The 240,152-nt window shown below is 48.5% G+C and overlaps 3 protein-coding genes across 5 annotated transcripts; 1 reads left to right on the plus strand and 2 right to left on the minus strand.

The window, feature by feature from the left end:
• Positions 1–4,706: 4,706 nt before the first annotated feature.
• Positions 4,707–53,724, minus strand: SIGLEC1 (sialic acid binding Ig like lectin 1). Its single transcript, XM_054990229.1, is given in 22 exon segments — positions 4,707–5,866; positions 7,723–7,813; positions 12,001–12,109; positions 14,627–14,929; positions 16,348–16,602; positions 17,953–18,255; positions 19,797–20,048; positions 21,290–21,598; positions 21,744–21,995; positions 23,124–23,426; positions 27,662–27,922; positions 29,094–29,393; positions 31,147–31,401; positions 32,239–32,541; positions 33,677–33,931; positions 34,439–34,738; positions 37,267–37,521; positions 38,366–38,629; positions 42,330–42,626; positions 42,923–43,282; positions 44,736–44,811; positions 53,607–53,724. Coding segments are annotated over 21 exon segments (5,115 nt in total). The 5' UTR covers positions 44,785–44,811; positions 53,607–53,724; the 3' UTR covers positions 4,707–5,827.
• A 35,349-nt stretch (positions 53,725–89,073) lies between these two features.
• LOC129336546 (heat shock 70 kDa protein 12B-like) lies at positions 89,074–142,145 on the plus strand. Of its 2 annotated transcripts, none has more exons than XM_054989696.1 (13): positions 89,074–89,162; positions 99,921–99,982; positions 108,587–108,687; positions 111,863–111,987; positions 113,183–113,369; positions 113,643–113,747; positions 114,798–114,914; positions 119,950–120,121; positions 123,355–123,441; positions 130,598–130,702; positions 133,974–134,232; positions 136,226–136,329; positions 138,953–142,145. In XM_054989696.1, the coding sequence occupies exons 2-13, from the start codon at positions 99,940–99,942 to the stop codon at positions 139,594–139,596; spliced, it is 2,049 nt and encodes a 682-aa protein (XP_054845671.1). In that variant the 5' UTR covers positions 89,074–89,162; positions 99,921–99,939; the 3' UTR covers positions 139,597–142,145. The 2 variants fall into 2 exon arrangements, with proteins under 2 accessions (XP_054845671.1, XP_054845670.1); XM_054989695.1 differs by lacking the exon at positions 89,074–89,162 and adding an exon at positions 89,220–89,286.
• A 312-nt stretch (positions 142,146–142,457) lies between these two features.
• Positions 142,458–228,682, minus strand: ADISSP (adipose secreted signaling protein). Of its 2 annotated transcripts, XM_054989697.1 has the most exons (7): positions 228,596–228,682; positions 200,289–200,394; positions 190,880–191,022; positions 166,848–166,986; positions 145,688–145,810; positions 145,440–145,599; positions 144,647–144,737 (listed from the first exon to the last, which is right to left on the minus strand). In XM_054989697.1, exons 2-6 carry the CDS (start codon positions 200,305–200,307, stop codon positions 145,442–145,444), a joined length of 582 nt encoding a protein of 193 aa, XP_054845672.1. In that variant the 5' UTR covers positions 200,308–200,394; positions 228,596–228,682; the 3' UTR covers positions 144,647–144,737; positions 145,440–145,441. The 2 variants fall into 2 exon arrangements, with proteins under 2 accessions (XP_054845673.1, XP_054845672.1); XM_054989698.1 differs by lacking the exon at positions 145,440–145,599 and having other exon boundaries at positions 142,458–144,737.
• Between the last annotated feature and the right edge of the window lie 11,470 nt (positions 228,683–240,152).

Raw genomic sequence — 240,152 nt, forward strand, 5'->3', positions numbered from 1 at the left:
GAGGGAAATCCGTGTTCAAAAATGTGCACGCTGCACTTTCTCCCTTACAGGATTCCAGGTGGGTTGACATTTTTCTTAGAGGAGGCTGCCATGAAGGCACTCTGGGTACCTCTGCCCTGCAGTCCAAACACACTCTCAATAATATTATCACCCCATCCTAGTAGATTGTGCAAGCTGAGGCACCCCTTCCTGGCAACAGCTCAGGAAACCTCGCTGGGCATAAGCTTTCGAGAGCCACAGCTCTCTTCGTCAGATGCACAGAGGGTATGAAGAAACTGGCCAGAGAGATATAGGTGGTGAGGGGAGGGGGGGAGAGGGTGCAGGGCGTGAGGGGTCATGCAAATGTAAATCAGTTGCAAAAGTCAGGAGAGAGGTGGAGTGCGCAATCCAGGCTGGGTGTGACCCCTCCCCTCCATGGCAGAATCTCAAACACTATTTTGTCCCTCACACAGAGAGAGAGAGAGGGGGAGAGGAGAGAGGTTTCAACCATGGAGGGGAGGGGGTCACGCCCAGCCAAGATTGTGGACTCCAGCTCTTTCATGACTTTTGCAATTGATTTGCATCTACTCCCCCCTCCCCTCACCACCTATATATCTCTGGCCAGTTTCTTCATACCCTCCATGCAGCTGATGAAGAGAGCTGTGGTTCTCGAAAGCTTATGCTACTATAAAGTTGGTTAGTCTTGAAGGTGCTACTGGACTCTTTACAATTTTGCGACTACAGACTAACACGGCTGACTCCTCTGGCTTGCTGGGCATGTGTGGCTGGCTGCACATGGGGAAGGCAGAACACTCTCTCTGTACGGGTGTGTGAGACAATAGCAAGAAGTTGGGGGGGGGGCAGCCAAGGTGGCACTACTTGCTACACGGCCACTGGCAGCATACCCCCTAGCCATCTGCATCCATAGCACTGCTGAGTGGCAGAGATTAAGCTCGCTGTCCCTCTGCCCGCAGACTATCACAAAGGTACAGGGAATACGAGATTTCCCTTCTGCGCTGAACGTGAACCTGGTGCTTTGCCAACACATTCCCCACGAAATACACACTGTATTGCATCCATTCCCACACAGCTGCAGGGGCTGAAGGTGCGTCGTGCATTCACCCCTAATTCATTCCTCACCCAAAGAGGCCTCAGAGACAATTCTAGGTAGTTCCCTGGGCTGGGCTCCTGGAGCAGGCCACAAGGTGCCTTATTTTGCCCCCTGGGTGGAGAAGCTGGAAAGGCCAGCCCATCATCTTGGGAAATCCAGGCTGCGACACATCACAAGGAAAGGGGTGTGTGTATGGTGGTGGGGAGCACACCCACATAACGTGTAGCCATGAATCCTGTTATTTTATTTATAGTGCGCCTTTCTCTCTGAGGCTCAAGACAGATGACAGGATATAAAACAGTCCAGTCAGACAGCACAAGGCAATCAATGAGCAATGCAATAGGATGAAGATTACAGAATTAAGGAACGATGCGGACAACAAACTATCTAAGGCAAAGGTGTACTGCAAAGGAAAAAGCTTGCTGTTGTAAGGTGCTAGGGTCTCTTCTGCAGGTCCTGATACAAGAGCCAGTTTGGTGTAGTGGTTAAGAGCACCTGCAGGACTCTAATCTGGAGAACTGGGTTTGATTCCCCAATCCTCCACTTGAAACTAGCTGGGGGACCTTGGGTCAGTCACAGCTCTTTCTGAGCTCTCTCAACCGTACCCACCTCACAGGGTGTTTGCTGTGGGGATAGTAATATAATGTATTTTGTAAACCGCTCTGCGTGGGCATTAAGTTGTCCTGAAGGGTGGTATATAAATCAAATGTTATTATTATAATTATAACATCAGCCTAGCCTGAAGATCCAGATAACTGGCCAGAACCAAACTGTGAACCTAAGAACCAATGTGGTGAGTGACTAGAGTGAGGGACTAGAATCTGGGCTAGCCAGGTTCAATTCCCGGCTCTGCCATGGAAGTTTGTTGGGTGACCTTGGGCCGATCACACACTCTTAGCCTAAACTACCTTACAGGCTTGTTGTGAGGGAAAATGGAGGAGAGGAGAATGATGCAAGCCACTTTGTTTTCCATTGTTGAGAAAGGCGAGGTATAAATGAAGTAAAATAAATAAATATAATCAAACAAAGAAACGGAATGCCTAAATTTTTGCTCCAACACTGCCACCTAGAGGTGTCATCTGGTCTTACACAGCCTTTTACAATGTAATGCCATCCACGTACTTGTTTCTCATGAACGGGAGATGTGGTGTGTAAATGTGTGTGCAGATGTTCGAGAAGGAATTCTTATGGGACGCGATGCAAAGAGTCCTTCTTTCCCGAAACTGCCTCGTCTTACTCAAAAATCAAGTGAGCAGATGGCAAAAGGGTTTTGTCGTCCTCACACTCTTTGACGGGCCAGACCTCACATGTGATGTGCCTCTGGGAAACTGCAGGAGGGACTGAATTTACACATGATGTCGAACTATGGCTTTTTGGGAGCTGTTGCAGAGTGCCTAAGAAAGCTGGGTGAGGTCCAGGATACCCCCCCCCCCCCCGCCCCCAGATCTCTGCACTACAAGCCTTAGGTAAGCGTGAACACATTGTATCTGGATAATGGTTCCATTGGTTTCAGAGGTACATTCAATACATCCCTACTTGGAACATGTCTTGTTTCCTGGAAAACTGTGGTAGAAGATAGCTGTTGTGTTCCTTACCAGGTATCAGATAATGTCACTCAGAGCCATGACCTTTTGGGGATTGACAAAGAGATTGGGTTCCTCAAGTTCAAAGTGTACTTTCTTACAGTCTGTGCTGTAAGAAATGGCTTAGATAAATGTTTTGGAATGTTTTGGAAAAGGGACAGCGACTGTAGACGACACTACGGAATACTGTCTGTTTGTGCAGATATGCTCCTACTGCCAGTTTCCGTATCATTTAATGTCATGTTAAATTACTTAAGTTTTCTTTCACCAATGTTTCATCTATATATCCAGATTTATTTAATTTTAATTTAATTTAATTTATTACATTAATATTCTGCCCTCCCCGCTTTCGCGGGCTCAGGGCGGATAACAAAAATACAAATGTTAATACCATTAAAAACATTAAAAACACTATATCTAGTCATTAAAATTTCAGCTATGTATATAAATGTCATATATTTATATATTTATATTTAAGCTTGCTGCCCAATTTGTGCAATCCGTACACGAATTGTATTGTTTAAGGAATGTGCCAGGCATTGATCATATTGACTTGCACTGTATAATCCACTTTGAACCTTTGTAAGAACGGCGGACTACAAATTACATAAATAAATACGAAATAAATACTGTGGGACGTTTGGTATAGGTGGAGCTGCTGTCTTTCAAGGATGGTTTATTTTGACAGTTCTTTTAGGGGGGAAATCCCTGTAAACATAGATGGAGAATCACAGTAACCCCCTCTCGCTTTGTCTCCTTTAAGCTAATTCCCCCATCTAATTATGAGACTGCTTATTTGGGTAACTCCGTGGTAACATACAGAACACCAAGTAGGTGAAGGAGATGGGCCACAACCCCGCTTGCCTTCCTTCTCAGTGGTGGCTGCCCCAGGGAGGTTGAAGGGAGAAAGAGACCTCCCCCCGCCCTCCATGTTGCCACTGGTAGTGGTTAGAGAGGGCTGGGGGTTCACGGGAGGGTCCAAAACTGTGAATATTTTTCAAACTCCTGGGGGGGGGGTGTAGAAGACTTTTATGGAGACTTCTCCCACGCTGCTCATGATTTGTGAGGCCTTTTCCAATTCAAGCCTGGGCCAGTTGGCCTATTGCTTGTTTCCAGCCACAGCAAGCTGGACGTTTGTGGAAAACTTGAGTTCCAGAAAAAGGAGAGGTCTGTGATCAGGGGGGGGGGCAGCAGAAGTGATAATGGATGCCGTGGCACCCTAAAGGCCAACAAACATATTGTGAAGTGTGCTTTTGTAAAGAAAAGCTGGCTCCACACAAACGGTCAGATGCAAACGAAGCTCCCGAAGGACTTCAACAGCTTGTCTGACAATCCATCTCTCAGTATTTAGGCTGTTGAAAGATTCTTTGCTGTATTGTATATTAAGGGCTGACAATGGCATCTCTGCTTTCAATTCCACAGCAACAACATTCACTCAAACTGCAGGCCATGGGCTTTAAGGCGTCTTTAGTGGCAGGTTTGAAAGCCATCTCATTCCAAGCCCCTCCAATACTGAACAGCCCTCAAACTCCGCAAGCAATTTACAGCACTTTTGAGAGCGGTGGGAAAGACAAAATTGCAGTTTTCAGTGTGCTCCTGTCAGTTTTTTGCACCAACTGACAGCCATGCAAGAAGGACGCACTTATCTCGATGCAACCATCTAGACGCGTTTTTTTTGTTGCCACCAGAGAATAGTGGAGTTCTGTCCCAAAGTCTACCCCCTCCCCCCGTTTCCAACTGAGTCATGTACACGTGGGAATGGGCAGCCACTGTGGCCTTAGGGGCTCGTATGTCAGACTCGGATCTAGGAGACCCAGGTTCAAATCCCCAATCTGCCACAGAAGCTCTCTGGGTGACCTTCACACACTCTCAGCCTAACCTACCTCTTAGGGTCGTTGTGAGGAAAAAAAACGGAGGAGGGGAGAATGATGTAAGCTGCTTGGTATCCCTTACAGGAGAAAGGCGGGGTATAAATGAAGCAAGCAAGCAAATAAAAATAAGTAGATATTCCCTAAACCATTTCCTTTCAACGTATCTGAAGAAGTGAGCAGTGGCTCACAAAAACTCATATTGAAATAAGTGCTGCTAGTCCTTAAGGTGCCGCTGGACTTTTATTTTGCTATGACAGTCCTAGCAGGGCTACCCCCCCTGCCCCAATGTATGGGGGAGGGCTATCGTGAAGATTGATTATTGTAACAAGAGTGACAGAAAGGCTGTGAGAGCACGGCGTGGAAACATTGTGGCTTAAGATGGCGCCAGTTGGCCTTGGCAGAGATGGTGATGGCATTGACACGTTGCAGGGGACGGCGTTGGTGGAGACCAAGGCCCTGGTGATGAAGTTCTCTTTCAGAGATGATGTTCATAGAATAGATCCAGAGGAGTTAGCCGTGTTAGTATGTAGTTGCAAAATAGTAGAGAGTCCAGTAGCACCTTTAAGACTCACCAACTTTATTGTAGCCTAAGCTTTCGAGAACCACAGCTCTCTTCGTCAGATGCATCTGATTAAGAGAGCTGTGGTTCTTGAAAGCTTATGCCACAGTAAAGTTGCATCTGACGAAGAGAGCTGTGGGTCTCGAAAGCTTATGCCACAATAAAGTTGCATCTGACAAAGAGAGCTGTGGTTCTTGAAAGCTTATGCTACAATAAAGTTGCATCTGATGAAGAGAGCTGCGGTTCCGAAAGCTTATGCTACAATAAAGTTGGTTAGTCTTAAAGGGGCTACTGGACTCTTGTCTTTACTATTTTTCAAAGAATGGATCCTTGGGGTGTTGTTGTTGACTGCGTAACGTTGCCACAGATGGTGTGACTGTAATGTCTGTGATCCGGGTGTTGGTGGGACATGTAATAGCTGCAGTTTGGGGGCAGATGGTACCAGATTGACATGTGGGAAATTATAACGGTGATGAGGGCGACGTCAGAGATGTTGTTGATGTGACAGGAGGTGATGACTGTCCTGGAAACAGACAGGGCCCTCAACTGTGAGTCTTGCACACCACGCATAGGAACGACTGGTGGGGTTCTGTGCTGCCCCTGGGGCTACCCCCGGAGATTTACTTCTGTGCATCTCTGGAAGCTGGTGCTGCTCTGTCTAGAGAGGGTTTCCTTGGGGGAGAGTCGCACTCTTCGCTCGTGGTCTTGTGTAGCTGAAGCAGAATCACCCGCAAAGAGGAATTCCCGGATCTTGCTCGTTCAGCTGTGGAAAGATCCAAGTCACCCAATCAGATAGAGAAGCAGAGAGAGCCCCAAAGTGTCTTCCATAGCTCAACCCCATGTACTTTCTGTTGTACATCACGTACTCTAGAGGAGCCATTTACACTTATGTGGCATGAGAAGCCATTACTGGAATCATCTGAAGCCTCAGGGAGGCCAAAGTAACGCCCCCTCCCCGAAGTGTGCTGTTTGCTGCACTTCTGCACAAAAGTCAAGAAAGACGTTTTCTCCAGCCCAGATCGGCTGAGGATCCTGGAGGTTTTTTGCCTTCCTCTGGGCATAGAGCGGAGGTCACCGTGGGAGTAGGGCTGGGGTCGCTGTGAAAGTACTGCATTGTGCAGGGGGTTGGTGTGGGCTCTTTAGGGCGATTTCCCGTGGGCCACTGCTCTGGAAGGCTTCTGTTGGCCTGGAACAAAATCAGCTGGGCCCCAGAGGTGCTGGCTGGCCGTGCTGCAGGGGCTGCTTGGCGCAGAGTAGTCCTGGGGTGATAATCACAGATGTAGGCTTGGCCAGTGCTACCACCCAGTCCCACGTCAAACAGCCCACCCACTCAGCTTCAGCCCACCTGCCAGTGGTCTGGGAGAAGGCCAACAAACCTGTAGCTGTGGTCATCACTTCTGGGGGCTCTAAACTGATTGTCCCCTTTGTGTCATACTCAGTCTTGTAGCACCTTCAAGACTCACCAACTTTATTGTAGCATAAGCTTTCGAGAACCACAGCTCTCTTCGTCAGATGCAACTTTATTGTCGCATAAACTTTCGAGAACCACAGCTCTCTTCGTCAGAAGCAACTTTATTGTAGTATAAACTTTCGAGAACCACAGCTCTCTTTGTCAGAAGCAACTTTATTGTAGCATAAACTTTTGAGAACCACAGCTCTCTTTGTCAGATGCAACTTTATTGTAGCATAAGCTTTCGAGAACCACAGCTCTCTTCGTCAGAAGCAACTTTATTGTAGCATAAACTTTTGAGAACCACAGCTCTCTTCGTCAGATGCAACCTGATGGTTGCATCTGATGAAGAGAGCTGTGGTTCTCAAAAGCTTATGCTACAATAAAGTTGGTGAGTCTTAAAGGTGCTACTGGACCTTTTACTATTTTGCAATTACAGACTAATATGGCTAACTCCTCTGGATCTATACTCTAGTCTGATCACAACAAGATCTATATGAGCAGCCACAACCACTGCGTAGAGCCCAAGGCAGCTGCTCCGCAACTTTCAGGTTCGGCGCTACCCTCATTGGAGCAGGCAAATCTGCTTTCATAAGGGCTTATTCCCTTGTTTTTTGAGTGTCCTGCATCTGCAGGCCCCCTCAGGAGGACATGCACATCTTTAACCTTCAGCAGAAAGCAATTTGTCCAATAGAAAGGCTGGAGCAATCACCCGTGCCTAACTGGAACCCCGTCAGTCCCTGGGTCTGCAGACAGAAAATGGCTTTTAAAAGTATTGAGAGCAGGCTGAGAGAGGCGATGCTTTCTGCGACGGACATCACAGAGGCCACCTGGTCCCAAATTTTGCACAAGTGCAAAACTTTCTTTTCAGCATTATCCAATGACGCTTGTAACTTGCAAACCAACTTCCAAATTAAGAGTGTGTACAATTCCTTTGCCCCATCGTCACCACATTGTCAGGAAGGTTTTAAAACAAGCCAAAAAAACTTGCAAACCCTTTTTGACCAGGGTCAGCATGTGGTGAGTGTTGCATTCCTCTCTCGAGTAGACTTCAGCTCTCTGGGAAAAAAACCATTGTCTGTCTTCAGTGTTTCTGGTTCTCCACCAGCCTCCCTTTCAGTTTGTTGCTTGGCTCTGCCCGGGGAAAGATTCTGGCAGCACAACCTCACCACATGGGCTTCCGCTTCTTTCGTTTCCATCTCCACCAGTTCCGCCTTCTGGGTTGCCCATGGCTTCCACTTTTTCCGCTGTTCATTTATCCTGGAAAAGAGGATGGCAGTTGGCCGGCACTGTCATGAGGCATGCCCACTGCGTGCCTTGCTCATTTGCTCCCCAGTCCATTGGTGGAAACATCTATCTATCTATCTATCTATCTATCTATCTATCTATCTATCTATCTATCTATCTATCTATCTATCTATCTATCTATCTATCTATCTATCTATCTATCTATCTATCTATCTATCTATCTATCTATCTATCTATCTATCTATCTATCTATCTATCTATCTATCTATCTATCACTTCCATCTTTCTCACTGAGGCTCAAGGTGGATTATGTAGTGTGAGATTAGTACAATCCGTTACAAGGACAAGGGCAGGCATTTCCACACAGTGTCAAGGACTTTTCCATAAATAATGTCAGAGGGTAGATGAATACAAGTTTATAAAGGCATAGCATTAGCAAAAGTCCAATACGGGGTTGAAGAAATGCTGAAACAGAACATAATCAATTCTAGGACTGACATTAGACAACATGAAGCTCAGGTAGTATATAGGAGTACGTATTCAAAGCAACAGATAATATGCAAGGCAATATAGTGATGAAGTCTATGGTCCTTAACTCATTAGGGAAACAGCTGAGACTCCCTCCCTACAATACAAAAAACATTTTGAATAATTTGGTTTTGCATCATTTGCGGAAAACCAAGAGTGTGGGAGCTCTCCTGACCTCCTCAAGCAGGCTGTTCCACAGGATAGGGGCCACCACAGAAAAAGTCTATGTACGGGCTGCTGTTGACTTTGCCCATGTGCAGAGTGGCACCTGCAAGAGACCCTGTTCAGATGAGTGAAGCTGGCATCCTTGCCATCTTTTGCTATTATTTGCTTTCAAATAATATCCTGCAGATATCCTGTTTAGTCTTGGAGCTGTTTTAATGCTGTGGCGGCAGCAGTTTTTCCTGGCTGTTTTATTGCCGCTACTTATCCTGGGCAGTATCCTGCCACTCTGTTCAGCTCACAGCATCACTGTCTTCTCTGTTATGTTTTGTTGAAGAAGGCCCTGTAGAGCAGAAGGACTTACAGAATTCTGCACACTTGTCTTTTAATGGCTGGTGGGGTGTCTGCTTCTCTGGGGTTGGTACAAGACTACAAGTAAGGCTTCAAAACACTTTAAATCAAGAAATAGATATAAGTGCTGTCAAGTCACAATCAGCTTATGGCAAACCCTGCTAGGGCTTTCAAGGCAAGAGAGAAGCAGAGGTGGTTTGCCATTGCCTTCCTCTGCAGAGTCTTCCTTGGTACCCATCGAAGTACCGGCCCTGCTTAGCTTCTGAGATCTGATGAGACCGGGCTATCCCATGCTGCCTTCCCTCCCAAATCAAGAAATAGCAAGTAAATATCAGTTTTTAAAATCAAAAAGGCACCAGCCAATTCTGCTTAGCTTAGAAGATGGTCCCCTATCTTGATTCAATTGCCCTGGCCACATGGATCCATGCTATGGTTCCCCCAAGGCTAGGCTACTGCAATGCACTCTACATGGGTCTGTTTCTAAAAACAACTTTGAAACTACTACTATTAGCTACTATTGGGTGTTAAGTGGGATTGTTATGACCAGGGCTTTTTTTCTGGGAAAAGAGGTGGTGGAACTCCGTGGGTTGCCCTCGGAGAAAATGGTCACATGGCTGGTGGCCCCGCCCCCTGATCTCCAGACAGAGGGGAGTTGAGATTGCCCTCCACGCCGCCAAGCGGCGCGGAGGGCAATCTCAGCTCCCCTCTGTCTGGAGATCAGGGGGCGGGGCCACCAGCCATGTGACCATTTTCAAGAGGTTCTGGAACTCTGTTCCCCCGTGTTCCTGCTGAAAAAAAGCCCTGGTTATGACCCTTTCTTTCTCTCGGGTAGATTTTGCCTTCAAGCTTTTTATTCTTGCCCCCTCTTGGTAGGTTGCTGCCACCAGGAATTAAATTCCAGAATAATTTAAATTTCTCCTTTTAGTAACATGCCCAAGGGACAGGCTTTTTCGTGGGAATATGTGGCCCTGAGGATAAGAATGGGATATAGGAATAACTCTGGGATTAAAACAAAAAACAAAGCAAAGTTTTATTTTTATAAGAAGCGTATCAGTTTCATATTGTTTCTTAAACTTGATGGTTTCCAAAGAGTAGTTCTCAATTCTTAAAGTTACTTTACTTAAACCCAGTCACACAGATCTTCTCTCAGGCTTCCCGCACAGCTTGGCTGCTTTTGATATTAATTTCTCTCTCAGTTACAAGTAAGACCTTTTCTCAGGCGTGCACACAGTTTGCCTGCTTTCCCCTGACTGAATGTCCTTTCACAAACACACAGTTCAGGTTTCCACACAGGTCATATTTCTCTCAGACAACATAGACAAGCTCAGGCTGCACATAGCTTGCTGCTTAAACCAGACTCAGTATTTTTCACAGAAATGCTTAAACATGTTAAGGCTGCACCCAGCTGGCCTCTCTCGCCCTGAATAAATCTTTTTTCTGCACTCTCAGTCTAAAACTGCATCCACTCCGCCCACACTCTCAGTCATTAACCAATCGTCTCCCTCACTCCTCCCTCTCTTTCACCCCCCACTCTTCATCCATACCACACTCAGCGTTTAAAGACACATGCACGCATTTACTTACAATCATTAGAGGGGTCGTATCACTCCCGTTCTGCTGATGCTCCGTTGGGTACCAATCAACCACCAGACTCAGTTCAACGTCCTGCATATTACCTACAAATGTCATTGGACCCACGTACCTGCGGGGCGGCCTCTTCTGCTATGTGCCACCATGACAGCTGAGCTCATGTGAGCAGCAAAGCCTTCTTGAGCCGCCTTGCTGCACACGGAGAAAATCCACCTATTCTCTGTGGTGGTTCCCACATTATGCAACGGCCTGCCTGAGGCTGTCAGGGGCCCCCCAGGAGGCTAATCTTATAAACGGAGCAGAACTATAATATAATGATGGATCAGCTCAAGAGGCAACTTCTTTCAGGGATAAATTTGTCTGCAATGATCGTTTTGTTGCTTGTTTGCGCGTGTTATTTTCTAGTTCTCCAAGCCCAGCCCCACTGCGTCGTTCTGCTTTAATAAGCATCTTTGCTGTAAGGCTGAATTATTTTACCGTATTTTGTACTCTGGGTACCATCTGATGCTGTAAGTACGTTCCTACGGAGCAGCTTCTGCATCATTGAATATGTCATGTCAAATTGCTTATATGTTGTTTCAGCATTTTTTCACCTCTGTATCGATAGTGTTGATATGCCCTGTGTAATCCACCTTGAGTCTCAGTGAGAAAGATGCACTATAAATAATCTTTAAACATAAAAGGTGAGTTGTATTCCCGACGACTCACCTTTTATGTGGTGCAGGCACCGTCTGTGCGCCTGTGGGAAGGACGGCCCGCCTCCCAGCTCTTTGCCGCCATGATAGGCTGGTGGAGGGAAGGGTCCACCCACCTGCAAAGTCTCCGTGCCTGGTTCAGGGTGGGCAGGAGCCAGACAGGTGGGCATGCCTCCCAGCCCTTTGCTGCCATGATTGGCCAGTGGAGGGCAGGGCCTGCCCATGTGCCAACCTGCTGCCCCCAGATTGGTGTGGCCAGGCGGCTGGACAGGTGAGCGTGCCTCCCAGCCCTTTCCCACCATGACTGGCTGGCACCGTCGGAGGAAAAGCTGGCCCACCTGCACAGCCCTCTGCTTGGAGCGAGGAGGTGGCAGGACGGGCGGCTGTGTTTCCCAGGACCTCCCCACCATGATCGGGGTGCTGGAGACGGGGCAATGCCAGCCCCCGCCCCCCCGCCCTCCTCCCCCCACTCCAGATTTTGGTGCTGGGGAGGGGGCGATGCCTGGCCCAGCCCCCCTGCCCTTTCTAGAGCCCACTGTATTTTTTTTTTGCCACAACAGGCTTTGTTGCTAGTGTATAATAATACTAATACTAATCGATGGCTTCAGGAACAAACTGCCTGAACAAAATTTCTCGTGCTACTATGAAAACTATGAAGGGAACTGAATTAGCACAGCTTTTGTGCTGTCCCCCCTGCCAAGGCTTTCTCAAAACTCTTCATGTTCACAGGACACTTCTTGGGGGGAGCTCATGGTTCCGGAGAAGAAACTTCGGCCACAACTTCTTCACTTTCAATTGGCTGCCGGGAGCCCTCGTCTTCATTCGCTCCCTGCTTGCCACTCTAGCAACCAGCAGACGCAAAGTTATCCTTACCTGCTCCAGTTCTTTTGCACTCCAAACGCCAAGGCGCAAAGCGCGGCTGCGCAAACCATGCCGATGAAGACCCCGGCCAGGATTTTGAAGGAGTGGAGGTCTGAGAGGGCTGCAGGCAAAAAGAGGAAGAGACAGAATCCTTGGCATGGCTTAAAAAAAAACTCTTGAAATGTTTTTTTCTCGCAGCAGCTCTCCAAGGTCTCAGGCAGAAGTCTTTTGCATTTCCTGCTGCCTGGCCCTTCTAATGAGAGCCAGTGTGGTGGACTGGCGGACTAGGATATGGGAGACCCGGGTTCGAATCCCCACTCTGCCATGGAAGCTTGCTGGGTGACCTTTGGCCAGTCATTCTCTCACAGCCCAACCTACCTCACAGGGTTGCTGTGGGGATAAAATGGAGGAGGGGCGAATGCTGTGATAAACTCTTTGGGTCCCTGCCCGGGAGAAAAACAGAGTATAAATATCTAAATTAAATAAATAGGATATAAGAGCCGGAGGTGCCAGGGAGGGCCCCCGGGATCTTGTGCCTGTAAAGTAGATGCTGTACCAACGAGCCGGGACCCCTCCCTCTGCCAGCTGCCGCCTCTGCCCGATTCAGATAACACATGAATGTGCCAAATCCACAAGTTCACTCATTCTAAACACTGGGAAAGAACTTACAAGTGGGAAGGCAGTCCAGAAACAAATATCAGTTTAGACCTTTTTGCTTGAGAAAATGCAGCTCTCCCTTGCCGGAGGGAGAAGCCTGTGTGGTGGGCACCCATTCCCAGCCAACCCATCCAGAACCAGTTTGGATCAGTTCCTTGCCTCCCACCACCTCTGTTCTGATAGAAGCAGCCTGATACGTGGTTAACAGGATTCTGCTGAAATCCCCGCCTGTATTTTCTGCCAAGGGACTCACTGCATGTGAATCCCCCCTCCCAATTTATATTTCACCCTGACAGCCCTCCAAGGAACTCACAGCGCTCTGCCGAGTCCTCCTCTCCCTAACTTTATTCTTATAACAGCAGGTTGGGCTGCAAGAGAGACGGACTGGCCTGTAGCCATCCAAAGAACCTCTAGGTTGAGTGGGGATTTGGGGCCAGGCCTCCCCCATCCCAGTCCAATACCTCAACGTCATACCACACCGGCTCTTGTTTTATCCTCACAACAGCCCTGCAAGGTAGGGTTGGCTGAGAAGTCATTTAGTGTGTTTCATGAATGAAGCGGCGTTTGCACACGGCACTTCCCAATCTGAGCCTATTAGCCATACCGCCAGGGCTACAAGATCCCTAGGTCGTGGCTAGGGAGCCTCTCCCTCAAACCGAACCACACACTCGCGCCACTAGGGGGAGTCAGGATCCTTATTTTAGGAAACCAGACTCCACTTTGGTCTGGCGTTTAGGGATGTGTCAGAAGAATTGGGAGGGTGCACTGGAAATTTTAAGTGTAACATGATGTGACGGCAGCCAGCGCCAAACACCTGATTGCATCTGATATGTTGGATGTCCTGTGGAGCAGACGCAAGGCACAGCACTGACTCTAGGTTAGCAGCTGAGTCAGGAATATCCCTCCCCGCTCCAAGAACAGTAATTAGGGGTGCCAACCTCCAGGTGGAGTCTGACGTTCTCCCAGAATTACAACTGATCTCCGGACCACTGAGATTAGTCCCCCTGAAGGAAATGGATTAGTTCCCCCTGAAGGAAAAGGGCAGATTCTATGGTATACCATAGAGTCCAGGAGAACTGGAAGTCGTAGAGGGATGTCACGTTCCTACTGAGCTCCCTACTGTCCTAACGCTGCGCCCCCAATCACCACCCCCAAATCTCCAGAAATTTCCTACACCAGAGTTGCAGCCCTAAGAGTAAGGCACCCATGAGAAGTAGAGGGGAGGAATCAGTATGGAGGCATAGAGGGGTGAGGGTCTTGCCAGCTGATAGGAAGGGCCGAACAGGATTGCAGTTCAATGGGGAAAGTGCTGGTTAGGAAGTTCACGGGAGATTCGCAAGAAGAACGAGACTGGGTCTGGATCCGTGGAAGATTCCAGAGTTTACAGGCAGTGGACACAATCCAGGGGGAAGGCGTCCCACGCAAGCCCCACCAGAACGAATGGAACCTTCGGCCTTATTCATTTGAATGGGGCTGGTATGGAAGACGTTCCCGCTGGATTGGGCCCACTTCTCTCATACTGGTGGAGGAGTCTTGAGGCCCAAGCCCTGGCACAGAATGCCCTCAGCTGGTGAGGGGGGTGCCAACCTCCAGGTGCATTCTGGTTATTTCCCAGAATTACAGCTAACAAAGGCCAGAGGCCCAACATTGCCAATTAGAATAAACTGTCCAGACGGAAAAGCTCTCCCTAAAACAACAGCTCAATGAAGCACATAATAACAGCAGTAGCAGGACTGCTGGTTTCCATCCCTTAGAGCACCTGGGAGACAAAAGAGGGAGAAAGGCGCAAATCATAGGGTTGAAAGGGACCTCCAGTGTCATCTAGTCCAACCCCCATGGCACTGCAGACGCACTTTGAACTCTCCGAAAAATGATGGCCTTTCTCCCAACACTGACATATCACAGTTTTAAAAGTGCACTCTCCCTTGCCCTGAAACCAGTTCCTTTTTGTGCTGCTGTTATCTCCCGGTGTTCAACCCACTCTCTGCGCTGAACTCCAAGGCGCCAGTTGCATTGCCAAGTGGGTTGCTGGCTAGACAGACGTAACGCCCCGAATCCTCAGCCACCACGTCTCGGATCTCCACCCTGAGGCTGTTGTAGGACTGGAACGTGCTGAAACGCCGAGCAGACGCCGAGCGGGAACCCTGGGTGCGAGCCACAAGGCTGCGTCCTTTGTAGAGGGCCAGTTCGGACGAGGGGCGGCTGTCGACTTGGCAACGAAGGATTCCGACTTTCCCTCTCTGATTGTCCAGGAAGGCACTGAGGGAGGGATTCCGAGGTGCATCTGTGCAGATAAGAAGAGCCCAAACGGATCAGCCCAAGAGCTCCCCTTGTCTACCACCCAAAGCCAGATTTCCTCACCCTGCTAGACTCATAAACCAGGCATGAAAGCAAAAAGCCATCTCCTGTAGCTTGGCCCTAACATCTGCCTCTGGCTAGGGAGGCTCCATTGAGTTATCCTGGGACAAATAGCCTTGCCAGGGCAGCCTGGTCCTCCTTGGCTTCAAGCCACCTGAACCAATGGCCATCGCGCGGGACAATTGCCCCAGGCCACATCTACAGTGAGTGACAATTAGTACTGTGTTTCAGTGTCTGAAATGATCAAATCTCTTCCCTTCCAATGCCATAAAACTTGTTAATGCAAATAGCACCTGCCCTGTCCCAAACCATCAGCAATTCTGCTTGTCTGGTGTTGCCCCAGGCTCCGCGTGATTCCCCCTCCCCCGCCGCCCACAGAGAGAGACAGAATTGGTGCAGTGGGAGAATCCGTTTTCATTCTACTCTGAGACCCCTACACATTTTTGCGTACACTTCATCAGCCGGATCTGGAATAAGTTTTTTATGCATTCCTGAATTTATTCAGTCAGTTCTCGCACTGAACCAATTTACTTTTGTTTTTTGAGCCACTTGCTTTAGCAGAGGAATCAACTCTTATTTTTCTGTTGAACGTGTAGGTGGTTTCTGTAACCACCTACGGCACACCAGCTCCTTTCCTCTTCCTCTCTCTCACAGCCCAGGCAGGTCAATCGTTTGGCTTGCAGGGGGTGTCTCTTCCCAACCAACGGCAACAAAGAAGACTTTGTAGTTCAGCTCAAGTCCCTGATAGGTTGTCTTAAAATCTTTCCATGAAGAATTCCACTAACTTTAGGTCCAAAACTGCTAAACAATGAGAGGATCCCATTTGTAGAAGAAGAGCTAGCCAGTCAGCCAGCCAGCAAGCCAGATCTTTCAGTTTCTGAGATTAAAAAAAACATGCTACTAGGCTAAGCCATGATGTCAAATATATAGCCTTTTTAAAAGAAAGATTATATGTATTTTTAAATGGAGAAAAAAAATTACATGGTCACAGGGTGAAGCAAAAAGGGGAGATTTAATCGATCGTTCAGCCCCAGAGCTTGTCATAACCATATCTTGTGGCAGTGAGTTCCGTAAGTCAGTGTCAGGAATTACTTGCTTTTGCCTAGAAGAATTAGACAGTTGTTGGTGCAGATTGCTGCTTACCAAAGTAGTTAGCTTATCAGAATATACTGAGCCATTCTCAGATAAAGGCCATTGGGGCCAGCTTAACAGAAGTGCAGGGACTGGAATACCATTGTGGGGGGGCATTCCTGGGAGCCCCGGCTTGGCTCTCTTCACTTTGAAAACCCAGCAACCCCTTGCAAAGCTTTCCCAAATGTACTCCACGCTCTCCATGACACTCACAAAGCACGTTCAAGAGGACCAGGCCAGAGGTCACGCTTCCCATCTCCCCTTCTGCCCGACAATGGTACGATCCTGCGTCATCTCTGGCTACAGCCTCCAGCAGCAGGGACTGGCTGGGCCCATCCTGGAGCCATTGGCTATTCTTATACCAGGTGTAGTTCATTTCTCTGACAGCCTGGCTGGCAACCACACAGGTCAAGTTGGCCGCAGACCCTTCTTGGAGGTTCGGTGAAGGGTCAATAGTGATTCTTGCACCTGAGGAGGGGAAGAGTATGTGAAAAACCAAAGAGATTGTCATGAACCAAAATGGATCTGTCTGTCTGTCTGTCTGTCCAAGCTCAGGGGAAGTGAGCTTGGATTAAGCTAGGTTGGATAAAGCTAGGGAGAAAGGTGGGGTATAAATGAAATGAGTTAAGCTAGGTTGAACCTAGGGTTAGGGTTATCATATTGCAGCAAAAACTGAGTGGCTATATGATGGCTGTGGCTCAGTGGAAGCACAGCTAGCTTGCACCCTGAAGGTCCCAAGTCCAATCAGTGGCATCTCCAGGTAAATGGCCTGAGGCAGCAGGTGTCGGGAAAGAATCTTAGAGAGTTGCTCTCACTCAGAAAGGACAATACGCAGCGAGAAGGACCCATAGTACAGCCTTTTAGGGTCATCTGATATGACACTGCCACATCAGCCATGGGATCCCTGATTGGCTAGGACCACAATGTTAGAAAAGTAGGGTTTTCCTCATCACATCAGCCATGGGATCCCTGATTGGCTAGGACCACAATGTTAGAAAAGTAGGGTTTTCCTCATCACATCAGCCATGGGATCCCTGATTGGCTAGGACCACAATGTTAGAAAAGTAGGGTTTTCCTCATCACATCAGCCATGGGATCCCTGATTGGCCAGAACCACAATGTTAGGAAGAAGAGAAATGGCATAGAAACAGCTGCTGACAGAGCTGTGAAGAACGTTGCTGGGTTTAAGGAATGACCCCCCCCCCCAGCAAAAATCTTTCTATGCAAACACAGGTGCTTTGGCACCTGCTAACAAGTCCTGCTAGGAAGCCACTGACAATGCTGCTTCTGCAACAAATGTCATTGCACGATGCAGTCTTTTGCAAATGCCTCTTTTCATGGTCACAAATCACAGTGCTAGACAGAAAGCCAGCGTGGTGCAGTGGTTAGAGTGTCAGACTAGGATCTAGGAGACCCAGGTTCGAATTCCCGACTTTGTCACAGAAGCTCACCAGGTGACCTTGGCGCAGTCACACAGTCTCTGCCTAACCTACCTCACAGGGTTGTTGTGAGGATAAAATGGAGGAGAGGAGAATGATGTAAGCCACTTCGGGGCTCACTGAGGAGAAAGGTGGGGTATAAATGAAGTAAGTAGTAAATAAATATGCACCTTCCCCAGCCCTGTCTCCTGAGAATGGGCTCGGGATTGTCTGCGTATGAGGCGGGTGTTCTACCCCTGTGCTTGGAGTGGTGAATGAGGAAAGGAGCCGCATTCAGAAGAAAGCTCTGCCACGGGATGGGAATTGCCTGACCTGACCCTGCAGTTTGTGCACAAGAGGAGACCCACATGTGAGTGACATATGGGGAGGAATGACTCACTCTCCACACTGAAGTATATGGAGGCCGTGGAGGCTCCATAAGTGTTGTTAGCTGAGCAGAGATATTGCCCTTCATCTTCCATGCGGACCTCGTTGATTTCCACCTTCAAGGAGTTGTGAGCCCAGCGGATGTTGAGCCGTGGGGTGGGCAATCCTCCAGAACTCCTGCCTGCAGCCACAATCTCGTGTCCTTTGTACAGGGCTATGTCAGACAACGGATGGCTCTCGACTGTGCATTGGATAATAGCTTGGTTGCCTGACTGTGTCTCCAAGAAGGAAACCAGCGTGGGTTTCTTGGGAGCATCTACAGGGGGAAAAATGACACCACATTTCAGCCAAAGAAGGACAGGAGTGTTCAGAAAGAACAGTGGTGGAAAGGTGGGGTGTGGAGGATGCAAAGGAACGTAGTATCCAGTGCATACTGCAAATATTGGGTTACTTTGTGAACAAGATTAAGCTTCTAGAGATGTCTTTGTTCTCAGACAGCATAACATTATACCTTAATGTTATAGAGAGCCAGTTTGGTGTAGTGGTTAAGAGCACGGGACTCTAATCTGGAGAGCTGGGTTTGATTCCCGACTCCTCCACTGGAAGCCAGCTGGGTGACCTTGGGTCAGTCACAGCTTCTCAGAGCTCTCTCAGCCCCACCCACCTCACAGGGTGTTTTGTTGTGGGGATAATAATAACATACTTTGTAAACCACTCTGAGTGGGTATTAAGTTGTTCTGAAGGGCGGTATATAAATCTAGTGTTGTTGTTGTTGTTATTAAAAATCAGGAGTTATCGCCCATTATTTTTTTCAACAGCTTTCACTCCACCTTTGCAATGCAATAGAAATAGGTACAAATAAGAAATTCCGATCTCATTAGCACTTTAGTCCCTCCCCTCTTTCTCAAGGGGCCCCCCTGCTTTGTTTCTATTGTCTTAAATACTCTTTTTACAATTTAAAGTGCATTCTTTCCTTTCTTTTTTAAACAACAATTTTTTTAAAAAAAATATTGAAGCAATGTTCAGGGATGTGGGAGTAAGTTGACTGATGATGATAGGTTCAGGTGGGCAGCTGTGTTGGTCCGCGGTAGAAGCCCAAGATTCAAGTCCGGTTCACCTTAAAGACTAACAAGTGTTTGAGGGTATAAGGGCCCAGGGATCTCTCCTCTCCTACTGGAAGATAGTTTCAGGTAGGTAGCCGTGTTGGTCGGCAGTCAAAGAGCAAGACTGAAGGGCGCTTTGACTCTGAAATGCTCATATCTTGGAAATCTTGTGGGTCTTTAAGGTGCTAGTGGACTTGAATCTTGCTTCATGATGAGAGAGCCGTCAGCAGGGCTTTTTTCAGCTGGAATGTGGTGGAACAGAGTTCTGGCACCTCTTGAAAATGGTCACATGGCTGGTGGCCCCGCCCCCTGATCTCCAGACAGAGGGGAGTTGAGATTGCCCTCCACGCCACTGGTGTGGAGGGCAATCTAAACCCCCTTCTGTCTGGAGATCAGGGGGTGGGGCCACCGGTCATGTGACTGTTTTCACCGAGAGCGATTTAAACTTTAAAAAACTCCCCCCTTGTTCCAGCTGACCCAAAGTGATGTCATTGTGCAGTCCTGAGTTCCACCACTGAGTTCCACCACCTCTTTTCCCAGAAAAAAAGCCCTGGCTGTCAGTCAATCATTTTTGTGGAAAATCACTTTCTGTTGCAGATAGCACATGGATTTAAGTTCTTCATGAACTTAACTCTGGAAAACTGGCATGTGCCACAAATGCACGCCCAGAGCTGCCCCCTACCCTTCCCGGCAGTCTTCTAACTGTGTGCACCCTCAGCCTAGCTGGAAATGGACTAAACACAGAGGTACTTGCAGAGGACGCGCATGGAAGCAGGGGGCGATGTCCGGATGCCCTTCGCGTTGTGCACTTGGCAGGAGTAGGCACCCGTGTCTCCTGGGGTTACAGCCTGGAAGACGAGAGAGGCGGCAGAGCCCTCGGCCAGCCACTGGGTGTTCTTGTACCAGGTGTAAAGAGCATTGGACGTGGAGCTGATGTCTTCGCAGGTGAGAGAGACGGGATCCCCTTCCTGCACATCTGGAGATGGGCTGATCACCACCTTTGTAGCTATGAGAGAGGTGAGAATCGGGCTATGATGGGCTGCCGGGAGGCAGGAAACCATCAGGCAACCGTTCCTTGGTCGATCTATTCCCAGCCACAGTGCTTGAGAGTGAGGCTGGGTCTCCTAATGCCTCTTTCCACAGCTACTGACAAGACCAAGAATATGAATCTAAGCCTCACAGAATCATAGGGTTGGAAGGGCTCTCCAGGGTCATCTAGTCCAATCCTCTGCACAATGCAGGAAATTCACAACTATCTCCCTTCCACACACACACCCAGTGGACCTTACTCCATGCCCAGAAGATGGCAAAACACCATCAGGATCTCTAGCCAAGCTGGCCCGAGGAAAATTGCTTCCTGGTGACGATCGGCCTTCCCTTGGGCATGTCAGAAGGGGCCACGAGAACTAAGCCCTGATGGAGCCCTTCCTGCCCTCCCTCTCATGATCTGCCTCAGTTCACAGAATAAGCATTGCTGTCAGGGCTGCCAGATGGCCATCTAGCCTGTGCTTAAAAACCTCCAAAGAAGGAGAGCCCACCACCTCCCGAGGAAGCCTGTTCCACTGAGGGACCGTCAGGAATTTCTTCCTAATGTTTAGCCGAAAACTCTTTTGATTTAATTTCAACCCATTGGTTCTGGTCCGACCTCCTTGGGCAATGGAAAACAACTCTGCTCCATCCTCTATATTGCAGCCCTTGAAGTACTTGAAGATGGTTATCATATCTCTTCTCAGTGGTCTCCTCTCCAGGCTAAACATACTGAGCTCCTTCAACCTTTCCTCATAGGACTTGGTCTCCAGACCCCTCACCATCTTCGTTGCTCTCCTCTGGACACGTTCCAGCTTGTCTATATCCTTCTGAAATTGTGGTGCCCAAAACTGAACACAATACTTCAGGCGGGGTCTACTCAGAGCAGATTAGAGTGATACCATCACTTCTCGTGATCTGGACACTATGCTTCGGTGGATACAGCCCCAAACCACATTTGCCTTTTTAGCTACCACATCACACTGCTGACTCACGTTCAGTGTATGGTCTACTATGACCCCTAGGTCCTTTCCGCACATACTACTGCTAAGACAAGTATCCCTCATCCTATAATTATGCATTCCCCACTCCTCCACTTGAAGCCAGCTGGGCGACCTTGGGTCAGTTACAGTATCCCAGAGCTCTCTCAGCCCCACCCACCTCACAGGGTGATTATTGTTGTGGGGGGTCAGAATGCCGTGTGATGCGCTTGACACTCACTCTCCACCGTGAGTTCCAGGGAGGCTCTTGCCTTGCCAATGCTGTTGCTCGCCAGGCATTCATACAACCCTTCGTCATCCAAGCGGACCTCTTTAATCTCCAGTCTCAAGGAGTTGGGAGTGGAGGCGATGCTCAGCCGAGGGCCTGGCACTCCACTGCCTCGGATAGAGCTGGTGGCTGCGAGGACCTCGTTGCCTCGACGGAGCGACAGTTCTGACGGGGGGTTGCTGTCAACGGAGCACACCAGGATGGCCAGCTGCCTGTTCCGTGCCTCCAAGAAGGATGTCACTTGGGCATTCCTGGGTGGGTCTTCCAGAAAGAAAAGAGAGAGATGAGGAGGGGTTGGTGGATTGCACGTGAGTCCGTGAACCTTCCCTGCGTCAAACGCTTTGGAGGTTCCAAAGTATTGCTAACAAAGGCTCCATTGCCCAACCAAACCATGCCCGGAACTTACAGAGGACATTTAGGGTGCCCAGGGAGGAGTTTCGCACCCTCTCGGAAGTCTTCACAGCACAGTAATAGGTTCCTCCATCAGCCACAGTGACCTTGGGAAGGGACAGTGTCCTGGAAGGGCCCTCTGTGTACCACCTGTGGTTCTTATACCAGGTGTAGTGTGGCTCTTCAGCTGTACCACTGTCAACGGCGCAGGTCAGGTTTGCCGAGTCCCCTTCAAGAACATCCGGAGGAGAAACCCAGATCCGTGCGGCTAAGCGGGTGGGCAAAGAGGAAGAGAGACATGCAGAGATCTGCTCGGGGAAGGCCTCAAGGAGAAGGTGCTTCTGGATATTGGCTGCATTCCGGATCCAGCATCAAAGCTTAACCTGGCAGCCAAGAGCCTCCCGAGGCCGAGATAGATTCCCACTTTCCCTTTTCCCTTGCACGACCCAGGCTGGACCCAGACGATGTCCTATGAAAGCAAATCACCTGACCTGTCCATCTCCGTGGGCCCCAAGGGCTGGCAGAGCCCCTGGACTCTTGTCCCCCCCCCCATCTCTCAGCAGCCCTGGAACAGCATCCCATTTCCCTTCAGCAAACCCATCGGCCCTGCTTTGGCCGCAAGGCTGTCTCTCTTATTCAGTGTCAGAAACTCGCAAGGTGAGGGAATTCCCGGAAAAAGCATCTGTGGATATTCTGGTCAGAAAATGATTGCAGCTCAGGGGTTTAAAAGGGAACTGTTCTGGGGGCATCTTGAAGAAACCCAAGGGCAGCCTTTTGAATCCAGCAATGATCCCCCCCCATGGTGTCTTGTGGTTTGCTGGCTTGGGAAGTGGGAGAAGGGAGCCAATTCAGACCGCTTAAACTCTTTCACCAGCGCTGGTGTCCTGAACTCAGACCGGCCACCCCAAGTTGCTATTTGTCCTGTGGGGGGAAATCTATGCCCCACCTGACTATCTGCATATGCCCCCTCTAGTTGGAGAAATAACAGCTATGGGATCAATTGAGACTGGAAAATGGTGTGGGGTGTGTAAAACCTTCCTCCCCTGTGCTATGGCTAGGGGTGCCAATGTCCAGGTGAGGCCTGGAGTTCTCCTGGAATTACAACTGATCTCTTGACTACAGAAATCAGCTTCCCTGGGGGAAATGACGGCTTCAGAAGGCAGACTCTATGGTATACCATAAATTTTAGGTGAAATCTTTCCCCAAATCCTTCCCCTCCGAACCCACAAATCTACAGGAATTTCCCAGGATGGAGTTGCCGTGATCTGAATCAGCCCCTCCCCGCCGCCTCCGCTCTTCTCCCTGATATCCCAGCCCCTTGCTGCGTTTGGCCCTCCACTTGCCAACTTCCTTCTTTGAGCAGCTGCAAGGAACTGCCCCAGCTCTCAATACTCACTTTCGGCAGTGAACCTGACGGAGCTGCTGCTGTTACCATAGAGGTTGCTGGCCAGGCACACGTAGCCCCCTTCGTCTTCCATCACCACATCCTGGATCTCTACCTTCAAGCTGTTGTATGAAGCAGAAACTCTGAGCCGGTGGTTGTGAGTTGCATGGGAACCAGTGCTGGAGGCCAGGAGCTCTTCCCCCTTGTATATCACCACGTGGGATTCGGGCTGACTGTCGACAGCACACTGGAGGACTGCTACTGACCCACCCTGTGTCTGCAGGAAGGAAGTCAGCTGAGGGTTTCATGGAGGGTCTGCGTGGGGAATAGAGAGCCCAACGTTAGGGGAGGTCGGGAACATCATTCGTTCATTCATTCATTTGTTCGTTTGTTCATCTGTCTTTTCGTTCGTTCATTCGTTCATTCGTTCATATTTCACTTTACTCCCCAATGTGGCCTCAACCAAATCAGTTTGCAAATTAAAAATAAAACAGAAATAAAAGGAGAATAGTGGGGGAGGCTTCTGAGCCGTGCGGGAGCAGACCACTGGTGCTTCCAATCCAGCAACCTTTTTCTGGTGGTGGCCAGTCAGATGCCAGAGGGAAGCCCCACAAGCAGGGCCCATGCTGGCAGCCCACACACAGGGCCCATGCTGGCAGCCCTCTCTGACTGTTTCGCCCCCAGCCTCTGACAACCAGAAGCATTCTGCCCCTGGGTCCTGAGATCCCATTCAGCGATCATGACCAATGGCCAGTCAGACCTACTCTCCTCCATACATTTGGTCAACTTCCTTTTAAATCCATCACCACATCTTGTGGCAGTGAGTTCCACCGGTTGTCTACCTGTCGTGTGAAGTAACAGTTCATAAAAGGCCCAGCCCATTGAGTTAGTCCTGTACAGCAGGAGCACTAGGTGAGATCTCTGGATAGGAAAAGAGCTCTGTTTTGTGGAACAGACCAGGGGGAAGAGGGAGCCCCTGATGCAGGACACAACCTGGGCTCATCTCTTGCCCTGTTGACCGGAGGTCACGCCTTCCGATGCCGCTCTTTGAATTCCCTCCCATCCCCCCAACTGACGGGCTGCATCCTTTCAGGTTTGGCTTCTGGGACTGCAATTCACTTCACAGCAATACTTGGGCAGCCGTCCACGTCCAATAATCCCCCCACCCGGGTTATTTTGGTGTCAGGGTTTCCGTTCTGGACAAATCCCAGGTAAATAAAGCCACAGCCTCATCCAGGAGCTGTTTAAGGAACAGCTGCAAAATGGACCAGAATGCTGCTTCGTTAACTTCACCTCAGCTCTGGAAAGGCCTGGGGTTCAGACAAGCTTGTGTGGCCCCAGTTTGCCTTAGGGCTGTTCCAGGAAGGGAGAGAGAGGTTTAACTCTTCAAACTATTCAAAACCAACATTTTCAAAGAGGAACAAAGGTGTTTTTAGCAGACCCTGGTGATCTTCGGCCAGGACTCTGATCTGGAATGCCGGGTTTGATTCCCCACTCCTCCACTTGAAGCCAGCTGGGCGACCTTGGGCTAGTCACAGCTCTCTCGGAGCTCTCTCAGCCCCACCCACCTCACAGAGTGTTTTGTTGTGGGGATAATAATGGCATACTTTGTAAACCGCTCTGAGTGGGCATTAAGTTGTCCTGAAAGGCGGTATATAAATTGAATCTTGTTATTATTATCTGAGTTCTCTTACTGGGTAACCTACTTCTCAGGGCATTTGGCTGTTTTCACATATCTTACTAGCTGCACAAAATCGCTCCACAAATTGGAGTCATGATGGGAAATCGTGCCAGGAAGACGCCGTCGTTCCGGGAATTTTGTTTGATTTTGCGTGGCCGGTAGGACTTGTGAAAACAGCCTTTGGGGAGTTAGAAAAGAACAGCCCCTCTTAGCTTCCCGCCGGAAGGCTTAGATAGAAAGGTGAGGCCTGAATAAACTCCGGCCTCCTGTCCCAGACCTCACCTCCCATTGCAAGCCCGTTCTCTGCCTCACCCCCAAAGCCAACAGCCTTTGATCACGGTCTCTGATGGCCAAATGGTAACGCTGTCCTCTGTCTGTAGGATAGGTGCCCTTGGGGACATTGGCAGGGGGTGCAAAGTTCCAGGGGACCTCCCTCCCTCTGCTCCTTGAATGCCTCCTAGCAGGAGATCCTCCAAGGAATGTCCGTCATCCATTTGGAAGAGTTCTTGCTGTGTTCTGCTGATGTTTCCTTGGACATGACTTAAAAGAAAAATCCCGTTCTGTTCCTCACTGTTGGGATTTAGCAAGTGTTCTTCGTTCAGTCGTGGAAGTGTTAAACTGTTGTGTTACTTACTTAATTAGTAAACTAGTTTGCATGTAAGCACTTAGCAATCGAGTTAAGCTTCCTGCCCTAGAAAGGGGAGTCTTTATGCTTAATGAAGAAGATGTCGGATTCACTATTCGGCAGCCAGTTTATCGGGCGGCAATTAGCTAGAAACATATACTAAGGTTTTATTGCTCTTTGTTCAGTTACAGTCTCTCTCTCTCTAAGTCTTTCTAACCGGTAAGATGTAGCTAGAGAGCTATTCTTTGTTTTCTTACCAATGTAATCTTTTTTTTTCTTATTATGTAGTAAAGAATTTTATAGAGTTAAACATGGGTGTCATGGATGCCAGCATACATGCTATGATTGTGTTCTGCATTCTATAATGGTCAATGCTGTATGATTCTGTTTGCCTGAATTCAGGGCCGGCTCCTCCATTGAGGCAACCCTGGCGATCGCCTCCAGTGCTGAGGCACTGGAGGGGGCGCTGGGGCCAGGGCTGTGCACCGTGGAGCTGGTGGTGGCAGCGTGCGGGCGGCTGTCTGGGAGGGATGGGAAGCTGCCCGCGCACCACCCTGGCTGCCTGCCACACCTGGCCCGCAGCTACTGCAGCCTCCCAGCTCCCCCGCACTGCTGCTGCCACCAACACGCACCCCCGGCCGGGAGCAGCAGCCGCGGGCCAGGCACGGCAGGCGTCCAGGGTGGTGCGCACAGCAAAGAAGCGGGACGGCTTGGAGGACGCACACGCGCCTCCCCAGCCACCTGCCGTGCCTGGCTGGGCTGGCAGCCTCTCAGCCCTCCTGCCCAGCTGCCCACTGCCCTGCCCTCTGGGTGTGCATGTGCATTCTGTGCATGTGTGAACGAGGAGGCAGGAGCAGTCCTGAAGCTGCCCCCACCCCGGCCTCAGGCGCCAGAAACTCTGCCATCAGCACTGCCTGAATTACATGCTGTAACTCTGTGTGCTCACCTGAGAGTGTCTTAACTTCTGATACTAAGTGCAAGGGAGCCAGTGGGCCCCTCCATTATCTGTTGCAAATATGTGCTTTCACTTTTCACAGCAAGTGTCCTTGAAGGAGCTGCTAGCCGCAAACATTGTAACTTTCCCAGAGAGAAATTTTCTTTGTATTTCATGTAGTCTGGACTACCTTGTTCCCAAGCAATCTCTTTGGGGTTTCGCTCCAGAATGCAAACGGACCAGAGAGGGCGGGAAGTTTTCCCATAATAGCCAGATCTTTGTTTGAATTATCACTTCTGCCAATTTCTGCACCATCGGGTGAATCTCTGTACTGAATGGATCTCAATAAAGCTGCTTCAACTGGAACACCTGCGTGTTAACTGTGGAGGGCTTGAGGGACCTAACTACCAAGGACTGACAACAAGAGTGTGTACTTATTATGTCCATTGCACATATTCTGTACTCTGCTACCTAACTAATCACCAACACTCTCCCAGTGTTATGTTGGGATTAGTAGTTCACAGATCTTCCTCACATGAAGCAGGTTGCCAAAAACTGTATTTCATCAGGCCCATCAGCAGAACAGAGTGTTGGTTTTGGGGCAGGTAGAAGGAGAGGAAAGCCCCGTGGTGCAGAGTGGTAAGCGGCAGTACTGCAGCCCGAGCTCTGCTCATGACCTGAGTTCGATCCCGGCAGAAGCCGGGTTCAGGTAGCCGGCTCAAGATTGACTCAGCCTTCCATCTTTCCAAGGCTGGTAAAATGTGTGCCCAGTTTCCTGGAGGTAAAGTGTAGATGACTGGGGAAGACAATGGCAAACCACTCCGTAACAAAAAGTCTGCCGAGAAAATGTCCTGATGCAACGTCCCCCCATGGGTCAGTAATGACTCAGTGCTTGCACAGGGGACTTTACCTTTTCCTTTTTTTAGAAGGAGAAGAGCCCACTTGCAAAAAGTCTGAGGCTCACTAATCTAAAACAATGCTTACGGCCACTGGCTGATCACCCTGGCCACTGGCCACTGTGGCACGTGGGAATTCTTAATGCGCTTGAAGAGCACATGTGCAAGGTATTCCTCAGTGCAAGCCTCTATGCACACTCCCTTTGATCCTATCATGGGATGACACGGGCGCATTTCTCATAAAGAGCTCCATTTTCATATGGGATCATTCAAGGAGCTTTGGAGAGGAATCAGTATAGAGGCTTTCAGCGTGGGCTATTTGTTCCACATGTAAACACAGAGACTTCATGGAGAGGGAATGTGCTGCAGAGAGTCTAACTACTGGCTGCAACTGGGGAATAAAGTCTCACTTACAGAAGACGGTTATGCTGACAGGCGGGGAGATGCTAATGCTGGTATCTTCTGCCGAGTGGGCCTTGCAGTGGTAAGAGCCGGCATCCCTGCTGCTTATTGACAGGAAAGCGAGAGTGCTGGAGTTGTTGTTCGGAATGCGCTTGGAGTTCTTGTACCAGGAGAAGGCGGCCTCATCCAGAGCACTCCCAATCACGGTGCAGGTGAGGGTGGCTGCCGCCCCTTCCAGCAACTCCGGGGATGGCGAGACCAGAACTCGTGCCGCTGGAAAAATCACAGGAAAATTGAACAGCTACTTAAAGACACTGGTAACAAGGAACGCTTACCGAACAAACTGAGACGTTGGACTGAAGGACTGCAGGTTTGCAGATGAGAAAAGAGAATCTTTGATCGATTAAGGACAAGAACTGGAAAGAAGCTCTTATACTCGAGTAGGTTGCGTATTTGCTTACTTGCTTGCTTCGTTTATACCATACCTTTCTCCCCACTCGGGACCCAAAGTGGCTTACATAGTTCTTTTCTATTTTATCCTCACAACAACCCTGCGAGGTAAGTTAGGCTGAGAGTGTATGAATGGCCCAAAGTCACTCAGCAAGCTTCCATGGAAGAGTGAGGATTCGAACCTGGGTCTCCAGTACTCTAACCACTGTACCACATTGGCTCTCAGACAAGCATATAAATTCTCTAAATCAGGGGTCATTTCGTAGGAAAAGAGCTGGAGGAACTCATTAGCATAACTCATTAACGTATGCCACACCTCTTGCCATCACCGGAAGTGTGTTATTAGTATAACTGATTTGCATATGCCACACCCCCTGACATCACCTGTCCTGGCTGTTTTGGACCCAATCCTGGCCATCAAGGCCGAAATTGGGCCCAAAATGGCAAAAGGGGGCTGAAAATGGCTGAAAAGGGGCCCAGAATGGTCAGGATCAGGCCGCTGATGAGTGGGAGTGTGATCCACCACCCGTCAGAGGCCCGATCCAGGCCGTTTTGGCCCCAATCCAGGCCGAAATGGGCCCAAAATGGCGGAGAGTCAGGTGGGCGGGGCCACCTGCCATGTGACCTCTTTGGGGAACTGCTGGAACTGCGTTCCTGTGCGTTCCCCCTCGAAATGAGCCCTGCTCTAAATAAACGAAACACTGAAAAAACGCTGTAGCGATATAGTTATGCATTTACTAATTACTAGTTATTGATGGCTAACGATGAATGACGGCCATCAGGAATCTGTGGCTCTTTAAAGACTAACAGATTAATTATAGCTGAAACTTTTGTGGATCAGTCCCTGTGGCACAAGTTTAATCGTGGATCACAAGAGCAAATCAATTTGCTTTCCTGTTGGTAAGAAATGTTTGCAAAACAAAAGTAAACCCGAAAGCCTGGCCTTACTCTACAGAGACCAGTAGTGAACACAATTGCGCGTCTTGTCACTTACTTTGCACATGGAAGTACAGGCGTGTGAAGGAGGAGCCGTATACATTGGTAGCGACGCAACGATAGCTGCCCTCGTCCTCTGGCACAATGTCTCCCATCTCCACACGCATGGTATTGCGTGAGGTTGAGATACGGGCTCTCAGGGGGACGGTGCTGGTAGCGCCGGTTGTGGCAATGAGGTGGTCTCCTTTGTAGAGACTCAGTTCAGCCGGAGGGTTGCTGTCCACGGAACAATGGAAGAGAGCCGTCCTCCCTTTCTCTGTCTCCACAAAGACAGCCATTTGAGGAGGCTCAGGGCGGTCTGAGAAAGAAGCACACACAGCCCTGACGTTATATCCAGTTGGTGTGGAGACATGACAGAACCAGGGAGTGAATATCAACTATTAAGCTGCCTTAAGCAAAGCTGAACTCTGGGTTGGAACTGGCAGAGGTGGGAGTACTTTCTGGCTAAGGTATGGTTAACTATCTCCGCTTTCTGATTAGGGACTGGTTGCAAGTATTGAACCTGTGTTTTTTTTTAAATTCTGTATATAAAGTTTATAAAAGCACAAAATTGGATATACATGTTAAAATTTAAGAATAATAAAAAGACATTCACATTTCAGAAATTATTTACAGACAGACATTTAAAATCTTCCCAAGTAACATTCTGAGCATGGAAAAGGAGATCTTGTTGTATACAGAACGCTTGGGAAGATTCTAAATGCCTGTCTGTAATTTGAAATGATTTCTGAAATGCGAATGTGTTTTTATTATTTTTAATTTTATTTTGTTAGGTCCTATAATGAAGCTTGTCGCAAAATGTGTTGGGATCTCAAAGGACAAGTAAGCAGCTCTTCATTGCACCTTGCTCCACTTTCTCCTTACTGCTTCTCTGACTGGCAGCTCCTCTGACTGACTTTCTCTGCCTCCTCTCCAGGCAGAAAAAGCTCACGGGGTAATGGGACATGCCCGAGACTGAATCCGGGACCTGCTGCAGGCAAAGATGAGATGCTAGAAGTTCTGGCAATGGAGCATCTGGGATTTTTTCCCCTGCAGAAATCATGCAATTAGGGACCCAATTCTGATCAGGATTGTGGTGTGAATGGAAGGGGGTTGGAGCCTCCCCGCAGTTTTCTGGCCTGAAATGGCCCCATGGAGCCACTATTTGCCACTCAACAACAACAGCAGCAGCAGCAGCTACGTTCAATTTATGTACCACACTTTGGGACAACTTAACACCCACTCAGAGGGGTTTACAAAGTGTGTTATTATTATCCCCACAACAATCACCCTGTGAGGTGGGTGGGGCTGAGAGAGCTCCGAGAAGCTGTGACTGGCCCAAGGTTACCCAGCTGGCTTCAAGCGGAGGAGTGGGGAATCAAACCTGGCTCTCCAGATTAGAGTCCTGCCGCTCTTAACCACAACACCAAACTGAGGCAAGCGTATAGGTCTTGGATCAGTGCTGTCATGCTTGTCCCAACTGGCAAATAGCGGCAGGCACCTCAGGACCATTTTGGATTCGGGAAATAGGATGAGGGGGAGACTTATCCTCCTGCCCCCCTTGCCTAGTTCTGCCGGACAGTTCTTCCCCGGAGAGTCATTATTAGCACACATGGGTGCTTTTCCAACATGGATGTTAGCACTGAGAGCCAAGCTACAAGTGACGAATTACACTTTCCTGGCAAGTGAAACGACTCACGTGCATTCCTCCCCGTTCACTTGCCATTCACTTGTGCTCCACTTGATCAAGTGGAGAGCAAGTGAAGGGCAAGTGAACAGAGAGGAATACAGGTGAGTCTGTTCACTTGCCAGGAAAGTGTAATTCATCACTTGTAGCTTGGCTCTGAGTAGCAAATCAACCTGGGAGGCAAGAGCCCTTTCAGACCTTATGCGGAGGCAGACCCCAGATTGCAAGGGCACGCTGCATTCTGCTGAGTGGGGGTGTCTGCCACTGGATATCCAGGACCTCGACTTGTATAAACTTCATCAGCATATAACCAGTGCTTTAAAAATAGTTTCAAAACCCAAGTTCTGTTGTTGTTTGGATCCAAGAAAAAGCAGGTCACTCTTACACAGCACAGATAAGGGGACGGAGGTGGAGCTTTTGCTGACTCGTTGGGTCTCTACCCGGCAGAGGTACACCCCGGCATCCCCCCTGGCCACCTGGGAGAACTTCAGGGTGTCCCCAACGGCCTCAGAAATGCGGACTCCATTCCGGTACCAGGTGTAGTTGGCCGAGCTGGAGGAATTGCTGCTCACTGCACAGGACAGACGGACCTCCTTGCCTTCGGCCACCTCTGGGGATGGCGTGATGACGATTTTTGCAGCTAAAGGTAGATGGGAGAGAAGAACAGAAATGTTTGTCAGGACAAGGACCTCTTCTGCTAAGCAGCACATGGGGATTGGGTTAATTTTTGGTTAAGGATGGATATCCTCTGCAAGCTGCCTTGGGGACAAAGCACCTGCGTGGACATTAAAACATTTAAAGCAGTAAAAAAATTTAAAATACAAATATGTACAAGCTATTTAAAACAATTAAATAAAACAAATAAACACATAGGCGGAGAGGAGGGCTAATAAAAGCTAGTGGAGGAATGCCAAACAGAAGAAAAAAATCTTCATCTGTTACAAATGGAAACCAGAAATAAATACCTTTGCAATGTCTGGATTTGCTTTGATGTGTAATGGTTGTTAAACACACTTTAATTGTCTGTTGTAAAGATTTGCACTTTTTAAAGGCAATCAGTGATTGCATTCTCTCGTCTAGGAGGTGAACTTCTATGGCCCAGTTTATTTATCTGCCCGTTTGTATCCCTCCAGGGCCCAATTTTCACTTCATGAGTCTCAATATTAAGAATAGCAAAGAGTCCAGTAGCACCTTTAAGACTAACCAACTTTATTGTAGCATAAGCTTTCGAGAACCACAGCTCTTTTTGTTGGATCTCTGGCCAGTTGCTTCATACCCTCCGATGCATCTGACGAAGAGAGCTGTGGTTCTCGAAAGCCGACGATGCATCTGACGAAGCGAGCTGTGGTTCTCGAAAGCTTATTCTATAATAAAGTTGGTTAGTCTTAAAGGTGCTACTGGACTCTTTGCTATTTTGCTACTGCAGACTAACACAGCTCACGCCTCTGAATATTAAGAATATACATGTTCCACTCACTTTCAGCTGTGAAGTCCACAGAGGTGCTGGAGTCCCCATAGCGGTTTTGGGCAGAACACACAAACTGTCCCTCGTCTTCCAGTGTGACAGCTTTGATGCTCACCTTGAGCATGTTGTACGATGAGATCATGCTCACCCTTGGGTCAGCTGGTGAGTAAGAGGCATTTGTGGAGCCTATGAGAGTGTCTCCCTTGTACAAAGTTATCTCAGAGGGCGGATCACTGTCAACCGTACACTGGATGATACCTAGATGTCCCTCTTGGGTCTCGAGGAAGGACTGCACCACAGGTTGCTTTGGGGGGTCTGTAGAGAGAAGGCAGCATATTTGGTACAGAAATATGGAGGTCAGGGCTTGTGAGAAAACAGAAGTTACACTGAAGTTCTTAGAAGCTCACAACACACGAGCAGGGGAGAGCTGCCACACCAGATCAAGAGGGTACCTGTAACAGGAGAGAAGCCCTGCCCCTCTGGTGTGGGGTTGGACCTTTCGTGTTCCTATTCTGTTATATCCTGGACCCAACAATATTTTAAAAAGCAAAGACCCCATTCAGCCTCCAGGCTGCAAGCATTTGGTATTCTCTTTGTGGGGAGGTGGTGCTCTGTTGTCTTGGTGCTGGAAGGAAGGCAGTGGGAGGGCTTCTGGTGTCCTGGCCTCACTGACAGTCCTTTAGATGGCACTGGATTTCTAGCCACTGTGTGTGACAGAATGTTGGACTGGATGGGCCACTGGCCTGATCCAACATGGCTTTGCTTATGTTCTTATGTTCTTATGGCCAAGACATCTTGGTCTCCAAGGCAAAAAACACAACAGTTCTTCTCCCTTCTACTAATTAACTTGGGTCCGCTGGGAAGTTCTCCTGCACGGGCCTTGCTGAAATGTACAGGAAGTGTGCAAGACCTTTGTAATTAGAGGCATTTGATTTCCCCCATATGCACCTCTTTCTAATAATAATAACAACCTCCGATTTGTATACCGCCCTTCAGGACGACTTAACACCCACTCAGAGCAGTTTACGAAGTATGTTATTATTATCCCCACAACAATCACCCTGTGAGTTGGGTGGGGCTGAGAGAGCTCTGAGAGAGCTGTGACTGACTCAAGGTCTCCCAGCTGGCTTCAAGCGGAGGAGTGGGGAATCAAACCCGGTTCTCCAGATTAGAGTCCTGCCGCTCTTAACCACTACACAAAACTGCCCTTCTTATTCTGTTATCATATCATGCCCAGCCGCAATCACACAACTGCAGCCTGAGAATCACACAACTGCAGCCTGAGAATTTTCCAGCTGGATAGACGCTGCACATGTGTTTTTTCCAAGTCTGCAAAGCTGTGCAAGAATGACAACCTTCCCTGTGTTCTAGACCCACCTACAGAGCTCTAGCCCTCCGGACCCCATTGGCATCCTGTCCGTCAAGCCAAAGGTTGACAAGAGGCACTCACACAGCACACGCAGAGTGATGGCTGGAGAGGTGTTGGTGCCCTTCTTATTCTGGGCCACGCAATAGAAAGTCCCGGCATCTCTGCTGACGATGGCTGGGAAGACAAGAGAGCTTCCTCTTCCCTCCTGTAGCCACTTGGCATTCTTGTACCACGTATAAGTTGTCCCGTCTTCTGGATCCAAGGTGGCCATGCATGCCAAGGCGACTCTCTCCCCTTCAGGGACATCTTCAGATGGGCTGGCCACCACTCTGGCAGCTGGGAATGCAACCAGAACTCAGACAGCACCAAAAACGTAATTGGCTAATCAAAGCAATTCACCAAATAAAGCCTGAGCCACAAATTCAGACCTGCCCCTCCGTTACCCAGTGGGCATGAGCCAGCAAGCCTTTCTTCAACTACCTTGTAAGTTTTAGGCAGGGCTTTTTTTCTGGGGAAAGAGGTGGCGGAACTCCGTGGTGGAACTCAGGACCGCACAATGACGTCACTTTGGGTCGGCTGGAACAAGGGGGGAGTTTTTTAAAGTTTAAATTGCCCTAGGCGAAAATGGTCACATGGTTGGTGGCCCCGCCCCCTGATCTCCCGTCAGAGGGGAGTTTAGGTGTGGAGGGCAATCTCAACTCCCCTCTGTCTGGAGATCAGGGGGCGGGGCCACCGGCCATGTGACCATTTTCAAGAGGTGCCGGAACTCCGTCCCACCGCGTTCCAGCTGAAAAAAAGCCCTGGTTTTAGGGGACTAGTTTGTATTGCAAAGATCAGACTTACTTTGAGCACCGAAGAATCTCGTAGTGGTGGCATTCCCGTACTTGTTGGTTGCCACACAGAGATATTCACCCTCATCTTCTGGGACTACCTTCTGGATCTCCAGCTTCAAGGAGTTGCGGGTGGTGGTAATGCGGATCCGCTGGCTGGGGGCCGAATGTGAACTGGTGGTCGCAATGAGTCGCTTGCCCCGGAAAAGGCTCAGAGCAGACTGGGGGTTGCTGTCGGCGGTGCAGTGAATGATGGCCAGTTTTCCTTCCTGGGTCTCTTGGAACAAAGCTAGGGCGGGTAGCCTCGGTGGATCTGCAGAAGGCAAAGGAGATGGTTGCCATGGGAGCTTGCATGGAGGGCATTCGCCTCCAAATGTTCATCAGGTTGCAAACAAACCATGTCCCCCAAGGGCCAGGAAATTCCCAGAGCAACTGGTATATGTTTTCTTGGGAGGGGAGAGCATCAGAGACTTCCATTTTTATTTCATTGGAATTTTGGTTTAAGATTCATCCTATGCATTTTAGCTCTCATTTTATGGGCTGTTTCCCATTTTGATAACTACTGAAATTGCTGTTTTATACTGCTTTAAAACCCTTTTATGGTTGGTTTTTTGTTGGTATTGATGGATTTTATACTTTGTGTTGTGTTATGATTTTATTGTTGAATTGTTCTATTTTGTGAGCTGCCTTGAGCAGATCTCTGGAAAAAGTGAACTGTATATTTTCTATTTCTCTATGAGCGGAACTACAAGTGACAAAAGGCACAGGTTGGACACTTGTCAGCTTCCTCAAGTTTTGATGGGAAATGTAGGCGTCCTGGTCTTGCAGCTTGGCTCTCCGACTGCTGTCCAATGGACTTTTCAACTGTCACTTGTCCAACATTCCGCCAAGCTGCCTACATTTCCCATCAAAACTTGAGGGAAGCTGACCAGTGTCCAACCTGTGCCTTTTGTCACTTGTAGTTCCGCTCTATATAAAGACAAGCGTCCTGACTGACTCATCAACCCCCAGCCCAAACGCCTGGACCTAGAAACATGAAATTTGGGGAGAACATTCCTCTCATGATGTAAACACCCACTAAGAAGAGATTTTAAGAAATTCACCTCCTAAGGGGTAAAAAGGGGACAACTGTCTTTTCCCAAAGGGATACAGCTTTCCTGTGTGGCTGGCAGGCTGCTGCCTGCTTGCGCCCCCACCGCAAGCTCGGCCACTCTTCCCTGATTGGGCCAGCCTTTCAAGATCATTTGCATACGTGGGCTGATTGGGGCTCACAACATTCCACACTTCACTCCCCAATTTTGTTACTCTAGTCCGCAGAGAGACATCTTTATCTTTAAGGATCTTCTCTAGCTCCCTCACAGCTGCTCTTCCAAGTCTCAATCTCCTTCTGATTTCCTCGTTGCCATCTCCCTATTAGTTGATGATTGAGCCAAGAAATAGAAAATCTTGGACACTAAATAAATAAATAAGCCACTTTAAATGGCTGTTATGGTACTCTGGCTTGATACTCTGGCTGTTATGGTACTCTGGCTTGATACTGTTATGGTACTCTGGCTGTTATGGTACTCTGGCTTGAGGGTGGCCAGCCTTGGGTTGGGAAGTTCCTGGAAATTTGGGGGTGGAGCCTGGTGAGGGGAGGGACCTCAGAAGGATATAATGCAATGCCATAGTGTCTGCCTTTAAAGCAGCCATTTGCTTCACAGGAACAGACCTTTGTAGCCTGGAGATCAGTTGTCATACCTGTAGATATCCAGCCCCCACCTGGAGGCTGGCAACCCTATACCAAACTCCAAAATATACGTTCTACACATAGTAATTGCCCTGTCCTGGATAGCCCAGGTGAGCCTGATCTTGTCAGATCTCAGAAGCTAAGCAGAGTTGGCCTTGGTTAGTAATTGGATAGGAGGCCTCCAATGAAGAACAGGGTTGCAGAGGCAGGCAATGGCAAACCATCTCTGTTAGTCTCTCGCCATGAAAGCCCTGTTGTGGGGGGGAGTCACCATCAGTCAGCGATGAGGGCACCACATACACGCACACACACATAATAATCAAAGCATATTAGGGTTGCAAGTTGGCTCAAATCTTTACTTTTAGCAGCAGGAGCAAGGCGTCTTATGCTTCACACCACTGCTTGCTGGGGGGTGGGGAGCTACTGATGGGCTTCTGCTGAGCTTCTGCACCACCACTACGGAACTGGTCGTTCAGTTACCAACTCCTCAGGCATGGCCTCCATTTCAACATGCCGCCATGGAACAAGTGCCAAGGGGTGGGGGCCAGCTTCTCAGACCAGGGGCCCACACCGGATGTGCCTGTGTGAGCTCCCCCAGGCCCTGGTCACTCCCCGCACTCCCACAACATGGCGACCGCCATGCCACCTCCCGGCTTGCCTCCCCTCCATCGCCTGCAACTCAGGCCCCCAGATGAGTCTGGGAGCTGTCATTTCTGTTCCCTTCACTGGTGGCTAAAGACATCTTGACCCCTGAGGAAGAAAATGTAGATGGCAACCTGCCCCCCCTCACACACACATTGGGATGAAAATATAACAATAAATATTGGGCAATTTGGTCTGCTTTCAGGGCACGACAAAAACTACCTTATGATCACAACAATCATCTGTCGAAGATCGCTGTGGCTCTCGAAAGCTTATGCTACAATAAAGTTGGTTAGTCTTAAAGGTGCTACTGGACTTTTTGCTGTTTTGCTACTGCAGACTAACACGGCCAACTCCTCTGGATTTATGATGATGGGAGAAAAGTATCCCATTCCAGCTGTGTCCTGTTGTAGCAATCTGTATACATTTGCCCTGGAGTGAAGCATGAACGAGAACATTAGAAAACTCACAGAAGACGTTCAGCCCAACAGCTTGGGACTTCTCACTCCCCTTGTCATTCTGCACTTTGCACGAGTAATATCCTGTGTCTCCAACAGCCACCTCGTGAAACACCAGGCTCCGGGCTGTGCCTTCTTTCATCCAGACGTTGTTCTTGTACCAGCTGTAGTGGATCTCTTGCATGTCTTCGCCAGGAACGTCACAAGTCAGCGTGACCGCCTCACCTTCTAGGACATCAGAAGAAGGGCTGACTGACAGCAGGGCAGCTGCAAAGGGAGGGAACAGGAAAAATTGGGGAAAGGAGAAGTCCACTCATGTACTGCTGACGGAAATCCTGGCTCTTTCAGCCCTCTACGGATATGGGACCTGGCTGCTCAACGGACATCTGCCCAAGTCATCTTTTGGCAAGACTTTGGGGCACATTTAATAAAGACAGCACAGAACTGTGGGAAGTAATAAGGTTGAACAGTAAGAATGTATAGGTAATAGGGAGTATATATGATATTTTAGTGATGTAACAGAAGTAATAGATTTATAATATAGATAATAGGTATTTAAAGATTAGTATATTACATATATATACATATATTTCTTTTTTCTCCTTTAGTTAGTATATGTACTTATTATATACTTATATATTTTTTATATACTCTTAATTTAGATAAGTATTATATTAAGATAGTTAATACAATTAATAGATTAGATTAGTATGCATTATATAGATATATATTATATATATTATTATTATAGATTTTAAGAATTTATAGTATATATTCTTTAGGTTAAGTTGGGTATGGAAAACTGTTGGGAGTCACTAGTTAAGGGAGGGGGGAAAGGATGGGGAAAATGTAATGGGGTGGAAAATGATAATGATTATCATGTTTATGTTTGTTAACCCATCCAATAAAAAATTTTGAAAAAAAAAAAGACAGTACAGAACAGATCCGGCTGCCTCATTGAGTCTTCATGCAGGCGTGGGAGACCCCCTAGTTGGTCAACTGGCAGCACCCACAGCAACAGGAAAACTCTAAGCAGGACTTATAGCGGAGCCCAGCATCTTGCCTCTCTTTCACTCCCCCTGTCAGATGTGACTCTGCCCTTCATACTCACTGAAAACATAGAGTGTTGCCACTTCAGCCACTGCAGCCCCGACGGCATTTTCAGCCTCACAGTTGTACTGGCCGTAGTCTTCCCGACTGACGCTCTGGATGGTCTTGACCTGCTCCTTTCCGCAGGCCACCCCGTCTTTGAACCACCTGTAAGCAGTGACTTCTGGGTAACTGCTTCCAACGTTGCATGTGAGAGACGCAGCATCCCCCACTCGGATGTTCTTTGAGGAGGGGCTGATTGCCACTTTGACGCCTTTGGGGGAATCTAGGAGCAACCCATCAAACAAGAACTGGTTGAAAGCGATGTTCATTTGTAGGCGAAAAAATGTAATGGATTAATAATATGCTTATTATGCTTTTTACTGTTTTTTTACTTTGCATGGCGGCCAATGTTGGCTCTTTGTCGTTTTGTTTTTGTTACGCCTAACCGTCCTTCTTTGCGCTATCTTTTCTACAATAGAAATAATACAATAGAAATACTGTTCTACAATGGAAATAAAAAATAATCATAAAAAAAGAAAGCAACTTGCTTGCAGACGTGGCAATGGCTGGCCTCCATCTGCTGCGGAGGAAGGCTGTCTTCTTGGGAACAATCTTTGGGCATTCTCAGTTTCAGGAAACAATGAGAAGTCATGTCAAGCCTGTGGCAATTTAGAGGCAGGCTAAATTATTTGGACAAAAGATCCTCACTCCTGGAGGATTCCCTGACCAAATTTCCCGTGTTTTATGGATCAAGCCAATAAAACCATATTCCACCAGTTATCCTATCAACCTGTCAGCTTCCACCCTGCACCAGCTGGAGTCTAATTTGCTACTCCTCCCTAGACATAGAGGCAACTGGATAGGTAAGGGACAAAACTGCACATTATCGCAACCAGAAATAACGTTTTGTCCATATTATTAAATGAAAAGCAGCCATGGAAGGCTGGAGGGGGCAGGGCTGATTAAACTTCTCCTGTCAGGCTGTTTTCCCACTCAAAAGCCATCCCTCCCTGGCCAGGTGCCTTATCCTCCATAGGAGGAAAATGCAGATCCACATATTTTTCTTCCCATGGGGAGAAAGCAGCTGAGGGGGAGGGTTTTTTTTATGGGAAACGAGAGGAGGGGAACCCTGACCTGGATAGCCCAGGTGATCTTGATCCGTCAAACCTCAGAAGCTAAGCAGGGTTGGCCTTGATTAGTAATTGGATGGGAGACCTCCAACAAAGACCGGGGCTGCAGAGGCAGGCGATGGCAAGCCACCTCTGATAGTCTCTTGCCATGAAAATGCCATCAGGGGTCACCATAAGTCAACTTTGACATGAGGGCACCACCACACACACATACACACACACACACACACACACACGATAGGAGGGGAAATCGTTAAGGGGCTCTTTTCTTTCCAGGGTTGCATCACAGTTGCAGCCTACCCAGATGCTTTTCTCATAAACGTGAGGCTGTGTTGCTCTGAGTTAGGACCCCCCGCCCCCGTCTATGCAGATAGGCAGTCCCAGGGTCTCTGGTGGACTGTCAGTCACATCACCTCTGGCATGATCCCTTTTTAAAATCTGGAGATGCTGCGAGGGATTGAACCGGCGACCTTCTGCATGCAAAGCAGGTGCTCAACCACTGAGCCACAGCCCGATCTGTGGCTCGATTAATCTTCATAAAGATATAAGCAATTTTGTGTCATTGCAGAGGTGTCGTTTGGCCCTGCCCCCAACCCCACCCAGAGAATCCCCAAGGATTTTCTTTCCGTAATATGAGTCTGTAGTTCTATGGAAGCAAGCTGGCTGGCGGTTACTTGGGACAAAAGGAGATCAGTTCTGTCTTCAAATCTTGGGTCTGTCTTGGGTCCAAAATATTAGGGAGAAAGGCATCTTTACATAAATAAATAAAATAAAGTATGATGTGGCCGCTGAGTCCTCCATGGCTGAAAACAGCATCACAGACAATGCTATCCTAAGGGAGTTACCCCCTTCTAAGCGTATTAACTTGAATGGATCTAACTCTACTTAGTAGATCTAAGTAGATCCAAAGCAGCCATTTTCTCCAGGTGAACTGATCTCTGTGGCCTGGAGACCAGTTGTAATTCCGGGAGATCTCCAGCCATCACCTGGAGGCTGGCAACCCTGCTATGACCATATACAATAAATTCTCTTCCACTACTTAGGACTGTATGGTGATCAACTGTCCCGAATGTCCGTAATTTTCTTCTTTTTCTTTTTAATTAAAGTTTATATAAAATAAATCTAAGACTATTTAGGAGAAAATTTCTTGCCAGTATTTTATCTGATCTCTGTCTTCTGCCTGATTTTGGTAAATGTGGCAACTAGGAAAGTAAACAACTGATATAGATGGTTGACTTTTGGTCTGTTAGTGATCATTTGATTTTAAAGCTGTTTATATTTTAGGTAACATGCATTTTACTGTAATTGTATCTGTATGCTTGTTTTATTATGAAAGGTTTTGGATTGTGAAGGCTTCTGGCCACGTACAATAAATTCTCTTCCACTACTTAGGACTATATGGTGAGTAACTGTCCTGAATGTTTGTAATCTTCTTTTTCTTTTTAATTAAAGTTTATATAAAAGAAGAAAAGAATAACTAACAAAAACAGTGAAATATAGAAAAAGGGGAAAAAACCTAAAAGAAGATTTTCTGTGCATCAAATATAGAGATCATTACAATTTTTTCTCTTACTCTACATTTACAAAGAAAAACCCTTTTTTCTACGGTCCAAATTCCTTATTCATCTAACCCACAAATCATCAGAACATTATTATTTGTTTCATGCAAAAAGTCTATAAGGGGTTTCCAATCAGCAATAAACAAATGTATTGTCTTTTCTCTAATCAATAAAGAAAATTTAGTCATTGCTGTGAGTTCCAGCGCCGTCCCCAACTGTTCCACTATTGTAGGCAGTATTGGACTCTTTGCATGCCGTATTCTGAACAACCCCTTTGTGAGGTCAATCAGCTTTCATTCCCTGGCTTGCCTAAGGGCCCTGTAGCACAGCAGGATTGGGACCCAAGACTGCCTGGCTCATAGCTTTCACTTTTAGCAGGGCCCCTCTACCCCCAGGGTCATATTATTCATAAGGCTGACTAGGCTGAAGCCTAGGGGCCCCACAGGGACTAGGGGCCCATCAAATTTTTGCTGAAATGCACCCCCACATAAATTACAATTAATTGATGCTCTTAGATAACCTCTATTAATATGATAATTAACTGCTTCCTTATTGAAGTTAAACAAATTGTCCCTTATATTAAAACAATTATCCATAAATTATATATTTTTAATAAATAATACAAATTTTATTCACTTCAAAATATTACGGAATTGAACAATTATACCCTCAAAATGTGCTCTCCTTAACGGTTCTACTCACGCAATAAAAATATTTTAAAAATTGTGAATAGAATTCTTCAGGAGACCCTCAAAATGGATATAGGGCTATGTACTGCAGACTAGTAACGTAACAGGGTCAGGCTGTCAGCTGCAGTGGGGTGAAAGACTGAAGTGCCAGCGGGTCCCCCAAATACCTGAAAGCCTAGGGGCCTGGCCATGGGTTAATGTGTCCCTGTCTGCCCTCTCACTTTCCCAGAGGTACGGAGGGACTCCAGTCTCCTCTTCTTCTTATGTCCCCAGCCAGACGGCAAAAGATGCCCTGGGCAGGCATTAAATCAAACATAAAGAGAGAGGAGAGACATGCAGGTGAAACACCAAAGGGAAGTAGATACAAAAGAGTTAGCCGTGTTAGTCTGTAGTTGCAAAATAGTAGAGTCCAGTAGCACCTTTAAGACTAACCAACTTTATTGCAGCATAAGCTTTCGAGAAGCACAGCTCTCTTTGTCAGATGCATGATGCTACAATAAAGTTGGTTAGTCTTAAAGGTGCTACTGGACTCTTTACCAAAGGGAAGGACTCCCATGATGACATGCCCCTGCCCTGCCCTGGCTCCTGGCAGCAGATCCACTCACGTTTCACCTGCAGCGTGACTTCGCTCACTTTGGTCAGGGCGCCAACGGCCACCTCGCAGCTCAGCTTCCGGTTGTGGTCCTGCCAGGAAAGCAAGGTGCTGAGGGTTTGCTTCTGCAGCGCTCCTCCGGTGTCCAGCTGGACCATCCCTGAGATACGGGAGGCCTCGGGGTTGTGTCCGGTCCACCGCAGGGAGAAGTTGTCATAGGGGCAGACGTAGGGGCTGGAGCAGTTGAAAGTCACCAGCTCCGCCTCGTGCAGGTTTTCTGGGGACACAATGGTGGGACTGTCCAGGGTATCTGGTGAAGACAAGAAAAAGAATGGGCTGGGAATCAAGAGGACCCGAGAAAGGAGGAAAAATTTGGAAAAGACGGTGGGGGCGTGAGCCCTGTGTGCAGTGCCGTATAGTGGTTAGAGCATCAGACTCCGCAAAGCCCATGGGGCGACCTTTGGCCAGTCCCTCTCTCTCTCTCCCTTCAGCCACCTCACAGGATTGTTGAAGGGGGACTGTGCCCACAGCATTGCGCCCCTTGGAAGCAGTGTGCGCCCCGACTTGCACCTCGAAGAAGCCAGGCTGTGGGCTCTGCTCGCTTACCGGTGACTGTCAGCTCTACTCCTCGCACGTCCACCCAGTTGTTCCTGTCGCTCATCTCAAAGCGGAAGTTGTACTTGCCACTGTCGCTGGCCTTGACCCTCCTCAGGAGGAGGGTGCAGTTGCGCTGCTGGAGCGGGTCCCCCAGCAGCTCCGCACGGCCCTGGAACTGGCCATCCGCGGCATCTGGAGTGGCCGAATGGTACACCACTGTGCGCTGCCCCTCATTGTAGTTTTTGAACCAGATGGCCTTGATGCTCTCTGGGGTGTCCACGGGGTAGTTGAAGGTGCAGGGGATCACCACGCACGAACCTTGGACGGCTCGCAGGTGCTCGGGGTATGTGACGGTCCACGAAGCAAAGGCTGGAGGAAGGCAGAATAATAATAATAATAATAGTAAAAAGGCAGAGTAACAAGAACAAGAACAAAATAGGAGAGAGTCCAATAGCACCTTGAAGACTAACCAACGTTATTGTAGCATAAGCTTTCGAGAGCCAGTTCTCTTCGTCAGATGCAACTTTATTGTAGCATAAGCTTTCGAGAGCCACAGCTCTCTTCGTCAGATGCAACTTTATTGTAGCATAAGCTTTCGAGAGCCACAGCTCTCTTCGTCAGATGCAACTTTATTGTAGCATAAGCTTTCGAGAGCCACAGCTCTCTTCGTCAGATGCAACTTTATTGTAGCATAAGCTTTCGAGAGCCACAGCTCTCTTTGTCAGATGCAATTTTATTGTAGCATAAACTTTCGAGAGCCACAGCTCTCTTCGTCAGATGCAACTTTATTGTAGCATAAGCTTTCGAGAACCACAGCTCTCTTCATCAGATGCAACCTGACGGTTGCATCTGATGAAGAGAGCTATGGTTCTCGAAAGCTTATGCTACAATAAAGTTGGTTAGGCTTAAAGGTGCTACTGGACTCTATTATTTTGCAACTACAGACTAACGTGGCGAACTCCTCTGGATCTAAGAATTATATGCAAGGCAAAATGCAACCCCCCCCCCCGCACGGTTCTCTTTCTCCTGGTCTTTCCCTTGGGGTGATGAGGGTGCCCGCTCAGGACAGGAGCACCTGGGTGGCAGTCCAAAATCTCACTGGGGAGCTGAGAAGCTGTGCATGGAAGCCGCAGCTGTTCTCTCTTGCTGGCCCCCACCACGTCATCCTTTTTGGTTTGCCGAAGTCCAGGCTGGGCCTGGAGTTCTCCTAGAATGACAACTGATTTCCAGACTACAGAGATCAGCTCTCCTGGAGAAAAACGGCTGCTTTGGAGGGGGGGCTCTGTGGTTTATAACCCACCGAGATCCTTCGTAGGGTTTTGTACCTCCAGGGGGAGCCTGGAGATCGCCAGGAATTGCAACTGATCTGCAGACCACAGAGATCAGCTCTCCTGGAGAGATCTGGGGAGGGAGGATCCCGGGGACAAGAGAGAGCTCAGTGCAGCTGTGATGCAACAGAGTCCACCCTCTGTAGTTGCCATTTTCTCCAGGGGAACTGGTCTCTGCTATGTGGACATCAGTTGCAATGGCAAAGAACTAGGCCTCGCCTGGAGCTTGGCAACCTCGGGCCCTTTTTTCCAACAGGGCAAACCGCATCCCCTTGGGGGTCACTTCAGGTTGGGGAAATGTTATGGGGAAAAGCTGAGCCCTGCACCACCGTCCTGATCAGAATTAAGTCCTCCATACTGTCTACATAAAAGGGGTGTGTGTGCGGAATGCTGGGAATCCCATCTTTGATGCCGTGTCTGGTTTGGCCCTGGTGGCCTCCCATGCTTGGGGGCCTCTCACTTCATTCCTTAGAAAACAAACTGAGCAACCGTACCTTGGAGAACACAAAGAGCAAGTTCCAGAAGGAGCAGGAGCCCCGTCATGGTGTCTCCTGGGGTCTAATCCAAATCCTAGAAGGGGGAAATGCAGGATTAGATGAGAGAGCAGCAGCCAAAAATCAAGACATCTGGACTTTACAGGCTACCTGTAAACGAGTTCGGAGTGTGCACTTGGAAATGAATACCAGGTAATTATTGCAAACAATTGGGAATGAAAAATTGCCAACAGTAATATTGAGATCTGGCTGCTATTCCTGCAGCTGGCACTTCATTTTAAAGTTCAAGACGGCCGGAGGGAGGTTGTAGAGCAACCCTGGACTTTCTCGGTGGCCTCCCGTCCAAGTACTAGTTAGGGCGAACACTGCTTTGCTTCCAAGATGCAACAAAACCCAGCAAGCCTGGGCCATCTAGGTCAGGGTGCACGAATGGACTTAACATGTGATGAACAGCGGCTGGAAAGAGGAAGCAAGACGAGCTTCCTTATCTCTGTGGTGAGGCTTGCAAGACAGTGATGGAGAATTTGCAAGCGAGAGGGCAACCTGAGGAGACCTTTCGGATGGGAACTCTCCCTGGCAGAGAAAGCTCCAGAGCAGCATATGGTGCAGTTGGCACCTCGCAAAGGGGACGTCTGGGGCCTTGCTCTCTGTGCCCCTTGAAGAGACCAGAGCGGCTCTCTCGGTCTCCTTGGAGCTTCTATGGGCTGGTGAGGCTGCTTTGCCTCAGCTTTCGTCAGGAATGAATGACTGGCCAATCTGTCTTCAGTCTCAGTTGATGCCCTTCCAACAGGCACCCAAAGGCCTGTTCTTTGTGAGGAGCTCGCAAGACAGCCCTGACCTTTCTCTGCAAAATTCCATTACGTGCAAATAAAATCACCGTAAGAACACGAGAAGAGCCCTGCTGGACCAGACCAGTGGCCCACCTATTCCAGTATGCCATCTCACACAGCGGCCCAAGGCCTTCCCTGAAGTTGCCTCCTGGCTCTGAGATTCAGAGGTAGACTGCCTCTGAACATGGAGGCCCCCTTAAGGCACCATGGCTAGTAAGTTAGTAACCATTGATGGAACTGTCCTGCATGAATCTGTCTAACCCCTCTTTAAACCTGTCCATGTCTGTGGCCATCTCTACATCCTCTGGCAGTGAATTCCATATCTTAATCACTCGTTCAGAGAGCCAGTTTGGTGTAGTGGTTAAGAGCGTGGGACTCTAATCTGGAGAGCCGGGTTTGATTCCCCACTCCTCCACTTGAAGCCAGCTGGGTGACCTTGGGTCAGTCACAGCTCTCTCAGAACTCTTTCAACCCCACACACCTCACAGGGGTTTTTTTGTTGTGGGGATAATAATAACATACTTTGTAAACTGCTCTGAGTGGGCGTTAAGTCATCTTGAAGGGCGGTATATAAATTGAATGTTATTATTATTATAAATGATAATATAATAACATTCTGTTTATCTACCACCCTTCAGGACATCTTAACGCCCACTTAGAGCAGTTTACAAAGTGTGTTACTATTATCCCCTGTGAAGTGGGTGGGGCTGAGAGAGCTCTGAGAGTGCTGTGACTGACCCAAGGTCACCCAGCTGCCTTCAAGCGGAGGAGTGGGGAATCAAACCCGGCTCTCCAGATTAGAGACACCCCCCGCCCTGAGTCGTGTCTTTCCTCAACTGAAAAGTCCCCGATTCTTCAGCCTTTTCACATGGGAAAGGTGCTCCAACCCCCATCATCTCGGTTGCCCTCTTCTGTACTTTTTCCAGCTCTGCAATGTCCTTTTTGAGATATGGTGACCAGAACTGCACACAATATTCCCAAGGAATCCATGCTACAGATTTATGCAAGGGCATTACTATAATAGCTATTTTCAGTCCCTTTCCTAATCATCCCCAGCACAGAGTGCCTTTTTTACCACTGCCACAAACGAACATTTTTGTTCACTATTCACTATAACCCCAAGATCTCTTTAAATCTTGGAGATTCTTTACATGAGACGCCTTGGTGCCTGTTCATCAAGTGTAGGGAGACTCAATGTTAGCTGGGAAGTGTAGTTTTAAATGATAGAGAAAGCAGAGATCACTCCTCAGAAGGTTTGTCAATTTCATCTTCACCTTCTGGAAGGCTCTGTCAATTTCACCACTCCAGTCTAAAACTGTGAAATGGCAACCAGAGGGCAGCCAGGAATGGAAATGGGCTGTAGCTGCCTTCCAGAGCTGGGCTTGGACCTGGAGAGGTTATCATGGGCTGAAGTTTCCCTTCTGGCATTTCACAGCCCCTTCACACAGCTCCAGTGGATAGCAAAGCCTTTGCCCTGCTGCTGGCTCGGTCTTTTTAAACTACTCTTCCCGGCTAACATTGCCTCTCCTGACACGTGTTCTTCATGTGTCAGAGGTCACAGAGATTCTGTGTCTCAGCCAGTTCAAACCCAACAGCATATATTTAAGTTAGGAACCACCCCCCCTGCTACACACCGGCTGTTCACAAGAGCAGCCAGTGGCAATGACACAATCTTGCTAGGCTTTCGCGTCCTGTGGTGGAAGAGGAACCCATTGTCATGACCGAGCCCTAAACGGGAGGTTGTGAACTCCCTGGCACACTCCAGCTCAGCATTTTCATGCCAGTGACTCCTTAGGAAAGTCTGACTCAAAAAAGCAGTTGGAATCTCCCTCCCCACGTTTCAGTTCTGGCAAGAGGGACTGGCAAAAGTATCTCCCTGAGAAGGACGAATTAGTAAACAGAGGATGTCCGGCCTTTGGGCAGACTGGCCACACGTGAGACATTGCACTGGAGCCAAAAATAGCACCTCTGCTCTGGTGACAGCAGTCTGGGAGAGGAGGAAAGGGCATGCGACTCAGCGGCTGTACTCAACATCCCATCTGTTTCCTGGGCTCAGTTCTGCCTGCCTGCTGCTGGCCTCCAGGGTTTCGTTTCTTTGGCACCTGCCCTGCTTCGGAAGCAGAAGGCTGAGGAGTTTCGCTTTCGTTCTCATATTTGGAGGCATTGGGGCCTGCTTTCTGCTAGGGAGATTGGGGCTGTGGTTTCAGCGAGGCCAGGATGAGGTACTTTGTTGTTTCCAGCAAAGGACAGCTACCACCACGCTCTTTACAGAATTACAGCACCCGGGCCGTGGGAGGGGGGCATTCAGCTCGTGAAAGTCTACACAGGTGAGAAGATGTTGGAAGAGGAGGATTCATCGCTGTCCCTTTCCTCAGGTTTCAGAGGGGACAAACCAGAGTTAGAAGTACAGAGAGGTCAAGGCATCCTGTTCACTGCTCCGACTGTCCTTTGATATGTAGATTGCTATTCTCAGGATTTCCTCCTCCTGACTTCCTCCCTCTCACTTCTTCTCTTCCTGACTTTGTTCTAGGCACCATCTCTCTCCTTCTCCACCCTCCATCTTGCAAGCATGGATGCAGGACTTCTCCTAGCATCCATGTCCATCCTTAGACTAGATAGAATCTGTCTCTCCTCCTTAGAGTAGATAGGTAGATAGACTCTGTCTCTCTTCCTTTCCTATCAGAGTATGGAGTTCCTACAATAAAGAACTCTTATTTCCTTTCTAAGTATAAGCAAGTGCATGCTTTGTTATTTTCTGCACACATACCAGCCAGCAGAACCAGCTCACAACCACCAATGATCATGCTTCCTCTACTAAACGATAAACTCTGCTAACGGCCCAAACATGGAATCCTTTAATTAGGTTTTAATTAGGGCATAAGTCTCGGGGGCTTACAGTGACATCCTAAGCAGCGTTGTCCCACCCTTTTAAGTCCACTGGAGCCAATGGGTGACTCTGCTTAGGACTGGACTGTTGGAGAGACTCTTCCAGTTGTTCCGACCTGATGCAGAACTGCGAACGCTGGATTCTGTGTGAGTGAATTGTGTTCTGGATTCATTTACTTCATTTATACACCACTTTTCTCCCAGTGGGGACCCAAAGCTGCTGACGTCATTCTTCCCTCCTCCACTTTATCCTCACAGCAACCCTGCGAGGTAGGTTAGGCTGAGAATAAGGGACTGGCCCAAGGCCATCCAGCAAGCTTCCATGGCAGAGCGGGGATTTGAACCAGGGTCTCCCAGATCCTACTCTTACGCTTTAACTACTACACCATGCTGGATCTCACACAGGTCAAAAGGTGTACAAGAGCCAGCACAGGGTAACAGATTGGTTTCTCTACACAAGACATCTTACACGGGACGCTCAAGTGTGGGAAGTTGCAATGTTAGCCGGGAAGGGTAGTTTAAAAAGACCCAGAGGCAGCAGAGATCGCTCCTCAGGGGGTTTGTTAATTTCATCTTTGCCTCCCTGAAGGCTCTGTCAATTTCACCTCCCCTTTGGAGAGGAGAGAATGAAATTAAGAAACCCTCTGAGGAGCTATTTCTGCTGGCTCTGGGTCTTTTAAAAATACACTTTCCAGCTAACATTGCGTCTCCCCTACACTTGAACGTCCCCGTGTAAGATGTCTCATATAGAGAGACTCTAAGATGTTTTGTGTAGAGAGATGAGTCTGGCCTCGGACTGGAGAGATCTGGGTTCTGATTCTTGCTCAAACCAGTGACGGTGCTCCCTGGATGGAGCGCCTCACACCCCCATTAGCAAAAAGGAACGCTCCTCCCCAAGGTGCTAAAACAGGTCCAAGGTGAGAATGAGATTTTTCTCAAGGCAGCCGCAATTCTCCGTACTCCGCCTAAGAATCTCTTTGGTTTGCAATGTGGGAAGAAACCACTTTTGAGTCTTCTGTGGAGCTCCATACCCTTCAGTCAAGCTTAAAAATGTTCTTCCTGTTCTTTCTGGGAATCTCATATCAGCAGAAAAAGTTTTGAAAACGCAGCTTGGATTGGCAAGATTCTGCATGCGCAGACCGGCAACGATGGTTTGCTGTTCATGAGTTTTGCACCTGTCATTCCTGGGGCATCTGAGCAAAAGCTTGGCTTCTCCACAATCCAGAGGAGTTAGCCGTGTTAGTCTGTAGTAGCAAAATCAAAAAGAGTCCAGTAGCACCTTTAAGACTAACCAATTTTATTGTAGCATCAGCTTTCGAGAATCAAGTTCTCTTCGTCAGATGCATGATACAAACAGTTTGTATCGTGCATCTGACGAAGAGAACTTGATTCTCGAAAGCTGATGCTACAATAGAATTGGTTAGTCTTAAAGGTGCTACTGGACTCTTTTTGATTTTGCTTCTCCACAATCTGTCACTTCCCCATGGGGGGGATGGGGGGGGGGCTGCAGCAGAGGCTGGCAAAGTCAGTCCTTCTGCTGGAGCTCAAGCAGAGTGGCTGTCCCTGGACTGGGGCATGACCCAGAGACCTCCAAGGGCACATTTGTTTATTTGTTTGTTTCTTTAATTGGATTTAATTGGATTTCTATTCTACCCTCCCTGCAAGCAGTCTCAGGGCAGATCACATCATTTAAAAACATGGTAACATAATTACATACAATCATTAAAAACATTACAAAAATTATTAAAAACATTATAAAATCTCAGTCAATTATAATACAAGATACAAATCAGTTCTGGACCAGCTTTTAGTTTACCTGCCTTAGATAGCTTGTTTCCCTAATTATTCCCTAATTCTATAATCCTAGTTCCATAGCATTGGTTGTTGGTTCTTGAATGCTGTTTAATTGTACTGGTTTTATCCTGTAACCTGCCTTGAGTCTTAATGAGAAAGGCAAACTATAAATAGCAGTAGCCGCAGTGGAACTGGTGATGATGATGATGGTTGGCACACAGGGTCCCTTTTTCTAAACATGGTCAGTCCACCCTCACCCCCTCCTGCTGCAGATGGCTGTCCAAAGTCACTCACAGATTTATTTATTGTATTTATTTTCTTTATTTACACTCTGCCTTTCTCTCCAATAGAGACCCAAAGGGGCTTACATAATTTTCCTACATTTGATCCTCTCAACAACCCTGTGAGGTGGGCTAGGCTGAGAGTGTGTGACTAGCCCAAGGTCACCCAGCAAGCTTCCATGGCAGAGTGAAGGTTTGAACCTGGGTCTCCCAGATCCTAGGCTGACACTCTAACCACTAGACCACACTGGCTCTCGTGAAGCTATGAATAGCCAGGGCCAATGCCACAACAACGGTGCAGAGCTCAAACAACACTCAGCAACATTTCAGTAGATCTGATGCAAGATACATCCCTTGACAACTCCCATATTCTGCTATTGACTTGTGCGTGTGTTTGAAGACCACAAGCTGAAGCATCAAGCAAGGCCGTATTTAGGGGGGGGCAGTGGAGTTGCTTGCCCTGGGCGCTGCCAATAAGAGGGTGCTGGGCGCGGCTGCTGGCCAGGAGCATGTGGAGCTGGTGGCGGCAGCACGGAAGGCTGTACAGAAGGGCTGGGAGGCCACCTGCGCCACCTTGGCCGCCTGTTGTGCCAACGGGGGAGCCATGGCCCGAATCATGGGAGTGCACCTGGTGGCAGCCATGCCCTGCGCGATGACGTCACTTCCTGGAAGTGACATAATTACGCAGTCCTGAGAGCACGCGTGCTTCACGCACATACATGTGAGGTGGCAGGAGCGCCACCTGACCGGAGTTGCCCCAGGGGCTGGCAACCCACGAGATGGCACTGGCATCAACTGTTCTTCAATAGAGACCACTCAGTTTTCCAGCCACCAGCCATCAAGTGAAGAACAGCCAAATGATGTGTGAGCCAGGCCTTGATGCTCAGCAGGCGAGCGTGTGGACTGGCTCCACTGACTAGTACAGTTTGAGATAATAAGTAACATACCCTGACCTGGATAGCCCAGGTGAACCTGATCTTGTTCGATCTCAGAAGCTAAGCAGGGTCAGCCTTGGTTAGTAATTGGATGGGAGACTCCAACAAAGACCAAGGTTGCAGAGGCAGGCAGCGGCAAACCACTTCTGACAGTCTCTTGGCATGAAAACCCCACCAGGGGTCGCCGTAAGTCAGCTGTGGCTTCAAGGCACCACACACACACACACACAATAAATAACAAATAATAAATAATGTAAATAAAAAGATGGTGTGAGGCTATTGGGAACGTCTGCTTTGTGGTCTTGCACCTTTGATGGTCCATTTGTACCTTCAAGATGCAATTTGTGATGTGGTCACCAACTGAGGAACATGAATCAGAGGGGAGAGGGAGTGGAGGAAAAGAGAGAAAGAGAGAGATAAATCCTGCACTAGCACAGACCATTAACTTTCCTCCACCCAATGCTAGAGAAATACTTTAAGGAGGTAGAGGACATCCTCTAAGAAAATTCCCCAGGCCACACTGGCTGGTTCCTTTCCGTAGACCATTCTTCCTGTAATTTATCATCCATGGGTCAGTGGTAGAGCAGCTTGCTTTGCTTGCAGAAGGTCTGAGGTCTGATACCTGGTGCCCCAACTGAAGGACCTCACAGATCTTGTGAAATATCTTTCTCAACTGAGATCCAGGAGAGATGTTGCCAGTCTGAGGAGGAAATGCCGAGCTAGATGACCCAGGAAGAGTCAGGCCCAGCAGAACCTAGCTTGATATGTTCATCCTTGCTCTTAGGAAAGAGTCCAGTAGCACCTTTAAGAGGAACCAACTTTATTGTAGCATAAGCTTTCGAGAGCCACCGCTCTCTTCGTCAGGTTGCATCTGACGAAGAGAGCGGTGGCTCTCGAAAGCTTATGCTACAATAAAGTTGCATCTGATGAAGAGAGCTGTGGTTCTTGAAAGCTTATGCTACGATAAATTTGGTTAGTCCTTAAGGTGCTACTGGACTCTACTATTTTGCAACTACAGACTAACACAGCTAACTCCTCTGGATCGTTGCTATTAGAAGCACTGAGCCCAAATCACATGGATTTAAAATAGTTCTCAACTGCTAAAAGCCTGTCAGGATTCAAGCGTAGAGTCAAGTTGCGATCTGAAGCCCTCTTTCCAATGTTCCAGCTGTAAAGTCCAGCCAAGCTACAATTTCTTTATTATCTTTATATCTTTAGTTTTGCTCACTGAGTGGTACTCAAGGGAGGTTCATTGCGGGGAATCCCAAGCAGCCCACAGAAAGGGTGAAAACAACACACAAAACCGCATAATACAAGGACAGAAAGCCAGAGAGAAAAAGGGATGATGACCTTTAAAAAGTCACCATTTTCGAACGATCTCCTAAACAGTTTGGCTTCCAGGCAGAGCCTCCAAAAGGATAAGAGTGTAGAAGCCTTCCTGGTATTCTCACGAAGGCTGTGACACCATATAGAGGTCCCCTTAGGAAAAGCCAAGCAGGGGAAGAGTGAAAACAGTCCTGGAACAAAGTGAAGCGTGGATCTGCTTGGCTCGGACTTGGGCCACAGCAACACTGACAAAAGGTGCAGAGCCATCCATGGGGCAAAACGATACCCGCTGTTATGGTTGCTGCACCCCATTTGAGTTGTGTGGATGCTGCAGCTCTTTAAACACTGCAGGGGGACAACTTTCCTTAGCCAGCTCCTGGCTACCAAGGGCAACAGGCCAGCAGGAACTGTCGAATGAATGAACGAACGAACGAGCAAACGAACAGACAAATGACCGAACAAACGACCGACCGACCGAACAAACGAATGAACGGATAAAATGGCCAGTCCACTCTAGACAGTCTGCGGGAGAGAATGGCGAGGGTGACTGCAGCGTCTGCCTGGATTCATATGAGGTGAAGTAAGGGGGACTTTTCCATTCACTTTGAATTTTAGCTCGCTGATGGATTGGGTTCCCTTGTACAAAGTGCTTCTGCCCCATTTCTCTGCTGCTCTTGCCACACTCACTTGAGGTTGGCAGCCTGTCATACTCCAGAAAACTGAAAATAGGAAATAGTTCCTGATTCAAGGCAATCAAGGAAGCATCTCACTGAAGCATGGTTGAAACACAGGTCTGGGGAACGGGAGAAAATGCCTTACCTTCTTGCGGGCATCGGCACCTGCAATGGCTCTTTGTTGTCCTTTGGAACTCCCTGTCTCAAGAGAATCTCCAGCTGGTTGCAAGTGACCCTGCCTCCTATTTCAGCTCTGGATGGGATGCTGGATCTGGAGGGCAGAAAAATCCAGGCGAGTGCTCGGCTTCCTCCTTTGAGCAGTTTTATTGTCGCCAGTTTGGGGAAGTTCCAGAATTTGTGTCAGCTCTTTTAACTCCTCATTCTAAAGCCCAACATCCTGAATTGCTCAGCAGAACCCGCAAGACCTCTTGGGAGGACTGGGTGCAGCTCTGGGAAAGTTCAAGATGGATAGTGTACTGTGTAGACAATTGGAAAGGACTGAGAGGAGAGCAGCGCTCGAATAGCCTCCAAGCCATAGACTGCCGGGTGCCTCATCTACTAAGTTTGGGGCACTGGCGTGTGGGACATCGTTCTAGTGCTCAAAAAGCGTCTCCTGACTCTGTTCTGTTGTGGGGGAAAGTGTCATAGCTGTCTTATTTATTTGCATTTATTTATTTATGTCATTTATAGTCCGCCTTTCTCACGGAGACCCAAGGCGGATTATACGGTGTGAGTTTAGTCCGGTCAATATCAAGGACATTTCCCTAAACAATGCCATGGGGTAAATAAACACGATTTTACAAAGACATAGCCTTAGTAAAACCTAATACATAGTTGAAGAAATGCTGAAACCAAACAGAAGCAATTCTAGGGCTGACATTAGACCGCATGAAGCACAAGTAGCTCATCGGAACACATATTTAAGACAACAGGTAGTACGTAAGGCAACATAGTGGTGAAGTCTATGGTCCTTAACTCAGTAGTGAAGCATCTGAGAGCCCCTTCTTACAATACAAAAGCCTTTTTGAATAATTTGGTTTTGTATCGTTTATGGAAAGTTAGGAAAGTGGGGGTTCTTCTGACCTCCTCAGTCAGGCCGCTCCACAGGGTCGGGGCCACAACAGAGAAAGCCTGTGTTCAGACTGCTGTAGATTTCGCCCATGTGCAAGGTGGCACCTGCAGGAGACCCTGTTCAGATGAGTGTCTTATGGAGACCCTTGCTGGGGTTTTCAAGGCAGGAGACTAACTGAGGTGGTTTGCCACTGACTGCCTCCGCTTAGTGACGCTGGTCTTCCTTGGAAAATCGCTATCCAAGGCCTTCATTTTATCTTCATTTAATCTTTCATCATTTTAGCTTCTAGGGAGAATTCAGGCTTGATTTGCTGTAGAACCCACTTATTTGTCTTTTTGGCTGTCCATGGTATCCATAAGAGTTAGCCGTGTTAGTCTGTAGTAGCAAAATCAAAAAGAGTCCAGTAGCACCTTTAAGACAAACCAATTTTATTGTAGCATAAGCTTTCGAGAATCAAGTTCTCTTCGTCAGATGCATGACCAAGAGAACTTGATTCTCGAAAGCTTATGTTACAATAAAATTGGTTAGTCTTAAAGGTGCTACTGGACTCTTTGTGGAATCCATAAAACTCTCCTCCAGCACCACATTTCAAATGAATCAATTTTCTTCTGTCTGCTTTCTTCGCAGTCCAACTTTCACATCCATGTATAGTAAGGGGGAATATCATAGTATGAATTATCATGAGCTTGGCCTTCAGCAACAAATCCTTTCCCTTAAGGATCTTTTCTGGTTCCTTCATGGTTGCTCTTCCGAATTTCAATTTCCTTCTGATTTCTTGGTTGCAGTTTCCCATTGAGTTGGTGGTTGAGATAAAGAATAGAAAGCACACAGTAGTATAGTATTACTATACTACTCAGTTCCAGATTTCTTCCTTCCTCCTTCTTCCCTCTTTCCCTTTCCCATGTATATATTCATTTGTTTGCATAATTTATGGTATGCCTTTCTCATTGAGACTCAAGGCAGATTACACAGTGTGAGTCAATACAATCTGTGGCTTGGACATTCAGCAATAATGTAATAGGGCATGGCTTGTAGAAATTTTAGTACGATCAGAAATCTGAGCTGAAACAAAGCAGAAGCAATTAAACATGGCATATTTAAATGAGGCAGGAGCCTCCCGATAATTACACAGAATTATGGTCCCCAGCCTCTGTCCCTTAACCAAAGCATCCATTTGAACCTTTTTCTTACAGTACAGCCCTCCTACTTTTGTATAAAAAACCCTCCTGAATAATTCAGTATTGCCTAGTTTGCAAAAAAACAGTAGCGTGGGGGCTTTCCTGACCTCCTCGAGCAGGTCCTTCCGTAAGATCAGAGAATCATAGAGTTGGAAGGGGTCTTACTGACCATCCAGTCCAACCCGCTGCCCAATGCAGGAGCAGCCTGAAGCCTCCCCAGCAAGTATTCATCCAGCTGCTCCATGAAGACTGCTAATGAGGGAGAACCCACCGCATCCCTAGGCAGCTGATTCCACTACTGGATAACTCTTAATGTGAAGAAGTTTTTCCTAACATCCAGCCAGTGCCTTCCCTCTTGTAGTTCAAACCCATTATTGCGAGGCCTGTTGCCAGCAAGAACAGTCCCCTCCCCTCCTCCAAATGACAGCCCTTAAATACTTGAAGAGAGCAATTATGTCTCCCCTCAACCTCCTCTTCTCGAAACTGAACATTCCCAGGTCCTTCAGTCTTTCCTCGCAGGGCTTGGTTTCCAGGCAGCCGATCGTCCTGGTTGCCCTTCTCGGCACCCGCTGCAATTTGTCCACATCCTTCTTGCAGTGAGGGCTCCATAACTCCAGGTGGGGCTTGATCAATGTGATATATAAGGGAACAATGATATTCTGTGATTTGGATCTTATGCCTTTGTTGATACACCCCCAAGATTGCATTCACCTTCTTTGCTGTGGCATCACACTGACTGCTCCTATTTAGCTTCACATCCACCCACATCCCAAGATCTTTGTGCACATACACTCCTGCCCAGAAGTGTATTCCTCATCCAGTATGTGTGCTTTGCATTTTTGTTACCCAGGTGAAGAACCTGGCACTTATCCATGTTAAATTGCATCTTATTCAAATCTCCCCACTTTTCCTGTGTGTTCCGATCTCACTGAGATCGCGTCTCCAATCCCTTCACAACCTCATCCAGATCATTTATAAAAATATTGAAAAGCACTGGACCCAGAACCAAGCCCTGTGGTGCTCCACTGGACACCTCCCTCCCATCAGACGTGATGCCGTTGACAACTAAACTTTGGGAGGGGTTATCCAGCCAGTTCTTTATCCATCTAACCATCCTAGAGTTTAGTCCACAGTCCTCTAGTTTACCCCTCAGAACATCATGAGGAACCTTGTCAGAAGCTTTACTGAAATCTAGATAAACTACATTGGCAGCATTTCCGCAATCTGTCCGAGTCTGTCACTTGGACATAGGAGGAGACGAGATTGGTTTGGCAGGGTAAAGTTGTCAGCTTCTGGTGGGAAATTCTTCGAGTTTTGGGGATGGATCCTGGGAAGGTCACGGTTTGAGGAGAGGAGAGACATCAGCCAGGCATAATGCCACAGAGTCCAGCTTCCAAGGCAGTCTTTTTTTTCAGGGAAACTAATCTCTGTCACCTGGAGATTGGTTGTAATTCCAGGAGATCTCCAGCCATCACCTGGAGGCTGGCAACCCTATGGCAGGAACTGTTTGGGACAGTGGGCCTCTGTGTCACAGGGGTTTGAGGGAGAAGCGAAAAGGTCAACTGCAAGGGAAGAATCAGGCCGAAAGGACCACCGAAGCCTGCGACAGTCAAGAAGTAATGAAAGCTCCACACGCTCTCTTCGTGATGAACAGGGATCCTTCTCGGTGCAGAAGGCATCTTAGATTTAAGAGCTGGGTATGTCTACAGCACGCCCACCTTGACCTTAAAAGCACTTCACTCATTCTAAAAGAGAAAATATTTCATACTAGCAACAAAGCCTGTTGTAGGGAAAAAATACAACAGGATCTAGAAAGGGCAGGGCCGGGTATTGCCCCCTCCACCATACCTCATTCTGGGCAGGGGGAAGGCAGGGCGGCCAGGTCTGGCAATGCTCCCTCTGCCTTGCCTTAATTGGGGTGTGGGGAGGGCAGGGAGGTCAGGCTTGGCATTGCCCCCGCCCCAGCACCAGCCGATTGAAGCGGGGAAGGGCTGCCAGGCGGCCCATCCATCCTGCTGCCTGCCCACCTTGATCCAGGGCCAGCCAATCCTGGTGGTGAAGGGAAAGGAGGTGCGGCAGGCCTGTCAGGCTGCCTGGCTGCCCCGATCTGGGGCCGGTGGCTTGGCAGGCGGGTGGGCCTTTCCCTCTGCCAGTCGATCCCGGTAGCTAAGGGCTGGGAGGCAGGCCGTTCTTCTCGCAAGCGTAGCCTGTGCTACGTAAAAGGTGAGTCATCGAGAATACGGCTCACCTTATGTTTAAGGATGAGGTTTTTTTTTCCAGTACTCCCTAAAATTTCCAATTTTTCCGTTGGAAAAATTGAGAGGGAAAGGCCTCAGGGCCCCTCTCCCCCGATACTAGAGGTCTCAAGGCCTGGTAAGCCCGATAGCTCTCTAGCTGGCCTCACCTCCCTGGTAAGCCAGATTCCTCCTCGAGAGAGGGAGAGAGCGCCAAGGCGCAACCCGGTCAGGATGTATGCATAGGAATCCAATGCTAGTTAGAGCTTTGTGAGATACTGAGGGAGAAACCTAATTGCAACAGGAAGGCCTAATTGCAGCCAGAAGACTGGCAAATCTAATCGTAAACCTAATTGCGACAAAAAGACAATGCAAACTTAATTGCAGCAAGAAGGCAGCGCAAACTTAATTGCATACCTAATTACAACAAGAAGACCGGAGGCATCCCCAGTTGTGGTTATGAGGCAAAGAGCCTGGCTCCTGTTCTCGCCCCGGTCGGAGCTGCTTTGCCAACTGAGCCATTCATGCGATTGCTGAGGGCAGCACCATGGGGGGGATGCCAGTGTGAACTTGGCTTGCTGCTGGCTATCGGCACGGTGTGTTGGGTGACCAAGGTCTCCTCCTGGGTCCTAACCAAGCCCCTGCTGCGACACTGTGGCTGTGGTCCGGGCGTTATCAAATCTGTAACCCGTGTTTTATTTGCATGTCCACGGTACAACAAGTTATGACAGAAATGGACATTACACTGGACAGATTTTATACCAGATATTGTAGTCCCTAAATTGCTAACAGGTTCAAGAGTGGAAAATTTACTCATTTTAGACAGATTTTTAGTTCAGGCAATGGGGATTCAGGCAACTTATAAGAAATCACCCTTTTTGTAGTTTATGGACTAAGTTTCTCTGGCCTGAATCCTTCCCTTCTTCCTCATATTCTCAGTTACTACGTAAGACCAGGGGTCATTTCGTAGGAAAAGAGCTGGAGGAACTCATTAGCATAACTCATTAGCATATGCCAAACCTCTTGCCATCACCAGAAGTGTGTTATTAGTATAACTGATTTGCATATGCCACACCCCCTGACATCACCTATCCTGGCTGTTTTGGACCCAATCCTGGCCATTCAGGGCCGAAATTGGGCCCAAAATGGCAAAAGGGGGCTGAAAATGGCTGAAAAGGGGCCCAGAATGGTCAGGATCAGGCCGCTGATGAGTGGGAGAGTGATCCACCACCCGTCAGAGGCCCGATCCAGGCCGTTTTGGCCCCAATCCAGGCCGAAATGGGCCCAAAATGGCAGAGAGTCAGGTGGGCGGGGCCACCTGCCATGTGACCTCTTTGGGGAACTGCTGGAACTGTGTTCCTGTGCGTTCCCCCTCGAAATGAGCCCTGCTTAAGACTTATAGGTCAGAAGAGTGGAGCAAGAAGAAAGAAAGAAAGAAAGAAAGAAAGAAAGAAAGAAAGAAAGAAAGAAAGAAAGAAAGAAAGAAAGAAAGAAAGAAAGAAAGAAAGAAAGAAAGAAAGAAAGAAAGAAAGAAAGAAAGAAAGAAATTCAAAGCACCACCCTTAATTCCTCCTTCCAAACATCTCAACAAGATGACGTGGCCCACTCTGTCAGAGGCTGCTGATAAATATAATAAGGGCAACAAAGAGGCAGAGCCGTTGTCCGCAGAGACTATCATCTAAAGCCCTCAGTGCCAGATGTGTGTCATAGCCCAGTCTGTGGTGGAAAGTGCAGTCAAGTCACAGCTGACTTATGGCGACCCCTGGTGGGGTTTCCAAGACAAGAGACTAACAGAGGTGGTTTGCCATTGCCTGCCTCTGCAATCCTGGTCTTCATTGGAGGTCTCTCATCCAATTACTAACCAAGGCTGACCCTGCTGAGCTTCTGAGATTGGACGAAATCAGGCTTACCTGGGCTATCCAGATCGGGACAGACCAGCCTGCAGTCAAACTGAAAGGCCTCTAGAGCAGAAGAATAACTCAGGAAGACCTGGAGTTGTTCTGCAACCACTCTTTCTATCGTCTTGCCCATGGAGGGCAAATTAGTCACTGAGTGATAGTTGGCCGCATTATTTTTCTCTAGTAATTTTTTTTCAAATAAGTGATGGATAACCACCTGCTTTAATGACCAAAGAAGGGAGCCCTGAGTCAGTGATGAATTTAAGATGGACATCAAGGACTTATAGATGGGATTGTTATATGATTTCAATAACCAGGATGGATGGGGTACAAGAGGTGACCTTCACAGATATAAGGATCGTGTCGCCATCCATCCATCCATCCATCCATCCATCCATCCATCCATCCATCCATCCATCCATCCATCCATCCATCCATCCATCCATCCATCCATGTATGTCATTTATAGTCTGTCTTTCTCATTGAGACTCAAGGTGGATACACAGTGTGAGATTTGTACAGTCAATATCAAGAACATTTCCATACAGTGTCAAGGACATTTCCATAAACAATGCCATAGGGAAAATAAATACTAGTTTACAAAGACTTAGCATTAGCAAGGATCCAATACAGAATTGGAGAAATGCTGAAATAGAACATAATCAATTCTAGGACTGACATTAGACAACGTGAAGCACAGGTAGTACACAGGTAAAAGGTATAGGTAGTCCCCTGTGCAAGCACCAAGTCATTACTGACCCATGTGGGGGACGTCGCATCACGATGTTTTCTTGGCAGACTTTTTACGGGGTGGTTTGCCATTGCCTTCCCCAATCATCTACACTTTACCCCCAGGAAACTGGGTACTCATTTTACCGACCTCGGAAGGATGGAAGGCTGAGTCAGCCTTGAGCCGGCTACCTGAACCCAGCTTCCGCTGGGATCGAACTCAGGTCGTGAGCAGGGCTTGGGCTGCAGTACTGCAGCTTACCACTCTGCGCCACAGGGAGTACATATTTAAATCAGCAGGTAATATGTAGGCAACACAGGGGTAACTGGATCCATTTGATCCAGGGGTAACTGGATCCATTGTGATAACAGGATCAAAATGATTTCTATAACAGACTCGATGTTGTACTGGATATCTTGAGTGTCTCAAGGACCCTTCAGCAGGGACTCTCCCCCCCCCTTCCCCTTCACATGCAGCTTCGTACAAGCTGGTGCCTTCCCAGCACGTGTGCCGGGAGGCTGATTCGGCTGGTTTCACTTGCTGAGATCAGCACTGGGCCGAGAAAGTGGCCGGCTCCCAACTTCAGCTGGAGTGGGAAGCGCCAAAATCCTGCCGCCCCCTCCACTTTCTCAGCAATAAACCACCAACTATTCATTGCCAAGGAGAGGAATCTGAAGGAGGCAGAGAAACTGGAAAAAGGACTCGAGCGGCTGGAGGAAAACCACTCAGGAATCCCTCCCCATCATTTCATTTCCTTTAAAAAATACGTGCAGGGCAGCAGGGCTGGTTCTCAAGTGACTGCTTGGGGTGGCACAACGAGGAGGGTGCAGATGCCCCACTGGGGCTCAGTGGCAAGAGGGGTGACAGGCACACCTGCCAAACTTGGAGGGAGAAAATGCTTCATTGTTGACAGCGTCTGGTCAACTCCAATTGAACAAGCTCACAGTCCTGGCAGTTCATCACTGAGCCAGGTATGCAAGTTGTAACAAGGTCCTGAGTTCAAATCCTGCTCTAGAGGACTGTGGGTGATGGGAAGGATCTCTGTCTGCCTGAGTCTTTGGAAGTAATGCAGGCTGGACAGACCAAGGACTTGACTTTGGACAAGACAGCGGCAAAATTTTTTCTGCTTTTCTTACGGCTGCAGACCTTGTAGTGATCACCAGCCCAGCGCATTAGAATAAAGGCTAAACTACTACCATGTGATTTTTGTAGTGCTGCCCTTGATGGTAGTTCAGGTTGTGCAAAAAGTCTTTTAATGGGAGTGGGGCAATGAGGCGGGGAGGGGGTTATGTCTTTGCCCCTCTAGTGTTCCATGTCTGCATTGGCTTCCTCTTGCCTAGAATAATAGCAGCAAACTGCCTAGAATCTGGGATACCAAACCCTATTAGTGGAGAACCCCTCCCCATTTTATTCATTCTTTATGACCAGTTGGTGCTCTAAATACACCATTTGCCCACAAGTCTGATCCACAGAGGAACTGCAGTCAGTGCAGCATAAGCTTTCGAGAACCACAGCTCTCTTTGTCAGATGTATCTTTGTCAGATGGCCGCTGAGGCCATTTGAGGGGCAGGGAGGCCATTTTTGGCCCGAAAATGGCCTTCCTGCCCTTCGCGGGAGGAGGGGGAGGACACCGCGGGCCTGCAGGGCAAGGTAAGTGTGGGGGTGGAGGTGGGTCTAGGGGGTGGGGGTGGGGGCTGGGGCTGGGGTTTGGGCAGTTTAAAGGTCCCTGCAGCTTGCAAGTGGCAGGGCCCTTTAAACTATCAGCTGGCAGGTGGCGAGGAGGGGATCGCCCCCTGCTGCCTGCCAGCTGATAGTTTAAAGGGCCCTGCCACTTGCAAGGCAGGAAAGGGCCCTTTAAACTGTCAAATGCCCCTTTCCCTGCCACTGCTAAGCGGCCGGAAAGGGGCATTTAAACCCCACGAACCACGAACCACGAACTGGTTTGTAAACTTGCCCCAGTTCTTGCCAGTTCATAGTTCCTGATTTGTGAAAACTCACGTCACGAACCACGAACCTCATGGTTCGTTTTTTTTGTGTTTCGTGCCCATTCCTACTAAAGACCCCATGAAAAGAAGCAATCTTAAGAAGGCATCAGAAGGCAGGAGGCTTCCTCGGGGAGGGAATTCAGTTATCTTGCTACCCGCACCCACAGGCCTCTCTTAACTTACAGGGGGCATATCAGGTGGACCCCAAACGAAGATCTCCAGTTGCAGGTGGGCTCATTTTTACCTACACAACATGACCTGAATTTTTTTGTTCGAAAGCTTCACGTATTTACTAAAAAAGGGGGACGCAGCTGCATTCGTGCCTCCTGGCCTGCCTCCTCCCACCAATCATCTGGTGATTGGCCGGCAGAGGCACCAACTGGCAGGAGTTTGCTCACCATCGGCAGTCACTGGGCAACCGTATCTCCAGGAGAACTAATCTGTATAACCTGGAGACTAGTCGCAATTCCAAGAGAAATCCAGGGCCCACCTGTAGCTTGGCAACTCTAGTTTGTGCATCCTCCAGACTTTATCCTTCCCCCCATGGTATGTACACACATTGGGATGTAGGAGGAATACACTCTCTCTCACACGCATGCATGCCCACCCAGTATAGTGGTGGGGCTCAGCTTTCAGATGCCCACTCCCTCCTCTTTAAATATAACTCCTGGATCCCATTTGGAATACTTTGCATTCCTCCCTGAGGAGGGGCGGGTCCTATGGGGCAGAAACATTTCTGGAATATCAGAGCGGGGAAAAAAACCCTCCAAGGAGCACAAGGATGCATTCTTAGCATCTTTGCCATCCAGTCTCCTGGCCTTGGTGGGTGAACGGGACGAACAGGCGGTTCTGAACTCCCCTTCATTTCAGTGGAGCTGGTGCCAGAGAATTTCCCAGAGGGCTCTTCTGCCTGGCACTTGCTTATCAGCCGGCACGTCCTCCCAGCCAGGCATCCTCTGCAGATGTTTGAGCATCCCCAAGCCCAGGGTGAACAAGAGACCACAAGAGTCCAGTTGCCAGCAAGGTATTTACCTGCTGAAATATTTCTCAGATCTGACATAACGCCGCCGTTGGAAAGCTGCCAGTATTTCCAGTCCAGAAAGCCTTCCAGTCCAGAGCTGGGCAACAGAGATGGATTCCTGCCCTGGCCCAAAGCAGGGTCACGGCAGTTAGAGGATCAGCTCTGGCACAACAGCATCACTTCCAGGTTGTGCCGGAAGTGATATTATTGGCTGGAGACACAACTGCAGTTTTCTCCTTTCATGAACAAGAGTGTGGCGAGCTAAACGGAGCAAAGAGAATGAGGTATGCTATGGAAAGTCCCCTGTTCCCAGATGTTATTTGTAGTGTCTAACCAAAAGCAGCCCGGACATCAAATAACATCTGGGAAGACACCTGTATGGAAAGAAAAGAGAAGAAAAGACATCAAATATATTAAGGATCATAAGTGATTCATACTTACCACCTCTTCTACCCACGGAGTACTTGCCTTGTTCCTAAGAAGATCGGAGCGGGGCATGGAGTTCCCTGCATGGTTTGGACTATGAGATAAGGACATTCTTAGAGATAATTAGAATATATGAATACACTGTTTGCACTTTGTATGAATTGTTCACATAGTGATTGTCCTTTTGTTAAATAATAACAACTGAATATTTTTCTAAATACCCGGGTGATTTTTCATTGTGTAGCCAGTCAGATCCAAGCAAAGCCCACCCAGAATTGCCTAGGAAAGGATGGATGTCCCTTGCTTGGGGCAACTGAGAGCTGGCCTGCATTCTGTATCCTTTCCTGCTGCTAAGATTTTATCTTAATGTGGCAGTTGTGCCTTGCTACACGAGCCCTAGTCTTTGCACAAAGAGCCAGTTTGGTGTAGTGGTTAAGAGCGGCAGGACTCTAATCTGGAGAGCTGGGTTTGATTCCCCATGCCTCCACTTGAAGCCAGCTGGGTGACCTTGGGTCAGTCACTTAAGAGTGGCAGGGCTCTAATTTGGAGAGGCAGTTTGATTGCCTGCTCCTCCACTTGGCCGGCTGGGTGACCTTGGGTCAGTCACAGCTCTCTCGGAGCTCTCTCAACCCTACCCACCTCACAGGGTGTTTGCTGTGGGGATAGTAATAACATACTTTGTAAACCGCTCTGCGTGTGCATTAAGTTGTCCTGAAAGGGGGGGTATATAAATTGAATGTTATTATTATAATTATTACATCAGCCTTGCTTGAAGATCCAGATAACTTAAGAGCAGCAGGACTCTAATTTGGAGAGGCAGTTTGATTCCCCACTCCTCCACTTGAAGCCAGCTGGGTGAACCTGGGTCAGTCACAGCTTCTCGGAGCTCTCTCATCCCCACCCACCTCACAGGGTGATTGTTGTTGTGACATACTTTGTAAACCACTCTGAGTGGGTGTTAAGTCATCCTGAAGGACGGTATATAAATCGAATGTTCTTCTTATTATTACAATGCTCCTCTTAATTGGGAATATCTCTCTGGGAGGTCCTTGTCTCGGCTTTTGGCTTGTCCTCCATTATAAGAGCATCCCTTCTTTGTTACTGCCAAATCTGAATGAGCTGGCTGGTGCCCCCCATCCAAGAGCTCAAAGCAGCTAGTTCCAAAGCCCACCCTCACAGCCTCTCCCACCCCATTTCCAAGCACCTGCAGAATCATGCCCTCTGTTTCGGCTTTGGCATGAAATTCACACCAGGGGCTCCAACAGCAGCAAGGCAGCCAAGCCAGTTGCCTCACCTGACTGTGGAACAAAGCTTGTTCCCATGTGGCTGATGCTAACGCATGCCCTGCCATCGTGGTGCAGATGAGCAGCCTGGGTGCAGCCAGAGGCAAGAACTTTTTTGCATAGGTTGAAGGGCAAGAACCAAACGGCTCCTGTACCTTGGCTCTAAGCCTGCAGCCCTGAGATAGTGGGGCTTGTGGAATGCACACATCTAGCAGGCCGGTGGCATTCTGTACTGTGCATTTCTTGTCTTGCTGATTTAAATTAGTGTTCTTGTGTCTGTTTCATAAGCTGCTTTGAGTCCCCAACGTGGGCAAAAAGTGGCGTAGAAATGCTTAAATGAATGCCGGCCGTGCATGACTTCAGCTGGAGAAGGTCTAGTGAGAGCAGATTATAAAAAGTGGGCTAAAAGGGGTGCAGCACGGGGGCACCACGCAATCTTCTTTCCCCCTCCTATGATTTTTCAAGCGCCGGAACACTTGATTGCACAAAGACATTGCAGCACGGGTCTTGCAGCAATTTTTAAACAGTTAAATTCTGCCTCTGAAACGGCATTGGCAGCCATGGATTGGACCCGTGGCTGCCGTAATGTGTACTTTGGTCCCCAAAAACAGGAGAATGGATGCCATGGAATGAGCCCCTGAGGATGGGCGGTTTATAAATCGAAATAATAAATAAAAAATAAAAATGAGCTCCTGATCTGGACCCCTAAGCAATTGATTAGTCAGAAAGAATTTTATTTACGTCATTTGTAGTCAGCCTTTCTCACTGAGACTCAAGACGGATTACACAGTATGAGATTAGTACAATCAGTAGCAAGTACATTTCAATACAGTATCAAGGACATTTCATAAAAAATGCCATAGGGTAAATAGATACAAGTTTAAAAGACATAGTATTAGCCAGAATCCAATACAGAGTAGAAAAAATACTGAAGCAAAACATAATCAATTCTAGGACTAATTTTAGACAACATGGAGCACAGGTGGTACATAGGAATACATATTTAAAGCAGCAGATAATATGTAAGGCAATATAGTGATGAAGTCTACAGTCCCTAACTCGTTAGTAAAACATCTTCCCTACAATGCAGCCCTCCCATTTGAGTAAAAAGCCTTTTTGAACAGTTCGGTTTTGCATCGTTTACGAAAAGCCAGGAGAGGGGGGGGCTCTTCTGACTTCCTCAGGCAGGTCATTCCACAGGATAGGGGCCACCACAGAGGAAGCCTGTATATGGGCTGCTGCTGACTTCACCTGTGTGCAGCCTGGCACCTGCAGGAGACCCTGTTCAGATGAGCGAAGCTGCCATGGAGGAACATAGGGAGGGAGGCGGTCCCATAGGTATGCTGGATCAAGGCCGTGAAGAGCTTTGTATGTAATAACTAATACATTGAACTGAGCACGGTAACTGATGGATAGCCTGGAAGCCTGGAAGAATTGACTAGGATGGTTAATGGCAACCAAAGAGGCACATCTGCCCAGGGAGAAATGAAAATGTGAAGAATGCTTCTATCGATGAGTGACAGCCCAAAGTCCACGTGCATTACAAGTCCATCTTTCTGCGTGATCATTACTCTCCTTAAAAACCAGATCCAGGTGCATTTCTATCTTCACATGGCACACGTGAACTGCGGCTGACACGTGTGAAGGGCTCAGCTAGACCTTTATTTTCTGTGCCTTTTTTTCTGTTTTGCCAAGTTAGCCGCCAGGACTGCTTTATCAAGGAGGAGAGAGGCATGGGGAGACCGGAAAGCTTTAACTCCTTTTCTCCCCTCCTCTGACATTGCAGGAAAACACCATCTTTAAGCCAGTTTTAGTAGACTAGGGGAAAAGAAAAGGAGACCTGTTTTTTCTCCCTGGTGGTGATGAAAGCAGTTCAGAGAAAGGTTTTTCAAATTTTTTAAAAAATGGTAGAGGAGGAAAGGATTAACATCTTTCCCCCAGTTCTGTTCAACTCCTTGATAAAGCTCAGTGCTTAGTTCTTACAGCCCCTTCTTACATGCCCAGGGTAAGGCTGATCTTCACCTTGGGGTCAGGTAGCAATTTTCCAGTTTGCCTAGGGATCCTGACAGTGTTTTGCCATCTTCTGGGCATGGAGCAAGGGTCACTGGTATGTGTGTGTGGGGGTGGGGATAGTTGTGAATTTCCTGCACTGTGCAGGGGGTTGGACTAGATGACTCTAGAAGTCCCTTCCAGTTCTATGATTCTATGAGAACAATCCTGGCATCAAAATTTGCAAAGGAGAAAAGCATCGTGGAAACATGGAAGAAACGTGTACCGAGCCTTCACGGAGTTCAAAGCTGCCCCCCATCAGCAGCCAGGAAGAGTGTGGTGACAAGCCCTCCCCATCCGAAGCTCCTTAGCACTGGAACTAGAATGTTCCCTATTTGGGCCCCATCCAGGGAGGGGGGAGACGGTTGTGGTGTGGAGAAGGAGAGAACCAGATTGTTTTGGAAATTTTACAATAAAAGCCATCCTTCTGCTCTGAAGTTTACACTTATTTGATCTGGAAAAAAGTCCTTCCCCCCCACCAGATGGGGTCTGAGCGCGGGAGTAAGCCCTTTGCATTGCAGAAAGGAAATCTTGCGAGCGCCAAGTGCAGTCAGGAGGAGGCTGCAGGGGGAGCCGCAGCAGAAGGCCCAGGAATCTCGGGGAGGGAAACACTTCTCGAAAGAATTCCAGAGCGAAACATTCGGCTCCCAGGGAGTTGACAGAGCCAGGCAGCAAACGGTTCCTCGTGCGCTGGCCCGAAACCTCTGAAATCTGACCCCAAGGACATCCCAGCCTTTCTGCCAGCATTCCACCCCCACCACACACTCCACGGCTCTTCACTCCTCCTTTCTTCTCTTCTTGTTTTGCAGGAGGTGTAGCTCGGCCTTAAGCCTCGTTCACGCCACCCTTCCAACCTTCTCAGGTGCAGCTAACCGGGTCAAGTTGCTCCTCTGGCTGGTTTTTGACACTTGCCACTTAACATTCTTTGCACCACCACTGCAAAGCATTTGAAAGCAAGCAGGATTATTATTATTATTATTATTATTATTATTATTATTATTATTATTAGTAGTAGTAGTAGTAGTAGTAGTAGTAGTAGTAGTAGTAGTAGTAGTAGTAAAGTGTCCAGTAGCACCTTTAAGACTAACCAACTTTATTGTAGCATAAGCTTTGAGAACCACATCTGATGATGCATCTGATGAAGAGAGCTGTGGCTCTTGAAAGCTGATGCTACAATAAAGTTGGTTAGTCTTAAAGGTGCTACTGGTCTCTTTCCTATTTTGCGACTACAGACTAACATGGCTAACTCCTCTGGATCTATTGTTATCTTTATTGGTGTTGGTGTTGTTATCATTATCGTTATTGTTATTTGACTTCTATCCCATCCGCCCTGCAAGCAGACTCTGGGTGGGTTAAATCAAACATCAAATACAATTTAAAATCACAGTAACAAACATATAATCATAAAATTTAACAAATTTCAATCCCCAAGATGGCAGCCCATCTTGGGGGGCAGCATTATGCTCAGTTACGCTCATATGGGGATCTTGATGCATGTTTGTTTTTATAACATAGATTTATATATTTTATTTTCATCTCGCTCTTCCTCGGAGGTGCTCGGGGCGACTTACATGCTTCTCTTCACATCACCATTTGACAACAATCCTGTGAGGTGAGAAAGGCTGAGAGAGAGTACCTAGCCCAAAGTCGCCCCACAAGGTTTGTGGCAGATGAGGATTGAACCCGGTACTTCCAGATCCTTGGGTGACACTCTAACCACTATACAACACTGCTTCGTGATGGAATTGTTGAGGATATACTTCACAATATTGCCTTATAACTGTTACTAGGGTAGCAGCTATATACTGGTACCTGAATATTGCTATGGAAGGAGGCTTAAACCCCCACTCCCCCTCTGCTGTGGTCCCAAACTAAACTAAGCTCTCACACACCTGCAATTCACAGAAAAAATCTGCTGGAGCCTCAGTACCCAGCTCCCAGTATCACATCTGGTTTTGCCAGACAGAGCAATTATGTGCGTGTTCACATGTTCAAATCTCTTGGTGACCTACGGTACAGGGAGAATATGTCTGGCCTACCTTACACGGTTGTGGTAAGGATTACTTTGACTAGATTTCCTGGACGGGTGGGATAGAAATATTCTAAAAAGTACTGCAATATTGTGTGTGCCAGTGTCCAGGTGGAACCTGGAGATGTCCTGGGATTAAAACTGTTCACCATACAACAGAGATCAGTTCTCCTTGGAAGAAACAGCTACTTGGGGATGGCGGACTCTGTGGCATTATACCTCACCAAGGTCTCTCCCCTCCCCAAAACCCCACCCTTTCCAGTCGCCATCCCCAGATGTCCAGGAATTTCCCAACCAGTAGCAACTTAACCAACTAGATTTCCAGGATATGAGCTTTCCAGAGTCAGAGCTCCCTCTGTCAAACCCAGAGTCTCGAAAGCTCATATCCTGGAAATCTAGAACAGCAGGATTTTTGTCCAATGGCTCCTTAGAGACCAACAAGATTTCCAGAGTGTAAGCTTTTGAGAGTCAGAGAGGAAGCTCTAACTCTTTGAAAGCTTACACCCTGGAAATCTAGTTGGTCTCTAAGGAGCCACTGGATGAAAATCCTGCTGCTCTGCAGCAAATCAACACAGCTACTAACAGGGCCGTATTAACCCATGTCCGGGCCCCTGGGCTTTCAGATTTCTTGGGCCCTCTCTAGCACGTCAATCTTTCACCCCACAGCTGACAGCTTGACCCTGGTACGGTAGGTACTAGACCGCAATACATAGAAAGCTGACAGGAAGAAATCTGATTCATTTGAAATGTGGTGCTGGAGGAGAGTTTTGCAGATACCCTGGGCAGCCAAACAAACAACAACACACAAATAAGTAGTTACTAGATCAAATCAAGCCTGATTTCTCCCTAGAAGCTAAAATGACAAAACTGAGGCTATCATACTTTGGTCACATCATGAGAAGACAAGATTCTCTGGAAAAGGCAATAATGCTAGGAAAAGAGGAAGACCTAAATTGAGATGGCTTGCCTCAATAAAAGAAGCCGCGTCCTCCAGTTTGCAGGATCTGAGCAAGTCTGTTAATGATAGGACATTTTGGAGGTCTTTCATTCACTGGGTCGCCATAGGTTGGAGGCGACTTGACGGTACATAATACACACATCTGAAGAAGTGAGCTGTGGCTCACGAAAGCTTCTATCCTACCACAAATTTTGTCAGTCTTATAGGTGCTACTGAACTCTTGCTCTTTTCTACTGCAACAGACAGACTAACACGGCTACCCATCTTGATCTATGAAGAAACTTGTAATAGGAGTGTGAAGAAGAAGAGAGCTCTGCCTCTTAAAAGCTTACCGTCATATATGCCTGTCTGCATATCTGCCATGAACGTCTTCTATGTTTTGTACTGATCCTCTGAGGGCATGAAAAGTTTCTTATTGATGTTAAGGCAGCAGGTTATCTTGCAAGTATTTACTTTCTCTTTCCCCGCTGCCTCCAGCAAGTGTCTGCGGCCAGCTCGAAATGTCTCTCTCTTGGGAACTGAGATGATTTCATTCTTTGATCTGTCTAGCCTAAACCTAGCTTCTCCCTTTCCCACACACACCCTCCAGCTCTTTCGCGCCCAAAACTTTAACGGTCCTTATCCTGATGGCTGGAACCTTCCCTATAACTAACACCACCGACCCCATCTACGTCACTTCTGCCAATTCAGTTGCCTGAGCACCTTGAACTTGATGGATCTCTAATAAAGTTACTTCAGCCAATACACCTGCGTGTTTGCTGTGGAGAACTTGGGGATCCCACCTGCCAAGGACTGACACACTTGGAAAATTTTGTTGATCTCTGAGATGTCACTGGACTCAAATCCTGCTGTTTCGCTGCAGACCGACATGGCTACCCATCTAACTACCCTGGAAATCTAGTTGCTCTTTAAGGTGCTACTGGACTTGAATCTTGCCCTTCTCCTACAGACCAACATGGCTGGCTACCTTCCTGAAACTATTATGGTATCAAAATCAGAGGGGGTGCTTTTTAATAGCTCTCAAAATGGCATTGTAACTGGTCTTGCAGCTGTAATGGAGAGCCAAGCTGTAAAACCAGGATGCCTACATTTCCCATCAAAACTTGAGGGAAGCTGACAAGTGTCCAACCTGTGTAAGGTGTCACTTGTAGCTTGGCTCTTAGAAACAGGGGGACTTGGTTGTGCTAATTGGCCTGTCCATTGTAGCCTGGCCCTGGAAGGCTTGCCTGCCCTTGTGTTAACTGGCCTGTCTGTTGTAGCCTGGTCCTTGCTGCCTGCTGCTCTACCACTAAGGGTTCCAAGAAGGTTCCTGGCCCTGCCCTCTCTGACCCCGGCCCATTCAGTGTTACCAGGAGTCAGAGCTGACGCCTGGCCCTTCCCTTCAGCCTCCCCCATTCCCCTCTGCCGCAAAGTCTGCTCAGAAGCCTTGTCTGCATCTTGAAGTCCTGGCTGCTGGGGCGGGGGGGGGGGTGTTGCTTCTATGTAATGTGCCTCTCCTGCACAGCCTAAACATGTGGAAATCTGATCTCCCCCCCCCCTGAGCGGCCGTCAGACTCGCTAATGTGCCTGAAGCTGAGATTTTCCAGGCTGGGGGCTCTCTGGGCTCCTGGTAGATTGATTCCACCTGCACCTTGTTATTGGATGGGCTGCCCCCACCTCCCTGCATAGAAGGAGAGCAATAGCAATAAAAAGGGAGAAATGGAGACACCGGGGAAGGGGCTCCAGAAAAGGTAGAATCCATGGAACTGCAAGACGTTTCCATCCGTCCTTTGGGACTGCTGCTTTCTTTCTGTCATACCAGGCAGGGGAGGCCGTTTACCAGGTGATCTCATTTGCCTCCATGCTATTTATTTTATTTTATCAAATTTATACCCTCCCCTCCCCACGAACAGGCTCAGGGCAGCTAACAACATATATTATTAACAATTAAAACCATGTACATATCTAAAACCCATAAAAACAATACAAAAACACTGGTGCCATGATCAACTCAAGCTATAATAAATAGCTAAAAAAACCATGAAGATAGCTGCAGCACAGCCCAGGGTGGCTGCCAGCGGAGCACGGGATGTGGCAAACCGGAAGGGGACAATTCGCTGACTCTTAACCAAATGAAAAGCTTCCGCTGCCCATTTTCACATATCAAGCCTCTATTAAAGAGATGGAATACTTTTTTTCTCCAGTCCTGTTGGCAGCCCTGTTCATCAGCAGAATTTTGCAGATGAGTTTTTCAAGGCCTGGCATCAAGAGGCCTTACCCCCTGCAACTGCTGGCAGCCCAGACTGCTACTAAAAGGCATAGGAGCAGAGGTAAGTAAGAAAGTTGGCTGCTTGTTTGAAATCTTATCCCATAGGAGCAGCTGTGGAAGTCTATTGTGGTAGATACAAGAAGGGCAGTGGGTTACTGTCAGCAAACAGTCATCCAGGGAAAGGTTACTTCCAGGGCTTTTTATGAGCCGGAACACCCCGGAACAGCATTCCGGCACTTCTTTAAAATACCCACGTGACTGGTGTCACGTGGGTATTTTTACATTGTCCTGTTTGGGCTATTTTGGGCCTGTTTGGGCCCAGGTTGCCCCCAAAACAGCCTGGATTGGGCCACTGGTGGGTGGGGTAGGATTCCCCCACCCAGCAGTGGCCAGTTCCAGGCCAACTCAGGCCCGATCTGGGCCATTTCAGGCCCATTTTGACAGTTTGGGGCTCAATTAGGCCCCAAAATGGCCAGGATTGGGCCAGTGCTGGGTGGGAGAGGGTTCTGCTACCCGGCTACGGCCCATTCCAGGCTGTTTTGTCCTCGATCCGGACCATTTCAGCACTGTATTGGCTGTTTTGGGCCCATTTAGGGTCCCAAACGGCCTAGATCGGGGATGAAATGGCCAGAATCAGGCCTCTGCCTGGCAGGGGAACACTCTCCCACCTGGCAGCGGCCTGATCCTGGAAACCAGTTAATTGCAAGCTTCCCTTTAAGCCATTAGAGGAGGCTCATCTCTTGCCTCTTTGATACCCATCAAAATCTGGTGTCAAATTGGAGGTCTCTTTAATTCATTGGGGGAATTAGCATTAAAGAGGCAGCGAGAGAGTTTAACTTGGGATTCTCCACCTATGTATACCACGATTATTCCCTTAGAGAAAGCTCAAATAAACAGGCAGATGTTCAACAGGAAGTGTTTCTTGTATTGAAGGGGACTGAAAGGCAATCAAGCAAACACAAGGCCGACACAGCACATATACAAGGCTATCTCAGAAAACAGGGAGGAAAATGGGAGAGAATAATTGGGACAGGGTGATCTTTACTCGTCCTGAAGACAGGAGGAGGCGTGTGGGAGCAGCTGCAAAACGACCAGCATTTCATGGTGAGAGGAGAGGGCTTGAGCGAACTTGAGGATGGGTGTTTGGATCCAGAACACGCACACATTAAGCACATGGATGGGGGGGTCTAATTATACGGCAAACATGCTCTGGGGCAAAACTGACGTCTTTGCCTCAATGGCCTGATGGATTGTCCACAGGTTGGGACAATAAGTTTAGGAAAGTCTCAATGGCTCTTTCTGTGGTAGACTAAAAGTGTGAATGGGTTTGATGGCCCAGCAATTGCTGAGCAGGAAGAGAGAGTTATGAGGTTCACTGAATTCCTCCAATTAGGGTAGGTGGGTTGAGGAAGAGAAGCAGGGCATTGACAAGATTACCCAGGAGTTCTTGGGAGACCTCAGTGTTCTTAGGTATGTGTAAACCTCTGGGGTGTGGGGGTATCAGCTAGCCAGCTCCTGACTCAGCTTTCTTATACTTCCCCTTGTTTCTCTCCTGTTGACATCCACCCTTGACCAGGCTGTGCCATGTGCTTATGGCATATGAGGAAGGGGTTTATGATGTTGCCTCCATAAACAGCCCTTTAGTGCGGTAGGGGTCTGATTGCTAACAATTTGATCACCTAGACTTGCCTAGAGCTTAGGCCAGCCCTGATTCTCCCATGGTGCTCTTTGGTCTGTTTCCAGCTGTAGGATTCTGCAACTAAACCCAGCAGGGGGCGGGATTGGGACATTAGGACACCCCTGGGACCAATTGAACCAAGAGGCCACTGAAATGCTGGTGGCGCCACTGGAGACAATTGGATTCGATCCCAGCTGCAGCAAAAGTGAGCATGGGCTGTCTTTTTCCCCATTGCCCAGGTCTGAGCCAAGAGGCTCCTGAAGTATGACAGCACTCTGGGCTGTTTGGATCAGCTTGTCTCTGAACACCATCACCTTCCAGAGCAGTGACCTAATGGGCAGAAACTTTCCTGGTAGGTGAAAGAGTCAGTCTGCCCCTGGAGCCCTGTTTCTGAGATCCAAACTACACGAGACAAATTACTTGCAAATTATACGTGAACGGACTTACACGTGTCTCTCCGCTTTCCTGTACACTCGCCAGCATGGCCAGACTGCTCTAGATCCCGTGTTCATGCTGGCACGGGTTTCTTCAGTGCTCCTCCAAGACATGGGAATGGGATCTCATCATGCATCTCCAATTTCCACATGCTTAAACCGTCCCCTGTAACCATCCCCTATTGCCTTTCTGTGCGGGAAGAGGGAAGCGGAAGCAAAACAGAATCACCTCTCTGCAATGGCGACTCGATGATATGGACTGCAGACACTCACCGATGTGACCACACATGTAGCGGACTGGGGCTACAGGACACGTGTTCACCTCAGTCAAAATGGACACAGGCAGGTAGGAACAGACACGATTCTAGACACTTGCATAGACTCGTGTATTTCATCTCATCTAGTTTGGCTCTGAGAAGTGCAGCTTCCAAGTTTCCAGCTAAGTTCCTCGGGTTTTATGTCTCTGGTTAATGGCTCAGGGAGTGAGGATAGACGAGGGATCTCCATTCCAAAGAGCGGTAAATGTGAGCAATGTGGTAAGAGAGCCTTGACAGGACAAGATCAGCCTTAATAGCTAGACATTGTTTCCATTTACCTAACCTGGAGAACAGAGGGGGCTTCTGTCCCTCAAGTCCCCTGTGCCTAACACTTTGTGACAAAGACACGATGAGGCACAATAGCTTAGGCCCACTTGCCAGCTTTCTACCGTCTCCATTTCTCCTGGGTGTGGAGTGACACGGCAAGTGAAAGGGAAAAGGGGAGAGGACGTTTTTTGTTGCATTAAAACATGGTGTTCAAGAGCAAGATAGGGCCAGCCCTGTCAGAAAAGATCTCGTACAACTGCATGTCGAGACAGCTCCTCCCTGAGGTAAGACAAGGCTACCTCTTCCGGAGTGATTTTTTGGGGAGGCAGGAAAAGAGGCAGAGTGAGAGGTGGACAGATTGGATCCCCAGGGCACATGGTCCCACTGGGGAAGTCTGCTGCACACGCCCAGTGGACTATAGCTTGGGACAGTGAAGCATACGCAGGAGAACTTCCTGATGGAAGAAACAGAAACTTCATCCAGAGGAGATGGGGGTACTAGTGGTCAGAACCAGGGAGACTCAGGATTTGTGGATAAATGCCCTCCACTTTGGGCTATACCACACTATTGAGAGTTTGGGACTATTAAACCCCCATATTTATTCCAAGAAGTTTCTCTGATAGTACAGGGACTGGAAACAGGAGGCAAGTTAAACTGTTTTTAAGTATTCTCCATCCCATTGCTAAACAAATATATGAGTCCACTGGCATCTTAGAGACCAACAAGACACTCAGAGAGTAACAGCTCCCTTCTTCAGACACCAGCTTACTCTTTGGATATCTTGTGGGTTTCTATGGTGCCACTGGACTCAAATCCTGCTTTTCTACTGCAGATCAACGTGGCTACCCACCTAAAACCAGGATGTTCTTCTCTTTCTCCTTCCTTGGTCCCTTCCCTCGGCTCCTGGAGCTCCAAGACTACATCCAGGGCCAGCATTACTGGAAAATAGTAAAGAGTCCAGTAGCACCTTTAAGACTAACCAACTTTATTGTAGCATAAGCTTTGGTGTAGTGGAGAGCCAGTTTGGTGTAGTGGTTAAGAGCTCGGGACTCTGATCTGGAGAGCCGGGTTTGATTCCCCACTCCTCCACTTGAAGCCAGCCGGGTGACCTTGGGTCAGTCACAGCTCTCTCAGAGCTCTCTCAGCCCCACTCACCTCACAGGGTGTTTTGTTGTGGGGATAATAATGGCATACTTTGTAAACTGCTCTGAGTGGGTGTTAAGTCATCCTAAAGGGCGGTATATAAATTGAATGTTGTTGTTGTTGTTGTTGTTATTATTATTATTATAACCACTGCTCTCTTCATTAGATGCATGGAGAGTATGAAGAAACTGGCCAGAGATATATAGGTGGTGAGGGGAGTGGGGAGGGTGCAGGGAGTGAGCGCCATGTGAATGTAAATCAGTGGCAAAAGTCGTGAAAGAGGTGGGGTGTGCAATCCAGGCTGGGCTACATAAACTTGAAACTCACCTTGCTGTGTAGCTTAGTCCTTTTCCCAGATCTCTCTCAATACAGGTGAAGGTTGGCTAAACCATGTGCTTGGACCTCTATTCGAGGCCAGGAGGCAAAGGGGGGGCATGAGACCACCTGCCCCCCCAATATGAGTTACAACTTAAACTGACTGGCCAGTTCCTCTCCTTCTCCCACCCTCCGTGTGTTACTGGCAGGGGTGGCTTGTAAGGTCGCTGTCTGGGGGTGGCGTTTTATGGAAATTCTGTGTTTTTATTGTGAATTTTAATGTGAATTATATGTTTTCCTGCTGTAACCTGCCCTGAGCCCGCTTGTGGGGAGGGCAGGACAGAAGCTCAGTAAATCAATAAATAAAACAAATAAAGGTTGATGGGCTGCAGCCCAGGAAGCAACACTCTGCCCGTTTGCCCGTCGGCCCTTCCTTCCCTCCACTAGCCCACAAGGAACAAGCCGGAGGGGCTGCAGCTGCTCCTCGGTCTTCTAGTGCAGGCTTAGCTTTCCTCTCCTGGTTGCCACTGGCACCTGGCAACTATACTGAAAGCAGCAGTTGGAGAAAGCTAGGGTTGCCAACTCCTGGTTGGAAAATTCCTGGACATTTAGGGGTGGAGCCTGGAAGGATCCTTAACAGAGCAGAACACCATAGAGTCCACCTTGTAAAGCACACACTTTCTCTAGGGGAGTTTATCTCGATAGTCTAGAGAGCAATTGTAAGTTTTGGAGATTGCCAGGCCCCACCTGGAGGTTGGCAACCCTGAGTTCTGCTCCGAGTGCAGTTTGTTCCATTTCCCTCTTGCTTGTTCATTTGAAAGCCTTCCCGTGTGTGTGTGGGCAGCCACCCCAGGTCTGGCACCACTCTGGTGTTCAAGCCAATCGCTGGAATGTATCCGAAGTCCGTCTGTCGTGCAACGCGGGCTCACATCTCCCCCTGCCAAGGGCGATCACGTCAGGCAGGCGGGAGGACATGTTCACATCTCTCTTAATGCTACTGAAACAAAGAGGCCTGGAATTATACCGCTCAGTCAAGAAATTAAGGAGCGATTGAAGCAAAACCGTGAGAGAGCCAGCAAACAGGAAGGGCTAAAAGCTTTTCTGCGTCCTGCAGATGGCAGCTAATTCTTTGTCTGTTGCTGTGCTCAGAAGTGAGGAGAAAAGAACATTGACATTGGGGGGGGGGATACCTGGGGTGAGGCGGACATGGAGAAGCGTTTACTTGCAAGGGAAGCTGAAGTGAACCCTAAACTTTTCCTGGTCCATTTGATTCTCTCTCAGTAGCTGGTGAGATCACTGTAGCTACAGCCAAGATTTAAAGCAAATGACTGTGGAATCAGCAGGAGTCTTCACTTACTTTATGATAAAAGATTCTGCGTGTTCCTCCAATCCGGTTTGTACCAGAAGTCTGCACCTTGGTAACAAGTCCAGTAAACTGGATAGAAGTGTGTTTAATAAATGGTAATGCTCTGTTTTTATTCAAGAGGGGTCAGGAGAGGGTGAAGAGTAGAGGCAGGCACAAACCAAAATACGAACCAAAGTTCGTCACAAACTGGGCCACTTCATGGTTTGTGGGCAGTTTGTGGGAGCTCATTTCTCATGAACTATGACAAATTTCAGCCCGGTTTATACTTTGGTTCATCATTGCAGACAGCCTGGCACCGATCAATCAATTTCCTAGGCAATGGGGGTGATGGGATCTCTGACCTGGAAGTGATGTTTTCACGAACCAAACGAACTGGTTCATGAACCAGGGCAAGTTCGTGAAAGTTCGTGGTTCGTGAAACACTATGAACCACAAACCACACTGTCTGGAATTTTCCCGTTTGGTGCCCATCTCTAGTGAAGAGTGAAAGACGCACATATTTCAAAGGACAGCGTATGCCAGTACATGGTGGCTGGCATCACCTAGAAATAGCTCCCTATGTCCTTGGATCAGTGACACTTCAAAACTGACAAAGAGAGCTGTGGTTCTCAAAAACTTATGCTACAATAAACTTGGTTAGTCTTAAAGGTGCTATTGGACTCTTTACTATCTTTCAAAACTGGAAACATTCAGCGGACAACCCCCTGTATCCATGGGGATGGACTGGTGAAACAAACTGCTGATTTCGGGCAAGTAACTCCTCCACCAAAGTGCAAAGAAGTACGTGCTTCTGGGGTCAGATAGCAATTTTCCCCAGGCCAGTTTGGCTAGGAATCCTGACGGTGTTTTGCCATCTTCTGGACATGGAGCAGGGGTCACTGGGGTTGGACTAGATGATCTTAGAGGTTCCTTCCAACCCTGCCAGTTTACGATTCTGTGCACAAGCAGTGTGCCCTTTCTTCACCACTGAGCAAGGGCAGCCTGTGTCACCCCAAACTTAGAATTAAAGACTCAGCGCTTCTGCGCAGACGTAATGCCCCGGCAGAAACAAAGTCTGCCCCACCTCTCTTGCCATCACAGCTGGGCACAAAGACAGCTCTGAATTCTCTTCCCCCTGTTCTGTTGCTGAGTCAGGACTAACTCAACCACTCACCTTCGACACTGGCGGGCAGGTTTCTACCTCTGGACTGAGGGCCAAGCTACACATGACAAATGACACTTGAACGGCAAGTGGATTGAGTGGAGGGCAAGTGAACAGGGAGAAATACACTTGCCATTCAAGTGTCATTCGTCATGTGTAGCTTGGCCCTGAGTCATAATCTGGTGAGTATTATTGTTAGGGAATTTTTTAATAAAGACCCCTACCATGTTAGTTTTGCGAGCAAGAAACTTTGCCTGGCATGCGAAAGTTATGGAAAACACCTAAACAGCACATTCCATGTCTCTTGTGGCGATTGTTGCTATGTTGTGGGTCAATAGGACACTACACAACTTTATAAATACGAAACTATAAGCAATTTTTATCTGGAATAAGGGCTCCACATTCAGCCTTGGACATTTCATATTGTTTTTGTTCTGGCCTTGCCACAAGGAGCCAGAAAGGATTCTTGTTTGTATTAAGTATCTTGATTGTATCTTGCCACTCAAAGTAATGGTGCCATTACCCTCTTAAAGATAAAGTCTAAGTGAACTGTTTGTAATAACCTTCTTGATCTTTTGATTCATTTTGTTCTGCAAACAATTTGGCATTAAAGTATTTAGCATAAGGATAAGGTAGCTCAGGACACATCAAGCCCTGGGAACCTCATGCATCTGAGTTTAGTGAAACAATAAAACTCATTGGTTGTTGTAGATTTTCTGGACTGTATGGCTGTGGTCTTGGCATTGTAGTTCCTGATGTTTCGCCAGCAGCTGTGACGGGCATCTTCAGAAGTGTAGCACTGAAAACAGAGATCTCTCAGTGTCAATGTGTGGAGAAAATGTTAGCAGGTAATTTATATCTACTTAGAAAGGTGGGTTTGGTCTGAGTCATCCTTTCTGAGTCATCCTTTCCAAACTCACCTTTCTGAGTAGATATAAATTACCTGCTAACATTTTCTCCACACATTGACACTGGGAGATCTCTGTTTTCAGTGCTACACTTCTGAAGATGCCAGTCACAGCTGCTGGCAAAACATCAGTAACTACAATGCCAAGACCACGTCCATACAGGCTGGAAAATCTACAACAACCAATGTCCTCTGGCTATGAAAGCCTTTGACAATAAAACTCATATTTCTCTGCATCACTATGATTGACGTCCTGGATTATATTTGGGTAAGTGGTAGAAAAGAGCCCCGTGGCACAGAGTGGTAAGCGGCAGTACTGCAGCCCAAGCTCTGCTCATGACCTGAGTTCAATCCCGGCAGAAGCTGGGTTCAGGAAGCTGGCTTAAGGTTGACTCAGCCTTCCATCCTTCCGAAGTCGGTGAAATGAGTACCCAGTTTCCTGGGGGTAAAATGTAGATGACTGGGGAAGGCAATGGCAAACCACCGCGTAACAAAAAATCTGCCAAGAAAACGTTGTGATGAGACGTCTCCCCATGGGGGCCAAACTACAAGTGATGAATAACACTTGAACGGCAAGTGAACAGACTCACGTGTATTCCTCCCTGTTCACTTGCGCTCTGCTTGCACTCCACTCGATCACAAACAGCAAGTGAACAGACTCACGTGTATTCCTCCCTGTTCACTTGCGCTCCACTTGCACTCCACTTGATCATGAATGGCAAGTGAACAGACTCACGTGTATTCCGCCCTGTTCACTTGCGCTCCACTTGCACTCCACTCGATCACTACATGAACAGGGAGGAATACAGGTGAGTCTGTTCACTTGCCATTCAAGTGTAATTCGTCACTTCTAGCTTGGCCCTGGGCTAAACGCACATCTCTCCCCACCTGCTCCTTTTTGAAGCTAAATTATATCTCTGGAGATCCACCCACGGATCCCCCCATAGCATATGGAGTTTGGCCCTCCAGTTGTGCAAACCTTCTTGGAAACAATTCTCAAACTCATACTGGAAAGAAAAACACTCCTTTGTAACACAGCCAATCTGTTCCCTGCTGTGTGCGTGGAGGAAACAATGACAACTTATTCAAAGGATTCTGAAGACATCCGGAATCTTCTTTACTCCTGCACGGGAATTTGGCTTCACTGAGTCTTTAGTGTTGCTGCAGCTGTAAATTGGGGACCTGTTTTCTGCTGACTGCCTGTGATTTTTCCTGGGTGTAAAGACTTACAGAGTTCTATCACCAGGGTCACTTCTCACGCTAAGCAGAGGGCACCAGTCCGCTGCTCCCAGCCACCAGTGACATACAGAGTGTCTAGCATCCACACCTGGGTCTGTGCCACCATGAGTTGGCCCTATGCCAACAGTGTCCCTTGTTTGGGGTAACAAAATCCCCTTTACCAGCCCTGCCCATAACAAGTTTTATTGGTGCCTTCCAAGCACTGTTCTTCTGAACCAGAACATTAATGGACCACAGGAAGTCTTGGAGGGGGGAAAATGGCCACGCCTTTAACACAGCCGTGACCTTGCCAGCATCCCCGTCCCACTTGGGTTATTTATTTTAGCAAAGACCTTTCAAAGTGAATTTATAAACATGAGGTCTATTGTGAAGCAGGAAGCCAGGCAGCCCCTCCCAGGGCGGGGGTGTTCAGTCTGTATCCCATAAGTTAACTTGTTAGAAAAAAAAGACAGGGGCAAACAGAAACACTCTCCCTTTTCAGGCTGGGCACCGCTATGCTGATAAGCAGGGTGTTCCGGAAGACCGAGGACTGCCCTGGGAATTCATCCAGGCCAGCAACACAACAGCCTATGAATGTTGGGGTCTCAGAGGGACTGGCGCCATTTTCTGTGCTCTCGGGAGCCCCCCCCACCACAACATTGCTGAGCTCCATTTATCCCCTCTTCATCCAGACCAAAGCAAAACCCACTGTCCGCAACAGGAATTGCTCTTCATAGCAGCCTTCATTGCCTCCTTTCTTCAGCAGGCTTGAAAGGGTGCCAATCCTGCCATCCAACTTCATTGTAGCATCATCAGATGCATCTGACGAAGAGAGCTGTGGTTCTCGAAAGCTTATGCTACAAAAAAGTTTGTTAGCGTTAAAGGGGCTACTGGACTCTTTACTATTTTGCAACTACAGACTAACACAGCAAAGTCCTCTGAATCCTGCTATCGTGACCAAGCACATGTGGGCAGTAGCAACAGCTATGAGTGTGCCACGATGGGTCAGGGGTAACTACTGGGCTCTTCGGAGACTCTCAAGCCGTCGGCAGCCGCTCGAGAATGCTGATCCCCAAACCTGGCCCTGAAATTACAGGAAGGCTTTGCAGGTAAGATGCCCAGGCGGGTTTCTCAGATGCAGTGTTGAAACGGTCTCCCAAGATTTTTTAAACCTGCATCATGCCCCCACCCCCCTGGTGCCAGCCAGGCCATAGACGCTGCAGCCATAAAGGGCCTGTAAGTTTTTCAAAGTCAAGCAGCCCCTTTCCATTCTGCCCGGCTAGCTTTGCTCAGCCACCCCACCCTTTCGATGTTTCTCCATCAGAGCTGGAGGAGGAAGAGCTTGTTTTTTCACATTCTCTTCTGCTGCCCCCCTCCTCCTTCGCCTCCCCACTTAAACTGAGTTGCATTCCAGGTAATTCTCACCCTTGATGCCTCCCTGGCCAGGGGAAACCTGATATCTGCCTTTGGAGCCAGACCAAGAGTCCATCTACTCCAGCATTCTGGTATTTATTTATTTACATTCCATTTTTCTCCCCTTGGGGACCTAAAACCTCTAACAATGCAAAAAGATACAATAAAAACAGACATGGCAGCAGCATCCAGCCAATTGCCTCTTTGCAGCTCACAAAAGGAAGTCCACACTCTGTTGTTTACATCCACTGCCGCATTCAGAGATTTATTATTTGATTTTTATTTATTATTCAATTTATAAACCGCCCATCCTCAGGGGCTCTGAGTGGTGAACAGCAGTTAAAATCAATAAGAACAAGAAAACAATTCTAAAACCAACATATAATAAGCAATAATAAAATAACCAAGTACATCCAAGTGCAATGGTGGGGAGAACCCCCACCCCACCCCAAAGGTGGGAGGCCAACATGGCACCGCCCCCTTCAACCACCAAACGCCTGGCAGAACAGCTCTGTCTTACAGGCCCGACGGAACGATAATATGTCTCGCTGGGCCCGGGTCTCCATTGACAGAGCGTTCCACCAGGCTGGGACCAGGACTGAAAAGGCCCCTGGCCCTGGTTGAAGTGAGACGGGCTTCACTGTAGATACACTGCCTCTGAACCTGGAGGGCCCATTTCATTTTCAGGGTGTTTTTTAAAAAACTTATTTTGTAATTTTTTTCAAACTTTTCTAAAACTTTAGTTAACAACATAATAACATGAACAAGATACAAAAGGTTAATTCTTGAAACTAAAGATAGTTTCATAGACTAGAAGATTACTGATAATAACATTACATTCTCAGGGTCAGGGCTTTTTTTCAGCTGGAACGCGGTAGAACGGAGTTCTGGAACCTCTTGAAAATGGTCACATGGCTGGTGGCCCCGCCCCCTGATCTCCAGACAGATTGCCCTTCGTGCCATGGCGCGGAGGGCAATCTAAACTCCCCTCTGTCTGGAGATCAGGGGGCGGGGCCACCAACCATGTGACCATTTTCTCTGAGGGCAACCCACTGAGTTCCACCCCCTCTTTTCCCAGAAAAAAAGCCCTGCTCAGGGTCAATTGCAAGTGGGGGGGACTTGAGCTCTGTGCATTTGTCTCCTTCTTAAAGACATTTAAAAGAGGAGAATAGGGAAGTGAATCCCGTCAATTCGTTACACAGCCATACCAGAGGGGAGCGAATCTTCTTCACGAATCTGATTCGCATTCGAAGTGGGCGAAATAATTCATTTGGTGGCATCTAATATTACTTTGCTGCCACGAGAGGAACGAGATGACCTTCAGAGATTTCGTTCCAGTCTGTGTCGTGGCTCCAATGGGCTTGGCTGCCAGGCACACTTTCGCCGCTCCGTCCTCCCTTCTCCTCCCTGTTTCCCCGTCTCCTTTCTGTGGCTCTCTCAGCTTGGGACAGGAAGATGCTGCATCACAGCTTTGACTCACTGCCAGGGCTGGGAAAGACATGCACTGCATCAACTAGGTGGATGCTTCCCTTTTGGCTGGGGATCTCTGGACTGTGGAATGCAAAGGGAGGGGTCCAGCCAGGGCTTTAAGAACAGCTGCACGGGAACAGACAGGAACGGCCCATCCAAGCTGCACCTCGAATGCTTCTTCATCATCCATTACAGAATGCTTAGCTGAGCAGTCAGTTACTTTCTTACAAAGAAAATGACTCATACTTTCAATATATTCTTGCATATTGGCTAAACCACCGCCATAAAGCCGGCATGGCATACTGGTTAGATTGTGGGACTCAAACTGGGCAGATCCAAGTTTAAATTCCCACAGCTCTCTGGGTGACCTTGGGCTAGCACCCTACCTTACAAGGTTGTTGTAAGTTGAGGGATAAAATAGATAGTTGATACTGCCTTTTATGAAGTGCTGCATGTCTCTCATCTTGTGACTATTTGATGTCTCCTTTGATATTTAAGCCCAGGTTCTCTGAATCCAAATTCGGTAAATCTAACACCAAGAGCCCTTGAAAATTATAGGTGGGAATCAAATTGCAAGTGAAGACCAAATGGGAAGTGAGGCAGGAGAGAACTGAGGACTCCTGGGGCATCAGCAGGGGAAGAGGTTGCCTAAAACCCTTTCCTCCTTGGGCTGTTTTTCAATCAGATTTGAATTGCCTAAATTGGTTTTTGTGCATGTGGTACCAGAGATGTCAAGACTGGCTCGTTGGATCAGCTGCCCCCTCCCAGCAGGCTGAAGCTTTATGTTTGAAGCATACAGGGCTTTTTTCAGCTGGAACGCGGTGGGATGGAGTTCCGGAACCTCTTGAAAATGGTCACATGGCTGGTGGCCCCGCCCCCTGATCTCCAGACAGAGGGGAATTTAGATTGCCCTCCATGCCAGTGGTGCAGAGGGCCATCTAAACTGCCCTCTGTCTAGAGATCAGGGGGCGGGGCCACCAGCCATGTGACCATGTTCTCCGAGGGCAACCCACTGAGTTCCACCACCTCTTTTGGGAGTGATGTAGACTGGAAAAGCAGCCCATTCAGAAAGTAGTAGAAAGGAGCCAGAGTCCAGTGGCACCTATAAGACTAACAAAATTTGTGGGAGGGTATGAGCTTTCATGAGTCACAGCTCACTTCTTCAAATACGCCTTCATTGGCTGGCTTTTGTCATTTACGTGCTATTGTCATTCGGCATTTGAAATCACTCCACTCTCCAAGAAATAAGGACAGATTATTTCAGCTGTATCTGAAGAAGTGAGCTGTGACTCATGAAAGCTCATACCCTCCCACAAATTTTGATAGTCTTATAAGTGTCACTGGACTCTTGCTCTTTTCTATCTGAAGAAGTGAGCTGTGACTCACAAAAGCTCATACCCTACCACAAATTTTGTTGGTCTTAATAGGTGCTCCTGAGACTCTTGCTCTTTTCTACTGCTACAGATAGACTAACACGGCTACCCATCTTGATCTACCACCCAGAAAGGGTTAAGCAGCCTTCCCATGAAATGTGGAGCCTCCCATAGCTTGCTTGCTTCCTTTATTTATATCCTGCCTCTCCACCAATCAGGGCCTCCCAAGGCACCTAACAGTTGAAACAACATAATAAATGACATCATCCAACAACTTAAAATGCATCATTGCAAGCAATTAAAAGAAACCATAAAGTCAATTAAGAACAGAGCTAAAATAATATACAAAACAGAGGGCAGCAGATTAAAAAGGCATGGCAGGAAGGCGGGATCTTGGAGGGAACACCAGGCGAAACAAGAAAGCCTTCGCCTGCTGGTAGAAGACAATGATAGAAGGCAACAAATGAATATCCATGGTAAGGGGATGCCGTAATTTTGGCTCCAGGAGGCTCATCATGTGCCTGCCACCTCCGGTCTTCTGTGTCAATGGGACTAGGAGTGGAATTTCACTGGCGAGAGCTGGCACGGAGAAGTGGTTAGCATGATGGACTTGGATGAGGGACTAGCTTGAATTCCCACTCTGCCATGAAGGTCACTGGGAGACCTCAACTGGCTGCCATGTCTCAGCCCAGCAAGCTTGTTGTGGGGACAGAAGGGGGCTGTGCCTAATGAGAAACATGTGCCTGGATCTCTACAACATACACCTCCAACTGCTTCCACCTTGGGCCATCAGTCCTTCTCGCTCACTGTTGCCTGCTCAGGGGAATCTGTTACTAACAAAGGAAAAAACTGCTGGAGGATTAACTCAATGAGCAATGTCACGTACTGAGTTATATAATATTATTTTTATTTTTTTGAAAAGTGCTAAGCGCTGAAAGTGCAATATACTAAGACTAAAAAAGTAGCAAATATTATAAATATAGATCCAGAGGAGTTAGCCGTGTTAGTCTGTAGTAGCAAAATCAAAAAGAGTCCAGTAGCACCTTTAAGGCTAACCAATTTTATTCGTCTCATCTGACGAAGAGAACTGTGATTCTCGAAAGCTTATGCTACAATAAAATTGGTTAGTCTTAAAGGTGCTACTGGACTCTTTTTGATTATAAATATAGAATCTTATCAACAATAAATATATTACAATATACTCATCTCAAAAGAGAACAATCAGACACAATGATCTTTATAGGCACAAAGTACCAAAATCCAACCGGTGAATACCTGTTCAGGAATGTTCTTAAAGGGGAGTAAGGAAAATCCACTAGTTTCTCACTAATGTTTCTTTTCTTATAGATGGTCGGATATCCTTCTGTTCAGTGGCAATTCTTCAAAAAAGAAACAGAGGCTCACATAGAAAACCTACTGCTGCTGGGCAGAGCCTAACGGGCACCGCCAGCTTGTCTTCTTCCGTTTCGTATTCCAACTTTATCAAAGGCTCACCAACAGTTGTAACATACACTGTAATAAAATGTATATTTAAATAAGTTTCTATGTTCTTTTCCCCCTATTACATAAGAATATAAACACTTATTTCTTACTCACATACAGCTAGAACCAAATTCAGCACATATCACCTAGTTGGTGTGAATCGGATGGTTAATTCCCCTTCTTTGGTTTAGCAGAGGAGGGTCTGGCAGACAAAAGTTCTTCTTCCTTTTGCTAGAGGTGCTGGCAGGATCTGCGTGGGCATTTTCTATGTGCCCTTGGCTGCCAAGCTGCATCCTCTTAAGACAGCGTGGAGCTCAGAGTTTCTGGTCAGCCCCAGATGGAAGGGGGAGGGAAGATGGGTGGGGGGCAGGGGTCATTTGGAGGGGGAACGCACAGGAACGCAGTTCCGGTAGTTCTCCAAAGAGGTCACGTCAGGTGGCCCCACCCACCTGATTTTCAGCCATTTTGGGCCCATTGCGGCCTGGATTGGGGCCAAAACAGCCAGGATAGGTGATGTCAGGGGGTGTGGCATATGCAAACCAGTTATGCTAATGACACACTTCTGGTGATGGCAAGGGGTGTGACATATGCTAATGAGTTATGCTAATGAGCCCCTACGAAATGGCCCCTGGTGGGGGGAAAGAGTCGATGCACAAACCAACAGGAGGGTTTTGTAGGTACAAAATACCAAGGCCTGCACACACCGTTTCAGAGACACTTAAGCAGCGATCCCTTCTCCATTCTCAGAGAAAAGCAAATTATTTTCTTCGGCCGCAGATATAAAGTACTTCATTGCATCTCCGGACCACACAGAAATGCAATACAATCTTGATTGCAGTGCACCGCTGGCAAGGTGCAAGAGCTTCCCGGTGCAAGCTTAAACTGAGCCCCCAGACTTCCTGCAATTCTCGCATGCTTCGTTGGTGGGTCAACATCTGCCTCCGGCCTGCTGCTACCCCTCCTGTCACTTTCACTTCACATTCGGCAGGTTTTCATATTAGCTAACCCCCTCCTGCAACCTGTTGGACCAGATGTGCCAGTGGGGCCAAAGAAAGGCATGTTTGCTTCAAGGAAAAGCCTCGAAGGCCTCTCTTTTTCCAGCATCGGGTGCTGCCCCTTGCTTGGGAGGGGCGGGGGGGGGGGGGGATTGATGGAGGCATTCCCTCAGGAGCTTCCCCAGGAACAAGAAGGTGGACTGCTGTGCTACTCTGTGGCAGCAAAGATAAACTGGAGTCTTGGTGCCCCTTGTAGACTTATCCCATGAAGAAACTTCAGGGGACTGGAGCCAAGCAAGTAGGGTTGCTAGCCTCCAGGGGGTGGCTGGAGATCTCCCTGCATTACAGCCAACCTCCACACCACAGAGATCGGTTCCCCTGGAGAAAGGAAGGCGAACTATATGGCATTAAACCCCGCGGAGGTCCCTCCTTTCCTAAATCTCTCCCTCCCCGAACTCCACACTCGAAATCTCCAGCAATTTCACCATCTAGAGCTGGCAGCCCTGCTCCACCCGGTGCCAGGAGCAAACCCTCACTTGGCCTGGCTTTACTTAGGAGGTTTGAAAGAACAGGCGCCCAGCAGGGCGACGGGATCAGGGCCCGGGAAGGAAGGCAAGCGCGTCAAACGCACATCGGGCGCAAAGCAGCTGTGCGCTTTGCGCCTTGCGCCCAGGCCTGCGCTCGGGCATCTCTCACGCCCCGACGGCCCGTGCCAAAGCCGAGGCCCCCCAGGGAGGCTCGGGGAGAGGGGCCGACGCGTGCTGGCCGGGCCAGCCGGGCGTGGTCGGGCTCGCCTTCCTTCCCGCAGGCCGGGCCCCGCCGCGCCCCCCGCCCCGCTTCCCGTGCACATCTGCTGCAGCTGGGCTTGCAACTTGAAGCCGAGCCAGCGCGGGGCTGGACCGGGATGGGGTGAGGGGGGCTGGGAGGGGAGAGGAAGCCGGAGAGGAAGGCAGAGCGCGCCTGGGAGCGCCGCTGGGGCGGACCGGGAGGCCGAGCGAGAGCGCCGCGCGGGGCGCACGGAGGGCAGCCCGGCCGGAGCGCGTCGTCTTGGGCAGCGGCCCGGCGCCCGAGGTGAGCCAGGCGGCTTTGGGCCGGGCCCGGGTGGCCAGCCAGACGTGCACGCCGAGTTGCGTGTCCGGGGCTCCCAGGGGTTCTGCGCTCCCGTCTGGATTGGCACACCTGGCAGGAGAGCAGGGTGAGTTGGCACTGCTGTGGTGCCCCGGCCCGCGGAGCTGGCGCGGGAGGGCTGCTTGCAAGCCCGGACTGGCCCGATCTCACCGGAGCTTGGAAGCTCAGCGGGGTCGCTGCTTGGATAGGGGACCACCAGGGAAGACAGGGGCGGCTGCGCAGGGGAAGGCAACGGCGAACCACCTCCGCTCGCCTCTTGCCTTGGAAGCCCCGGAGGTGCGACTACATGAGTCGGTTGTGGCTTGATGGCAGGCTTTAGCTGTAGAGAAGAGCTGTGGCTCAGGGGAAGAGCATCTTCTTGGCATGCAGAAGGTCCCAGGTTCAGTCCTGGCCGTCTCCAGTTAAAAAGAACCGGGCAGGAGGCGATGTGAAAGTCCCTGAGACCTGGGAGAGCTGCTGCCCGCTGAGCAGACAATGCTGACTTTGATGGACTGAGGGTCTGGCTCAGTAAGCAGCAGCCTCCTGTGTGTTCCTAAGTCCCGAAGCTGCCTGGGGGGGCTTGGCTCTTGCAAGGCAGAGAGGCTTTGAGGGTGGTTAAAATGTTCCCCTGGCTGAAGCCTGGGCTGGTTGGATCCTGGAAGGGAGCTTAATGAAGTGAAGTGAAGCCTCTCTCTTGTGGGAGAGAGGGACAGGCAGTTTGCCTGGGGCAAGGGGGGCAGCAAGAAGGCATGGGGATAAGCGCAAAGAGGTGCAGCCCTTTCCTTCAGGAAGGCCTGTGGATTGGGACCAGAGGCGGCTGGGAGGAGCACAGCACACACACCTGGCTGGCTGAGGGCCCAATCCCCTGTGAAGTTCTGCACCAGCAGACATGGAGCTGCAACGTGACGTTGTTGGGTCTCCAGCAATGAGACCGAACGGAGTCTTCTGGGCACTTTTCCTAACTCCTGAACTGGCTTCCAGCTGTTCCGGGTTTCCCTGGAAATGGCAGCGTGGGAAGCGATTGCTCTGCTTTTGTGTCCAGGAGCCAACAGGGCTCCCCTCTCCACACAGCTGCATCCCAGTCCAGTCCGGTGTGATTCCATGGGCAGCTCTAGAAAGCAGGGCTGAGGGTGGCATGAGGTTGGCTGGGCTTTGGTGCTGCCGTGGGACTAGGCCGCCAGCTGGTTCTTCTCCCTGGGTGGCCTCTGGAGCCCTTCACAGCTGTCTGTCAGGAGCTTTCCTCTGCCCCCCTCTCTCTACACAGGCAAAAATGTCTCTTGAATTCCCGTGCCACAGGTAAAAGCACAAGAACCCCCCAGAAGAACATGCCAACTTTAGCTTAACCACACCCGTCCCGCCAGTCATTAAGCTCATGGGGAGGGCTGAGGCCGGGTTGCCAAGGCCTTGCTGGAAGTGGCTGAGCATTGCAGGCTGCTCAGAAGTGGCTATACTGGTGCAGGCTGGGGAGCCCACTTTGCCCTCTAGGGTGGGAGGGGCAATCTGGAAGGACCTTGCTGAGAATTGCACGAGGAAGATGAACGGGGATCTCTTGGAAAGATAGGAGACTGCCTGGCAACTCCCTCCCAATTTCCCTTCACCCATCATTGGGTGTTCAAAATCTAGATTTTTTGGGAAGGATATTTTTCTCCCCCCGGCCCCCCTGTGCATGCATGCTATTTTATGGGTCACTGGAATCAAAGCCCTGTGAACGCTACCCATCTTAGGATGCCATGCCCCCTGGCCAAAAGTGTCCGTGCTCCAATGGTCTGCCAGATTCCACTGTAGATCCACAAAGTGCAAAGAAAATTGGTTTCATGGGCCTTCCTCAAGGTGGACTCAGGAAGGGCTGGGATAATGATAATGGCGCTGCTCACTTCAAGGAATGTGCGGGCGGGTGGAGGTGGGAGTGTGCACTTGTGTGTGTAGCATGTGTGGTGGAGAGATTCCAAATGTAATTTCAGGTGTGTGTGTGTGTGTGTATAGATGCATGGATCCGAGCTGACGTGCTGCAGAAGGGTTTTTGTTTGTTTTTAACTCCTCCCCATATTGTTTCTTTTACTAAATCAGTAAAGAGTCCGGTAGCACCTTTAAAACCAACCAACTTTATTGTAGCATAAGCTTTTGAGAACCACAGCTCACTTCGTTAGATGCACCAGATGAAGAGAGCTGTGGCTCTCGAAAGCTTATGCTACAATAAAGTTGGTTAGTCTTAAAGGTGCTACTGGACTCTTTACTATTTTGCAGCTACAGACTAACGTGGCTAACTCCTCTGGATCTTTACTAAATCAGTTGTCATCTTCTCTTGAACATTAAAAAAATAAAGAGGGGTGTGGAATTTGCGCAATAAGAATTGCTGGTTTTGTCCTCCCCCCTGCTGGGGCTCAGAGCGTCCTCCAGGGCCAGTTTCAATGGGGGGACCAGGTGTGCATAGATAGGATTTAACACCTGGTGTGCTATAGCCCTACTCCCGATTTAGGGCTGCTGTGTGAGATGGTGTTAAATGTTATTGTTGTTTATTTTGGGAAACCCCATTGCAGAACCCCATGTAGTTTGGACTTCAGAAGAGAAAGTGGTTTGAAGTCTTGTATTTGGAGTCCCATCACTTAGTTGCTTTCTTCCTTTGAAAAATTCTTGCCCTACAAGAGTGGTGTACTGATTATAGTGTCATACTAGGATCTGGGAGACCCAGGTACAAATATCGCTGGGTGACCTGGGGCCAGTCACGTACCCTCAGCCTAACCTGCCTCACAAGGTTGTTGTGACGACAAAATAGAGGATCGGAGAATAACATAAACTACTTTTGCATCCCCATTGGACAGAAAGGTGGGATACAAATGAAGTAAATAAATAAATAAAATAGATAAAATATAGAGCTTTGCAAATAAATGGAAGCCTCAGTCCAAATATACCACAACAGAGAAAGAGAAAAGGGGAGAGAAGAAAAGTCTCCGCTCTGTCTCCAAAGTGAGTGCCTGATTCTGAGCATGTGGAGAGCTCAGAGTGAACGCCCTCCATGCACGTTCCACTGTTTGAGAAAGAGTCCAGTAGCACCTTTTAGACTAACCAACTTTGCTGGTTAGTCTTAAAGGTGCTACTGGACTCTTTACTATTTTGCTGCTACAAACAAACATGGCTAACTCCTCTGGATGTCTGAGAAAGAGAGACTTGCATCCTAGCAGTGCACAGCCGGGTTTATCATGAGGCAGGGTGAGGCATTGGTTCTGCAAGACGACAAATTTTGCCCCTCTCAGAAGCCACAGCAGTGAATACTTCTTACCTCTTACTGCCCTTGTGCCAGAGGAAGAGTCCAGGAAGCCTTCTGGGCACGTTGGGCTCCTGGGGCACCTGGAGAAGGAAGAACAAAGGAGCATTTGCTGCTTTGGCCCCTGGGCAGGGATTGTGAGAGGTGAGGGGTTGCCTTGGGCATCCCCCCCTTGTGAACCTTTCATGGCCAACATGGCTCTATTTCTTCTCCCGTCATTCAGTGGGCCCTTGCAAATAGTTTCACGGTGCTACTAAGCCCAAATCTTGCTCTTCTACTACAGACCAACATGACTACCCACCTGAAATTATTTGTAAATGTATCTTTTCCTGCCTCCACGGGGCTGTTTCTTTTTGACATAATGCCTTTTACTGAAAATTTCAAAATAATAATAAAACATACAGTGATAAAGGAGATGAAAAGAACTAGATAGAATTATAGAAAGAGGAATAGGGAAAAAAAGAGTAAAGAAAGATAGAAAAACGAATTAGAAGGAATATATGCCAATTTTCCATTTGAAGCTATCAAAAGCTGATACTTATTCTAAACTAAGTTTAACACTTAACTATCTCTCCTTTCTTCCTAATCTTCAAAAGGGCACATTTTTCAATATCCAGTCAACAGTTATTAGTTCTTCTCTTTCAAACATAAAGTCAGTAAGAAGTTTCCATGTAAATAAATATTTATCCAAAGTCTTTTCTCTAATCAAAAATGTTAATTTAACCAGCACAGCATAATCAAAAAGTCTTTGGAAGAATTTCTACCTTTGAAGCCTTTGTAACTAGGGCTGCCAATCCCCCACCCAGGGCGGGGGATCCCCTATTCCCACCTCCCCCCCCAGCAGGGGAGGCACACACCCCCAGTGGTGCGGCGTACCCCTGGGCGGTGTGGCATGCCCCTGGGCTCCTGCACTCTGCAACGGGCCCATTTTGGGCTGAATTGGGCCCACGAGGGGGAGCAATTCAGCCCTTTGGTGAGTGCAGGAGTGCATGCCGGGCCACCTTTTGACCTACATGATGACGTCACTTCCTGGAAGTGACGACATCACGCATGTCGGGAGCACGTGTACACTATGCACGCGAGCACGAGAAGGGATGCCGTAGAGAGCAGAGGGTGAGTACCAGGTTCCCAGTCCCCCACCAGGACTCAAGGGACCTGTCAACTCTATTCGTAACTAAATCATTAGTAGTCAAAAACATATCTGTTCTTGAATGTATTTTATGTCTCTCTGCAAATTAAATATATTCTTTAACAGTGACATTTTTCAATATCCGGACAACAGTTAGACCCAAATTATCCATTAAATCTAAAAAGGGCTTTGGTAGTTTACCTTGCGAGAGCTTAATATTTCTTTCTGAAAGCCTAACTGTCTGTAGATGAATAACCCCGTTCCAGTCACCCAGTAGCTATGGGGCTCTTCCTCAGCCTCGGTAGAATTGGGTGAGGTCCCTTACTTGCCCACTCTAATTTTTTCCTGCCCTCTCTCGGCTCTCTACTCATTCCTGTCACACAGATGAAAAAGGGGTCAATGCCTGGCCAGCCGAAGAGCCAAACCAGGGGGAGAGCCCTTTCCCTCAGTTACGTCCCTGACCACCCCGTTGTGAGGAAAACTGAGTGAGGCCTTGTAAAGCGCTTTATGCGCTGACAGGAAAAGATGGCTGCTTTGTGGTGGGGTGATTCATTCGGTTTCCACCCCCCATTTGGTGGGATGGGGTTGAGGAGGGAGCAGGGTTCAAGGAAGTCTTGGCAGACCCAGTCTGGCCTCTGTGGCTTTTGCCCTGGCGGTGCTCTTTGGTTCCCCAGGTGGAAATTGTCATCTCAGTTCGCCTTACCTTTTACATCATGAGAAACAAGATGGTTTCGCTACCAGAACCCTGTGGAGAGGAACAAAGAGATGCTCGGAAGCGGGGAGGATGGGAGAAGGCGAAGGCCGTGAGTCTGAGCACTGCAACTCCTGGCATAATCAGTTGTTTTCAAGGTTGAAATTCTAGCCCTGTGGTCCCATGGGTGGGTGGACTGGGCTGCACGTGCTGTTGCCTGAAGAGAGCTCAAGGGAGAGACTCCAGACCTCAACCCTGCTTGGAAGTCATGTACCTTCATGGTGGATTGAGGCACTGACGTGGCCCAGCAGCCCAGCAAGGCTGGTAACATCCCAGGGAGGGACCACGGCGTGCCTGTCGGCTTCTCCTTTCCCACTGCCAGCTGGCTCCCAGAAGAGCAGCCTCCGCCCGGCAATGCTACCTGGGGTCATCCCGCTCTTGGTGGCCCAGGAGAAGATGCAGGGCTCCCCGGCACCCGTTGTCATCACCACTGGCTGGGTTTGAGCCAAGCAGCCCTTGTGGAGCTACCAGGTGCCGCTGGGGTTTGGCTTGCCTTTGGCCCGCAGCGGCTCTCCAGGGCAGGAGCCCCTGGAGAATTTTCCCAGTCTGTTCAAGGGCTCATCTGCTCCTGCAGCCTCTTGGCTTGGCCAAGGTGCCTGCAGGGATCTGTCCTTGAGGAGATGCAAACAGGAGGCTCACCCCAGATCCCAGGGATGCACAAGAGAATACTACTAAGTAGCCCCCGTGATATACTGCCTCTGTTTTGGTGGCATAGTGCCCATACCATCTGGGCATAGTGCCTGTTGTGCAAGCACTTTATGAGACCGCTAGAGTTGCTGTGTTCTGCAGACCCCGGGTTCAAATCCCGACCCACACCGTGGAAGCTCCCAGCCGATCTCAGGTCACTCACCATCTCCCAGGCTCACCCACCTCACAGGGATGAAGCGTGCTTTTAAATCCGGTCTGCAGACACTGTTTCCAGGCCGTTTCGATCCCACCCATTCCTGCCTCTCTCTATTTATAGGCAGAGTTCCTGGTCAGGAAGAGAGCGGCAGGTCCGTTTTTGGCACGAGAGCTTTCCTCTTGAAGCTGTCGGCAGGGATTGCAGCCGGGTGCCAGGAAAACGGGCTATCTCCGCCCCCACCCCCCAGACAGTATTCCCCGGGGGCTTTTTTTGTCCCCAGCGTTTTGCAATCAGATATGTTAGTTCCAGACAGCGAGTCTCTATTAACCATGACAGCCCAGAGTCGTTGACCAAACCTGAACTCATTCCAGGAGTTTTATGCAGCCCTTTCAAGGCCCTAATGGGAGGGGTGAGTACAACCTTCCCTGGAAGCAAGCTTGAGAGCCAAACTACAAGCGACGCCTGACACAGGTTGGACACTTGTCAGCTTCCCTCAAGTTTTGATGGGAAATGTAGGCGTCCTGGTTTTACAGCTTGGCTCTCCATTACAGCTGCAAGACCAGGATGCCTACATTTCCCATCAAAACTTGAGGGAAGCTGACAAGTGTCCAACCTGTGTCAGGCGTCACTTGTAGCTTAGCTCTGAGACATTCATTATACTTTCTGAGAAGAAGAACCACTGTTTTTTCTCTGGCCTCAAGCAGAGATTGTCTTTGTCTTTGGAACAAGATGAAAAATCTTTTTTCATCTGGGAGGATTCCCTAGTTGATTAATTTATTTTCCAAACTAGCAACAGAGCCCCCTTTTTTTTTTTTTTTAAAAAAAGGGTCTTAGAAAACAGTGCAGTCTCCAGAGGGACAGGCCAACTCGCCTGGCCTTCCCACCACTGTGCCAGCCTCTGAAGGGGTGGGCTGGTTTATCTGACCGTCCTGCCACAGTGCCGGCCTCTGGAGGGACGGGCTCGCTTGCTCGGCTATCCCACTGCCATGGTATCCTCCGGAGGGCTGGGTCGGCTCGCCTGGCCATCCTGCCACTGCAGCGCCCTCTGGAGGCCGTATTGGCTATGACACACTTTTTATCCTCGTGCTCCTGCAAAGGATAAAATGTGCGTCGTCGGCAACACGGTTTGCCTTTTATGTTTAAGGATTAGATCTGATATCGCTAGTACCTTCCACCTATGATTGCACAGGCTGCTTCTACAGAACAGGCACAACATCAAGTCTGAATCTGCATGTGAGAACAGGCCGTTGTGTAGTAATAGAGCTCTGTGTGGGCCCAGTGGTGGAAGCAAGGTGGGTGAGTGCCAGAGGCAGGGACTTCTCTGTGGTGGTACCAAGTCTTTTGGAACTCTCAAGCCACAAAAGCTGTCTGTCTTGTGCATTTATATCCCTCCCTTCCTCCAAGAAACTCAGGGCAGGGTATATAGTTCTCCCATCCCATCTTACCTGGACCAGATTTTTGAGCTTTTAGGTACTGGACAAAAATGTCTTTATTCTCTAAAGCCTTTTAATGATTGCCACAAGAGGTCCACAGTTAGTGCTTGGTGGCAAAGGTCAAGTGGCTGGAGCTGAACCCGCTGAAATGGGATCCAGACCAGAGGGAGGTGGAGGCTGGGAAAGCAGGCATTCTAGGGAGGGGTCTTGTTTCAGACGGGGTAAAGTTATCCCTATCTGGTCAGGCAAAGAAGCTCTTTGACCCTATGGCACTCTCTGAGAAACAGGTTCAAACTGAAAGGAAGGCCTCTTTCTTCACCCATTTCCGCCTTGATTCTCAGAGCCAAGCTACAAGAGATGGATTACACGAGGAGGAGCACATGAAGGGAGTCGCAATGTTAGCCAGGAAGCTGAGTTTTAAGAGATCGGAAGGCTTTGTCAATTTCCTCTTTCTATAGAGCCAGCAAAGATGGCTCCTCAGAGGGTTGGTTTATTTCCTCTTCGCCTCCTAGAAGGGGAGGTGAAACTGAGAGCCAAGCTCCAAGAGACGAATTACACAAGGAGGAGCACGTGAAGGGAGTTGCAATGTCAGCCGGGAAGCCAAGTTTTAAAAGAGAGCAGAAGTCTTTGTTAATTTCCCCGCTCTACAGAGCCAGGGAGATGCTGCTCAGAGGGTTTGTTAATTTCCTCTTTGCCTCTTAGAAGGGGAGGTGAAACTGACAGAGCCTTGAGGAGGCAAAGAGGAAATTTACAAACCCTGTCCCTGGCTCTGCAGAGAGGAAAAATTGACAGAGCCTTCCGATCTCTTTTAAAACTCAGCTTCCCGGCTCACATTGTGAATTCCTTCACGTGCGCCTCCTCGTGTAATTCATCTCTTGTCGCTTAGCTCTCCGTGAGAAAGCCTGGCGATAAATGATGTAAATAAAATAAAATAAAAAACAAGCAATTGTTCTCCCTTCAACCAATCTGCTGATCCATGAGGCTGCAACCCTGTGTTACTTACTGCTATATGCTCTGAATAGAGCTGCCCTTGAAGACAGCTCAAAACAGATGCTTCAGGGTGTACAAACGCACCTGTAGTCAACCACTGACACGGGCTCCCTGCTTGCTTTTGGGCTTCATTCCAGGGGCTGCTTGTTAGCTTAGAAGCCCTTCCTAGCCTGGGAACCCCTTATCTGAATGACTTGTGTAGCTGCTGTGCCTGTGTCAGGGTACAAAAAGGCCTCCTTGGGCAGAATCCTGCACAGCACCCCAATATTCTCTTCCCTTGGCTTTGCCATCTTGGCCTCCACTGGCAATCAGGCTGGTTCTGGAATGGGCTATGGCCTCATTGTGGTTTCTCTGGGGGCTCGTCAACTCGGTATGGTCTGACCACAACCAACAGGTTGAAATGAAATCAAAAGAGCTTTCGGCTAAACATTCGGAAGAACTTCCTGACCGTGAGAGCGGTCCCTCAGTGGAACAGGCTTCCTCGGGAGGTGGTGGGCTCTCCTTCTTTGGAGGTTTTTAAGCAGAGGCTAGATGGCCATGTGACAGCAATGCCGATTCAGTGAACCTGGGCAGATCATGAGGGGGAGGGCAGGAAGGGCTACATCAGTGCTTAGTTCTCATGGCTCCTTCTTACATGCCAATTGCCACTTTGGGGTGAGGAAGCAATTTTCCCCAGGCCAGTTTGGCTACGGGTCCTGATGGTGTTTTGCCGTCTTCTGGGCATGGCGCAAGGGTCACTGGGTGGGTGTGTGGGGGGAAGGGGAGGTAGTTGTGAATTTCCTGCATTGTGCAGGGGGTTGGACTAGATGACCCTGAAGGTCCCTTCCAACCCTATGATTCTGTGATTTCCTTTCCACAGTGCGTTCTGTTCATACTGAGGGCAATTCACTTTGTTTTGCTGCTCAACAATGTAGATTGTGTTTCTTTTTAGAGGGAAAATACCACTCTTTGTTGTTGTTTGGTGGATTGGGTTTTTATCTTTTGATATTTGATAACCTTTTTTATCTGCGTTGTGTCTAATTATTTGATCTCTGTTGTTCACTGTGTTGAGCCCTTTGGGGATAGGTGTGGCAGAAATGTGTCAAATGCATCTCTGAGTGGGGAATTTTATCCCAAAGCTTTGACTATGATCAAGTTCCATAAAGACCCTGGCTGTTATAAGCTGCATGTTTTACTTCTGGGCTTTATACTGTTTGTGCTTCAAGCTCTTACCTGTTGTTATGGCTCTTACTGTTTGAACAGTATGCTTGTTGCATTTACTGTGAGTATTGAAGTTTGTTTTAAGTTGCCTTGAACATATATGATATGCAAGATATGCATATTTTGTATAACATTTAGCAACTATATAGCACTTTTTTGTGGCTCAAAGCACTTCACATATATTATCCAGTAATAAGTACAACAGACCTGTAAGGTAGGCCAGTATTACTATCTCTGTATTGCGATGGGAGGAGGTTGAGCATAGCTTGTCTAAAGTGATTTTCAGGTGGGTAGTCATGTCGGTCTGCAGTAGAAGAGCAAGAGTCAGGTCCAGTAGTACCTTAAAAACCAACTAGATTGCCAGGCTAGGATCTTTCGAGAGTCAGAGATCCTACTCTTGAAAGATCATAGCCTGGAAATCTAGTTGGTTTTTAAAGTGCTACTGGACCTAAATCTTGTCTAAAGTGAGATGATGGCAGAGAGCCAGTTTGGTATAGTGGTTAAGAGCGGTGGGACTCTAATCTGGAGAGCCAGGTTTGATTCCCCCTCCTTCACTTGAAGCCAGCTGGGTGACCTTGGGCCAGTCACAGCTCTCTCAGAGCTCTCTCAGCCCCACCCACCTCACAGGGTGATGATTGTTGTGGGGTAATAATAACATACTTTGTAAACCGCTCTAAGTGGGTGTTAAGTTGTCCTGAAGGGCGGTATATAAATCAAATGTTGTTGTTGTTGTTGTTGTTGTTACTATAGGTGAGACTGAGCCCAATCCCTGGTGCCACCTCTTAACCACTAGCCTGCAGGGCTAGAAGACCTCAAACTGAACTTTCCTACCTTCTTACACCACGTTTAATGAAGTTCACTTCAGTGAGCCACTTCACACATTACCAAAAATCAAGTGCAGAGGAGGCAAACGATGGATATTCAAGTGCAAACCATCCATAGCCGCCCATCTGGAGTAAGGCCCATCACGAGGCAGGGATTCATGGGCTAAGTAGGATATTGCCTTCAAGAAACAGGCAGGGCCGTGGAATTCAGATGGGGCAGGCCCTATAATGGCATCACTGTGAAACTTCTGTTGGAACACAAGCTGACCTGCTCCTTGCTCTTTTGCAGCCGGAAAGGTGATGTGAAGATGTCGTTATTTGACGAACCTGCAATGCACACTCTCCAGATAGGTAAGGCACCTTGCGTGGCACAGAAGGGACAGCCCAGTTTAGCAATTGGCCCACCAGGGTCTACCAGAGTACACTCATCTCAGAAGTGGAGGGTTTCTTGGGGGGGGGGTGTCTTTGAGGGCAGCTCCATTCAGACTTGCTCTGCTGCATCTGCTTCTTACCCAGAAACATGTTTTGATACATCAGCTTCATTTTAAAGAGAGTGCTCAGGTTGAAAGAACTGGCTAATTCCCTGCATCTCGATGATGCTCAGAATCTAAGAAGGTTTCACACCAGAGTTCTCCAGACTTTCCTACCTCTGTGGAACTCTGTGGAACTGTGGCATCTTGGGGTCTTTCACGCAGAGGTTTTCCTGCAATTTGGATTCTGAACTGCAGCATTTTCCCCCTCTGTGCTTCCTCTTGATACAGCTGCCTATATGCTCTTCAGAAATGTGAGGTCTTTCTACTGTCCAGGCAGGGAAAAATCCCCGGTGAAAGCAGCCTTGAGGAATTTCACAAACAAACTGGGCTATGACACGGGGCGGGGAAGTGGTTGATGTGTTTGATGTGTTTGATGTTCAAAGGGAAACAAGTGCAACATTCTTCTGGGCTAGCTCAGGTCCCTAAGGAGGTCTTTGGGCCCCAGCACAGCTGGATTTATGCACAAGCTAAGCAAGCTACAGTTCAGGACCTCAGATTGTGTGTGCGCGTGTGTGTGCGCGCGCATGTTATGGGCTGACTTAATAGCTGCTGTATGACTGAATGTCCTCCAAAACATCCTATCATTGACAGCCTTGCTCAAGTCAAATTATTAGAGGCCTCCAAATACAAAGTAAGTATTAAATCACTATTTGGGGATAATGCTGTGGGTTGTCTTTAACCGGACAAATCCTAGGCCCTCAGTATGTCTTAATTCAGCCCTGGTCCCCAGCCTATAGAACTGGGCGCACAGGCTGTCCATTTATCAGCAGTCTCCCTTCACTTGCATGGCAGTTTTCTCACCTTACAGTTTGCCAATCTGGGGCCTGGAGTCCCAGCTCATTCCAAGACAAAGTACCCTCTCCACCTACGTTCTGATGTGGCAGCCCCCAAACCTCGTCACATTCCTGACCTTTTGATAGTAAAGAGTCCAGTAGCACCTTTAAGACAAACCAGCTTTATTGTAGCATAAGCTTTAGAGAACCACAGGTCTCTTCATCAGATGCACCGTCAACTTTCAAGAACCACAGCTCTCTTCGTCAGGTGCCTCTGGATCTCTGACCTTTGGAGGAACTGATTGCAGGCTGACATTGGGGCTCATGATGACCAAACCAGAGATGCCTTGAGATTGGGGGACAGCGAGAAGGAGGATATCATAAAACAAGCTAACCAGAAAAACTATGTCGAGAAACCAAACTAACCAAAAACACACCAATAAACTTTATACTCAAGTCATTTTTATAAGGTGTAATTTGTGCAAGAATTTTTTGTTTCTACTAAGTACTACCACACCATAATTTGCCTTATGTGGGTATTAACCCTCTAATATTAAAATCCCATTTCTCAATGCTTTTTTAAAACAAATAAAACTTTATTAAATTTTGCAAATGTGTACAAACATCAATAAATTGCTAAAAGGTTAAATTACATGAAAACACACATACTGCTAGGTACAAGCTTTATGAATAGTCGTGTATCAACTATTGGTTTGAATGAAAGTTGTGGATATGATATCATGACATGTACTCAGGTCTGCACTTTCATGCACAATAATTCTTGTATGCTTCTTTGATTTGGGCTAGTGCAATATCGATTAATAGCACTTTTGAACTGGAAATGGTCCGTGTGTACCAATTATAATAATATAATAATAATAACATTTGATTTATATACCCCCCTTCAGGACAACTTAATGCCCACTCAGAGCAGTTTACAAAGTATGTTATTATCCTCATGACAATCACCCTCTGAGGTGGGTGGTGCTGAGAGAGCTCTGAGAGAGCTGTGACTAGCCCAAGGTCACCTAGCTGGCTTCAAGTGGAAGAGTGGGGAATCAAACCCGGTTCTCCAGATTAGAGTCATGCAGCTCTTAACCACTACACCAAACTGGCTCTTGTAAAGCATTAGCACTTTAATGTATGGTTATCCTGACATGTTAAAATATTCGAGGGTTAATACCCGCATAAGGCAAATTATGGTGCAGTAGTACTTAGTGGAAACAAACAATTCTTGCATAAATTACTCCTCATAAAAATGACTTAAGAATAGAGTTTACTGGTGTATTTTTAAGGTTGGGGGAGGCAATTTGCTTAGCTGCTGCTTTTCTAAACTCCCCCCCCCCATAGTGGTTCATTCATTCAGCCAGGCCCCCAAATATGAAGCAAGGGGGGAACTCTTGCGGGCATGATTGCTTCCTCTGTCCCTTTCAATGGGGCCTCCGCCATAGCATTGCCCATTCTGGGCTGCCCATTAACAGTGCACAACCTTTGTGTGGGGTTGTGTGCTCTCCTTGTGGGTAGTGCTACCAGGCTGTGTGCACCAGAATTCTGCTGGAGCACAGAAGAGGTACAAAATATTGCACTGGGCGTAGCAGAATACAGAGAATCAAGTTTTGTTCTTTTAAAAAGAAAGCAAGATTCTAGCCTTCATGGCCGTGAAGATATTCTTTAGAGCATGTGTTCCCTGAACAGATAGTCAGATAAGATTCCTGGGATGGGGGGCGGGGGGGTAGGTGGTTCTGGACTGTGTCCTCCCCCTCAAGACTGGAAAAAGTGGAAAAAATAAATCCTGACAGTTTGCCTAATTTATACAGGATCAGAAAATTCAGCATTGCTTACAGTAGAATTGCAGTTTCACAGCCCTAAGCATCACTGCCTTACATCCGGTGTTGTTAAACCTTATTTACACCTGACATTGTCTTGTCTCATCAGAGCTTCATTTTTGCAAGGCCTCTGGTTTGCAACCCTGTGAGCTCATTTCTGTTTGCTTTGATCCCGGAGTTGCTATTTATTTTTCAATCAAAAAGCCTCTTTATTTTATCTGCCTGCCCCCATCCCCTGGAGGGCCGGCGGGGATGAATCTTCCCAGGAGCCCTTCCATTTAGGCCTCTGTTAAAAACCCTTCTCCTTTTTTGTACCCGATGAAATATTAACACGACAGCCAATGGAGACAGCAAAACTCACTTAGGGAACAGCGGAGGAGGCCATGACGCCGTGTCGTGCTAGTCACTGACTCCTCGCAGGGAGTGCTCCAAGGAGATGTAAGTGGAAAAGGACAGAAAGTGGATTTCTGGCAGGCTGACAGCCAATTAGGGCTGCCAACCTCCAGGTGGGGAACTGGGACTCGGACAAAGGGAGCGCCGAGTCTTCAAAACTCATACTCAGGAAATCTAGTTGGCCTTTAAGGTGATATTGGATCAGAATCTTGCAGAATTTCAGCTGATCTCCAGATGACAGAGATCACTTCCCTGGGAGAAAAAGGCTGCTTTGGAGGGTGGACACTGTGGCGCCACCCCTTTCCACCCCACAAATCTCCAGGAATTTTCCAACCTGGAGCTGGCTACCCTAAAATGGTGCGTGTTTTCTTCCTTCTCCTATGTAAGTTGTGGGTCAACCTAGCTCACAACGCAAGGGGAGCCTCAGATGAGCTCCAGCGTGGGAGATGGAGAGGTCTGACCTTTGGGGTCCATCCGCCAGGGAAATTCTCTTGTGCGCACCCCTCTCAAATGAAGTTGTTGAGGCTCTTGCAGGAGAATTTCCCCAGGTAGATTGCACACCTTAGCAAAGAGGAGGTCCTGGGACTCCTGCCCAGCTTTGGGCAAAGCTGGCCAGATTCTTTGGCAGAGCCCAGCCTCTCCCCCCTCTAGCTCCGAGAGGGGCCCCCTGCCGGGGTGCAGATGCCGACTGATAAAGTGAAAGCTGACCCCCCCCCCCGCCTCCCTTCCCAAAGCAACAGCTGGATTCTGTCAGCGTGGCTGGCTTGGAGAGGAATTGGGCGGGAGGAGAATAATTAACTTGCTCCCCTAATTGGAACCATGTGCCATGGCTGGGAAGGGGGAGTGCGGCTTATGCGGCGGCAGGACGGGGAGATGTGTCTGGCGCATGAAGCTGGCCTTGTGTGGGCGAGAGGAGGCTTCCACAATAGCGCACACCCTCCTTCACAGTCACAGAGAAGGGGAGGGCTGCCGGCTGACACTGCTGCCTTCCTGGAGCTGGACCCTACCCCTACCCCTCTGAAACAGGCCCCCCCCCTAGTTGGGGTACAGTCCTGTGGTTACAGGTCAACTAGTTCAGTTTAAATTGCCTTTGCCCATGAAGGTCACTCAGTGACCTTGGGCCAGTCATTCTCTGTCTCTGTCTTAGCCTAACCTACCTCGTCGGGCTGTTGTGAGGGCCACATGGAGAAGGGGGGGACCACACGTGCCTCCTTCAGCTCTTGAGTGAAAGAGCAGGACAAAAATGCAGTGAGTAGAATCAGGGGGTCAAGATTTGTCTGGTTTCGTGTGGGCGTTGGGGGTCAGTATACTTTTCTGCTAAATGAGCAAGAATGAAATGGTGATCGATGGTGGAAAAATCCTCTCCTAAAGCCAACTAGTTCCCAACCCAAGATCTTGTTGGTCTCGATTCGTTCCAGTAATCTTTGATATAAAAAGCAAGAGGTTGGGGGACAGTTTTCTGTGGGAGCTAGCTGCAAATCAAGCATATGCCCTGGAGATAGACCCAGAGGAGGGAGCCGTGTTAGTCTGTGCTGCAAAATAGTAGAGAGTCCCGTAGCACCTTTAAGATTAACCAACTTTATTGTAGCATAAGCTTTCGAGAGCCACAGCTCTCTTTGTCAGATGCAACCGTCAGGTTGCATCTGACAAAGAGAGCTGTAGCTCTCGAAAGCTTATGCTACAATAAAGTTGCTTCTGACTAAGAGAGCTGTGGCTCTCGAAAGCTTATGCTACAACAAAGTTGGTTAGTCTTAAAGGTGCTCCTGGACTCTCTACTATTCTGGAGATAGAGGGACCCAATCTTCATTCAAGAGAAAGGCCTTTCTCTGCCTGGATGGCAGAAGGCAGCTTCACAGACTCACAAATGCAAAGAGAAGCTGATCTTGAACATTCTGCTCTCTGTGGTTGAAGCTTCTCCAAAAAAAGGCCATTCACTGTTCAAGATCCTGGAAAGTGGCTGCCAGTTGGAGCAAATGATGTCGAGCTGCACAGCCTGACTCAGTAGGCAGCTTCAGACTGGTGCTCAGTAGGAGGACCAGCTCAGGGCCGACAGCCCACGCTGCCCTATTGATATAGGATCTGAGGATGAAAACACTGCAATGTCACCTCCTGGGGAATCCCGGAGATCCCCAGACAACAGAGATCATCTCCCCTGGAGAAAATGGCTACTTCTGAGGGTAGACTCTATGGCATTACACCCTGCTGAGGTCCCTCCCCAAACCCTGCCCTCTCCAGGCTCCACCCCCAAATCTCTCCAGAAATTTCCCAACCCAGAGTTGGTAACCATATTTGGAGACCTGCTGCCGGGCACATGAGCCGGATGACAGAGTAAAACCAGGGTGGTTTAGTGGTTAGCATGATATGCTAAGATCAAATCCCTGCTATGCCTGGAAACTTGCTGGATGACCTAGGACCTCTCTCTCTCTCTCTCTCTCTCTCTCTCTCTCTCTCTCTCTCTCTCTCTCTCTCTCTCTCTCTCTCTCGGCCTAACTGATCGCACAGGGTTCTTGCAAGGATAAAATGGCAGTGGAGAGAATGGCGTATACGTAGGGTTAAACAACAAAGAGAGGCAGCTGTGCAAACCGAACAGCAATGACCAAAATAGTAAAGAGTCCAGTAGCACCTTTAAGACTAACCAACTTTATTGTAGCATAAGAGAGCCACAGCTCTCTTCATCAGATGCATCATCAGATGCATCTGATGAAGAGAGCTGTGGTTCTTGAAAGCTGTTGATGCATCTGATGAAGACAGCTGTGGTTCTCGAAAGCTTTTGATGCATCTGACGAAGAGAGCTGTGGTTCTCGAAAGCTTATGCTACAATAAAGTTGGTTAGTCTTAAAGGTGCTACTGGACTCTTTTACTATTTTACTACTACAGACTAACACGGCTAACTCCTCTGGATCTACAACCTCCAAAGGGAACCAACCCTGCTGGGCTAAAAGACTATTATCCTATTGCACCTTAGCAAACATGTTCAAAGCAACTAGTCAAGAACAATAAATATAAGAATATATATAAGAATAAATATAAGATAAAAATATAAACATAAGATACAAAAATATAAACAAGATACAAAAATATAAATATAAGATACAAAAATACAAAAAATTCTTATATTTATTGTTGTTGACTACTTGCTTTGCAAACTTGCTAAGGTGCAACAGGGTAATAGTCTTTTAGCCCGGCAGGGTTGTATACGAAGGGTTGCCAATAACCTGGAGAAAATATGTCCTGCCCCTTTAATAGAGGTTTAATGAGATGTGATTTACCAAGCGATGTTATTGACTTCCACGCTCTGAAAAGCTTCATCTGCCCATTTCTCCAAGCTGCCTTGAACCAAGAAGAAAGGTGGGGAATAAATATTTAATAAATTAATAAATATTAAGCCTCTGTTTAAAGGCCAGGACATTTTTTCCTCTATGTTCTTGGCAACCTTACATAGACTAGCCCTGAACCATAAAACTGCTTTATCAGCTTCTTCAAAGCTGGTGGGAGAACGCACCTCCTAAATTATCATAGAAGTTACCAAGCATGACAGCGTAAGAGCCCCGTGGCACAGAGTGGTAAGCGGCAGTACTGCAGCCCAAGCTCTGCTCACGACCTGAGTTCGAACCTGGCGGAAGCCGGGTTCAGGTAGGCGGCTCAAGGTTGACTCAGCCTTCCATCCTTCCGAGGTCAATAAAATGAGTACCCAGTTTCCTGGGGGTAAAGTGTAGATGACTGAGGAAGGCAATGGCAAACCACCCCGTAAAAAGTATGCCAAGAAAACGTCATGATGCGATGTCCCCCCATGGGTATTTCATCATGATCCCCCCATGGGTCAGTAATGACATGGTGCTTGCACAGGGGGCTACCTTTACCTTTACCACCAAGCATACCACTTTGCCTGTAGAAAATTAGTCTGCCAGGGATACTTCTCTGTACAGGGAGCTTTTCCCTCTGTTCCAGCATTGCCAGAAGCAGCCCAATCCAAGGGAAAGCTTTACTGTGTGTTGCTGTCAGAGGTCTCAAGTGGTTTTTCTCAAGAAGACTCTGATACAGTCCATTGCTACTTCTGCACTGAAATACTTTTGGCAAGACTCCTTCCAAAGGCTTAGGGCAAACCAGTCACCAGCCGGGGATGGCTTTGAGCACACTGGCTAACCTGTCCAACGAGCTCACGAAGGTCTTTGTTTGTGGCTGACACATGTTGAAATGGGTGCGAGAAAGCTGGCCACCATAGGGCAGCCCCTCCAGTTGGTGGAATGCCATGTTCTCCCCTCTCTTCGCCTGAATCAAACTATCAGTCTAGGGAATCCTGCAATTCAGAGTGGAGGAAAGACAGAGAGGCTGATTCACCCGTTTCCCTCAGGCAGTTTTCTTGTCATCTGCAGGGACCTCATACCTTCTCCCTTCTGATGGGGGGAAAAACAGCTTTTGATTTGGAGTTAAAAAGCAACAGGGAGGGGAAAGGTTAAGCAGATTATTTTCGGCTTCGTTCGCTTCAGGTTGGGGTAGCTGCAGATTTTCATGCAGTGTCTGCCCTCTGCTCAGCCAGTCAGCCTCGTCCCTTTTAAAACCTTGTTAAACTTTGCAGTTCTGAGATGTGATTAGATTTTGGCAGACAGCTGGAGTGATGAGGGAGGTTTATAGAAGGCAGAGCTGCAGTCATTGCTGGAGCTGTTCGGTGAGAATAATTAACCTGGACATTTCAAGGGACACGAGTTACAGTACTGAATGTGGTGCTATATAAATATGACCTTTCTTCCCAGGGCAGTGGTGGGGAAACTGAGGCACAATAGCTCAAAATCTGGAGGTGGCAAAAAGTGGTGAGCTGGAACACACACATCTATATTCTCCCACTTCCTATGTTATTTTATTTTATGAGAGAAAATATGAAACGTAGTCAGATCTTTTCATTTGTCTTGCAAATAAGTTACTAGTCCACAAGAATCTTCCCTTCCTATGTTTGCTCTTTGTGGGCTATCAATAGCTGAGAGACAATGCAGAACTGGAACTCCATTCCAATGACAAAAAATTCAATTGGTGGATGCCTGGAGGGGATTTCTCTTTAAATATTTGAAAGGCTGTCATTTGGAGGAGGGCAAGGAGCTGTTCCAGCTGGCAGCAGAGGGTAGGACCCGAAGCACTGGGCTTAAATTACATGCAGAAAGGTACCGGCTGAATATTAGGAAAAACTTCTTCACGGTCATTCAAAGGTGGAATCAGCTGCCTAAGGAGGTGGTGAGCTCCCCTTCACTGGCAGTTTTCAAGAAGAGTCTGGATGAATATTTGTCAGGGATGCTTTAGGCTCATCCTGCATTGAGCAGGGCGGTAGACTAGAAGGTCTGTATGACCCTTTCCAACTCTGCGATTCTGTGATTTGAACTCATTCCAGGTGATGATGAGAGTTCTACTTAACATGCCTTTCTTTCTCTTATTGTTTTCCAGGTACAAACGGTGAGCGTTCCCTCACCCCTTCTCCATCAAACTCTCCCAGACTTCACAATGAAAGCTGTAGCATTGCTCCGCTCACCCCGTCCCAGTCGCCGGTAAGCAAAAAGAATCAGTGCCTTTTAAAAACTGATATGCTTAGTCCCCCAAGTCCCAGAGATAAGGCATATCTGCTAAGCCTTTGGTTGCTTCTGACCCCTTGGGTCTAGTGGTAGATGAAGGTATCTTGTGTCTGAACATGAAGGTGGCATTTTTTGCTTCCATGGGTAGTAACCATTGATCGATTTGTCCTCTGAGCAGCCCTATCTAAAACTGGCCATTGCAACACACTCCAGCAGGGAGTTCCACAGGTTATCTGCCATGCCATGCAGAATAGAATAATGCCTCTCTGCTTATGTTGAACCCGCTGTTTGTAAATTTCCATGTATTTTCTAGTATATTTCAAGAATGAGCAATTAATTGACACTGAGAGATCTCTGTCTTTTGGTGCTACACCTCTGAAGATGCCAGTCACAGCTGCTGGCGAAACGTCAGGAACTACAATGCCAAGACCACGGCCATACAGCCCGGAAAATCCACAACAACGTTCTCCGGCCATGAAAGCCTTCGACAATATAATTAATTTTTCCTCATCCACTTTCTCCACTTCACGTTGTACAAAACTTTATGCAGTTCCCCGGGCAACACTGTTCTCCCCTCCACCCCAAAGTATGAATTTCAGCCACTTAGGGCCCTGGTTTTCAAACTGTGCATGTTCCAATGAACCCTTTCGGAGCTGCAGCTGCCCATTGAATCCTGGACATATTTGGGACACAGACTCTGTCCCTGCACTTTGCAAGAGGAGAGGGGTAATTTCAGGCTAGCTGTGTGGCTTTGTGCTGCCCTTTATTTATCACTTCCCTCCTTCAATTTGGCATGCCTCTGCAACGGATATCTTGTGGTCATGAGTCCCACGTCCCACTTCCAACAACCAGCAAGTCAGTCTGTGCATTACCTTGGGAAGCATGGCAGAGACCAGGGCCATTTCCACACGGCTTACCTCTGCCCGTAACGACCTGGTAGATCGTGCAAAAAACATGGAAGATTGCATTTTCTTGTGAAATATTTGCGCGACGTCACATCGCGCAAACCTCGCGCGAGAAAACACGATCTTCCGCATTTTTTTGCGCAATCTACCAGGTCGTTACGGGCAGAGGTAAGCCGTGTGGAAATGGCCCATGTGAAGAGTTTTCTCCTGTGAGATTCCCACCCCCCATGTTTCATTCCTAACATTGGTGAGGGGCTTGGGACATCATATGCAGGGGAAATCCCATGGGCAAGATGATATGCTTATTCCTTCTCCAGCTACCATTTCTCTCTAACTAAATCCCTTTGGACCTTTTAAAAGCTTTCTTTTTCTCACTGTATTCCCAAATAGGAGGAAAGCGGACTGCCTCTGTGTGTACGAGTGCCCCATGCCCTGCACACAGTGGTTTGGGACCACATGCTTGCTTGCTGAGATGTTATTCAGTTCTGCTTCGAACGGGTGGAAGGGGGGTGTTACTGTAAATTTCCACTTTCTTAAATGCTTCTTCTGAAGCAGCTCTGCTTTGTTTGTTCTCAGATGACAGACTGGGCTTGACGGAGCAACCTCAGAGGTTCCGCTCCTATAGTGTGACCCTCTTTAAGGAAATACTTTTAAAAATCAGTGTTAAAAATCATTACAAGAGAAGAAAACAGGATGCAGTTCAGCTGGTTATTATTGGCCTCCATTCTTTGCAAACACATTTTTAGAATTGTCTCTGCTGCCATGGGGGCTAGAACCTTAGCGGTCTTGTGCACATAATCAAACCAGGGGAGCATAGAAAAATACCGGTGCCAGAGGGCTTTGTTGAAGCCAGTATTATAGGGGCAAGTATTAGCAGAAAGGCTGGGCATCAAAGTTCCTAATTAATAATAATAATACAGCTTCTTTGTACTCAGGAGACAGGTGAGCTGTTGGCTCACCACCTTGGTGCAAACTCCCAGAGCCATTCTCACTGCTAGCTTAGATCATTTTTTAAAAAGAAACCCATTTGAAAGTGAATTGTTAATGGCTATTAGCCATGGTTGTTGTGGATTTTCCGGGCTGTATGGCCGTGGTCTTGGCATTGTAGTTCCTGACGTTTCGCCAGCAGCTGTGGCTGGCATCTTCAGAGGTGTAGCACCAAAAGACAGAGATCTCTCAGTGTCACAGTGTGAAAAAGATGTTGGCAGGTAATTTATATCTATTATATAGCTGCCAACATAAATTACCTGCCAACATCTTTTCCACACTGTGACACTGAGAGATCTCTGTCTTTTGGTGCTACACCTCTGAAGATGCCAGCCACAGCTGCTGGCGAAACGTCAGGAACTACAATGCCAAGACCACGGCCATACAGCCCGGAAAATCCACAACAACCATCGTTCTCTGGCCGTGAAAGCCTTCGACAATACATCTCTATTAGCCATGTTTGCTTAGCAGAACCTCCATGTTCAGGGGTAGTATACTTCAGAATATCAAATAATGGGGACAGAGACGTGGGGTTTTTGGAGGCGGGGGATTGGCTAATTTTTATTGACATGTTGGTATTAGCATTGTGTGCCATCCCAAGCAGGTTCTAGAGAGGCAGCACATAGATTTTCAAAGTAAATAAATACAGCAGGTCTTAGCTTTCATGGTTGGCTTGTAAGAGTCCAAGAGGCATTTTGTTCTCTGCTTTTGGCAATATGCTTTTCTGACCCAGCAGGGTCTTCAGTGTATATTTTGTAAAATTAATATCATTCATTCATTCATTCATTCATTCATTCATTCATTCATTCATTCATTCAAAGTTCCCCTTTCTCCCTGAGATCTAAGGCAGCTTACACAATGCAAGTGAAAATACAACATAATCAACAGCTAAGACATTCACCGAGCAAAGTACAAGGATGAACAACAGTTAGCAGATTCAGGGAAGAGCTACATTAGGGTATGGTAGCAGGAGATTTGAAAAACAAGCTGCATGTGTCATATTTTGAATGCTCCCATACCTAAAAAAGCTCCATAAGTGTTACTAAATTAGTGCAGAAGGAGGATCCAGCACTCAGCCTTTCTCCCTGGCGAGCTACTTTTCAACATGCAGGATTTTCTTTGACGTGACAGGGGCATTAAAACACGCCCCCCCCCCAGTCTGACAAGGGGTTTCCTACCAGAGTAGTGGGCTAAACTCATGGAGTTCATGTGATCTGGACTCTTCGCCCGCATATTAATGCTCTGCCTTCTGTTTCCAGAGGAATGAAACCCGGACGCAGCCACCTACTCCTTTCTCTGTGGTGGTGGCCATTGACTTTGGCACGACGTCCAGCGGCTACGCTTTCAGCTTTGCCAATGACCCCGAGGCCATCCACATGATGAGGTATCTGTGCTGCCAGCAGAAATAAAGCGTAGGAGAGCTGAATTGACCCCTCCCCAATTCTCCTGACAATTCCCCCATGCAAGGTTTATTCCTGATGATTGAATGGTTAGGAACACCTTTGCAGATCAGGTGGGCAAGTTTGATATTCAGCACCTGCATTTGACGATAACACTTTTCCAGGACCTCTGTCACTTTACAGCTGACATGGCGGAGCAAACATTGAGGGTGGAGGCCGGAGGGTAGATTGGCCAGGGAGTCTGGGGGAGGCAGACTGTGTGCTACCTGGGGAGGGGGGTTGCATTCCTTGGGACTAACCCACAGCTGCTGGTCTCCCTTTCTTTACTCACTGAACAAACAGGCTCCTCTGGAGGACAAGAACTGCCAACATATAAGGGAAAACCCTGCCGGAAGTTTGGCAAAATTACTTGTCTAGTTAAAGATACTAATGACATACAAGTTGTTTTAAGGAATTTTACTATTTTGAAAGTTTTAAAAAGGGTTTTAAGAAAGTGCAATGTGCTAAAAGTGCTCAACGTGTCATAAATATAAGAAATATCAATACAAGTATAGACGCTCTCCAATATCTTTTCTATTGATCAGTATAAAGTCATATACAATAAATTAATGTATGAACAGGTGCAATGTCCATTAATCCGACGGGTGAAGAGAAAACGGTGAAAAGAAAATCAATAATATTAGGCTATTTTCCGATAATATTCCCACCACGACATGACTTTTTAGATACACATTGGAGAATCAATATCTTTCAGAGAAATATCCACCTAGCAAGAGAAGACAAAAGATTGTGAGCAACCTTATAGACACTTTATCATTTACCTTCTGGATTCTTCTCAGTTTTCTCTTCACCAGTTGGATTAGCGAACTCCTCTGAATAAAGCACTTTGTGTGTCTTCAAAATTGCCTAAATATTATTCAATGCAACTTCAAGGTTGCCTTCACGAATCTCCTTCCACATCTAACTTGAAAACTTCAACTTTCTGATCTTGCATTTTGTGTTGTGTTGCCACATTTTGCATTTGGATTTGGCTTCCGTACCCACCTACGAAAGTGCACCCACCTTGACTTTTAACGTGGAATGATTCCTGCCAACGGATGAGCTCTGCCACCTTGATCTTCAAACATCCTTTTTAAGCTGCAGAGGGTAACATCCACTTTCTCCACTCCCCCTACATAGGAAATGGGAAGGTGGAGACCCCGGAGTAGCCAACCAGAAGACCCCCACCAGCCTACTGCTGACTCCGGAGGGTGCTTTCCACAGCTTCGGCTACACGGCCAGAGATTACTACCACGACCTTGACCCCGAGGAGGCTCGGGACTGGCTGTACTTTGAAAAGTTTAAAATGAAGATCCACAGCACCAGTGTGAGTTAATTTTTTGTACCCTAATTTTCTTGGCGGTGGCGGGGAGAGGGGTTGAAAAGGGACTGAGGCATTGTGCTAAATTCACATTCCCGGAAATCAGTTTCTGATGAAGTTTCCCGAATGAAATCCCTATTTGGAACCAGAGATCCTGGGGTTTAGAACCCCTAAAGACGAGAATGCTTCTGAGCATGTGCAGACTGCCTTCACCAAAGGAACGTGCAGCCTGGGCTAGAGGTGCTTGGTTGATGCTTCTTATTTCCTGCTTGGAGCTAGGATTTGACAATGAAAACGGAACTGGAAGCCGTCAATGGGAAGAAGGTGCAAGCCTGGGAGGTCTTTGCTCATGCGCTCCGCTTCTTCAAACGGCAAGCGATGCAGGTAAAAGAAAGGCGTGGGGGGGGGAGTCCTGAGATTTGGGGGGGGGGGTCTGGGCAGAGCTATGTGGGGAGGAAGATGCCGTTCTTGGCTTGTCGGGAGAAGGCATCCTGCTTCCGTGCAAGCCCTTCCAATCTCCTCCCAAATTCCCTTCCCTGCCCGTCATCACGTCTCTGCCTTGTCTTTCTCTAAGAAGTCTCCCAAGATCTTTTTTGTCTCTCCTTTCTTCCAGTCCCCTTTTGAATTATTTTCCTGCTTTTGGAGACTACTAGAGATCTTTCTCATCCCATTCAACTGCATTTACTTGTCAACTCTACCCCAGTTTTTATTCTTGAGCAGATATGGCTGCTGAGGAGCCTGAATTTGCAGGTTCCCTGTAGGCCTGTGCAGGCGCTTGCAAGAGCCACACCTGTTGAGCATCCACATTCTGCATGTGTCTTCTTTGGGATGGGATATCATTTGCAGAATTTGGATTTCTGAGGATTTTGGATTTCTTCCACTTTCTTTTTAAAAAGATATATTTTTAGCATGTTTGCACCATGCGTGTGGCCGAGTGAAAGGCCATATAGATCGGGAGTGGCTCTTCAGTTTCTGCTCAGCTCTCTCTGTGGTCTTTGGTCTAGCTTTCCCTGCTGTGGGCCCCAGAGTGCCCTGACCTGGGTAGCCCAGGCGAGCCCGATCTCGTCAGATCTCAGAAGCTAAGCAGGGTCACCCTGGGTTAGTAATTGGATGGGAGACTTCCAATGAAGACCAGGGCTGCAGAGGCAGGCAATGGCAAGCCACCTCTGTTAGTCTCTTGCCATGAAAACCCCCACCAGGGGTCACCATAAACCAGCTATGATTTGACAGCACTTTCCACCCCCCCCCCCGATATCCCAGAGTCTGCCTTGTTGGGGTAGTGGTCTCTCTGTGTGTCTGGGGCTGGGCCATTCTCTGGGGCTGGCCTTGCTTTGGACTGTCATGCTTTCTCCCAGGCACAGTCCTCTATGCCATCCGGTCCCTGGGCTGGGCCACCCAGAGAGCCTGGACTACCATCCCCTTCCATTATTGCAGGAACTTAAGGACCAGTGTCCAGCCTTGCCAGAGAAAGATGCCATCCGGTGGGTGATCACGGTGCCAGCCATCTGGAAACAGCCTGCCAAACAGTTCATGAGAGAGGCTGCGTATCTGGTGAGTCCGAAGCACATGGCCCCTGAGGTCTTCTTCCCGCTGCATGGCTGTGCCATCCCAGCAGAGCAGCGTCTGCAATCTGTCAGTTCTGTCCTCACAAGAAGGAGCGTAATCTGCAGATACCAAAGGGCTCTTTCCAATAAAGTTACGGGGGTAGGGGCTGATGGCATCCAGAAGCAAGCCAAACCAAGCTCCGGTAGTGCTGGTAGCACGGCAGGGGCGCTTGGAGTGGACTCCGCTGGTCATAAGAAGAAAGGCTCACCTGTTGCCTCATCTTGGTTCAGATCTGGTTAGTAGTGGCACAGGAGGTGGTGGAGAATTTTGCTTTTGCCTTTGTCATGATTGGCACAGTCTGAGTCTGCGCCAAGAATGCCTGGAGGGCTGCCAGCAATGAAGAGGCCCCTCAGCTCAGCTTGCTCCTAGGCTATTTGGACATCCCAGCGCACCCCTGTCAGCCTGTGGGGCTCCCCATGACATGTTACTGTGTGGCCTTTATTTGGGGGACAGAGGCCTCAGGAGAGAAGTCCAGGGCTTTTGACTGGTCTGCACAGAAGCCCCCAGGCCAAATCCGACAAACTGCAGGTGGCCTCTGTTTGCACATAAGCCCAATTCATGGTTAATGCAGGAGGGGAAAGGTATGCTTGTACATCAAGAGAGGAGCAGTAGAGGGAAGCAGAGGCCTCCCTTCTCCCTGCCTTCTCCCATCGGGCTCCATCTCTTCAGCTGTTTTTGTTTCTAACCCGATTATGTCAGGTGTCCCCGAGTCTCTCTACACGAGACATCTTACATGGGAACACTCAAGTGTAGGGAGATGCAATGTTAGCCAGCAAGTGTAGTTTAAAAAGACAGTTTCACCTATCTACACAAGGGTAGTTTAAAAAGACAGAGCCAGCGGAGATCATCCTCAGAGGGTTTGTTAATTTCATTTCTGCTTCCCCAAGGGGAGGTGAAATTGACAGAGCCATCGGGGAGGTGAAGATGGCGTCAGGTAGCAATTTCCCTCCAGGCCAATTTGGCTAGGGATCCTGGTGGTGTTTTGCCATCTTCGGGGCATGGGGCAGAGGTCACGGGGTGTGTGGGGAGGGGAGCTAGTTGTGAATTTCCTGCATTGTGCAGAGGGTTGGACTAGCTGACCCTAGACAGCCCTTCCAACCCTATGAGTCTATGATTCTATGAATCCTCTGAGGAGTGATCTCCGCCAGCTCTGTCTTTTTAAAACTAAGATGTCACGTTTAGAGAGACTCTCAACCAAGCTGGAGGAATGAGCTCGGGGCAGTGGAGAATTTGAGGATAGGCAGAATTCTGCTTTGTTCCCCCCGCTGATGTAAAAACCAACCCTTCATTACTGTGGAATAGGGCTGCCAACCCCAGAGTGAGAAATTCCTGGAGATTTCAGGAGGGAGCCAGGGGATGAAGCTCAGCTGGGAATTGGTGCCAGAGAGCCCCCCCCCCCTCCAAAGAAGCCATTTTCTCCAGGGGAACTGAGCTCTGTAGTCCGGAGGTCAGTTGTAATTCTGGGAGATCTCCAGGCCTCACTTGGGGGTTGAGAACCATACTGAGGAATCCCCGCCTGTCTAGGGCTGCCAGGTCCAAGATGGGAAATTTGGGGAGTGAAGCCTGGAAATGGTGGGGTTTGGGGAAGAAGGGGGCCTCCGTGGGGTATAATGCCATAGAGTGCACCCTTCAAAGCAGCCATTTTCTCCAGGGTCACAGATCCAGAGGAGTTAGCCGCGTTAGTCTGTAGTTGCAAATTAGTAAAGAGTCCAGTAGCACCTTTTAGACTCACCAACTTTATTGTAGCATAAGCTTTCGAGAACCACAGATCTCTTCATCAGATGCAACCGTCAAGTTGCATCTGATGAAGAGAGCTGTGGTTCTCGAAAGCTTATGCTACAATAAAGTTGCATCTGACGAAGAGAGCTGTGGCTCTCGAAAGCTTATGCTACAATAAAGTTGCATCTGACGAAGACAGCTGTGGTTCTCGAAAGCTTATGCTACAATAAAGTTGGTGAGTCTTAAAGGTGCTACCAGACTCTACTATTTTCTCCAGGGGAATTGATCTCTGTCTTCTGGAGATCCGTTGCAATTCCTGGAGATGCCCAGCCACCACTCGGAGCCTGGCAACCCTATGCCTCTCCTTGGCCTTGCCCCACAGGTCTGTCGGGAGCAGCTTTGAGTTTCCTGGAATGGAGTTTGTGATGACAATGCGGGCTGATTACTTTTAGGCGGCCTTGAGAATGGCTGGAAATACAGGGCTTTGCTGGGCTGAAAGAAGCAGTCCAGTTTCTCGTTTCTTCCGTAATTCCTTTCTGTGTATCCTACAGAGAGAGAGAGGAAAGCTGGAGCCAGGAGTGCCTCTTTACTGGTGGGCACGTGGAGTGTGGCAGGCTGTCTGCAGTACCCGCTAATTTGCACGGACAGACCCTCCCCCCCCCATGCCAGACGCTGGCATCTGCACAAGACACACAGGCTGTCAGACGCCGCCGAGGCGCCCGCCCCACTCAGCGGTTTTGGCTGCTCTTGGCTTACAGTTTCTGCATTCTCTCGGCCCTCCCTTCTCCACATTTGGCTCCGGCAGGGAGCCAAGCACAGCCTGACACAGGCTAGAACTGTTGACATGCAAAGAATTGAGACCAGGAGTGTTGGCTGAGTTAAGGAACTGCTGCTTGCTTCGCGCCTAATCCAGAACCGGCGTTGCACCGTGGCCAAGAGCATTTCTGCATAGTTTGTGTTTTTGGTCCCCAGACCTCCTTTACAAAGGGGGCTGAAATCTTCAGTAAGAAAGCAGTGCCCCCTTTCAGAAGCGTTATTTTCATACTGTGAGTCTGTGTGCTTGAAACACCCGGTGTGGTTTTTTTAAAAGGCTGAAGTCCCCTCCTGGGGCTGCTCATACATGCTTGTGAAGCCGCCCTACCGAGCCAGCCCACCCGTTGCTCTCGTTGGTATTGGCAGCAGTTCTCCAGGGGTCTTTTAAGTGGATGTGCTGGGCCCTGAATTTCCTACATGCTGCCTGCAAAGCGTGGAGCCACAGTCACGCCCCTCCGATGGTCTTTGAGTCAAGCTACAAGTGACTCCTGACACAGGTTGGACACTTGTCGTACAGTCCATTTGGAAGCTTTGTTCTGCTACGTGCTGATGAGCGGCACAAAGAAGTCCATGGGACCATAAGACTGCGAGTGGGCAGGCACTCCGACGAGTCTGAGAGCATAGTTTGGGTTCGATGGCTCTTGCTGGGACACTTGGGCTGATTTCAACAGGAAATAAGTGACACTTTGGGGAGAGGTGGCCCCACCCAACAACTCCCAATAACTAAAACCAGGGCATGATTTTTACAATGGGTGGGAGGGAAAGAATGCAAACATTATTAAATAGTTTCAACTCAGTCCTTTCTACAGATCACGCTAAGAAACGTATTTGTCCCCTGCTTGTCCTTTTTGATGCTAATGTCACTGGCTTCGTAGGTCCCATGACACAAACTGGATCGATTCATCCTGAAATGGAGTGCGGGGGAGGGAGGAACTATCTATGTTTCCCTGAGCTCCTTGAAGGAGGGGGGGGGTGCAGATAGCTCACTCACAGAGTGATTCTGCACACGTTGGATAATGCACTTCCAATCCTCTTTACAGATCATTTGGAACGGATTTTTTCGTGTGCGGAACAAAAAATCCACCTCAAACGATTGATAAAGTGCATTGAAAGTGCATTATCCAATGTGTGCGGAATCACTCATAGACAGGTTTTTTACCCATGTGTCTTAAATCTCAAATGAGGCCATGAAGATCCACCACCACCACCCCTGCCCACCTTACCGAACAGTGCTTACCAGAGTTGCCAACTCTGGGTTGGGAAATCCCTGGAGATCTGTGGGTGGAGCCTGGGGAGGGGAGGAATGTCAATGGGGTGTAACGTCATAGATTCTTTATTCCTTGAGCAAATGCCAACGATAATCTGTGATTGCTGTAAAAAAGAACTTTTGGAAATGGGGAAAATGGTCTGGACAACCCGTCGTGATCACAGTGGAATCTACTCCTTTTAAGGAAAGTATTTCTGACCAACTGATATTGCTGCAGCACCAGCAGGAATAGTGGTCACAGCAACTACTGGATATTTATGAATGGATGGATTTTATGAATGATTTATCTGCACTTGACACTTTACTGCTATTCCTACGGTTATAAATTGCTTGGAGATTAGAATGTACCAGACTGGGCTAGTGCAATAATTTAGTACGAATTTAACTGTAGAGATATGAAATATTTACCTTGCACTAGCACTTTATTGATTTGAGTTACTCGTGGGTCAGCATAAATGGCTAGTGTGTTGCCATTAAGCTGGAGGCTTTACTAAAACTTTGTATAAGGGTTGTAATCGACAGATTTGTGAATATACTGTTGTACCAAACATTATTGTAATTATTATTGAATAAGACTAGAGATTGGCACAAACTGGAAAAAACGGCGGTTCATCGCAGTTTGTGGTTCATCGCATTTCATGAACCACGAACTGGCATGAAATTACCCCGTTCGCAAACCAATTTTTTTGGTTTGTGAATACGTCTCTTCTGGGTCAGCAGAAGGTCTGCAGAATGCCCACCCTCTCCCGTTGCCTAGGAAACCGATTGATCAGTGCCAGGCTGTCCGCAGTGACGAACCGAAAAATGAACCAAACAAAACGCCCTAAAAATCAAACCGCCCTAAAAATCGTCGCGGATCGTCACAGTTCGTCAGAAATGCTCTCCGACGAACTGCTGGTTTGCGAACATCAAACCGGCCTGGTTTGTGATGAACTTATTTCGGTTAATCCCCACCTCTAAATAAGACTCACGAGAGCACAACAATAAAGGTTGTTTTTTGTGAAAGCTTTATTATGGTATACAGCACAATTAACAAACCGTGGTTCGCTTTGTTTCTTAGTTCGTTTTCATGATTCTGTGTTGCTGTTACATACTCGTCATGATACTGTCTTCAAGTTGTACCACCTGGAGGTTGGCAACCCTCACTGATGACAGTCTTCCCATTTCTTCTTGTTCTCTCAGGCTGGGCTGGTTCCATCAGAGACCCCAGAGCAGCTGCTGATCGCCCTTGAGCCAGAAGCCGCCTCTATCTACTGCCGGAAGCTGCGGCTCAACCAGCTGATAGACCTCAGCTACAAGCCGCAGGCCAACGGCCTCTCACCGGACCTTCCCATTGACTCCAGCTTTAGACAAGGTAAGTGAGGGGTGTGCATTCGGTGACTGGGAATCGAGGAGGTCACTGCGAGCAGGACTTTGCGTGTAGTTTTGGTTGGGAGGAAAGACTTGTCAGTTTGCAGGCTTCACATAGCCCGACATGAGTTGTTATTATTTTGGGCTGACAACGCAGCCTTATCCGCACGCATCTGGGGCCGGCGGCAGCCTTTAAGGGGACCAGATGAATGTAATTCACCAGGCAAAGCTTTAGGAATTCCCCCTCTTGAGTTCTGCTGAAAGCAAACTTGGGGGCAAAACTGGTTGGTCCTGCTGAGCAAAACATCTGTGGAAAAGTGAATTTCAAGGAGGAGATTTGCACATCTGTTTTCCTTCCATGCAGTCGTTTTGTCCTTTTGAATAATATGGATGCTCTTAAACTTTCCAGCTGACCTGGAGGGCCGAACCTGGTGGGTCTTTTTAGGGAGGGACGCTGGACAGGAACAAACTTTTTCCTGGCATAGGTAAAGTTGGTGCTCCCAAATCTTTCTAGTGGGGTAGGGGGCAGTGCTGCTTTGCAGGCTGTTCTTTCAGGCTGAACAGATGTGGGGGGGGGGCATGGCTATTGCTTACCTCCCCCAGTAAAAGAGATGGGATGGGACATCAGTAGCTTGGCCCACTCCAGGCAACATTGTTCCCTGTGTTTCTTTCTGGTGTGGGGGGGCATGGATAAGGGGCTGTCCCCCATGTCTCCAGAGAATCCGGTCGAGTCTCCAGACTTTCCAGTGAAGGAGATTCTTTATACCTTTGGCTCTCCAGCCTGCTTGGAACCCGGGAATTCTCTGCCAGGATAATTGGTATGTTGATCTAGGATTCGGGTGCTTAGCTTTGTCATGAAACCCACCACTTGAGCCTAGGCCAGTCCATCTCAGCCTAACCCACCTCGCTAGGTTGTTGTCATTGGACGGGGCCTCATCCAATGGTCTTATGTACTGTAAGAGCTGAATGGAACCTCCATGTTCAGAGGCAGTATACCCCTGAGCACCAAATGTTTGTGACAAAGAGAGGAGAGATTTTTGCAGGCCTCCCTGATTGGCTGGTTGGTCAGTCCTAGAACAAGAATGCTAAACTATGCAAATTGTTGGTCTGATCTGACAGTATAATTCTTAAGGAGGAGGGAGGCGAGAGAAGCTTTCCTCTCAGAGAAGCTGGGCCCAATGAATCGCATTGGGTTAGCTGCCATCACAATATCCTGTGGCAGTGAGTTCCACGGGTGGGTTGTGCATGTTGCGAAGCAGCTCCACGCACCCAGCTCCAGACAGATTTTCCCTCCATGGCTGTCTTCTGACGGAAACTTTGCTTTAAGCCCTGGAAAGCAACGGTTTATATTAAGATTTCACATCTGCCTTTCATTTGACTTTATTAGCAGAACAAACCACAGCTAATAAAATCTTGATTGTTGCCAAAGGCTTTGCAGAGGCTGCTGTGCCTCAGCCAATCAAAAAGGGGCAGATTTCGGTGGGGCTGATCTTTAGTCATTGCGGAAGGGGTTTGAGGTGGTACAGCCATTTTCTACAATCTGACTTGACAACTTGCGGGCAGAAATTAGCTCTGGGAAAATGTTTGGGGGTGGGGTAACTTCAGATGGCCTGTCACCTCAGGTCTAGGGTTGCCAACTCTGAGTTGGTAAATTCCTGGAGATTTGAGGGGGGGGTGAATCCTGGAGTGGGCAGGATTTGAATAGGGGAGGGACCTCAACAAGGTATAATGCCAAAGAGTCCACCTTCCAAAGCACCCGTTTTCTCCTGGGGAACTGATTTTTCTAGTCTGGAGACGTTATAATTTCCAGGAGATCTCCAGGCCCTTCCGGGAGGTTGGCAACTCTACCCAGAAATGGTCCTCTTTGGTGGCTCTGAGGTGCTTCGAATGTGACCTTCTCTGGCTGGCCTGAGGTCTGTGCTGTTTGCCTTATAAACACGAACCTGAAATCCTAGACAGGCATTTCTCTCTGCAGTCTAGTTGCCTACCTCCCTCTTGACAAGAGTGGGGAAAAGTTTTTTTTCCAAATAGGAAGGAGACTTAGCCAGGGCAGGAAGTTCATTGCGCCCTCTTTTAGCTGCAGAGGAGGTGGGGCACTCAAACTCTTCCAGCCCCATGGCCCACCACCTGCCCTGCCCTGAAATCTTGCTCTCACGCAAGGATCTCTGGATGCTACTTGAGCATCATTCCAGAGCAGATTTGGACTGCTTGGTGTAGAGACAGTTTGGCGTAGTGGTTTAGAGCGTGGGACTCTAATCAGGAGAGCCGGGTTTGATTCCCCACTCCTCCGCTTGAAGCCAGCTGGGTGACTTTGGGTCAGTCACAGCTCTCTCGGTGCTCTCTCAGCCCTACCCACCTCACAGGGTGTTTTGTAGTGGGGATAATAATAACATACTTTGTAAACTGCTCTGAGTGGGCATTAAGCAGTCCTGAAGGGAGGTATATAAATTGAATGTTGTTGTTGGGGGTTCCTGAACTGCTACAGAACAAAACCCAGGTAGCTGAATTGGTTCAAGGTATTTGCTCACCCCAAGCAAGGTATTTGCTCACCCTGTCCCCTCCTGGGCTTCATGAAAGGCTGGCAGGCCCCTCCCGTGCCATGGATGGCAGGGAATGATGTGGACCTGTGGTCCTTCAGCATTCTCCTCCAGTGGGTGGCATGGGTGGAGAGGGGGTACTGCCCCTCTGGTTTTTGGTAAAATCCATCCCACCTTCTGCTTCTGTCTTTCTAGAGTCAATCTTATTTTTGTGGAAAATGGTGCCCGTTTCTGGAATGCCGACTCCAAGGAAGAGTTGGGTTCCCATTTGGAATTCTGGTGCCAGATTCCGATTGGCTGGCACAAAATGCCTGCTGGTTGGGCCTCTTGCTCCAGGGCAGGAGCTGAGCTAGATGCCGGAAGCCAAAACTGCAGGGCAACTGCTGATCCTGGAAAATCCTTGTTCGGTTATCCAACAGAATCACTGGTAAATAGGGACTGTTGAAAGTCCTGATTCAGATCTGCACTGCAATGCCAGGAGGGGGCCCCAATCCCCTCCTGAGTCTGCGACGTATCTCCACCCCCCCCCCCGGTTAAAGCATTTGACCATAGATGGAAGGCCAAGGTCCTTAAATTTACTCCATCTCATCCATGCATTCTGCGTTTTAAAGCACAATCCATGTCCTGATCTCGGTTGGTTTCACTTGCTGGGTGCCTTTTCTTTTCCTGCTGCCTCACCTCCGGACTCTTTGCCCCGCAGCCCGAGAGCAGCTGAGACGTTCCCGGCACAGCAGAACCTTCCTGGTGGAGTCTGGAGTGGGCGAGCTTTGGGCCGAAATGCAGGCAGGTAGGATCCAATGGAAGAACTCCATTGAGTGGGGGGGGGAGGCCTTGGCCCATCCAAGGGAAACGGAGGAGGGATCGTGAGAGGGCTCGTTCACGGGAACCGTGTGCAGGTGGATTTAAAGGATGCTCAGGGTGGTGACCCGGGGAGGAAAGGTCTTGTTTGGTGGCTGTGCGGGCGTCTCTCTTCACCAGCTGATCTTCCATCCAGTTCCAGGCTCTGGCTCTCAGACTTAACTAAGAGCCAAAACCCAAGAGCCCTTTGGCTGTCACTGCTAGGCTTGTGCCCAAGGGCTCCTGACTCTGGGCACGGCTAGGCCTTAAATTCCTGTGTGCAGTGAGGAAAGCGAACTCCCCGAGGTGCGACTGAGCTGCTGCTAATTAGCAGGATCTTCTGGAGTTCATTCTTTGTCTGCCTTTCAGTGCCCTTTGCCTCGTCTGCCCTTTGGTATCCCTTGCCTAAAGAGTTTTTGGCCTCATTAATTTTTTTTACGTGCAATTTGAAAAATGTTAACCGAGTATATCTGAAAGATTTGGTCTTGTGGCAGTTCTGATCTATCCATCAGTGCAGGAAGAGAAACTGAAATTATTTCAGTTTAGCCGTCGTTCAGAGTAAAACACGAATGTTTTTTTGGGGGGGCATATGGGCAAGCATTATCTTGGGATTTGTTGTTTCAGTACTTCAGAAACATTCTCTACCTCTCCGTAAATCTGTTTGCGATCTGAGATGGTCCTCACCGTTTAGTAATAAAGAGCACCTTTAAGACAGACCAAATTTATTGTGGCATAAGCTTTTGAGAACCACAGCTCTCTTCATCAGATGCATCTAACAATGCATCTGATGAAGAGACCTGTGGTTCTCGAAAGCTTATGCTACAATAAAGTTGGTAAGTCTTAAAGTCTGACGATGCATCTGACAAAGAGAGCTGTGGCTCTCGAAAGTTAAGCTACAATAAAGTTGGTTAGTCTTAAAGGTGCTACTGGACTCTTAATTATTTTGCGACTACAGACTAACAGGGCTAACTCCTCTGGATCTCTCACCATTTAGGTAATGCTCAGTGCTAAAGCCGACCAAATCTTCTGAGCCCTCCCTGGTGGCATAATTGCCCTTTCCACTAAGAAGCTGGGCATCTTTTAGCCGCTAAAAGCCAATTCATTACCAGTTTTAAATCAAGTAAAATCAATAAAAATCACAGTTGTTCAACCATAGCAAAGGCAAAAGGAGACTCTAGCCAGAAGCTGCTGACTGTAATTCATGGAGGCCTTGGATTGCATTTCTCCAAAGAGCAGAAAAGGATTTGCCTCCCACTAGAAAGCTTAATTGGCTTAGCAATCGGTAGGGAGGTTGTTATTGCTAATTTAGTGTGAACAGCCACTTTGTTTTGCTTGAATATGCAAGCTGTGGGGCGGGGTGGGGGGCAATGTGGAAATTCCACCCCACCCCAGGATTCTATCCAGAGCTTGAATGATTCGTTTCTCTTCCCTCCCGTTTTTTGCCTCCTGCAGCATGCTGTGTCCCCATCAGGCCACCTTCCGGCCCTGTTTTGCTCAGAATACATATTTTTCTGCATAGCACGGGTGTCCCAGCTGGGAGACCCCCCCTACTTTGTCTGGGTGGCCCTATTGGGTGGCTTTTGCCATTCACACCGTAACTAGACAGTTTACTGTTTGGCACAGTGATTTGAGTTTTGCAACGAAATGCCACAACACAGACCTCTTTCGTTTCATGGGTCTTTGACTGTGACGTTCACAATTTTCCCCCTGATAACTGGGAGGGTGGATATATATAATGAGGTATAAAAGTTTGCAACCAAGATCATACTCCTTGCATGATGGATCTAATGAAGTGGGTTCTAGACAATGAAATAATCTGTCCTTTGATCCAGAGGAGTTAGCCGTGTTAGTCTGTAGTAGCAAAATCAAAAAGAGTCCAGTAGCACCTTTAAGACTAACCAATTTTATTTTATTGTAGCATAAGCTTTCGAGAATCAAGTTCTCTTCATCAGATGTTCAAGTTCTCTTCATCAGATGTTCGGATCAGGCATCTGATGAAGAGAACTTGATTCTCGAAAGCTTATGCTACAATAAAATAAAATTGGTTAGTCTTAAAGGTGCTACTGGACTCTTTTTGAATCTGTCCTTTGTAAGCCCGTGGACTTCAGTGGACGTAGAAGAGTGTAACAGTGTTGAGGGGGGACTGAAAATCTGGTTGGTCTTTGAGATACTTGGACAGGCTGCCACGGTTCCTGCTCTGGAATTCCATGCCAGCGTCTCCATCCAAAGAACCCGGCAATTTTCAGGATCCGATGAAAACCGTTCTCTCTTTGGATCTCAGATCACATGATGTATTTCCCTCCATCATATCTGTAGCCAAGTCCAGAATGGATGAGGAAAACCAGCTTAGAGCATAGGAGGGCACCAGGTGCTCAGCTGTAATCTGGTCTGGGAGCTGTAATCCGATAGGTGATCAGTGTGAGGGACGATTCCATGACAAATCTACTTGGGGGAAGAACAAGATTAGAGTCCTGTAGCACCTTAAAGACCAACTAGATTTCCAGGGTGTAAGCTTTCAAGAATCAAAGTTCCCTTTGTCAGCTTTGACTTTTGACATTTCATACCCTGGAAATCCAGTTAATCCTTAAGGTTCTACTGGACCCAGATCTTGCTGTTCTTCTGCAGATCTACAAGGCTACCCACCTGAAACTATTTTGGGAAGTTTCCTGCAGTCCACTCTAGTTGTGATCCAAAGCCTTCAATTTTCCTAACAACTTCAGAATACCTCCAGGGCTTTTTTTCAGCGGGAACGCGGGGGAACGGAGTTCCAGAACCTCTTGAAAATGGTCACATGACTGGTGGCCCCGCCCCCTGATCTCCAGACAGAGGGGAGTGTAGATGGCCCTCCGCGCCGCTTGGCGGCACGGAGGGCCATCTACACTCCCCTCTGTCTGGAGATCAGGGGGCGGGGCCACCAGCCATGTGACCATTTTCTCTGAGAGCAACCCACTGAGTTCCACCACCTCTTTCCCTAGAAAATAAGCCCTGAGAATACCTAAGAATTCTCTGTTTTGATCAGGGAAGAACATCCCTGGGGGAGAGGCTTGCTTTGGGATTGCAGAGCAGCGTGCATCTCTTTAGGTGCCTTGCAAAGAATTAATATTGACACAGAACCCAGTGAACAACAGTTTGTTTGATTCAATGATTTTATAGTCCGCCTTTCTCACTGAGACGCAGGGCGGATTACACAGTGTGAATTAACAGCCAGTTTCAAGGACATTTAAAAAAACATGCAATAAGTCTATACATGCAAATTTGCAAGGATGTAAAACCAGCAGAAATCTAATGCTGAAATAGGTGTTGGGGTTTAATTAGCAGAGTAATTTAGTGCACGGTAGGATATAAGAAGAACAGACTCCAATGTTTTAGTTCTAGAAAAATACTAAATATTAGGATAAAGGGTACATTTAGTGAGAACATTAAAAAATAGCTAACTTACTGACTGCTACAGCCTGATGGTCGAACTAGAACTCAAAACAATCCATACAAAGACTGAACAGAGACTAAACTGAGGACTGTCTTAGGACTAAACAAAGAGCAATAAACCCTTTGTATATGCTAGTTAATTACCCCCCCAATAAACTGGTTGCCCAATAGCGAATCCTAGATCTCTTCCGTAAGCATAAAGACTTCCCTTTCTATGGTGGGAACCTTAACTCGACAGCTAAGTGGTCCTATGCAAAATAGTTGGGTAACTAAACAAACAGAACAACAATTTAACTCTTTCATGACTGCATGTAGGGCACTTGCTGAAATCCCAACAATAAGCAATTCTACCAACAATATATTAAACAATGTAAAATGACCTCTGCACACAGATGAGGCCCAGGTGTGAAAGCAGTTTTGCAGTTAGGCTGGCAGGGCGATTGGAACTGGCCCCCTCTCCTGGCCGATTATTGGGGCGGCGGAGCTGGCCTCACTGACACATGGCTCTCCTTCAAGGATGTGGCCCCTTCCCCTTTTCTGGAGTGGGAAAGCGGACGAGGTCATTGGCTGCGCTTTCCTCGTAGTAAATTATTGTGCATTGGGCCAGCGGGTAGGGCCATGACATCAGTGCAGAGAGGAAAAGCAGGCTGGTTCTCCCAACAATGGAGGGAAGGAGGGGGGAGAGCAGACAGCCTGCCCAAAGCCCGGCCTGGCTTCCTCCTCCCCTAACAACCAGGCAGTTCTTTCCGGTTTTAAAAAAAGGTGTTCACACTTAGTTTTCCAAAACTTGCATTCTCCCTTGAAGACATCTGGGCAGACGCCTGTTTTATATGCTGCTAAACAGTGTTGTCCCTTGGGGGGAAGCGATCTCTGTAGAAATGTCAAGATGTGTGTGTGTGGATTGAGTAGGAAGCCACGGTGGAGAGAGGGTGGGGAGTGGGGATTTCCTCGTATGGAGGAAGCTGCCCTACCCAGAGCTACACTGCGGATCTCGTGCATCCCGGAGGTATCAGCAGGCTCAGGCAAGAGGCCCCTCCTGCTTGAGAAACAAGTGCATCAAAGGCACTTTTTAAATTTTAAAAAAAGCAAATCAAAGCTAAAAGTAGAATGGATGGGGTGGGGCCCCAGGGCACAAGCAATGGATCTGGCTAGTGGTGCCTGGCAGTAGAGGAGCCGGGTGGCCTGGAGGCGTGCCAAGGGTGTGGCCCCTCGGAATCCTTTAGGGTGCTGGCGGGGGACTTCTTTGGCATTGCTGTGCAGTGGGAGGCAGGGAGACGTCTGGTGGTTGTCTTGGTGTCCCCTCTCTCTGATTGCCAGCTCTAGGTGGGGACTGGAGATCTCCCAGAATTGCCACTGACCTCCATCCAACAGAGATCAATTCCCCTGGAGAAAATAGTAGTCCAGTAGCACCTTTATGGCTAACCAACTTTATTGTAGCATAAGCTTTTGAGAACCACAGCTCTCTTCATCAGATGCAACCGTCAGGTTGCATCTGATGAAGAGAGCTGTGGTTCTCGAAAGCTTATGCTACAATAAAGTTGCATCTGATGAAGAGAGCTGTGGTTCTCTAAAGCTTGTGCTACAATAAAGTTGGTTAGTCTCAAAGGTGCTACTGGACGCTTTACTGTTTCGCAACTACAGACTAACACGGCGAAGTCCTCTGGATCTATGACCCTGGAGAAAACGGCTGCTTTGGAGGGTGGTCTGTATGGCGTTATACCCAGCTGAGGTCCCTCCCCTCCCCCAACCTCCCTCCCCCTCTGCAAGCTCCACTCCTAAATCTCCAGGTGTTTCGCAAGTGTGAGTCGGCAACCCTACCTGGGATGCAGCACACCTGCCCAGTTAAAGGGTCTTGCTGGCATCAAGTGCCATGCCCGAGGCTGCTTCCACTCTTTGCCCCCCAAAGTCTTCCAGGGGACAGCAGAGCTTGCTAGGACGCTGTGTCAAGCAGAGCTGTAGAATTAGATCCAAGCCTGCCCTTGGCATGTTTTCCTTCCCCATCGAGGAGCAGCCCAAGAAATCCATCCTCCCCCTCCCCCTGCCTTTCCTTGCATGGAGAGCAAGCCCTTCTTCCCAGCAATCCAAACAGACCCGGGTGTGTTTGGGAGGCCTCCTCCTCCACTTGAGGGTTTCCATCTGGGCCCTGTTGACGAAGGAGGCCCTGTTGACTTTGGACCCTCTCCCAGGCTGCCTCCTCCTTCAGGAAACCGCCAATGGCCAGGCGAGGCCCATGCTGGGCACAGAATTTATGAAGCTACCTTGTGCTGTGTTGGGGCTGGAGAAGCCCAGCTCACCCCAGCCGCAGGCAGAGAGAGCGCTTTCTCGGTGACCCAGGGTGCTTCGTGACAGGAGGTGCCTGAGATGGAACGTGGCACCCGATGGCACCCTCTCCAGCATATCAGGGATAAAATTTGGGACCTCTTGTTCGCAACACCCTTTCTCAGACCCCGGATCGCAGACCAAGCCCCTGCCCCTCTGCACTGCTTGAACTCCGCCATCAGCCGTGCAACATCCATTTGGGTAGCTGCCGAGTGTGAAACGGCCAGCTGCGCACTGCAGGGGGGGCAGAGCGCAAGTGAGCAGCGCGTGTGCAGGCATCTGCCCCAGAGATGAGATGAAGCCCTGCATACCCGCACCGGCATGGCGGGCCCTTCTGGCGGCAGCTCCTAAATCCCAGGAGACATTGGCAGAAATCACGGGGGACCCTTTCTGGACCTGGCTGTGGAGAAGGTAGTAAAATTGGGCCAGATACCCCAAGGACCCTGCTGGATTCTGACCCTCCGGACAAACTGCATCTATTTTGTCCAGAACCTCCCCCCTTAGTCTTGCATAATTCCTTTTCATTTCAAGGGAGTCCTTCCGGGTGCAATGACACCCCACTAATTAGTATGTGGTGACAGTGATGCTCTTTTGGCCTGGGTTGCCAACTCTGGCCTGAGTATTCCTGGAGAGGGCTGGTGCCTGTTGTGGTGGGGGAACTGGGGAAGGATTTCACCTAGAATCTATGATCCAGAGGAGCTAGCCATGTTAGTCTGTTGTTGCAAAATAGTAAAGAGGCCAGTAGCACCTTTAAGACTAACCAACTTTATTGCAGCATCAGCTTTCGAGAACCACAGCTCTCTTCATCAGATGCATCATCCAGTAGCTCCTTTAAGACTCACCAACTTTATTGCAGCATCAGCTTTCGAGAACCACAGCTTATGCCACAATAAAGTTGGTGAGTCTTAAAGGTGCTACTGGACTCTTTACTAGAATCTATGGTATACCATAAGAGTTTGCCTTCCAAAGCCACTATATTCTCCTGGGGAACTCATCTCTGTAGTCTGGAGATCCATTGTAATGCCAAGAGGTTGGCAACCCGAGTGTTTTGAGCATTGTAGGTCAAGCCCGCTGTGTATCCCTGTCCCCCTCCAAGAAACCTAGGGCAATGCCCTTGGTTCTCTGTTCCTCCTTTTGCAACAACCCTATGAGGTAGGGCAGGCTAATGGATGAGCCCCTGGTCACCTACTGCCCTTCACAGTAAAGTGGAAATTTGAACTAAGATCTGCCCCGTGTTGGCCTAACTGCCCCTCCACATGGCTCTTGGGCATATCCTGCGGCAGAAGAGCATTCGTGTTGGAGTGCCAGCTGCTCCCCTCCTCTAAGCGTTGTGCCTCCTTCTTCTCCCCTGGGTCCCACAGGAGACCGCTACATCGTGGCCGACTGTGGGGGCGGGACGGTGGATCTGACCGTTCACCAAATCGAGCAGCCACAGGGGACGCTGAAGGAACTCTACAAAGCATCAGGTGGGTCTTTCACTGCAATGGGTGGTGTCTGCGCCTCTTTGCCCTTGCTCCCCCCTGCAATGAAGATTGTAAGTTCTTTGGGGCAGAGACCCTTCTTCTTTTGCTTACCTGTCACCTGATTGGAGCCAAAGGAGAACTTCCTTTGACAACTCTGGGCGTTTCCCAGCTGGGCAAGTGATCTCTGTATGTGGGGCAGGGGGAGATTATTAGAGCAAGACTTTGGGGAGAGAGAGAGAGAGAGAGAGAGAGAGAGATCTTTTCCCTACTTAGAAAAATGGAGGGGGGGGGACACTGCATACAGCAGTGCCCCAAACCAAGGTGGAGAGAAAGCAGAAAGGGGGCCATTTTCCTGCAATTTCCATGGGTTGCTAGACCAAATGGACTATTGGTCTGATCCGCCAGTGATCTTCTTATGTTCTTACCTGGGTTTTCTCTCACACAGAGATTGCACTGAATTCATGTCCATCCTGCTTGTACACGCACATATCAGTTTGTAAGAAAAAGCCAACAAGCGTTCACGTGACAAATGAAACCGGGGACCAGCAGCTGGATATATGCAAAGTGGCACTACAGAGTACCTCTGTGCATGTGCAAACTGCATTTCCATGGCTGCCTAAAAGCTTGCACAATCTTGCAACTAGAAAAACAAAGCCCCCCCCCCCACACACATACAATTAGTTGCAAAGGAGGCCCCAGAACGCTGCCCAGATTTTTTAAAAAGCAGCTTTGAAGTTCCTTTGGATTGGTTTTGTTATGTTAGATCTCCATCTGGTGGCTGAGATTGAAACAGCAAGGATGCACCAAAACATGGAGCAGAAACTGGGACTGTTTGCGGAAGAAGTTCTGGCTCCTTGGGCTTACAGCCTTCCTTAGGCAGAATTCCTCTTGGTCACATCCCAGTATTAAAAAATACCTTTCCAAATCCAAGTTGATGCAAATACAACTGCTGTAGCATAGCAGTTAAGTATTTGGGCGGCACTCTGCCGGTTCGAATCCCGCTACTGCCGTGAGTTCTGCAAGTGGCCTTGGGTCCACCACTCCTTTCAGCACCAGCTCCTTAGCTGTGTTGTGGGGATAACAACAACACTGGCTTTGTTCACCTCTCTGAATGGGGCACTCATCCGTCTACAAAAGCAGTATATAAGCACACTGTTATTATTATAGGAGCTGCTGTAGCATACTGGTGAAATGGTTGGGCTGCGAATCAGCACTCTGCTGGTTCGACCCCCACTCCTGCCATGAGCTCAGCAGGTGGCCTTGGGCGAGCCCCTCCTCTCAGCCCAGCTCCCCAGCTGTATTGTGAGGATAATAACAACACTGACTTTGTTCCCTCTTAGCAGTGCACTAAGTGGTTGGGTTGCGAATCAGCACTCTGCTGGTTCGACTTCCACTCCTGCCATGAGCTCACCAGGTCGTCTTAGGTGAACCATTCAGCTCAACGCCAGTGGTGATAACAACACTGACTTTGTTCACTGCTCTGAGTGGGGCACTAATCGGTCTAGAGAAGAGCAGTATATAAGTGTGGTTGTTGTTTTTCTTGTTAAATGAGTACATGAAGCTGTCTTCCGAGTTGGCCCCTGGGTCCCTCAAGGTCACTGTTTCTCAGTCTCTGACCGCCAGCAGCTTTCCAAAATCTCAGGCAGAAGTCTTTCACGTTACCGACTGTTTTGAGCCTTCTTCAGCTGTAGATTGCGGGGATTGAACTTTGGACCTTCTGTATGCCAAACAGGGGCAGTGCCACTAAGCCAAGTCGTCTCTTTAATCCAGGGTTGACATTCAGACCATTTCTACATGGGTTATCTGCTCCGGGCTCAGTGCTTTTGGGAAGTGGGGGTTTTCTCTGCTTTCCCATGACATCTTGGTGCATTCATACACCTCCCAACATTTCACCATCTTTTCTCTGATCTTTCTCAAATCAGTATATTGTTGAAGGCTTTCACGGCCGGAGAACGATGGTTGTTATGGATTTTCCAGGCTGTATAGCCGTGGTCTTGGCATTGTAGTTCCTGACATTTCGCCAGCAGCTGTGGCTGGTATCTTCAGAGGTGTAGCACCAAAAGACAGAGATCAAAAGACAGAAATGTGACACTGAGAGATCTCTGTCTTTTGGTGCTACGCCTCTGAAGATGCCAGCCACAGCTGCTGGCGAAACGTCAGGAACTACAATGCCAAGACCATGGCTATACAGCCCGGAAAATCCACAACAACCATTTCTCAAACCAGCTTTACCAGTTTTAGAAATCATAGAATCATAGGGTTGGAAGGGACCTCTAGGGTCATCTAGTCCAACCTCCTGCACAATGCAGGAAATTCACAACTCTCTCCCCCCCGCCCCCACCCTAGTGATCCCTGCTCCATGCCCAGAAGATGGAAAAACACCAGCAGGATCCTTAGCCTAGGAAAAATTGCTTCCTCACCCCAAATTGGTAATTGGCCTTACCCTGGACATGTAAGAAGGGGCCATGAGAATTAAGCCCTGATGTAGCCCTTCCTGCCCTCCCCCTCATGATCTGCCCAGGTTCACAGAATCAGCATTGCTGTCCGATGGCCATCTAGCCTCTGCTTCAAAACCTCCCAAGAACCACCTCCCGAGGAAGCCTGCAGCTGTGTTTGGGGAAGGTTGGATTTTCCAGCCACAGAAGGGCAGCCATTTCCCCTGACCCTGGCCCCACAGTGGCCATTTCTCCTCCTAGCCAGTAGGGGGTTTTTTATGGCAATTGGGTATCATTATATCAATATAATGTAACTACCTCTGTACGCTATTCTCTGAATCCCCAGCTTTCATTAAAAAAAAAAAGTCTCTTGCCCCTGTGTCGCAGGGAGGTATCTCTGCAATGAAAAGGGCTGGAGAGTTGCCTTTTTTTAAAAAAAAATTGAAATAACTCAGAGAATAGCGTACAGAGGAACGGGACACAGACCGCTATAATGCTATAGCAGTGTGATGATATTTACTTGGGGATTTTAAAAAATGAAAAAGTCCTGGTGGCTTTGAGAAGAGGGATAGTTGCTGCTAAGGGACCTGGGCAGGAAACCGGCCACGAAGAAGCCCCGTTGTGGCTGTGCTGTAACAAGAGCTGCAACCACAATTTGGGAAGCTGCACAAAGAACCTCCGAGAGTGTGTCTGTTGTCTCGCCCAGCACCTGAGCATGCCGTGCTTTGCCCCAAACACACTCCCAAAGCGTAGGTGGGAAAGGGAACCTGAGCTCAGTTCCTACACCGCCTTCTGCTTTGCTTCTCTGACTCTCCCCCATCTGTGCTGGTGCCTTGCAGGGGGTCCATACGGGGCCGTGGGTGTGGATCTCGCCTTCGAGAAGCTGCTCTGCCAGATCTTTGGCGAGGACTTCATCGCCACCTTCAAGGCCAAGCGCCCGGCCGCTTGGGTCGACTTGACCATCGCTTTCGAGGCCCGCAAGCGGACAGCTGCACCCCATCGCGCCAACCCCCTCAACATCTCGCTGCCCTTCTCCTTCATTGACTTCTACCGAAAGCACCGAGGCCAGAATGTGGAGACGGCCCTCAAGCGCAGCAGGTGTGGCTATATGCGTGGGGGTCCCCAGCTTCCCCCCCCCCCCGGGTTGGGATGTCCCAGGGAATGGTGATGTAATTCCACGGTGCCACCCTCTCCTCCAACTGTGTAGAGCTCCAAGATCTCTCTAAATTGGGCATGTTGGCAACAGGGTGGCAAATAGTAAAGAGTCCAGTAGCACCTTTAAGATGAACCAATTTTTATTGTAGCTTAAGCTTTCGAGAACCACAGCTGTCTTCATCAGATGCAACTTTATTGTAGCTTAAGCTTTCGAGAACCACAGCTGTCTTTGTCAGATGCAACTTTATTGTAGCATAAGCTTTCAAGAACCACAGCTGTCTTCATCAGATGCAACTTTATTGTAGCTTAAGCTTTCGAGAACCACAGCTCTCTTCATCAGATGCAACTTTATTGTCGCATAAGCTTTCGAGAACCACAGCTCTCTTCAGCAGATGCAACTTTATTGTAGCTTAAGCTTTCGAGAACCACAGCTCTCTTCATCAGATGCAACTTTATTGTAGCTTAAGCTTTCGAGAACCACAGCTCTCTTCAGCAGATGCAACTTTATTGTAGCTTAAGCTTTCGAGAACCACAGCTCTCTTCATCAGATGCAACTTTATTGTAGCTTAAGCTTTCGAGAACCACAGCTGTCTTTGTCAGATGCAACCGTCAGGTTGCATCTGACAAAGAGAGCTGTGGTTCTCGAAAGCTTATGCTACAATAAAGTTGGTTTGTCTTAAAGGTGCTATCGGATGCTTTACTATTTTGTGACCATAGACTAACACTGCTAACTCCTCTGGATGTATGCCCATGGGAGGGGGGCAAATGAAGTTCAATTTTGGTAGGACGATGCGGATGCAAACTCAAACAAAACCCGTAATTGGACGGGGTCTGAACTGACAGTGTTAGAAGGAAAGAGAGCTTGGGGTGTAGTGGACAGCTCGATGAAAATGTCGAAATTGTGTGGCAGTGGTGAAGAAAAGTGAATTCCATGCTGGGGTTTATTAGGAAAGGGACTGAAAATAAAACAGCCAATATTATAAAGCCTGTGTACAGGTCTATGGTTTGACCTTCTATGGAATAATGTGCACAGTTCTGTTCGCCTGTATCTTCGAAAGGACATTGCAATGCTGGGGAAAGCGCAAAGGAGGGCAACTAAGAGGATTAAGGAGCACCTTTCTTGAGAGGGAACACTGGAGATTCTGGGACTTTTCATTTTAGCGGAAGAAAAGGTTTATAGCGGTTTATGTAATTATGCATGTAGAGAGAGTGAAGAGAAAGAACTTTTCTCTCCCTGATGGCATTTTTAAAATGGCCTTTAAATGGTGGTGACATGCCCATGGTTGCCACAAAGATGCAGTTACATGTAGTGCGGCCGTGAGGCTGACTGCCCCTGAATATGGAGGCTCCCTTCTGTCGTGGATGGACCTCTCCTCCAGGAATCTGCCGAATTCCTTTTAAAGCCGTCTGTGCCCGTGGCCGTCACTACCTCTGCAGTCAGTGAGCACCTGGCCAGAGGGGCACAGGTAGAGGGTGGGGGCTCAGCTGGTACTTGGCTGTTGACAGCATGGGGGGATGCCATGGGGGGGTTGCTTCGGGCAACAAAATACATTGGCCTGGCTCTGCTCAAGCTGCACATCGCACAGACATCTGCAATTATTCCCTTATCTGTTTTCGAAGTCCCCAAACGGTCTTGGGCGGGATGCAAACTGGCATGGAGGAAGGGCAGGTTGGCTGCTGACCCTTTTAATAACCCTTCCCCAAGTTGCCTCTTTGTAGTTTTGGGATGTGTGGGGAGGAGGGCTTCTGTAACTTCCCCCTGCCGGGTGAAAAAGCAACTTGGGGGAAGTTGTTTTGAGCAGAAGAACCGTGGCAGGGCCAGGGATGAGTCCAACCAAGGCTTCTTGGTGGGGGGATTCAGCAGGCAGGGAGGAAAGAACGACCACCACCCCCTCCCAATTCATGGCCTCCTTCCTCTTTCTCTCGCTGTCCCCAGCGTGAACCTGGTGAAATGGTCCTCCCAAGGGATGCTACGCATGTCGTCCGAGGCCATGAACGAGCTTTTCCAGCCAACCATCAGCCAGATTATTAACCACATTGGTGAGCCACAGAATCTCAGCACTCGTATCCTGGGGAGTGGGGGTGGGGGTGGGGTAACTCCTGGTGCTAGCCCCTCCTTTCTTTATGCCCCCCCTTTCCCCCCAAAGTGGCTTACATCATTCTCCTTTCCTCCATTCTATCCTCACAACAACCCTGTGAGGTAGGTGAGGCCGAGTGTGTGTGACTGGCCCAAGATCACCCAGGGAGCTGCCACGGCAGAGAGGGGATTCGAACCTGGGTCTCCCAGATCCTTGTCCGACACTCTAACCACTACGCCACTCTGACTGTGTGTGAGTCTGCAGGAGGGGGGAAAGTGTGCAGGGCTGGCCAGCAGCCAAGACCCGCCACAGCTGGTGTCCCGTTTCAGCCCATCCTTTCTCAAGGTACTTCAAGCACAGAAAAATTCAAGCCATTTATTCCTATGTCGGTTTCCATGTCCATTGCCAGCCAGGGAAGTGCCTTGGCCATGGAAACCAACATAGGACTGAGGCCATTTCTACACACGTTGAATAATGCACTTTCAATGCACTTTAGCGATCTTTTGGAAGTGGATTTTTTGTTCCACACATGGAAAAGCAGTTCCAAATGTTTACTAAAGAGTATTGAAAGTGGATTATCCAACGTGTGTGGAAGCAGCCTGAATGGCTTGAATTTTTCTATGCTTGAAATAGCTTGAGAAAGGATGGACTGAGACAGGCTCAGAAGCCAGCTACCTGTTGGAGACAGCTGGAGTCCTGCCCGACGCACTCCGAGCTCTGCTTCCTTCCCACTCGAGGAGTCACTCGACCTCCAGTGCGGGCCACCATGGCACAGCTGGTACTTCCTTGGGAACCCCCCTAGTGCTCTCTTGCTGGTTGCGTTGCCCAACACAAGCCTGTGCCCGGATCCCTCTGTGTCACTAAGTGGAGGTACCGTGCATGAAATACTCATGTTGCATACTTGTGCAGCCAATGTTCAGCAGAAACCCTTGTGACTATGTTGCCCTGGGTTGTCTTGGAAGCTGCTCTAGGTTGGGGCCAGGGGCATGGTTTTCTTTCAAGGCCCTTTCACTCCATCCTCCATCCACCACCCGTTTACACTTTTTTTTAACACCCAAGCATTGCAAATCGTTTGGTGCTTTTAAACCACAATTCTGGAAAAATTTTAGTGAAGCAGAAACCCCTTTACCCTGGCCACGTGAGATCCACGTGGTCAGGAGGAGCTGTGCCAGTCACCCATTAGTCAAGGCTGGCGGGTGGTTGGGCTAGGACTGAGCCCATAGCGGCTGCCTCCTCGGTCCCTCTGCCTAACAGCAGCTGCAGTCTTGCGGAAGAGCCAAGTTCAGACATCAGCTTCAGGTTGCTTCACACATGACATTCTCTCAGTGTAGGCAGGCATGCACCTTAAGACGTATGCCTGCTTCATACGTGCAAGAAAGGTCAGGTAGGCTGTGGACACACTTGTCGAAGAGCTGGGATCAGCTGCAGCTGCTTGCTTCGTGCGGATTCAGTGCCAAACCTCCGTTTATTCTTGGGGCGTGGGCAGAAGGGTCCAAAGGTGGTGTGCCTTTGTTGCAGAGCCACGCTAGCCAGCAAGCCGGCACAGGATGCCCAACCCCTGATCTGCGACAGCTACCAGCAGCAGCGGAGCTTCCCCCAGAGCAGAAATGGGCCTCTGCTTGTGACCCGTTTCTTTAGCTGAAGACCACGGAGCTCAGGGTGCGTTGGAAGCTTTGTCCCACGCCGCTTCGTAAGCTTGCAGCTGTGACATTAGACTTCCATATTGTGAGATGGAGGGATTGAGGCAGGGAGACTGAGTCTCTCTCTCCACGAGACATCTGACACATGAAGAACACGTATCAGGAGATGCAATGGTAGCCGGGAAGGGTTGTTTAAAAAGACAGAGATGGCGGCAGGGCAAAGGCTTTGCTATACATTGGAGCTTGTGAAGGGGCTGTGAAATGCCAGAAGAGAAACTTCAGCCCATTATAACCTCTCCAGGTCCAAGCCGGGCTCTGGAAGGCAGCTCCAGCCCATTTCCATTCCTGGCTGCCCTCTGCTTGCCATCCCACACAGTTTTAGAGTGGAGAAGTGAAATTGCCAGAGCCTTCCAGAGGTGAAGATGAAATTGACAAACCCTCTGAGGAGCAATCTCTGCCGGCTCTGTCTTTTAAAACTACACTTCCCGGCTAACATTGCATCTCCCGACACTTGATGATCATGCACCAAGGTGTCTTGTGTAGAGAGGCTCATAGACTCACCAAAGGGCGCTGCCTGGTTTTGACGGGATGGGGGAATACCCTAGTTTCAGTGAGATGCCGTTGCAGCAGCTGATTTCAGTGCCCATGTCCTCCTGCCCAGTAGCTGACAGGCTGGGGGGTTCTTTTGACGGAGGACTTTGCTTTCTGCTGGCACTAGCTCTTTTTTTGCGGGGGGGGGGGGGGTCTTCAGAAAAACCAGCCCTTCCCAGACTGACCACTCAGCTGCTCTCTGCAGAAGCTCTGCTCTTGGCCATCAACTGCAGCTTCCAGGTTTTGAATGAGAGAGTTTATGCTCACCTTCTCCACCCCTCCCCTCCGCTCCCCTTTTGATTCTGGCCAGTGTGGTCTTTAACTTCTCCGCTCTCCTTCCTTGCCCTTTTCCAGATGACCTCATGAAGAAACCGGAAGTCGAAGGAATCAAGTTCCTCTTCCTGGTGGGAGGATTTGCCGAGTCGGCCATGCTGCAGCATGCCGTCCAATCAACTTTCAACGGCGTTTGCCGAGTCATCATCCCCCAGGATGTGGGGCTGACCATCCTTAAAGGGGCAGTGCTGTTTGGCCTGGACCCCACCATTGTCCGGGTGAGGCGCTCGCCCCTGACTTACGGCGTCGGGGTGCTCAACAAGTTTGTGGAGGGCAAGCACCCCAGGGAGAAGCTCCTCGTCAAGGAAGGGAAGAAGTGGTGCACCGACATCTTTGAGAAGTTCGTCTCGGTGGACCAGTCAGTGGCGTTGGGAGAGGTGGTGCAGAGGAGCTACTGCCCAGCCCGGGCAGGGCAACGCAAGATCATCATCAACATCTACTGCTGTGCCACCGACGACGTGGTCTACATCACAGACCCCGGTGTGAGGAAATGTGGCACCATCAGCCTGGACTTGGAGGAAGTGGACGAGTCCAGCTCGCCCAAGAGGAGCCGGCGCGAGATACGGGCGAGCATGCAGTTTGGCGATACGGAGATCAAGGTGACAGCCATGGACGTCCGGACCTCAAAGACTGTGCGGGCCTCCATTGATTTCCTTTCCAACTAACACCCCGGAGCCTGAAGGCCTTGGAGAGTGAAGAAGCTACACCCCCATCCCGTCTCTCAACTGTTTGCCCCCCCCTTTCTCTATATTCTCCCCTCCAGCAACCAAGAGCTGAGAGTCATGATCACATCGCCCTTGGGCCTGCAGCCACAGCGAGGGTGCCACGGGTAGACCAGTCACTGCACAGATCAGTCAGCGGAAGGCAAGATCATGTTAACCCTCATTACCCTTTGGACAGCTGGTTGGATTCGTTAGATCCCAGACAGACCAGTTTTACCCTGTCTGGACTCTTGAAAAGCGAAGGGCAGCTTGCCGGTTTGTTGGCTTGCAGCTCGAGTGCCAAAGAGGCAGGTTTTGCTGGGGCCGCCCTTCCAGCAAGCCGTCTCCAGGAGCCGCCACAGGCCAGAGTGGCAACTGGAACAGCTACAGCGGAACAGTTAACAAGGGCAGCCTCTCCATTTTACCTACATCTAGCGGTGCTGAAATATTGTAAGGGGAAATAGCCACCTTCTTTCCCCCCCCTTTTCTCCTTCGAGGGAAGGAAGAAATTACTTCCTGTCTGGGACACTTCTCTCCTACAGTGAACCCAGGAATAGTCTCAAGTGCAACTGTCGGGTCCATGAAACAAAGCAGCGATGAGACGCGCCAGCGTGCAGTGCGCCACCAGGCTGTGGGCCTGCTTGGAGAGGTGGGCCCACCTCTGAATGGGGCAGAGAATGGGGCCTCCAATGCCCAGCCCTGTCTGGCGAAATGCAGGAGAAGCAGCGCATGCCTTCGGGAAAGCAGCAGCCACATTCCTCCGAGGAACCTTTGTTGGGATGTTTGCCCAGAAGTGGGAGGAGGCATCCCCTTGTGATCTCTGCCCCTTGTCTACAGAGCTAGGGAGGTGTACGGGCCTCCCAGATGGCTTGCCGCCCTGTTTCCGTCCTGCTTTGGGTGCATTTGAGCTGTAGCCGCAGGGGAAAAAACCATCCAGGCCCATGAAGGGGAGGGGACACAGCTACTCCCCACCCACCCACCCTCCCTTAAGCAGCTGGGAAGAAAAGCGCCGCCTGTTCGATCCAAGGAGTTGGATTGCTGCTCTTGGCACTGGTGGGGGGGGGCTGCTTTGCAGCTTTTAAAAGTTTCACCGCTTGCCGTCTGTTGGGGTGCCCAGCTTTTAGGCAGTGGTGGGTGCTAGCTGTGCCTCCCAAACACGGAGTACCAAAGGGGATCCGGTCCCATTTGTGGATTTCTCTTAGATAAGATGGGCTTGTCATCTGCTCTGGTGGCAGACTTGCTTAAGGGCGGGGGGCGCTTTCCGGTTTGGGGACTGTTGAGGAATCTATCCAGCAGAGGTTGCCTGTTACCAATTTCCCCCCTCCCCAATCCCAGGAAAACACAGCCCTTGGATCTTCTTCCTACCCTGCACATGGTGCTGTTGGAAGCATTAATAGCTCATGGGCCTTGCTCATCTGCAGTGTATATGGTGGAAGGGGGGACGCTCACTTTTCTGGAAACCCCAAATTTTATTTATCTGTATTGTGTATTAAGCCCTCCATCCTCTTTGCATGTCGACACTCTGAATGCCTTGCGGCTTGAGTGGTAGCGGTAGGTAGAGGGAGTCCCCTGTGCAAGCACCGAGTCATTACTGACCTATGGGGAGACGTCGTATCACAACGTTTTCTTGGCAGACTTTTGTTACAGGGTGGTTTGCCACTGCCTTCCTCTGTCATCTACACTTTACCCCCAGGAAACTGGGTACTCATTTTACCGACCTCGGAAGGATGGAAGGCTGAGTCAACCTTGAGCCGGCTACCTGAACCCGGCTTCCGCCAGGATCGAACTCAGGTCGTGAGCAGAGCTTGGGCTGCAGTACTGCCGCTTACCACTCTGCGCCACGGGGCTCCTCACTGCTTGAGTGAGCCTGTGGCATTTCAACCAGGGAGGATGCAAGAGAAAAATGAGCCCAACGGCTAGACTGGCTACCACAGGAGCTCTGGCCTTGAGCCGCCTAGCAGGTAGCACGTCAGGGAAGCGTCCTTCTGAGTGTGTGTGACTGGCCCAAGGCTACCAAGCATGTTTCCACGGTAGAGCGGGGGATTCAAACCTGGGTCTTCCAGCTCCTAATCCAACCCTCTAACCTCTACACCACACTGGCTAGGTAAGCGGTTTGGGAAGTGATGGCCCCAAAGCACGGGCTTCCTGTCTCCAGATGTTGGGGGGAAACCACAGGGGAGGCAGAGGGGGCTTTTAGGCTCTGCTTGGAAGCTGACTGCTGGAAACGGACTTTTCCCCAAAGGAGGCAGAGCGGGATCCAAAGCGTTTTCCTTCTCTGGCCGTAGAGGCTCCATCATCGTGCAGCTTAAAACCTCCCCAAAGGAGTTTCCTGCCTGAAAAAAGTATAAACTTTAAGAACGGTTTGCAATCTGGCCCCTCTTCCTACCCATAGATGGATCTTGGCAAGCCCCAAACGTGGGCGCAGGGGAGCCATCGAAGTGGGCATCCTTTTCCAAGCAAAGTTCTTTTGCCTTTTTCCTTGTTGAAAAAGAAATCAACCACACGCTTTTTTTTAACCATGTATGTATTTATATATAGGCACATAAAAACCATTAAGTTTCTTTCATCACTAAATGACATTCCTAGTCTGTGTAGCATGTATCTTTTTTTAAAAAAAAAGACATTTAAGAAATCAGCCGAGGGGAGGGGGCCGGTTTAGGGGGAGAACCCTGACTTCAGATATTCTCCTTCCATGAGCAAGGAAGGCCTGGACTTCTGGGGGGGGCAGCGGGGGGGGGAGAATCCCCAATCCGGCAGTGTTCCACTTTACATTAAAAACAGCCAAACCGCTGGGGGTTGGGGAAGCAACTCAGAAAAGGGGGCTACTGCTATCCTCTGGCGTCAGTTTCCTAATCTGAGCTGCCCCCCCTTCCCCAGCTGGTGTTTGCCCCACAGGGAAATGTTGAGGGGGGGCAGTTGAAGGCAGGGAAATGATGTGGTTTTAAAACCCTTGTCCAGCACTGCTGCCCCAACCTCACTTCCCCTTCTGGAGCAGTTATAACTTTAAAAACATAAAAGCGGGATTCTCCGATCACACCTCGCCTCCTCTGCTGCACCCCACAGGAGCCTTTGGATAAATCTGTTAACTATTTGCTATCGAGGGTGGTGGAAAGGACATGGGATCCCAATGCAACACAATGGGGCCATTTCCACACAGGGTATTTGCCCTGCATTCAATGCTGTCGGGAAGCGGGTGCTTTTCCCCACCTTTCCCCAGCACCGATGAGCATTCATGCAGTTCTGGGAGTTTCCCCAGGGTCCTCAGTGTGCAGCCCGGTTGCAGAAAACAGATGCACATTCTTCATGCGGAGATAGGGGTGGCAAACGGGCAGTACCAGTCGACACTGCCATTTTTAGGGTGCCCCCAAAGAATCTCGGCAAGCAGCACCTTCCCCCCCATCCCTAATACATCTGGAAGAAACATTCTAGGCTAGCTCATTCCCTGATATGTTAGTTTTCTGCTTGCGGGGATTTATTATTATTTTTTAATTAAGGGAACGTCCAAAAATTGGATTCCCCGCATGGCAGTCTGAAGTACCACAGCCCATTGGCTTTATCCCTTATTCGGCTTAAAATGCACACTGGGCCCCGCAAAGGAGCCGACAGAATTCTTTTGGAATTTACGTCCTGTGTTGGGAATTGAGCAGCTACACATAAATAATTGGAGAGGTTGGGCTTGGGAGAGAAACATGAAAACAAAAATTGCAGCAGTACATAGGAGAAACACACGCGCACACATACACACACTTCCTTAACACAATTGACTCCAAAACACCATATGGCTTGCAACGCAGAGATCGTTCGTGAATCTCTGAAAAGGCCTCACCTTTTGGGGAAAACATCACTCCCTAAAACTGAAACTGGGGCCAATTGGCACAACCACTTGGCCGCTAGCCGGGCTGTGTTATCCCCACCCTCTTGTGGGAGGCACCACCATTTTTGGGAAAAGGGATTATTCGAGTGGTTCCAAAGAAGAGGCGGCTTCACTTGCTGTCGTCTTAGGCAGCTCGAGACAAAAAGTGAACCACTTTTCAAAGAACCTGGTGGCATAAGAGAGACGTCCTGCCCCAGCCAGCTTGGTCATGTGAATTGGCCCCAGCTACCCAAAGAGCTGCACCTCAGAAGTCCCCCCAGTCTCCCCCCTGCAAGGATGCAGGAAATTCTTAATTGCTCACACAAATCTCTGGAGCAGGACAATCCCCACCCCCACCCCGCCCCACCCCGCATTCAGCCTTTTAGTGCTGAACGGGAGTTCAGAACTGTCTTGGTGGCTGTCCAAACATCGTCTGTTGTCCCCCCACCAATTCCTCCTGGCTGAAGAGCAGGTCCGCTCTGCCCACACCGGAGGTGTGTTAAACAGCTGTTTTGCACCAGAGCTCCCCAGTTGCACCATTGCAGTGCCACACAGACGGAGGAGTGAGCAACGGAGAGCATGGACTGCTTTATCTTCTTTAAACGGCCACGAGCAGAAACTTGGGACAGGTGTGCAAACAACAAAACCATTCTAAACCAGAAGAGAATGCAACTTGTGGGACAGTGACATGCAATGTTACCCGCCCTCATAAGGTTTGTCCCACACACAACTCTCGTACAAAACCACACACCTGCAGATTTAAGGCCGACGGAATGGCAGGGTGTCAGTCCTTGCCTCACCTGTTGGCCGGAAGCCGCAACCACCCACCAAAACCGGAGGGCTGCCAGGGCGGGATGCGGATGAGATGGGTGGAGGGGGTGGGAGTAAACACAGCGCCCAAACCCACAAGACAAGCGTCACTGGGCCAGCAGGAAACAAAGAGCGCTCTGCCTCTGGCAGCCAGCAAACAGCTAAGGCGGTGCTTTTTTGTTCTTTTTTAAATTTCAAGCAGAACTGGAAAATATATATATATATTATATATATATATGCACACACACACACGCACGCACACATATATATATATATAAATATATATATATAAAACCCTAGAAAGTTGACCGGGCTTGGCAGGGGAAGGCGGGGGATCCGTCCTAGTCGAACCCGTGCCATTCGCTTTGCTCCGAGTCGTACTCCAACTCTGCGCCGACGCACTTCACACCTTCCAGCAGCATCGGCGTGCCGTGGTGGCGGTCTGCAAGAGAGGAAGGGGGGGGGAGACCAGAATCAGCAGCGAGGACCCCCAGCGGCACAGGGACAGACGCTCATACCGGAAGGAGCAGAGCGAATTTCTACTCAGGCCAGCACCCTCCTTCCAAAGAGAACATGTCAATTCAATAACCCAGCATGTGCACTGCTCTGCCGAAGCGCGAGCAAACTCGGACCCCAAACAAATAGCATGGAGGGGAAGTCAGACGGTTATTGCCCACCCTCCAGACCTGATTGTACCGATGGCAGCAACTAGCGTCCTAGCAGCAAAGGGTGTTTTGCCATTCCCCTTTATCATTTTATTGCAAGTTATTGCCCCATCGGCATGAGCAACTCTTGCCTCAGCTCCTCCTCCCTTTTAATCTTGGCTTCGGCTTATCGTGGCTGCCTCCGCATCCATCCACCACCTTTGGCTCCAGCAAATGAACATCAGGCGAGATTTAATTTCCTGGGCACTGGAGACCCTCGTCATAGCCGGATATTAAGTCAGATGGAGAGATAGCCAAAGCGTCTCCAGGCCGGGGTGGGGTGGGTGCCGTTAAAGCGGTTGTTTGTACTGGCATGAATCGAGGCCCCTAGGAGGCAAGCGCTGTTTAGTCTCCTGTACCAGCCGCTTCGGCAGCTGCCGGGGCGACAACATCCTCTAAGGCGTTCAGGACAAGCACACAATGCAAGTCATGTATCTCACCATTAACGCTCTCTGTGCACATGTGCAGCCCTTGTTAGCAAGCGCTCCAAAGCTGCATTCCAGAATCCTTTGATTCCTTCTAAGGGATCGGGAGAAGCAGTGTTTGGATCACAAGGGAAAACCAGAACGAGAGCCACGTGGACAACGAGGGGGAGGATCCCTTACGAAGGAGAAAGGAGAACATTCCTTGGCGGTCCTCTCAGAGAATCGTCAGCCCCTGAAATGCAGATGGAGGAAGGGGGACTCACCCATGACCCTGGCCTGCACAACCACTTTGACGGAGGCGCTGTGGTTGGCTGTGCTGCAGAGCTCCATCTCCTCGCGGAGGACCCCTTCCTTGTGGGCAGTGTACTCGCACTTGACGTTGTAACCTGCAGCCAGATTGGAGAACCAGGCGGGCTCAGAGGACTGCTCCGAGCGCCGGACAACTCAAAGGCACAACAACCAGGGTCACAAAAATCAAACATGCAATGTTGGTATAAATTATTATATTATATCCAAAGTGCAAAAGTGCAAATATGTATCCAACAAGGTTTAAAGTGCATATATATACAAAAAGAGGTAGTCTATCGGATGAACAATAAATATATTTCTATATACAATTAATATTCTGGTGGTGGGAGAGTGCAGACGGATGGAAACATGCACGTGGAAATTGTCCATATGTCCAAGAATGGAAAAAGGACGTGTCCAAAGACACCTAGCCGACGGGCTTCAGCTCGCTATTTCCAATTCCCGTTTCGCCGGACGGCCTGCGGGCTCAAGCAAGCAAAAGGGAGCATTTCCACAGCACAGTACATAGTGGACATACAAGACATCGGAGTAGCCAACGGCCTAAATGGTTTTTTAAAACATCCAGTACATACACAGAGAAAAGAGCTGCTGGTGGCTGGCGGCTACGGTAAACAAAGTCTCTCTCTGTGTCCCAAGACTGTAGACTGCTGACTTCCAAATGTACCACTTTATTTTGGGACAGATGTTCAAGCCCAAAAGGTAGCAATTCTTGATTATCTCACTCCTCAGTTGTCCAGACAGCAATTTAGAATCATAGAATCACAGGGCTGGAAGGGACCTCTAAGGGCCATCTAGTCCACCCCCTGCACAATGCAGGAAATTCCTAAATACTTCCCCCTCCACACACACGCACAGCGACCCCTTGCTCCATGCCCAGAAGATGGCAAAGCACCATCAAGATCCCTAGCCAAACTGGCCTGGGGAAAATTGCTTCCTGACCCCAAACTGGCAATCAGCATTACCTTGGGTGTATAAGAAAGGACCACGAGAACTAAGCACTGTGACCCTTCCTGCCCTCCCTCTCATGACCTGCCTAGGTGCACAGAATCAGCATAGCTGTCAGATGGCCATCTAGCCTCTGCTTAAAAATCTCCAAAGAAGGAGAGCCCACCCCCTCCCAAGGAAGCCTGTTTCACTGAGGGACCGCTCTAACTCTCAAGAAGTTACTGTTTAACTGCTCTCAGTTACTGCTCCGTCAGAAATTTGTACAAGTACTTATCTCTCTGGGTGCAATCCACCAGGGAATTCTCCTATAAACTTCACTGACCTGTATGGGGACTGTGCAAGAGTGGACACCTCGACTGTCAGAAGTAAGAATGTTAGTTAACATTCCATGGCATCATAAGCTTCTAGGGTGCAATGTGTTTTTAGTCATATATAAAAAAGTTTGAACACAGAGAAATTTAGGGGTGTTTTATACACATGCCCAACTGGAATAATCTCCATGACTGAAGTCCATGAACAAAAAATAATCCATGGAGATTGCCTGTATGGGGGAGGGAGCGGTGGGGGTGCATGAACCTTGGGGTTCTGCACAATAATACGGAGGTGGTTTAACATGAACAGTGTGCTTCATTCTTAATCCTAACGTGTGCAACGGGTTTGCTGAATACCGGCTGTATATTGCACCTCGGAATCTGAACACCGAGCCCAAGTGCAACGGAAACTGCAAGTTTCTAGACACACAGCTGGCCCACAGTCAATCTGAACAACCAAATATGCACAGGTGAGTCTCCCAAATGTTCCTTCCACCAGGTGAGCCGCAAAGGAAACGTGGCTCTCAGACTGCTAGTCTTGTCTACACAACTCACTCTACTCTGACAGGCACAGTTCTCTGGCAGAGCTGGGTTTTTTTTAAAGTCCTGGTACTGGAGAACTTTTCCCCAGCAGTTGCCAGAGTCTGAACCCAGGACCATATGTATGCAAAGCACAGATTCTGCCACTGAGCCAGGCATGAGATGAGGAAGGCGGGTCTTGCAAGGTCAGCTTTCGTGCACCGATATTTGCAAAGGAGCAATGCCTGGAAAATGAAAGGCTGTCCAATTCCTGACATTCTGAGATGTAAACATTCAGAAGCCGAGGGCTGCATTTCAAGTAGGCTGAAAAAGTCGCGCAGGAAGCATACAGCCTGTCAGGAGGGGAGGGCAGGGCAGGCTGGTGAACTTTGTCCAACAGACACAAGAGCGTTCCCATGGCATGACAATCCCATTCAGAATACGTGGGAAGCCTGAGTGTACCACGTGGGCAACCCACCTTGAGCCCAGTTTTGGAGAAAGGCCAATTAAGAGGGCTCTAAACAAGTGTTCAGATATACTTCCAGTTCAGAGGTAGGGGTGTGCAGCCCGAAAATATTTTGGTTTCCTGCTTCAGGTTTACTTCGGGTTGCTTTGGAAGCTTTGGGGCAACTTTAAAGGGCCCCTTGCAAGTGGGTGGGGGTGGGGGCTAGGGCTATGGGGGTGGGCTGTTTAAAGGGCCCTGCCGCTTGCAAGGGGCAAGTCCCTTTATCAGCTTTCAAGCGGCTGGGGGGGATCCCCCCCTGCCGCCTGCCAGCTGATAGTCTAAATGGCCCTGCCAGCTTTCAAGGGCAGGTCCCTTTATACTATCAGCTGTTAGGAGGTGGATGGGGGACTCCCCCAGCAACCTGACACTTTAAAGGGAACTGCTGCTTGCAAGGGGCCCTGTAAAGTTGCCCCAAAGCTTCCGAAGCAACCTGAATGCTTCGTGGAAGCTTCGATTCGGGATTCATGCTGGCCCCGATTCGGGAATCCCGAATCTTTACAAATTGGGTCCGATTTGGGTATTTTACCCAAATTGGACACCCGAAGCGCACACCCCTATTCAGAGGAACAGAAAATGAAAGGGCGGGGTCACCTCTAATGTCTCCAAGGAGGAATTTGAGGCTCTGTGAAGAACGGGGAGTTCGCTTCTGTTTCAACTGCTCAGATGCAGCTATATTGCTCCAAGGCCTGGGTGGCAAGAGGGGATGCAGGAGAGAGGCAATGGCTCTTCGGGCTCTAGGGTCATCCCTTCCAACTAGGAGCAAGGGGCACTCTCTCTCTCTCTCTCAGCAAAGCAGCAGACTGGAGAAATTTTTCAAGTTACATCTCTGCTTTGCCTCCCTTTGCCCAAAGCCCTTTGCCTTCCATGAACAGCTGATTTATCCAAGGCTGCCTGACGAGGCCAGGAGAAGAATCCTGCCTCGAAGGGGCAGAAAGCCTCTTCTCTCTCTTTTTTTATAGACGAGCTGGGCTGTAACAGATGGCAGTCAATGAGATTTCCCCACTCTCCTTGCAAAGAAGTCAGCTAATAAGACCATCTGGAGGGCGGCTGGGAGCTGGCTCAGGAGGAGAGGAGGGAAGAGTTTTTTTCTGAGCTGGCGCTGCCTGTGCTGGACAGAGTGTGCCAGGTTGAAGGTCAGCCTCAACTCTTCCCCTTGAGGTCTCGGACTCTCTCCACTCTCTATTTGCATAATGGAAATAAAGCCATTTGCTGCCTGGCTTTGACATCAGAGGGAACACAACTAAGGCACTGCGCAAATTAAGAGGGACAGGCCAGTGATAAACAGTGCCCCCACCCCACCCCATGACAGACGCTCAGTTAAAACAGCTTCTCCAGTTTCAAAAAAACAGACCTGGTTAGGCTCTCTCTCTCTCTCTCTCTCCAAAGACTTTGAGAAACCTTATGCTGCGGGGAAGATGACCCGAGCACCACTTGCGCTCCATGTGCATAGCACAGCCATGCCAGAGGGCAAGAATAAGCAGTACCAGGAGTACATTTTGGCATCCAATAAAATTAAGTTTCTAGTCATCAAGGCTCCAAAGAGATTTGAAAAAATGTGAGCAGCAGCAATGCTCAGCGCCCAATTCCACGTCCAGCTTTTCAAATGTCTTTTTTATCTCCCAGGATCTTGCATATCTGTTGTGTGTGTGTGGGGGGGGGGGGCGCTTGGGGGAAAACTAACAAAACAAGAAGAACTGGGGGCAAACAATCGGGATCTCAACTTGCATTTCAGAGCTTGGCAACCTCTGCTCCATCTCACTGACTGTCACATATTGGGCATGTGAGAGAAATGCCAATCTGAACGGCATCATGCCGTATGTCTGTTGAGTAATCACCGGCAAGGAAACATGGGAAGGGACAGGGCTTTTTCAGTGGTGGCACCTTGCCTTTACAATAGCCTCTCCCTTCTGTTGTGCCTGGCACTTACCTTACTGTCCAGTGTATCAATTAAGATCCTCCTCACAAGCCCTGTTCGGTGTGCCCCGACCTGACGATGTGGGGCAAGAGGCAACCAGCAACAGTTTTTTAAAAAAAATAGGTACTAGGCCAAAATGCTTCTTTTTGCCCAGGAATTTAACTAAGGGGTTATTCTTTAAAATCATTTTTACAATCTGCTTTTAGCCTGAGAACTGTTTTATTTATTTACTTCACTTTTCTCTCCAAGAGGGACTCAAAGAGGCATAAAGGATCGCGCAGCTTCATGCTCAGACCCCAAAGCCGTCACTAAGAATGCTTTCTTTGCCACGCTGGGTAGCTGGCTTAGTTCTGAAAGCAAAACTAGTCCAACACACCCTCCACTTCGAAGGAAATGTTTTTTAAAAATTGTGAGAATCCACACCTTGGTTAGAACCTTTTAGCTAGCACTTTCTTATTAATCTTTATTTAGACGGAGGCTGCAGTTAGATTTAGAATCAAAATCTTTGGGTTGGAAGGGAGCTCTAGGGTCATCTAGTCCAACCCCTACATAATGCAGAAAATTCACAATTCCCCCCCCCTCGAAGCAGCTGTTTTCTCCGGGGCAACTGTTCTCTGCTGTCTGGAGATCAGTTGTAATTCCAGAAGATCTCCAGCCTCCCCCCTGGAAGTTGGCAACTCTAATGGCATCCAAATGCAGGCCTTTCCCCATAAAATGACAAACTTCTGAGACCGTAGCCAAGCTTCAAACATTCACTGTGGCCGATTTGCTGAGCCCCCCCACCCAACACAAGGCAACACAAGGTTGCCAAGAAGCAACCTCCCCTCCGCTGGGCTGGGAAACTGTCCCCCCTTTCCCGTGGGCTAGAAAGCTAAAAAGGGAGCGATGCAGAACCTTGTTCGGCTCTGTTCAAAGGAAGACCGGACTGCAACGGAAGGGGGGGGCGTCACTCCATTCGCAGAAAAGCTGGCTCTGAATGAGCCTCCAGGAAAGGGCTCAGCATCCACCACCCAGCCCTTACAAAAGTCCGGGGATGGCATTTTGCCAGCTCTTTCAACCAGCCAGCCTCCCACATCTCGACTCGGCACAGCTGGAGGAGGGACTCACAAGGGGCGAAGAACCAAACTCCTCTAAAGCAAAGAGGCTGACCTTCCGTTGGGCGTGCAAGCCGGAAATAAAAGGCCTCCGGCAGGGGGGAGGAGAGTCACACAATCGGCACTGTTGAAACCACCAGGCCCACCGTCTGAAGCGTTTCAAGGGCTGGTATAATAAGGGAGGGGAAAAATGAGTCATAGGTTTAGCTGGGCCGGCAGCTTGCAGTTCACTACGTCAGAAGAGTTTGCTGGATGACTGCTGATCCACGAGTCCAGCATCCTATTTCACATGGCAAGGAGCCCAGAAGCACCTTTAAGACGAACCAACTTTATTGTAGCATAAGCTTTCGAGAACCACAGCTCTCTTCGTCAGATGCATCTGACGAAGAGAGCTGTGGTTCTTGAAAGCTGACGATGCACCTGACTAAGAGTTAAGTTTTAAAGACTTCTGCCTAATACCGCTTTTATATCAGGGGAATCCAGTGAAACAAAATTCGTTCAGGATTTTATTAAGCTTACCTCTATATTGATATGTGTTTGGATATTTTATTTGAAGTATATGAATTTTAAACAATGTATTTTATCTTGTTTTATGCTTTGATTTTATTATGTATAGCTGGTCTAAGGACCGTTGCAATAAAATACATACATTTAGACTAAGAGAGCTGTGGTTCTCAAAAGCTGACAATGCATCTGACGAAGAGAGCTGTGGTTCTCGAAAGCTTATGATACAATAAAGTTGGTTAGTCTTAATGATGCTACTGGACTCTTTACTATTTTCAACTACAGACTAACATGGCTTAACTCCTCTGCATCTATTTCATACTGTGGCTAACCAGTCGTCTCAGAGGGCCAAAGAACAGATTAAAGAGGCCGAGGCCTTCCTCCAGAGTTGCCTCCTCCCATTTTGCCTCCTAGCCCTGGGTTTAAGAAATTTACTTCCCTGTATGTGAACGTTCCATTTATTAACCTTGGTGGGTAGAAATCTTAATCCTTGGAGATATGAATGGAGTGCTAGACTCTAAAATAGATAGATCCAAAAAACTGGGAGGGAATTTCCCTAAATGTGTATTCAATTTTATGTGTATTTTGGAACTAGAAGACCTTTGGAGATGCCTGCATCCAAAAGAAAGAGATTATACTTTTTTTTTCTGGATAGACACCAATCACATTCTAGAACGGACATGGGTTAGGTATCCAAAAACCTAATTACAAGTGTTGAAAAAGCAGAGATTCTTTCAAGGACCACGGCGGATCATAATCTAATAAAGCTAATTTGGCAGAGTGGAAGCAAGAAAGGAAGGAGATGAAAATTAAATGATCCTCTATTGTTACAGGAGGAGGTAGGACAAAAATGCAGGACAGAATTGTCAGAATATTCCAAGATGACCACCACAACCGATGTCAATCTGTTAACAATATGGGAGGCTAGTAAAAGCTTATATGAGAGGGATAAGCTGTCAAGAGCCAAAGCTCCCTTTGTCTGATAGAATGGAGATGCCTCGGACTTTATATTCCAGTCAGGAAGTTGGAGGTATGTTGCAAAGAAGTGAATTAGGATGCGAAGGTACAGTGGTGCGTTGCAGCAACTCGAGCAGAAATTAAAACTGGCAAAGAATTTTATGTCTCTACTCAGCCCCTTGGAGGTCCATTATTCTGAATTTGTGAATGAACTGAAGCTCAGGAACCTCGCGTTATAATCTCCCCCTTAAAGCTTCTCTGTTTAAGGACTGTCACTTTTAGGTCAGCGACGTCTTGGAAGATTAAAATGTTCCCCCCTTGGTTTTTGAGTCTTGTGACTCTTAATGTCAGATTTATATCCATTTGTTCTTTTGCGTAGGGACTGACCTGTGCGGAGAGTGAAAGGCATTGCTGACACTTGATAGCCTTCACAACACTGGAGGAGGAGTGAGTGAATTAACCTGAGATGGTATGGCTGCTCTTGTCCGGTCCAGCGATTGCGTTGTTGTGGGAGTGACTATGGGGACAGAGTTGGCATCTTGCTTTATGCAGGCCCTGGCCCCAGAGTCTGTGTCCACGGCCAGCACCCACTGGCAGACCTCTTCTCCATGAATATTTATTTACAATGCGCTTTTCTCACGAGGACTCAAGGTGGATTACACAGGGTACATTAAATGCAATCAACAGGAGGGGGCATCCAATAAAACAATGGAATCTGAATGGCAGAAACTGAAATCAGAGCTGAAGCAAAACGGATCAATCTGTCTAACTCCCGTCACGATACCCCCTGGCATGTAATTCCCCACTTTATGTACTTGTTGAGTAAAGAAGTATTTCATTTTGCCTGTCTTGAATCTATCACCCATCAGTTTCATTAAGCATTCCCACATCGTAGTATTTTGCTAGTATTTAAACAGTAAAGAGTCCGGTAGCACCTTTAAGACTAACCAACTTTATTGTAGCACACAGCTCTCTTTGTCAGACGCATTGAAAGCTTTCGAGAACCACTGCTCTCTTCATCAGATGCACTGACAGCTTTCAAGAACCACAGCTCTCTTCGTCAGATGCATCAACAGCTTTCAAGAACCACAGCTCTCTCCATCAGATGCATTGACAGCTTTCAAGCTCTCTTTGTCAGATGGATCTCGACAGCTTTTGAGAACCACAGCTCTCTTCATCAGATGCACCGTCAGCTTTCAAGAACCACAGCTCTCTTCATCAGATGCATGATGATGCATCTGACGAAGAGAGCTGTGGCTCTTGAAAGCTGACGATGCATCTGACAAAGAGAGCTGTGGCTCTCAAAAGCTTATGCTGCAATAAAGTTGGTTAGTTTTAAAGGTGCTACTGGACTCTTTACTCTTTTGCTACTACAGACTAACATGGCTAACTCCTCTGCTAATATTTAGTATTCCACACAGATGCAAAAGCTCCTTCTATGCTTCATGCTATGTCCGCCCCCCTTAGGATTCAGGTCCTTCTGCTAGATTTGATCTGCTAGCCTTTAATGCCACCCTTCCTTCCTTCCCCAAGGTTGGCTTATACGGTTCTCCGCTCCCTCATTTTATCCTCAAAAAGCCCTGTGAGGTAGGCTGGACTGAGAAGAGTGACAGGCCCAAAGTCAACAAATGGGGACTGAGTCTCACTAAATAAGCACAAGGGACATCTACAAAGTACAGATGCTAAAGAGCGGCTCTAGAGTCAGTGGCCAGCATTCACCGTGGAAGGACCAAGAAGCAGAACTTCTCAAGGGGGCCTACAGCTGGGGTGGGGTGGGGGGGTACACAAATAGGACCAGGCTTGATTCTCTGGGGATATTGGGGCAAATTTAACCCCCACCCTAAAACCACCCGACTGGACCCATTTACAAATAAATACCTATTTACCGTAAGAGCGAATGGCGAAATGATCCTCCGAGACAGTAAAACCTGTCCATTCTGCCTCACTGAAATCCCGCAGCAGGGGATCATACAGAGACGCACTGCCCTCCAGGGCACGGGTGGTGTGTGGGGGAGGCAGCCATGGGGATTGAGGCAAGGAAAAAGGTGCTGAAAGTGTGTTGGATTTGCAAAAATGCACACTTTCCCATCCACAGGGTCTCCAAAGGCACTTTTGATCATGAGCCAGTTTGGTGTAGTGGTTAAAAGTGGCAGGACTCTAATCTGGAGAACTGGGTTTGATTCCCCACTCCTTCGCTCGAAGCCAGCTGGGGGACTTTGGGTCAGTCACTTTAAGAACAGCAGGACTCTAATCTGGAGAGCCAGGTTTGATTCCCCACTCCTCCGCTCGAAGCCAGCTGGGTGACCTTGGGTCAGTCACGGCTCTCTCAGAACTCTTTCAACCCCACACACCTCACAGGGTGTCTGTTGTGGGGATAATAACAACATACGTTGTAAACTGCTCTGAGCGCATGTTAAGTTGGTGTACAAGGGTGGTATATAAATCGAATGTTGTTGTTATTTTTATGATCATTGCATAAAGACCGTCCAAACCACATTTGTAAAAAATGCAGCAAAGGGTGGGGAGACAGACAGAAGCTGGAAGAATAGAGGATGGCACCCATGGCTGCTCCTGAAAATAGCAAAGTAGTCCTGAAGCCAAGGAGCAGCAAGACAGCGCAGCCTATGTCTCTCCTAGCTTCCACCCTCTTGTCAATTAAGGCTTTCGGGCTACTCTATGGAGCAGCAGGAAACACCTTCTTGCCTCCTTCTATGTAGGCAGTTGTGAATGTGTGTAGTTGTGAATGTCCTGCATTGTGCAGGGGATTGGGCTAGAGGACCCTGGGGATCCCTTCCAACCCTAGGATTCTGTGTGAACAGAAGGAAGAGGTGGGACTAGACCTCCTCACCTTTGCTTTCTGGAAAGGAAGTCTGTCTCTCTGTGATGGCTGTGAAGAATGCTGGGAAGGAGGGAGCGAGCCATGCTCGGGTGATACTCACATTAGTAATTAATGCAAGCGGACGAAGCCATGCTGTGTGGGGATAATTTGCAACGCCCACTCTAGAACTCCCTTCTCTCCATCTTAAGCGCCAGCAGCAGCATTGCGGAGGATCACCACGGACCTGGTCCCGATTCGCTAAAATACAGCAGGCAGAAAGCAGCTCTCTTGTGCATATCTACATGCTGATCAGCCAGGAAATAAGCAGGGGCTGCAGGACAGAGGGGCAGGAAAACAGCATGGTATAGCTCAGGGGTGGCCAAACTTGCTTAATGTAAGAGCCACACAGAATAAACGTCAGATGTTTGAGAGCCGCAAGACGTGATGCACTGAAGTGACTTCAGATGAGGAGGTGGGTTTGGGGGCGTGTCCTGAAAGTGACATCAGAGGAAGGGGTGGGGTTTGGGTGCAGTATGTTGGAAGTGACATCATCGGAAGGGGTGGAGCTTGGGAAGAGCCATCACCTGACCTTTGACTTAGAAGTGACATCACAAAAGTGACGTCGCATCCTTGCTAGGCTCCACCTCTAATGTCCCCAGATAATTTCTGAGTCAGACCTGGCAACCCCGGCGTTTTTATTGAAAATATGAAAGTCATGGAAAGAAGGACGGAAGGAAAAAAGGAAAGACTTGGAAAGAAAGGAGGAAAGGAAAAGAGGGAAATAAACTAAAATGAAATAAAATGAATGACCATGGCGATACTCGGAGACCTCCGGGAGCCGCACAATATGTCTAGAAGAGCCACATGTGGCTCCCGAGCCGCAGTTTGGCCACCCCTGGCATAGCTCAACCTTGTTAGATCTCAGAAGCTAAGCAGGGTCAACCCTTGTCGCTGCTTGGATGGGAGACCTCCAAGGAAGCCTTTTGCAGAGGAAAGCAATGGTAAAGCACCTCTGCTTATCTCTTGCCTCGAAAACCCTATGACAGTGTCGCCATAAGTCGGTTGCGCCTTGACGGCACACACATACATATACAGGAGAGACGGAATGCAAACGTGCAAGTATCCTAAACTCGCTCTGGCTACAGAATGGGGGGCAGGAGAGGCAGCCCATCGGTGGTTCTGTAAACCGGTTTTCCCAAAAAGGGCAGCTTGCTGCAGAGCAAGAACTCCCATCACGTCTTGCATACTGCAGAAAATCAGTGTCAGTAAGTCAAATGCCAGATGCGAGAGCCTTTAGTGCCAAACTCCTCAAGCCCCGCGAGGCTGGGGAACGCACAGCGCCTCCGTCAGCCGTTTCCACGGGCCTCTGCTGAAGCGGCACACAGACACACCAACGTACACGCTTTTCCCACTGCAAGAAGCTGCAAAGAAGAAAGCGCAGCAGGGTCCAATTCAGAGAAACTATCCTGGCTCTTTTTAGGGGCCGAGCAGATCGTCAGCTTATTGGGCCCGATTCTTGCTCTGGGGCTCCACGGGCATTCCTGCATCCCTAAGAAGGTGTGGTGCACAGAGCAACAAAGAGCGGTTCTTGGTGGCTTCGCCCAATGGGCCTGCAACCCAGGACCCTTCAGCTGGAAATGCCCGCTAGGCTTGCGTGCAAAGTAGGTGTCCTCTCCCCCAAGCAAATATTACGGTAAGTGGGAAGAAGTTCCCCCCAAAGCATTTTATTTTCTTCCTTTATACCCTCCTCTTTTGTCCCCCACAGGGACCCAAAGTAGCTTAAGTTGTTCTCCACTCCTCCATTTATCCTCACAACAACCCTGTGAGGTGGGTTAGGCTGAGAGAGTGTGGCTGGCCCAAGGTCACCCGGCAAGATCCCATGGCAGAGCGGGAATTCGAACTCAGGTCTCCCAGATCCTAATCCAACATTCTAGCCACTACACTATACTAACTAGGCTGCTACTGCTGTTGCCAATACTCCAGCATACGTCACTCTTTCTGCGGCATGAACTTGGGAAAAGAACAGGCACTGCAGGGCTAGACTGCTTCTTTAGAGGAGGAGTAGTTTTCGCAGAAAGGACCTTTTTGTAAGAAAACCGGGAGGCCTGTAATTGCTAACATTTCACCTCTTGAAAAGTCCCCCCTCTGCATGTGGATGTCGCCTCAGATCTCAGATCCAAAGAATAAAAGGCTCCTGGCAGAAACCGGAGTGGCAGCGTGTTCTTCTGTGTGGAACATCTGACGGAGGCTCTGGAGTGTTTTATATTTAGCTTCTGAGGAGAGAGAGAACGACATGCAGCGGTGGAGAGGATTATGGCCATGCCTGGATATCAGTCGTAGGAAATTTGTGGCAAATTGAAATACACTGACGAGTGCCACGGGGCTAAAGAGAACAGTCCTTATATTGCTACATCCACACCACCACCACCTCTCTTCTGCCTGAGCTTGAAATATGCATGTTTCTGATTGACAATCCACAGGCTGCTGCCAGCCATTTTTCTTTCTGAAAGCGTGTATTAGGTAGAGTTGTCAGGTCTCCCGACTTTTCCAGCGGGAGGTTGGAGGCCTGGCACCTACCTTGATTTCTTCCCCTTCACATGTGTGCGCTTGCGGGCCTGCGTGATGATGTCACTTCTGGGAAGTGATGTCATGGTGCAGGTTGTGGCCACCCAGGGAACGCTCTTGTGCTCTGCAGTGGGCCCAATCCGGACCCAAAACGTCCAAGATTGGGCTGCTGCCAGGCGGGGGAGTGCTCTCCCATCCGGCAGCAGCCCGATCCTGGCCGTTTCGGGCCCGAGTTGGGCCGAAACAGGCCCAAAAGGGCCAGGATTGGGCTCGAAACGGCCTGGAATGGGCCACTGCTGTGCGGGGAACCACTCCCGTGGCCGGCAGCAGCCCAATCCTGGCCGTTTCAGGCCTGTTTAGGCCCAAGGGAGTGTGCGGTGCCACCCAGGAACGTGCCACACCGCCCAGAAGCGCGTCCATGAGTCCCATGCCTCCCTCGCCAGCCAGGTAAATGGGGGCAGGGGGTGGAGGGTGGAAGCAGAGGATCCCCCACCCCCAGGGGTGGACTGGCAACCCTAGTATTAGACACAAAACTAACACAAAAGGAAGTGTGCCAAAGGAGAACACAATCTCGAAAATTAATACATATATTAATTGTAAATAAACAAAGTCATAAAGTATAATTAATATATCAATCAATTAAGCACACAGTTCGTAGTTGAAGAGAGAGATTAATTCTTCAAATACAACCAGAATAAGTCCCATAAATTTCTGGCGTTCGTAAAAGTTGTGGCAAATGTCGCAGCCATAATTAATTCAGCTGTAAAGCTGTCAAGATGAGACCACGAAGCGAAGCAACCGCGAAGTCAAGATGGATATGAGACAGCGCTGGTTGAGGTAGGTAGGGCAACGAGCACACGCCGGCCAATTCCCTCTTCGCTCGTTTCAGATCCACTATAATCCTTCTTCAGGCCACAATATATTTCGAATTCAAACAGTCTAAATCGTTCCACATTTCAAGAGACAATGCTCCAGATTAGAGCGGCAGGACTCTAATCTGGAGAGCCAGGTTTGATTCCCCACTCCTCCACTTGGAGACAGCTGGGTGATCCCCAGTGGAAGGTCAGCTGGCCTGGTGGGAAAACCTCTTCTGGTGCCCAGCAGCTGATGGTGGGGTGGAAGGCAGAGAGGGGAGGCACTGTGTTTAGGGAGGGAGAGAGGAGCACAGTTTCATACAGTGGAAGCGGTTGTAGGTTCCTGGATATTTCCAGTGTATCCAAAAAGCTGTCGGCAGTGGCCTTTGGGGTCTTACAGCTGATCTTCCAGCCTTGCTCTTCCTACAGCCGCTCTCAGATTTTCCTCCAACATTCCACACAGACTGGCGCTGACCCGCTTCTCCTACGTGAGGCCAGAACTGGCCCTGCATTCCACCCGCTTCTCTCTTCCGGAGACATGCCATCCTTCCTGGCCCCAGGAGTTCCAACGGTTTTCCTCAAATATGGGGTTCAGGACAATCCTGACCCTGCCAGCTTTTTATGAGGCAATGCATTTGGGGAAGGAAGTGTCTAGCCTTCATGAGTAAAGAAATGAACTCACACATATGCAGGCAATGGCCTGAAATGACACTTGCCAGGAGAGGTTCAAGGCGTGCGTTTTCAACTCTTACGCCAACAAGAGGAAGGTAGAGGGAGCCAGGCAGCAACATAAAATGCCAAAATATTCAGCTCTCAGAAGAGGCATTTTTCTGGGGCAGCAGCTCTGTTGTGGGGCCAGACTGCCAACGGCACGGCCACTTCAAAACCCCCAGAGAGCAGAAAGGCGGCAGTCGTGTTTTGCTCGCTGGTTAGAGGAGCTGCAGAGACGCCTTCGCAGGGCTGCTAATCGGGTTAAGCGAAACGGGATATTCTGCAGGCTCCCGGCAGTCAGAGCAGCTTCGGCCAACAGACTCCAGAAGCCAGACTAAGCTTGTTCTTGGGCAAAGAAACACCATGACCGGTCCACTGCCAGCTGGAACTCCTCGGACGCAACTCATACTTTCTGGCCAGCTCCATACAGCTCCTTCCTCTTAAGGTGTTGTCAAATATCTTCTGGCACACAGAAAGATGGTTCTCCTCCGAGGTTTCGCTGCCCTGCCTCCCCCCCAACAAGTGATCTGCCTCTCCAGCCCACGGCGCTCATCCCAGCCCCACACAGCCACTGGGGACTGAAATGGTTTCTTCCCTTGCCCTAAATATCAGAAGGAGTTACGAAAGCAGGGCCGGGTTTTTAACACTGGGTTTTAATTAAAACCTTTTAAAGGTTTGTTCTTCTTCTTATTTTGTGAGCTGCCTCGGGCGGGTTCCTGGAGCTGCAGCATAAAAATCTTCAAAACAAAAATGCCCAACCTGGCATTAAAAGTGCCAAAGAGCCAAGCCTGCCCCCAGAAAAACAATTTAGAAGCAGCCACCAGCCTGAGAAGGCGATTGCTGGCATGTGCAAAAAATATATATTTTCAAGGCTCTGCCACAACATGGTAAAAGAGCTGGCATGAAAACCAGGAAGGCCACACCCAGGGTGTGTGTGTGTGTGTGTGATGGCAGTACCCTCTGGTATCAGGTGCCAACTGCTTGCTAAAACGGCTGTTGGCATCTCATCGAGATCAAAAGCAGGACTCCTGCCAGGCCGCTAAATCTCCCAGTATGGGGCTAACTGGAAACAAGTGCCAGTGGGCACGATCCTGCAATGGCACCATTGAAACAGACGAGAACTGTGGCAAGGGGCTTATTTCACTGGGGCTCACGTGGGGAGGTGCCCACCCACACTTTCACTACTAGTTTCACAGGACTGTGGGCGATCCACAATTTTAGACAAGCATTAAAACAGGTGAAATGTGCTACTTAGTACAGAATACGGGATATTAAGAAAAGGGGAGGGAAAGAGTGAAGTTTCTGGCTCTTAAGAAATGAAAGTAAAAAGTCATCAAAGCACCGGGGCTCAGAAAGAGTCCAAGTGGTTAAACTGATTGCGGGGGCGGGGGGGATTAGTATGAATTTAAGCAGATCGTGAGAGGGAGGGGAGGAATGAGCTCTCGTGGCACTTTCAGCTTAGGGTAATGCCGACTGCCACCCAAGTCAGGAAGGAATTTTCCTCCAGGCCAGATTGGCCAGAGATCCGGGAGGGTTTTTTTGCATTCCTCTGGGCATAGAGAGCCCAGGCAAGCCCGATGTCGTCAGATCTCAGAAGCTAAGCAGGGTCGGCCTTGGTTAGTAATTGGATGGGAGACCTCCAACAAAGACCAGGGTTGCAGAGCCCGGCAACGGCAAACCGCCTCTGTTAGTCTCTTGCCACGAAAACCACACCAGGGGTCGCCATAAGTCAGCTGTGACTTGAGGGTACGACACACAGAGTAGTACCACACACAGAGTAGCAATAGTAATAATAATAATCTATCCATCTCTATCCGTCTCTCTGGCTTTGTAACAGAGATGCCTAAAACTCAGGCCCTCTCCACAAGATCTTTCTTTCTTTCGAGTTCCCCAGAACGACTCAGCAGGCTGGATTTGTGTGTTTGTGTGTGGCTACCAGCATTCACTACAGTACACACACCCCTCCCCAAGACTTGGGAGCAGGAAGTACCGGGGCTGCAGCAGAAATCCACACCTGCAACCCAGAGTGCACCAACAAAGGATACAGACTGAATGCATCAAAGAGGAATGCCAAACACTGTGGAAAAATCTCCAGTGCGTGTGCGTGTGAGTGAGAATGTGAGTGTGTAGTGTAGTACATTCTGGTAGCGCCCCCCCCCCACACACACAAAAATCCAGCCTGCTATATCGTTTTGGGGAACTCAAAAGCTTGCATGTCATTTGTGATATTTTGGGTGTAAGTTGGAAAAAACAAACAACTTCTCCTACACACCTTTGCTGGAGGAATTAGGCAGTGGCCGGCCTTGGCAAGCAGCTAGCCCCTGCTGAGGAGCTGCGGCTGAAACCAGAACAAACAATGGGCTGTCCTTGCCCGTTGCCAGCAAAAGCCCAGAGCCAACCTTGCTTGCAGTTCTGGCAGCCAATGATGGCATTAACCCAGCATAGGAGTGGCCCTGCTGTCTGGCCCAATTATGTGCCACAGTGCCCAAGAGGGAACTGCTATGCAGACTCACCTGGGGTGGGCAAGAAGCTTGCTGTATCATTTTGTGTTTTGGCCTCCTCCAGTACCCCCACACACAAAAGGAAACACAACCTGAGCTAGTAAGTGTTAATTATGCAACACAGCTCACAAACAATGCGGTTGGCAGCCGAACAAAGAGCACGCCGTGAACTCTGCCCCTGCTTGGAGCGGCCTCCGATTGCTACCAGCTGCAGAGGAAAAGGGCAACAACAGCCCACGCTTCCCGTTTGTGCCACTCCTGGTCTTCCGCAAGGGAGAAATAATCAGGGTGGGGAGGGCAAAGGCCATTGTGATCTGTCGCTCAGCTCCAAGGCCGGGCTGGCTAGCAGCACTCCGAAAGGCAGGTTAAGAGATGAGATGAGATGCCAAGCAGGGGGCACTCCAGGGTAGGCAGCTGAGGAACAAGAGGTGTCAGACGACGCCTGCAGGACCCCCTGCAAGGGAAGAGATCCCCACAGACTTCCCAAGTTGATTTGCCACGACGCATGCGGCTGCAACGCATTCCCACATGCTTTCCCAACAGTGCTCATACACGAGTGCAGATGCCGTAAGGTTACCTGGAGGAGGAAGGAAACCCCTTCCCCGGGAACTCAGGACACAGACGGAACCTCCCACCCCCTCCTACCTTTGGATCTGGGTCCAAACGGCTGAATCTAATGCCTTGCTCTGACCCCTGGAGGACGTCAAAGGGGGGGGGGGTTGTCCCCTTGGCTTTCCTTGGCATTGGAAAAGGGTCCCACGAGGAACAACTAATAACATGAAAGGAGGGGCTAACCTGGTTGGGCGAATGCTATTAAGCAGGGCTTTTTTTCTGGGAAAAGAGGTGGTGGAACTCAGGACCGCACAATGACGTCACTTTCGGTCAGCTGGAACAAGGTTTTTTTTTTAAAGTTTAAGTCGCCCTCGGTGAAAATGGTCACATGGCCGGCGGCCCCGCCCCTGATCTCCAGACAGAGAGGAGTTTAGATTGCCCTCCATGCTGCTGCACAGAGGGCAATCTCAACTCCCCTCTGTCTGGAGATTAGAGGGCGGGGCCACCGGCCATGTGACCATTTTCAAGAGGTGCCTGAACTCTGTTCCACCACTTTCCCGCTGAAAAAAAGCCCTGCTATTAAGTATTCAGTTGGTCCAGCCTCCACACACCCTCTCTTCCTTCCTACTTAGAATCACAGAGTTGGAAGGGACCCCCCAGGGTCATCTAGTCCAACCCCCTGCACAGTGCAGGAAATTCACAACTACCCCCCCCCACACACAAACACACTTGCCCCAAACTATTCTCCCCTCACATGCCAGGAAAACCAGATGCAATCCAGGGCTAGGTCTTGAGGCTGCCAGGCACTGTCCAGAAGTAACACCCCCCCCCCCCGCTTAGAATGGGTTTTGTAGGGGGCAGCAATCATCGGGGAAAGGAGAAGGGAACTTTCCCATCTCTGCCATGGGATTTCCACAGCATTATTGGTATGGCAGCTGAGGACTTAAGCAGTTTAAGAATAATATTTCCCCATTACGACGGAGTCGCAAACGGAAAAAGGAGCATTTGGGTGACCAGGAAAGCCGAGGGGAGCCCCCCTCATCTCATTGGTCACCAACATTCAGACCCACAGAAGACAAGCAAGGCAGTTCTCCCCCCACCCCAGCCTCTCTTCTGGAACAAAGAATTAGGCGTCCCTAACGGATTACAAACAGAACTCCCCCACCACCACCCCATGCAAATCTGGACTCCTGCTCAAAGCTAAGCCCCATCCGTTGTTCCTCCACTGTGTTAGCAAATAGGGAGTTGGGAGCGGGGGGGGGGTGGATGGGGGAGAGAGCGAAAGGAGAGGAGCAGGCAGCAAATTAACCTAGCGATTAACTATTCCAAGGAGAGTCGGCAATATTTAGCAGAAGAACAAGCACGCCTTGTACCACCGTAGCGGCACGTCCATCAGCCATGCAGAGGAATAAAAATGATGCCGCAGCAGCCCCCTCCAAGCACTGCCGGAATGCTCTAGGTGGCAGCAACAGAACTGTATGCGAGCACCAGGCTGGGACCTTCACGGCTGTAGCAGGGAAACGCACAAACGGCGTGCTCATCTTCTCCCAGCCAATGTCCTTCAATGGCACATGGCCCCCCGAGGCACATTATTTGGGTCTTTAGAAGCCTCCTGAGTACAGGTGGGAATTCTTTGGAAGCTAGAGCTTGCTCAGCACTCATGGCCCATAATATCCCGAGATCGGGACCCAGCTGCAGAGCTGAAATCGTTCCACCGCAGGGGCAGTACACTGGCCCGGGTCCTCAAGGCCCGGGAAGGACAGACAGAACACAGCACCCCAAAACAGGCAAGTTATGTTAAATAAAAAACCAAGACAAATTCAGGAGGAGGCCAGCCAAAAAGGGCCGGTTGTGCAACTGACCCCCTACCCAGGACCAAGAAAGAGGAAACGGCTGAGCTTCATTCACCCATATGGATCTGGGGAAGGAGATAAAATGGGCTGCCGACTGGAGAGCCCCAAATAGGACTCAACTCTGCCCCTAACTCACAACACTGGCCTATTGGGGGGGGGGGGTGTCAGCCATCATGGGATAATAGCCCCCAAGCACTCGTATGAGAAGGAGTAAGGAACTGCAGTGGAGAACACATGTAAGGAAGGCCAGACTTGCCCTTCATTTATTTGTTTCCTTTGCACCCTGCCTTTCTCTACAACGGGGAACAAAAGCAGTTTACGCTGTTCTTCTCTCCTCCATTTAATCCTCACAACAACCCTGTGAGGTTTGCTGCTAAGCAGAACTTCCAGAGGAGAGGACACCTTTGCCTGCAATGCGTGCCTGAGACACAGATTCTAGAGCACACCCTAAGTGCAAGGCCAAGCAGCCCTGCGGTGCTGCAAGGCCCAATTTTATTCTCACAACGACCCTGCGAGATAGGTTAAGCTGAGAATGTGCGTGACTGGTTCAAGATCATGCAGCCAGGCCCGGAGGACGTCACAAGAAACTGCTAGGCTCTGCTGGAAACAACCAACCTTTGCTAACAAATCACAAAAAACAGTTCTGCCCCCCCCCAAGCTTGAGAAGGCACGTCCAACCAGAATGGGGTGAGTCTGCTAGCAGAATGCAATAGGGTTTCTCACATCACCTACATCTGGATTACCCTTTGCCTGCAGAGATCACGTCACAAACATTTTGCAAGCTGCCTGGAACTCCAGATAGGGAGTGGCAGACATTCATGCCTGGAGGCACAAAGACCCATCAGCAGCTTTCATGCCACACCCCTCTGCATTCCACGGGGCTGCTCCGAGGAATGGCCACCTGATCGCTGCTGTCTGTCAACAGGTCCTGCCCTGCATAGCTTCCCCTTGAATAAAGGCAGCCGCCCTCTATTCCTGACACAGCACTTCAAATATTTCCACCGGTTAAGAGCCAGGCGATTGCTTGCTGGAAAATGCACAAGCTATGCACCTCTTGCAAGTCATCAGACAAAAGATATCCAAGTCGGTTCTCTGTCAGAATAATGTCACCTTGCCCCCAAAAAAGGGGGGAGAGGGGCTAATAGTGATGTCCCAAAATGTGGGCAAGCGCATGTGCGCAATCTCCACCACCTCAGAAACAAAAGGCCTCTTGCAAGCACCTTCCTCATGCATCTGACAAAGAGAGCTGTGGCTCTCGAAAGCTTATGCCACAATAAAGTCGGTTAGCCTTAAAGGTGCTACTGGACTCTTTACTATCTTGAAAGCAATGCCTAATCACCTCCCTCCTGTTTGGATCCAGCGTGTTAAAAGCTCAGGCCAGCACCAGCCTGCAACAGACAGGATGGTACCACTGCAGCAGCCAGGAAATGAGGAGGCAAAGGACAGAAAATTCCCAGTGAGAACTGACTGGCAGGGCGGATAAAAATCAATGTTTTTTTTAAAAAAAAAATTAAATAATGGATTTTTAAAAATTTAAATTGGATTTTTTAATAAAATGTTTTTTTTAGGAAAAATCTATCTAAAGATAGTTTTCCATTTAAGATATATTATAATCTAATGGTCATAGATCCAGAGGAGTTAGCCGTGTTAGTCTGTAGTAGCAACAAAATCAAAAAGAGTCCAGTAGCACCTTTAAGACTAACCAATTTTATTGCAGCATAAGCTTTCGAGAATCAAGTCAGATGCATGATCCAAACTGGTCAAAGTATGTAGCATGAGGCTGTATATTCATGCAACGTTTACATTTTCTGGTAAATGAATTCTATTAATGCACTCACAATGTTTAAAATTTAAATGGGATTTTTTTAATAAAACGTTTTTCTGTAAGAAAAGGTTTCTGTAAGAGGTTTCTGTAAGAATGGGCAATTTTTCTGTCTAGAAGATATTATCACAGGCGCTTGGGTTTACAGTTCTCAAAACACAGTTTGTGTTCTCTCTCACTACACTTCCCGTGGAACCGTGCGGGAAACCAACGCGTGTCCTCCACACGTCAGGTGTCTCGTCTGTATTGTCTCTCAGTCTCCACAGTGTCCCAGGCCTCCCTGCAACCAGGTGCTACGGCTGCCAACAGGTAAGTTTGGGGAAAGGGGAATGGAGGGTACCGGGCGAGGGAGGCCCTAGGCCCAGTTAGGCCCATGAAAGCATCGTTGGGAGAGGGACAGACTTTAGCCAGTTGCATTTGCAAACAAGACTCTAACTCCATTCGGAGTGGAGCCCGGCCTTGTAATAAGGAGCCACATACGATTAAAAGAGGCTGGGTTGGGGGGGTGGGGCGAACACAGAGTAGCAGAAAGGTCTACACCCTCCCACCCACAAAGGCTTAGGGCAGGAAGAAGAACATTTTGGTAACCCATGCTCTGTTGCAGGACAGCCAAGGAGCACGCGTACCTCTGGACCACACACCTGCTCTTGAGCCGCACAACCACCAAGGGCAGGAGAAGAGCGTTTACCTTCAGAAGCCGTCGTAATGTCAATCACTCGAAGGTTCAGGTTCGGCAACGGCACAGCAGAGACCTCCTTCCCCAGATGCTGCACAAAAGGCAGAAGGAAAGTGATTTCGTACTTGTGCAGGATCTTCAGGAACCCGACCTGAAAGGAGAAGGAGGGCCGGGCTCAGAATTACTGACGCCACTGCAGACACACCGGAATTCGGAACAGCAGAGGAAAAGGCCAGCAAGCCAGAACCCCGAGACGGCTGGGCACACTGTAGATTATGAAGCCTATCTCCCTTTCCCACCATGACGGAAGGGGCAGAGGCACTCATCTCTTCTTCTGCACATGGGCATGGCACAGATAACGCACCCAAAACATTGAGATCTCTGGGAATGAGCTCAGCAGCTTACCCCCATCATGGGGAAAACCGGCTCCCACCCCCTGGATCCGTAATGCAAAACCCGGTCTCATTTTGCTAGAGATCTATTCAGAGCCAAGCACACCTGCCCTGCATGGGCCACAAGACGATGCTCCCCAGTTCCTTTTGGATTTTATTTTTTGGTAAACAGGCCCCACTGTTGTGCACTGCACTCCCCAGCACCAGGAAAAGGTTGTTCAGACTCAAATTAGCCACCTCCTTCCCCCCTGCAGACCAGAGAGACACCCTCGGCCCTTCTTCCAAAAAGGCCTTATTCTATGGTTTTAGCTCCATATGTAGCAAATTTACTCAGCAGAGAACTCCCTCCAACCCCAACACTGTTTCCTGGTCTCGCATGCTCCTGCGCAATTTAGCAGCACCCAACAAAGATCCCTTCCGACATCTTACACTGTAAGTCACCAGAGCTTTCCCTCATCTAACCTCAGCAATACTATTCCTCTAACTTTTTAATACTTGGAGAGGTGGGAGGTGCACTCAGAGAGCCAGTTTGGTGTAGTGGTTAAGAACGGCAGGACTCTAATCTGGAGAACCGGGTTTGATTCCCCACTCCTCCGCTTGAAGCCAGCTGGAGGACCTTGGGTCAGTCACAGCTCTCTCAGAGCCCTCTCAGCCTCACCCACCTCACAGGGTGATTATTGTTGTGGGGATAATAATAATATACTTTGTAAACCACTCTGAGTGAGCGTTAAGTTGTCCTGAAGGGCGGTATATAAATCGAATATCATCATCATCATCATCATCATCAACCTGTTTGAAACCTAGAAAGCCGGAAATGCTTCGCCATGACGGTTGTAGCTGACATTCTCACCTCTCAGTTCCTTCAGCAGAGTGTGTGATGGAAACTCATCTTCTTGCTCTTTGGGAGGGAAGGGGACAGAAGGGGGGGGTCCTCAGGGCCCTTACATACGTTTGTTTGGGTCTGAGAGACCCCCGCTCTGCTATGGAAGCTTGCTGGGTGACCATGGGCCAGTCATACACTCTCAGTCACATCCCATGGGGTTGTTGCAGGGGTAAAATGGAGTCGAGAAAAACGATGTGTGTCATTTTGGGTCCCTGCCGGGAAGAAAGGTGGGGTGCAAATGAAGTAAATACAAAAAAACCCAGCAGGGAACCCACAAGGACTTGCCGGGGTCACATTACTCCTGATATCCCCTCCCTATACTATTTCTCCTCTCTCTCCTCCTAGCAGCCCTCATATCCTCTCCCCTTTCTCTGCTTCCTTCTCTCCTTCCCACTCACCAACCACCCTTTCTTTATCTGTCCCTCAGTCTTCAGGATTATTATACATTTATACTCCACTTTTCCCCGCCAATGGGGTCCCAAAGCAGCTTGCATCATTCTCTGCTCCTCCGTCCCATCCTCCCAACGACCCTGCGAGGTAGGTTAGGCTGTGTGACTGGCCTAAGGTCACCCAGAGAGCTTCCACAGCAGAGTGAAGATTCAAACCTGGGTTTCCCACAGGGACAGACTAGCCATTTAATATACGGGGAAATTTCCCAGTGGGCCACTACCTTAGAGGGCTGCTGGTGGCCTGAGCCAAAAAGAGCCAAGCCTCAGCCACTCTGCCAGAGCCTCAAGACCCATGTGGCTCAGACGATTCACTGGCCACGGTAGCTGGTGTCAGTTCAGTTGAGCTTCTTCCTGCAAACGGGCAGCAGCGTGAAGAAGGCAATTGGTGAACTGACATCAACGACCACTGCATTTAGTATCCACTGCGGTTTGCAATGCTTAGCCAAGGGACCTCTGGGCTTGCTCCAGGGCTATTTTCACTTTCTGGTCTCCGAGATGCTAATCTGGCACTCTAACCACTACACAACACTGTCTCTCAGCTTTGCCTCTTCCCCTCTCCTGGCAGCCTCTCCCTGGAAAGTCTGGCTCAGTTATGCTGTTGCAAGACGCTCGGGTGAGTTGAGAGGAGTTGCGCCTGACCAAGTCACATCCATTGTGCGAAGGCTCCCGCCAGGCCCAGGCATTTGGCAGGCGTTGCCTCGCTTGGGTGAGCTGCACAAATTGCGTGGCAGCAAGTTGTCTGGTAGCCGCTGCTTGGCTTGCTGCTGCTCAGTCCTCTCTCCCGGGCAGGGTAGAGTGGAGCAGGTGTAACAAAATGCTTCTCATTAGGGCTTGCTAACTGGCCAGCGCCAAGATTTATAGGCCGACTCTGAGCAGCTTCAAGGCCCTATGAATTGCGACCCAAAGCAGATCTCTCTCTTGGGGAGAGCCTGTTAATTAGCACAAAGGATTTATATGGGTCCTGCTTGCTTATTATCTCCCCGCCGAGACACAGAGACTTCTCGTTAGAGTTTAATGTTTTATTCTTTAATGAAATACACTCTAATCTTTTTAACAAAGCAAGATATCAAAATATAAAATACTGTTAAGAAAGAACCAATACAAATGGAACAGATAGAGGCTAGAAGGACGGATTCAGTTAGCATCTCTCAATCAAATCTAAGATTAATTCAAAATCAAGTTCGTTCGTTCGTTCATTCATTCATTCATAGTCCGCCTTTCTCACTGAGACTCAAGGTGGATTACATAGTGTGAGATCAGTACAATCAGTAGCAAGGACAAGGGCAGGCATTTCCACACAGTGTCAAGGACATTTCCATAGACAATGTCATAAGGTAGATGAATACAAGTTTACAGAGACATAGCATTAGCCAGGATCCAATACAGGGTTGAAGGATTGCTGAAACAGAACATAATCCATTCTAGGGCTGACATTAGACCACATGAAGCACAAGCAGTATATATGAGTACATATTCAAAGCAACAGATAATATGTAAAGCAACATAATGGTGAAGCCCATGGTTCCCAACTCATTGGTGAAACATCTGAGACCCCCTCCCTACAATACCGCCCTCCTATCTGAGTAAAAAAGCCTTTTTGGATAATTCAGTTTTGCATTGTTTGCAGAAAGCTAAGAGCGTGGGAGCTCTCCTGACCTCCTCAGGCAGGCTGTTCCATAAGGTAGGGGTCACTACAGAGAAGGCCTGTGTATGGGCTGCAGTTGATTTTGCCCATGTGCAGGCTGGCACCTGCAAGAGACCCTGTTCAGATGAGCGAAGCTGCCGTGGAGGGACATAGGGAGGGAGGTGGTCCTGTAGGTATGTCAGGCCAAGGCCATGAAGAGCGTTGTATGTAATAACTAGTACCCTGAATTGAGCACGGGAGCTGATAGGCAGCCAATGGAATGACTGCAGGATGGAAGTGATGTTCATACTCCTGTTTGCTCCTGCTAACCGTCAAGCTGCAGCTTTTTGCACTAATTGGAGCCTCCTAGTTAACTTAGATGGATGACCAATAAATAGTGCATTACAATAGTCAAGTTTTGACGTCACCATAGCATGGATCTAGGTGGCCAGGCTGGCTGTGTCGAGGTAAGAAGCCATCTTCCAGGCTAGAGTGAGATTGAAGAATGCATTTTTTGCCGCTGCCTTAACTTGTTTTTCTAGTAGTAGCACTGAATCCAGTATAACCCTTAGGCTCTTAACTGACTCTACAGGGGTCAGACGAACTCCATTGAACGTGGGGAGTACAATGTCTTTCAGGATATCTGACTTTCCCACAAGCATCACTTCGGTCTTGTCTGGGTTCAATTTCAATTTGTTATTTTTCAGCCATTTCACCACGGCTGTCAGGCAGCGATCTAAGATTTCTACTGCATCTTGCGAGGGCCTGGATAGCGAGATAGAGAGTTGGGTGTCACCTGTATATTGATGACACCCAACTCCATAGCTGCGAATGAGTTCTCCTAAAGGTTTTACGTAGAGGTTGATTAACACGGGAGAAAGGATTGCGTCCTGTGTAACCCCACAAGATAGTTCCCATTCTGAAGACAGCTGATCTCCGACGGCAACCCTTTGGGTCCGTTCCATGAGAAATGATTTAAACCAGTCCAAGGCACATCCTTTGATGCCCACTTCTGTTTCTAGACGCCTCAACAGGATGGCACGGTCTACTGTGTCAAAGGCTGCGGACAAGTCCAGGAGGAGCAATAAGGAGGCATTTTCTATGAAATGCATTGGATTTCCCATCAGTGCACAGACAACTACCATGTTCCCACCTAGATCTTCTTCCAGCAAGATCTTAACTCCTTTTCTGGGTATTTTTTATACTAACTGACACATGATATCTGATGAGAAATCTAAGATCTTTTACACATGACAACAATATAAAATTAAGATTGGTTTAAGATTTAGTTAATGATTCAGTTCGCCTAGCCCAAAAGAGATGCTATGTCCAGCGGCAAGAGAACTATATAAATCGTTAGACGGTGACAGGAAAAGTTGTGAACAGATCATCAACCGTCTATACTAACAGCGAGAGATCCATTTATCGGCTACCGTTCTCTATTTTTAATTGGCTGTCAAAGATGAAAAGGACACCTGTGTGGTTATACAACCTGTTAGAAAAAACTACATTAAAGTTCATACGACATTCACTAGAATACACTTGTTTTGCTAAGGTATAATGGGCTGTAATCTGTATTTCCGTGACACAGGGGTGCACTGGGAAACCCGAACAGCCCTGGAAAACTCTTCTACTGGAAGAAACCAAGGAGTGAAGGCTGACAGTACTGTTGTGGTTGCCTAGCTATGAGATCTCCTTCATTAACAACAACAACAACAACAACAACAACAACATTTGATTTATATACTGCCCTTCAGGACAACTTAATGCCCACTCAGAGCAGTTTACAAAGTGTGTTATTATTATTCCCACAACAACAATCACCCTGTAAGGTGGGTGGGGCTGAGAGAGCTGGGACTGGCCCAAGGTCACCCAGCTGGCTTCAAACGGAGGAGTGGGGGATCAAACCTGGCTCTCCAGATTAGAGTCCTGCCACTTTTAACCACTACACTAAACTGTAAAGATATAGGCACTACTTTTATTATTTTGGTTTTTATTTTAACCCCAATATATTTTTCTCACGACTTTAGATTTTGCTGAAGTCTGAAACTTTGCTCAGTTTTGTAGCAAGATCTGTTTTATCTATTCATGGCTCCAGTCTCCAGATTTAAGTACTCACAGATGAGGGTTGACTGACAATTAGATATATAGATAATAAAATCAAAAAGAGTCCAGTAGCACCTTTAAGACTAACCAATTTTATATATATAAGACTAACCAAATTTATATATATAAAATATATATATATCTAGATAGATCACTATCTATCTAGATATATAGATAGTGATCTATACATACTATTTGCAAGAGCAGCTTTGTCATTCATTGAGTTCTTCCATTTCTTGTCAACCTTCCTTCTTGTTTCATCTTGGTTCCTTCAGTGTTCGAAGCATAACCTGTTTGGCTTGTCCCCTAAACCTTTATTTTCACCCCCCTCCCCAATCCCGAACCTGGGGAGTCATCTTTAGATACCAATCCCTTTTTGCCCTTCCCTTCTGACGATCTATTCATTTGCTTGCTTTTCACACTCAATCCAAACTTCTTTGCTTGCAAAATGGTTCACTCTCTTGCTCTTTGGGAAGACTCTTCTATTTTTGCAGGGACTCTTTAAGGGGGAAGAAGGGCAACACACAAATCCTGTCCCAGTCGCAGAGAGAAGCAGACAGGATGTAAATTAGGTATAATTGCAACTAAATGCACAATTACATTCAAAGTCAGTTAGGCAAGAATCAGAATAGTAACGTAATTACTCCAAGCAGAGAGCTCAGCTTCCCAGACGAATGACGCAGAGCTCTGGAGTATGAACATGCCCTCCCCTCACACACACACACCAACACACACACACACACACACACACACACACACACCTTAGCTATAGAGGGACCCTGGTAAATTGGTCGTTCTCAGATTGCAGAAGTTTGCCCAGAGAATACCCGTAATATTCAGCCAGCACCCAGAAAATGATCTGATAAAGCAGAGCATTAAAGAGATTCCTAGCTGACTGGGGCAGGGGGGGGTCCTCTCCTCCCACCCTTTCCAGCAACATCTTACAGGCACCAAAGCCAGGATTCGTCTTGCCCAGCATCCTGTTTTTTGATGGAAGCCAACCACGATGCCCTTGGAAAGTCACAAAGCAGAGAGGGAACCACCTGAAATGAATAAGTTGCAAAACATCCCAGTGCCCAGAATGAATAATATCCAGAGGAGTTAGCCGTGGTCGTCTGTACTAGCAAAATAGAAAAGAGTCCAGTAGCACCTTAAAGACTCACCAGCTTTACTGAAGCGTAATAAGCTTTCGAGAATCACAGTTCTCTTCGTCAGAACAAATAAGGCACTTTGGACACAGCCCACCTGGGAGTTCTCCTCAGCAAGCCCCACAGATGTTAAGAGGCAGTGCGCCAGGGCCCCACAAAGCGTTGCGCGAAATGTGACCGCAGACAAAGGGAACAGAGACCAGCCGCCTGGCCCACCCAGAAAGCAAAGAGTGGACCAAGCCAGGCTGCTCTATTCTAGCCAATGGCTAAGACCAGACACGCTCATGCACCCAAGCACAATCACAAGGCATTGCTGGACCTGCCCCATTCACACGTGCAAGTGATCACTTGATATTGCCACAATGAACAAGCTTTTGCAAGCCACTGCAAAGTCTCAGGGCCTCCTTGGGTCTGCAAAATCCATCATGTCTTGCAACTTTCATGCTGAGAATTTAATTTCAAGGTGTGGACAGGCCCAGTTCGGATTGGGACTGACCAACATAGGAAGAGGGTCTGTTTTCCCAACTTAAAGTGGCCCAAGAAGGGCCATATGTACAGATAAATGCATAGCCAGGTTTCCTTAAAGATGTATGGAAGGATACGTTCGTAATGGACTAGAAGCCTCTTCCTTTTTTGTAAGGAAACAGTGGAAGAAATTCATAATTTCCTACACATTCGTATGGATACCACATCTATCAGAGAATACACAGCCAAATCTGGGGGTTCTGCCCCTTCCAGGCCTGCTGTGGCTCTTTACTCTCCATAATTTCACACTTGCTGTCGTCTGCTTCTCTCTTCCTTAATTTTTCTTAGTGGGTGAGGAGACACCTTTACGGGTCATACAAATCATCCGAGCAACTGGAAAGAACACGCTACACCATCTCTCCACTCACAACAACCTTTTTGAGTTAGTTTGCAAGGTACACGAGCCTAGGTATTCAACCTGGAGCAAAACCCTGGAGGCAACGGGAATGCCTAAATGGAGGGCCACTGTCTACTGACAAAGCAGGTACAAATCCAGTACAAACAGCTAGCATAAAGGACCTCCAGTAGCAGATGATGGAAAAGATCTCTCTCTCTCTCTGTATGAGTCCCTGGATAGCCCTGAGGAACACAGTATAGCAGCCCAACTTAAGAATAAATCAGCTTCAGGTGCTTACAGGGACATGAACACATACCTGAAGCTCCCTTATGTTGAATCAGACCATTGATCTATTAAATTTAGGACTATTAAGCACTAACCTTAGCAGGGCTTTTTTTCTGGGAAAAGTGGTGGTGGTGGAACTCAATGGGTTGGCAGCACGCGGGGCAACTCCTGGCAGGAGGTGGTGCCCCTGGCACCATATGCATGCACGTGAAGCACGCTTCCAGTCCCGGGACTGCACGATGACATCACTTCTGGGAAGTGACATGATCACGCAGGGTGCAGCCACCCCTGGGAGCACTCCCACAAGTGGGGGGGAAGTTTAAACTGACTTCTGTGCCGCTGGCAATTTAAACTCCCTCCCTTGCTCCAGCTGACTGATGCAAAGGGGGATTTTAACTTGCCCTCCACGCTGCTGCTCGCGAGTTAAACTCCTCCCCTTGCTCTAGCTGACTGGTGCCAGTCAGCTAGAGCAAGGAGGGGTTAAAGTTTAAATCACCCTCCATACCGCTCGAGAGTGGTGTGAAGGGTGATCTACACTCCTCCCTTGCTCCAGCTGACTGTCAGCTAGAGCAAGGAGGGGTTAAAGTTTAAATCGCCCTCCATACTGCTTGCGAGCAGCGTGAAGGGTGATCTAAACTCCCCCCTTGCTCCAGCTGACTGGAGCCAGTCAGATGGAGCAAGGGGCGTATTTTAAAGTGACCATTTTCTAGAGATGACCATTTTCTGGAGGTGCCGGAACACTGTTCCACCGCGTTCCGGCTGGGGGAAAAAATCCCTGATCCTTAGTGCTAATAAGGTTAAGAATACTCAAATGAGCAGTGGCTCTCCAGGGTCTCAAGTGGAAAACTTTCATGTCCCCTGCTGCCTAGTCCTTTTAACTGGAGATGCCAGGGACTGAACCTGCGGCCTTTGGCATGCCAAGCAGATGCTTTAACCACTGAGCCACAGCTCCTCCCCACTTCTGGATATACACTAATAAATATTTTAGCGCCTTTGAAACTGCATTTTGCACCTCCTGTAACAGAAAATATTTGAAAGAGGTTCCCAGAGATGTCAAAAAGGCAGGAAACTGCTGAAGACCGGGGTAGAAAAGATCAAATGTTCTGGAGGGAGAAAAAGAAGATATGTTTGTTGGAAAAGCGACCAGCTATGACAACCTTCCTCCTCGGCTGTCCCACCTCCTGCCCCAAAAAGTACAGAGCAGAGGACAAGCTGCATCCAGCGTACTCCCAGTTTCCGCTTTTCCACCCCGCTGATTGTTGAGCTTAGCAAGAGAAGCGTCAAAGAAGGCAGAGGCGGAAACGGCTGCAGCAAGCAGGCTGTTACTGGAACGAAGCTCGGATAATTGGGTTTTATGTCCAAATTGCCAGAAGTAATTAGGCTTGGCAATAGAGTCTCACAGATAAAGATGAGCCAGCCAAGCAGGCGGGGAACGGGAGCCTGATACGGTTACAAAGAGCTTGTTACGAAAGTGCTGGCGCTCAGGCCAGCCTTGATGTCACCCTTGTGCCCCAGGGGCCCCTGCCCAGGAGTAGGCCAAGTACGCCACCGACACTCGGGACTCACTTCGAGGCTCAAAGACAGACGCGCGTGTACATGTGCATTCCAGACAATGCACGACTCTTTCCCCAACCCTTTGGGGACTCTCAGGGGTCATTTCGTAGAAAAAGAGCTGTAGGAACTCATTAGCATAACGCATTAGCATAACTCATCAGCATATGCTACGCCCCTTGACATCACCAGAAGTGTGTCATTAGCATAACTGATTTGCATATGCCACACCCTGACATCACCTATCCTGGCTGTTATGGACTCAATCCTGACCATTCAGGGCCAAAACTGGGCCCAAAATGGCAAAAAAGGGGCTGAAAATGGCTGAAAAGGGGCCCAAAATGGTCAGGATTGGGCCACTGCTGAGCAGGAGAGTGATCCACCACCCGTCAGAGGCCTGATCCGGGCTGTTTTGGCCCCAATCCAGGATGAAACAGGCCCAAAATGACCAAGAGTCGGGTGGGTGGGGCCACCTGCCATGTGACCTTTTGGGGGAACTGCCGGAACTGCGTTCCTGTGCGTTCCCCGTCGAAATGAGCCCTGGGGACTCTCACCCAATCACTTCCGCATGCAATATGACAACAGCCATTTTGTGTTCCCTTTTGGGAGAAAAGTGTGAGGCAAGGCTCTCCAACATTGTGCCCGAGGGCACCGTGGCACCCCCCAACACTTCCCTCGAACTTTTCAGAAAGTGGGTGGGGTCTTTGCAAAAGGCAGGGCTTGTTATTGGCTGCCCTCATGCAAACGAAAGGGATTTCCACGAATGCGATGGCAGCTGCAGCCACTGCAAGATCAGGAGGACGGGGAAGCCTACGGACTTGTGGTTCCATCCCCCCTTCAAGCTTTCCTACTTTCTACTCCCCTTCACGTCCCCCCTTCCTCCTTTGTGGGCTTCCCTTCTATTTTTTTATTCCCCTTCTGGAATTCTTTTGCAAAGCGAGGAGGGAGGTGTTGCATTTGGCTCCACCTCTTACAGCAGCCATTTTGGAGTGACGCTCACCACACCGTCGTAAGATTCCCACAGGCTCACAAGAGCTGGGGGCCCCTGTACGAGATACAGGTTCAAAATAAAGCCCCACTGAACCGTTGAGAGGCGGGAAATATTGCCCCTCCTCGCTCAGAAAATGCCGAGGTAGGCAGAAAAGGCTGCCCTGCTGCTGGAAGGCTGTCGCCAAGAAGGCTCCTGTGGGCACCTGTGGGGTCCAGGGAAGAGTACAACCTTCTGGGGAGAATGAAGAGACAACGGTCTTGAGGGACAGCCCATAGCGATGACTTCTGCCATGTCTGGTGAGGGCCTTGGCCCCAAAATGGCCGAGTCAACAACAGGCATGTTGTAACGCGGCAGGAGGAGGCTGGTCTAGTCCAGGGGTGGGCAAATTGCGGCCCGCAGGCCACATGCGGCCCGCTACAGAGTTTTTTGTGGCCCGCCAAGACAGTCAGAAAAATCTGCCTTGAACCGAGATTTCCTTCATTTCCTTCATTCCTACATTTGTCTCATTAAACTGATTCTAAAATTAAATGTGCTTGCAGCTATAGATGATATGAAATTAGCACAATAAATAAATCGAATAAAACTACCACTATTTTATTTAATTTATATTTATTGATTTTTATGATACAAATTATACCTTTTCTGAAATGCAAAGTTAACTAATGAATGCAATCATTTTAAAAGGTGCGGCCCTCCGCTAACCTCCGCTCCCACAAAGTGGCCCCCGAGCCAAAACAATTGCCCACCCCTGGTCTAGTCCAAGGCCTGTCTTTCTTTGTAAGCATCTGGAACGGTCACCACTGGGGAGATTGCTGGCAGAGCAGACTCTGCCACCTGCATGCCACGCACTCCCCAAAATATCCAGAAACCAAAGAAAAGCCTATTCAGAGAGGGCAGAGCACTGGGTGCCACGGGGGTGCGGCCGTTACACCCCTGGTAAGAACTGTCCTCCACCTCTTGGGTGGCCAACAGCACGTCATGGTAGGGCTTCAAGCAGCCGATGGCAAACAGTGGCTGGCACCCGGGCATGCCAGCTGCTTCCAGTGTAAGGGCTAAGCAGACCGATTCCAGGGGCTGCCGGCTCTCGTCCCAGGAGTCCACGCAAGCACACTCACCCCCTGGCATGAATACACGAGGAACGGAATCCCCATTTGCTGCTTCTTCCGGAAGCAGCTCCTTACATTCTATGGGGGGGCTGCTTCCTGGACTCAAATATTAGGGGAACGATGGGTGTGTTATGTGCCATCAAGTCGCCTCCCACTTACGGCGACTCTGTGAATGAAAGACCTCCAAAACGTCAGATCCTGCAAACTGGAGGATGTGGCTTCTTTCATTGAGTCAAGCCATCTCGTTTTAGGTCTTCCTCTTTTCCTGGCATTATTGACTTTTCCAGAGGATCTTGTCTTCTCATGATGTGGCCAAAGTACGATAGCCTCAGTTTTGTCATTTTAGCTTCCAGTGAGAATTCAGGCTTGATTGGATCTAGTACCCACTTATTTGTCTTCTTGGCCGTCCATGGTATCCGCAAAACTCTCCTCCAGCACCACATTTCAAAGGAATCCATTTTCTTCCTGTCTGCTTTCTTCACTGTCCAACGTTCACATCTATACATGGCAATGGGGAATACCATAGTTTGGATTACCTTGATCTTGGTCCCCAGAGAGACATCTTTATCTTTAAGGATCTTCTCCAGCTCCCTCTCAGCTGCTCTTCCAAGTATATTTTGTCCCATTTTAAAGGCCGGCTAGCTTTTTTTTTTTTTTGAAAAGTTTTTTATTGGGTTAGAACATTATTATTTTTGCGTTACAATCAATTTTCCCCTAATTTTTCGTTTCTAACCCCCTCCCTTTCCCCCCCTTTTATTGACTTCCAACAGCTTTCCCACCCTCTGTCCCTTTTCCCTTACTTCCATTAAATTCCTCTATCTAAAACAGATATACATTCTCCATTATATTAAGCAGTACATCTTTAACTCCCTTACTTATTATACACCCAAACTATACGTCTTTAGATAAACAATTTATCCCGTTTTCCAGTTTTGAATATTTCTATATAAACCTATATATCATAAACCATAAAAATTTCCCACATTTAAATCAAACAATTTGATTTGTTCTCTATGTATTACTCATTTCATCTTTTTATGGTAATTCTATATAACTCCTCAGATACTCAATCAATTTAACTCTTCTATACATTCAGTTTGGTGCATATAAATCTTGTCAAAGAAAGAAAATATTGTTAGTTAGTCAATCCTCATGTTTAAACCTTATCATTAATTATTCTCTATCAGTTAACCTATACATATCTATATATATCTCAATCAATTAATCTAACTGCTTATAAATTCACATTTCTCTTCCTCCCCCGGTAAAGTCACCCCTCTCTTTTATACTTTTATTATACTTCAGTAGTTCTCAAACTGCCACAGTTTTCCTCCCACCTCCCATTTCTTCTCCAGATATTGTTTCAGCTTCTCCCAGTCTGTGTTAAACTGCCCTGAGTCCAGATCTCTCAGTTTTCTTGTCATCTTGTCCATTTCAGCCATATACAGCAATTTGTAGATCCAATCTTCAATAGTTGGCACTTCTTGTACTTTCCATTTCTGCGCATACAAAAGTCTAGCTGCTGCAGTCATATAAAAAATCAACGTCCTATGATGGGCTGGAATTCCCTCCATTCCCAAGTTTAGCAGCAGGAGTTCTGGGTTCTTATTTATTTGAAACTGTAAAATTTCACTCATTTCTCTTATTATTTCCCCCCAGAACTGCCTAGCTACCTCACACGACCACCACATATGATAGAGGGAGCCCTCATGTTTCTTACATTTCCAGCATTTATTAGAAGTATTCAAGTTCCCTAGCGCAATCTTCTTTGGTGTCATGTACCAACGATAGATCATTTTGAAAATGTTCTCTTTAATATTGATACATGTCGTCTTCATTGTAGTTTTCCACAAGTATTCCCATGCCTCCATTGTTATTTCTTTATTGAAATTTATAGCCCATTTCACCGTCTGTGTTTTAACTATCTCATCCTCAGTATGCCATTTCATCAGTACTTGGTATACCTTGGATATTCTTTTCTTGTCTTCTTTAAAAAGGGTCTGCTCTAGTTCCGAGTTCTCTGTTCGTATGCCCCCTTTTACAGAGTCCGAGTTGTATAAATCTCTAATCTGTCTGTACTGGAACCAATCGTAGTTAGGTGATAGTTCCTCTTGCGTCTTTATTCTAAGTTTAGATACTTCAATTTTAGTTATTTCTTTGTATGTTAAACATTGTTGTTCATTATCAACAGCTCTCGGATCTATCACCTCGTATGGAACCACCCACAAGGGGGTTCCTTCTTGTAAGTAAATTCTGTACTTCTTCCAGATTGTATATAAACTTCTCCTTACAAAATGATGTAGGATCATCGAGTTGACCTTTTCTTTGTCGTGCCATAGGTATGCGTGCCATCCAAAAATTTTTTTATATCCCTCTAGGGCTAATAGTTTCTTATTCTTTAACGTCATCCACTCTTTTAACCAAACTAGGCAGATTGCATCATGATAAAGTCTCAAGTTGGGCAGTTGCATTCCGCCTCTTTCCTTTGCATCTTGTAGAACTTTTACTTTCACTCGAGGCTTCTTGCCTGCCCAAACAAAATCTGATATTTTCCTCTGCCATTTTTCAAATTGTTTAGAGTCTCTGATGATTGGTATTGTCTGTAGCAAAAACATTACTCTTGGTAACACATTCATCTTAACTGCTGCAATCCTGCCCAACCATGACAGATTCAGTCTATTCCATTTGATCAAGTCTCTCTCTATCTGAGTCCATAATTTTTCATAATTATTCTTGAACAAATCTATATTTTTTGCAGTCAGCTCAACTCCCAAATATTTCACCTTACTAGTTACTTCACAGTCCGTTGTTTCCATTAACAATTGTTGTTTCTGCTTAGTCATGTTTTTGCATAATATCTTTGACTTCTTTTTGTTAATGAAGAAACCTGCCAAGTCACCAAACTCCTTGATCTTATCTATCACTTTTGGCATGTTCTCCAATGGATCTTCTACAATTAACATTATGTCATCAGCAAATGCTCTAACCTTGTATGAATAGTCCTTTATTTTCATTCCTCGTATTTCCTCATCTTGTCATATTTGTATCATCAGAATCTCCAATACTAAAATGAACAACAATGGAGATAACGGGCAACCTTGTCTTGTTCCTTTACTAATCGTCAATTTCTTGGTCAATTCATCATTCACTACAATTGCTGCAGTCTGGTCTCTATAGATTTCTTTAATTGCTCTGATGAATCTTTCTCCCAATTGTAGCTTTTCCATAGTGGCAAACAAAAAGTCCCAGTTTAAATTGTCAAACGCTTTTTCAGCGTCTACAAAGAAGAAACCAACCTCTTTATCACAACGCTTATCATAGTATTCAATAGCATTGATCACTGTCCTTAAATTGTCTCTTATTTGTCTGTCTGGCAAAAAGCCTGCTTGTTCTTCCTCTATGACTTCCGAGAGCCACCCCTTCAGTCTCTCCGCCAATATCTTCGCAAAAATTTTATAATCATTGTTAAGTAGTGATATAGGTCTGTAATTTTTCACGTTAGTCAAATCTTGGCCCTCTTTAGGGATCAATGATATATTCGCTTCGCTCCAAGTGTCTGGAATTCTTTGATCCCTAAAAACTCCATTCATCACCTCTTTTAGGAATGGTGCCAGTTCATTGGCCATTGTCTTATAAAATTTAGCCGTAAGTCCATCTGGCCCTGGCGCCTTTCCTAGATTTGCAGATTGTATTGCCTTACTTATTTCCTCATCGGTTACTTCACTATTCAACTTATTTCTCCAAGCTTCCGAGATCTCTGGAAGTTTAGTTTTCTCCAAATATGATGCTATTGATTCTGTGGTTACTTCTTTTTTATTATACAGCTTAGCATAAAATTTATAAAAGGCTCTACTAATGGTAGTCTGTTCCAGATACGTTTTGTTTTCTTCACAGATTTTATTTATTATTTTCTTTTCCCTTTTCTTCTTCAATTGCCATGCCAAATATTTCCCAGGTTTATTAGCACCCTCAAAAGCTTTTTGACTCAGTCTTTTAAGGTTCCACTCCAATTCTTTATTACTCATTGCTGTTAACTGTTCTTGAAGAATTTTGATTTCCTGATATATTTTCTTTTTCCCTGGTCTCTTTTTTAACTGTGCTTCTTTGGCCTTTATTTTCTCCTCAATCTCTTGTCTTTTCTCCTCTTTCTTTTTCCTTGCTCTGCCATTTAAGTCCATTAGTATGCCCCTTACAACCGCCTTGTAAGCATCCCAAACTTTATTGGTTGGTACTTCTTTATTCACGTTGTATTGTATAAAAAACTTTGTCTCTCTTCTCAATATTTCCATATTCTCACTTTCCTGTAACAAGTCCTCATTTATTCTCCAGGCTTTCCTTTTCCTCCTTTTTCCAAATTTCCACATAATTGGATTGTGATCTGAGCCTACCATCGGCATTATTTCTACCTCCTTAGTCCATAACGCTAAGTCCTTTGAGGCCCAGATCATATCAATTCTTGATAATGTAAGATGCCTTGCAGAATAAAAAGTAAACTGTTTGGTTTTAGGATATTCTCTCCTCCATACGTCTTCGAGAGTCTCTTGTTGAATCAACTCAAAAAAAAGCTTTGGCAATAGTCCTCTTTTCTTTTGTGCTGTTGTAGTCTTTTTGTCTAGTTCCAAATCTGTCACTCCATTGAAATCTCCAGCAAGAATTATCTGGTCATATACAAGATCGTCTAAATGCTTCCTTAAATCCTCAAAGAAGCTTTCCTTTGCACCGTTAGGTGCATAAAGTCCGACTACCAACACTCTCTTTAAATTCCAATTACATTCCACTGCTACAAATCTAGCTTCCACATCTCTCATAACAAATTTTGGCTGCAGCTCCTCTTTTATATACAACACCACTCCTCTTTTTTTCTTGTTAGAGGCCGCTACAAATTCTTTGCCCAATTTTCCAGATTTTAAATATTTTACATCCTGTTTTCTAATATGGGTCTCCTGCAAACAAACAATATCACATTTTTGTTTTAGTAGCCAATGAAGAATATTTTTCCTCTTATTCGGTGAGTTTAGTCCATTTACATTCCAAGATAATACTTTACACTCCATATTCATGGTTTTGTTGGTAAGTCTTTTTCATTGTCCTTGATAAATCTCTCCATCTCCCGCTCAGATCTGATGCGTTTTTTTGCCCCTCCAAACTCAAAGGACACTCCTTCCGGTAACTCCCATCTGTACCTGATATTCATGTCCTTCAAAGTCTGAATTAGCACTCTATATTTTTTCCTGTCCAGTAACACTGATCTGGGCAGTTCCTTCATTATGATAATCGTCTTGCCATCAATCTCCAATGGATCTTGAAATTGTTTTGTCACAATCCTCTCTTTCATGTTTCTAGTTGTAAACTGCACAATCACATCCCTTGGTAGTTTCCTCTGGGTTGCAATTCTCGAGTTCACACGGTACGCCACATCTAGGATAGCCACAATTTCCTCCTCCTCCTTCCCCAGGTAATCAGCCAACACCTCAGTCATCTGTTCTTGCGCTGACTTCCCTTCCACTTCCGGCAGACCACGAAAACGAAGCTGCTTCTCCATGTGTTTAGTTTCTGCAACTGACATCCTCCCCTTCACCAGTCTCATCTCTGTTTGTTGCGTGTCTATTAAATTCTCCATCGCGTCTTCTACTGTTTTAACTCTCTGCTGCGTTCCTTGTAATTCACTACTAATCGTTTCCACGCCTTTTTTCACTTCTGACAGCTCCGACTTTACTGTCTGTGTAACTTCTTTAACCTCTTTAATAAGCTCCAGTTTCGTGTCCTTAAGTTCTTTCATCATGTCTATAAGTTTTTTGTCCAAATTTTCTATCGCCGATTGCCACTCTTTTTTCGACATCGTGGGGCTTGCTTTAGCTCGCTCCCACGAATCTGCTCTCTTCCTTAGCTCCGTGGCGTATATTTAAACGTTTTCCTTTTTTTTCAAATGTCCCAATCTTTGCCAAAATTAATTTTTTTGTATCCAAAATGTCGGGCGTCTTTTCTCTATGGTTTCTCTATGTTATTGTAATCCAAGATGGCCTACTTCCTCTTCCGCTGAAGCCGCGACCCTTCCCCTTTCAAAAATGGCGATTCCCTGCTTCCTGTCCGTCGGCAAGGGCCGCTTCCCTCCAACCACTCTATTGTTGTTACGCACTTCCTGTCTCCCGTCTTCCCACAGCAGGTCTCGCGATGGTGTCTTTTTCCCACAGCTCCGAAACCACAGGTATTCAAAACAATAGTCCAATTTTTGCAATAACTTCTTTAAATTTAGTCTCTTTTAAAATACAACTCCTGCCGAGTCTTCGCCTCCTTTTCACTAGTCTGTTGCAGTTTAAAAATCTACTTTCTTTCTTCTCTGTTTTTATCAATCTGTCCCGTTTCAAGAGATAGCGATCTTTACCTTCTCTTCAGCTTTCTCGGGTTGTAATCGCTGTTTCGATCTTAAATTCTCCTCTCGACTTCCCTCCCCGATCGAAGCTTGGGTATGTAGGTCTTATGCCAGCCGAATTGGCCCCAAAACTGCCGCAGAGATTATAGCCGACCCGTCGCAAGGTGGGACCTCAAGGATCAGGGGGGAGACTCCTTGTGTAGAGCCCCCCCTCGTCCGAGATCTAACTCACCCTAGGGTCTTGAGCGTTCTTTGCCTGCTCCCCGCCTGAGAGCAGTCGGCCGCGGGTTATTTTCACCCCTCCGGCCGGTTAAAACGGCAGTCCGGTCAGCTCCGCAAATGGAGCTGCGTTAGACCTCCATGAATCCCAAACCGGAAGTCCCAAGGCCGGCTAGCTTTTATTTGCATATATGCTATCCTGGATGTCCATGGAAGATTAAGCCTGAATGCAAATGGGTTGGTCTCCAAGATGCCACTCTGACCTGGATGTCATCAGATTGCAGACGCTAAGCAGGGTCAGCCAAGGTTAGTACTTGGAAGAGAGGCCACCAAGGACGTCCAAGGTTGCTACACAGGCAATGGCAAACCACCCAGCAGGGGTTGCTGTAACTCGGCTGTGATTTGATGGTTCATTGCACTTTAGGTAAAGGTAGTCCCCTGTGCAAGCAGCAAGTCATTACTGACCCATAGGGGGGGACGTCGCATCACGATGTTTTCTTGGCAGACTTTTTGTTACGGGGTGGTTTGCCATTGCCTTCCCCAGTCATCTACGCTTTACCCCCAGGAAACTGGGTACTCATTTTACCAACCTCGGAAGGATGGAAGGCTGAGTCAGCCTTGAGCCGGCTACCTGAACCCGGCTTCTGCCAGGATCGAACTCAGGTCGTGAGCAGAGCTTGGACTGCAGTACTGCAGCTTACCACTCTGCGCCATGGGGCTCCTTGCACTTTAAGGAGCCACAAAACACCTTTTTCTTTTTCCTACAAGACTAATACAGCTGCTCCTCTCAAATTTTAAGGGGAGCTGCTTGCCCAACAACACAAAAGGTGGGGAGATGCGGTGGGTGCAGAAGCCACAGTGTACGTGCATCAGCCCTCTGGATTGGGGGCCTACAGCACAGAAACACTGCTCTTGTGCCACAACACATCCCTCCGTGGCACTTAGACAGCTAACTATTAAACCATCTTTTCCAAACGTTGCACTTGGTTTTATTGGAGAGCTCAAAATTTAACAAGGCTTCTTGGCAGCTTAATGGAGCCATTCCAGCTGCAAACGCGACCAAGGAAAAAACAGCTAAACAACGAAGGGAGCCCTGACTCTTGAAATCTCATATCCTGGAAATCTGGTGGGTCTTTGAGGTGTCACTGGACCCAAATCTTGCTTTTCTACTACAGACCAACCCAGTTACCCACTGGAAACTACATTCAGAAATAGATCCCAAGAAACAGAAGGCAAAGAGCAAGATTGATAACCGAAGCGCAACACTTTATTCGCGTGCGTGCGTGCGTTCGTGTCTGTGTGTGTGTGTGTGTGTGAGAGAGAGAGAGAGAGAGAGAGAGAGAGAGCCCTTCTCCTCCACCAGTCCACCCATGTCTCAAGCTACCCGCAGGTGTTTGGGTATACATGAACAACATGTCCTATGGACGATAATCTTCAGAGGGTTCACGTCCCCTTCTGGGCTCAGAGAGCAGGACATTTCACACAACCACATGCTGTTGCCAGCCACAGGGAATTCTAGGCAATTTACAGTTGGCAGGACAGAGAAATCACCCCAGATTCACACAACATCGAGGGCATTAAGAGGCCATGGTGTGTGCTTATCCTCCGCTCTCCCTCCCAGCCCTGCCGTGGGCTCTCATGGGAAACCAATAAAGGACGAGAGCGACAAAGGGGGGGGGAAAACCCAGATGATAAAATACGTACTCAGAGGAGCCACTCATAAAACATAAACCAAGGTCTAAACAAAGCCATCATTGGCAAGCGCAAAGGAGGTTTTACGCTTGTAAGAACCAAACAGCAGCCCGGCTGGATCAGACGGAAGAGCTATCCAACCTCACTTCCTAACGTGACTGGGCAGAGGCCTTCAGGAAGGCCAGAAGCACAGCAGGAAGACGGCAGCCCTCCACCGCTGGTCCCCAGCATTTACTGTTCTGAGGTACACTGCCTCTGAACATGGATGTTCCACTTAGACGCCAGAGACAATGGAGGGATAATTCTTTCCTAAAGAATCTGAATGAGCTAGCCAAATGGGCTTCCCTAGGGGATGGAATCTGCCCCTTGTGCCCACCTAGCTAAGTCCATGAGGGGCCCTGAGGAATACACGCTGTCAAGAGAGATCCCAAGACCTCCCGTGGTAGAAATAAGCAATAAGCAAAACAACGTACAATTAAAGTGCACCGTGCAAAACCAGCTGTTTACTCAGTAAACACTCAAATACCATTATCATAGATCCAGAGGAGTTAGCTGTGTTAGTCTGTAGTAGCAAAATAGTAAAAAGTCCAGTAGCACCTTTAAGACTAACCAACTTGATTGTAGCATAAGCCTTCGAGAACCACAGCTATATTCGTCAGGTGCATCTGACGAAGAGAACTGTGGTTCTCTAAAGCTTATACTACAGTAAAGTTGGTTAGTCTTAAAGGTGCTACTGGACGCTTTACTATTCAAATACCATTAGAACATTAAAGTGCAAGATGCGGTAAGTCAATAAATACAATAATAAATAGACTAATAAATACAGCAAGTTCACATCCAATGACAAGTAAAGTACTATAGTATCAGTTCACTACAAGGTCATTTCATCAAAGGATATTACCCATTAGTCTATCTATTATTGTATTTATTGACTTACTGCACCTTGCAGTTTAATATTCTAATGATATTTGAGTGTTTACTGAGTAACATACTGGCTTTGCACGGTGCACTTTAATTGTACGTTGTTTTGCTTATTGCTTATTTCTACCGCGGGAGGTCTTGGGATCTCTCTTTACCTCCTGCCCACCTGCCTGGCTTCAGACAGAAACAGCACACAAGAGAGCCTTCTCAGCAGGTCTTAGGGCACATCAACTCCTATAGGATGGAGCGTTCCTTAAAGCAGACCCCTGTGCAGCGACGGGCGCCATCCAAAAGCAAAGATGAGTTGAAGGTACAAAACGAACTGCAAGAGTTGACTCGTGCCAGCAAGCCAAGCCACATACTGTCTCCAGCAAGCACAAAAACCTGCCAGCGCCACCGTCAAACTCGCCCCAGGGCTCCTTCCTTCCCAGCCTCAATTCGCTAAAAGGCTTCGAGGTGTAAAGAAAGGCAGACCAAGCCCACCCCAGAATCTTCTTGTACTCCAGTTATCATCAATGCGCCTTGAAGTGGACTGCTTGGGGCAGGGTAAATGGGGCCCGGCAGCTCCATCCGTTTCACAGATCCGGTTCTCCTCGAAGTCGATGCAAATAAGTCTGCCCAGAAGACAGCCCAAGGGGGGCTATCACGGGACGTAAGGCAAAGCCCACCCCAGGATTGGGACAGTTACAAGGTCTGGGAAGAGATGAAGCCAAAGGCGTTAAAATGGGGAGAGGAGGAAGAAAGATGAAAACGGGAAAAGGAAATACAAGGTGAGAAAGGGGAGCCAACCCAAACAAATCTGGGTTAGTAATTAGATGGGAGACCTCCGAGGAAGACCAGAGTTGCAGAAGCAGGCAATGGCAAACCACCGCTGAAAACCTCCGCAGGGGTTGCCATAAGTCAGCTATGACTTGGCGGCACTCTCCACCATCAAAACATATCCAAGCCTGGCTTGAGCCACGTAAAATTCTCTTGTTCCCAGAAGCAGCCGCAAGCGTACCCAGCTCCTGTCTCAGGGGCCCACTTTCCCGGCAGCCTCCATTGCAGACGCCTAAAGAACGGGAGGTGCGAAGTGCCGGCTGCTAAAATAAAACCATTAAACTTGCTGCCAAATGAGTGATTTCACCTCCTACTGGGGATTCTTGAGCTGGGAACGGTACCGGCATTAAGCTGCCACAGAGCGCCGAGCACTACTATCACAGCCCAGGGATGCTCTGGGACGGAGGCTCGGGAAGAGACCAGAGCCGAGGAAACAAGGCGGCAAACCAAACCGGAGACCCCTCGAAACCCAAGTGGCTGGCAAAGTTCCTGGGACACACGGCTTCCCTTCAACAGTCGCCAGAATACGAGCGCTCCACAACTCGCAGGGTGCAAAATCACACATCCGTGCATTCCCACGGCCATTGCGAAGGGCAAGCTTTTCATACTGTTTCATTCTTGCAATTCAGTAGCAGAATCACAACCTTTCCCAACGTATTTCAACAGTGGCTGGCCAAATCTTTTCCGCTCAGCCACTTGCTCCCTGAAACCAAGACCAACCAGTCACCCTTGCTGCCGTGCACTCCCAAAGCTGCTTAGAAAATGCCACCGATTATTCCAACATCTATGGCTAGATACTATATGCATAACAGACCAACACTGGAATTTCGGACATGCATCTGACGAAGAGAGCTGTGGTTCTCCAAAGCTTATGCTACAATAAAGTTGGTTAGTCTTAAAGGTGCTACTGGACTCTTTTCTAAGTTGTTCTGTATACTTGAGCATCCCACCCCCCTCCCTCTCTCCCTAGAGATTCTGACATTCTGCTCCGGGACCCTCATCCACCTTGCCAAGATCTACTTACTGCACCCGCTGAAGAGCTACATTTAGGGGGTGCAACGCAAGACAGGAAAGAAACTTTGACCTGCTCGCAACGCACACACCTTCTCACCCCAACTTGTCAGGACAGAAGAAAGGTATCATTCATTCTAGCCCACCAATGCTAAGTCGGGCAGAAGCCGAGCTGCTCCAGTGTGCCCAGTTCCTCAGTGGGGCAGTTTCCAAGGGCAAAAGTGAACAATGTCCCTCCTTCCCCGAGCTATAATGAGACCTTGCTAACTGTAACACCTTCATCATCGAGGCTGATCCGGATGCTGGCGTTCTATGCAGGCCGCTCTCCTGGGAATGGCAGCCTGCAAATAGGCCAGTCTTTCTCTGTGGGGGCCTGGAAGGAACTCAGCTAATGAGGAAAGCAGGCTGAGCAACCCAAGGGCAGCCCTGCTGGATCAGACCAGCAGTACATCCACTCCAGCATCCTGCTTCACACAGCGGCCAACCGGTTGCCCTAGTTTATCCCCCCCTCCCCCAGCCTGTTCAAAGCGGCAAACCGGGGCTGGGCATCTTCCACGAGTCTGTGCAAGTGGAACTGCATGTGTCCAGCATCTAAAGAACCTTCATCTGTTTTAAACACATGTTTCTAGTCCTCCTGATCGCGAAGATGGACCAACCCTCCAGCAAGCCCTTCTGACAAAGTCCAGAGGATTTTCAGGCGGGGCAGGACTGCTAAGCCCCACACAGCCAGGGGGCAGAAGATGACACCAGTCTGGGCAAATGACCTTGATTTGCATAGAATTACACGCTGCACCTTTTCTTGGTGCAGAACGTTTCCCTCCAGTGGGGAGAACGGCTGTGCCTACACCAGGCTTTGCAAAAACCTTCGAAGGAGGGAGGAGAGGAGAGCACAGACCTGGTTAGCAGAGGGCCCAGGCAGGAGGATTTGTGGCATCTGAATTGCCCCCTCCAGGGAAGGGTAGCCAGGATGCGCCCTTTTACAGCACCAAAATTCACAAAACCCCAAGATCATCCCCCCACCTCGTAGGCAGCAGTCCTTGCTCATTTACCAGGCAGTAAGCCTCATTTGACACAGGACGATAGTTAGGCAGGTAGCCGTACTGGTCTGCGGTAGAACAGCCAGATTTCAGTGGCACCTTAGAGAGGAACCAGATTTTCAGAGTGTCAGCTTTTGAGACTGAGAGATCCCTTCTTCAGAAATCCAGGAGTTAGCCATGTTAGCCTGTAGTCACAAAATAGTAAAGAGTCCAGTAGCACCTTTAAGACTGACCAACTTTATTGTAGCATAAGCTTTCGAGAACCGCAGCTCTCTTCGTCAGATGCATCTGATGAAGAGAGCTGTGGTTCTCGAAAGTTTATCCTACAGATGCATCTGACGAAGAGAGCTGTGGTTCTCGAAAGCTTACGCGACAATAAAGTTGGTTAGTCTTAAAGGTGCTACTGGACTCTTCCGAACTCTACTTGTATCTGAAGAACGAAGTTCTGACTCTCAAAACCTGACACTTTGAAAACCTTATTGATCTCGAAGCTGCCACTGGACTCAAATCCTCATGTCGGATGCAGCAGGAATTACATCCAGGTAAACATACCAAAGAGCAACCTTCGCAGCTCTTACCTTCACCAGAAAGTTCCCGTCTTTCTCCTGGGTGACCATGACCACCGAATCGTGAAGCTTCTCATCAAAGTGGACGTGGCTGGAAGAGCCCTCCACCGTCTGGTTCGGGGCAAAGCGGACACCCCCCACCTTGGGCTTCGTGCCTGGGGAAGGAAAGCAAAGCGACACACGGATGACTGACTCTCCGAAGTTTCTGAAACGGCCTCCACGCAGCTACGGGAGACAGCTTCAGCATGTCACAAGCGCTGGGAAACCACGGCTGGCTGGGTCTTGGGGAGGTGGCGCAACACGGGAGTCTGAGCTTGGCTGTGCTGGAGTCTCCAAGCACAGAGTCGCCTGGCCAGCACGCTCCCCGGAGATACTCCAGAGAAAAGCAGGCAGATAAACAGTTTAAATAAATAAGATGGCAGGAGATGGAAGCTGAACTGTTTCTGGCCAATTCTCTCTCTCTGCGCATGCGTGCGTGCACACCGCGCGCGCATACGAAAAAGCTTCCTGCACACAGAACATAAGCTGCCGGGCAGAAGAGGTGCAGCCCCCCCTCCCCCCATACACATTAATTTTTACGTGGGGCATCCAGATACCATGAAACCCTCAGCAGGAGAGCAGGTCAGGTTGAAGACAGGGAATGAGATGGGTTTAAATCTCTCAACCGCTTCAGACAGCAAATGCAAAAGGAAATCACTGTTGGTATAAAGCTACTGCACAGCCCGTTTGCTGGAATACAGTTATTTTCTTGCAACCCCTTCTATATTAGCATTTAGTGACATATCCCACACCACACCACACCATGGGGTCTTTACAGCAGATCTAGAAATCGAGGCCCAAAAACAAAAGGTTTCCAAAGAATTAGAAATGCATACAAGAAAAGATGTGAATGATTATTTCGTCGAATTGCCCTAGCCCACGCTTGCGTAATGCATAGATGAGGAAGGAAAACAATGTTTTATAGCATCAAACATTGTTCCGAGTTAATAGCAATGCTTACAGCCACGGCTTTTTTTCAGCGGGAACGTGGTGGAAGGGAGTTCCGGCACCTCTTGAAAATGGTCACATGGCCGGTGGCCCCGCCCCCTGATCTCCAGACAGAGGGGAGTTGAGATTGCCCTCCGTGCTGCTCAGCGGCGTGGAGCGCAATCTCAACTCCCCTCTGTCTGGAGATCAGGGGGCGGGGCCACCGGCCATGTGACCATTTTCACCTAGGGTGATTTAAACTTTAAAAAACTCCCCCCTTGTTCCAGCTGACCCAAAGTGACGTCATTCTGCGGTCCTGAGTTCCACCACCTCTTTTCCCAGAAAAAAAGCCCTGATGCCAACTATAGCCATCTGAATTCCAGAGGTGTGAGTCTGTTGACGCAGGCAGACAGGCGTCTTGCGGCACGCTGCAGGCTGTCAGTTCTCGGGACGGCAGTCCATGGCAGACAGACCCTCAAACCCCTCACAGCAAGCCCTCCAGTGCATTGGTTGAAAAAGGTCTCTATTCAGAGATCCATTAAGTTCATGGGTACATCCACAGATGGGATAGGTTGGCAGGAGTGAGTATACAAGCATATGCACTATTGATATAAGGAGCACTATTCCCCCCTCCCTTTAGGCACGAAAATCCCAAAAAGTTCCATGAGAACACAATAGCTTAGTCTGGACAGAGAAAGGCAGACGATTACAAGGAATCAAAACTCCCTCCTTCCCCGTGAAGAGTTACAGGGCAGCTGCAAGGCCACTGAGCGTACTTTCAGAGTTGCTCGTTCTGGGAGGAAGGCGCTTTCATTTTCAAGCAGGTCCACACTGGTACTTGACTATGTGACTACAGTACAAAGCAGAATCATATGAGCAATGCATGAGATTAATATATTAGAGCAGAGAAACATAAATGACATGGATGGGTGCAGACATGACACAGGCTACTGAAGTTTATCCCAGCAATTAGTTTTTGTGGATGAGAACCGACGTCTTCAGCTATAAACGAACGGATCCTCCCTAGGCAGTCATTGCATGTAGTATGAAAAGAGACAAAACGGCAGTCCGGGGACCCTGAAATGCAGCAAAGCCCAGGGTGAAATGTAATTCTATAAAATGCAAATGTAATTAAGAAAAATACAGAGGCCGTTCACCAGCTAGGTGAGGCCCTGTAACTCTCGCAATGGGCAGGGAGTCTCAGGTTTTGCTAAGATACTTAACACCTCTAATAAGATAAACATCCCCAAATCCCAGCCCAGTAGTGGGGGGGGGGGGAGAACAGTTTATACTCTTTAAGTCAACATTATGACTCTTTCCAGTGATCCAGAGGAGTGAGCTGTGTTAGTCTGTAGTTGCAAAATAGTAAAGAGTCCAGCAGCACCTTTAAGATGAACCAACTTTATTGTAGCATAAGCTTTCAAGAACCACAGCTCTCTTCGTCAGATGCATCTGTAGCATAAGCTATTGAGAACCACAGCTCTCTTCGTCAGATGCATCTGTAGCATAAGCTATTGAGAACCACAGCTCTCTTCGTCAGATGCATCTGTAGCATAAGCTTTCGAGAACCACAGCTCTCTTCGTCAGACGCATCTGTAGCATAAGCTATCGAGAACCACAGCTCTCTTCGTCAGACGCATCTGTAGCATAAGCTTTCGAGAACCACAGCTCTCTTCGTCAGACGCATCTGTAGCATAAGCTTTCGAGAACCACAGCTCTCTTCGTCAGATGCATCTGTAGCATAAGCTTTCGAGAACCACAGCTCTCTTCGTCAGATGCATCTGATGATGCATCTGACGAAAAGAGCTGTGGTTCGCGAAAGCTTATGCTACAAATAAGTTGGTTAGTCTTAAAGGTGCTACTGGACTCCTTGCAGTGAATGACTGATAAAGGGGCCCAGGCCAATTTACAACTGCTCCCACCCCACCCCGAGAGATCTCATAAGCCACAACGTGCGTGAAGTCAGCACTCAAGAGGTGGCCTTGAATCTCTAAGCATCCTCACCACATTCTCTATTGAATTAAATTCCCTTGCACGGTCCAGGACTTGGGTGCTCAGGAAAGCTTGTCACTTGTCACCTAATCCTTGGACATCCAAACCTCTCCTCCAAGCGGGATTCTAACATGCGTTAGCCAGCAGGTAGCTTCTATGCATGAGGAAGCCAGAACAGCCACGTCCGCTTTCTCCCGATATCCAACTAGATGCTGCTCAAAGCTGACAAGCAGGGCACCGACACCAAAGTGTCCCCCTAATGCTGCCACCCCTGTAACTGGCATTCAGAGGTCTTCTGCCTCTGAACATGGAGGTTCTGTTCATCATCACAGCCACCGATAGACTTATCCCCCATGCATGTGCCTACTTGTCTTTTGAACTTACCAGTGCCCATCATCTTGCGGCAAAGGATCCCTTAAACTGATTCTGCATTGCATGATGAAATATTCGCCCGATTGGGAAGGGTTTAACTGTGCAGTTCCTGCCATCTTGGCTGCCTGCAGCGGCACAGTCCAGGAACAGGGTTACTTCCCTGTCTAATGTTTTTATGGAGTAGGACCAGGGGGTCCCCTAACAAGCCTTCATCCCGAGAGATGGATCCTGCTGACCTGTTCCATGAACAGCACCTTCTTCCAGCACGGGGCATCTTCCCCCAGTGCAAGAGGACGGACAGTCTGGCACATGAAGAACACATGTCGGGAGATGCAATGGTATCTGGGAAGGGTAGTTTAAAATGACAGAGCGGGCAGCAGGGCAAAGGCTTTGCTATACACTGGAGCTGTGGGAAGGGGCTGTGGAATGCCAGAAGGGAAACTTCAGCCCATTAGAACCTCTCCAGCTCCAAGCTGGGCTCTGGAAGGCAGCTCCAGCCCGTTTCCATTCCTCACTGTCCTCTGGCGGTGATCCCACACAGGGCCAAGCTACACATGACGAATGACACTTGAACAGCAAGTGTATTTCTCCCTGTTCACTTGCCCTCCACTCAATCCACTTGCCGTTCAAGTGTCATTCGTCATGTGTAGCTTGGCCCACAGTGTTAGAGTGGAGAGGTGAAACTGACAGAACCTTCCAGGAGGCAAAGATAAAATTAACAAACCCTCTGAGGAGCGATTGCTGCCGGCTCTGTCTTTTTAAACTATCCTTCCCTGCTCACATTACATTTCCCTACACTAGACGGACATGAGCCAAGGCATCTTGTGTAGAGAGACTCAGACTCTCATATCCGAGGAAGGCACCTTGTGCCAGAAAAAGACACCACTGTCAGTGGAGCAGATCCATAGGATCCAAATCTCAGATTTAGGTAACACAACAGTCAACAACACAACCTCTAATTGCATGATTCAAGCCCCAAGAACAAAACTTGGCCAAAGAACAGAAATCATATAGACTTACTGCTGCACGGATGTTGCCAGGGGAAGATTTCAAACGGCACCCGGATATAATCCCAGAGTGAGAGCGTTTTCGCTTTGCTTTGTAAGCTGTGTTTTGAGAATCTGAGATGACGCAGCCTCATGAAGTTTGGCGAGCAGTTCTTTTAACACCGAAGGACAGGGCACGGGAACCAGCCCCTTTGGGTGGGCTAGTCACTCCTGGAGACTTTCGTCCAGGGCTCTGTGCTCACAGACGCAACCTCTGCTTGTGGCACATGGTGCCCTGCATAATGTAGGCTGATGGGATAGAGAGTGCGGGCGCACACAAGTCCCATCAATGGCCTTGCTTTTCGACAGAGGATTGCAGGCTTTAATTGTCTGCCAGATGGATGAGTCCACGCTGGACCCACACCCGACAAAGGCCTCCTTCCCAGTAAATTGTGATAACAGTTTCAGGGAGATGAGCAAGGGACGAGTCGTTGTCCTTCGAACGCAGGACCTGCTGCCCCAGATGGACTGCTTCACCCTGCTCAGCTTTAGGACCTGGTTATCAGAATTTGGCTCGGCAGTGGGAGCCGTACAGACCCCCCTCTTACCCCTGCCATTCAGCCCCAAAGATGAGCCAGAGAGCCTGCCAAGATGACAGCGCGGTCCAGAGATAAATGGAGCTTTCATTACAATGGAAGAATAGCTGTCAGGGCGGGGGTGGGGGGTGGGGGGAGCTTCAGCTTCCCCAGTGATGCCCCGCTGGCATTTGGAGATAAGGCTGGTGCCCTGGAGACGCTGGCAGAGGAAACAGCAGCAGACGCACCAGTCCCATGGGGAGCAGAGGTGTGTCAGACAGAATCTCGTTTTCAACACGCACAACCTCAGCCGTCTCTGGAGGGGAAGATTCATCTCTGCTCGCCGCAGTTTTCCTCCATGGAAACTTATTTATTAAAAAAAAGGCCTGTGAGGGGTTTTTTTTCTTTTGTTTTTGAGCAAACTCATCCTGGCTTGTGGGCTGCAGCATGAAGACAGACAGCTCAGCGGCGCACGCGTTGGGGATGAACTGATTTGCGCGGAAGAAGCCGTCGGCCACAGACAGCCTGGTTTGCAGACCTGACAGGTACACAGAGAGGAGGCACAAGGGAGGAGATGCCTGGCTGCGCATGGAAGATGGACAGCACAGCACAGGTGCCCAAGGCAGGCTTCACTCGGCCTGTGAAAAGCAGCCATGTCCACCAGAGCACAGGAAAAGAAGCCCTGCCGGATCTATCCACGTGGGATCGATAAGTCTTATCGGTCCCACGTCCTCCTTCCTGCAGGGGCCAAGGAGACATTTCTGGAAAGCAACAACCTTCAGCCTCTGAGCCAGGTGGAAATGATTTCGGGAGACCTGGAGTTAAATCCTCAGGCGTAGAGTTTGCTGGTTGATCCTGGGTCACTTGCTATTCTTTTTTTTTTTTAACAAAAATTTATTCCATTAAAAAAAAGTTCGATCCAGAGCTTTACAAACCCTTCTACGACTCTATAAACAAGTCATATAGGTGTTACTGAATTGAATAGTTATTAATAACTAATAATAATAGACAATAAATATGTAATCCAATGTGTCATCCTAGCTGAAATAACATCCCATTCAACAAACCTCTAACTTTTTACCATGCAACATACACGTTCGTTTACTCAACTGTTCCTTTAGTTTCTCCAACCACCCCTCTTTATTTGGGATTATGTTCCTTTCCCAATACCAAGCAAAAAATTAATTTTTCAGAGGTCATGGCATTTAAAACTAATTCTTGAGTATCTTTGGAAAGAAAGTATACGTAGGTTGTTGTGGGTTTTCCGGGCTGTATTGCCGTGGTCTTGGCATTGTAGTTCCTGACGTTTCGCCAGCAGCTGTGGCTGGCATCAGAGGTGTAGCACCAAAAGACAGAGATCTGTCAGTGTCAGTGTCTCAGTGAAGATGCCAGCCACAGCTGCTGGCGAAACGTCAGGAACTACAATGCCAAGACCACGGCAATACAGCCCGGAAAACCCACAACAGCCACCGTTCTCCAGCCATGAAAGCCTTCGACAATACTAAGTATACGTAGTTCAATAAGAAACATTTGGGGAAAAGGAAACTCTCATTATTCCTCGAGAAAGAGCTCTAGAAACCATTTCGCAATATCCTTCGCCTCTGTTGCATTTCCTCTACATATGCATTCAGTTCAGCATCAACTGCTGTTCCACAGTCAATGCTACCTCCCAGAACTGGTGTGAAGGGGCCAGTTTGTTACAAGGCATTTCTCTTTCTTTGTAACATGTTCTTGGTCTTGTAAAATGCTTGTCACGTATGACATCAGAGATTGCAAATCTCGTGTTCTGTCCTAAACCAGAGACGCAGAGTTTCTAATCAGACAGACAGTGTGGCCAGATAAACAAGTGAACTTGCAGCTCTGCTCTGAGCTCAAGAGATAAAGAAAAACCATGTGATTTATCGCTGCATTTACATCAGAGCTCTTTTGCCTGGAACGGTATTTCATGTATGTTGAAGATGTGCCTGGAACTGAGAGCTCGCCAGCTTCCGAGGCTGATAAAGTTAGGAGCCTAGAGTTGTGAAACTTGGTGTGTGTGTGTATTTCTGTGTGTCTCTGTTTCCTTGTGAATTCTTGTTTATTCTGAAAGAGTCCAGTAACACCTTTAAGACTAACCAACTTTACTGTAGCATAAGCTTTCGAGAATCACAGTTCTCTTCACATCTGACGAAGAGAACTGTGATTCTCGAAAGCTTATGCTACAGTAAAGTTGGTTAGTCTTAAAGGTGCTACTGGACTCTTTTCGATTTTGCTATTACAGACTAACATGGCTAACTCCTCTGGATCTATGTTTATTCTGAGCTTGCTACCGTTCTCAATAAAAAGTCTTTTGACACCTTTTAAAGGGGGGGGGGTATGTATGTTGCTCTGAGCTCCTTGAAAAGCAAGGTAAAAGTATAATGCCAAAATAAAAACAGACATGGAAACCAGTGCCGCCGATAGACCTATCCTTCAAGAACTGGTTAAGTCCCCATTTGAAGCTATTGGCCACCGACACATCTTCTGGAACTGGAGAAGCCAGAATCCAACCGCTAAAAATTATGAAGGTTCTGTTGGAGACCACCGGAGAAAGCTGTAGAGGATCACCAACAGACAGACAGACAGACAGGAGCCCCTGGCCACCCCTTTCCTTCTCCCTAGTAGGTAGCTTGTGTCCAACGGGGCTCCAAACAAAGGCACACACGCCAATGGTCGGTTCAGAGTCGTATGTTACCCACATGACTTCACCAGGAATGAGTGCCAGGGTGCCGTGCACACCTGGGGCAGGTAACAACTGGCCCTAAACACCTAGTAGGTGTTTCTTGCCCTTCTGGCCCCTAGGGATGGGTAGCCACTGAAAGATAGAAAGGATACACAATGGGGAGGGGGTAGGTGATAAAGGCAGCGAGGGGCTCCGTCCACAGGCTGGCCAACCCAGGCATGGGCACGGAGCAGATGCAACGCATGCCATCCGCAAACGCCTGGCAGCCCAGGCACCAGCCCCACAAAACCCAAGGATTGGGTGGGAACTCTCTCTGTCTATTTGACATGCACAGAGCGACAGCTGGTTTGTTTCGTTTTGCTTTCTTGCGCGCCACCCCCCCTGCAAGCTCAGACAAGAAAGCATCCCTGATTGCTGGAGGGAGAACAGCACAGCTGTAGCTCTTTCTTCCTGAGTTGGGGGGGGGGGGGTGTCCACGCCTCCTGCGGTAGCCGGGGCCAGACCCTGACAGCACAGCTGGTCTCGTCTTGAGCACCGCTCTGCAACTGCACAGCCATTCCTGGGAGCAACCCTAGGGACGTGGGGACTTGGCTTGTGTCCAACGGGGCTCCAAACAAAGGCGCACACGCCAATGGTCGGTTCAGAGTCGTATGTTACCCACATGACTTCACCAGGAATGGGTGCCAGGGCGCCGTGCACACCTGGGGCAGGTAACAACTGGCCCTAAGCAAAGAGACAAGCAAGTGACACATTCACGTGCAAGTGACACACACAGCAGTTCCCCAAGTTATCATGTTTTTATCCTGCCGTTTCCTCCCAAGAGCTCCCAGCGGCATCCCTCCTCTATTTGACCCTCACAACAGTCCTGTGAGGTAGGTTAGGCTACGAGAGAAGCGCTAGACAAAGGTCAGCCAGTAAGCTTCAAGGCTGGGTGAGAATGAAAAGTCAACATCCCCTCCCTTCATCCCTCCACATGGCTTTTAATTTCTTTTAAAAAGCAAGCCCCGGAGGACGGATCATGGATCTCCCCCCATTTGGCCCCATTCTTCAGTGGGGCTTTGAACCGGGTCTCTCTGGTCCAAGGCTATCGTTCTGCAGGCTCCACCGTACTGGTTCTTATCCTTACATTACAGCTCAGCCAAGGGGCTGGTTAGAAATCCCAACACAATTCAGAAAAAGCTGCAGAGAAGTCTCCGCACCAGAATCCGTTGTCTAAAACCTGATCAAGAAAGGGCAGGTCCCAAATGACTGAGCCGTTCAGCCTCTCTGCCTCCAGTTAGCTAGCCCACGTCTGCGCGCCCTGACTATGGCCTCCTCTGCATTTTGAACATGGTCCACTTACTCCCAGAACATTCCCACCAAGTCTCCCTTGATGTGGAAATTGCCGCTACTTTAGAAGCAGTTCAGAAAGGGCCCCCAAAAGCTAAATGAGTGATGGCTTGATTCTATCAAGAGCCATTAGACGTGACAGTTAAATGGAACCTCCAAGCTCAGAGGCAGTATATCTTTGAGCAACCAGGTTGGTGGAAAAGCTAGGAGGGGTCAATTGTGCACCTCCCAAACGATCTCACGGGAGGCTGTTAGAAGCGGAACGCTGACTAGGTGGGTGTGGGGCTTTGCCTGGGTCAGTCGGGCAGCTCCTCTGTTGGGGGGGTGGGGGCGGGAGGTCAAGTTAGGGAGAGAAAGAGCTGCGAGTGGCCGCTGCTGCCTACACAATAAGCCTGCAGTGACACGAAAGGAGGAAGGACCAGGGACCACGCCAAAGGCTGAAGTCGCTATGGTGACAGGCATCCAGCTACCCACCCGAGTGTCGCCCGGCCCCAACTCACCCTTGTTTGCCGTAGCCATTTCTTCCCCCAGCCGTTACTCTGGCGCTGCGTCAAACTTCTGCCGGATCAGCAAGAGGCCATCCTCAATAGGGACGCAGCAGGCTGCCTTCAAGGAGAGGAGAAAAGAGGGAGAAAAGAAGCTACCGTGAGACTTTCCAAGCAGGAGCCAAATCTCGCCAGCATCCCCGGTTCGAAGAAGGAGATGAAACTCTTCCCTGGGTGGGAAGTGCCCCACCCAAGAGGCTCTCAAATGCTCCCCCTGGGTCCTATGGGCTGACATGTCCTCAGCCTCTAGAACGTTTTAGGGAAAGTGGCTGCCGGTCTATTGCTTTGCAGCAATAAGCAAACGCGGCTGCCCCTCTGGAAGCTGCAGGCAGGAGTTTGCTTTTAGAAGCACATACTAGTTCCCCCCCCCCTCCTTTGTAGAAGCAACGCAGTCCTAGCCTGGGACAAGAGGCAACTGTGGATTCGGGGTGTTCGAAGTGTCAGTGGGGAAGACGGACAGTTCTGAGGCACAGGGAATGATCTGCCAGGGAAGATTCTGGCACTGGCTCCAGTGAAAGGGACAGGAGCTACATCAAGCACCGAAGAATTGATTAGCAAGGGCGCCCCAGTTGGGCACCCAGAGCAAGATTTGGGTCCAGTAGCACCTTAAAGGCCGACTAGATTTCCAGGGTATAAGCTTTCAAGAGTCACGGCTCCCTTTGTCAGATACGAGGAGCAGAAAAAAGAAAGGGTCCTTATAATCCAAGTAGAGGGTACAAGTGGTATTGTAAATCAGAAAGCTAGCTGAAATACATGCTGTAATAAGCTTGACAGAGCAGGGGCACAAAGTGCAGACAATTAGCATCTGTAATACTGCGGCTTGCAAGATTCCTGGAGAGGGTCTCTAGCTGCCAGTTTGGTGTAGTGGTTAAGAGCGGAGGGACTCTTATCTGGAGAACCAGGTTTGATTCCCCACTCCTCTGCTTGAAGCCAGCTGGGTGGCCTTGGGTCAGTCACAGCTCTCTCAGAGCTCTCTCAGCCCCGCCCACCTCACAGGGTGATTATTGTTGTGGAGATAATAACAACATACTTTGTCAACCGCTCTGAGTGGGCATTAAGTTGTCCTGAAGGGCGGTATATAAATCGAATGTTGTTGTTGTTGCCGTAACAGAAAATTCAAACGGGCAGCTCCTTAAAGAAAAGACTCCAACGTACTGCTCAGGTGCAAGCACCTACAAGGTGCTGCTCAGGCGCGACAGTTCTTGATGGTCAATCTGGGTGTGGGCTTTCCCATTTCAGACTGTAGGAAGGGGTCAACACGATGGAACATTCCCCCATTTTTAAAAAAGTTCCCCGTACTTAGAAAAGTAGCACATCAGGGGAACATTCATTCATGTCAGCCCACCTGTAATCCAGTAGCATAGCCCAGACAGGTCTAAATTCAGTGTGCTGCCTTTTTTTTTTTTTGGCTGTATCCATGTGTGTGTTTTGGGTGGGGGGGGATGGATGAATTTATACTATAAGGGGAAGAATCTCTTCGGTTGGTACCCAGAACCCATAACTGCTCTGCATGACTCAACCACCAGGATAGCGTGGTCAACAGTGCATCACCCTTTTCTCCAACAAATTACCCGGGTCTTCGAAGGGGAGAGAGCGGCTGCCCCTGGTACATCCATGGAGCCTCATTCTTCATTTGTACCCAGCTTTCATTTAGAAAGCCACATTCTTCGGTAGAACTTTGGACAGTTTTATTTTTTGGCAACCCCTAAACATCTGAAGCCCACCTGGGCTATCCAGCCAAGGACTATCTCCTCTTACCAACTGAAGCTCTCTAGGGACTTCAGACTGTGGGTATATTTCACTAAGTCTCGCCTCCCCTTGTAAACTTCCAAAACTTTGATACGCAAGATCCTTTAACTGGATGCGGCAAAATTGGGACCTTCTGCACAGAGCAAATCACGTGCAAAGGGAGCTTTGATTCCAAAAAGCTCCTACCCCAGAAATCTATTTGGTCTTCATGGTGCCACTGGACACGAATCTTGCTCTTCTACTGCGGACCAACATGGCTACCCACGTGAAACGCTGCAACATTAATGCTTCTGACAGGCCACACAGAACCCCATGCAAAAACCAAAGGCCCGTTGTGGATTCAGTGTTCATCGCCCTCCAACCAGCACAGCAACACCGCCGCCCCTCAGCCCCTACGCACTTTGCACATGTATCCCCCAGCTCCAACCCAGACACTCCGTCTTACTGAAGGTACTTCTGTGTGCACCCCCACTCCAGAGAGATGAGAATTTCATTAGCACCTTTCCTTGCACCGTTTCTCCAAAGTCTCAGCACTAGGCATGTTGTCACAAAAAGACTTCAGTGTCAGTTGCTCGGGGATGTATCAGAAATAAAAATAGAGTCCTGTTTGAAGTTTCCAGCATTTCCAGCTTCTGGCCAACTAGTTATGATTTTCTTGTGCAATCCCATTTGTGCTGATTTTCCTTTTTTTAAAAAAAAAAAACCACCAAGAGAAAGTATTGAGACCACGCAGAAAAACAAAACCACTGAACCAGCATACGCAAGTGCGTTGATGGTTCGAGGTCGGGCAGCTTCATCCTAGGACAAGCTAAGGATCTCTCAAGCTTGGCGTGTCCAATTTATTTCTGCTAGCAAAGTTGATCTCGTTAACTGAATAGCCAGAGAAGCAATTCTTTATTCCCCTTTTAAAAGGAAACCTGAATGTGACTTCTTTTTGCCTCCTCCCAGCTTTAGCAAGCTCTCAAACAGAAAATAATTGAATACGTTAACCAATTCTCTTCTGACATGGACTAACATCTGCTTATCTTGGATTGAGGATTGGGGAAGATCCCCCACCAGTGGGAGAAAAATGGCTTTTCATCCTCACAGTCTATCAACTGCAAAAATTCAAGAGAAGTAGACTCCAAACCCTAAGTTTCCATTCAAAGGAGCAGGGTTTTTAAAAGTCCATCCATACCCAAATGGCACAAAAAAGCAACAGACTAGCAACTAAGTGAGCAGCATGCCAAACAACCTCTCTCTTGGGGCACCAACTTGCCACCCAAAACAGTTTTGAATCCATTGGCTCCCCCATTTAGAAATTTCACCTGGAACACCTGTCATTCTTCAGGCGTCAACAGCATTTGGGCTTCTTTAGTAATACAGGTTTCCCCAAAACTGAGCTTGCTACATCAATGCAAACTCTCTGCACCAGAAACTCCACGTTAAGCTAAGCTTTTCTAGACATCAGCTGCTATGTAGCTCAGATGGAGAAGATCTCCCATTCAGTGCAGAAGTTATAAGAGGGCAGAACTTCACCCCAGCTGAACGGCAGGGCAGACCTCCCAGTGACAATCAGGCCAGACGCTTTTCAAGAACAAAGGTTCATCACGTTGTAGCAGCTTCCAGGCCAATTTTGAAAATCGCATTAGAATGGCTAAGTGTAGTTTGGGGGTACTGGTGAGTTGCCCCCCACCCCGTGAGCTCTAGGCAATGCTGCAATTTCCATACACGGGCACCAAAGTTCCAGAGAACAGAATGGGTCTGTGCCCAAAATGGAACTAAACTGGTTTTGTTCATCTTTTAAACAGGAAGGAGATAACCGTCAAAGCCCTGATGGGTGCGCATGCGTAAAAGTAGATTGCTTTAAAGACCACCCTTTCATGTTCAGAACGTCACAACCTCAACCCTGCAGAGGAAAAAAAAAATCAGATTTGCCAAAGCTTACGCTTGCCTGCCTGTTCTGTTTCTTCCTCCAGGGCAGTGTTGTCAATCAAGCAGCCTGCAGGCAGAAGAGCATTATTTAACTACCAAAAATTTATCGTTTGCAAGTTCTTGGGATTCCAGTACAAAACTTCCTGAAAGGTCATGCAGCTTTAAAAGCTTCTGTGTGCATGGGGGTGGGGGGGGAGATAATGGAAACTTGAGCAGAACATAAGGCAACTTGACCTAGAAGAGACCGCCAGACAAGAAGTCTGTAGAACGCTATGTACACTGTGCCTTTTATTTAAAGAGAATACTTCAGAGAATCATAGAATTCTATGAATCACAGAATTCTTCCCATAAAGCAAAGCAGCCTGCTGGTTCCTACGTCCTTGTTCCACAGAGCTGCATGGGCAGCCCAGCCAACACATTGGTTCACCCACTTTTACATTCCAAGATAAACTGTCGAACCCCTCAAGCCCAACCATCACCGGGCTTCCACCTGAGAGATGCCCAAGAACTCAGTTTTGCACAAGTCCTTCTGAAATGCAATGCCCCACATCAAGCCACAGGCAATATCCCCACAAGAAAGGAGCAGGGAGAGGGGTCTTGCACCCCAAAATAAGCACTGGGTTAAACCAAATCGCCCATCATCGTGAGAAGACTGCTGCAAACTTTTTGTGCAATTCACTCTCAAGATTCCTCCATAATGGACGATATCCACAAGAATAAGGAAGTTAGCAGTTCCTTCTTGAACTTGCAATAGTTTCAACCACAGGACTTTTAGTTAACGGGTTTTTGCATTTCTTTTATACAGAAGAAATAGCACGTCAACCAAAAGGTTGGTTCCCCCCTGCCAACTTTGCTGTGCGCGCGCTGACTGTGAAGCAATGCAGCCCTGCTGTGATGGCAGCGACAAAAGACCAGGCGGGACTCTCTCAATGGTGGCCCCCATTTGATGGTGCTCTTTCCCCCCTGCTCTCTCTTGGAGGCAGAAACCCTGTATTATCCGAAAGGCCTTTAGAAGAGTGAAAGTGGCCGGCCTGCTTGCATTCACTGGCTGTTTAACGCTTTCATTGAGCGTTAAAGAGATCCTTATAAAAGGTACTTAATGAGGGCCGTTGCTCCCACGTTACAGTTTTTCAGGTCACAGCCATTTTTGTAATGGTTGGGCTGAATGTTTCAAGACCATTTCTAAAACAAGTAAGAAAAATAAATACACCATTAACAACCTACCATCTCTGCAAGAAAGCAGCTCAGATCAAGTTCTATGTTTTTTGGCTGAAATTTAAGGCAACTCCAATAAGCAAAATAGAAAAGAGTCCGTCCAGTAGCACCTTTAAGATGAACCAACTTTACTGTAGCATAAGCTTTCGAGAATCACAGTTCTCTTCATCAGATGCATCTGACGAAGAGAACCGTGATTCTCGAAAGCTTATGCTACAGTAAAGTTGGTTCGTCTTAAAGGTGCTACTGGACTCTTTTCTATTTTGCTACTACAGCCTAACACGGCTAACTCTTCTGGATCTATGACCCAATAAGCAAAGGTAGCATGATGTGACGTGCCCTCGGAGCTTGTTTTGGGGTGCACAAATGCACAAATATCCATAAGGATATCAACAATGATTTGGCATGGGGCTACCATATTCATGAGTTACTCGTGCAAAAACAAAGCTCTGGGCAGACATAATACGAGGTCGACCCAAGAACCTAGCCAGTGCTAGGTTCTCATGGACCTTTCTTACATGCCCAGGGTAATGCCAATCGCCACTCTGGGGTCAGGGAGGAATTTTTCTCCAGGCCAGATTGGCAAGGGAACCCAGAGGTTTTTTGCCTTTCTCTGGGCACAAAGCAGGGGTCACCAGGGAAGTCGAGAGGGGAGGAGGAGGAAGCTGTGAATTTCCTGCACTGTGGAGGGGTTTAGACTAGATGACCCTTGTGGGTATCTCTTCCAGCTCTGTGTTTCTATGTTTGTTTAGAGGGCGTAGGAGGCTTAAAGGCTTCAATTCTCTGTTCAAGTTACTCAGATAAAATGGGTGTTATTTTGATGGAAGCTTTCACGGCAGGAGATTCAGTAAGCCTTTGAGGGTGCCCCAGTCTCCTTGCATCAGATGTTGCCTCCCCCACCAAAATCCTGCAGCCCTAAGCGACCATCTGGGACACTTACGCAGGCAGGCAGGCAGTCCCCAGATTTGATGGAGGGGAGGGAGAAGAGGGAAAGTGGCCATGGACAGACATCACGTAGCAGCAGTACAGTGAAGAGGTGTTCACACAAGTCAAGAAGTCAGTCTCTCAGCTCATCACAATTAAAACCTGAGAACCACACACACACACACACACACACACACACACACACACACACACACCCCAAAGTACATTTGCTATACCACAAGCCCCTCCCTCACCTGTCTCCACACAGACAAGACTTCCGGCCTTGTGATTTTGGCACCCACAGCTGCAGAATCCCGCATAAAGTTAAAGATCGTAGAATCCTAGGGTTGGAAGGGACTTCTAGAGTCATCCAGTCCAACCCCCTGCACAATGCAGGAAATTCACAACTACCTCCCCCCCGTACACCCCCACCGACCCCTGCTCCATGCCCAGAAGGTGGCAAAACACCATCAGGATCCCTGGCCAAATGGCCTGCGGAAAATTGCTTCTTGGCCCGAAAGTTCTCTGGGGAGAACTTCTAAGTCAAGTGGCTCATCACCAGCGGTTGCCCCTGCAAAGCCACCAAGAAAACAACATCAGCTGGAAGAGTGTAAATGATGGGGTGGGAGAGTCACACGTATAAGGAAAGAAAGAAAAGAATATTGTGTTTTAAAGACGTACGTCTCTTTGAGGGCTGTATGGTTTATAGCCCATTTTTTGGCCAAATACAGAGAACGCTAACCATTTTTTAAAAATGAGATGTAGCACTGTAAAGAGCAAATTGTGATGATGTTTGATGGTTATTATATGTAGCTATGAGTCAGAAAGCTGCAGGTTCAAATCTCCCGTCTGGGGCGATCTCATGAAGGAGTGGGCAGCAGCTGTTTTTCGCTCCGCTGCTTCTCTCCATCCTGGAAATAATCCTGCCTACAAGGGCAATCAGCATTCTCCCAAGATTATGCAGGCAAAACTCTTGGAACAATCGAAAGTACTACGTACATGCAAAGAATTCCTAAAACGATACTCAAAATATATCAGCCACGGAGAAAAGAAAAGGCAGGCTGGGGAGGGGAGGGGAGAGCAATCAGCAACTTGTGGCGAGTGCAGAGTTTCAAATTCCGATGCAAAAGACTGTCCGGGGAATTAGCACAGAGATCAGCTAGGTACTTCTGCTGCGTTGATACAACAGCCTCAAGGCCAGCACAGAGGTGCATCGAAGCACAACACAACACTGAGTCTCCGAACATCCAATCCTGAAGGTCAATGGGCAACAGGAAGCAAGGCCTCAATTTTTGTCTGGCCAACTCCAAAAGAGCCTGAAGGTATCCAGAGCAGGTCCCGTGCTGAAAAAAAGCAGGTCTGAACCTGGCCTGGATGGGAGACCCTCCAAACGTGGCCAATGTCTTTGGAAACGGCCTGCACGCATCCATCTCGCATAGCTTGAGATGCCGCTTGGTTGCAGTAATCACTTTTGCATTCGTTCTGAAAGCGTTCCGAATTCTGTGACATCAGCTCTCTGTTTTCTCTGCACTTCATGATCAGGCAGTTCAAGGACAGAATTCGGCAGAATTATTTATTCTACCAGGCACAGTTCACTCAATTCCCAAGCAGCTCCGCTTCCGTTTTTAAGCACACGCCAACAAAATGCCTGACCTTTGTGACCAAGGTCTGGTTCAGTATACAGCAGAAAGAGACCAGGAAGCCCAGTTCCCCCCGGGACAAGAAGCGTGAAAGCAAGAGCGCAGGTGAGAAGGAGACCCATTCAGAACAGCGAGCGATCCACTTAGAGCAGGGATGGGTTATGCCCTACTACTGAAGAATTCGCAGAGCAAGGTGAATCTCAAAAATGAATTATTTTATTTAGCATACTTTTATCTCGCCTTTCTCCTCGATGGGGACCAAAAGTGCCTTACAAAAACTATACCTTAAACCGATTTACAAAACAGTATCTTTCCTTATAAAAGGCAAGCTGTATTGGCGACGACTCACTTTTTATCCTGGTGCGCCTGCGCACGTGCACCAGGATAAAAAGTGAGTCGTTGCCAATATGGCCTCTGGAGGGCGCCGCCATGGCGGGAAGCCCAGGCGAGTCGGCCCGTCCCTCCAGAGGGTGCCGCCATTGTAGGAAGGCCAGTGTTCCTGCGCTCCATTTTCGAGGGTCCGTTTTTAAAAAAAGAGTCTCTGTTTCTAGTAAAAGTATATTTTTTAAATAAGCAAAAACCCCAAAAGCATCCTGAGCTGACACCCACCAGGCAAAGGCCCTGGGCTGCGATGCATGGGCTAAGTGCCAAAGGCCAAGAGTCCATCAGATCTTGTCCCCTTCAGCTCATGCCTAAGGGCTCGCACCTGAAGCAGGAGCGGAAAAAACTCTCAATCTGGTTGTTTCCAGCTGGCAGCTACCTTCTCGCCTACTGAAGAGCCCCTGGCCACATCTAGGCTATAAATATCTGCAGCAAGAGAGAGTGAAAACTAACAGTCTAGTTGTTTCAATATAAACCTGAAAGATAATTCCTTTTTGTAGAACAGACTAACTGTTCCCAAGCTCCTTGAGTCCACATCTGGTAGTTTCAGGTGGGTAGCCGGGTTGGTCTGCAGTAGAAGAATAAAATTCAGGTCCAGTCGTATCTTAGAGACCAACAAGATTTCTAGGGCCTGAGCTTTCCAGAGTCAAAGCTCCCTTCTTCAGATAACTTGGCTTGAAGAAAAGAGCTTTGACTCTCGAAAGCTCAGGCCCTGGAAATCTCGGATTTGAGTCCAATGGCACCTTAGAGACCAACAAGATGTTCAAAGTGTCTGAAGAAGGGAGCTTCGACTCTAGAAAGCTAACACTCTGAAAGAACAGTGCCACTGGACTCAAATCCTGCTGTTCTGCTGTAGACCAACATAGCTGCCCGCTGAAACGATCCTGGAAACCTAGTTGGTCTTTAAGGTGCTGGTGGTGGTGGAGAGCCCTCAAGTCATATCTGACTTATGGAAACCTCTGGCGGGGTTTTCACGGCAAGATACTAACAGAAGTGGTTTATCATTGCCTGCCTCTCCAACCCTGGTCTTCTACTGGACTCGAATCTTGCTCTACATCTGGTAGTGCCAGCCAGGTTAGCAGCTTCCTAGTTTCCCCTTGGAATTTTCCTGCAAACTTTGTCCAGGGAGCTTGGAATGCCCCCACACTGATTTCTGAGCATTTCCATTTTAAACATCTTACTTCTGTCCAGGGCTTTTTTTCAGCGGAGTTCCGGCACCTCTTGAAAATACTCGGCAATAGTGCGTGAAAATAATATTATTTCAAAGAATCCCGTGTGTTTCTTCCTCATTTCCCTCTGAAGCGTTCCGCCACCTCTTTTCCCAGAAAAAAAACCCTGCTTCTGTCCATCGGTTCCCTTGCACTGAGACTGCCCAGTTTGGACAATGGAGATGGCGTAGGGCATTGCTGGCACCTGAACTGCTTGTTAACGACTGGGAGTGGCTCACCTTGTCCGCAGCAGGCAAAGTGTAGAAACAGCCCCTCGCCTGAGGAATAAAGACATCAGCTCTGGATGACAAAGCAGGAAAATTTCGCTAGGCGTTTGGTCTGGAGTCACTAAAGCATAGCATGCCAGAAAAATATTTCCGTGGACTGGAAAAGCAGCATGGCTAAGCACACCCCTGCTTCAGAAAAGGCGCCCCAAAGCCAGATGGAGAGGAAAGCCAGCCACACGCGGCAGGGAGTAAAGGGGAGGGCCGGAGGTGGCAAAGGCAGCTTCCTGGCTTGGCACACTGACACTGAACTGAGGGTGGAAAAAGCAGATGCAAGCGATGCCCTCGAGAGAGGCACGTTCTCTTCTCCGTGAGATTTCTTCCGCCCCAGCAGAAGAGGCGAGAAGAACAAAATGCCGCATGGGTGGCCCAGCGACAGAAAGAATGGAGCCAGAATTTCCGGTCTGGGGTGGAATGTGCACCCCAAGGAAGCACCCCAGGCAGGAAGAGGGGCTTGTGCCCTCCCACAATATGCCAGCATCCTTGAAGATCCACCCAACAGAGATCCTACAAAACTCTCCAAACTGACAGCAGAGCAAGACCTTTTTATTCAGTGAACATAGCAGTGAATGCAAACTTCTGAGCTCGTCAGAGCTCTTCATCAAGCTGGATGTGAAGGACAAAAATAAGGCGAGTTAGTGGAAGGAAGATGAGGGGAGAGAGAGATGTTTCCAGGAACGTTGGAAGAGCCGAAAGTCTGTAGCTTTCTTAAGATGGAGACTGAGAGGTAGACAGGTCACCCAGCATGCTTCCATGGAAGAGTGAGAATTCGAACCTAGGTCTCCCGGCGCTAGACTCTAACCACTACACTACACTGAGTAGCTTTGGTTCAAAGATTATTTTGATCTGTTTTTGTGTCAATCATTATTTTGCAACTCAGTTCCTGATTTTTTGCAATGCAGACTCAATTACGGGATGTCCCAGCTGTCAATCGTATTGAGTAATCCATCTTGAGTCTTTGTGAGAAAGGCGGACTATAAATAACATAAATTTCATTGCAAACAGCTTTAGATGGTTTTTTTTAGTTTTACTTTGTTTTACTGAAAAGCGGGAGAGAAATCTTTTCACAAACTCACTCCCTTGGCCTCCAAGCAAAGCACACAAAGCAGAGAGCAGCCGTCAGTCCACAAAAGTTCACTGCTCAGGCAGTGGCCTGTTGTCGTTCGCTTGGCAACAGACAAGGGTTGCTCCCCCCAACCATTCATACTAACAAAAGGACAGGAATGCTACCAAGAATGGGGGGGGGGGGGAACAGCCCAGCCAGCTGGGAAGAGGAAATTTCATGCCAGCCAAGGAAGCCCAGAAGCACATCTGAAAAAGTATTCCTGACTTTAGGGTTTTATTTTTTCTTTTTATAATGCAATTTCTGAACACGAAACCAATAGCTTATGCACCACCCCCCAAATGCAGTCTGCATTATTTCCTCAGGCGAGGCCCTTTTAAACTCATGCCCCAAAATATTAAAAATTCAGCATCTTCCAGCTTCAAAAAAAAAGCTGTTTATAACACAAGAAGTTTCCATCGTTCCTCCAGAGTGGCGGAATTATCTACTGTAAAAAGAGATCTTTTTTAAAGCCATTTTGCGTACCGCCGGCATTGCTGGCTGTGCAACCCCTAAGAAGCCTGAGCAACTCACTTCCCAAGATAAATGGCCTCACGAGAAGATACTCCACAATCTCCTCCTCCCGTTTGTTGGCTGTTCTCATTTGGCTCACAGAGGCCAGGTGGGGAAACAGAACTACCATAAATGCAAACATCGGTGGCGCGGATCCTGCGCTGTCTCGTGCACTTGGCACGAGACCAAGACACTTATCCTGTTACCATGGAGCTGGTGAAGAGAACATGATGCATTATTGCGCTGTGGTTTCTGCAGCTGCAAAAACAAGACTCTCCGCAACTCGCAGGTCAAGTGTGTGTGTGGAGGGTGTATGTGTGTAACAGTGCAGTAACAGCTAAGCCGTAACACAGGATGAAGTCAATTCACAAGCCTGCCCAACTGAAGCTCATCTTCCATGGTAGAGCAAAGGAAACATTCACACTCACACGGCACATAATATAATGCGGGTGATCCATATATGGAGCTATATATAGGGAAGCAGGATGGGAGAGATTCTTCCACTGCAGACAAAGGAAGGAGTTGGGGGGACACAGAATGTGAATCAGACCTCCGCGCACAACACTCACACCCCATAATGCTATGTGCATGCTGGAGGGAGCCAATGGAGAGAGAACTTTTCTAGAAATTTCAAGGGCCAGGGGGAAAGGAACAGAAATGCATGCAATTATTATTCTCTTCCCAAAGCTGGGCTTCATTTGATTTAGAACATCTGCATCCTACACACTCCATAGCAAGAGGTATGCGGTGGCTTGCAGTGTTATGAAAACACACAAGTACAAAAGCAAACAAACCCAACCAGTAAAAATCTATTTAAAGCAGCGGCAACCAATCAACAACAGCCCACTAAAGAACCGGAATCATCCAAACAGGCAAAGTTCCCTTTTGAAAACCAGCAGCCAAGAAGAGGGGAGGGGATGTCGCTGGGCGGCAAAGTATCTGCTTTGCATGCAGAAGGCCCCAGGTTCAATACCCGGCATATCCAGTTAAAAGGATCAAGGAGGAGGTGAGGCAAAAGACCTCTGCACGAGACCCTGGAGAGCAGCTGCGATTCTGAGCTGGATGGACCGAGAGTCTAATTCGATACAAGGCAGCTCAGGAGAAACCAAAGAAGGCATGTGCAGAGCAGGGCAGCTGCACAAAGGCCTGGGTGCCTAAAAGATGGCACGTTTGATCAGCTGAGCCTCTACAGCGACAGAGTTCCTTAGACTGGGTGCCACGACAGAGAAGGACCCGTTACCGACGCTTACTTACTATACCTCTGATTGGAAGAGAAAGAACTCTTGAGATGATGATGCCTGGCATCCAAGTTAGCGCAGGAGAAGCCCGGCCCAGGTTGCACGAGGCTTACAGGTGACAGCCAGCACCCTGAATTGGGCCCGGAAGCAAATCGGCTGCCGTGGCAAGACGGTCTCTAAAGCCTGGGCACGTGAGCAGCGTCGCAGATGCAAGAACATGTGCTCCAAAGGCAGAGCACTGCCAGAATACGCGGAGAACAGGTCACTCCTTCTGAGAGAAGTGTCTTTTAAAAAAAATTTAAAAAATAATTTTATTTTAAAAGCATAAGACAATAGAAAGTGAATAAAAAGCTTTGCTAGTAGACAAAACAGTAGATTTAGGCTACAACATATCAACTATTCTTGATTGTTCTTAATTTCCAACTACATAATAAAAAAAAAACTCTCCATTTTTCCTGAAATTCCAGTGTTGGTCTGTTATGCACAGAAGAAGTTAGTTTAGCCACAGAGGCATATTCATGCAGTTTGTTCATCCCTTCATTCACCTCTGGACAAAATTCTGTCTTCCATTTTGCTGCATATACAACTCTCGAGGCTGTCACCATATACTTAAAAAGTTTGCCCTGTACTTTTCTAACATTACTCGATAAGACGTTTAACGCTCTGAGAGAAGTATCTTGACAGAGGTTTGTTCCAGTTTCCCCCACAGTCAGGATGGCAAGAAAGGGTACACAAGAGCGAGTCCATCCAGAACTTCACTTCTCCAGACACCAAACGACCCCGTCACAGAATCACCCTCAGCAAAGATAGCATGCAAACCCATGCAGCATGCATGTGGTCAGAAGACCATCCTAATGATGGAAGAAAAATGCGTCCGTGCACTACCCTCCCCTAATGACAGCACTCCCTCCCACTGCAGACTGGCCAAAATACAAGCCCGAGCACATCCCAGTATTGTGTTGGAAGACCGACCATACTTTTGGGGGGCTGGCCTTTGAGACTCTGGGTGGAGCTGGAAATTCTCAGCGGGGAAATTTTAATCTCTCTTTATTCTCTCCTGCTTGCAGAGGGGGAGCATAACATAGGAAGACCCCCAACGTATCCACCCCACAATCGCCTAATCTGGAAAGGCAGAAGCTCACTAGGGTCTCGGTCAGAGAAAAGGATTCCCAAGACGCTCGAACCAGAGATGTCGGTGACGGAGCCAGCAAACCTCAGCATCCAGAGCAGATGCTCCATTCATCAAACCTTCCCCGGTCTCAGCCTTTGTTATCTGTCTGGAGCTTTTAAGACGAGGATGGCAATAAAGTCAATCATGCAGAGCTAATGAGGAAAAGGACCGGAATGGGATTCTCACAGCAGGGCTGGCCGCTCAACACAAAGGCACTAAGCCATCCCTCGGGGTACCAACATTTCCAAGGATACCAACCAAGCAGCCTGTGAGATGGAAGACTGACAGGGTGCAACGAGTTCAATGAAAGTGGATCAGGGGACCCAGTTTACCAGATGTCTTGGACCTAATATCCTACTATATAAAAGGTTAACCGTATTCAAGACAACTCACTTCCTACCCTGGTGTGCCACCAGAGGGCGCTGCTGTGGAGGGAAGCCCAGATAAGGCAGCCTGTCTTTCTGAGAGTACGCTGCGGCAGGAAGCCCAGGCCAGGATCAGGCGCCTTCAACAGAATTGGATCAGGAGCAGAGCAGGTGGCAATGCCTGCCCCCCGCCTTTACTCAGCTGGGATCAGGAGCAGAGCAGGTGGCAATGCCTGCTCCCCGTCTTCACCCAGCTGGCATCAGGAGCGGAGAAGGTGGCAATGCCTGCTCCCTGTCTTCACCCAGCTGGCATCAGGAGCGGAGAAGGCGGCAATGCCTGCTCCCTGTCTTCACCCAGCTGGCATCAGGAACTACCCCCATTCATCCAGCCGGGGTCTGGCACAGCGTAGGTGGCCATGCCCACACTCCCTGCCTTCATGCAGCCGGGATCAGTGACCGAGGAGGAGGGCATGCCCTCCTGCCCTCCCTCCCCTTTCTAGAGCCCGTTGTATTTTCTCCCTTAACGGGCTTTGTTGCTAGTGTCAAATAAATCCCCTCGAAAGCAACGTTTTAGGTGGGTTGCCATGTTAGTCTGCAGTAGAACAACCGGATTCAAGTCCAGTGGCACTCCAGAGACCAACACAATCTTCAGTGTTAACCTTTGAGGGTCAGAGCCCAGCCCTGATTCTCGGAAGCTAACACTCTGAAAATCTCGTTGGTCTCTAAGGTACTGCTGGGCTCAAATCCTACTGGAAAGCAATGGGATCCAGATGAGATCCCAAAGAACAGGGCCAAGAACACGGGAGATTTTGCAAAGCCAGGCTTTGGCCTCAAGCGGACCTCGTCTCCCGCTCGTCCCTGGACCTGACGGATTAGTCTGAACATGACCCCGTTCGCAGATGATCATCTAGAGAATGGTTATAACAGAGACTTCGTACACGGAACAAAAAATGCCGCGCTCTCTTAATACGCTCATTTATTGCTGAGCAGTTAGCGATGTACATGGTGCTTTATACAGCCATGCGAGCGAAAAGAGAAGCACCTGCCCCGAGGAGCTTACAATCCAATTTTTGAAATGGAAAAAAGAGAAACAACAACAGCCGTGCTCTTCAAAAGCTTCAAAGTGTAAGAGTTTCCAGTCATCTCGACTGCCAGATAAGTGTTTCCATTGCCATGGCGACGGTCTTTCACGCACACACCCCCTCTCACTTCCACATCACACCACAATCGCAACTTCACACTCCGCATGATAAGGCAGCTGTTTCCTTTTCATGCATTAGACACCCACCAGTGCAAACCGAAGGTCTGGGCTCAGAGAGAGCAAGACGCTCCCAAAGACCACCCAGGGAGCCCGCAGCAAGGTTGCCACCTTGGGTCGTCCCTAAGCGACTCCGATTTTTCATAGCTCCGATATAAAGACCAAGCCCTACAATAGCCTTGACCTGCTCTAGTTGCTGGAGAAGCAAAGAAGAAGGAACCTGCACGGAGGAAGGGGGTTTATCACCTACTTACTCTCCAACAAGGTCATCCTTTAGGGGGAGGGGAAAAACTAGTTTAAGACACTCCCTGCGGATTTAAAGGAGCAGAAATCAAAGACAAGGAAAAACGGAGGAGTGGAGCAATTCAGCTGATCCATTAAGCAAAGATATCAAATGATGGTGGGCTCAGATCGGATGATCCAGAGTTTGGAGAACTGGAAAACGGCGAGGCTCCCCCTGCCTTCTTGCTAGCAAAAGCAGAATTTGTTGTAAAGTCCGAACTGAGTCGAGTTTTGTTCGGCACAAGCTAGAAACAGCTTGGAGTGGGTTTACAAAAAGAGTGCTTAGCAGCTAGAGTGTGCCCAATCCAGACATCACAACAATCTCACGGGTACGCAAACCAGGAAAAGGGCCGTCTCGATCCTTCCGGTCACCGTTTGGAAACCACGGGACATGCAACTGTTCGGAGACAGAGGCCCTAAAAGCAGATAATGCAGACAGGCCTCCTTTTTTCAAATCTGTCAGTAAGTTCCAAAAAATGATCGGAACTTGGGAGAACAGCGCTGCAACGTGCATAACTCTAAATCCACCCCACGCAGATTAAATAGCACCCTGTTGCACTCACAATCAGTGCTGCTGCTCAAGAGATTATTACGTGGACTTTACTCACATTTCTGTTCCTAGCTTAGGACAGAAACAGGCATTTGTACTCACAAGGCTCTCTTGCACGAAGCCAGGCCACTGGTTTCTCCAGTGCACAACTGCCTGACAGGCTCTAGAGGAAGCTCTTCGGAGTACCTGCTACCTACAATCATCTCCCAGGGAATGAACCCAGCACCTTCTGCATGCAAAGCAAGTGCGTTGGAGTGAGCCACAAAATCCTAACTCGTGCTGGGAGGGGGAAAGGGCTGCAGCGTCTGGCTGGGGGGCTCCTGCGGGGAATGGTGATTCCTCCAGCCTAGACTACAGAAACAAAGTTCCCATGTGGCAAACACAATACGAACACAGAATGGCCTCTGTGCTGAAACCCGCACGCTGCAGAAAGCATTGAAGCACCTCCCCTTCACAGGCCGAGTTTCATTTTTAAAAGGAAGCCCGTTTCCAGCCCTCAGGGATGCAGAACTGCTTGGTAGAAAAGCTAGAGAGCAGAGCAAGGGGGTTTGGCATCTTGGCTCATCCTGCACGGCACTGCTTAAAAGCTGGACGCAGCCTCGGACGCAGAATATCCAACCTGCATAGACTGCTACTCAGCTACCCACCTGAAAGTCATTTGGAGGAACGCACAAACAGCTCCCTGCTCTGGGACGACACGCTGAGGAGTCCACTGCCATCACTGCATTCTGGAATGCCAGAAGGAAGGGAGCTGCTCCCTTCCAAAGCATGAGTGACAGCAGTGGGAAGCTGGTGGACCAAGTGCCAGGCCTGCCTGTGAACCAGGAAGGGTCACAACGATATGCAGGCAGCACTGCGGGACGAACCATGTGATCACACCGAGCCAGGGCAACACACCGACCCAAAGGTTTTTAAAAAATCACATTTGTAATCTACCTTGAGACCCAGGAAGAAAAGTGGACTAGAAATGCAAACAACAACAACAATAGAAACCTTCAAAAGGGACCCACGAGTAGAAGAAAAGGATGGAGGGGATAAATCAGGCCGTGTTCCATCGGCAGTAACAGACCTTAAAGCAGCCTCACAAGTGACAGGCCGGCTTAAAGGGAAGGCAGCCTAGAATACACAAAGAAACACGATGCGCGCATTAATGCCTCTGAGCATGTGCAGACAATGCCTCAGCCCCAACCACAGTCTCCTCATAGGTATCTATGAGACGACTGAGAGGTGAGACGATAACCACCTTCAAGTACTTGAGGATGGCGCGGAGTTGTTTTCCGTTCAGACCAGAACCAACGGGCTAAAATGAAATGAAAGGAGTTTTCAGCTAAACGTTTGGAAGAACTTCCTGACAGTGAGAGCGGTCCCTCAGTGGAAGAGGCTTCCTCGGGAGGTGGTGGGCTCTCCTTCTTGGGAGGTTTTGAAGCAGAGGCTAGATGGCCATTGGACAGCAATGCTGATGCTGTGAACCTGGGCAGATCGTGAGAGGGAGGGCAGGAAGGGCTCCGTCAGTGCTCAGTTCTCATGGCCCCTTCTTACATGCTTAAATTCCCCAACAAAGTGATCTAAAATACTCAATTTGCTAAGGAAGCAGAAAGTGGACATTATATGTATCTGAGAAAGTCATATAAAAAAATCCAAGAGCATATTCTAGATAATAAAAAATTAGGCAACGTCTACACATCATCAGCAGAAGAGAAGAAGAAAGGGGTGGCAATTTATGTGAGGAATCAACAAGTTAATGTCACTGAGGAATTGAAAGATTTGGAAGGAAGATATATATTGTTCAAAATTAGGTGCCCAGAAGGGAGAATCCGTACCCTAGCTACAAAATATGCACCAAATGCAAAAGAAAAATTTTATGAGAAATGTTTTGACAAATTGCTGGACTTCCAAGAAGGAGAAATTATTATTTGCGGGGACATGACAGGAGTACTGGATCTAAAGAAGGATCGATCGGGAAAAAACAAGAGGAGGAAAATTACCCAAGAACGTCTTTCACTATATGGAAATGTTACATCTGGTGGATGCCTGGAGAACTATAAACCCAAAATCCAAAGATTATAACTTCTTCTCGGATAGGCATCAAACATATTCGAGGATAGATACGTGCTGGATATCCAAAACTGCATTAGTGAATTTAAAGAAGGCAGAGATACAACCGAAAATTTATGCAGATCGTCACTTTGGGTCAGCTGGAACAAGGGGGGAGTTTTTTAAAGTTTAAATCGCCCTCAGCAAAAATGGTCACATGGCCAGTGGCCTCGCCCCGATCTCCAGACAGAGGGGGGATTAGATTGCCCTCCGCGCCAGTGGCACGGAGGGCAATCTAAGCTCCCCTCTGTCTGGAGATCAGGGGGCGGGGCCACCAGCCATGTGACCATTTTCAAGAGGTGCCGGAACTCCGTTCCACCGCGTTCCCCCTGAAAAAAAGCCCTGCAGATTGTAATCCCTTGTTGATGGAGTGGCAAGAAGGTGGATTTAAGGAAAGAAGATGGAGGCTGAATGATAATATTCTACTGCAAGATGATATTCTAAAGAAGTGCAAGAAAGACTTAGAGGAGATCTTCAAACCAAACTGCACCAATGGTATCTCCATCACTACAATTTGGGAAGCAAGTAAAGCTTTTATGAAAGCTCTGACTTCAAAATAAAGGAAGGAGATAACCAAACAGATGAATGAAATCACAGCCAAGATTCAACTTCTGGAAGAAAAGAATAATGAATCTCTAAAGGAGACAATACTAGCCGAAATTAAGCAATTAAGAAACCAACTGAACTTATTGCAGGTGGAAGAAATGCCGAAGAAATTAAGCTTTATGAAGCAGAAACATTTCGAACATGCAAACAAACCAGGTCGTTTTCTGCCCCACGGTTTAAGGAAAGAATCTGAAAAAAGAAGGGTAACAGGAATCAAAAAATCAGATGGAATTACACACACAGAAAAAGAAATACATCAAGAATTTTTCTTTTTTTTCGAAGAAAAGAAAGAAACCCCTAAAGAACAAGAAATGGAAGATTATATTACAGATATGTTAATTTCAAAGTTTAAATGAGAAGACAAGAGATTTCACAAGCAATAAGAAAAACGAAAAAAGACAAAGCTTTGGGCCCAGATGGGCTAACAGCTATGTATTATAAATGTTTGGAAGAAGAATTGATACTGCCACTCCAAAAAGTGAAGAATAAAACATGTGAAGGTAAGATTTTACCTCCAACATGGCAAGAGGCCCATATAAAATTCCACTAGCATTGGAAATGATCCAATGTTGCCTCAATCATACAGACCTATCTCGTTATTGAACGTGGATTACAAACTGCTTACCTCTATATTGGCAGAAAGGCTCAGAAAAAGCGTAACAATTTTGGCTGGGGATCCCGATGGTGTTTTGCCATCTTCTGGGCATGGAGCAGGGGTCACTGGGTGTGTGTCGGGGGGGCGGTGGTTGTGAATTTCCTGCATTGTGCAGGGGGTTGGACTAGATGACCTTGGAGGTGCCTTCCAACCTTATGATTCTACTAGTAAAAAAGCCCGTTGTGGGAAAAAATATAACGGGCTCTAGAAAGGGGAGGAAGGGCAAATGGGCATTGCCTCTTCCTTTGTGACTGATCCTGACCAGGTGAATGGGGGGCGGGCATTGGCTCATGCTCCACACCTGATTCCAGCTGGGTGAAGGGGTGGGGGGGCATTACCGCATGTTCTGCTCCTAATCCCAACTGGTGAAGGGGGGCCCTTGCTTCCTGCTCTGCACTTGATTCCAGCAGGGGGAAGGCAGGGGGCGGGCACTGCCACCTGCTCTGCTCATGATCCCAGCCGGCTGAAGACGGGGTTGGACATTGCATTCTGCTCTGTGCCTGATCCCGGCCGGGTGAAGGCACAGGGGGCGGGCATTGGCACCTGCTATGCTCCTGATTCCAGCAGGGTGATGGCAGAGGACAGGCTTGGCCACTGGCTCCGCACCCGATTCCAGCTGGGTGAAGGTGGGGGAGCAGGCTATGCCACCTGCTCCACTCCTGATCCCAGATGGGTGAAGATGGAGAGCAGGCATTGCCACCTGCTCCACTCCTGATCCAAGCAGGGTGAAGGTGGGGAGTGGGCATTGCTACCTGCTCCGCTCTTTATCCCAGCTGGGTGAAGGCATGGGGCAGGCTTTGCCACTGGCTCCACTCCTGATTCCAGCAGTGTGAAGGCAGGAGCAGGCATTGCCGCCGGCTCCATGCCTGATCCCAGCCTGGGCTTCCTACCACAGTGCGCTCTCTGGAGGGACGGGTTGCCTTGCCTGGTCTTCCCTCCATGGCAGTGCCCTCTGGTGGTGCACCAGGGTAGGAAGCGAGTTGTCTGGAACATGGTTAGCCCTTTATATAATAGGATGATCTGGGCAGGTTGTAAGTTGGAAGGCCAGGCATTCAGCCCCAGCCCACATATGACAGCCCGAGAATGCCCTTCTTGTATGTTTTTCCTACTCACGTGCAAACCACACTGCAGACAGACTTCCCACCTCCCACTCCTGTTCTGTAACTACTACATTCTAGATATTCCCCAGAGGGTAATAAAAATTCCACTGGCAAAGGTAACTTCATTGTGTAAACACACGCGGGGTGGGGGTGAGGAGACTGCAAAAAAGAAAGGGATGAAACATGTAAGACAAGTCTTGGCACTGCTCCCCTAATGAAAAAAGCCTCCGGCATCCACTTGCCCAGACCACCACTTGCAAAGGTCTCAGCTAAATCCCCAGGGAAGCTGCAGCCAGGGAGGGCCGCAGCTGGAGCCAGGCCATCAGCTGCAGCAGCTGGCACTTTGCCACCTTGGCACACACTCTTCTGCATCACTCCGTGGGAGACACCCCGAACACCGCTTCGCCACGTCCCTTTTGCACGCTCACAACAGAGAGGGGGAGAGGCAGGAGGCTGAGGACTGGGGAAGAGTAGACATTCTTCCCACAATTCCCATTCTTCCCATTGCCACGACTGTCCAGGACGGCCTGCAGACTGAACGGTTTCCAAGAGAGCCGAGGTAAAATTCCCGGAGGCCTGGAAGGAAGAGAGCTAAATGGAGCCTCCAGGAGAAGAAGCAGTATACCTCCCAATCTCAGGTGCTGAGCCCAACCGATAGGGAGACTCTTTGCTTTCGTGATGCGCTTGTGACGCCTTCGGGGGCAACGGCTAGCAAAACTGACGGCCGAAGGGATTTGGGGCTGATCTGTGAATACCTTTGCCAGACTTGGGGGGGGGGGAGAGCACCCTGACAAGCCAGAAATGTGGGCCTAGCCTAAATATCAGAATGCAGAGACTGGATTGTGGGAAATTAATGTGGCGTCGTGGTTACAGCTTGGGAAGTCTAGGTTCAAATGCCCTTTCGCGGTGGGCGCGAGGAGGCATCTGCACATGGCCATGCGCGCCTGCATGAAGCCGGACAATGAAAAAGCTCCGGACTTTTTGCACATGGGTATCCTTGCTGATTCCTGCAGACTCGCCCTACCTCACAGGATACATCAATAATGTCGTTCAGAGGATAAATCAGGAATGCCACCCTGTGATCCTCGGAGGAGAGCGAGGATCAAAATGTGATAGACAGAAAAATCAGCCCCTTGACACCCCGCTCATTTTACTTCCTTTCTTTATCATTATTGTCGTTGCTGTTTATAGTCCGGTCCCCCATTCTCACCGAGATCCAAAGCAGATTACACACTGCAAGTGGTCACAGATCCAGAGGAGTTAGCCGTGTTAGTCTGTAGTTGCAAAATAGTAAAGAGTCCAGTAGCACCTTTAAGACTAACCAATTTATTTGTAAAAGCTTATCAACTTACCTGAAAGCATATGCTACAAATAAGTTGGTTAGTCTTTAAGGTGCTTCTGGACTCTTCGCTACACTGCAAGTGAATATAGTATAACCAATAGCTGGGACATTCACAGCAAACATACGATATGATCAAGAGTTGGGACATGTAATGGAAACAGATTCAACAGGGTATGGCTGCCGCAAATTTGAAAACTAGATATATACAAAAAGGAGAACCATGGAAACTTTGGAGCTCTTAGATAAATAGTAGTGATTGTATATTTCTGTCTTTGAATTGTGATTTGCGAATAAGACATTGTGTACTCAAGTTTCTTATTGCTTTTAGTTAGACAATCACGGTGGAGGTTTTTTCCCCCTTGGTACCAGCAAGTTTGAAAACCAGCAGAGAGCTGAACGCTGAGCAACTACGGAGCTAGCTTGGCTTGCCAGGTTAAAAGGACAGCTCTAACTAGTACATGGCTTCAACAAGTCACATTTCTACTTGTGTTATGGCGGCTCAGGACCACCTCCGTGTATTTTGTTATTCCCAGCCACAGGCATTCATCCCCTCGTGGGCTCCTGCAGCTACCAGCCAGTTTTAAAATGAGGGTGCCAATCACCCCCTGCGCTCTGATGCCTGGGAACAAGCCAAGCCGCTCCCGTGAAGAGCACCCTCCTTATCCTGGCCCCTCTCTCAGCAGTCACTTGGGCTGCTAGCCTGACACCGAAAGGTTCGGTTCCGACCCCTGCCGTGCCAGCTTCATACATCCCCATAAATAAAATTAACACAATTAATATAATAACAAAACTGTTTATTATATTATAATAACTATTATAATAACCAGGGGTCATTTTGTGGGAAAAGAGCTGGAGGAACTCATTAGCATAACTCATTAGCATATGCCACACCCCTTGCCATCACCGGAAGTGGGTCATTGGCATAACTGATTTGCATATGCCACACCCCTTGACATCACCTATCGTGGCTGTTTTGGACCCAATCCTGGCCATTCAGGGCTGGAATTGGGTCCAAAATGGCAAAAAGGGGCTGAAAATGGCCAAAAAGGGGCCCAAAATGGTCAGGATCGGGCCGCTGCTGAACAGGAGAGTGATCCACCACCCGTCAGAGGCCCGATCCAGGCAGTTTTGGCCCCAATCCAGGCCGAAATGGGCCCCAAATAGCTGAGAGTCAGATAGGTGGGGCCACCTGTCATGTGACCTCTTTGGGGAACTGCCAGAACTGCGTTCCTGCATGTCCCCCCTCAAAATGAGCCCTGATAATAACTAATAAATATAATTTATTAGTCACTATGTTACAAAAAATTTTTACATCAGCCACCGGCAACTGTATTCTAATTAGCCAGAGGTATACCTAATTGTAAACAATTAAGTATCGTACAGTATCATATATCACATTTTCAAGCTCATTGACACGCATTACACAACCTCCATGTACAAACAATTTTAAGAATAAATAGTACAATAAATATTCTTTCCAATTAGCAAAGATCAGTCCATAGAAATGTACATAGATCGGGCGATGCCGTTTAGATTTCAGAGCACTTTGCCCTTTAACAGAAAAATAGGAAAAACATTGTTATTATATTAATTGTGTTAATTTTATTTATGGGGATGCAAGTTGCTTTGCAGAGGTTCATTACCCATAATTGCCCTAATTGGTCTTTAGTGCCAGCTTCATGGCAGATACATGACAACCTGGCTTGGCGCAAACGATGCAAAACCGAATTATTCAAGAAAGCTTTTTTTTACTCGGATAGGAGGGCTGTATTGTAGGGACGGGATCTCAGATGCTTCGCTAATGAGTTTGGGACCATAGACTTCACAGCCATGATGCCTTAAGTATGTGCTTCTATGTGCTACTTGTGCTTTAAATCCATTCCTACTGGGTAGTTTTATGCTGTCAATCCTAGAATTGCTTATGCTCTGTTTCAGCATTTCTTCAACCCTGTATTGGATCCTTGCTAATGCTTTGTAAACTTGTATTTATCTACCCTATGGCGTTGTTTATGGAAATGTCCTTGATACTGACTGTACTAATCTCACACCATGTAATCCGCCTCGAGTCTCAGTGAGAAAGGCGGACTATAAAGAGGCCCCAGAAGTTTCATGATGGAAGAAAGGAGAGAGAGAAATCTAAAGTACAGAGCACCAAGAAATTCAGAGACACAGGAGCTATTGGAGTTTCCCACCTCAAAACTGAGAACAGTTGGTTATGTAAGCACCTCTTTTTGTCCAGAGGAGACACTACGACCACCACAGAATTGTGTATATATCCTACAAGAAGCGACGCTTCTACCAAACTATTCTCCACTCTCTTGAAAATAATTTCCAGCACCAATTTACAGGGAGAGAGAATAACTGAAGAGTTTCTAACAAGGATGGACAAGAATCTGTTCCACTTTGCGAGGGTGACGACGTTCATACGGATTTGTTTTATGCAATTTTTCTGCAAAGCCCGAATGAATTTACAGAACCAGAAGCAAACAAATGGAAGCCGCCCCGTCCTCTCCAACGTCAGGGAACGCCCCACAGACGCATCCCTGCCGAAACGACAGGCGTTCCCAAACATGGAAGAGAAGTATTGCCTTCAAAGGCTGCGTGGCCCACATCGCCCACGTCTGCCGAGGGAGGAGACAGGACTAGGTGGGAATTATGGCAGCAATAAAGCAGGAATGGAAGGCCCAGGGGAAGAAAAGAGACAGGAAAGAGGATAGGGGGGTAGGAAGGATGCTGGACCACAGCCCATATGTGGAAGGCAGGCATCCAAGAACCTCAGGAAGACAGAGAAACAGCTGGCTGCAACTGCATTAATAGAGCCATGGAGAGTTCTCATTTGCATCAATCGCTTGTACCCCCCCCCCAATTGCTGCACTGCTGAAGTCTAGAACCCCTGGCAGAGCCACAGGGGATGCCGGGGGCCCGTTTCCAGTGCACGCACAATCTTCAGTCCTCCAATGTTGAGATTCTGGGGACACTTCTAGCATTGCACCCTGTTTTCCCACAATCAAAAAGAGTCCAGTAGCACCTTTAAGACTAACCAACTTTATTGTAGCATAAGCTTTCGAGAATCACAGCAAACTGATCTCCATATCAGAAGCTACTGTTTGCATCTACTCCGTCCTCCCCTCTCCACCTATATATCTGACCAGTTTCTTCTTGCCCTCCATGCATCTGACGAAGAGAGCTGTGATTCTCGAAAGCTTATGCTACAATAAAGTTGGTTAGTCTTAAAGGTGCTACTGGACTCTTTTTGATTTTGCTACTACAGACTAACACGGCTAACTCCTCTGCATCTGTTTTCCTAAAAGCCACTGCCACCCCTTGAGCTGCTTGTCCAGTCAGGCTGGGCCTCTATACCAGTTTGTGGTAGTGATTAAGAGTGTGGGACTCTAATCTGGAGAGCCGGGTTTGATCCCCCACTCCTCCGCTTGAAGCCAGCTGGGTGACCTTGGGCTAGTCACAGCTCTCTCAGAGCTCTCTCAGCCCCACCCACCTCACAGGGGTGTTTTGTTGTGGGGATAATAATGGTATACTTTGTAAACCGCTCTGAGTGGGCATTAAGTTGTCCTGAAGGGCGGTATATAAATTGAATGTTGTTGTTGCTCCGGCCAGCAGAAAAACAGCAGCTGGTGATCCCCGGAGCCAAGGAGATTTGCCTTGCCTTGACCCGGGCCAGGGCTTTTTCAGCTTTGGCACCCACCTGGTGGAACTCTCTGTCTTTGGAGACCTGAAGCCAGCAGGAACTTTGTCGTTCCGCTGTGCTTGTAAGACACAGATGTTCCACCAGGCTTATGGGGATGAGGCGGGCGGTTTCTCCAACCGGCCTCTGGCCAGATGGGAACGGGGGGAACATATGTCCTCCCAACATAGGTTGTCATCAAATGACGGGCTACCCTGCCCCACAGGCCCCGATGCTCAGAGAAACGGGATGCACTGTGTGTGTTGTACTATGATGTTTTTAATATAATGAACTGCGACCATCGCTTTTATGTATATTATCATGCTGGGCACCACTTTGAGCCCGCTTGCGGGAGAGCGGACTAAAAAATTAATAAAATAAATAAATTTGCATGGCACAGGGGGGATTATCTCTGTCAACCCTTCTCCTGAGCTTTTGTCAGATAGCGCTTGTGGCTTGCGACTGTCGGCTTCGATGATACTGTTTCAGAGTGCTGTGGATAACTTATGGAACTGACTGCCAGAGGATGTCACTACGGCTAGTGAGCTTAGAAAAGAGGATCGGACAAATTCACAGAGAACCGTATCTTCCGATAGCCAGGATGACCAATTGGGGCCTCCGCGTTCTGAAGCAGTGTACCTCCCCCAATAGTGTAGTCCGGACCTCCGGACCTGTTTGAAGGGAATCTGGCTATGTTAAAAACAGGACGACATGGATCACGGGTCTGATCCACTTGAGATCTGTTTATGAATGGTTTAAATGGCTGCCTCGGAAGGTTGAAAGGGGAAGGGAAATACAAATGTTTTCAGTAAATATCTGCATCGTGGCTGTTTCACACAGCCCATTTCCTGTGCGCAAGTAGTTTTTATGTAAAGTCTGCAGCACATCTTCCACGCACAGTAACTGAATGCAGCTAAACACTATGCGCGTGGGATCATCCGACACAAAACCCCGTGCGATGCTTTCAACCCACTGCGAAATATACCAGCTGCCTGAAGCAGACTGTAGCCTGCAGCAGGCACCTCCAGAGCTCTCAACTTTCCTAGGCAGCCGTCTCTGTCGGAGAACGGAAAAGAGAAGCCTCCTAGGAAGGAGAGTCCGCTACTGCCCGTGCCAGGAGGCTCCATCCATCCGACTGCAAGCCCAGTTGAGGAGGTCTGAGAAATTCTTTTTCCTCCAGCCCTCATAGACTGCAAAGACAGCAGATGAGAGCTTGGACTGGAATGGAAAAAGGATCAACGAAAGGAATTGGGGCGGGGGGTGGGGGGAGCTGGCACCAGCTGAACAGGGAGCCAGGCATTTGTAGCAGCACTACAAGCGGTACTGCAAGAAAACAAAGTCATTTGGGGACGGGCGGGGTCTGTGAGGAGTCTGTCCTTCTTGCCTTCTCCCGTCCCATGCATCTTTCTAGGAGCTCCCGGGAGTAAAATTACTTATGCAATCCCCTCTCACCCACTGGCTCCTTCTAAAGCTCGCTCTGGGAGCCTCTTTGTCTCTGACCCCAGCAAGGGGCAGGGGAGAGAGAGATTTCATAGAAGAGAGGGAGGGAGGCAGAGAATTTACACAGGAGAGAAGCAGAACATGCAGAGGCATAGTCCCTCCATACACGCGTGTGCATGTCCAAAACCTATTTTGGAGCAGCTAATGAAATCAAGGCCAGGAGAGGGAGCCAGTGAGCGTAACAAAATAGAAAACTGTGTACAGCTCCTAGCACACAACTGGAATTACAGCAGAAGCATCAACTTATTTTATTCAATTTATATTCCGCTCTCCCTGCAAGTGCGCTCAGAGGGGGCACAAAACGGGAGCAGCCGCAGGGTCCAAAGACCACCCCACCCCGACCAAGAACCCCACTGGGCCCTGCCCAGTCTTTTCTAGCACTCTGCTAAGACCAGGATGCTCAGCAGCCCGGACAAATTGGGAGAAGAGGAGGAGCAGGTGCAGAGGGTGGGTTATTCTACCCCTAACCTTTTCTATAGCATGTAAGAAGGTATTTTCTCAAAGCAAGACCAAAAGATGGTGATGCACAAAAGAGCGCAGGACATCATATTCCGGCAGTGCAAAGGAGAAAGAGTGCAAAGGTGCTTCCGCAGAGGAGAAGCCTTAGGGTGGGGAGCAGGGAGAAGCTTTGGGGTAGGGAGCAGCCAAAGAAATCCAGGGGACCCCCCACCCATCACTTCGAGGCTCTTCTTCTGACCACAAGCCAACACGCAAAGAGACAGGGAGAGAGGGCTCCCACCCCATGCGCATAAAAAGTGTCTAAGAAGCCAGAGGCTTGCGGAACACACTGCAGAGGCACAGTTTTGGGAGCGCAGCTGGAAGATCGCTGGAATCGTGGAAAGAGCTCTGCAGCCCATGAAGGGCTGACGGGGAGAGCTCTGCAGCCATGGCACGGGGGCGGGGTGGGATTCAAAGGGCCACCCAAGGCCCTTTAAATCCCCCCCCCCCCCGTGCCATGGCTGCAGAGCCACGGAGAGTTACGACAGATCAACGCAATGGACCCTCCCGGTTGCAGAGGTGGCTGGGTGGAGGCGCATCTCCTGTAAGTGCGGAAGGTCCGCGGCTCCATCCCGTTTTCAAAATGGATCGAGAGCTGGGAGGGCGGGGAAGACTCTCCCCCCCGAGTCCCCGAAAAGCCTGGCCTGGACCAAGGCAGCTTCATGCGCTTCTGCCCCGGATCCCACCTGCTAAAGTCATCGTCAAAAATGCGGAGCAACCGGGGGGGGGGCGGGGTAAGATCCGAGCGGAGCTAACACCCCCCCCCCATCTCGATATCTACCTGCAATTCGCGTTGAACTCTATTGCACGGAACTTGGGACGAGCCCCCCGCTGCCCGGCTGCAAAGGCGCCTCCTCGCCCGCGCCCCCAGCCCTTTGCGCGCTCCCCGCTCCGGAGGACGACCCATCGGGGCAGAGACCCCTTTCGGGGTGCTTCAGGGCTGCCCGCAGACGAGCCGGCAAAGCCCCACGCCGCCAGGGGCGACACTTACCGCGCCACCGCGGGGATCCACGCACGCCCGGCCGCCCCTCCCGCAGCCTCGCCTGCCTGCAGTTCAACGGACTCCCGCGACCCCGGGCACAGAGAGCCGGAGCACAGAGGCTCCGCCCCGTCGTTCCCATTGGCCTCCGCAGCAAGGAGGCAGGCGCCACCCCCTCCGGCGTGCCGTCCCATTGGCCGAGAGCGCGCCCGCTTCGTTCTATGGGCGGTTCGGAGGAGGGGAGGGAGGCGTGGCCTTTCGGAAGGACGTTCCCCCGGGAAGAAAGGCGGCGGGGAGGGTTTAGAACGGGGGTGTGGCCAAGCCCAGAGCGCCGAGCCAATGAGCGGACGGCGAAAGGAGCGGCTGTTGCAAGGCGCGAGGGGGCGTCCGCACGTGGCCCCCACGTTAAGCCGGACGATGCAAAGGCTTTTTGCACCTAGGATCTCACCTTGGCCCCCCAGTGTATTTGCATGCCGTTTCAAAGAGATGCGTTGGCAAAGTCATTTATGTTTTAATTAGGGTTGCCAACTTCCAGGTGGTGGCTGGAGATCTCGTGGAATTACAACAGATCTCCAAGTCTTAGGGATCAAGTCCCCTGGAGAAACTGGCTGTTTTGGAAGGCGGACTCTATGGCATTACACACTGCTGAGGTCTCTCCCCTCCCCAAGCCCTGGCGTCCCCAGGCTCCACCCCCCAAATCTCCAGGAATTTCCCAACCTGGAGTTGGCAACCCTAGTATAGTCCGGCTTTCTCACTGAGACTCAAGGCATATTACACAGGGAGAGCCAGTACAGTCAAATTGCAAAGACTTCTCAATCAGCAATATAAGGGTCTATAAATGCGAATTGGCAAAGATTCAAACCGGCAGATATCCAATACGAAGTTGAAGAGATGCTGAAACAGAGCATGAGCAATTTTAAGACTGGTGCATTAAACAACAGGACCCAGCAGGATCATACCCAGAGCAATAGATAGCACACAGTAGTAAAGTCCTTCTTACTGATGCATCTCCTCCTGTCTGAGTAAAAAAGTCCTCTTCGTCAGATGCATTTATAGCACAAGTTTTCGAGAATCACAGCTCTCTTCGTCAGATGCATCTGTAGCACAAGTTTTTGAGAACCACAGCTCTCTTCGTCAGATGCATCTGTAGCATAAGTGTTTGAGAACCACAGCTCTCTTCGTCAGATGCATCTGTAGCATAAGCTTTTGAGTACCACAGCTCTCTTCGTCAGATGCATCATCAGACGCCTTTAAGACTAACCAATAAAGACCAGTGGATTTTTTTAAAATGGGTGAAATGCTTTTCAAAGACAACATTTTTGGAGCATTACCTCCTCCTCCATGACTGATTCTGGCCAGGTGAAGGGGGGGCGGGCATTGCCTCATGGTCTGCTCCTAATCCCGACCAGTGAATGGGGGCCTTGTGTCCTGCTCCGTGCCTAATTCCAGCAGGGGATGAGCACTCCCACCTGTGCTGCTCATGATCCTGGCTAGGTGAAGAGGGGTTGGACATTGCATCCTGCTCTGTGCCTGATCCCGGCCGGGTGAAGGTGGGGGGTGGTGTGAGCATTGCCACCTGCTCTGCGCCTGATTCCAGCTGGGTGAAGGTGGGGTACGGGCTATGCCACCTGCTCCTCTCCTGATCCCAGCTGGGTGAAAGGGGGGAAGGCATTGCCACCTGCTCCGCTCCTGATCCTAGCTGGGTGAAGGCGGGGAATGGGTATTGCCACCTGCTCCACTCCTGATCCTAGCTGTGTGAAGGTGGGGGGCAGACATTGCCTCCCAGCCCTCCTGCTCAGTTGCCCTGCGCGCCTCCCCAGCTGCCTGCCGTGCCAACGGCTGCTGACAGAGTAGAATTGTATGTATTTATGTTATTTCTAGCCCGTCTTTCTCACCGAAACTAAAGGCAGATTGAACACTGTAAGTCAAAACAATCAGTGGCTGGAGCATTCAATAAACAATACAATAGTATATGGGTTGTAGAACTTTAAAACGCACCAGTGCGTGCTCCTGGCTGGGTGCAACAGCTGTGGGCCAGGTGCAGCCGACGCGCAGGCAGCCTCCCAGCCCTCCCGCTCAGCCACTTGCGCTGCCAGCTCCGCGGCACGCACTCCCGGCTGGCAGTTGTGCCCGGTGCCTCCTCTTCATCAGTGCTGGTGGCAGGCGACTCCCCCCTGCTCCCTAGATCTGGCCCTGCTTAGGGGTAGGAAATGCAGAAAATTGGTATCCGTCGTGAGATAAGAATCTGATGCCTATTGTGCGTGTGCCTCAAAGATTGTTCTGCATGTCAAGACTGCGTTCGGGTCTTTAAATGACAGTCTGGGGCCAAATTCTGCAGCCTAATCTCCTGCCCCCCCCCAAAGGTTTACCACACAGGAACCTTCTAGTTCTGAGGCCCTTAAGTGACAGTAAAGCTGCCGGCAGCCAACCTGGGGCTTTGCCTGCCTCTTTAAATGCCTTCTGCTTCAGCTGCCTCATCCCGCAGCCAGTTCCTTGGCTGGGCCCTTCACACTTTGCATGCTTGTAGAAGAGCTTCCTTCCTTCCTTCCACTCCGTATTCAGATTTCGGTTTGTTTTAAAGTTCTACAACCCCTACCCTATTGTATTGTTTATTGTATGCTCTAACCGTTGATTGTTTTGACTTACAGTGTTCAATCTGCCTTGAGTTTTGGTGAGAAAGACAGACTAGAAATAACATAAATACATACAGTTCTACTCTGTCAGCAGCCGGGCCTTGGCCTGAGAAGCAGGGCCTTAGCGGGAACCAGGCCCAAATCTCTCCCTTGAGGCTCCCTTCTGGTGCTTCTTCCATTCACGGGGCAGCTCCGTCGCTGCAGCTGCAATACAGCTCTGCACAACAGCAGCAGGACTTGCTGCACAAAGCTGGCCCCTCCTGGGGTGAGGCACGGCAGCCTGGAGTGCCAGTTACAGAGAAGAGTCCCGTAGCACCTTTAAGACTAACCAACTTTATTGTAGCATAAGCTTTCGAGAACCACAGCTCCCTTCATCAGATGCAACCGTCAGGTTGCATCTGATGAAGAGAGCTGTGGTTCTCGAAAGCTTATGCTACAATAAAGTTGCATCTGATGAAGAGAGCTGTGGTTCTCGAAAGCTTATGCTACAATAAAGTTGCATCTGACGAAGAGAGCTGTGGTTCTCGAAAGCTTATGCTACAATAAAGTTGCATCTGACAAAGAGAGCTGTGGTTCTCGAAAGCTTATGCTACAATAAAGTTGCATCTGACGAAGAGAGCTGTGGTTCTCGAAAGCTTATGCTACAATAAAGTTGCATCTGACGAAGAGAGCTGTGGTTCTCGAAAGCTTATGCTACAATAAAGTTGGTTAGTCTTAAAGGTGCTACTGGACTCTTTATTATTTTGCAACTGCAGACTAACAAGGCTAACTCCTCTGGAGTTACAGAGAAGTCGCTTCTGGTCCCACCTACCCTCTTCCATCTGTCGTCGCCCCATTCCCTACGGGAAAAGTAATGTGCACTCCCGCTCCATCAAGAAGCTCTCTGGTTTCCTTCGGCTGCTGTTCTCGAGTAATCTCATCAGGATCTCTCCTTTGCTAATGGATGGGGGTCGATGTTGGCCGGCTGCCCGGAGGGGTCTTGTTTCCTTCTCGACTTCAGCCTCCTGCTCCTCTGCCAAGATGACTGCTCTTGTTCTCCTTGGTAGCAGAACGGGGAGGCAAGACCTCAGGGCAGATTTCCCCAAGCTCCCTCTCCGGGGCTATCCAGATCCGAAGAAAAGAAACCATTTGGCTTGGAGTAAATGCCATGCAAAGGTCTGGAAGCAAGCGTTTGGATCATACAGAACTGGGGTTTTTTTTTAAGTTCTCCCCACCCCCCAGGATTCTTCTTACAAATTCAATAATATAAAATATACAATAAAAATGATAAGGCATATAAAGCTCTCAACACGCATAATAAATGAATGCAGAGACACGCTTCCCGACAGATATGCAAACAGCCAACGTGCTGGTAAAGAGGAACACAGAAAGCTAACTGAAGAATAAAAGTGCTTTCCATGGTCATAGATCCAGAGGAGTTAGCCGTGTTAGTCTGTAGTAGCAAAATCAAAAAGAGTCCAGTAGCACCTTTAAGACTAACCAATTTTATTTTATTGTAGCATAAGCTTTCGAGAATCAAGTTCTCTTCATCAGATGCCTGATCCGAACTGGTCGGATCAGGCATCTGATGAAGAGAACTTGATTCTCGAAAGCTTATGCTACAATAAAATAAAATTGGTTAGTCTTAAAGGTGCTACTGGACTCTTTTTGAAGAATAAAACACAGTGATAATTTTAAAGGCTGCTGCTTCTGTTCGAAATTTTGCATTGGAGGGAGAGAAGAGGCTGAATCTGGGTTCAAAAGGCATTCTGATAATCTTTGGGATGGGTTAATCCGTTCATAATGCTTGTAAAATAATCTTCCCATTATAGCAAAGCTCTGCAATGTCGTAGACCACATTAAGATATCAGAGGGACACCTCCTTTTCCAAAACCGAGTAATAACTTGCTGCGGCCATAAAGAATTGTAGATTCATAGAGCTGAAATGGGCTCAAGAAGTCGTCGAGTTCTGCACTCAAGATGGGAAATCCAAAGCTACAACTTCCCTGACAGATGGCTGTCTCAGATTTCCATGAACGAGACAGCCCCCTCCTCCCAGGTCACTGACTTCTCTGTTCAAATGCTCTGACAATAGGAAATTTCTCATAAAATCCAACCAAAATCCGCCTGCCTGTTACATAAACCCTTTGCAGCAACAGAGAACAAATCTTGGCCTGTTTAGAGGCATGAAATCATGTCACCTCTTCTCCAAGCTAAACATACCCTGTTTGTTCAACCTTTTCTCTTAGGACTTAATTAATGAATTCACTTCTGATATAAAGATCAAGATAATCCAAATGATGGTATTCCCCATTACTATGTATGGATGTGAAAGTTGGACGGTGTAGAAAGTGGACAGGAAAAAAATTGGTTCATTTGAAATGTGGTGCTGGAGGAGAATTTTGCGGATAACATGGACAGCCAAAAAGACCAGTAAGTGGGTACTAGACCAAATCAAGCCTAGATTCTCCCTAGAAGCTAAAATGGCAAAACTGAGGCTGTCGTACTTTGGTCACATCATGAGAAGACAAGACTCTCTGGAAAAGTCAATAATGCCAGGAAAAGTAGAAGGCAGCAGGAAAAGAGGAAGGCCTAAAACGAGGTGGCTTGACTCAATAAAATAAGCCACATCCTCCAGTTTGCAGGATCTGAGCATGTCTGCTAATGATAGGACATTTTGGAGGTCCTTCATTCATAGGGTTGCCGTAGGTCGGAGGTGACTTGATGGCACATAACATACATATATGGTTTCACGTCTGTCATCTTTTAAAAAATTGCTAGGAAAGCAAAGCAGGGATAGGAGGAGATCTTGCAGAATTATTTGACTAATCTCAGTAAAGACTTTCTTCTCGACACTTTGGCCATCTGGGCAAGACCACCATCATGGAATCCATTCGGATTCATTCCACCCACGGCACTTTACTCCGGTGCAAGAAGCCTGAGGGATGTCTGTGTTCCAACCCCTCCTCTGAAGATTTTCAGCTTTCCTTGCAAAAATGGAGAAGGTTGGGCAGAATTGCTGCATTTTCCTCTCTTGCAAATGACAGCTTTTCATTTCCATATCCAACCACGGCTGGATAGCTTTTCCTGGCTTGAGAACGACTGGGGCAGGGGGGCTGGTATCTGCATTTCCTGCTTGAAGATTCCTTGGGGGAACCTGGGGTTTGCATTCTTCCTTTCAGTTGGTTTGACTCAATCACTATACAGCACTATTCTTACAGGCCCTTTATGAATAATAAATACAATGGTTATTAAAAATATTATAAACATTTTATATAATAGTTAATTAAATATCTAAATCCTGCTTTTCCCTAGTGGGTCTTTGTCGCTTGCAAACCAATCAAAAACACAATGTAAAGCCTGCAAAATAACACACACCCCACAGGATGCCGGCAGCTCTTACCCCCATTAAAAACACAGGCAAATAAAACGGCCTTGTGGCATTTGCTGAAAATTTCTAAAAGACAACACTTCCTTCACCTCTCTAGTGAGCCCATGCAACAAAGAGGAACTATCGTGGAAAAGGTCTGGGCTCTGGCCGACGCCAGGAGGGCCAACTTAAGTGGTGGAGCGTCCAGTAGGTGGCAGACAGAGAACTGTAGTTGGTACACAGTCGACATATGGAAAGAAATGGTCTTTTAGATCTGTGATTCTTTAGAGGTCATAGTCAGCTGTTTGAGTTAGTCTCAGATTATCCCACTATATAAAAGACTAACTATGTTCCCGATGACTCACATTGGCGCAGGCGCAGTCGCACCCTCTTCAGCCAGGGAAGGAGCGGGACAGCCAAGCACACCGCCTGCCCTGCTCAGCTGATCAGCGGGCAAGCACGGTGGCAAGTTGCCGCCTTCTCCCTGCCCAGCTGATCAGCGGGCAAGGAGGCCGCACCTTCGCCTTCAGCTGATTGCTGGAGTGGGAAGGGTGAAGGGCCCTCCCCAACCCTAGTTTTCTAGAGCCTATTGTATTCCCAGAACGGGTTTTGTTGCTAGTAGTCAATAAATAACATCCATGAAGGCAAATTTGATTTAAAACCTTGAAGTTTCCAGTGGATAGAGAATGCCCCTATCCTCTCATGCCTGTACACACAGAATATATCCTTTGGCACCTTGTTGAAAATATTTCTGGCTGAGCGGTGGTTGGGATTCAACCCCCTTTAAACACAGTTGGGAAAACCATTGCTCACTGATCTAACCTGCATCGCAGAGGTGAGGTGAGGTAAGTGGAAGAAGAGAAGGACTGTTATATTGCCCCTTTCTCAGCTTTCAGAAGGGACAATCACAGAGTCAGAGAGAGAGAGCAGTCGGGGTCTGTCCATCCTTGCTTTCTATTATCCTGCTCCTCTCCTGTGAAGTATAGGTTGTATTCTCAGGGCTTTCCTCTTCCTTGCACCACATCTTCTTCTCGTCGTCCTTCTTCTCCATCTTGCCACCAAGTATGCAGGACATGCTATCCTGCCATCCACCAGCATCTTTAGTCTGGTGCTGAAAAATGCCATCAAGTCATAGTTGACTTATGGCGCCCCCTGGTGGGGTTTTCAAGGCAAGAGACTAGCAGAGGTGGTTTGCAGTTGCCTGTTCGTAGCGACCCTCATCTTCCTTGGAGGTCTCCCATCCAATTACAACCCAGGCCGACCCTGTTTAGCTTCTGTGCTTTGACAAGATTGGGCTTGCCTGGGCTAGCCAGGTCAGGGCAGCTTTAGACTAGCTAGCTAGACAGAATCCTACATCTACCCATGCCCCTCCTAAAATGGAGTTCCAACCATCAATGAACTTAAATTTCTTTTCTAAAAACGTAACCTGTTTCAAACTGCAGACTTCACCAAGCTCCAGGGGACTCCGGACTCCAACACACTTGCTCGGGAATTGTTTCATTGTAGATTTTATAGTCAAGCATTCCTGGAGTTACTGGGACCCATTTTGGCACATAAACTATTTTCTGAGCCGAAGACTCTTAACGTTTTATTAGCTAAGGGGTTGGCCAAAGAATCACCATACAAGTCACTATGTTTTTGCCGTCTGCTGTGCAAACACGGGCTGAGATAATGTTCGCGTATAATTGCCTTTGATGCTTCATAGCCCTTTTTGTTGTACGCTGTATTAGGAGTGAATGAGATTTGTCAAGACGTGGCTTGTGGTTAATTGATTAATGTTCTTTGTTCTGATTCTGTGTCGCTTGTGGGGTGTGATAAAGATTGATTGACTGATCTTCTGCCTGCCGAACTTCCCCAGATTCTGCCTCAGGAACGTGTACAAGTAGTGGATTGGGATTCAGCAGCCCTCCCAAATCCCTACGCAGCTGTGGAAACTTGGGCCAGGCACTCTTACCCTAACCTACCTCGCAAGGATGTTTTGAAGGTAAAATGAGGGAGGGAAGCACCCTAACATAAGAAGAGCCGGCTGCATCGGAGAAGTAGTGCATCGAGTCCAGTTTCCACTTCCACACAGCAGCCAACCAGTGGGCCTCGAGGGCCAAACAAACAGGCCTCTGAACGCTGCAGAGAGAATGAAGTGGGAAGTGATAGTGGGAAATGTAGCTGTGTGGTGCGGGAGGAAAAATTAGGTTACTAGGCAGAAATTTCCCTGCCTCCGACACACCTTAATGCAGTGAGGGGAACTGAGTGTGTCAGAGAAGCTAAGAGTAACAACAACATCAACAACATTTGATTTGTATACCGACCTTCAGGACAACTTAATGCCCACTCAGAGTGGTTTGCAAAGTACGTTATTATTATCCCCACAACAATCACCCTGTGAGGTGGATGGGGCTGAGAGAGCTCTGAGAGAGCTGTGACTGATCCAAGGCCACCCAGCTGTCTTCAAGCGGAGGAGTGGGGAATCAAACCTGGTTCTCCAGATTAGAGTCCTGCCCCTCTTAAGTACTACATCAAACTGGCCTCAAGTGGAGGATTGGGGAATCAAATCCGGCTCTCCACAGAGTCCTGACGCTCTTAACCACTACATCAAACTGGCCCCATCAGGAGTTTAAACTTGGTCAAAAGAAAGAAATGGGAGTGCCACAACTTCTGATCATTGTTTTGATACACAACCTGTACTTTGGACAAGAGGCTGCTGTTAGGACAGTATATGGGGAAACAGGATGGTTTCCAGGCAGCCAAGGTGTCAGACGAGGATTTATTTTATCTCTCTGTCTGTTCAGTCTGTATACAGAACACATCATAAGGAAAGCAGGATTAGATTTAGATGAAGAGGCAGGGAAAATTGGAGGAAAGAACATTAATGGTCTGAGATACGCTGACAGCACCACATTATTGGCAGAAAATAGTAAAAGACTTGAAATGGCTTCTGATGAAGGTTAATGTGCCAAAGCCAAGATGTATGGTTCCCAGGGCTTTTTTTCAGCTGGAACGCGGTGGAATGGCATTCTGGCACCTCTTGAAAATGGTCACATGGCCGGTGGCCCCACCCCCTGGTCTCCAGACAGAGGGGAGGGCAATCTAAACTCCATTTTTGCTGAGGGCAATTTAAACTTAAAAAAACTCCCCCCTTGTTCCAGCTGACCCAAAGTGACATCATTGTGCAGTCCTGGAAGTGTGCACACACTTTGTGCGTGCGCATGTGGTACCGGGGGCACCACCTCCTGCCAGGAGTTGCCCCCTGTGCTGGCAACCCACTGAGTTTCCCAGGAAAAAAGCCCTGATGGTTCCCAATTCTGGGTTGAGAAATTCCCAGAGAATTGGGGCAAATCCTGAGGGCCAAGCTAGACGTGCAAGTTTTTAAAGAGCTAAGTAGAAAATTGAAATATGATAGTGGAGGACTGCCAAAAAGACAAATGAGTGGGTACTAGATCAAATCAAGCCTGAATTCTCCCTAGAAGCTAAAATGGCTAAACTGAAGCTTTGGTCACATCATGAGAAGACAAGACTCTCTGGAAAACACAAGAATGCTACAAAACGTTCAAGTAAGTAGGAAAAGAGGAAAGCCCAATATGAGATGGGTTGATGCTGTAAAGGAAGCATGGCCTCCAATTTGCAAGTCCTGAGCAAGGCTGTCAATGATAGGACAGTTTGGAGGTCTTTAATATTGGAAATAATTTGTTAGCCAATGTAGCAAAGTTGCACAGTCAAGAGACCTTGGAGTCATGTGTAGTGGAAACACTTTTTAAGCTAGTATATTGCAACAGATAAAACTTAGTTACACAGCCAAGCTACAAGTGACACCTTACACAGGTTAGACACTTGTCAGCTTACCGCAAGTTTTGATGGGAAATGTAGGCGTCCTGGTTTTACAGCTTGGCTCTCCATTGCAGCTGCAAGACCAGGATGCCTGTGTCCGGGGTCTGAGCCCCAGCCCCCAGACTTGACAAGAGGGAACAGCAGGGGACAAAAGGGTGGCAGCAACTCCACCCCCCAAGCCGGCAACCAGGGCCAGAACCTACCTACTCCATGGGGAAGGGGCAAAAGGCCAGTACCTCAGAGGGGTGGAGGGGGCAAGGAGAAACCAGCCAGCCCCACCCTCCAGGGGGAAGAGAGGGGGCTAAGCAGGCCGGAGGGAAAGGGACACAGCAGGGAGAAGGTGGGTCCAGCAGCAGCAGCAACCCAAGCAGAGCCCTTACCTGGCAGGGAGAGGACGCCGCCGCTGCAGCCCAGAGCCACACCATGGCTAGAAGACAGCAGCCTGGCTCAGGAGTTGCTAGAAGCCAAGCCTCTCCAGGGGGGGCTGCCACAGGCATTCTGGGGGAGGAGATGGGTAACCCCGCCCAGCATTGCTGAGCAGGCAGCGCAGAAGCTGGCTAAGGCAGCTCCTCGTGAGCAGGGCCAGGCAAGCCCAATAGCACAGAGGCTGGCTGGGGCAGCTCCTCGTGAGCAAGGCCAGGCAAGCTCAATAGCGCAAGGGCTGGCTGGGGCAGCTCCTCGTGAGCAAGGCCAAGGAGCCCTCAGCTGGGGATGGCTCGCACTCAACCCCACCCTGCCAGCATGGCAAAAGGGCCCAGGAGGGATTAGTGGTTGGAGGGAAACACCTGGAGGAATGCACAGCTGGGCCCAGTCAGGAGAGGGAACAAGCCTGGAAGGAGGGCGGGGTGGAGAAAGGAAACCCTATAAAGGGTGGCTGGGAAGAGCTCTGCGGTGGTGGGTGTGAGTGAGGAGTGATGATGTGGAGTGAGAGCAGTAGGATGCAAGGGTGGAGGCTTGGAGGAGAGTTCTGGAAGGAGGAGATGGAGGACACAGAGGGTAAGCAGGCCAGGTTGAGCAGGCCAGCGAGTGGACTGAGAGGGAGTCTGGGTGAGGTATACCGCCCCTCCTTCCACAGAGCAGGGTCCTGCAGAGTCCCTGGCCCCCCTGTGACGTCAGGAGCAGACCGCCCAGTGCCACGCCCAGCGGCAGCTGCGGCAAGCCCTGACAGCCTACATTTCCCATCAAAACTTGAGGGAAGCTGACAAGTGTCCAACCTGTGTCAGGCATCACTTGTAGCTTGGCTCTGAGTTGATTCATAGTCACTTGCACTTTTGTAGAAGAAAAACAGATATCTAATCTACATAACACTATTTCCTCTTACACGTGGCCAGCTAATCTGGCTGCATGTGAGCAGAAGGACAAACACATGAGTGTACCTCTTGCAAGCCTGCACAGGAGAGATCTGCAGAAGGGTCTTGTTACTTCCAGTTCCAGGAGAAGAGAGAACAAAAGCACAGAGAGGTTTCAGACAGAAGCTTCCAGGTGAGACAAAGATAGGCTTCACATATAGTCATAGTCTGTAAAGGGAAAAATAACACTCCCCAGAGTCCAGGCATGCTGTTTCCTCTATTCTGCATGTACCATTGTGGTTAAGTGGTTGGGCTGTGAATCAGCACTCTGCTGGTTCAAATCCCACTACTGCCATGAGCTCAGCAGGTGGCCTTGAGGAAGCCACTCCTCTCAGCACAGCTCCCAGCTGTATTGAAGGGATAATAATAACACTGAGAGAGTGGTTGGGTTGTGAATCAGCCCTCTGTTGGTTCAA

This window comes from Eublepharis macularius, chromosome 10 (genome assembly GCF_028583425.1).
Source record: "Eublepharis macularius isolate TG4126 chromosome 10, MPM_Emac_v1.0, whole genome shotgun sequence".
In the NCBI taxonomy this organism is placed as follows: domain Eukaryota; kingdom Metazoa; phylum Chordata; class Lepidosauria; order Squamata; family Eublepharidae; genus Eublepharis; species Eublepharis macularius.

Bases quoted from the DNA above. Each gene is read 5' to 3' on its own strand.
- ADISSP (XM_054989697.1), bottom strand. The intron at 166,987-190,879 runs GTAAGAGCTGCG...TTCTCCTTTCAG, and splicing joins ACGGGAACTTTCTGGTGAAG to GTCGGGTTCCTGAAGATCCT. The intron at 145,600-145,687 runs GTGAGTCCCCCT...CTCCTTCGTAAG, and splicing joins TGTGCAGGCCAGGGTCATGG to GGATCCTCCCCCTCGTTGTC.
- LOC129336546 (XM_054989696.1), top strand. From the start codon at position 99,940: ATGTCGTTATTTGACGAACCTGCAATGCACACTCTCCAGATAG. The intron at 108,688-111,862 runs GTAAGCAAAAAG...TTCTGTTTCCAG, and splicing joins TCACCCCGTCCCAGTCGCCG to AGGAATGAAACCCGGACGCA. The intron at 134,233-136,225 runs GTGTGGCTATAT...CGCTGTCCCCAG, and splicing joins ACGGCCCTCAAGCGCAGCAG to CGTGAACCTGGTGAAATGGT.